This window comes from Mus caroli, unplaced genomic scaffold, assembly GCF_978045245.1.
Source record: "Mus caroli unplaced genomic scaffold, Mus_caroli_1 scaffold_6, whole genome shotgun sequence".
Taxonomy (NCBI): Eukaryota; Metazoa; Chordata; class Mammalia; order Rodentia; family Muridae; genus Mus; species Mus caroli.
In genome coordinates, this window is record NW_028227261.1 from 97,683,016 (window position 1) to 97,967,934 (window position 284,919).

Sequence of the window (284,919 nt, forward strand, 5' to 3'; positions counted from 1 at the left end):
GTACCAATACAGTTTTTTTGAGACTGCCTACAAAATACTATTTTGTTAAAACTATGCCTTTAAATAGGCACCGATGGGTTATATTTGTTTTATAAAAAGTTGTGTACCTAATGTTCAATCGTGATTGATTTTGAGATTATATATAAATGTATATTTATAAGCCTGTCTTATGTGGATTTTTACTCTAAGAAGCGTGACACATTACTAATAAAGATATGGGTTTCTATTTATGTAAAGTCATTGTAGCAACACTCCTAACTGCTACCTGAGTGGTGATCCTGTTCATTGGCCACCATACATACTTTTAATCTTTAGAATGTTAATGTTATACTCAGAATATATTAACCAAGATGAAACTTTAAAAACATAAACCCTCAACATGATTTGAAAATCTTCCTGTTGATATAATTAAAACTAGTTTATAATTCCTTATGCCTTTGTTCTGGCGCACTCTTTGAATTTTCTACTTCTTTTGTTTGGGTGTTATTTACTTGGAGATTTTTCTTTTCTCCATTCTTCCTGAATCCTTATAGATCTTGAGAAAGATGGCAACCCATCTTGTCTGGCAACGAGGAAAGCTGTGTTGCTGAAGTCACCTAAAAGTCCCTGAAACAATATGTAAAAGTTAGTTTAGGGAAAGCTTCAGTTTGCTGCCTTAACAAGCAGTAAATGGTGGCCTATAATCTCATTTCAAGTGTATCAGCCATTGTATTGCATATATCTGGCTTTAAGACTTTCAATTTAAAAGTCCTTACTTAAAGCTTAGTTTCACTGAAGAACAAGTAGAGGGGTTGGTGAGGTGTCTCAGTGGTTAGTGCACTTGCTTGCTGCCATGCCTCATGACCTGAGTGTGTGTGGTCCTCAGAGCCACCTGGTAGAAGGAGAACTAACTCCCACAAGTCGTCCTCTGAGCTCCATGCACTTGCATGTGTGCACACACGCTAAGTAATCAAATGTGGTTTAAAGGGGAAGAACAGGTAGAGTATAGCTGTCGAGGCTAGCGAGTCTTGAGGAGGAAGAGAAATTGCAGTAGCTGAGCTCCTGATTCTCCTGGGACTGGCTGAGAAGCTATAGCGGCTACGGTGGTACCGAGAAGCTCTTGTGTAGTTAAAATCCAGAGCAATCCAGAGCAGGGGGTCCTCCCCGAGCTTGCAGGCAGGAAAGCAGGCGAGGATATTGAAGTTAAGATTTAAGCTGTGGTGGGCTGAACGCGTTTCCTTAGTATTTCCGGCTGAAGCTCTAATCGCCACTGTGATAGCCCGGGAATTTGGCATACAGGGTGTGACTGACGAGGAGGTGGGGAAACTTCTGTGATGAGATTAGTGTCTTTATATGAAGAGACAAGAAAACCCTTGTCGGGGGCTGGTGAGATGGCTCAGTGGGTAAGAGCACCCGACTGCTCTTCCGAAGGTCCAGAGTTCAAATCCCAGCAACCACATGGTGGCTCACAACCATCCTTAACGAGATCTGGTGCCCTCTTCTGGAGTGTCTGAAGACAGCTACAGTGTACTTACATATAATAAATAAATAAATCTTTAAAAAAAAAAAGAAAAAAAAGAAAACCCTTGTCAGAACTTGATCGTTCTGATTCCTTGGTCCTTGACCTCCTAGTTTCTATGTCTATTTGCGCCATCTACTCAAAAAGTAATTTTGGGAGAGCAGCCCAAACTGACAAAGACAAAGTAGGCAGTGGATAGAGGGATCCCCAAGAAAGGAGAGGACAATGTAAGGAGAAAGATCAACAGGGCCCAGGCTTAGGAATGTGACCTCTGTGACTTAATGCTCCAAGGTATGCTAATCAGATAGTGACATTCCTCCACCCACCAGCTTCCTGGGTTCAAAGAGTGTTCATTCAAAGAAAGTCACCCTGACCATTACCGGAACCTGCTATGCAAATGTGCAATTGTTAGGGGCTCTTAGAAACTGAGAGTTAACAGGAACAATTACCAGGAATTCCTTGTGACTCTTGTGACTTTGCACTTCCTTGGGACTCTTAACTGATACCTTTGGTATTTTCCGACAAAGCCCTCCCCACTTCCTTGAGTTGTGGTTTCTTCCTTTAAATACCCCCTTACCCAGCTACTCGGGGCGCCACGGTCCTCTACCCCTGCGTGGTGTATGACCGTGGGCCCGAGAGCGCTCTTGAATAAAAATCCTCTTGCAATTTGCAGCAAGACTGTTTCTTGTGGGTGATTTTGGGGTGTCGCCTCTCCTGAGTCAGAACGTGGGGGAGTCCTCACGTTGTGGGTCTTTCAAACAAAAACACGTTCTGAGAATGTTCTCTCCAGGTGAGTGAGTGAGTGACACTGTCGACTCTTCTCCTTCCCATAAGGTTCCAGTGATAAATCAGTGTTCCAGTCCACCAAAGTTCCCTCAAGTAACCAATATGTTTATTAGGCTTACTTACACAGCATGAGTGAGGGGTTACCAGCAGGAACATGGGTGACTTTAAAACAGAGGTGCTGGGAGGGAGGTCTGAACCCAAAATGAACAATGGCTGTGCAGGTGAATCCTCACTCAGTTAACCTCCCTCAGCCCATATACTAGCTCTATTGGGAGACCATAAGCATTTTGTGCAGAATTGCATACAAATATCTGGGAGGGTAGATATTCAGTGAACCTTCCATCTTTCTGTGAAGGAATGCCATCAGACTACAAGGCTGGCTAGGATGGTCTGCACGCAGGCAGAGCTGGTCTTATGAAGATGGTGGTTGCTCTGCTCAGAGGGTAGTCCTGTGCAACACAAGTATTTAGCACACTCATGGAAGGGTTTGTAGAAACACTTGGAAAACTCTATGACAGGCACATTGTTGGGTAAAGACTCTCGCTGCTACTGTTACATCTTGAAGGTTGTATTTATACAGGATTTATACAGGGGGAATGAGTGGGCCACAGATTGTTCAAGAAACAACTTTAGGCAGGGAGTCATTTTGAGGGCTACTATCAGGATCTCACCATGTCCCCTCCCCCTCCCCAAGTAACTACAACAGATACAAGGCTGAGAAAATACCTTGATTCATACAACTGGGATGTCAGGAGCAGCGTGCTCTCAGGGTCAGCTTATTGGCCTGATCCTGTTCTAATTCCACTGTAACCAGGATACCCAGGAGGCTGGGCTTCCCCAAGGAAGTTGTACTTAGTGATGACACCAAAGAGAATCTTAAAAGCATGGCCTACTAGAAGACACGCACTAGAACACAACATGCCCCATGAGATTTGAGCGGACTTGGGTCCCTTTTTCAAATTTAGTTTAGGTTGTTATCAACCCCCCAAACAGCACTCATCTCAAAAGGAATAAGACATAATTTTTCTGGAGCAAAATGTGAGTTATTATAGCCTAGGACCATGCACTCAGGTTGCCCTAAAGGACACACTTCAGAATAAAAGTGGTTACAAGAGGTTTTTATTAAAGAACAAAGGTCACTGGGCAGTGGCGGCACACACCTTTAATCCCAGCACTCAGGAGGCAGAGGCAGGTGGATCTCTGAGTTCGAGGCCAGCCCAGTGTATAGTGCAGTTTGTCTTTGCTGCTTTGTGGGTTTTTCCGCACCCTCTAACCACACCCTCATTTCAGCCCATCACTAGATAGGAGAGAAAGAAGGATAGAAGGGAAAAGAGAGAGATAGAGATCCCTGAATCTAATTTCTTCTTGTTTTCTCTTTGCTTGTAGCTGGTCTTTGCTACTTTGTGGGTTCTTCTCTTTCCCATTTTTTTTTTAAGATTTATTTATTTATTATATGTAAGTACACTGTAACTGTCTTCAGACACTCCAGAAGAGGGCGCCAGATCTCTTTACGGATGGTTGTGAGCCACCATGTGGTTGCTGGGATTTGAACTCTGGACCTTCGGAAGAGCAGTCGGGTGCTCTTACCCACTGAGCCATCTCACCAGCCCCTCTTTCCCATTTTTTATCCCTCAGTTTCACACTTATCACCAGATAGGAGAGAAAGAAGGATAGTGGAGAGACAGAGAGACATAGAGATCTCTAAATCTAATTTTGGTTTTTGTTTCTTTGAGCATGACTACTAACAAACCATAATCAATGCCCCCTTCCCCTGATGACCAACAACCACCTGCCCTACCTCCTAGGGCACTAGCATTTATATACCCTCTGAAAATTTCCCAGAATTCCAAAGGTCACACAATTGTAGAAACTATCTGCAGCTGGCAAAGCCATGCCTCTGCTAGAGTACAAGGCAAATCATAGTCAGCTGCTGGGAAATATCCCTATATCCCCCACACCTGAGATGAAAACAAAAACATATTCTTATAGTATATCTGTTTTTTTGTTGTTGTTTTTTTGTTTTTTCGAGACAGGGTTTCTCTGTGTAGCCCTGGCTGTCCTGGCACTCACTTTGTAGACCAGGCTGGCCTCGAACTCAGAAATCCGCCTGCCTCTGCCTCCCGAGTGCTGGGATTAAAGGTGTGCGCCACCACGCCCGGCTCCTTGTTTTGTTTTATTCAAAGAAAAAACCAGCAAAATTCCAGAATTGTCACCAGACTATAGAGTGAGTTACAGAACAGCCAGAGCTACACAGAAAAACTCTGTCTTGGGGGGCAAAGACATAAATTTAGGCATTAACCAAAAAACATTAGTAGGGTACAAGTAGGTAAGTTATATCAAGGAAGGGAAAACTCTACTCAGTATTTAGATATTCTCCGATGACATTCTTAGCTTTTGGATGGATAAGACCTAGTGGGTTGCTAAAACTATATTTTAAAGGTTTTACCTTATGGTTAGAAGATGTTAGGTTAAACACAGGGGTGGGCAATGAGTGGCCATTAAGGGGACTATAAAAACAGCCAAGACAATCTGGCTCTGAATCTGCAGTGTTAACTCTCCACAATTACGAAGTTGTAGTCAAGTTTTCAGCCTTGTAGCATCTTCCACACAGGTGTGGCTTTTATCACCGTGTCTCCCAGCTCTGCAACTCTATAGAGTCCTACAGCTCAGTCCTTTGACTCCTGGCAACCAGATGTGTGTTTGAAAGTCTCAAGATCATGCAGGAAGCACAAACCGGCCATTGGGAAATGAAAGCACACATTCATTCTCTTGCTTGGTACCTTTTGAGCTCTTACACCGGATCATGAATATCCTTGGCTGTGCCAGGTCATAGACACACAGAACTGGAGCAGATCCAGTTTCTGCTCTGTAGGAGCTCTGTAGGAAGACAGATACATCAACCAGTAACTTTGACAGCAGCATGCTGAGTCCTAGGGGAGGTGAAAACCAACCAACCAACCCAGAGTATTACAGGAGGCCGTACAAATACTTCTCAGTTTATAACACCTCAGTTTCTCTTCTATTAGAGTTATTTTCTTCACTGCAAATTCTACCCGATGCCTGCCAGTTCTCTTTGGCCGTTAGAACCCTTTTGAAAGGTGCAGCAAGTTCCCTTTCCATTGAGACTTGGGAACAGAGTATAGTAGGATGACAGAATCTCTTCCATTTGCTGAGCTGGGGCCCCAACACAATTCAGGCAACACTCACAGGCCTTGTGCCCTTTGGTAAAGAGTTTGCTATGTGACTTATTGTTTACAGGAACTTAGGTTTTGTAGTTGAGAGATTTGCCGGCTTGAGGGATCATTTGGATGCACTTTGAGCCCATTTTGTTAGGCGACAGGAAGCCAGACCGAAAGTAGCCACCCACGGAGGAAGCTTCCCTGTGGAACCAGTACAAGTGACTGGTTCAAGGCTTGAGTGACAAAAGGCACAGATTCTCTAAGCTCTTCCTCTACTCTGCTTTGGCTCCATAGGGATTAGAAATTTGGAGGATGGAATGTCAGAAGCACTGCCCATCTTATGCTGGGCACTAGACTCTGAGCTTTGAACCCAGGGTAGCATGGGTGTTCGGTGCTGACTCACGTCTCTGAGCACATGTCAAGCACCTCCCATTCCCAAAAGGTTTTAGCTATGAAGGTGAAGCCTTGTTATATAAAGAGCAGCTCAAGTCAATGAATATGTGCACTGACAGCAAATCCGACTATAATTTGCGATGGTGATATCAGGGGGTCTGAACAAAGCAGTTACATAGCTCAGTAAAATGTTTATACAACTGACACAAACATTTTCTGACTGAGACTTCAAAGACCCTAGACCTATGAGCAAGATGGAAAGGAGAAAGGAATTCCTTTTTCTTCCCGACCCTTGCCCCCCCCTCCACCCCCACCCCCGCCTTACTGAATCCTTTTATATCCAGGACATAGTTAGCGATGTTCCTTCATATGAAAACTACCATATTTATGTTAGAACAGAAAGAGAAGACACGCTGAAAGTAATATGAACGAACGTTTACTGAGAACAGGAAATAGCTATCTCTTATGGTGGACTCCTCCCACACTGAGTAAAGGCCAGCTCTCTGTCTTTCCCTTCCTCCCTCTCTCCACTTATATCTCTTCCTTCTGCCTCTTTCCCAAATAAAAATCCTCTTCACTGTATTTTATAGGAAGCAGGCTTGGATCCCAACACTTTTTCCTTAGGGCGGAAGAACCACCCCCCCACCCCACCCCCACCCCCCGCACTGCTCAGGGCTTGTTTTTTTCCACAAGCACCCTGTAGTGAGAACTCTGATTTCCATTATCCCTTGCCAGAGAGAACATTGCAGTGGGGAACTTTGCTGACCTGACCCCCCCAGGTACTAAAAGCAAAGAGTGGCTGTTTAACATTCTGCTATAGGTATTCTGAGGTATTTAGATTGCCCCCATACTGAGGCTCCTAAATCTGTATGAGGCACAAAGGGTTAATACTCACAGCACATTATGGTTCTCTAAGGAACTGTACATGTGAGTATAAGTTCCCTAGAAATTCAGCCATGATTACAGATTCTGTAACATTTCAGCTGTTGCTGTAACCCAGGTGTCATCCATTAGGAATCTAGGAAGTGAGTGAGGAAGGCAAGGCTTGCCTGTGTGAATAGTATTCTTCCCAGCTGGAGTAAGAGGTGGAGCTCAGAGGTAAATTAGCAGGGATGGGAGGAAATAGGGCAGTTCTCCGCGTCCCTCAGAGAGCCAGTGGAAGGGCTTACATGCTTAGGAAGACATGTGTGAAGCTCGGTATATATACACCGTTTTAGTATCGTTTTCCTGAAGTCAGTCTTGTATGTATCTACCCGTGTTGAATTAAATGTGACAATCACACAGTTTACCACTGATCTACACCCATAGCCTTTCAATAGATACTATCAAAGGGCTCCTAACAGGATCCCCTGTTCAGTTCAGTTAGCATAGACAGAAGAACTACACAATAAGCGTCCACAGTGTGAACCGGCTTCACCTACTTGGAAGCTGTACGAGGCCAGGTACTTAATTTCTCTGCGCCCCTTATTTTCTACAAAACAAGACTAGTAGCATCTCTGTAGGGGTGTTCTAAAGATAAAATGAGTTGGTAGGAGCCAAGCACCTAGACCAGGCAATAGCTACTTAAAACCCTGTCATATACACGAGAGAACACTTTAAAAAGTGTTTAAGAGTGTGTATTATTTTTCCAAAGGACCCGAGGTCTATTCCCAGCATCCAAATAAGGCTGTTCACAACCTCCTGTAACTCTGTCTGTGGGGATTAGACACTTCTGGCTTCTTTGGTCACCCACACATGTTACATACGCACGATTAAAAATAAGTATTTATTAAATAAATCAGTTAAACTAAGTCTGTGCATCAGTGTTTTTAGACATACAGCTTGTGTTTTCCATCTCTGAAAGAGTCTCTTTTGAGATCCTGTCTCCGGAAAAGTTGACATCAATTAAAGTATTCGCCCCCCCCCACTCCCAATCCCATTTTCTTGGACCTCCTCAAAACTTGTTACCTGGTCCCTGCGGGACCATTGGGCCCAAGGGCGGAGGCATTTGCGTTCAGCCTCTTGGGAGTTGTAGTTTCCTTAGGTTCTGGCGCATGCTCCACCGCAGACTGGGAACTACAAAACCCACAAACCCTCGCTGCACCGCCCGCCTCCGCCTCGCGCTCCTCGCCAGCTCGCAGCCCCGCCCCTCGGTCCAGGCAGAGGCGCGATGGCCGACCGCGGCGGCCCTGCCGAGGCGCCCAGCCCGCGGGGCTCTCCCCGGCCAGAGTCCCGGGCCCCGCGTACGGTCGGGCCGGGCGAGACCCCGCGTACCGCGGCGCTGGCGCTGCGCTTCGATAAGCCCATCAAGCAGGCTTTCTACAACACGGGCGCCGTGCTGTTCGTGTGCCTGTGCTGCGGCGCCGCGGTGCTCGTGTACTTCATCCTCGAGGCCTTCCTGCGGCCGCTGCTCTGGGCCGTGCTGTGCGGCACTTTCCTGCATCCGTTCAAGAGCTCGCTTACGCGCCTGGGCCGCCTGTGGCTGCGGCGCCTGCACCGCGCGCACACGCCCATCGTGCTGGCCGCGCTGCTGCTGCCGCTCTGCTTCGCCGACTACGGCGTGGAGGCGCTGGGCGAGCAGGCGCTGCGCCGCCGCCGCCTGTTGCTGCTGCTGGGCGCGGGCGGCCCGCTGCTCTACGGGCTCTACTGCCTGGGCAGCTACCTGGGCGTGCAGGTGCTGCTGGCGCACGCGGGCGCGCTCATCTGCCGCGGCCTCGACTACTTCAGCAGCCTCTGGGTGAGTGAGACGCCGGGAGTGCGTGCGAGGTTGGCGGGACCCGGGACGCCGCGACAAGGCGGCCAAAGGTCCTCCAGTGAGCGCCTTCCCACGGCCGAGGGACTTGGCGCGCTTCCTTCCAGAGAGGCGGGTGTGATTTGAAACCCGCCCTCCGCTAGGGAAAAGGTCCTTTGGCTGAGTTCAGTTCTTTCGCCCTAGTTCGTGCGTGACTCTGGGCGCTTTCGAGAACTGTATTTTCTTTTGTGGGGGCCATTGCGCGGCCGACCCGGTCTACGTTAGCAACTGCGTTAAAGGACAGATAGATACCAGGTGTCATTCTTAGGGAATCGAGGAACTTCAGAACTGGAAGGAATCGCAAAGATAATCTTAGAGACGAATTCCTGACTCAGACTACGTCGCAGGCTGGTTAGTTCACATATTTATCGGGCAAGGTTAAAATGAAGTGGTTATTTAATGCTTAAGAATCTTAAGAATGTTGGTTGATAAACTACCACAGGGGCTAAGAATGCAGCGCTGGAATAGAGAGATCCTAGGCAGCGCGAGATCCAGGTGTATACACCCCATACTATTTCACCTTTATTCACTTTGTTACTGAAAAAGTGAATATGCCCTGAGATTATTAACGTTACAAAGTAATTGCCTTTCTTTGCTAGAGCAGGTTTCAACTTGCCAAAGGTAGATTGCTAATTGGTCCCAGGATCATGAGGTCATCTCTTGGTTCTTGTTTAAAGTTGATTGAACACATTGTCAGGTACTTTGTCTTCGGGATGAATATAATTGTATAGGAGTACTTTTGCAGGGGGTGGTGGTGCTGGGGGTGTCATGTGTGCTACTGAGTTGTACCTTCAGCCTCATAAATTAGCATAGCCTAATGGAACAGACATACACAGAGGTAAGTGTACACTTCTCACATTTGTGGGCCACAGGTTCAGTCGGTGTGACCGCCTTAAAGATTACTGTCAAATCTGTATCTGTTTGTGCTGGGGACCAAACCCAAGTGTTAGTGGGCTCTAGGTAAGACAGATACTGAGCTGTAGATACTGAGCTAGCTCCGCCCCTGTTGTTTACTCTTAAGTTAAATTCAGGGGCCAGGAGGTTTTCCACTTGCTGCTCTTCCAGATGTTCTGAATTCTGCCCCTAGCCCCCATGTTGCGTCACTGATAAGTCTCCCCTACCTCCAACTTCAAGGATCCCAGCATCCTCTTAAGATTTCTCCAAGCACCTGCATACACATGAATGTTTCTTACCTATCCTTAAATAAAAATAATAAAAATCTTTAAAAATAGTTTTTAAAAAGGGAAGCTAAAAGCAATTCAAGTTCACTCAAACTCATACATCTAATAAATTGTTGAAATTCCAAAAAGAAAAAGTCAGAAAAAAAAAGGAAGTTAAAATCAGTGTCCTTTTGTTGTTGAAGAAGTCAGTTTACGTGGATTAAATTCCTCGAATAAAAGACCATTATGTGTGTATAAGAAAAGTCCTCAAGAAATTCAGCCATGATTACAGATTATGTAGCATTTCAGCTGTTGCTGTAACCCAGGTGTCATCCATTGAATCTAGGAACTGAGAAGGGCAAGGCTTGCCTTGTGTGAATAGTATTCTTCCCAGCTGGAGTAAGAGGTGGAGCTCAGAGGTAAATTAGCAGGGATGGGAGGAAATAGGGCAGTTCTCCGCGTCCCTCAGAGAGCCAGTGGAAGGGCTTACACACTCAGGAAAATACCTGTGAAGCTCAGTCTATATACCTGTTTAGTATCCTTTTCCTGAAGTCAGTCTTCATGTTTGTATCTACCCGTGTTGAATTAAATGTGACAATCACACAGTTTACCACTGATCTACACCATAGCCTTTCAATAAATACTCCTAAAAGGCTCCTAATACAGTAGTTTGGTCACAGTGATGGGAGAAAGGGAGACGAGAAGGGAGTTACAAAGCACAACAAACCCATTATAAGAGACAGTTATGAGTGAATTAGAGCCTGAGGACTAAGCTGAGCTGGCTGCCTGCTGCAGGTTGAGCTTACCTGGAGACAGACAAGTGTCAGAGTTGAGTTCTGCCAGTGCCGATAGGGGTAGGACGTGGATGAAGTGAGGCGTGTTAGCCTGCACCTGACACTGGTTGAAGCTACATGTAACCGGGCAGAGGCCTACCGTAAGTTTTCTATCTCATAGATCACAGCGTTTGGTTTGGTGAGCCCAAGCTGGGCTGCCTGATGCAAAGCATCGACCCTAATGCTTTATGACAACTTGCGAATGTGAGCCAGCATGACAGAGGCAGAGAGGAAAGTACCCTGTAAGCAGACCCACGTTCACGGAGCAGATGAGTCATAGGTTCAAAGATCCAGCTTTTGCATGTGTCCTCTGTGCTAGGCACCGAACTAGCTTCTGACAGCGCTACAGCTGCACTGTGGTGTCAGTCCTGTCCAGCAGGAGGAAGAGACGTCAGATCTGAAAAACTAGAGATCAATCAGTTCATATTCTGAACCTGTTGCTGGCAGTCAGAACTGCTGGTACCCTTCAGTAAGGGCAAAGAACCTTTCTCCAAGCACACGTGTTTAAATCTTCAACTTAGGAGGAAAAAAAAAACTGATTTCAGTTAGAAGGAAAAATCCAGTGAACACAAAAATTGGACTAATCCCAGCTGTTGCCCTGGACTCTTAGGAGCTCATGCTGTCTCTGTTTCTCCTGCTGTCTGTGCAGGTTTCCAGGTCCTGGCATTTCTGCTTCCTTTTGGTGCCTCTGTTCACTTTGGTTTGTTAGCAGTCTGTCCTCATGTCTTCTTCCTGTACGCCTCACTTAAGCTCTCTTCTTTACCCTGGTTCCCTCCCAACACTGCGCCCAGGTGAACCACTAATCCTTCATGGTACCAGAAGTTCTTTTTCCACAGTTTCAGGTGTGTTAGAATATTGTCTTCACCTAGTGATTTCAGAAGGCTTAAGAAAAATGTCATCTGATGTCCCATGCTCCGATTTCTCGGGTAACTTTCCCTGTGATGTACAATTGTGCAAGAAAAGTGTGAAAAGTTACCAGTGTCCCCTGCTTCAGCCCTTTTCTCTGCCAGGGATATTTTGATCCCCTCTTTCCTTTTGTTCAGACTTGTTCAGGGGAAAAAGACCATTTCTAGTTTTTGCAGCAGCAGCAGCAACTTTGTTTTCTCCGTGGCCCTGCCTCCTGTCTCTTTCTTTATGAAGAAGTAGTGTTGGAAACAGTGAGGGCTTGAAGGATCAGAGGACCTTCCTTGACTTAGAAACTTCGCTGTGGCAGTAACTTGCTTTGTGACCTGTGACCAAGGCCTCACTCTGGGCCACTCAGCTCCCTTGCTGTGCGAATTGAAGGGCTGGCTTGAATGATGTCTAAGTCCCCTCGAGCTCTTAGTTCAGGGCCACAAGAGGCTCTTAGGAAGTGCACCCTGGCCAGCCAGCCTCTCGGGGAGGGCTACACCCTTCCACTTGGAAACCTTGAGAGGTTTGTTGCTGCTTACCTGACAGCAGCTGAGAGGAAGTTCTTTCACAACTAGAGACTTAGCTATAAAAACTCCTGACTCTGAAGGACCAGATGACCAAGAGGACAGTTTTCAGAATAGCTGTCTTAAAGGAGAGTGAAGTACTTGGAGTAGTTGTTGCTCCAGCAGTGATGGGAGACGGCTTGTTTCTTCTGTCTGAGAGAGACTTAGGAAGAGGGGCCCGGAGATGGCTCAGCCGGTAAAGTGCTTGAGAGTCTGAGTTTGAATCCTTAGAATCCAAATAGAAGCCATGGAGTGGAGATGACGACTGGTGGGTCCTGGTGGCTTCCTCTCCAGCCAGTCCAGGCAAAATGGTGAGCTCCAGGTTGAGAGACTTGCCTAGAAAAGGAGAAGGGGGAAAAAGAAAGAAAGGAAGAAAAAAGATGGAGACATGAGTAAGGAAGACATCTCAAAGTCGTCAGCCTTTGCCTCACATGAGTTAGGTGTGCCTGCATGCACACATGCACTTGAACACACTGAGCACCTCACTGTGCCATTTCACTGAGAAGTATGTCATGTGTGATTGTGTCTCCTGAAAGGAAAATATGAGTGCCTTACTTGGAGAGCTAACTAAATGCTGCCAAGTTTTATGCCATCTTATGTAATGTCTAGCACACGGGTGCTAAAAGATGGTTGGATTATGTATTTTGGAGAGAGCACAGCATATTTAAGGAGGATAAATGTTAGTATGTCCTCAGGTCAGCTGTGGTTCAGAGATGTATGTATGCCTGGGAGAAAATTCCCACACGAGCAGGTTTGCTCTTGAGGCTGAGTGGATCTGAAGTTCCTGTCTGGACTAGGGAGGAGAACCCTGTTCTTGGTCATGGTGGCTCTGTAAACCTAGTGCTTGGGAGACCAGGACAGAAGGGTTGTGACCTTGAGGACAGTTCACAGTGAGGTCCTGTATCCAGACACAGCAACACTCTTAATGGTTGGAGAGCCAGCTCGGTGAGAGGGTCTCTGCTGAGTTTAATCCCCTTCCTTCCAAACAACAGAGACATGCATGACACATGATCACAGAGCAAGCATAAGTACTTTTCATTGTTTTAGAAAAGCTTACCATACTTGTTATGTAAAGAACAGTTTAAGCAGCATAGAAATTTATATGGTAAAAGTAATTGTCCCCTGTCTGCCATCACTCCCTCCATACCAGTACTACCTACCATTGTTAGTGGCTTTGCCTTCTAAATTTATTTCTGAACCTGGGTGAACATATCAAATATGTTTTTGTTTTATTTTCATGTATTTACACATACATATATACATACATATATACAAATGTGATATATGTGTGTGTGTGTGTATATATATATATATATGATAACCACTATGCTACAGAAAGTTTTTCCTATCATACATATCCTGTGTCACAATAATGTATATTAAAACATGGAGTCCCATCTATACTGCTCTCATCAGGCGGTTGCTGGCCTCCTGTAGACCCTTTACTGTTACGGCTTGCAGCTACAGTTCATTCTTTTTCATCTTGTTATGGCATAAATTCTTTTGTCCAGAATGTCTTTTAGAAAATGTTTATGACAGATCTTTGTGTATTCCAACAAATTCAGAGATAAACACTTTTAACTATTGGTAATTAAATTATCCAAAAAGCCAAGTGTTTGTGAATGGCTCTGCCTTTTGAACAAACAGTATTTCTGTGAGTCTCTCTGAAGAACTACATGTAAATGGTTGTAAAACTTTGTAAGGCCCAAGGAAGCACATCTTAAAGGGAACCCCATTTCTTTCCTACTTGGGAAGGAGCATCCCACAATGTGTAAGCATGTGGCACATCCTCGAGATCCAGCTGCCTGAAGATGGTGATTTTTATTGGTTTTATTGTTGAGTATATTTTTACCATCATACTTCACATGCATAAATTTACACTGTGCTGCTGAATATAGTCGCCACACTCCTCCGGTTCTGAATACATTTCCATTTTTGAAGCTGTATTGTAAACAGCAACTGAATATTGTGTATTTATCTGCACACCGTATAGTGTTTGTGTAGCACAGTCCTGAAGGTGGAGTTAGGGGGTATGAGGAGCTGGTTGTTTTAGCCTGAAGGAAGGCTGTCTGTGAGCTTCATGTTTACTGGATAAAAATAACAGTTTTCTTCAGATCAAAATTTCTCTTAAAAAATCTGAGGTATATAATTTATTTCTTAGCAACACAGGTTCCTTGTAAGTAGAGATAACAGCTTCTCAGAATTTGTCTGGATACACTAAGGAGGTAGAAACTCACTCTGTTTTTAGATAGCTGTTAGTTGCTGGAAACATTTATACTCATTGTAGTGAAATATGCTAATTCATAATTTCTACTATTTCTGCATCAGAACTCCAGAAAACTAAGCTGCTCGCCTCTTCCCAGGTGCTTGTGTCCCCCACTGTCCTGGCTCTTTTGTTAGTCAACTTGATAATGGAACCAAGAAAGTGCCTCTACCAGACTGCCTGTAGACAAAGTCTGTAGACATTTTCTTTATTAATGATGTGAGAGGGCCCATCCTACTATGGCTGTTGCCACCCTTACACAGGTGGTCCTAGGGTATATAAGAAAGCAAACTGAGCAAGCCAGTAAGTAGCCTTCCTTCAAGGCTTAAATTCCTGTCTCCAGGTTCCTGACTTGAGCTCCTGCCTGGACTCTTTTCCATGATAGACTACGATGTGGAATTGTAAGCAAAACAAACCCTTTCTTCCCCAGCTGCCTGTAGTCACTGTGTTCTATCACAGCAGTGATGGCCACCTTTCTGCATCCAGCGTCTGCGAACAGCTAACACAGGCTGATGCTCTCTACTTCTTCGTAAGCTAGAGTCTGCCCACCTAGTCATGGCTGTATCATGGGACAATTTTCTTTCACTTTTTTAGCCTGAATTTTATTGCTTACAGTTTGTTGGTGTCTAGTTGCATTTTTAAAAACAGACATTCTACATTGACTGCTGGAGTTAGGTGCTCTCTCCAGTCCCTGTTTGTACATTCGGGTTTTGGACCTGAAGGCACAGCTTTGCTCATCTTGGCATTAAATGTAATAATCATCCTTGAATCAGCACAGTGTTCTGGCCGTGGGTTGGTTACCTGAGGTCTGTAGGTTGGCAGCTTGTCTCTGATCATTCTGTCTCAGTTTTGTGTAACCTGTGGGCTTTGCTAGTACTGTGCCAGAGCTTTGTAAATTTTTTTCACTTAGGACTCCTATTTACCTAAGGAAATTTCATATGACCTTAGTTATGTAGCTATATAAGACAGGTTTATAATCAAACATTTACTGTTAATAATAAATCATAACTGTATTTAATTTTTTAATTTATTTTTTACTTTATATGTATGAATGTCTTGCCTGTATGTATGTCTGCGTACCACATGTGTGCAGTGTTTGTAGAGATAGAAGAGGGTGTTAGATCCCCTAGAACTGGATGGAGTTACAGATGATTGTGAGCTCCTATGTGGGTGCTGGGATTAGAACCCAGATCCTCTGGAAGAGCAGCTAGTGCTCTTAACCACTGAGCCATATCTTCAGATTAAAGCAGACTTGTGTGGTAATGAGATAAGTGTGCTTGGGTGAGTGTTTAATCCTGTAGGCACAGCATCTTCAGTATTCTTCAGAGTTCATTGCTAGTTTGATTTTTATAACCAGTGCTGAGAGTGTTGCTTTGCTTAAGTAGGTACATAGTGCAGAATGGCAAGGCTATTTTTAGTGCCATTTCAAAAACTGCTGGAAGTTCTCTCATAGGCTCAAGCCGAAAAGCACCTGAGGATTTTGTCCTTTTTTTTTTTTTTTTTTTTTAAAGAAATTGGTCAGTGCCAGGCAGTGGTGGCAGATGCCTTTAATCCCAGCTCTTGAGAGGCAGAGGCAGGCAGATTTCTGAGTTCAAGACCAGTATGGTCTACAGAGTGAGTTCCAGGTCAGCCAGGGCTATACAGAGGAACCCTGTCTCAGAAACAAACCAAACTAAACAAACAACAAAAAAAGAACTTGGTCAGCAATTCAAATAGTTTCAAAAATCAACAATTCTAATAGAGTGCATGCAGACAGAATAGTCGGTACCCCACATGCTGTGGAATGATGAAATTCCTAAAATGTTCTTTTTCCATAGCAGGAAGAGGCTTTGTGTAAGAGCTGTGAGTGCAAAGGGCGCCCTTTAGGTCAGAACCAAGGCTTTAGTGAAGTCACGTGACTCCACTGCAGGAAGCATCTCCGACTTCTACGTGTATGATTTTGGATTACATTTTCATTGTTGCATGTTCAGAGCCTATACTACTGACAGACAATTTTCATGACCTTCACATTCCTTTATACCTATGTCACAGCCCATAGGTTTAGAAGCTGGGTTCTAGTCTGGCTGTTGAGTGACCAACAGGATCTGTGTGGCATAGGGAGAAGTCCAGCCCTTCCCTCAGGGTCACTATTTTACCACTTTGTAATTACTGAAATTGATTGTATCTTCATTATGAAAAGGACTCTATTTCAGACTCTACTTTTTTTTTTTCCTAGCCCCACTTGTTTCCCCTATGGTTAAGAAAACAGACTTTACTAGGGCTTCAGTGATGGCTCAGTAGTTAAGAGCACTGGTTGCACCTGCAGAGGACTGGACTTTGATCACCAGCACCCACGTGGTAGGTCACAACTATCACAACCTTGACACGGGGTGCTCCAGTGTCCTCTTATGGCTTCTGAGGGAACCAGGCACACACCTGGTACAAGGACATACGTGGAGGCTAAATACCCATACACACAAATACAAATTGTTATTTGTTAGTGTTCTCATGAAGAAAGAGTGATGTGGATGTAGGGGCCTTAGCAGCTTGTAATGATCGTTTAGCTGTAGTGATAATCGTTAGTGATAATCCTTTAGCTGTAGGGTTGGGAAATGGAGGAGGAACCATGGCTGGTTCTCTTTTCAACTTTTGCTGTTTCTTCTTGTAATATTTTTTTCAGATACCCTTTTTAACTGGTGCATATGACTGTAGGTTAGGGTCTCAACATCTGTCACTTAGATTATCAACTGGCTTATCCTTTAGCTAGCTCTTCTTTGTTTTAAAAATAACTACTAGCCGGGCGTGGTGGTGCACGCCTTTAATCCCAGCACTCGGGAGGCAGAGGCAGGCGGATTTCTGAGTTCGAGGCCAGCCTGGTCTACAAAGTGAGCTCCAGGACAGCCAGAGCTATAAAGAGAAACCCTGTCTCGAAAAACCAAAAAAAAAAAAAAAAAAAAAAAAAATAAAAAATAAAAATAACTACTTTCCTACTTATATTTTATAGGCTAAAGTATGGGATCTTTTTAGCCTTTTTCTTTTTTAGGGTCCCCACCTTCACATTAGTCAACAGAAACTTATAGGAATTCTACAAGATCAACTGTAATTTAAATATGGTACTTACGTATAACTTTTATTTTTAAAAAAAACTCGTTAAATGGGGGAATTAGAACAGTTCCCAAACCAAAAATTGTATGAGTGTTTCTGGTAAAAATAAAGATCTATTGTTTTTTTAAAAAGTTAAATGGATTTTGAACTTTTGTCTGTCTTAAAACAATGTACTTTATTAAGTATTTAAGTATCACTGCCTGGGTTTCAAATGCCTATTTAAACATAACTAAATGAAGAAGGAAGACCCAGGCAGGCTACCCATAGCATCCTGTCTGTGCCGTGTCCAGAATACTTACACTATACAGATGCTGCAGATGTTGTGTAACATATGCTCTTTGTTGTATATATGCTACAACTCTGTCTTATTTATTTAAGATCTGGACATTGGTAGTTGGCTACGTGCTGATGGTTTCATTCAAGTGGAATGCAAGCACTCAACGTTATTTGAGAGCAGTTTCGATTCCTGTTTGGATGATACTGCTTTTTCATATAGGTGAGTCCTTTCTTCTTCAAAAACAGCTGCCCAGTAACTGTAGCTTAAGAGGCTGATCAGTGGAAGTGGGTCTTTGTGTGTTGCACTAAAGATGCTTTAACATATTCTGTAGAAACTGTTGCGCTTTGAGCTTTCGCTAGTCTTCATCCAAGATACTGTGCTTTCCGATGTCGATCTTTAAGTTCCCTCCGCATTTTTTACTAAGTTCTTGCCGAGTAAGTGTGCAGTGGTGGCAACCTTCTAGCTCAGTTTGCTTGTGGCAAGCTTGGGGAGGAGATAGATAAGCACCAAGGATGATGAGAGGCTTGGGCCTTGTTGAAGAGTTTGGGTCTGGGTAAGAAGAAGGTCTTGGGGCAGGAATTGGGGAGGAGGTTAGACAAGAAGAGTGTATGAAATACAAAAACCCCTTCCTAAGAGGTGTTCATCCTGTAAAAGAGTGGCTTAAGCAGTTGTGTGTCACAAGGGAGAGATGCCAGAGCTTCAGGGAGCAGCGGGAAGACAGTTGATGGCTTAGCAGAGACGGTGCACGTCAAGGGTGCTCAGTCATGAGTTTCCTGCTCTGCAGCTCACTGTTAGCTGGGGCCAGAGTGGTGGTGGTGGTGGTGCTGCTGCATGCTCTTGAATGGCTTTTCAGCATGACTCACATGACTGGGCAAGACTTTTAAGACTGAGTTGATGGAACTACTAAGTTCTACTTTAAAAAGAAAATAGTTGAGCAACTTAGAGCAGCAGATAACCTAAAGTTGTTTTTAGAGTCATTTTTATAAATTGTGCTCCCCCCTTCCCCCAAAGGAAGCAGCAGCCAAGCCCAGCTGTCTGTAAATGTCTTGGTCAGGGTTTGATTTTAAGAGGTACTCTCTGCAGGCTTGTGGAGTTGGAACTATGAGGTTTATCTGCAAGGTCTCCTGATGATGATGTCGGTCACTCAGGTTATATTTGCAGAAGGCAGAAGAGGACTCAGGGAAGGCAGGTGCTTGGGGACTCAGCTGTGTACTGTGGGAGTTCTGGCTACAGTTTTGGGGCCCGTTTTTGAAACTTGAGTTCTAACCGAGTGATATTTCAGAGAACCAGGCTGGTTCCCTGACTTCAGGGTTTGTGTCTACAACTTTGTCGTCGTGTCAGGTGCTGCATAGGGGTGAACTTGAGTTTGGGGTAATGTGAAACCTGTGGGTATGTGGGGGTGCATATGATGGCCTGGAGATTGACCTCTTAAGGGTAGTTTGGCACATGCCTTGATCCTTTGAGAGCAAGGGTGAAATTGTTCTTTCGTTAGTCTACCTGCATGAGGGCCTTTTAACAATGTTTTCCCCTGTGAAATAATCTCTTAATTTGTCTGTATATCAAATTGTTAACTGAAAATATGACTTCTTAATACTTTTCAGCATCACTGGCTGGCTCATGGAGAATTCCAGTATTCCTGGTTATTGTTTTCCTGATGTCTGTGGGCACCCTTTATGAAAAACAGAATGAGAAGGAGTCGGCTGGTAAGAAAGTCTTCTATGAGTGCGTTCTTAGTATTTTGAAAGGATAACTGTGTATTGCTGTGATAAACACCAGGACCAAAAGTGACTTGGGGAGGAAAGGGTTTATTTCCTCTTCTAACTCTCAAGTCAAAGGTCACACTCCAATGCAGCGAGGTCAGGGTAAGAGCTCAGGACTGAAGCTGAGGCCATAAAGGACCAGCTTGTTCTTCATGACTTGCTCAGCCTGCTTCCTTACAGCTCCTATGGCATCTGCCTAGTGATGGCACCCTCCACAAGGATCTGGGCCACCCTACACCAATAATCGATCAATCACTCTGGTGAGGGAATGCTCTCAATTGCGGTTCTGTCTTTTCAGATGACTCTACTTTATAGAATTTATCAAGTACCTTACCAAACAAAGCACAGTAACTTACCAAAAAATGCCAGAGAGAAATCTTTTAATGTATTAAAAACCTGAAGTGGCTTCTAAACAGAAAATTAAAGTATCTAAAATGTTTTAGGTTTCTTTGGACCATGTTCCTATTTTGTATCTTTTTATTATTATGGTTAATATAAAATTGGTCATCAACTATTACAAAGTGGCATTTGTATTTCTCAGTACTGTGTACCCACCACCTCCATCTAGTTTTACAGTGTTTATCACTCTGAAAGGATAACCTGTACACCTATTAGTATTGTAGTGTTTTTAATGGCTGAGTAATATTCCAGCATACAGCTATTCCACATTCTGTCTGTCATCCTTTCACAGATGTAGGTTGTCTTCATTTTTCGGGTTTTGTGAATAGTGCTGGTATGAAGCATTTATGTACAGGAAGCTGTTTATTCATTTAAAACTTCAGTTTTCTGTTGTGGCCTGTCTTCCTGTCAAGGTGCTTGAACCCCAGAGCCTGTGTGGAAGACTAGAGTGGTACAGGGCTGGTAGCTTCCATTAGTTCTGCTTGGTTTTACCTTGTTCCTTTCCCTAAGTATCAGCGACTCAAACAGCTCTGGGTGCCCTTCCCCCTCACTCTGGACTGGCATACCTTTCAGCTGCTCCCCCCCCAAGCCCCCCCTCCCTGAGACAGGATTTCTCTGTGTAGCCCTGGCTGTCCTGGAACTCACTTTGTAGACCAGGCTGGCCTCCAACTCAGAAATGCGCCTGCCTCTGCCTCCTGAGTGCTGGGATTAAAGGCATTTTTGTTTTGTTTTGTTTTGTTTTGAGCTGCTTTGTTATAGGGTAAGTCTGGGCAGCCTTATCTTTTTATTGGATTTTTTTTTTTTTTTTTTTTTTTTTTCGAGACAGGGTTTCTCTGTATAGCTCTGGCTGTCCTGGAACTCACTTTGTAGACCAGGCTGGCCTCGAACTCAGAAATCCGCCTGCCTCTGCCTCCTGAGTGCTGGGATTAAAGGCGTGCGCCACCACGCCCGGCTTTTATTGGATTCTTGTCTGTGGATTCAACCATCTGAAAATGGAAAGTATTTTGGGAACATGACAGCTATATTGAGCATGTAAAGATCTTTTCTTGTCATTTTTGCATATACAGTGCAGCATTACAACTATCATGTGGCATTTTAATGTTAGATATTCTACATAATCTAGGGAAGATTTAAAATGTATGTGAGGATGTGCATAGGCCATGTGCAGACACTGTCTTTCTTAAGGGACTTGATGTATACAAGAGGTCAGCAACTGGTCCCTGTGATACTGAGGGCTTCCTGTATATAAGTAGCACAGATCTGCACCCAAGGGCTTCAGGCCCACTCCCTGCCCAGGGATACATTCTAGTCGCCCAGTTAACAGCCCTTCAAGAGCTCTGAGAAGAATAATTTAGGACCAGGTTTTGAGTCCGGGGTAGGGGTTAAAGAGAGACTGAGGTCAACTATTGCCAGGCATCAACCCAGACTAGGGTGTTGATATGCCGGCCTGTTTTCTGAAGCCTGGGTTATTGACTCTCAAGGAAAGATGTCCTAGAGTCTGAGAATAAGTGCAGAGAACAGCCTGGAAGCAATGATTTTCCTGCTTTGTTCTGTTCTTTCCTGCTTCAAAGCTGGTTACTGTTGACCTTAGGACAACAGTGCTTTTCTAGAGGCCTAAATATTTCTTCCTCATGTTCCTAACATCTTATTTCTCTTTAAATCAGATGAGAAACCATCTAGTCTGTAAGAGGGCAGCCCTCCCTGGTGTTCCTTTTCTTCCTGCAGTTGATGCTTTCATGTGGTACAGGAATGCTTCAGTGAGCTGCCTCAGCAGGATCGGTCCTGAGCCTTGCCTGCTCTTGAACTTGTGTGGCGTCACCTGAGTGAATGGCCTGCTTTGCGTCATCTGGGCTGTCTTAGCTCTGTGAGCCACAGCTAGCTTACGTTTGTAGAAGTAAGGTGCTGGATTTCATTAGAATTCAAAGTCTAAGTTTGATTCCTGGACTCAACAGTTTACTCTAAATTTAGGGGCTTGACCCTTGGACCTTGGGAACTCTTTTTTTTTTTTTGGTTTTTCAAGACAGGGTTTCTCTGTGTAGTCCTGGCTGTCCTGGAACTCACTCTGTAGACCAGGCTGGCCTCGAACTCAGAAATCCGCCTGCCTCTGCCTCCCAAGTGCTGGGATTAAAGGCGTGCGCCACCACGCCCGGCGGGAACTCTTGGGTGGTATTTCCTGGAACTTTAATTCACTTAGGGGAAAAATGTGTTCAAGGTTCTCTTGAATAAGAACTTTTTGGGATACTTTTAAATTTTATTTTTATTATTATGTGTATAGGTGTGCCTACACACACACACACACACACACACACACACACACACACACACACACACACACACACACACACAGAGTGCATGCAGTGCCCAAGGAGGCCAGAAGAGGCATCAGATCCTCAAAACTGTAATTAGAGATGGAGCTGCAATTCGGGTGCTGTGAATTGAACCCAGGTCTTCTGGAAGAACAGCCAGTGCTCTTAGTCACTGAGCCATGGCTTTAGCTTTATGAGGTACTTTCAAATGGACTGTCTTTAGAAATCCACCATCAACAACAGCAAAACAAGCAAAACACAAACCAAAACAAATGAAATGGAACTGATGGTACCTCCATCTGCTGAGGAAGGTGTTTCATTTCTGGGGTTCTGAGGCACCCCCAGTCACATGGGTGGAGCTGTGATTTAAGCCAAGGTCCGTGACCTTCAGCCCCTTGTCCTTTTCTTTCCTTGCCACATTGAGTGAGCAGGAATTATCCACAGTGAAAGCATCAACACTGCTGTCTTGGCTCAGTTGTAGTTGTCATTACCTTTCTTCCTCTGTTAGCCCAGTTGGCTCATCACTTCTCTGTCCACTGGATGCTGTCCCACTAGGTAGAAACCACCTGTCCTAGTCTGTCTTCTGTGCTAGACTACTTCTTGTCGTTTGCACAGGCTGGCTGATGCAGTGAGATGCCAACAGTGTTCTGAAGGGTAGGTGTGTGTATCAAGGTGTCCATATCTGGTGGCCCACCTTCTCATTGCAGCATCACGTGGCACCCTTAATATTATTACAGTGACAGTTGCATTTCACCATGAGCTTTGGATGGGGCAAACATTCAAACACCACCCCTGGAAAAAAGTGACAGTGTGTTCCCTTGGCCTATAGAGAGAATACCAGCATTACTTTCACCAGTGATGAACCTTGGTGATGTTAACATGCCATCCTATTTTTTAAATTTTATTTATTTATTTTATACTCCATATTTTATTCACCCACCCACCCCCTGTCTCCGTGTAGATGTCCCCACCCTCAACGCCACTTGACCTCTACACTACCTGGGGCCTCCAGTCTCTTGAGGGTTAAGTGCATCATCTCTGAACACAGACAGGGCAGTCCTCTGCTGTATGTGTGTTGGTGGCCTCATATCAGCTTGTGTATGCTGTGTGGTTGGTGGTCCAGTGTCTGAGAGATCTTGGGGGGGGCCATCCTATTTTTTTAAGCAATCCAGTGAGACTCCTATTTTTTTGTGTATGTTTGATATTTGGATTCAGAGGTTTGTTCTGAGTATGAGATGAGACTTTTCAAAAGTGAAAAGTGGCTCATTGGTTACGAGCACACACTGTTCTTTCAGAGGACCAGAGTTCAGTTCCCAACACCCATGTCAGGTGGCTCACAGTTGCCTATAACTCCATGGTTGGTTCCATGGGACCCAACGTTATCTTCTGGCCTCCGGGAATCTGCACACAGATGTTGGTTTGCATACTAGAGCACAGCCAGCAGGCTGATCCGGGAAGGAAGGCAGAGCATAATCTGAGGACCCCTAGTCAGGCCAGAACAAAAGCACCGAGGGGTGCTGGCCTGGCTGGAACAGCCAGAATGTTAGAACTGTCCTTGGGGAAGCTAGGGTAGAGCCTGCTGCTGGAGACCTTTTCCGATGCAGTCGCAACCCTGGAGTTAGTGGCTCGCAGTGGTATGCAGCGAGCTGTCAGGTAGAAGCTGAAGTTGCTGAGTGTCAGGATGTGGCTGTGATTAATTGTGAATGGTGTTAGATAGCTGCGGTGTTGAAAGCTTGGTCAGGGCCTGCTGGGTGGGGCCGAGGTCTAGCAGAAAAAGCTTCCAGAGAAAACTCTTCCCTAGTGTTACAGCTCTATTAAATAGGTGGTCGCAGATAACTCTTGGTGAAATAACTGGAGCACTTTATTCCTTGTAGACAAGGGACCTTATAGACATTTTGGGGTGGGGTGGGATCTAGGGGTAAATACTTCTCATTGGCTCAGTCTGAGATGTTAGGGATGCTCTGTTTACATGGGAAAAGACTTTGGTCGTGTGTTGTGGTCACGTGGTCTGAGACATGTAGACCTGGCCAGGAGTTGGTTCTAACGCCTACCTTTCTCAATTATGAAAATTCCCAGGGATTTTGAACCTACTTCAACCTTGCCAGATCTTCTGTCTGGTGGCACGGTCCACTGCCCCACACAGATGCTCTCTCTCTACCCCCACAACCAAAATTGAAAGAATAAAAAAAGGGGCTAGAGGGATGGCTCAGCACTTCAGAGCACTGGCTCTTCTTCCAGAGGCTCTGAGTTCTATTTCCAGCACCAACCATCTGTTGCAGATCAGAACTGTGGGCACTGCAGGCACGTGGAACAAAGACATACATCCAGCTGTAACACCAATAAATACAAAATAAAGTGAAGGGAAAATAATAAAAATCTTTTTTTAAAATTAGGAAAACCAGGCTTCTGATGTGTCTCTAATCCAAGATGGTTAGCCTGGAGCAGTAGTGTGGCCCACGTGGGAGCTGTTCTGCTAGGTAGTAATCGTTAGAAGTATCTTTGCTAGCCAGAAGGTAGTGGCGGATGCTTTTAATCCCAGCACTTGGAAGGCAGAGGTAGGCAGATCTCTGAGTTTAAGGCCAGCCTGGTCTACAGAGTGAGTTCCAGGACAGATATGCTTATATTAGTTTGTTTTTGAGACTATATCTCATTGTGTAGTCCTGGCTAGCCCGGAACTCACAGAGACCTACCTCTCAAGGAATACTAGAATTAAAGTCATGCAGTCAGGGCTATATAGTGAGACCCTGTCTCAAAACAACAACAACCACCCCCCCCCCCAAAAAAAAAAACACACAAAAAAGAACCTGGGGGGTGGGGGTGGGGGACGGGACAGGAAAAAAGAAAGAAAGAAAACCACTTTTGCAGGGAAGCTCTGGGGAGAGCACATGATATGAAAGAACAAGCTTGGTCCAGTGAAGCCCATGTAGAGAGAAGAGGAACAAAGCCAAGTGTCCATCTCCTGCTCTGCAGTGACTACAGTTTCCCTTATAGCCTAGAGGAACTGCATTTATATCCAGGCCCTGTGCACTGGATAGCAACTAGAAGCTGTTGAGAGGAAGGTGTGAAGGGAAGCAGCCTTCTTACTGGTCACTGCGGGCTAGCAGGCATTCCTGTGTACAGTACCTCGTGTCAGCAGCAGGTATTTTCGGTTTCTCGTCATTACTCTGGGAGAACAGCAAATGAAGTAGCTTCTTATTTATACTCATATCAGCATGTGCTTTCCCATCCACACTGGGAAATTAATCTGCTAATGGTGGACTTACATTAGCTCTGACTTTGTGTCTTGTCTGTGGCCTTCTTTGGACTTAGTGCCCCCATACTGACCCTGACCCTGTGCAGACTGATACCTGAAACCTTGGGTATTCTCCACTCCACCCCACTCCCAGTCCTTGAGCTCAAGATCATGTACCCGTGTTTATATGTCTATTTTTAGCTGCATTTTAAATCTAGTCCCATGACCTTACCTAGAATCTCATTCTTGGCTTTCACATGTCCAGACCTTGGGGTTTTTGAAGTGCAGAAACATAACATGTAGATAGAGCTTATTAAAATGTGTATCTGCTTGGTAAGTCACCAGGGCTTGGGTCCATAAAGTTCAAGTACCTTTTGTTAATGTTCCCTGCGTGCTGCTCCTTTGACTCTTTTGAAGTGTGAGGCCCTAATCACTCACAATCACAGAATGCCTAGTTGTCACTGAATATGTACTACATATTTTACTGACACTAGAAAAGTGAATAGTCTTTATGCTGTAATTTTGATGATTTAACTTGCTGGTTTTAATTTTCAGACCTTGAAGTGTGCAGAATGTTGCGTAACCCTGAGAGAAGATACAAACGTGTCTGCTAGGGAGAGGATGACTTAGGGCATAACTGTACTACTAGCTGAAGGATGGGAGCTACAGAGAAATAGTGTAGACACTAGTGGCTTATGCCAACAGTTGGTGCTGTCCACCACAGTACTTTGTTGTTGGTAACCACAAAGGAGCTCTCGGCAGACCTTCTGAATATCAGGAAGCAGTCAGGCCTTCGATGTGTGTCTTCTCACCCAGTCACATCCAAAGTGGAAATTAGGTGGAGCTCATTTTGCGGATGAGGAGACTGGGCGTGTGGTTGTCAGGGATTCTCCTACTGCCACCCACATATTAAGAACATACTAAGTAGGGCCTTCCTCCATGTATAGAAGCTGTGGCTTTCCATTTTGATCTCCATCTCCCAGATATCTGTGCACTCCTCTCCTAAACCTGTGTTCGGCCACATTGGACTGCTTGTAACCCTTTGAAGAGGACACTGCTTTTCTTTGTGATTTCCTTTGCTTCTTTTTTTCTTTTTTCTTTTGTCTTGGAACATGTTTCTACTGCTCCTATTTAAGCTCCAATTCCTCCTTCTTACCCCAAGATAGACTTGTTCTGTTTCTTTATGTGGCTGGTGTTTGAGTTAAAGAATACATGATCTATGACTCATAGACGAGAAGACCTTTGGAAACTGTCCCCTGGGCTCCTGTTATGGATTAGGCTTCTGTCCTTTGTGCGCCTCAAACCTTCTGCACTATTTGGCATTAATTCTTAACATATTGATTGTAACTGTTAGTTTTAGCTTTACATTGAATGTGAGGTTAAAGTCCTGGTTGCTTGTGTTACTCCTCTTAGATGAGTAAATTTAAAATTCACCATGGAAGTTGTTTTTTAGGGTGTTTCAAGTGAGTCTCCTTCTCATAATTAAATTGCCTCTGCAGAAGTCTGTTGGTTCTGGGCCACTGACTGCTGCTCACTGCAGAGGAGCGAGTACTTGCTGCCTGCCCTATTTTACATTTTGACAGGAAGTTGTCCCCCACCCTTTTACTGTTCAAGGTATCCTCACTGTGATTTTGTTTGGGGCCTTCCACTGCTCTCTCTCCTGGGCACACTCCTGAGAATCTAGTCCTGTCCTGTCTCTGCTGCAGATGGTTTGTGAAACTACTTCTACAAGTATCTTCACGCCAGCCCCTACCATTCCCTGTTGGATAATCTGGAGGGCTTGGCACGTTTGCCTGTGACCTGTCAGTTTTTCCACACGCTGGAGATCACATCCAGGTTTCCTCTCTCCAGTCCTTCTCCAGAATAGCAAGATTGATTTAAGTTTCTCTCAGAACTGGTCACTTAGTTCCCAGGCAGGCGGCCACTGTGTGGATTCTGAAAGGGCAGTGGCGAGGATGCTTGTGTCCTGCTGCTGGCCTGACTAGAATGCTGTTGCTGTTGTGAGAAACTGAGTAGAACACACACAGGGTCACTTCTTAGACCTACACACAAGTCTGTATCTATATATTGCACTATATTTCCATGGGGAAGGACGGAGATTACTCCCTGTTTACAATGCCAGTGCATTTCTCTTCCTCTTTCGATAAAGACTAAAGCTGACAGTATGATCTCTGCCTAATGTCATTTGGCTTTCTGGTTATAGCTCTGCTTGTTTGATCCCAGTGTCCCCCTAGCATCTGCGCTCTCCATGCACCGGCCTTCTTTTGCTGCTGTTTGCATGTCCGCTTCTCTCCATGGCCTTCCAGCTAGCTTCCTTCTAGCCTAAGGTTATTTTTGGTATTTGTTTTATTCCCTCTCCTCTATTACAATATCAATTATATTTTCATTTTTAAAGAAAACTCTTCCTTTGGGCCTGGAGAAATAACTTAGAGGCTAAGAGCAACTTGCTGCTGAAACCATCTGGGACTCCAGTTTCAGGGGATCTGCTCTCTTAGGTCTCTGTGGGCACTACACACATGTGATATACAGACATATATTGAGCCTAAGCACCTATATACAACAAATAATAAGCCTTTAAAGAGAGAGCCCTTCTCTTATTTTCCAGTTATGTCGGATTTCTTGTCTTAAGAGCTAGTGAAACACCTACTCCATGTAGGACAGCTGTAGTTTGTCACTTACGGTTTTTATGGGTTTTGGTTTTGTTTTAAATCTGGGTATGTCTCTTCACTACACTCTGGGAATTGGGTTTTTGTCTTTATCCCCAACACATATACTAGTAAGCAATGAGGACATGTCAGACATAAAAGGTACTTATTTTCTCCCTCAGTTGATGCTTGCCTTTTGCTATAGTTAAAGGACTTGAGTGTGTAGATCAGGAGACTGCGGTCCCAGCACAGACATGCAGCTTATGTCTTCTTTCTGGACTGTGAGTGAGATTTTCTCCCCGAGTGCCTTAGAACAAGCTTCTTCCATATGGCATTTACTGAGGCATGGAACAGGACAGGATTAACCTGGTAACTTTGCATTTTGATGGCTAAATTGATCAAAGAGCCACTCCTGCTTCCTATCTCAAGTAGATGGCCAATCTTTAATTTGTTTGATGTATGGGATTAATTGGAGCTAATAATTCTTCGACTTACTGAAAGGTAATGTTTTATTTTCCGTGATTGGCAGACTTCTCATTTGTCAGTCTTTCCAGAAGTAAGGTCCTGCCTGTGAGTGGCTGTGACTTGGTGATTAGAATGGCCTTTGGCCTTAAGTTTAGAATCTACTGCAGCTGGTATGAGTAGCAGGTACTGAGTAGCATCTGGGAATTGTGTGTGTGTATTTTCACAAAGCTAAACATCTACTGTTGACCCTGGCATAGATGGAAACAATGTAGTCAGAAGTGCTCATTAACTACAGGAATGTTTTGGACAGAAGGCCATGGCTGTTGCTGCTTGCCATTAACATAGAAATCGGCCTTCAGAAATTCTGGAACTTTGACTAAGTTGCTGCAGATAAGCCATAGGACTGCGGAGTACTTGCTGTGGGAGCTGTGTGCCTCCAAACGGCAGTGTGTCATTCGTTACCCATCTTGCACATGCATACTTGCTTGATGGAAACTGCTTTTGCACATGGCACTTTGGGGAGTATTGATAAATGACCTCTAAGGTGTAAGAAAGTAGTATACTGGAACCCGATGCTGTGTGCGCTAGTCTGCTCAGTCTGCCGTAGCCTGTCAAGAGACTGACCCTCGAAGACACACCTCACTTGTCAGTAGATGCTTGATTTGAATCCAGTGCAGATGAGAGTTTGGTATTATCCAGCAGAAAATTTACAGTGAACCAAATAATAATGTTCTTTTAGATTTTCCACTGGTGGATATTCTCTTTGTTGATGTTTTATACTTTGTAGATCTGTTTTTGTACAATATCCATATATTTGCATGTTCATTTACGTAATGTTATTACTGTGAACAATAAATGTGGCCTTTCCCATACTGTATTAGAACCTATGAACACCATAAGAGTTAAATCAGCGAGCTCTCAGACTCTATGCAATGTTTTCTAGTGGAAATGTGAATTAAAGTCATCTGGTAAAGTTAAAGAAAAAAAAAAAAGCCCAGCATTTTGAACTAATTTGCTTGGGTGCAGTATTGGCTGCTTACCGCAGGGGGCTCTCACATGAAGAACACAGACTGTCCGGAACAAGCAGCTGACGATTTTGAGGTGGTCTTCCTTGGTAAAGACCCACAGTGCCTGAGAAATCACTATATTAACCATTGGGGTTTGTTCTACTGAAAACAGTTTTGGTTTAAGTAGGCAGGGGTTAGTTCCTGTTTATTTGCTTAAAGGAATTTAACGCTGCGTTTCTTCTCCCCTTCCGACCCTTTACAGGGGCAGAATTACCAGGACAAGTGATCTCCATGGCAGCTTCTACTCTTGCAAACTTGGCCATCTCCATCACTGGGTATGAGTCGAGCACTGAAGACCAGCCCTCTGACCCGCCGGCAGGTGACTGACCTGAAAGCCATGGCAGGACACAGGGAGGGGACAGAGTGAAGACCAGGCTTGCTGCTCCTGCCTGATTCTCATCCTGACTGCTCTCTTACACCACAGTCCTCATGTATTCTTCTCGTGTTTCCAGTTGCTTTCCTCTTGGGTTTCCTGTCCCGGCCCCTTCCCTTGCTTCTGTTTTAAACATGCCCTTCTGATACTTATTACCCATGGTTCTACCCAGCTTTGTGCTCTCCTTATCTTGTTTTTTTATTTTCTCTTCCTTTTCTAGCAGCCAGTTCTACATTATTCTGTTTTTGATGCTTTTTATTCCCTTCCAAACTCTCAATCTGTAGGTGGGTGTTTTTCTTTTCCACATTTTCTACATTTTTTTTCCCCTGGAATTTTTTTCTCTTTAAGTAAAAGTACCATTTGAATGCCTTATGCTGTATGTATATGTAAATAAATAAATATATATATATATATATATATACCACATATATATGTATATACACACACACACACACACACACACACATATATATATATATATATATATATATATATATTTTTTTTTAATATTTATATTTACTGGCTTCCCAAAGCAGACCCTCTGGTTGATCTGTGAGGCCTAGCTTCTGTGACATCCAACTGGTAGATTCATACCAGATTTGGAGCCATACTGTACCATATTCTCCCAGAAATCAGAGTGTGTAAGTCTGTTCTACTTTGTGCTAAGACATCCATTAGTGCCAGGGATATTTGGAGGTGGAAAATATTACAGAATGGTTGTGTGTGTGTGTGTTGTGTGCATATGTTTATGATGTGTGCCGGTGTGTGTAGAAGCCAGATGTCGATACCACTGTTTTTCTTCATCTTATTTTTCGAAGTAATGTCTTTCATGGCTGCAGCTTATCAGCTCCCTCAGTTGTTTGGCAGTGAACTTCAGTGATCTCTGTCCCTGTTTTTGAGCACTGGGATTGCAGCCCTTTTTATGTTTATGTTGGGGATCCTGAGCCAGGTCTTGTGTTTATGTACCAAGTAATTTACCAGCTGAACCTTTTTTCTTCCCACCCACATAGCAAGCTTTTCTTGAAGAACTGACTTAAGACATATTTAAAGAAGGAGCAGTTTAGGAAAGAGCTATGTGGAGAAGTAGGAACGCACGCTTTCCTTATACACGAAACCATGTTTCCAGAGGGGTGCAGGACGATCCCTAGGTTATGGAGTTAGTGTTCTGGCATCTGTCATTCCCACTGACCTAGAATTTTCAGATCCGACGAGCAGAACAAGGACAAACAAAAGCATATTATCATTTGCGTCACTTTTAGCCTTGACCCACGTGCACAGATGCATGTAGGCAAAGCATCCATATAAGTAAAATAAAGATGAATCTCAAAAAATACTTAACTCGTATACAGGAAAAGGTAGAATATTTGCTGTCTCCCAGAAACCTGATTTTCCTAGACCAGGACCCTGATGGCAGGTTTGTTTCAGTGCAGATCTTCTGTCTCTTTAACCTGATGCGATCCTGCTGTACTTCCAGCGTAGTATATTTTGTATTGTTGTTTTTTCATGTGGACTAAAACAATGTGTGACTTTCTGTCTTTGCCTTTTTTAGAGCCCACAGACACGGGAGAACCCCCTCCAGCATTGTCTGCTTCTTCTTCATCCTCCTCTCGTTCCTCACCCTCTTCTCCTTCACCTACTTTGGGCAGACAGAGGCCTGAGATGGGAACATTTCTCAGGAAGAAGAAAACTAGTGACATCTACTTTGTGTCTCTTGTGTGGGCCATCATTGCTGTGCAGCTCTGGCTGAACCTGTGGATTGTGCAGCTGCTGCCGGTGCCTGTTGCAGGTTGTTACTCGGTTAAGTATGGACTTACCTTCTCAGACTTGTTCTCCTTTTTTAAACAATGGGATTTGCATATTTGATACAATTTTATTGCCATCTTAAAATAGTTGTATGTTTGTGTTTAGGTCATAAGAAAAACATTTATTTTATGTGTATGGGTGTTGGCATACATATGCGTGCCCACAGAGGCCGAAAAAGGATACTAGGTCCTGTGGAACTTGAGTTTCAGACAGTTATCAGCCACAGAGTGTTCCAGGACATCCAGGGATATGGAGAGACCCTGTCTCAAAGACAAACAAAACAAAATCTAATGAAGGAATTTGTGAACTTTTATATCATACTATTTTAGTTAACTTTTCTATTGGTGTGACAAAGCACCAAGGCTTCTTATAAAAGAAGGCATTAATTAGAGGCTCACTGTTCCATGTCCGTCATGGTGGGTAGCATGGCAGCAGGCAGGCAGTCATGGAGCCGGAGTAGTAGCTGAGAACTTAGATGTTGATAGAACAGCTATGAAAGGGTAGAGAAGGTACAGACACACAGGCATACACACATTCAGGGAATGGCTTGGGTGGGCTCTTGAAACCTCAGAACCTCCTGCCTAGCCTACTTCCTCCAACAAGGCCACATCTCCTTATCTTTCCCAAATTGTTCCACCAGTTGAGTAGTCAAATTTATGAGCCTGTGGTAATCCATTCTTTTCTTGCTTTCTGGTTTTGTTTTGGTTCAAGGCAGGACTTCTCTGTATAGCTAGCCCTGGCTGTCCTGAAATTCATTATGTAGATCAGGCTGGCCTTGAATTTATGGAGGTTCTCCCTGTCTCTGCCTCCTGAATTCTGGGATTAAAGGCCACCACCCAGCAAGCCTGTGGGAACCATTCTTACACAAACCACCATACTGACATGCAGCTTATAAAGTTGGATTAAGAATATTGGTCCCAGGAGTTAAAGAAGTTTTATTGGAAAGAAATCATTACATAGGCCCACCTTCATTAATAAGTAGCCTGTCTTCCTAGTTGGCTTTAACAGCTGACTTTCTGCTGACCTCTGACCTCTGTTCAGAGCACCATCGGGTGAGCAAACAGGAGCACAGTTGGAAATACTGCCTGTTGTGGTACAAAGCCACTGGGAAGGGCAGCCAAGGAAATCAGTAAATGTTGGAACTCAGTTTTCCTTAATTAGGAAGAAGGAAGCTATGAAGGCCATTGTAGTTCATGATGTTTGTAGGCTGGACAGTGAGCCCTGCCGGACTCATCCTGGGATTCAGCTTCCCAGAAGTGATGTTCAGCTAGTGGGGCTTCCTTGAAAGTGTGGCTGGCCAGTTTCTTCTCAAGTACCTGTGGTCCTTCCCGCTCCCTTCTGCCTTGATCTTGGTTTAGTCCTGGCTTTACTGTTTAGAATGGAAGGTAGGGAACTTAAGTTCTGCCTTTCAAATCTGTTTCCTTTGTGTTTGTATCTTCTTTATAGTCTGGATCATCAAAAAGCTCGTGATCCACTTTGGAGTGGTGGGCTTCCTGGAGAAACGCTGCCGCGCGTGGTGGCAGGTGATTGAGTGCTTCCTGAAGGAGCGGCAGGAGGCCTTGGCACCGTGGCCCATCATCGGGCTTGGAAAGTTCTTACTAAAAGTCGATAGCAAGGTATGGTTGGGCTGCTCCAATGGGGTCCTTGTGTTCCGTGACTTGAACAGTCCATTTCACAACATTGATAATGTGCTTCATATCTGACTCTCCATGAAAATTTAAGGCTTAGAATTATAGAGTGGATTTAGATGAAATGAAATTGTGGTCATTTTTGTTATAAAGGAGAGAATGTTAGGTAATGGGGTGGTGGCTCAGACGGGAATGTTTTTGGAATGATTCTTGTTTGTCAGATACTGTGATAAATTACAGGGAAACTTAACCAGTCATGGACCCCCAGAGACAGAAGCACAGCTTTAATGCCAAGAAATTGCTAATTTCTGAGAACTTAGTGGTTAAAAGACATGGAATCTAAATCCACACTCTGCTTTCAGGTCCCACATCTGTTATTTACCAGCCCTGTGACCTTGGACAGAGGCTTAACTTCTCTGTGCCTTGGTTTCACTATCAATAAAGTGGGTATAATAGCACTTATCTCAAAATGTGATTTTTTTTGAGTGCTAGCTGTCAGTCAGTTTTCACAGAGAAGTGTCTGCCTGACACAGTAGGAGCACTGAGCGAAAAATGTCTCTGTAGCCCTAGTGGCAGGAAAGGGATGCTTTGGGGAGGTGTCAGCAGAGTCCCGAGCACAAGCAGTTAGGTGGACCTGCCTGTGCAGGGCTCTGCGCTGCAGAGGATCCATCCCGACTGCAGATTGCGAGTTCCAAGTTCCGGTACAGCTACGGTACAGCGTGTAGTGGGGCGGTCGCTCCGCCATCCTGATCCTATAGCAGCGTTCTGTGAAAGCTCTGTAACTCGCTGTCTCCTGCTGAGCTCCTCCTGCTCTCAGTGACTCTGCTGTTGGTGCATTCATTCTCTAATGATATCCCACTCTTCTTATCTTCTCTCACCTCCCTGTCCTCCAGCTCTGGCACTGGCTAAATAAGAAGGTAATCAACGTGTGGGTGTGATTGTCACTGCCCCGACCCATCACTATCTCCTTTCTCATTCTGTGTTTCCGTGCATACATTAAACTAAGATTTGTTTTCAAAACTTTAAGCTATGGAAGGTCGCGAAATATGAATGCTGTCCTAGTCATTTATTGAAACCCCCACCAGGCTCCTAGGGTATGAATGGGTCCCTTGTCAGGTATTTAAGAGGTTATATCTTATAGCTCTTCTGTCCAGAAAACGGGTTTTCTCTAGTGTGGCAACTCTGGTCTCTCTCTCTCTCATTCTTTGAGTCAGGGTCTTGGTGTGTAGTTCAGCTGCCTTCTATCCTCCTGCCTCAGTCTCTTGAGTGCCAGGATTACAGGCATCTACTACCAACTTTTGGTTCCTTTGTGTGTGAAACACGTTAAGTAGAGGAAAGAAAGTCTTTATTCCTAGTTTTTCTATAAATGACACAAGAAGTTTTAAAAATTGACAAACCTGTAAAACACTTGAATTTATCTTATTTCTTGGTTAGTAATTTTTTGGTCTGTTTTTTTTTTTAATTGTCTTAGCTTGGACTTCTGTTGCTGTGGTAAAACACAACTTGGGGAGGAGAGGGTTTCTTTGATCTTACATGTCTCAGTAACAGTCCGTCCTGAAGAGAAGGTAGGAACTGAAGCAGACATCATGGAGGGAAACACTGCTTACCGGTTTGCTCCTTCTAGCCTGCTCAGCCTGCCTCTCTATATAACTCAGGACCACCTGAAGGATGGCACCACCCAGAGTGGGTTGGGCCTACGGTAGTCAGTCATGAAAATGCTCCACGAGGTTGCCTACAAACCTGTCTTGTAGGGACATTTTCTCAACTGTGGTTCCCTCTTCTCAAATGACTCTAGTTTGTGTCAAGGTGACAGAAATTAACTAGGACTCCTGTATCCCAGAAACAGTTATTTATTTAGTTTTCATGGCCTGCAAATTTGTGTTTTATGAGTCATGAATGAAGTTTGTCTGTAGGAACCTTTTCATGATTGGCATTGGATTGTAAAAAGCAGATTTCATATAAATTCTTAGGGCCAAGCTATATGTATGAGGAATGCTATGTCTTTGACATTTAGTCAAGGGAGAGCAGCGTTTGGCTCTCAGATCCTTAGGACAGATGTGCCAGAGGTGGCATTGTATGTGTCCTGTTTAAACACAAGCATGACTCGGGTGTGATAAAAATTGTGTAACAAACCTTAAAGATGTGAATGTAGGCCACAGTCACCTATTTCTATTTTCAGTTTTTATTTACTTATTTGTATTTGCTAATTTAGTCATTATTTTTGTGGTGCTGAAGGTCAAATTCAGGCCATGAGCATGGCAGACTGTCATACCCTGCTAGATCCAGATATGACATTTAAATATGGAGATCAGAATTTATTCCTTCTCCCTCCCTTCCTGGTGAAATGAAGACATGGGAGATGACATCACTTAAGATTTTAAACTGGATTGCAAGCGAGCAATGTGTAAAATATATGGTCTACTCCCACATGTATGTGGTTGTATATGCCCTGATTCCGCATAAACTACTGTCAGGACATGAGTGTATTTATTTGTCTGTCATCAATTTATGTATGTATGTATGTCTCTATCATCTATATCTGTCTACCTACCTACCTATTTACCTATCTATATGTAGATATCTAGATAGAGTGTGTGTGTGTGTGTGTGTGTAGAGAGAGGGAGGGGGAGAGAGACAGTGTATAACATACATTTTTTTTTAACTTTAATCAAAGTAAAGTGGTTCTGTTTTCCCAGTTGGTGTGTATTGAAATGAATTGTCCTCAAGATAAAGGAGAATTAAAGGAGTTTAATATATCTATCTCAGTGGGCTAAATGAATTAGGAAACCTAATTTATGAGCCTAATGTATAGCTGAAAAGCAGAGTTAGTGTTAAAAGAGTCCTAAGAGATTAAGTAACTGTGTAGTGTGTTCAAAGCATTGATGTGTAGTTGGGATGCAGCTGCCTGCATTTCTGTTTGTGTTCTAGAGAAGTGCATAAGGAATTATGATACTTAATAGCTTGATATGCAAAGCCAGTTGGCTTAGAAGTTTTAGAACAGGGCTTAGTGTAATTAAGTTTTAAAAATATATCCTCTCTTCATATTTGAAATATTTAGCACATCATTTTAAAATAGTTTCCTTTTAAGAACAAAACCTTAAAGGTTATTAATTGGTCATGGCCTGAAAAGACTGAAGAAATTCCTAGAGACCATGTGTGTTCCACAGCCCAGCAGTGTGGTTAGTTTTGTTGCCTTTGCTCACTGTGAGCATGGGCAAGGAAGATCCGCCTCCTTGGAAGAAAGCAGCTGGTACTCCAGAGAGACTCAGCTTTCTCTGTCCACGTCTCTCTCCTTCACTCACCTCCTCTGTCCACATCTCTCTCCTTCACTCACCTCCTCTGTCCACGTCTCTCTCTTTCACTCACCTCCTCTGTCCACGTCTCTCTCTTTCACTCACCTCCTCTGTCCACGTCTCTCTCTTTCACTCACCTCCTCTGTCCACATCTCTCTCTTTCACTCACCTCCTCTGTCCACGTTTCTCTCTTTCACTCACCTCCTCTGTCCACGTCTCTCTTTCACTCACCTCCTCTGTCCATGTCTCTCTTTCACTCACCTCCTCTGTCCACGTCTCTCTTGCTCTCGTTCACTCACACACTCACCAGTTGCTGCTGCTTTTTCTTCATTCAACTTTATTGGCCTATTGATTAAGTGTGTATGAGTGTTTTGCCTTCATTACTTTGTATGTGTATATATGTATGATGTATATATATGTGTGCTATGCACATGTATGTCTGATGCTGCCAGAAGAGTGCATTGGGTTCTCTGGAACTAGTTAAAGACAGTGGAGCTACCATGTGTGTGCTGGGACTGGACATGGGGCCTTTGCAAGAGCGTACCCTTTAGTATGCAGCAGGTTGGAAAGAACAGGAGTCTCTGAAGTCTTAAGCTTAATTTCTGACAAAATTGGAGTTAGGAAGATTCCACTCTACTTAAAACTATGAAGTCTTGAGTTTGAAACTGTGCTGGGGGCTCTATGGAATCTCATGGTTTGTATGTTAATGCCACCTAATAGGAGGTTAGGGCTCCATGCTTTCTCAGATTATTTTTATTTAAAACCATGCTTTTAAGGATGCTTTTTTCAATACTTTTACAAACTGTTACTCATGGAAACAAATCTGGTTGTAACTCTGAAATAAGCTTAGTATTTATGATATAATCCATACTCCTGGTTTACAGAGCTTTGGAGAGGAGTGAGGTAGCCCTTTCCTCAGGGAGCTACCCCAGGAACCCTAGGGCCCAGCTGCTTCCTGATGCAAAACTTGTCCGTTCATTGATTTTAGAACTTATCTTCCGAGTAAGACACCTGACCTTCCATACCTTAGAAACCTGTTGTTTGTTTGTTTTTGTTTTGTTTTAATCTCTGCATTGTCCCTGATGCTTTGGTAGCATGCATTGAAGCTTAACTCTTCCATTTGAAGCTCTTGAGTGTCAACATCATAGATTAACTTTTTGTGTCTGAGCTCACTGTGGCGCTAAGTGAAGGACGGGTACTTCATGGAAGACAGGAAGAGTTCAGCCTTTGAATAAAGAAATATAAAAGTTGCGCTGTTTTATAAAATTGTTGCTTTTAGTAAATTTACTCACTGTATTGTGAGCATAGTTTTAATTTAACTAGAAGAACTTAGCAGTATACAGCTCGTGCTTGGGTTGATGGGCACACAATGGCACATTGGCATTCTTGATCTAATTAAGTCTAATTTTGAATGTTAAATGGTGGCTTTGCATGGCAGAAAGTGTAGAAGTTATCATTGTTACATATTCTAAAACCAAAATGTGTTTAAGATGTAGGATTATTTGAGTTGTAAAAAATAAGAAATGTTCTAGTAAAGATAGAATATCCAATAACATCTTAAGGAAAGCGTAAATCTAATTATTAAGGAACAGCTACTATGTTGAGGATTAAGATACTTCATTGAGTTAGGATCATGTCACAAATCTTATGGTTTCAGTAGAAGAGAAGCTTCTAGTGGAATAGCAGGGCTTTTGAAAGCATTTTATCATGAAATATCTAAAAATATAAAAACCCTGGGGCTGGTAGCATCTGCTTATTAGCAGGTAAGGGCACCTTTGGCCACATGTAGTGACTTGAGTTCAGTCTGTGTAAGCCACATGGTGCGAGGAGAGGGCCCACCCTTCAGAGTGTCCTCTGACCCCATACTCACACTGTGTGTACCCCCCAATACATAAACACTTATACCTAGCTTTTTTAAAATTTAAAAGCATTACAAATATTAAAATTTAAAACCAAAACAAATTTTAAAAAAAACACAAAAACCTACTCACCTACCCACTGTCCACCTCAGTAGAACCACATCCACCTCCCAAGGTCTGGCGCCTGGGAGCCGTCACTCTGAATTTGCTGTTATTACTGCCGTAACATTACATACATCAACAATTACCATCTTTATGACCCTAATGGAGTGAAAGGAGACTGCACTTGGAATGTAATTGCTGTCTGTCTTTGCTCCTGTTTTCTGTATAATTTAAGAGATGAGTGTCACAAGGAGCATACACAAGCCTTCTGTGTTGGCCAACTGATAAGACAGCTTCATGAAACGAGTTCAACTGATGATGGAGTGTCATAATTTTGTTTGGAATGTATTTACCAGGCCTCATGAATTCGAGATTGAAATGTGAATGTAGCATAAGGAGAATTGAGGAGTACGCATGGATCGTGTTCTGGCTGACTTTCTTCTCATAGCCATGACAATAATGAACTCTACACATAACAGCAGCAATTAATACTTAACGTCCTAAAGTTGCTTATAGCTTTTATTGCTTTAATCGGTATGCTATAGTTTGCTTTGCAACGTTGGATATCCTGTATTTGTGATATTTGAATACATACATGTGTTTGTTAAGTGATACTTTGAAGATAAGTGACCCTCCTTTTTCATTTCCATGCAGATGATCATCTGGTTGGAGAAGATGTTAGATAAAATTATTAGCATTTTCATCATATTCTTGCTAGTCATAGGAACCCTTCTTTTGGCCCTCCTCCTGACTGCAAAGGTAAGGTACATTAACCAGTATTCTTGGTAGACAAAGTCCTTGTTAGAGTGCATATGCAGAAGAAGCTAGCAGAAGCAAATGGGAACTAGCATTTGGCTTATCAGAAGTACCTCTGCTCACTAAAGTATATCCATTTTGTACATTAGTAATTTTTCTGTTAGTCTGCCTAGAATGTTTTTTTTTTTTAAATCTCATTTGTGTACATTTTATTTTGTCATCAAGTCTTAAGCAGAAAGTGCAGTTTAAAAAAAAAAAGGATCCTGAAAATATTCTCTGCCCTCAGCCATAGACTAAGAGGTTTCTGAACTAGTCTCATGACTCCTTAATGTAGTTAGTGCACTGTGCCCTTCTTTCTTTTCTCCCGGGGTTCTGGTCTTGATGTCTTCTGGTGGTGCTGCAGGCACTGGCTTCAAGCTCCTGGGTTCAGGTGGCTCTCCTTCGCAGTCTTCTGAGCACCTCCATGGACAGGTGCGCCTGTGCACCGACTCACGGTTTCTGCATTGGCCCCTTCCCTCCTGCCACTAGTCTTCCTGTGGAGAGTTTAAGTCTGCTGCAGTCCCACGGACCTGTTTTTGTCCTTGTTGCTTGTGCTTTTGGTGTCTGTTTTGAAACGCTATCCTCTGGGCGTGGTATGGCCATTGCTGTCCCTACATCAGGACCCAGAGGAGACTCTGAGAAGGCTTTGACCACTAGCCTTCCCTCATGAAGGGAGGGAGGCCTCACTAGGCACACATGGCAGCTCGCATAAGGTCTTCATTTCTTATTTTTCAGATTCAGCTGTAGTGTTGTTTCCTATGTTTATGTCCTCAAGAAGCACAGCTGCATTTTCTCCTGCACTGATGGCTTTTCCGAGGGTAGTTTTCTATGCTTTCGGTGCGTTCTTGTCCCTATTTATCGAACTCTGCTTGACTCCACTTCCAGATTTTAGTGTTCTGTTTTCAGAGGATGGTGAAGCTTACGTGAAATCATGGCTTTCAAAATTTCTCTAGCTCTTGCAATGATTCATTAGTAACTGTCGGCAGTGGATGATAAAGGGTAACAGTTGCTACGGAATTGCATTGCGCTTATCATGAGTGGTCACCACTCGGAAGTCCTGTTCTTCAGTCAGGCTCATTACAGTCGATTTGCTTTCTCCCCTGCAGCTGACTCCATTAGCACTTCTGTCTGTCTGTCTGTCTGTCTCATGGCTGTTCCTGTATGTTCTTTAGGTAGTGGTCACACAGAGATGAGCCCTCTGTGAGTTTTTACCATGTTTGACCTGCGGTCAGTACTTTTGTCTGTTGGCTCTTTCCCTTCTTTGTCCCTTTATTGTTCTGTTTCTTTGCACAGGACTTTTGCCTGCCTGCCTCAGTTGTGCTCACCTGTCAGGCTCTTTATTTGTTCCATGCTGCAATGAGTTTTGCTTCCCTCAGCTTAATTTGTGGGTATTGAATCATTTCTTTCTTGTGTAGGATTTAAGTGGACTAAACATTTGAGGGAGCCCTCAAATACCATTTGGGTATCTGGCTTTTTTTTTTCCCCGAGTAAAGGTATTGTTTTCTGGAATACCAAGACAGCGTCTACTTGAGCATCTAATAGGTACCTCAACGTAACATCAGAAAGTGTTCTCCTCACAGTCCTTCTGTTCCAGTAAGTGACAGCTCCACTCTCCTGGGCAGTGAGGAGCTTCAGTGTCAGCCTTGAATACACCTTTGCCACACATTTACTTCCTCAGAAAGTCCTTTGACAATAGCAGGCTGAGGTTGTCACATAACTTCCTCTCCACAGAAAACAGGAATAAAATTGTCAAGTTCAGACCAATGCCACTTAAAGCCATTGGAAAATGACCAGCTAGGTAATTCCTAGAGTCATGTTAGCTTCAAGTTATTCTGCAGCAAAACTCTGCAGCTTCCTCTGAGGAATTGTTTGCATGTTCGGTGCAGTCTCTTGTCTGCTTTGTCTGTGTAGCTTGTGTGGTTGGTGTCTGTTGTGAAACGCCATCCTTCAGTTCTGTTCTGACATCAGGGTACCTGGCTGACAGGGCAGCTCTTCAGAGGCACTCGGAGTTCTTCTTCCTGAGAATATGGAAGAAGTTGATGGCTGAAGTGGGGATGTGACTTTTCATGTTGCTGCTGTAGTTGCCTTTACAGTCGCCCGTGCCCTTGTAGGTAATCCCTCACCCACTTGTCTGAGCAATTCCAGTTGAACTTGCTGGAACCAGTTAATTCCAGTTAAACTTGCCAGTTCCCTAAACCAGACTTGAGCAACAGCATTTGTTTCTTCTGTCTGTTGCCAGTGTGGAGGGTTTAAATGTTTGTCTACATCTTTCCAGAAGAAGTTAACAGAATTACGGTTGTAAAATAATGGCAAAGTCTAGTTGGAGGTGAGCAGAGCCTCAGAGATGCATGCCAAGCTTCTAGTAGCATGCGGTTGGCATGCCGAGAGCTGAGAGGGAAAGTCAGGAAAAGTATAGCCCAAAGATGTCAGCAAACTCCAGAGTCAACACAGACACACCCATACCTCAGCACACTCCAGGGAAGCTTCGGACTGCCAGCTATAAAGAGGAACTCGTGAAGGAGGTTAACTACAGCACTAAGGGAACAAAACAGTCATAGGAAAAGACAAAGAGATGAAGTTTTAAAGCTGAAAAACAAGAAGCCTGACTGACAACCAAGAATTTTATGTTTAATGGCTCTGTTCTTAAAAATAAAGATTAAAGAACTGGAAGTATGGCAGTGTTGCCCAAGACACTAGCTGCAGTTTCCACTTGATTCTCTTCCCTCTTCAAAAAGTAAAGGCAAAATAAAACCATTCCAGACAAGTTACAGCAGACAGAATTAATTGATGGCAGATGTGTTCTGTAAGGAAAGCTAAAATAATGTAGTGGGCCACACCAGTCACCCAGCCAGAGCTACATAGCCAGACCTTAGCTTTTGTTTTTCCTCCAGAATCTATAGGAAAGCTGAGTGGCCGCTGCAGGCCCTGTGTTGACCTGGGCTGCCAGTCTCTCCATTGCTCTGGCAGGCACTTGGAGATCCCATGGCTACAAGCAGCCACAGCCCCTGGAAACATGCTACAGACCTTATCTTTAAAACAACTAGACACACACAAATAATGACTTTTAGTTGAAGAGACAGGATTGCAGGTTCCTTGGTTCCATAGGAGAGAATGGGGTAACACTTGGGCATATGGAAAAGTTACAGATTTTTTTCCCCTGTGCTATTTTAGTATTTTTTTTAAGTTTTATTTTATGTATATGACTGTGTGCATGTGTATGCACAGTGCTCCTCAGAGGTAAGAGTAGGTGTTGGGTCACCTGGAGCCAGAGTTACAGATAGGTCGCAGTCTTCACATGAGCGCTGGGAACTGAACCTCAGACTTCTGCAAGAGCACCATGTGTTTTTAACCAGTGAGCCATCTTTCAGCCCCTCTTTTAGTTGTTTTTTTTTTTTTTAAAGATTTATTTATTTATTATATGTAAGTACACTGTAGCTGTCTTCAGACACTCCAGAAGAGGGCGCCAGATCTTGTTACGGATGGTTGTGAGCCACCATGTGGTTGCTGGGATTTGAACTCTGGACCTTCGGAAGAGCAGTTGGGTGCTCTTACCCACTGAGCCATCTCACCAGCCCTGTTTTTTTTTTTTTTTTTTTTTTTTTTTTTTTTTTTTTTTTTAGATTATTTGAAATACAACTTTATTCTGATTCTAAACGAAAAGAATGGGAATGACAGTAACAAACAAGATTTCCCCACTGGATGTTGCGATGGGACTGCAGCAGTCTTATCTTTGAAATTCAGAAAGGAAACAACTCTGTTCCAAACAGCTAAATATGCAAGTCCAAAACATGAAGGTGTGTCTAACTGCCACATTCACTCCAAGCCCATTCATCTCCTTCAGCATCCCAATGAAGTACACGATCTGCTTAGCTAAATAAGGTGGCACACGCGCTGCACCGCTGACATCACAGGACAGTTGCCTATAAAACTAGACTTCTGACGCAGGGCTCCAGCTTCACTTTCTCACAGGTCATCATCCTCGTCTGGGAGAGCAGTCGTCTGAGCAACCTCTAAATCATGCTCGTACTGTGCTGCCAAAGCTGGGTCCATGACCACCTCAGGTGGGGCAAGAGCAGGCATGGCAACAAACTCCAAGTTAGGATCTCCAATGAGCTTTCTGGCCAACCAGAGGAAAGGCTTTTCAAAGTTGTAGTTACTTTTGGCAGAAATGTCATAGTACTGAAGATTCTTCTTCCGGTGGAAGACAATAGATTTTGCCTTCACTTTCCTGTCTTTAATATCCACTTTGTTGCCACACAATACAATGGGGATGTTTTCACACACTCGTACCAGATCTCTATGCCAGTTAGGTACATTCTTGTAAGTAACTCTTGAGGTTACATCAAACATTATAATGGCACACTGGGCTTGGATGTAGTAGCCATCGCGCAGGCCCCCGAACTTCTCCTGGCCGGCCGTGTCCCACACGTTGAACTTGATGGGTCCTCTGTTGGTATGGAAGACGAGCGGGTGCACCTCCACGCCCAGGGTGGCTACATACTTCTTCTCAAACTCGCCCGTCAAGTGGCGCTTCACGAAGGTTGTCTTCCCGGTGCCGCCGTCGCCCACCAGGACGAGCTTGAACTGGACCTGCGGCTCTCCCTGGGCGGCCATCGCGGCGGATCCTTCCAGAAGAGTCTCCGCGCCTGTCCGACTCTGTTTTTTTTTAATACAGTAACTATTTAAAGAAAACGTGGTACATTGTCCAGACTTTTTGATATAGAGATGAACTACTCAGTGTATGTTATGTGTACATAGTGTTCCACAGTACACAGAGAGGGCTGGGAAGTGGAGCTGTGCTGATGGGCAGTTGTTTCCTGTAAGTCAGTATTAGCTTGAAGTAAATTGTGGCTGATATGTTAAGTAGCGCCTACAGCTTCTAAGAAGTGTAGGTTTGGGAGAGCTAAAGTGGTAAAGAAAACATTTTCTTGTCTTGGTTTCTCCCATCTTTATTCTGCTTGTTTTGTTAGTTATTGGGTTAGTGCCTCAGTCTCTGTGTCAAGGCGACTCTTACAAAGGGAAGCAGTTAACTGGGAGCTTGATTCCAGCTTCAGAGGCTTAGTTCATTGTCATTATGGTGGGAGCATGGCTTGGTGTCACTCAGCGGGGCACTGGAGCCCAGAGCTGCATCCTGATCCGCCTGGGGCGGGTTTGAAACTTCAGAGCCCACCACCACCCTTCCTCTGACAAGGCCACACCTCCTAATCCCTTCCAAATAGTCACTCCCTGGAACTGAGCATTCAAATATCTGAGCCTATGGGGAAATTTGAATTCTTTTTTTTTTTTTTTTTTTTTTTTTTATTATTATTATTTTTATTACATATTTTCCTCAATTACATTTCCAATACTATCCCAAAAGTCCCCCATAGCGCCCCCCACTTCCCTACCCACCCATTCCCATTCTTTTGGCCCTGGCATTCCCCTATATTGGGGCATATAAAGTTTGCAAGTCCAATGGGCCTCTCTTTCCATTGATGGCTGACTAGGCCATCTTTCGATACATATGCAGCTAGAGACAAGAGCTCCAGGGTTCTGGTTAGTACATCATGTTGTTCCAACAATAGGGTTGCAGATCCCTTTAGCTCCTTGGTACTTTCTCTAGCTTCTCCATTGGGAGCCCTGTGATACATCCAATAGCTGACTGTGAACATCCACTCCTGTGTTTGCTAGGCCCCGGCATCGTCTCACAAGAGACAGCTATATTTGGGTCCTTTCAGCAAGATCTTACTAGTGTATGCAATGGTGCCACAACAGGCAGGTTTCGGTTTCAGTACCCAGTGGCTTTTTTTTTCTGTATGCAGCACCACACAGAACCATATTCCGGCTTATTTGTCTGTGTATCTCACTCTGCATACTCACTGTATTACTGCAAAGGTTTGGTATTGCATATGAAGGTACAAGCATGGATATAATCTGTACTTGTTCATGAGTTTTAAGTGTTTGGATTTTTTAAAAATCAGTTTGAGCTTCTTGAGAACAGGGAAGATATATATGTATGTGTGTGTGTGTGTGTGTGTGTGTGTGTGTGTGTGTGTATATATATATATATATATATATGTATGCTTATATATGTATATATGTGTGTATATATATATATATATTTCAGTGTATAATGTTTAGCAACTTGTAAATACCTATTTCTAATTTAATAAAATCAGGATATATAATTATTTGATCCTATAAAAGTAATAGAAAAGGACATTTTGAATTGTGTTCATTACTTACTTTTTTCCTCTTTATATTATAGGTACATCAAGAGAGTGTACACATGATTGAAGTCACAAGTAGTCTGATTAATGAAACTCTAGCAAATCACCCAGAGTGGGCAAAGTAAGCATACAGTTTTGGAACTGGATACACACGGGTGACCTGGTTTCAGCATCTGTTTGTGTGGACCAGTATTCACTGATACCGCTACATTAGAAGAGAAGAATATGGTTTGCCAAAGCTTTGATAACTGGAATACTGTGGTGAGGAAGTACTTCAGATTAGAGACAGTTTCTGATCCGGCTGTGAAGGTCAGACTGACCTAACACTCAGAGACACCCACTCTTGCCTCAGACTTCCAAGTACTGAGAATTCAGGCATGTCCTGATGCCTGGCTATACCTTGTAATTTATTGACATATCTTATTACTCTTTTCTCCATATGAAAGAACATTTTTCCAGACATCTTAACTTGTGTGGCTATTGACAGCAATCAGTTTTCTTGATACGATCATGTTGTACGTACACAATCCTTGAAGCTGCTAAGAACTGAGGCTGTTAATAGTGTTTTGACTCATTTCATGGGCCAGCTTGGTAGCATGTATCCTATTTGAGCCTCAGAAAAATAAAAACCCAGGTATTGTTGCCTTGGCCTTTCAGCATGATTAGATAATTGAAACCAGACCTGCTAAATTTGTGAGGTTTGGTATTTGGTATATGTTAGTGACAGTTTTTGTGAAGTGTTTGTTTTCCTTTTAACCCAGCTAGCTCCCAGTAATTAAGCCTGGAGCATTATAGTTACTTGCTAAGCTATCAGGGCACAACCGCTGAGCAGTACTACCCTGTTCTAATCCTCTAAGCTGCTCTAGCCAGAATCCCCAAGATTCTTGGATTTTAGGGCTTTCTCTGCTCAAACTCTTTTCTCAAGGTGTCTCCTGGTTTCTCTCCCCATGGCTATTTCCCCCTCTCCCATCTCTCTGTCTCTTTGTCTGCCCTCTCTCTGCATCCCTCCCTGCCCCCGCTGTGAGGAAGTTCAGCCCTATTCTTTCCCCTGCTCAGTCATTGGCTGGTCAGCTAGCTTTATTGACTGATCAGGGAATAATGGGGAACAGTTGTTTACACAACATTGAGAGAGAAGAGTCTCAAAATAAGGACTGAAACTAGATATGGGCACATACAAATTGGCATTTGAATAATACAAGGATAATCTTGACACCGGGCATAATAACATTGTACCTATAGGTGTATAACACTGATTGACAGTCTCGGGGATATACAAAGTATTTCTGGGTTTTGGAAAGCATTAAGTATATGAAAAGGCTTCTTGGTTGAGGTGTAGGGGAGACTTCTTACTGTAGAACAAATGAAACTTGAAAACTACAGTTTTCAGTATGTCTGGACCTTTGTGGAGAGACTCCACATGAAGAGATGGGTGGATGGGAGATTGAAAATAATTAGCTCATCCTTTTAATTCTTGGATTCTTTGGTTCCGAATTTCTGTAGGTGTATGGATCTCGGACATCTGCAGGGTCTCTTAGGGTGCACATTTGTCTTTCAGTAGGTCTGGAACTGGGCTCAAGCATTTTCATTTCTTAACGGGCTCCCAGGAAGGTTGGGAGCTGGTTGTCCACGACCCATACTTGAGAATCTTGTTGGATATTGAGTGTCTCCGTGCTCCGGAATCATGTCCTCTCTGCTGACGAGGCAGGTGAGCTAGGACAGGTGTGACCAGAGAAACAGACAGAAGAGGATGGAAACGAGGCTCTCAGGGAGAGTAGAGTGCAGAGCCTCTGAGTCAGGGTCAGGATCTTCAGGCCTGGCATCAGATGCTCTCTGTGTTAGTAATCCGTCAATAATTCATTGTTGGTAGCTTTAGTTCAAAGCCTTGTTAGAAGAAGATACTGAAAATGGACTCTTTCCATTTTCTCTTTTTCTCTTTTCTGTCAGTTGGCTTCCTGAGGCTCAGGTGGTCCAAAGAGCTCTTAATTCAGCAGCAAACAATGTGTACCAGTATGGACGGGAATGGATAACTCACAAGGTAAGAAATGAGTCTTTCTTGTGCCTTTCTCTGCAGGATTTTCACAGGATCAACAACTTCTTTTGATAGAAGATATGCAGAGATTCTGTTTTTGAAATACATTTACATCTATAGATACGGCAAGTGCCGTAAAGTGGAGCAAACTCTCAGAACGTAACACTGAACAGTGCCAGTGCACTGGACCGTCTAGAGAGGTTGACTGCTTGCTTGCTTTCTGACTTATTTGTGCATTAGGATAGAATGATCACAGAACTTAACTGGTCAAATAAGACCATGTGGAGGAAAAAGAAATTGTGCAAACACATTTGAGTCCTGTATCTGCTGCTTACTGTGCCTGGCAGTTTCCAGGTTCATTTAACAGCCCAAGCTTCCTGTTGCACTGTGAGGTGTTTTATCACTTCCAGGTGAGAAAACAGGCTTAGCAGGCTCAGCAGATCCAGATGTCCATGTGATGAATTTGCCTCACACTGGTGACTAACTATAAATCCTTGTTTCTTTCTGATGAAGCTTTCTGGCTGTGTCTGTCTGTGCTTTAGGGTGGTGCTTGAGAATAACCCTAGGAGGACTGGCAGACCAAGGAAGAGTGTAGTTCTAAACAGTTACTTGTGGAGTGAAGATCCAGAGGCCCTCGGGTGCTCGTGCTTGAGATGAACTTGACTAAAGGGGTGGGGCCTTGGGAAGGGAGAGAGTGAGAGGGAAGACACAGTTGTTGGACTTAAAGAATAACTTTCTCTGTCTGGAGTTGGGACGTATCTCTCTCCTAATATTGCCCAGAGCATATAGTTAATTTTCAGCCTTAATATGATTAAGTAGTTAGGATTGACAAGATTGAAGGCTCTGAAATGTGTACCCCCAAAATTGTACAAGCAATTAAGTTCTTTTTTAAAATTCAAAAAAACGGGGGTGGAGAGGTAGCTTGAGAGTGCTAGGCACGCCCTGCTCATGCAGAGGACTGGGTTAGGTTCCCAGCCCCTGCACACCGGCTTCTGGCCTTCTGTAACTCTAATTTCAGAAGATTTGACACCTTCTGTCCTCTGCAAGCACCAAACACTCATACAATAAAACAAATCTTCAAAAACAATAAAATTGCCAGGCAGTGTTGGCCTTTAATCCCAGCACTCAGGAGGCAGAGGCAGGCGGGTTTCTGAGTTCGAGGCCAGCCTGGTCTACAGAGTGAGTTCCAGGACAGCCAGGGCTACACAGAGAAACCCTGTCTTGAAAAACAAATGCAAAAAAGTAACACCCCAAATTATGAAAAAGAAATCACTAAGAGTTGAGAGGTTTGTCTTTCAGGTTTATTATGTCTGTCCAAGACACTTGATCAATTGGCACATGATGACATTGGGAAAAAATTGAACAAGCAAGAGATAAATATGTGTGTATAGATCTTTGAACTGTCATGGGAGGAAGAGTCCCAAAGAGCTTGCAGCTTTCTATAAATGTGTTATTTTGATAAAGCCATAGCATTTTATTCAGATTTATTTATTGGAGAAATTTTTATTCTGACATTCTTGCCTTTTAGGTAAGAAGATAAAAAAATTTTTGGTGAATACTACACCTCACATCTTAGATTAAAAAAGTAAATTTCAGGCTACTTCTTAGATTAAAAAATAAATTTCAGACTACTTACAGAAAAGAAATAACTATGTAACCTCTTGTTCAAGAGCCTAAAAAATGAGGACATTGGGATCAAAAGTCAGAAAATATTTTTGGTTCTGACTTAGAAGACAGAAGGGTAGTATATATTAGCCATCACTTGTTCATTAGCTGTTATATAGATCAGCCTGATGTGGTAAATTTATTTCAAGTGTGAAGTGTGTGTGAATGGTGTATGTGATTGTATGACTATGTGTGCTTTCTTTTTTTTTTTTTTAAAGATTTATTTATTTATTTATTATATGTAAGTACACTGAAGCTGTCCTCAGATACTCCAGAAGAGGGCGCCAGATCTCGTTACGGATGGTTGTGAGCCACCATGTGGTTGCTGGGATTTGAACTCTGGACCTTCGGAAGAGCAGTCGGGTGCTCTTACCCACTGAGCCATCTCACCAGCCCCCCCTATGTGTGCTTTCTTGCGTGAAGGGGATAGAGGGTAGAGATTTGTGTAGGTGTGTAGGTGGGTGTATGTGTGGAGGTCATAGAACAGCTTTTGAGTGTTTGCCTTTAAGGTAGTAAGTTTGAAGAAATACTGATAAATGTCACAACATTTTTAACCTGAAAAATACAGTGGTACGTTAAAAAAAAAGAAAAGAAAAAAAAGCAGTGATTGGCTGGCAAGGTCGCTCAGTAGGTGAAGCACTTGCTGTCCTGAGTTTGAGCCCCAGAACCCACATGATGGGAGAAGGAAACCAACTCCAAAACAAGTACTGTGTACTTGTGTACACAGTAGTGATAGTAATAAAGGACCAGCCATAGATAAAATACATGCATACTAAACAGGGAACAGAGTGAGGGGACTGAGGGAATGAGTACGGACTAATGGGCGATGACAATTGTAAGGGTTAAATAACTGTAACTATATACACAACTGTTGGCTTATCTACTAACTGATGGGTGACCTGTAAGGTATGAATGCAGTAGTTAAAAACACATTGATACTGCATGTGTGACGCCAGTGAGCTTTACATCTTCAGTAGTTTAGAATCATGAAGTGGCTTACACCAGCTAATGCTGGGGAAGGCCTTAGAAGAAGCATGGCCTGGGCAGAAGCCTTCCAAGGCTCTGAGTGGCAGTGAGGGTGAGGAGAGCTCGTGTGAGGACAGAATGGCAGCAGCAGAGAGTGGCTCAGTGAGGCAGGGGACTCTAAGCAGTCCTTAGGCCCCGGGAGTCTGCTGAGAGTGGTGCTAAGCACATGAGACGCCATCCAGTCCTCTTGTGTCTTGCAGTGTATATTGTAACACAGCAGGATGGTGTTCTGGGTCACTGACGGATGTTCTGCTGGGTTGACAGCACCCTGGGCTGTAATGGGTTTTACAACATGTTGTACAATTATGCAATATTATTTTTAGCCATGGTGTTCCTTTAGAGCCATCCATTGTTGTACTGGGAGTCAGAGTTCAATGCAAGCTGCCAGTGTAAGGTAGTGCTTCATTGTACTCTTGGCCACTCTGGGTAATGGCTCTTAGAGGCTGGCTAATTAGGCCTTCTCTGGTTAGGGGAATCTCAGAAGTTGTTGTGGAGAATTGGTGGTAGGAGGCCTGTGACTGTCTGAGAGCCATGTGCTCAGAGACAGAAGTAACTAAGGGAGTGTGAGTGTTGGCGCTCAGCACCACTGTGAGCTCACGCAGGCTACACCTGAGAGAGCATTAGAGGAGTTCTCATTTTGTTAGACAGTCTCATTGTATAGAGTAGCCTGGCCTGAACTCAAAATCCTCCTGCCTCAGCCTCCCTAATGCTAGGCCCGCTGGGATAGACTTCTATTCCCTATGTTAAACAGTTCAGTACTGGTTCTGCACACTTAACAGGGACCATAGACACTTTAAAACTAGTGCCTTTTGAGGTACTGGTCTGAGCTTAGGTATCATGCATGAACTCCATTGAGTTATACCTGCAGCCTACAAAGCCACTCTCTTTTCACTCTTGGGTGGTTACAAAGATCACACAATGTACGAAAAAGCCATTTAAAGTTGTAAAATGCTTTTCAGAGATAGGTGGCTTTTATATTTATTATGAATACTTTGTGTCTAGCTTATGAGCAAACCACTTTTATAAGAGGTTTGTACCAGATATAACTGGTTCAGGTATTTATAAGGCCAACATCATGTGGGCCAAGAAGTACCTAAGTGCATATTGTCAACCAGTTTGGAGAATTAGCATCTCATCATTAAAGGAATGAAGAACACTTAAAGCCTGCTAAATTATCTTTAAGGCTTTCAGTTAGTTCACACTGCCTTGGGGAAAGTGGTGTCCTGTGAGTACTCCAAAGCAGTCCTTACACAGCTCCTTAGAGCGTTGTTGGCCAGTGCACAGCACTCCATTACTTGCCTTGACGACTCTTCAGTTTACACTGGGGATGCGAATCATGAACCATATGTGAAGATGCTGACTGCCTTAATAATTGGGACTGTTTATATATCCTCCTGTGAGTAGTGACTAAGTACAGTGAATTTAATAAATGGACATAACACCATTGGATGTAAGATGGTGACAAACACTAGAGATAGAAATGCTTATGATTCAAAAACACAGATTTTATATTTCATCTCTGTAAATGGATAGGAAGTTATAGAAAAAATGGGAAAATGGAAGCAGTTATTTTAAGAAAATGGAACTACAAACCAATGCTTGTCTTTTAAAATTGTCTTGAGAGCCAGGCGTGGTGGAGCACGCCTTTAATCCCAGCACTCGGGAGGCAGAGGCAGGCGGATTTCTGAGTTCGAGACCAGCCTGGTCTACAAAGTGAGTTCCAGGACAGCCAGGGCTATACAGAGAAACCCTGTCTCGAAAAACCAAAATAAAGAATTGTCTTGAGACTAGGGAGATGGTTCAGTTTGTAAAGTATTTGGCAGTTTGTCATGCAAGCCTGAAGACCTGCATTTGCTCCCCAGCGCCTGTGTAAATGAAACCCAACCCACATCTTTAACCCCAGGACAGGCAGAAGCAGGTGGGTCTTTCTGAGTTGGAGGCCAGCCTGGACTACAAATGAGAAAGATCTTGTCTCAAAACAAATGAACAAAAGAAAAACCAGCGTAGTAATCCCAGTGTTGTAATCCCAGTGCTGAGAAATAGAGGCAGTAACATCTCTGGGCTGCTGACTGGCCAGTCTAGTTGAATCTGGTGAGCTCAAGGTTAACTTAAACTCCGTCTCAAAAAGTAAAGTGGAAAATGACTGAGGGAGACACGTGGTGTCCACCATTGGTTTTGACACTCATTTGTGCATATGTATGCTCATATACTTAGACATAGAAAAATCAAAAGCTCTAAGTCCCCCCTCCCCCTTTTTTTGACCTGTGCTAGGGATTGAGCAAGGTCCTGCCCGTGCGAGGCAAGTGATCTCCTCCTGAGCTCTTTCCTCTGAGCTTTACAAATGTCTCTAATAAGGAAATAGGATGAGACACTACAGTGAGTGTAAGTTGTGGCTGCTGTGTCAGGTTCCCAGAAGTCTGTCCTGCCAGCTCTGCCTGTCTCAGTAGACTCAGGGAGAGATTTGTGCTTGTATGTAAGGTCCTAAATTTTACTTAAGAGTCTTAAGGCAACCATTAATTGGAGTAATGCAAGACTTAAGCTCTAGACTTGCTTTGGAAGGGCTTTCCACTGGACAGGTAAGGTCAAATCGGTCATTAAGTGTGTTTGCATTTGTCTTCTTCTCTTGTACCCTGAGACCCAGGAAGAGAAGTGGGAAGGAGGATGAGAGAATTTACGGGAAGGTGGAGGCATTTAAAAACAAAACAAAGACCCAGCATGTATTGAACATACTAAATTACTTAAAATATCAGATTGTACCTGTATTTTTCTTCTAGCTTCACAAAATTCTAGGAGATAAGGTGAACAATACAGCTGTGATTGAAAAGCAAGTTCTAGAACTGTGGGACAGACTGTATCACTCTTGGTTTGTTAAGGTAAGTTCTTTTAGATTAAGTGTCCATAGTAACTAGTGATACCATTGTGCTTTACGGGGTGATTGGGTCTATAGGACTGTGATGGTTTGTATATCCTTGGACCAGGGAGTGGCACCATCTGGAGGTGTGGCCTTGTTGGAATAGGTGTGACCTGGTTGGAATAGGTGTGTCACTGTGGGTGTGGGCATAAGATCCTCACCCTAGTTGCCTGGAAGTCAGTCTTCCACTAGCAGCCTTTGGATGAAGACATAGAACTCTCAGCTCTGCCTGTGCCATGACAGCCTGGATGCTGCCATGCTCCCACCTTGATGATAATGGACTGAACCTCTGAACCTGTAAGGCAGCCCCAATTAAATGTTGTTTTTTATAAGACTTGCATTGGTCATGGTGTCTGTTCACAGCAACAAAACCGTAACCAAGACGAGGACTTTGTTAACTTTGGAGTTTAACTTCCCATTCCAGCAGTGAGAACTTAAGCCTTTGTCAGTGTCAGCTTCCATTGGTGGTTAGTTTCTTTGGCAAACCCGGTAATCTCTGAGGTGTCCTAGTCCATCGTTTGCTCATAATGTAGTGTCTTCCTCTGCAGTAGCTGTGGGCAGTGCAGATACAGAAGCCACGTCTGTTTGCTCCTGGTGATGGCGTCGTGTGTGTTAATAAGCACAAGGTCTGTCACTGAGCTGTTACACTCCAAGCTTCTACAAGCCACGTAGGTGGCATTTTTCTAGTAGCTGCATTAAATAGCACAGACAAGAATATTAAATAACTAAAAATGGATGAGATTAATTTTAATAATATTTCATTTAATTCAGGTTTTCCACTGTCATTTCAGTATATACCTTATAAAATAAATTCAGTATACACCTTATAAAATAAATTCAGTATACAAGCAAGTCTTTGAACTCTTTCAAGTGTGTTTTGCACTAGCAGCACAGCTCAGATTTAGTGTGAGCCATACTTTAAGTGTTCAGTAGCCACCTGTGGTTAGTGGCTATTGTTTGGAACTGGTGAATTCTAGACTTTGAAAACCTTTCTGTTTGAGGAGACAGAAATAGATCTAAACTTCAGAAACTTTCCCTTCCAGACTGTTTTTTTTGTGTTGCTTATACTTACATACTTTAACTTTGGAGTTTATGGTAGAACGAGCGTGGCTTCCACTCTGTATAAACAGCGGATTCTGCTGAGCCGGTTCCTAGGCCATGTTATATGAACAGTGGTGCAGAGCTGCTGGGTTTTCCCAGGGTTAACTTGAAGCGAGGAAGAACACGCCAGAGGCGAGTGGCCGAGTTTGAGTTTCTTGCTTAACAAGAACGTGACATGTTCTACATGACACCTTGTAGGTCTTTCCCTGAGATGAGTGACTTCCGTGGATAAGACTTGAGAGTTAAAGCTAACAGTGGTATGTGAGCTAAAGTATTTCATTCTGTCTGAGGGGCTAAGCAGTTAGAAAGGTCTCATTTGAGCCGGGCGTGGTGGCGCACGCCTTTAATCCCAGCACTCGGGAGGCAGAGGCAGGTGGATTTCTGAGTTCGAGGCCAGCTTGGTCTCCAAAGTGAGCGCCAGGACAGCCAGAGCTATAAAGAGAAACCCTGTCTCGAAACCCCCCCCCCAAAAAAAAAAGAAAGGTCTCATTTGTTTTTTGTGCTCACTCTAGATCTTCTTAACATGTAGCTTTTCTTGTCATTCATCCTGTTTGAGCCCCATTTTTTTGTTGGAGGGCCAGAGACTTGAAGATAGATGTGTACATGGGAAAATTGGGTTGTGTTCTCTCCCTCTCGCATGTAGCAGACTCCAGAGCATCTGCGCTCGGGAAGAAAGGAGGGGCACACAAAATGTTTACCTGCCTCTGAATTTTAACCTCATTTTGTCTGCTCGTTTCCCTTTCAAATTCAGTGCTTCCTGCCCATGTAAATTTTTGCAGACTGACAGACAAATTAGATCCCACACCCCTTCTTGGCTCTGTGTTAGTTTCTTCTCTTTCTGCTCTTACATTATTACATAGTGTACATAATTAAGAATGGAGAAAGAGGCAAAGGTAGGAAATCAGGAGAAGGTAGAGGCACTGAAGGAAGTGAAGGTTTACAGGCACCCTCTGGGTGCTGTGAGTTCCTGGTTAGGAGAGAAGCAATTGTGTCACCCTAGACACAGTACCTGGAATGTGAATGCAGAAATGCTGAACTATTAGTCTTTAGGTGGAACTCTAATATCTTAAATTTGCAAGGATTTTCATAGGTGAGTACTTACTGAATTATTTTAAACAGGTGTAAAACAAAAGGCATTTTTCCTTGGATGTGTTAAAATGGGAGTTTCACATGTCACTGGCCTTGTTCCATAGAACGTGACACACTCTGGAAGGCACAAAGGGCACAGGATGCATGTGAGCCGTCAGAACAGCTGGCTGGGAGATATTTTGGACTGGCAAGATCTTGCCTCTTTTGTTCATGAGAACATCGAGACCTTTCTTTCGGTAAGATGGAGTGGGTTACTGCTGGCTGACTTAAACCCAGCTTTTCTTACCTCAGTGTCTTCAGCTACCCTGTTTTTAGTACCATGGAATGCATAGGCTTTGATTAAACCAGAAAGCTGTCCAGAAGCTGAGTCTTGAGGTCTGGCTCAGAACACCTGAGAAACACTGACTCCTGAAACATGAACAAGCCTGTGGGCTCAGGGTCACTAGAGTGCCCTAAGCTGGACATTACAGACAGACCAGGTTTTCTGGTTGGTAAAGCCCTTGATATGTGGAAGTAGGGGTGGATATCACTAGAGGAACAAGTGTAAAGGCTGCACCAGCTGGCTTCCCACTGACTCCGTCTGCCTTGCATCCTACCCCATTGTTGAACCTTAATCTCCACCTTCATTCCCCAGAGCCACTTTGCCAGGTGTCTTGGCATGTAACTTCACAGAGAAAATTTTTCTTGTGAATAAACATGTGACTCTCATCAAATTAACAAGTTTAGAAGTACTCACAGTACTAAGGTCTAAGGAATTCAGGCTGAGTGGAGCGATCCAGGGGCATAGCTGGATGCCGCCCGCCCGTGTGAGACTCAGGACTAGCTGTCTGCTGCTGGACAGCCTTCTCTGGTGGTTGCCTCTGGATTGCCAAAGTGTTGTTTATCATGCTCTTTCTTGTTTTGCCATTTTAGATATTATCTTTTGGCTTCCAAATATGGAAGATGAAGGTAAAGATGTGACTTTTTCCAAGCCTTCGGTGCTCTCTGACACTCTTGGGTTTCTCACCTCTCCCTTAGTCCAGCCACCTCCCTGCACTCCCATGCTTTTCCTCTCAACTGAGGTGCTGCCACAATCTGAAATGAAATCTGAAAAGTGATGTCTTTCATTTTCTGTCTTCTAATTTAACAGCTTACTTAATTAATAGGGACTCACTCTGTTTCCCAGGCTGTCTGTGAACTCGTGGCTTCAAGCAATCCTCCTGCCTCAGTCTCCAAGCACCTTATATTACAGGCACTTGACAGGGTGCCCAACTATTTGTTTTGATAATCTCTTCCCTCTTCTTTACTAGCCCAGTGGTTCTCATTTTCATGATACCATGAACACACTTTAATGTGTTAAAAATACTATTTTCTGGGGCTCAGGAAATGGCTTAGTTGAAAAAGTCTTTGCTGTACAATCATGAGGACCTGAATTCAGACCCTCTACATCTGTATAAAAGTCAGAGGTGGTGGCATACACCTGTAACCCCAGTGCTGAGCGGGGGCGGGGGGTGGGGTGGGATGCAGAGATAGGCAGCTCATCTGGCCCTGCTGGACAGCCAGTCTATCTGATAGATGCACTCCAGGTGCAGTAAGAAGCCTTGCCTTAAAAAAATGACGTAGAGCGTGAATGAGGAAGACCCCTGATGTCGACCTCTGGCCTCCATTCTCATGGATACACAGGCACATGTGATCTATACATGAATGTCCGCACACAAGTACCTAATTTATATCATGCTAAATGTTTTGTAAATATTTTCTAATTTAACACCCCTCAATCAAGTTCCTTAGAGAACCAATAAAATTGTTCTTGTTTTAGTCACAGACTCAGTGTATTATAGCAGTTAACACATACTCAGTTTTCTTTTTTGGTTGGTTGAGGAATGGGGTTCTTACAGAGCATGCATTATCTTCTAGAACATTTTTCCTCCTCGGGAGAGCTTGGATCTCTTTGTTTCACGCTTTTCTGTCTTTGTTTCTTTTCTTTGCCTTATTTGTCTCCTGTTCTGAGTTTTGAGGCATGGTCTTCCTAGGCCTGGCTGGCCTCAGTTCACAGAGCTGCACCTGCCCCTGCCTCCCCAGCACAGGCGCCAGGGTTTGCTGCACATGGGGTTTGCTTTGGTCTCCTCTGATGTTTTGGCAGGTTCCCCAGCTCTCCCCAGGGTGCTTCAGAAGACAGAGCTCCCTACACTCAGTTCCACACCCTTACTTGTTGCTTGAGTATAGTTTACCTTATTTAGTATTGATGTTTAGTCTTTCTGAATAATTTTAAAGATATATTTTTATTGTCTTTATGAGTGTTTTCCCTGCATGTGTGTATGCAGTCTCTACAGTGGCCAGAAGAGGTCATCAGAACCTTTGGAACTGTAGTTAACAGATGGTTCCTAGCCACTATGTGGATGCTATGAACGGAATCTGGGTCCTGTGTAAGAGCAGCCAGTGCTCTTAACTGCTGAGCCATTTCTCCATATTCCCTGACTAGATTTTAAGTTCTTTATTACTACTGTAGAATAGAGCCTGGTGTTAGGTTGTCAACTAAACTAATACAAGGAGGCACATTATAGCTTCTCTTTATTATTTTTGTACTTTAAAGAGCAGTGGCAGAGCTGAAGTGGCATACTGAGACCTCCTTGTGCAGTTCATTTCCTATAAGGCTAGAGCAGGAAAAGGAACCAGAAAGGCTCAGTGGAGCTTACAGCCAGTCTCTGGGCTCCTAGTCTGACAGGAAGGTAACCCCATCTTTGTAGGAAAGGGTTGTGTTCCTATTTTGACCCCTGCATCCTTGCAGTGTTCTGTTTTTGTGCTTCCTGGGTTCTGTAGAATGACACTCAGAGGGAGGTTGGATGGTGGTGGACTCGGGAGGGAAGCAGCGAAGCAGGAGGATGCTGAGGCCGCTTGTTCGTTCTAACTGCCCTGCCCTCTGTGACCAAGTTGCTTAGCTGCTTGTGAGTTTCCTCTGGGCTTACATTTCATGGCCGGGGACTCTGTTTGAGGCATCTTTTTGGTTATGTTGCCACTATTGAATAAATTAATGCCAGCCCGGCTCATGTTTGCCATTTTTGAGTTGGGATGCAGTTTTACCTCTACAAATCGGTTGCGTTTTTTTGAGTTTTGTGGGCTTTCTTCCTGATCTCCTGCCTTTGCTGATCCCTCCTTTCTAAGCCTGCTGATTAAACTCAAACTCTACTTTGATGATTGAGTGAACATTCTAGCACTGTCCTCTGTGTTGTCTCTAGTTGATCTCTTTTTAAGTAAAAAGGGTTACTTGGTTGTTGTTGGAGACTCCCAGTCTACAATTGCTGTATTCCGGTAATTTCTTAAGAGTTTCAGGAGGGTGTTTTCTATTTGTGTGACTCAGAAACTATGTAAATTTTTTGATTAAAAATTCCAGAGTGACTGGGGCCCCAAAAGTATGCTTGCCAAATTACAAATACAGGCATTGTCTCTTAGAATCAGTGGCTTTGTTCATTCATTCTTTATCCCACAAGGTCAAACAGTTAATGGTGCATATTTTTGTAGGCACAGTGAAGCATTTTCAAGATTTTTTTGTAAGGAGTTTTTGTAAATGAAGCCTGCCTGTTGAATTCTTATATACAGACTAAGCTGAGGCTTGCAAGACATTCTGAAGGCAATAGAATGCCCCTTATAAATTGTGCATTTGAGGTGGAAAAGGAATGGCCAACCCTTGCATAGACTGCATGTCATAATATGAGCATGTGACTGGACCAGAGCTACTGTCTTAGAAAGGCACCAAAGAGAACTGCAGATGTCAGTGTTCTGGTCCTAGCTGCAGCAACCCTTTGTGACTGAGCTCGTGTGTCTGTAAAGCTATCCACATTGCTTCCCTCACAGCACTGTTCCTGGGAACATTCAGTAGCTGGGGCAGAACTCATCCTCCTGACCCTTTTGGTTCGTGTTTCATTAGGAGCAAGTACCCACTTGGGAAGAGCAGACATTATAAGGGGTTTTAGTTGATGAAGGCACAAGAAATTAAACGGAGACCTGAGAAGATATTGACATCTCCCTTTGCTCATGTTTTACTGACAGTGTGCACAACCAACTTGATAACTGCTTCTCTTGAATTTATAGGTGATAGATCAACTGAGTGAGCTTAGTCTGTCCCAGGAAAGGCTCTGTCATTAATCCTTGCCTCATCATTATTTTCATTGGGATTTCAAGACTTTGGGATAATACATTATATTTATAGTTGAATCAGAGTTAGAGATGGTAAGGGTAGAGGGTAGTTAGCTAATCTAATGCGTGACCGACACTTACAGCTCTCCAAACTAAATAGATCCACAGAGAGATCACGTATTCTTCTGTAGACATACATATATTCTGTTTTTATAGTTAAAATTCATAGAATATATAAAAATCCTGTGTTTTAAAAAGAGCATAATAGAAGCTGGGCATGGCTGTGCATACCTTTAATCCCAGCATGTGGGAGGCAGAGGCAAATAAACCTCTGTAAGTTCGAGGCCAGCCAGGTCTATAAAGGGAGTTCCAGGGTAGCCAGGGCTGCTCCACAGAGAAACTCAGTTTTGAGAAACCAAACTAAACAAATAAAACCAGCATAATAGAGTGAAATGTCTGTGATAGCTGCTGTACGATTTTAAGTGTTATTTGGAATGGATTCATTATAACTACTTAGCCATTTTCTTCACTATTGAACATAGATGGTTTTGGATGATTTTTCTGCTTATAAAGTAGGCAACAGTTTTTATGTTTTCCACTATGGCTAGTAAGACAGTGCCCTAAAAGCACACTATGTGGCTACAGCTGCCCCCTTTATGAGGATTCGTGTTGACCCCAGCTGTCCCTCTCCGTCAGATCCTGGAGTCTCTGTGGATTGTTATGAGCCGGAACGTGAGCCTGCTGTTCACCACAGTCACCACCCTGCTGACCATCCTCTTCTACAGTGGCACTGCCCTTCTCAACTTCGTGCTGTCTCTGGTAGGTACATTTAGACAGCACCCATTGTATTCCCTTATGGATTACAGCATTTCCTGGGCTCTGTTTTTGTGCATGTATAGCTTCCATACATCATAAATGTGATTTTTAGGAGATCCTGTCCTTTGTTTTGCAGATAATTTTCCTGACCACACTGTTTTATCTGTTAAGTTCCAGTGATGAGTACTATAAGCCAGTGAAGTGGGTGATCAGCCTGACGCCACTCTCTCAGCCAGGCCCTTCCTCTAACATTATCGGCCAGTCTGTGGAAGAGGCTATCAGGTAGGGACAAGAGTATGCTGTTCTTACTAGCGTCCCGTGGCATCCCAGTTACCTTCCTTGTATTCATAGAAACATTGAGTGTGGAAGTAGCGAAGGATGCCAGTGCTTTCAAGACCTTTATCTTACTTTAAGAAGGTCCTAGGAGCAGAGCACATGCTTTGAGGAAAAGTTCCCAGGAGTTTGCCACTCTATTCTGCTGCTGTGATTTACAAAGACCTGATATGTGTTCACAGATCGGCTTTAGTCGGGTTTCCATCACCTTGGCATTTGCTCAGGAGAACGCCTCCTCCCCCCACATTGTCTTTACCTCCTGGGGTTTCAGGACCCTCCTGTTTTGTCTCTCTTGTTATGTTCATGCTGTCCCCTGCAGGGATAAGATACGGGAAATACAGTGTTACTGGAAGTACAATGCTTAGTTATCTCCAAGTCTGTTCATTGTATCTGGTCAAAATTTTCCATGAAGCAAGCCTCTTGAGTTCATGTATTGCAAGCTCAAGTTTCTTGGCTCTTCTCTTTTTCTCTTTCTGGAAAGGTTTGGCTGTTTGCAGCCTAGACCCCATAGCGCCTTCCTTGTCCTGTGTCTCATTGCCAAGTAAAAGATGCTATAGTCTTATTTTTTGTGTATTCCTAGCTATTCAGAGTAAATAGTTGTGGAACCCATTATACACTCTATTCGGAGTAGACAAACAATTATATTGTGACTCAGTTATATTGAGAAAGTGATCAGTGGTATCAAGTGGTTAGCTAAGTAGTCTTAAAGCCAGGTACACAGTGGAGTCTTGGGCATTGCATGTTGCACATACTTCTAAAGAGTATCATTGTCTGGAACTAGTCATCCAGACACCTTGAACTGACCCAACAGTTGTCTGTATGTGTGTGTGAAATGCCCTTGGCTTTTCTCCCTATTCCTACTCAGGAAGCTTGGGGAAGGTCTTTATTAATGATGAAAATTGCAACAATAGGTTATCTTTTGTTTATCTGCTTTTTAAAAAGTCTTTTGTAATCATTGTTCCCATAAAAGGAAAAGGAAAAGAGAACAAGACAGACAAAACCCCTCTCTTCCCAGTAGCATAAAAATAGCCTTTGAGAGGCTGGCGGCCATCCTCGTCAGTCTTCAGTCTGGCTGAGGCAGAGCTGTCCGGGACGACAGGTGCATTGCCCAGGAAGATCCTTTAAAGGCCAGCTCTGCTCCAGCTTTGCACCGGAGCCCTTCTCATAGACGCTTCACCTTCTGCTGTGTCCCTACTGCGCTTTCTACAGGGAGCAACTTTCTGACTGACATCAAGGTGCTTTTATGCAAGATACTTTTGCACCCTCCCCAGCCCAGTATCCCCTCCTCTCCCTCTCCCTCGACTGAATCTTACTTTGCCACCCAGGCTGGCTTTGAACTGGATATCTCCTATCTCCTCTCTCTCTCTGTTTCCTGAATACTAGGATTACAAATGCATACTACCATGCTAGGCGTTGTCACTTAATATTGGCACTGTAGTCCTGTTGGATCTGAAAGCTGATGGTTAGGTTTGGATGGCCATGTTCCACTGTGACTGGCTTTTGCATTCAGCAGCCCTGTGTGCTGTTCCTTTACAAAGTTGTAATAAATACTTAATATGTTTGAGTTTCGCATGGGCTCCTTTGAGGAGTCTTCAGGAGAAAAGCATCAGTGCACTGTGTCTAAGAGTTAAGTAAGAATTTTCATCCTCTGCCCCTAAAGGCGTTGCAGGTGTGACTGCTGTGTCACATGTGTGTCAGTAGGTGGCAGAGAGGAGAGAGGCTATGTCTACGCTCAGTGTTCTGACCTGTGAACATCTGAATGATTAGTAGCCTAACATTCCCTGAAAAAAAGTGAGCCTGAGATATCCACCAGTCTGGTGCCAGAGGGCCCAGACAGGGAGCTAGCCTGAGATAACCGCTACTCCTGTGTCAGGCAGATCTGGAAGGGCTCCCAGGACAAGCAAGCTGGAGACTAGAAGAGCTCTGCCTGGGACCAGAGGCCCCAGGCATGAGTGAGCCCAAGACAGACAGACACTTGGGTAGGCCGGAAGAGGAGTGAGTCTCAGATGAGATGAACCCCAGTCTTGTGCCACACTGGCCTGGGGGTACAGACCATGCTTGAGATGACCCCTGCCTGGTGACATAATGCACAAGTGGGGCCTAGCACTTCTGAGACCACTCCTGAGATGACCCTAGACACTCGGAGAACCCAGGCGCCACTAAGAGGAGCAAGTGAGTGGTTGAGAAATAGAAGACAAAGAGAAATAAGGATGTGGTCACAATGAAGAGAGGCAGAACTGGACAATTACGGGTAATGAGGAGCAGCCTCGTGTGAATAGCCAGTGATGCCACCTGAGACCATGGTTGGATCCTAGCCTGTGCTGCTACTGGAGGCCACATCTGGGACGGATGTTGCCACCAAAAGCAAGGCAGACATCCCTGGTCTGGGCTGCCAACTGTGGCCTTGTTGATCTCCCAAGGGCTATGCTTGGCCCCTCTCTTCACCTGGGCATGTGGGAGAGCTGGCTCTAGAGGTATGAATGCAGGATCCCTGAACCTAGCCAGCTGCAGTACTCAGGAAAGCAGCAGGTGAGTTGGGCCTGAGGATGCATGCATGGGACAGCTGGCCCTATCACTCATCTCCCTGTGGTTGCTTAGATGAGGGAAAGAGACCCTTCTCCCCTGTCCTGGGATCATAGAGCAGAGAGCTCCCTGTCCTTCACCAGCAGCAGCACTCAGAAGAGCAGCCTCTGCACCTCACTTGGGCAGCACAGCAGAGCTGACCAGGGTTGCTGAGGTTATGGGTGTGAGTGTGAGAGCCAGCCCTGCCTCTTGCCTGCTGGATGGTGGTGATGAGGAGGGAGAGATACCCTACTTCCCCTCCCTCATTTTTGGCAGATGGGAGAGCTGGCCCTGGGATTCTGAGAGTGAGAGATCTGGCTATGCCTCTCAACTGGATGCAACGCTTGGAAGAGCAGACCCTGCACCTCGCCTGGGCAGCAGGATAGAGCTTGCCCTGGGTGTGGGGATGCAGAGCATGAGAGCTGGTAGGCTGACCAGGTCAGATACCTCTCAGGCCCAGATCCAGGGCTTTGAATTGGCCCACTCCAACATCTACCCCATCAGTGAACTGCTAGACTGTACAAAGGGCACTACAGATCCAAAGCCTATCTCCATGACACAGGGCAACCACAGGGTATATGAGAGGAGTCCCAGTGAGGTTCCAGTATTGAGTAGTAGAAGCCAGAGGCCTTGTACCAGACCAAGTCATTGTAATGAACATGTGCAGGCAAAGAAGTGTGGACAAAAGGATGTCCTGTGGGACACACTGCGACACACTACAGCTTCCACAGCAACTCTGTTGTAGGGGCAGTTGCAAGGGTGGAGGGGAGGGTTTGGGGGTGTTGGGGGGGAGATGAGTGGGATTGGAGTGCATGGTGTGAAATTCACAAAGAACCAATAAAAAATGAAAAAAATTAAACTTAAAAAGAATTTTCATACTGGAGGATTATGTTCAAGTAGAAATATTCTTTGTGGATGAAGATTAATTGACAGTTACAAAGACTGTAGTTCATTCTCTGTAAGTGCTCAGTGACAGCAGTTTTATAAATATGTCATCAGTATATGGTCAAATGAAGAGTCATGAAGTTGACTTCATATGCTACTTTCGTTAGGCACGAGTGAGATTGGGAGTTAGTTGCATGGCATACAGAAGTGTGTGTCCTAAAGACTGCCTCTGAGCTGTGGGCTTCCTTTGTGATTACCGTGTGTGACCTTCACATTTTGAACCTTATTTTAATTTTAAGTTGCTGTTATTCTAAATGGAGTGCATTTGTCACTGAGTTTTCATTTCATCTCAGGATTTTGAGGTAGTGGCATGCATCCTGGATCCCCAGCATTGGCCTCCCTTAGAGCATGCTGTCTCCTGAATGCACACGTCACACCCTCCTCCCCGAGGCTCCCTCTGCTTGCTCTGGTGGAGATATTGCACATTACTAAGTTGCATGTTGTCACGGCCTCAATGCAATTTAGTGTGTGTGATATTTTCACATGAGTGCATGCACACGGGTCTGGGTCTTGCTTGCTGGGATTAGAGCTTTTCCATGCTGGAGGGCAGAACTGGTGCTGAGTTACATGTGAGAATGGATGCTTTGTAAGATTTGATTCAGAGAATGGGCATGTTCTACTTCTTCCCCTAGTTCTGAAGAAAATAAAAGTGTTTAAGTTATTTTTAAAAAGTCAGGGTTGCTTCTTAAGTAAACTAATGTTTTCATTTTCTAATTTGAGTGAATTGTTGACTGAGCAAAATTCTTAGAGATTTAAAGGTGTAAGTAATACTTGTTTAAAGTAAAATGTGCAGTGACAAATATAAAGATCTGTCTCTTTCTGTCCGTCTGTCTGTCCCCCTCCCCACCCCCCCACCCCCGTTCGATTGAGAGATGGTTTCTCTGTGTAGCCCTGGCTATCATTGTCCTTGAACTCCCTCTGTAGAAAAGGCTGTAAATGCTATTTTTAATATAAACTTAAGTAGTAAATTAATACAGTGGCTGAATTTCTTTATCCTAGTTAGTTCCCAATAATAACACAGAGACATCAAGAATTATTTTTAAACTTCACCTCAATATCTGGGCATTCTGTCTTAATCTCCTCCCCTAAGCTAATTTGGCTACCGCCAGCCAAGAATCACAATAATACTTAAAATTATGCTTCTCATGTTTCTGTTGAACTCTCAAGAACTTTCTTCCTTCTCTGAATAACCCCCCTCCATACCCCATGTATGTGTGTTGTGTGTGTGTCTCTCCTCTACCCCCCCTCACCTTCCCTTGACTAGCAGAAATCCCACCCTATTCTGTCTTATGCCCAGCCCTTGGGTGATCAGCATTTACTTACAAGGAAGACAATAGTTTGATTATGCTTGGCCAAGGGAGTGCCTCTATTATTAGGAGGTGTGGTCTTGCTGCAGTAGGTATGGCCTTGTTGAAGGAAGTGCATCACTGTGGAGGTGGGCTTTGAGACCCTCCTAGGAGCCACATGGGAGACAATCGTCTCCTGTTTGCCTTTGGAATAAGATGTAGAACTTCTCCAGTGCCTTGAGTGCTTGGACACTGCCATGCTTCCCACCATGATAATGATCTGAACCTGTAAGCCAGCCCCAATTAAATATTTTCCTTTATAAGAGTTGCATTGGTCATGGTGTCTCCTCACAGCAATGGAAACCCTAAGATACAAGGATAATCTTTACATATTACACAAAAACATGTCTATACTAGGCTGACCTTGAACTCAGAGACTCACCTGTCTCTGCTTCCCAAGTGTTGGGATTAAAGGCATGTGCCACCACCACCACCCAACATAAATTTATTTAAAAAAAAAAAAAGTGTTTTTGAGCTGCTTGTAGTGGCACATGCCTATAATCCTAGCATTTGAGAGCCTGAGGCAGGATTGCTGTAAGTTCTAGGCCAGTTTGAACTATGTAGAGAGTTTAAGGTTAGTTTGAGCTATCTATAAAGACACCCACCCCCCAACGCCCCAAAAAAGTGGAATATTTGAGATATCCTAGCATTGTAATAGAATTTCTTATGCATACTTTGGGAAATTAACTTGGGAGTAATAATGCCTTTTAGCTGAGTGGTTAGAGGTTAGTGTAATATACTTGAATGTTTGTTTTTATTACATTTAAAGGAAAATAGCCTTTAAAAACGTTGTCTTATATGTAGCTTTTCATTGTGAGTAAGGTGAAGCCGGTGAGGGGAGAGGGGGGAGGGTGAAGGATCTGAGATGGAAGGGAGGTTAGGTATCCAAGCGATAACTAGAAGATACTGGGCATGTGCTTCCAGACTGTTGGCCTAGAGTAGATACTGCAATAAAGCACGACATAGGGTGTTTTTGATTTCCCTCCTACATCTAAAGTGTATGTTTAACCTGTAGTTTATGAAGTGTGCAATAGCATTGCCTCTTTAATATAATTATATATACACAAATTAAAATATTTTGCTAAAAATACATTAATGATCAGCTAAGTTGTTGGAAAAAGGAGTCTGATAGACTGCCTACATTCTGGGTTGACTCAAACTTCAATTTGTTGAAACTAGAATTTCTGCACAGTATATGAATTTGAAGGGACAGTGGTACACCTGTGATCAAGGGAGCTGGCACCGTCCCTAGTCAGCATGGTAGACACTGTCTGTTGCTGCTCAGGGGTCCTCTCCGTTGATGGTGCCATTGTTTCCTGGGGAGAGGATAGTCTGGTGCTCCGCCTCTTTGGTCTTAGAGAGGAAGGGTGGAAGTAATGTACAGAGATGTGAGGTAGGTGGGGTTTTGGACTCATTTTCTGTTTCCTTTCTTCCTGAGACGTGTGCTTCCTCCTTGTCTGGCTTGTGGCACTGCATCCCTCAAGTGCACAGCCTGTCCGAGCCGTGACTGTCCTGCTCATTCTATAACTTGCTTTTGGTTTCACTTCATCCAAAGCAGGTTGAAGGATTGAAGTTGTTTTGTTTCTTCTTCAGTTTAGAAACATGGTTGTGTGAGTGAGGCTTGAAGCACACACTCTTTTAGTGTCACTCACTACAGATATTCTTAGGATTATCAGGGGGAAGGGTGCAGAGGAAAGACAACCCCAGCTCAGGGTAGAAAGAAAGGCTGTGCTCATCCCATAAGTGGTCTGTTTTGGGGTGAGCTGGTGTTTGAGTCATCTTCGGGGAGCCTCAGTTGAGTTACTTTATTGTGTCCTTAGTGCCAACTTACTTTTACTATGAAAAACTTGTAAATGAGGTGAGGCTGGCGAAAGCCACCTTTCCACACTAGACAAATCCCTCACCCTAGTAGTTCATGTGGTTACTCTTCCTCTCTCCCCAGCTTCCATATCCAGTGGTCTCTGAGGAGGCTGCATTCTGATTTTCTCTAATGTAGAAGGGATTCCATGCCCTCTTCTTGGCTGATGTGACGGTGTCCTCAGGTCTCCGAGAACAGTCACCTTCCCCTTCCTTTCCATGCTTGCCCTTGGAGGGTGTCCTGCCCCCTCCTCTAATTTTGGACTACTGCCCCTTAAGCCTACTAAGCCTCACCTCTTGTCTTTTCCAGGCCAGCCATTCTTTCTCTCTCTGCTTATCTATGTTTCCCTATCATTTGTTTTCCTTAGACTTTTCAGTTCGTTTCCTATTGGCTATCTCCTCTCCTTTCTGTCTTTTTGATATATGTAAATCTGGGTCCATGTTGAGAGAGTCACATGACGCATTCTTGAGTGACACCATTGGAAAAGGTGGCAAAGGTTTTGCAAATGGGGAGGTATTCATTGATACTATGTGCCAGAGTACTGTTGCATGACCGTCACTGGACTACAGATCTCGAATGTGCTCTGGGAGCTTCCCTCCTGGGAATCTTTGCAGAAAGCCCGTGTGTGCATCTGTGTACTGTGTCACTTTGCTGCCATGGTCCTCTTTTTTTAGTGACAGCTTCACCTTCTTGTGACTGTCTGCCCCTACTTAGCCCTGGCCTCTGTGTTTCTGTGGTTCCTGGGGTTACTTGGGGCCTTTTCTGCACAGGACTGCCTTGCTGCCTTAATCTCTTTCAACAGAAAAGTGCCATACAGAGCAAGATATAGCCTGTTTTTGCTCCTTGTATTTTCCTGCCTGCTTTTACTCTGCAGTTAATAACCATGCATCTCCCCAGATGACTTGCATTATTCGGTACCATGATACCAAAAGTTACTTTGTAGTCTTGGTTGCATAAAGAAATGTATGAAAATCTTGTTAAAAGGAAAAATTGACAGAGTATAAGTTAGATTATTCCTCACTCTTCTCTGGCCCATCCCTTCCCCTTCTGTTTCCTTTCCTGCATTCTCTCCCCCTTTCCCCTCTTATTTCTCTTTTCCTCTGTGCTGGGGCTTGAACCCAGGACTTGGCGTGTGCTGCTAAACATTGCTCTACCACTGAGCTATACGCTGCACCTCACTTGTTCTTTTACATGTGGACTGGATGCAGGCTGGGTTTCTTAGAACTTAATTCTTTCATTAGACGTAGAGAATATGATTCTTACCCAGGAAATGCCTACTTGAGAAGTGGAAAGTTGGCCTAGCTCAGTTAAGTGCTTGCATAATGCACAAGGCCCTGAGTATGATTCTCTCCCACCCCAGCCCCCACTCAAAGAGAGAAAATCGGTGGGGAAGTTCAACGCTTCTTTAGGATGTTTTGAGTTATTGTCTCATCAGAGAGAAGTGTAATTTGCAGCTTAGTCTATGGGCTTCAGTATTTTAATAACGTAAGTAGCATTCTCAGAGAATTGAGACCTGTTGCCAGACTTGGAATAAAACGACTGGAAACCCGGAGGTGATGAGTTTTCTGAGCATGTTATGATGCTAGGATTGTTTACCTTTTCTTTTCTGTCTGGGTTTTCTAGAGGGGTGTTCGATGCTTCTCTCAAAATGGCTGGCTTCTATGGATTGTACACCTGGCTGACTCACACTATATTTGGCATCAATATTGTCTTCATACCATCAGGTAACAACCATATACAGAACTTCCTGGCTATTTAAGGAAAGTTAGACCTTACATTAGAGCTGCCTTCTTCCTCAGAATAAGGTCTCTAGATCAGCAATGTGCTTGTATTTTGCTGTAGCCTCAGTATCTGGAACTACACCCATAACCTAGTCATTTGCGGGTGTTTGTTGAATGAGTAAATGTCTAATACTTATATAACATTGGGCACATAGTTGGTACTCAGATTAATTGAACTAATTGGCAAGGAGTGAGCAGTTTGTCGTCTGGTAGCTTTGTCCCACGAGGGATGCCACCCCAGGGGCAGGATGAGTGAGTCTGAGCGGATTGAAGCACTTGTGCCTTTTGTGATCTCCTCTGAGATGCAGCACCTCCCTCCTACAAGCAGCACACAGGCTGGTGACAAGCTTGCAGTTTTTCCTTGTCGGTTCAGAACCTCTGTCCACTTTTTAATTTTTTTGTCACTGTTTCTCTAAATATCCCCCTCCTTCCACACTCTCAGCTGTCAGCTTCCATTCTCCTTCCTTCCTTATGTTCCACATTCAAGCTTCCTTTTTCCCACTCAGCTGTAGTAAGTAGATCACCCTCTGACTGTCATGTTCCCTGTAAGTAGCCCACCCTCTGACTGTCACTGTACCCTGTAAGTAGCCCACCTTCTGACTATCTTGTACCCTGTAAGTAGTTCACCCTCTGATTGTCTTGTACCCTGAGACCACACAAAGCTATTGTATAATCATGTTAAGGCAGGCAGGAAGGGCATGTATAGATGAAAGTCAGTTTTTCAAGGTCACCCAGATGGTTAAGGGTTGGACCAGAACAAGAATCCACTTCTGGGTGGCTCTTAGTCTGAAGGGAGCGAAAGAAGAGAGAGCTTGGACTGCTTTGGGACAGGTGAACTTGAAGTCTTTCTACTTACAGGATTTTTGTTTGTTTATATCTAGTATGCTTAATTTTTTAGTGGCAAGGTAAAGAATAAGAATTCAACCCCCAGCCGGGTGTGGTGGCGCACGCCTTTAATCCCAGCACTAGGGAGGCAGAGGCAGGTGGATTTCTGAGTTCGAGGCTAGCCTGGTCTACAAAGTGAGTTCCAGGACAGCCAGAGTTACACAGAGAAACCCTGTCTCGAAAAACCAAAAAAAAAAAAAAAAAAAAAAAAAAGAATTCAACCCCCTCCCCCCAAACAAAAAACAAAAATCCAAAAAACCAGGCAGTGGTAGCGCACACCTTTGATTCCAATACTTGGGAGGCAGAGGCAGGCAGATTTCTGAGTTCGAGGCCAGCCTGGTCTACAGAGTGAGTTCCAGGACAGCCAGGGCTACACAGTGGAAACCCTGTCTCGAAAAACAAAACAAAACAAAGCAAAACAAAAGCAAAACAAAACACCAAAAAATAAATTCAACTCAAGGGGAGAACCAGAGTGGGTGGACACCCTCATAGAAGCAGGGGGAGGGAGGATGGGATGGGAGTTTCTGGAGGGGAGACTGGGAAATGGGATAACATTTGAAATGTAAATAAATAAAATATCCAATTAAAAAAAAATTCAACCCAAGATGTAGATTGACATGTCAGTAGGATATTTTGGTGAATAGTCTATACTTATATTTCTGGGACTGGATTTTATTACCCAAAGGGTAGTAGGATTTAACACTTAAAATCTAACATAAACTAGGGACTGGAGAGATGGCTCAGCATTTAAGAGCAATGGCTGCTCTTTGAAAGGACCTGGGTGTTAAAGTCCCAACACTCATAGCAGCTCACAACTGTCTGTAACTCCAGTTTCAGTGGCTCTGACACTCTTACACATACACAACAGCAATGCACTAAATAAATAAATAAATATTTAAAAGAAAGAAAAAGAATACAAGCACATAAGCTGGACACAATAGAAAAGTTTTAGTAACAACTTTTAAGATAGTGAGCTGTTATTTAACTAAAAAGCTCAAACAGGCTCTACCAGTCCTCTAAAACTGAAGCCTGTGTTCACTTACTTATTTGGGTAGACTTTTAAGAAGATTATTTTTAATTTTATGTGTGTGGGTGTTGGGTGCATGCTTGTATGTATTTGCACCACATGTGAGCAGTACCTGCAGAGACTTGAAGAGTATGTCAGATTCTGGGGACTGGAATTACACGTGACTGTGAGTGGCATGTGGGTGCCAGGATTCAAACCAGTGCTCTCCCACCGGAGCCTTCTCTCCAGCTGCAGTGGGCAGGTGGCTTAAGGAGGGAGGGTCTGCTTGGGCCCTGCTACTTTGTAACTGTTGCCCGGGCTTTGATTGCTTCTCTTTTACTCCTCTATTAGCTTTGGCAGCAATCCTTGGAGCTGTGCCATTTCTGGGGACATATTGGGCAGCAGTACCTGCAGTTCTAGACCTGTGGCTCACACAAGGGCTAGGATGTAAAGCCATCTTGCTCCTGGTCTTTCATCTCTTGCCAACATACTTCGTAGACACTGCAATCTACTCTGATATATCAGGGTAAGTGTTCTCTAGTTCTTGCTCAGTCTTAGGGTGTTTGGTTTGGGGAAGGGGTGGGGATGGAGTAGTGGCAATCAGTTGGGTAGCCTTTTGTGATCCTTTCACAGTGAAATTCAACAATGTAGAATTACATTGTTGTGGTAATGTTATGATCGTTATTATGTAAGTATAAAATCCAAAATTAAGACCAAAATTATGCATAATTCTGTTTCGAGTTTTGTGGCATTTAGCCTAGGAAAATAGTATTACTAAGCATATATAAAATATTTTAAGTACAATAAAGAGTTAGTGGCGGGGGCTGGAGAGATGGCTCAGTGGGAGCACCGACTACTTTTCTGTAGGTCCTGAGTTCAAATCCCAGCAACCATGTGATGGCTCACAACCATCAGTAATAGGATCTGATGCCTTCTTCTGGTGTGTCTGAAGGCAGCTCCAGTGTACTTACATAAATAAAATAAATAAATAAATCTTAAAAAAAAAAAAAAAGATTGCCAGTTGGAGGCCCACTTGAACTACATAGCAATATCCTGTCTCATTGTCAGACACAGAGCATGGAACTAGAGAACCATCTCTGTGGTTAGGAATGTGTACTGTTCTTTCAAAAAACTCAAGTTTGGTTCCCAACACCTCCACTGGGCAGCTCACAACTGTCTGTAACGGTAGTTCCAGGGAATCAAAGATCCTCTTCTGGTATTGAGTCATACAAACACATATGCACATACACAAAAATCAAACTTAGAAAACAACCCCTCCGCACCAGAAAAACCACCCCAAAACCCAAAGCCTGGCTTAGTGTGAATACCGTAATTCCAGCACTTGGGCAGGCATAGGCAGGGGACTAACCTAGTTCAAAGCCATCTACTTTACATAGCAAGCTGCAGGCCAGGTAGAGTAACAGGAAACCCTGCCTCAGAACAGTCAGCCACCGAACTGGTACTGTGATCCACTGATCTTTCAACAACTGAGGTTAAACAGTATATGACTTAGACGTAAGTGCTCTGTGTATTTAAACCTCGCTGTAAAGTTTTTTATATTAGGGGTTATAGTTATAATTCAAGACTTATGTGATTTTTCTCATAATACTTTATTTGATCAGTTATTAAAAATGAAAAGTGTTGTATACACACACACATATATAGATGTAGGTATATAGATATATATACACATATATATTTTTGAGGTGGGGGTGCTTTTTTGTTGTTGTTTTTCTGAGACAGGGTTTCTCTATGTAGCTCTGGCTGTCCAGCCTGGGCTACTCTGTAGACTAGGCTGTCCTCGAACTCAGCAATTTACCTGCCACTGCTTCCCAAGTGCTGGGATTAAAGGGATGCACCACCACTGCCCCACATAAATATATTTTTAATTAAGCTTTTATTTAAAAATGCTCCTTGCACCACTTTAAGCCTTAAGAATTTCTGGTACTTCACTGCTATAAGTCTTTTTGGAAAAAGAGAACTAAATTGTGAATATCGTGTTTTTATTTCCTGAAGGCTGGTTCACTGCTGTGTATTTGTAAACTGCTATATATTCCAAAATCCTTTTTGTGTATCTAATTATTTACCTTGATGAAAACATTCCACTCATCCGTGTTATTTAAAAACTAGAAACAGACTGTGACTGTTTCTTTGTCCCTCTTGCTTCAGTGGTCAGGACTTATCTGTACTGTGTTGCTATATCTGTCTCCCTCCCTCCTGGTTGTGTCAGCATTGCCGTCATAGCCTGTGCGACAGTATGACTCTTGTAAAATAAAAGTCTTGTGCTTTGTTGACAGATGTCTTCCATATACAACCTGTTATTACACCTGTAGTAGTTACATTTTAGAAGGTTGCCAAAGGTCAAAACTGTGAACAAAAGGAGTATTGGTGTTACTATTTTATAAAACTGTAATTGTTGTTTTATTAAAGAAACCATATCTGCTAAATTGCACTCACTATTATCCTTAAAGGAAGTAAACCTAGCAGGTATCTTAGGTAACCAGTCTTGAGGCAGCAATAATCTTCAGGAAGCCATGTGGGATGGGTTCAGACTACCTGATAGCAGCATGCTTTTATTCTTTTAGTGGCTAGTCCTGCAAAAAGAGGCAGAGGTCACTGTTGGTACATATGTGAGAAAATCTTTGTTTCTCAATATTATTATATGTTCTTAATTCTACATTGATGTAATCTAAAGAAAGCTAGTAGTGGAGTAAACCCTGAAATATCAGAGATACCGCATTGTGTTAGAAAGTATTTGGGACTTCTCCAAAGCTGGTATTCATTGGAAATCATATGTTGAACTGGTGTGCTTTTTGTTCCAGAGGAGGCCACCCCTACCTGACCGGCTTAGCAGTGGCTGGTGGAGCCTACTACCTGGGCCTAGAAGGAGCAATCATTGGGCCTATCCTTCTCTGCATACTTGTCGTTGCTTCCAATATCTACAGTGCCATGCTAGTGAGTCCTACGAACTCGATGCCCACACCAAATCAGACCCCTTGGCCTGCTCAGACTCAGCGGTGAGTTCAGCAGTATCACAGTGAGCATATGCAGAGACAGGCTGCACTGTGTGTGTTTTCAACGAATGGCTACATCTGGGACTTATCAGGTTCAACGTCTCAAGCACTCCTTATCCATGCAGATTATTTCCACCAGTCCTCAAGGTTTCTTCTCTCTATCAGATATTCTGCCTATTGATATCCTGACTGCAGTCATTTCAGAATAGCTTTAAACATGGTCTAAAATGTACTGCCCTCCTGAGGCAGGCTTTGCTTGGTCAGTGTGTCTGCCTGACCATCATTGCTTGTTTCTTCACTCAATCTTTTCATTGTCTCAGTGTACCAGCCTCATTTTTCAGTTCAGTATTAAAAGGCATCAGGTAGATGCTATTTTATGGCTATTAAAAGACAAGATTCTGTTATCTGGTATGCACATCATAGTGGTTGTGAATTATATTATACTTGCTTGAATACCTAGAAGTGGAATGTTTTCTGTGTATCAGATTTAATGTTAAAAACTTGCAAATAAGGTAAGTGTGTTGGCTCATGCCTAACCCCAATACTTGGAAGGCAGAGAGTCAAGAGAATCAACAGCTTGGGCAGCATAGACTATCCCAGAATCAAACAATAAAACCTTACAAAATGGGTTTTCTGTGTAAGTCATGCAGATGTACATACAGCCTAGAAACAAAATAAACAGAATAAATAGGTTTAACCTTCTAGAGACTTTATTATGTTGCCCAGCTTGTCATCAGTGGGGAAGCACTGAGTTCTGCTGGTTCATTATATATTCTTGTGTACTTTGAGTCACGGAGAAGCTGGTCTGACAGTCCCTTTACACTTCTATACTTCTGTCTGTCTCTCTGTCTGCCTCTCTATTATCTCTTGTCTATCTATCTCATGTATTATATCTCAAACTCAGTTTCCCCTTCCACACTTCTATCCTTCGAGGTAGAATTTTAAAGTGAACTGCAGTTCACTTTGTCTTAAATATCATGTCTTTTGAGTTGTTCAAAGTAACTTCTGAGTTAGTCAGTTGCTCAGAAGCCCATTGGTGTTCACACCTTTATATTTTGTTTGTTGATATTTTTATTGAGACCGGATCTCAGTGTGTCATTGTGTAGCCCTTGCTGGCTTGGATTTTGGAGATCTACCTTCTTGTGCCTCCAAATGCAAGAACCAGAGCTCTGCATCCTGACACCTATTTACTGATGGCTAAGAAAAGTCCGTTTTCTCAGGAAGACTAGAACAGAGGGATATAGGTGACTGACAAAGGCTTCACCACCAACCTGGGCTGTTAACACTAGAACTAGATCATTCCCTCCCCTCCCTTCTTCCCTTTCTTTTTTATTTTATTTATTTTTTTTAATTTATTTATTTATTATATGTAAGTTACACTGTAGCTGTCTTCAGACACTCCAGAATAGGGCATCAGATTTCATTATGGATGGTTGTGAGCCACCATGTGGTTACCATGTGGTTGCTGGGATTTGAACTCTGGACCTTTGGAAGAGCAGTTGGCACTCTTAACCACTGAGCCATCTCACCAGCCCCCTTCTTCCCTTTCTTGAGTCAGTCTTCCTGTGGAGTCCAGGACAGCTGAATTCACAGTCTGCTCTTTAGCTTCCTGAGTACAGTGTGTACTACTACCATTCTGTTTGCTTTTCCTCTTCATAGCAGGTGCTTGGAAACCTGCACAGAAAGGATAGTTTCTTCAAGCTACTAGAGAGAATGACAGAGTTTCCTAATGTTTTATTGTATGGGTGGGTGTGTGTGTGTCTTCTAATGATTTTTAGTATATAAACCAAGATTCACTGAAAGATGAAGCAAGAGAAACCAGTATATACAGACAAGAGAAGATAAGAGTAGGAAGCTGCATCATCGGGTCAGGATGCTGGGAAAGGAGATGTGAGGGCTGTTAGATACCCAGCATAATTTCCATCAGTCATTCATGCGTGTGGGCAGTTTTTGCCAAGCTTATTGTGAAAAACAGGGCTTTGCCTTTACCCAGCAGCAGTGATATCAGTGAAGGGCTTTGTTTTTCAGCTCATGTTAAAAATAAGACACTGAAGTTGTAGGTGGGCTATTACATTTGTGGCTTTAATTTAATCTGACAAGTCCACTACCCTGTGCAGCCCTTAATGGCTGTGACTTTTGGTCTCTTTTGTGCACTGATAATTCCTCACAGAAAGGTCTTCAGATCTCTTAGCTGGAAGTTGTAAGCCCAGGGAGGGGGTGATGAGTTGAATACAGAGCTCTGCTGTAGGTGTAGTACCCTGTGCTAGTACACAGCCACACTCACATCTCTGCCTGTTGTTCCTAGTCCAAAACTCATTCCCTTCTCCAGAGGTAAGCTAGGAGTCGGAAAGAAGGAAGAAGGATCAGCTGCTCGGTTTGGTGGCGGTCGGCCGGGGTGGGGTGGCACAGTGTAACCTGCTTCTGAAGCTTTGGGGCGTTTTGCTCAGTGAGTTAATTAGGTTGTTTTAGTCTCCTCCTAATAATGGCTTGGAGCTCCTGCTTTCCAGAGGTGGCTAAGTCTGAGTGGTTGCCTGTTGGATTCACCCCACCAACCCCCAGCTGTGGCATTCTGGGCCTAAAGGAAATGTGCGTTTTATCCACCACTGTTTAAGAAGTAACACAAACAACACTTCTAACATTTGTTGAGACTTAGCATGTGCTGAATCCCATGATAAAAACATCATGTGTTATCTTTATCTGTTCTGGTTTTTTTGAGACATGGTCTCTCTCTCTGTAGCCCGACTTGCCCGGAACTCACTGAAGTTCACTTGTTTGAACCTCCAGAGTCCTGGGAGTAGAAGGCATGTACCAGGCCTGGCTTCGCTGGTGTGAATTACTGTTCTGAGCCTATTAGTATTTTCCAGGATGCTTAGGTGATATAGTTTAGAAATATCAAGTTGCTCTATGTTCATATAGTTCCAGACTTGCAAGCTGCAGAGGCAGAGGCAGGCGGACTTCTTGTTTAAAAAGAAGTCCGGGGGCATTCCAGGTCTAGAGTGTTAAGCAAATGCCCGAGCCTAGCCCCTTACCATCAGAATGCTATACCAACCATGACTTGTGGCTTTCTAAGATATCAGATACTGGAGCACATGTTCATTGGTAACCTCTGACCCTGGCCCCATGGCTGTCTGTGAGCATCTTTACTTTACCAGGTGACACTATGACAGGCCTGTCAGCTATATCAAAGGCTGTTTAGCCACCATGGTCCCAAGGTAGATGCATTGTAGATGCATCAGACCTTTCTATCCAGTCCAAATACCAACCGGCACTAGGTATCACTTAGCTTATCTTATGTGAGACAAGTCAGGTGATGGAAACACCTTCCTTTACCCTTCTGGCCCTCCTCCCTGCAGGCCTTGGGTTCTTTGTAGCACCAGGGTTTCTCCTTCAGAACAGGACTCTATCAGCAATTAGTCTGATCAGCAAGACTTGCTCTCTTTAGCATCGTATCTGTTTTCCAGCTAGTTAGAAGTTCCAAGAGCCAAGAAACTGCCCCCAAGTTACACAACACTTCTGTAATATCTCGTTAGCCAAAATCCAGTCACATGGCCAATTGTGCTTCAAGTAAGTCTGGGGAGGTCCCAGATAAGAGATAATGGACTCAGCCCCAAACCGGGCTCCTGTTTATACACAATGAGGGCTAACTAAGAGATTTTGAAACAGTCTTGTGAAAATGCTAAAAATAGGGACTATAATCTCTTCTACCCTCTTAAAGGTTATGAAAGAAGACAGTGTTGTATGGTAACTGGTTCTGGGCTTGCCCCTCCCTCCTTGTAGTTTTGCTAACCCCACTCCTTTCCAAAGCAAAGCCAACCATTCTCTCTTCCTTTTTTTTTTTTTTAGGACTTTCCGTGACATCTCTGAAGATCTGAAATCTTCAGTAGATTGACCTGGCTTCACTGCAGTGACTTCTCTGGGGAGTCTCACTTTGACAATGAGTCCTGCAAGCGTTGGCCTCTGTTCTGACAGCCGTGTCTGGCAGGCAGGGGTACCCAGAAAAGAAGCAGAAGCCTCCCAGCCTTACATGCAGAACGCCAAGTGAGAGAGAACTTGCTCTAGGCCGCTTCGCATTTTAAAACACAGCTTGAAAGTTGAGAATTGTGTCTGCTCACAGCTCATGCTAAGATGACTTGAAAGTCGCAGTTGATGCACTGGTACCAAGGCTTGAACTTGCCCTCTCTGATTATCTGCTGCAGTGTTTGTTTATAAGTTACTTTAAGGATTCTGAACGACCTACTATTAAGTGTATACCCAGTGTAATGTTCCTTCTGCTGTAGGAGTTTAGCCCTTTTCAGTGAGAAAGTTTTCCCTGTGGAGTATGGTTCAGTAAGCAGAAAAGGGTAAAGATGGCTCCCTGTGCTGAGAGGAGAGACAGACGCAGGAGGAGTGCAGCTCTTCCTCTCAGCCAGGTTGCCAGGTTTCTACAACTCTTCCGACCACGCTGAAAAGATGCCGCCTACTGAGCGGCTACAGATCCCTGCCGTCAGCCTTCCTCTCTCACCTGCTTTACAATACAAGCACAGACTGAGGTGCAGTGGTCCCTGGGTTTGTCATGTGTGCCCTCAGTTGCTTAGCAGCAGAATTTCTTCCCCTTAGCACGGTGCCTTGTACTCGGGAGTCTAGACGAATGCTTGCTGAGTTGGACTATAACTTTGCACGTATCTCAGATCTGACACAACCGGCATAGTGCTTTATACTTTACACAGCCTTTGTGCACATTACTTTACACGCATTTCACATCAGCTCTTGGAGCTTTGTACTCTGGGGAGTGTCACCCTGGGGGCGGGGTTGGGGGGCTAAGCTTCAGGACAGCAGCAGTGCAAAGCCACCAAGTGTTGTAACTTATCCCCTGTCTTCTGATGTTACATCTGCAGAATGCATTTCTTATGGCTTTGGCAGTTTCCCAGTCCTGTCAGCAGAGGTTCTCATTTATTCCATACATGTGAAAGAGTTGTCCTGCTTCGTGACACAGGACATGGCTGTAACCTGAGCCCAGCTCCTAGTGCCGTGCCCTTTCCAGCTGTGCCTGGGCAGCAGAAGGGGGTTTTGATTTGTTTTTGAAAGCACTTAAGACTAAAATTTTTCTTAAAACTTCTTACTAACTTTATAACTTGATTGATTAATAAAACCCACACATGCCGGGCGGTGGTGGCACACGCCTTTAATCCCAGCACTTGGGAGGCAGAGGCAGGCAGATTTCTGAGTTTGAGGCCAGCCTGGTCTACAAAGTGAGTTCCAGGACAGCCTGCAGGGCTATACAGAGAAACCCTGTCTGGAAAAAACCAATAAATAAATAAATAAAACCCACACATACTGCAGTGCCATCTGACATGCTATGTATAGTATAGCTCATGCTGGTTTCCTGGTTGTATCATGAATCCTTCAACATTATGACCTGTTAATCCATCATCTGTTAGATCTGACCACTAAACCACTTACTCAGTTCCTTAATAAGTTGGTCATTTGCTCATTAATACTTTTCTTGAGCATTAGTAAATTCTAGGCACCATGCCAAGGACCACAGTGGGCTGTGGGCGATGACTCCCACGATGGCTTCTCTCACCTTAAATGCCAGCCAGATCATGTAAATCATACTAAATCTAAAATTCTTACATTAAAATGGTTGAGAGAAACCAAGTTTTTCAAACTATATTGTGATAAGTTTATAATTAGCACATGCTCATAAGCAGCAAATATATACAGTGAGTTTGTATACATCTACAAATTATGTTGCTCCAGTGTGCTTTTAGTCATGTAAAAGCAAATTTGCAAAAAACTAAGTTTGAGCTGATTCATACTTGTTGGTAGGATAGTTCTCAATTTGAATGTGAATTTCTAGGGGAACTCTGAGCTCTAAGTTTAGAGCTTCCTAAATTCGTGGTAGTGGTATAAGTCTGTCCTGAAATTTTAAGAACAGAAGTCCCCCACAATGACCTGATCCGGAGACTCAAACTACTCCATCGCTACAGTGAATCCAGGAAGGCTGCCAGTTGGAAAAACATCCTAGCAAGTGTCAGGCACAGGGAAGCAGTTTTACGGAATTTTCCTAGGACAGAGAGAGAATAGATAACATGAGGTGGTAAGAGTCTTTTAGTCCCTAACATAACTTACCTTGAAGAGTTTGAATAGAATTTGACCTGAGAAGAAGAGAATATATATGGCTGGTGGCTGGTTTGGTTTTTGGTTTTTTGTTGTTGTTGTTGCTGCTGCTGCTGTTTGTTGGTTTGTGGTGTGTGTGTGTGTGTGTGTGTGTTCATGTGCATGTATAGGTAGACTTTTTGGCTACTTTATTGGGTTCTTTTACCTGCCTCTCTTCTCCACCCCGATCCCTTCCAACCCCCAACACTAGGTCAGTGAGGAAAGGTTAGAGGGAAAGAGGGCATAGATCTCTTTGGACTACTTCCTTCTGATTAGGGATGTCAAATTTCCTAGAGGAAAGTCCAGTCTTCATTGTCAGGACTTCTCCAACCAGCAAACCAGCAACACACCCGCAGCAGCAGGAATCAGCAGCAGCATGGGGAGCAGCAGCCACCCCCCCCCCGGGCTCTCAGCAGACCCTCGGATTAAGGTAAACAACCTTCAGCTGGCAGAATCGTGCCCCTGCCAGACCATGAGACGAATCATAGCTGCTGTGGACAATCTGAAGCAGCCCCATATCCCACACCTGGGGTTAAACTAAATCATAATCACAAACCATAACTGAGGTTTTTCTTTTAAAAAAATTTAAAGTTAACAAAGCACTAGTCTGTCTTTACAGGGTCTTTACTCTTCCTTTTTGTTTTATTAGCATTTCTTTAAAAATGCAGCTAGATCTTTGTACAACTGCTTGTCTTGTAGGATTGTGTGATATCTGTAACATGCTTTATATTATAATATGCAAAGAATTGCTTCATCTCACTGAAGACATGTGAGAATGCATTGTCAGTATTAATTTGTGCAGGTGTCCTCCAAACTTCTGTTATTTCCAATAAATGTGCAATTACGGAACCAGCTTTTCGGAACTCAAAGCAGTTGCGCATTGGGACTGAATATGAATCAGTGGTATGGTGTGCAAACTGTAGTGTTAGAAATTCTGCAAAATGGAACACATCATCCGTCTGCCAGATTTCATTTCCTTTAGCACTCCTAGGACTACTCATCAGGTAATGAACTTTGGTTATACAGAGAATAAGTAAGGCATTTTTTTATCTCCTCGGCTTGTTGCCAAATCATAGAAAATAATTTAAACCTTTATTTTTAACATGGTGGGGTTTTTTCATGAAATTTTGAGGCTTCTAATACATTTCCCATTGATAATTGGTCAATTTCTTCATTTCCTTGTGCCAATAGACTGCTCAACCTGTATGAGACTGAATATGAGTCTCATATTCAATATACAATGGAAAGTGTCTATTTCTGATTGCCAGTTGCAGTTGCACAAATAAGATTAATTCTGAACCATCCGGAACAAATTCAGCAGTTTCTATATACAAAACAACTCTTTCTGCATATTGAGAGTCAGTAATTATTAAGAGATTCAGAGAAATCTAACAATAGGATTGCATACAACTCTGATTTTTGAACTGAACTTTGTGGGCTTTGGATCACTTTGCTTATTTTGTCTGACTTACAGCCTTCCGTCCTCAACTTACTTGCATCAGGATAGAATGTAGGCGCTTCAGGAATTGGTGTTCCCTTTACAATACTTGGGAGAATCCAATTAGTTCTTTTTGTAAATTGAAGATGCTTGCTTTGGAGATATTTGTTTATTTCTCACAAATAGTTGCTACATGCTTTGCAAATCTTCATTGATTACACATAGTGACATAATCTCAGCATTAGTAAAAGGCACCACAATTTCAGCTGTGTCTGTTACTGATAATTGATATAGTCTTATTCTACCTTTTATAATTAAATCAGAAACCTTTTCTATATATGTAAATTTTTAACTTTTTAATTTGTGTATTAAGAAAATCCATCTATAATTCTATCTTCCCTTTGTATAATGAGCCACGTAAGAGAATGAGTTGATGGCAGAAAAATGAAAATACAATCAAGCTTAGGCTCTGTGTGATCCACATATGCATCTTGCTGTGAGTAAACTCTTTCACTGTTAACCATTCTATACTGTTTTAAGTTTGAATTTACTCGTAATGGTTGAAATAAGTTACTTGAGTTAATCTGGTTGTAGGCCATAGCCAATTAATATTTCCCATTAATTTTTGAAAAGCATTAAGAGTTTGCAACTGATCTCTACAGATCTGTACCTTTTATGGTTAATATTTTATAACCCAAATAGTTAATCAAATCTACTCTCTGTATTTTACAGGAGCGATCTGTAATTCCCAGCATGGCAGAATTCTTTGTGTTTTTTAAAAACATTTTCTCTAAAGTATCTTTGTCAGAATTAGCCAACAGTACATCTTCCATGTAATGAGATATGATAGATTGAGGGAATTGCCTACAAGTTATTTCTAGCTGTTGTTGCTTAAAATACTGACATAAAGCCGGACTATTTAGCATTCCACTTGGGAGCATTTATTGGACCACTGTTATGATAAGTAGGTGCTAAGAAAGCAAATCCTTTCTTATCATGCTCATGCAGAAGGATTGTGAAAAAACACTCTTTTAAATCAATTGTCATAGGCTATGAGTTAGGTCATGAAGAAGGTAAAGGAATTCCTGGCTGTAAATGTCTCAGTGGTTGAATTACTCTGTTCAGCATTCTTAAATCTGATAACATACTCTATTTTCCTGATTTCATTTTTGTTTTTGTTTGTATGTTTTATTTTTTTCCTTTTTTTAACAAACACAGGCGAATTCCATGGATTGTTAGACTCTCCTGTATGGTGAGCCTCCACCTGCTCTTTGTTGTACTAGCTGCTCACGTGCCTGCAGGTTTTCCTCAATTAAGGGCCACTGCTCTACCCATACAGGCTTGTCAGCCAACTATTTTAGGGTAGGACTATTGTGATTTGGAAACTCACTCAATCCCTGGAACAGCCCGTGATTGTTTTTGATGACACATATCAGTATCTTTCCCAGGAACATCTACCATCTCCCTACAGTTTCATCATGAGCTGTCTCTGGGATTGCAGGAATATTTGAGTACCAACCATGTTGTTGTAAAAGATCCCTTCCCCATAAATTTATGGGTATGTCAGCCACATAAGGTCTCAGCTTCCCTGTTTGCCCTTCTGGTCCTAACCCATTGTACACTTTTTTTTATTTGAGGTAATCTACAAATTCCCATAAACTGTGTATGAACATTCTGAAGTGGCCATTCAGAGTTCCACGGTTTTGGGGAAATGATAGTCACATCAGCTCCTGTATCCACCAAACCTCCTAATTCAACACTATTTGCCTAAAGTTTAACTTTGGTCATTAACTACTCACTGTTTGCTAAAGCACACGTTTTTCAGTACTCCCAAGTCCCCCTGTTCTTTCTACTGGAGCAGCTTCACCCTTAGTGTAGGGAAACAGCAGTTTTTAAACTTTCATTGTCCCCTGCATTACTTTGCATCTCTCTCTCTCTCTCTCTCTCAAGCCACAATTAAAATTTCTTTGAAATTCCCATCTATAACAAACACATCACTAGTAAGCCTCAACCCTTACATTCTTACTCATCCCCAAGATCTAAATAACTTTAAAAGTCCCACAGTCTTTGCAATTCTTAAAATTTCAATCTCTTTAAAATATCCATCTCTTTTAAAACCCCAAAGTCTTTTTACAATTAAAAGTCTCTTAACTGTGGGCTCCACTAAAATAGTTTCTTCCTTCAAGAGGGAAAAATATCAGGGCACAGTCACAATCAAAAGCAAAAATTAAACTCCAACTATCCAATGACTGGGATCCAACTCACAATCTTCTGGGCTCCTACAAGGGCTTGGGTCATTTCTCCAGCCATGCCCTTTGTAGCACACATCTTGTCTTCTAGGCTCCAGCTGCCTGTGTTCCACTGCTGCTGCTGTCCTTGGTGGTCATCTCATGGTACTGGCATCTGTAAACACTGCTGTCTTCTGCTGTAACTATGTTTCACCAATAGCCTCTCATAGGCTCTCTTCATGGTGCCAAGCCTCAACTCCTTTACATGACCCCTTCAGTCCTGGGACATCAATTGCAGCTGAGGCTGCACTTTCACCAATGGCCTTCCATGGCCTCTCACAGTGCCGAGCCTCAGCTGCTCTGCGTGACCCCTTCATGCCTTCAAAACCAGTACCACCGGGGTGACCCTTACACATTACCAAGTCCAGCCACAGCACAAGGTACAACCTTGGCTATCTCTGGAACACAGCCTCTGTGCTCTCAAAAAACACCTCCCAAAAGATGTCACCTCAATGATGCTGGTCTCTTCTTAATCACTGCTAATTTCTTAGCTCCAGCAAACCAGCATCAATGGTCCCAATAATGCAAAGTTCTTTAATCTTCCCTCTGAAATTTCACAAGCCAGGCCTCCATCTTCTGCACTCTTCTCAACATTATCTTCCAAGTTCCTACACAACATTCAACAGAGCTCTTAACACCGAATGGATCTTCTGGCCCAAAGTTCCAAAGTCCTTCCACAGTCCTCCCCAAAACATGGCCAGGTTGTCACGGGAATACCCCATTCCTGGTACCAATCTGTTTTAGTCAGGGTTTCTATTCCTGCACAAACATCATGACCAAGAAGTAGTTGGGGAGGAAAGGGTTTATTCAGCTTACATCACTGAAAGAAGTCAGGACTGGAACTCAAGCAGGTCAGGGAGCAAGAGCTGATGCACAGGCCATGGAGGGATGTTCTTTACTGGCTTGCTTCCCCTGGCTTGCTCAAGACTACCAGCCCAGAGATGGTCCCTCCCACAAGGGGCCTTTCCCCCTTGATCACTAATTGAGAAAATGCCTTACAGTTGGATCTCATGGAGGCATTTCCTCAACTGAAGCTCCTTTCTCTGTGATAACTCCAGCTGTGTCAAGTTGACACACAACTAGCCAGTACAAGGTTTATCTGTGGTCAAATCTAGAGCACCAATATAAGATCAGAAATACTTAGTTACTGGTTGTTGCTGTTGTCCTCTTTGTTGTTGCCTGCTTGTAATCTGGATGGCCAGAGGGAAACACTGTGGGGCCTCAAGCTGGCAGCCTCCTACTCCTACCCCTTTTCATTTCCTGATGGCAAGAGATTACCTCGTGTGTCCCTTTTGTGCCTGCCCTTATTTATCCAGTGAGAGCACTTGCAGAGCACCTGTAAACCCTGGGAAGCCTAGGTATTCTTTTGGAGAACCCACAGTTGACGCACCAGGCATTTCGTTATTGTGCTCAGAAAGTATCATATTTCTTACAGTTATCACATGGACATTTTGAAATCTGAGGCTTTTAGCCACTTGGTCACAATTTCTTTGTAAATGGCTGAATTCACCACAATTAAAACACTGCGCATTTTTATATCTGAGACCTCTAGCTATAGCTTATACTATTGTATTAGCTTGATGTTTGTGAGAGCCAATATCAGTTGTGTCCCTTATCCACTCATCCATTGGCACTCCCACGGCTCTAATAATCTAATAACACTTTCACATTGTGTATTAGCATTCTCAGATGTCACCATCTCTAACAACACCTGTCTGGAATCAGGGTCTTATATGGCTTTGTTTACAGCTGAAACAAATCTTTGCAAGAAATCTGTAAAGGCTTCCCCAGAGCTTATATAATCTTAGTAAATGTGGCTCTTTCCTTGGGCTCCTTTACTTTGTCTCCAAGCTCTTAAAGCTGCCAAGCCACATTGTTCTATAATGGCATCATCAGATTGAATGTGCATTTTGTAGATCCGAATACCACCCTTCACCAAGCACTTGATCTTTATTCAGTCCCCATTCTCTACTTCATTGTTCAATATTCCAGGCTTCCTTCCTCTACCATGTTAACCATAGTAACTGCTGACCAACCTCCAGTACAGCACCAATCCCTTCCAATCCTGGGAAATAATTCTATTTTGGATAGCTTGGTTACTTTATCTTTTACATAAGGGGAATGCATTACATAGGAAATCACAGACTCTTTAAAATGCCTCAGATCTATCATTTCTATAGGGCGCCATGTTATCTTATGATTGTAACCCGCACCATTAGCAGGCATGTGCTTTACAATCACTGGGAAAACCTGATGGAGATTTTATAATCCAAGGCCTCTCCTCTACCCACATGGCTGGCCTGAGATTAACCCTTTCTTTCCCAACAGGCTCTTTCAGCTTTTCCTGCATGTCTCCCCAGCCCCTGGCTGTGGGGACTTGAAACTGAAAGTGGGCAGTACTGGGTATGATTGGCCTTCTATCCTTTATTCATCCTGCTGGAAGCTCCTGCTCTCAGTCACTGCTTCTTGAGCCCTTTTGTTCTTGCCTTTCAGGCGCTTTTCAAGAGCTTCCAGCACAGCCAATTCTGTAAACCTTTCAAAAACAAGTAGAAGGACCCATTTCATCCGTTTGTTTGTTTGTTTCTCCAGTTCCTCTGTATCTACTTGCAGCTTTTCCAGTTGCTCAGACATTCTTCCAACTTTGAGACAGAATATAGGAACAAGAAGAAGAAATAGAAAATTCCCTCTGGGAACAAAGCAGGCGGTAGGCCGACCAGTGGCAGCAGCCATAATAAACTTCTTGGTTTGCCAGGGGCCAGCCACAGCAAACTGCAGTTTCTGGCACTTAGCATCTCTTCCTAAAAACAGCGATTAAGTAAATAGCCTTTGTAATATCTCAGCAGGAACTGCTGGGCTCTAACTTTCTGCCTGCTAATCAAAAGTCTCAGGAAGGGACACTTAGAAAATGATTATAGCACTTATTACTGAGTTGTCAAAAGTTGCCCATGAAAGCTGTCTAAGGGGAAAAGGAGAAAGATCCTAATTGGGGAAAGGAAAAAATTATTCTCTCTCTCTCTCCTTCTCATCTCTTCGTCCTCAGTACGTATACATCTTTAAGAATACATGGCTGGTTGTGGTGGCACACGCCGGTAGGATTTGCTGAAGGAGGCAGAAGCGGGAGGATCACGAGTTCGAGGCCAGCCTGGGCTACAAAGTGAGTTCCAGGACAGCCAGGGCTATACAGAGAAACCCTGTCTTGAAAAACAAAACAAACAAAAAACAAAAAAACAAAGAATACATGATTACATGTTACAAAGTTCATCACAAGTTCACACAAAAGAATCAAGTCATAAATTGAAATAATACGTTTACAAGAAAGAGTGTCTACATCCATTAGGATTAATTTTCTGACTAAGCATCCATAACCTGTCTCAGCTCTACAGGTTCACTGAAGGTTTAAAACCATAACTAAGTTATTAGTGAAATTTTGTATAGATAAACCCATTTTTTTAAGACAGCTCTTTTTCTTTTTTCTTGCTTTTTTTTTCTTTTAAGATTTATTTATTATTATATGTAAGTACACGGTAGCTGTCTTCAGACACACCAGAAGAGAGCATCCGATCCCATTACAGATGGTTGTGAGCCACAATGTGGTTGCTGGGATTTGAATTCAGGACCTTCAGAAGAGCTATCAGTTCTCTTACCCACTGAGCCATCTCTCCAGCCCCCTAGTCAATATTTTATCTTCTTTCCTAGCACCTATAATAAGTCGTTAGTTCCCTTTTTATGACCTTTGGTTAATTATTTTACAGCCTCTTGGAATATGTTCTAAGAAGGAAAAGTCTGGTTACCATGAAGAGCAATTAACTGGTGACACTTGGGAAACTGGCAGAGTTCTCATTGTAGTTTTGACTATTAGAAAGGACCTAATAGCAGTCCCGCTATAAAAGAGCTTAATAATGACAGATATAACTTGAGGAATTTTTATAGGATCATCATTAAGACTTAAGACATTACCTGTTTGTCTGGATAGCACCACCACAAGGCAGTACATCTTTGTAGATCTGCAGACATCTGCTCCAAAAGGGTGTGCTATTACTTAGTGATTGTTATATATGTTAATAACAGGAAAAGCATATTAATAGCAGGAATCTTTCCTAAAATGAATCCCTCACAGCCTTGCTTAAGAAGGGCACACCATGGGGGCTGGTGAGATGGCTCAGTGGGTAAGAGCACCCGACTGCTCTTCCGAAGGTCCAGAGTTCAAATCCCAGCAACCACATGGTGGCTCACAACCATCCGTAATGAGATCTAGCGCCCTCTTCTGGAGTGTCTGAAGACAGCTACAGTGTACTTACATATAATAAATAAATAAATCTTTAAAAAAAAAAAAAAAAAAAAAGAAGGGCACACCTGTCGCAGATTACATAATCCAAAGCAGGCCATTTCAGGATGATCACCTGCTAGTTATTAGCTTGTCCCATTATGGCTCCTGACATTGGTTGATGTCCTGAAACAGAATATCCATTCCTTCCTACCCTCCTGACTCCTCTACGGCATTAGAAGCCACGTTTCCCATTCTGCCTAACTCCTTGTCTGGGCATCACTTGTAAGCAGACTTTTTGGCTACTTTATACATGTACATGTGTGTGCATTTGTGTGTGTGTGTATGTGTGTGTGACCAGGACCTCATTGCTCAGGAGAATGCACCCATGAAGCAAAAGTAGCTGAGTAAAACTGAGAGCAGAAATCCTCCATAGCATCTTGGATTGAACAGCTAGATTACGGGTTAGTTTACCGATTTCTGTCAGCTGCAGGGTTACAAGGGGAGCTAACAAGCTGTGCTCACCCATTTACTGCTGTTTTTGCTACAAGAACGAGGTGCAGGTCTGGAGGTGTAAGTTCCTTGTTTTGTACATCCTGCCTGATCTCACACTCTTATTTTCAGCAGCTATGTGCCAGCCTCTTTGGCTGCCAGGATTAGATAATTACATCCGTGAGAGTCCTGACCCTTCTTCCCTGAGAACCTGCTGCTTTCCTTGGGGCTCTGAGATGAGCCTGGATTGGAAAGTGGTGACCAAGATGGGTTCTGTTGAGGCCCTGTGTCCAAACTCTGGCTTTGGGCATGCCGGCTGTTTGTACCAGTGTACAGTGCAGGAAAGTCTTCTAGCTCCCCTGGCCTTCATATGGACTCACCATGCTCTCACCATGCTCTCGGGACTTCTGCATTTCTCGGTTTCCACTCTTCTAGGTGACTGAGAAGGGTGGCACGAAGTGCTGGGAACCTCCGGCCAATAGGTTTAGACTAGGATACATTTGTTTAGGTGGTATCCTGAGGTTTTACCCTGGCCTATGGGAAAATACTTTCCACGCGCCAGTCCTAACCTTCCAGTGTCTTCTGCGGGCCTCCCACAGCCTTTCCGAGTGGGACTTTGCCCCTTTCACAGTGAAGATTGCTTCTGGCGATATACTCCCAAATTTTTGTCCCTGCAAAGAGTAACTAGTATTTATTTCCTATTTATTTATTTATTTTATCAGTTTCTAGTCTTTGCTCATTATGCTATCAAATGTGTTAACTCACTAAGGTCTGGAGGAAAACTAATATCTGAACCCATGAAACAGCCTTCTCAATAGCTTAAAACGACTTGGAGAATTGTAGGTAGAGTCTTCTTACCAGTGTCACAAAAGCTCGGTGCCTGGAGGGACTGTTGTAATCAGGGTATGCGTTTGTTTTAGAGAAGGAGACAATGTATGGGTAAAGTAGCTTACGCAGCAGCCAGTTAGCAACCGACTTCAGATGGAGCACATCCTCTCCATCAGCCTGCCTTCTGCTGCTCCTGTCTTCCTCACGGCTCAGCCACTTTTGTCACAAATAAATAAAAAAAGAGAAAAGTGGAAAGTTCCCTATAGCACTTGTATGCACAGTAAATAGAGTTGTAAGAGAAAAGCTGCCTTGGGAGGGGATTCCATGATCAATTAAAACTGAGGAATGCTAAGTTATTTCCTTTCCCTGGGCTGTCTGTGAGTTTGTATTATGCCATGACACATTTTGATCTTAGGAGGGGACAGACTGTTGCACTTGATATTGTTCTCCTGTCCTCTCCCCCATTTCTCTGAGCATCTCAACCAGTTTTTGCTCAAGTTTACAGGTCTTCTAGAAGACGATTTCCAGTGAAAATACTGGCAGTGAGTTTGTTACAGTGCTGCGATGGCATTGGTAGCAAGCCCTAGCAGTGCAATGAGCTACTAGAAAGACTTAGCTGCCCAGAGCTGTCCTTGCAAGGAGGAGTTTCTTTCCCACCTGGGGCATACAAAGTCAGTATTTGTGTTTGATTTTGCAAGTTACCCAAGAATTAATTAATTAATGGAAATGTATTGGTGATGTTGATACTGCATCTTAGCAATGCTTCTTTCAGTATGGCACTTTATAATCTTCAGGCACCTTTGAGGACTCCCCTGTGAGCCAGGCAGTATTGCAGTGACTGTATGGTCAGAGTCCTAGGAGCCCTGAAAAACTGGTTGCTGATTCCGTCTCTTCCCCCTCCTGCCCTCCTCTCTCTGAAGTTTACATCCTAAAAGGATAGAGCCAGAACTTGGTTACAGAGTCTCTGACTCCAAGTCCAAAGTTCATTATACTGGTCTTTCCTTCTAGCTTTATGTATACAACAAAAGGTATGGAAACAGATCTTCACACTGTTTTTGCTTATTGTGAAAACCAATTCTTTTGTATTGGAGTGACCCAGAAGTGTAACTCTTACTACATTTTGTCCCTGTAGTGCCACTTGTTCAGGGACTTGGATTGTACTGCAGATACTGTTTGATTGTGAAACTAAGATTGAACATACCGCTGTAATTAACTCTGAAAATATATCGCCTCTGCATTCTCAGGTGAAGGAGATGATTTGAAAGGAAAAATAGTGTTCAGATGAAACAATAAATATTCTTTATTACACAAATGCCGTTTCTTAGCTTTAATTTGCTTTCACAACTTGTTGATGATCTTTGTAAAATATTTATATTTTGAAATAAAGTTACAAATGTTGAATGAAACCGGTGATAAACTTAGCCTCCTCTTTTTGAGGAATTTGAACTTTGTCCAGACTTTCCCTGGGTATCCTACCTTTGGTGCCACTATTTATACTGGTGCCAGTATTTTTATGAAATTGGGTCATCTTACATGAGGGAAGCTATCTGCAGAGTATGAGTTTACACCATAAAGAGGCCAGAAGAGTCCATAGCTGAGGCAGAAGTCCTCAGTGGGTTGGCGGGAGGCAGCCTTGTAGATAAGGCCTGAGAGAGGGTTAAGGTAAGTGTTGGGAGAATGAGCCTGGAGAAAGCTCTGCAGCTCAGGGTGCATACTGTTCTTCCAAAGGAGCCAGTTCAATTCCTAACCCCTATGTTGGACGGCTGCTAACCCCCTTAATTCAGCTCCAGGAGATCTGATGCCTCTGTCCTTCAGGCACTGCCCTCATGGCCACATGCCCACGTGTAGACACACTTTACAAGGAAAAGAATTGGAGGATGAGTTGAATTCAGGAGCTCTTTTATAAGAAAAGGCTAAGCTTTGCCATCTCCATTACCGGAGATGCCCATGCTGCTTGGGCAGGTGAAGCCGAGTCCTTCAGCTTCCCTTCCAACACTGCAAACTGAATCCATCAGCCTAACTTGATGAAGAAAGCCAGTCTCAGATTCCTTTTTGCCCCACATGTTCTCATTAGCAGCTATGGTCCTTCAAAAATGCTTGCTTGTGCTGCTTACTCAGTCCCTGGGTCCTTCCTAAGGTCAGTCTAGAATCTTAAGATACAGGCTTCTGAATGCCTTCTTTGGCTTTGTTCCTGGAAACTGGAGGAAAAGGAGCTTTGGCACCTCTTCTCACCACAGGGATTCTGTGTGAGCTCATGGTTGGGCTGAGAGAACGGATTCTTAGCCTTAAGTGACTTCAGTCAGACACATCTTTTCATTCAAGGAGCAGTTAACATGCTGCTAGTTCTTGGCTAATATTAGAAACAATATTACAAGTTTTTAAAAGGTAATATTTAGCCAGAGCCCAAACTTTTGTTTTTAAATCTCTTGAAGATGAATTCTAAAGATAACTGCAAGATACACTGCCTTCTTGCTGAGTATCAAGATGTGTGAAAATATTCTCAAATGTTTCAACTCTGTAAGAGATACAATCAGAACATAGAAGTGGAGGCGAAATGGGACTGTCTTTCCTCGGAAGCCATTGAAAGAAAGTTACAAGTGTAATTGATGTCTCAGTCCCAGCAGCTCAACACCATCAAAACATGTAGAAATATTTACGGGAAATCAGAATTGACTTTTGAGGCAAATGGATTTGGTGGGAAGCTTTGTTGGGGACAGTTGTCTTCTGGTAAGAGGCCACATGAATTTGTGCAGGCTCTGGGGTGGCCTGATTCTCCTGCTCCAGATAAAATTAGGCTTTGGAACACAACCTTGAATGAAGAGGCACAGGGGCGGTCAGAGGGCGGGTCCGCGGGGTGGGACTATGGCAGTGGATGGGTGGGGCCGCCCAGGTATTAGGGCGGAGCTGGTGGGGCGTGCCACCCTAGAGGCGGACCAGATGATCCTAGACTGCTACGCGCCAGACTATGGGTCAGTGGGTGGGACGTAGAGGGGGCTCGGCTAGGGTGCTGGGCAGAACTCGCTAGAGTGGGGTGGCCTCGAAGGCGGGGCCCGCGCGGTAGTACAGGCCTGGGGGCGGGGCTACGGGCCCAGGGTCGCATGGAGGCGGGGCCGAAGTAGTGGCACAAGGGTAGGGGTGGGGCCTCGGTGCGGCGAGGCGGCGGGCAACCGGGAGGCTGGTTGGCGGGCGGGCAGAGGTGCGGATAGCGCGTTGTACTTTCGTTGGAGGGCCATGGCCGCTTCTCCAGTCCCCGGCGGTGGCGGTGCGGGAGCTGTCCACTCCTCCAACGCGTCTGGCTTCACCTTCGACTCGGGACTGGAGATCAGGACGCGCTCGGTGGAACAGACTCTTCTGCCCCTGGTTTCTCAGGTACCGCGGCCCGTGGTCCCGGTGTGTGCTGCCCGCGATGGCGGCGGGCGCTCTTTCCTCGGTCCGGCATGGCGGGGCGGGAGGCGGCGCTGTCCCGCATTGCGCGAGCACGGCGGCGGCACGGCGGGACTCGCGTGGGGGCCCAGAGCCGGGCGGCTACTCCTGGGCTCGCGGTGAAGCGCTGGAGCCCAGCAGGTGCGTTGTTCGGCCTAGGCAGCGGGACCCGCCTGGCTCAGTGGCTCCGAGTGAGGCCCAGCCGCGGGTCAGTAAGACCCCTATGGGGTCCCCTGACTTCCAGAGCCAAGCTGGCGGCCGCTGCGCAGTCGGCCGCCGCTGTCGCTGTCCGCATCGCAGGCCAGACCCAGGCGCTGGGTGCAGACTAAGGCACTCCAGTTTGCCTCTTACTCCAGCGTGTTCTCCAAGGCCTTTGTCCTGTTCCCTTGGTCATGTGTGGGCTCGCCCAACTCCCACCCACTCCGGCCACCTGTCCTGTCTCTCCCTGTCATTTGCCTGCCCACCACTGTCTGCTCTGTAGAGTGACAGGAAGGAGTGCTTAATCCTGATTGATTTTGCAAGGTCTCAGTTGGGATTGGTGCATTATTATATTTGTGAGTTATAAAAGAAGTCTAGAATCAGCTAAGATGTGCTTAATTAAAAAAGAAAAAAAAAAAGTTTTGTCTCTCTGAGCTGAGGTATACATAACCCGAGGGCTAGAATTCCTCATCTACAGCTATGGTACTGTGCCAAACACCAAGGGAGGAATTTTGTCTTTGGCTGTGCGTTGGCGATGTGTGACTCATACTAAGCCTGTAACACCTTGGTGACTCATGCCAGGATTACGAAGATTTTAGAGGTAGAAAGAATCTTAAATTATCTTATCCGACTCCAAATTAAAAGATGATTTCTTACAACAACCTCAACTCTTGGCCACCAATGCCTTACATAAACATGTTTAATGAAAGGGAGGTTGTCACTATTCCATAGACTTTTAAATACTGCCTGTTCCAGCCTGGTCCCAAGAATATTTGAAAATTGTAGTTTTATATGCACCTGAAATTCTTCTAATGCTAATGAAGTAAATATCCCCATTTTCCTCCCTGCATCCTGTGATTAATGGAGCAATGGTGACCATACCTGGCACTCTGTGGCTTTCTGTCTTCCTGAGTAATGCATGCATGCATGGAAGAGCCGCAATTTCCTTTCTAGCACTTACATCTCCTTCCACCCTGGAGACTTCCCCGAACTCCCCATCACCAGAACAACCACACCCCATAAGTGGCGAGGAATGGAGAGAGGTGAAAGTGGTGGGCTAGAGGCTGATTAGGCTTTACCCATCTCCTTAGTTCTAGAAGTTTGCCAGTGCTAACTCACTTAATTCTTGCCACCCCTGAGGTGAGCTGTGTGGTTGTTTCTCAGAAGGCAGATGAAGAAGTGGACCATTAGATCAGCTAACCTGATGTTAGGAATTTCAACTCTTAAATGCCCAAGAGGGGTTTGAATCCAGGTAGCTTGCCTCCAGTAGTCTGTCTGCTTTTTAGCCACTCCCATGTCCCTTCTAGAGATAAGAGGAGGTGATGTGAGCTGTGCAGAGTAGTTACAAAGAAAAAGTTCCATTGTAGAAAAACTATCCAGAGAGCTGCATTCTGGAAAAAACAGTAACTTTGTATAGTATCATTGCTAAAACGTTACCAGTACTAAGGAGCTGTGTTTTTTATTCTAAAGCAAGAGAGCAGAAGAGGAAAAGTGTAATTTGTTGCTAAAAATTAACTGGAGGGGAAAATGCCCTTCCCCATTTGGTACGTGATGGCGGTTGAGGTTCTGCGTCCCACAGTTGTAGGGGTGCCACAGTTCCATGACCGCTGTGCATAATGACAGACCATCCTCACAGTATCAAGAGATGCATAAAGCATGGTTAGGGCGCTTGACTGACTAGGGAAGTACATAAAGACAATTTAGACTGATTTCAAAGTTTCACTGAGTTTAAGATATTAAAGCTGGAGCTGGGGACATAGCTCAGTTTCTATACATGTGACCCCCAGCATCACATAAGCTATGGCAGTTCATGTAAACTCTGCACTCAGGAAGTGGAGTTTGGGGCCAGCCTGACTCACGTGGCTCTCTCTCTTCCTCCTCCTCCTCCTTCTCCTCCTCTTCCTCCTCCTCCTCCTCTCACCCTCTTATTCTCTCCTCCCCCCTCTGAGTTTGGGGGTCCGGGTGGGGATAGCCCTCTGGAAACTCACATGCTCAAGAGTTTCTCTTCTAAGGATACAGCACTGTTATTCTTATCCACTAATTTCCACATCTCCCTAAGGATATTTTAAGTACTTGAAGCAAGAATTTATTATAGTTGCCGCTCTTTAAAGGGCATATATTTTAGCTGGTAGGTAGAGTGTGTACAGGATAGCAAGCATGTATAAAGTATCCGATGAGCTTATCAATAATGCATGCTCCTAGAGCTCAGATGTTGAATCAGGGAGGACACTGTGAAGGAGACAAGGTTTGGGGTAAACAAGTAAGATTAGCATCACCCAATGTGTGGAAGATAGCTGTTATTTTTGTGTTGATTCACTGCCGATTTTCCCACTGAAAGTCTTCACTTTTAGGTCTTATTCTAGAAAAACAAGGCCTTGTCAGCATCAGACAATCTGTAGAGTTTTCTGTCTTCACAGATTAGAAATGAAATACTTTCACTGCAATAGATACAGAAAGAACCTTCATTTTCATTCAGCTTCTAATTATAACGAATTATTTTGTAAACTACAAGTAGGAAATGCTGTCCTTTGCTGGGGATGCAGACCAGTGATAAGAGTGCTTGTCTAATGTATACAATGTATACACATAATACGCACACGCGCATGAGCTCACACACACACACAAACACACACACATTCTAGAAATATTGCTGGAACAACCCATGTTAGCAGATAAGGGAACATAAGATATTACTGGAAAAGCCTTTCTTAGCTGATAAGGATATCTACAGGAAACATTATAGCAACAATAAACTTTAAAGATACATTTATTTTTAGAAGACAGAGACAAGAACTGGTACCTGCTATCACAGACCTGTTGAAAAGATGCTGGAAATCCCAGGCCTTCTATGAGACAAGAAGAAACAAAAGGTGCAGAGACACTAAAAGAAAAATCAGGAGCCCCGTTGTGTTAGAATTATCAATATAGAAATAGTACATTCATAGAATATACATTCTATGAATGGTTGCATTTGTCTACATTAATTTTTAAAAGTCATTAAAATACCAGTTATAGTAAGATAGTAAAACAAGAGGTTACTGGAAAGATCTGCATGAGTATATAGCAAAGAAAGATATCAGATTATGGAGAAAGTCAAAGTAGACTGAGAGAAAAGTACTATGTTCATGTCTAGACCAGTAGAAAAATCAAGACATAGCTTTTCCTATTGATTTATAAATTTAATGCAATTCCAATGAAACTTTCCATAGAGTTTGGGATAATATTTGGATAAAGTAATTCTAAAAATGTATATGAAAGACCAAAGAACCAAGAACTGTCAGAAGTAAAGCAAGATGTGTGAGCTTACTCTACCTAAGTCCAGATGTAGTGCATTGGGAATTGGGGGCAGGCAGATCAGTGAGACTTGGAGGCCAGCCTGATCTATGTAGCAAGTTCCAAGCCACAGAGGCTACACATGGAGAACCTGACTCAGAAAAGAAAAACTGAAGTTAGAGGATGGGATAATGGCACAGGGTTGTAATCCCAGCACACATGAGGCTGAGGCAGAAGAATTATTAAGTAACAGGCCATCCTGAGTGACATAATGGGACCCCGTCTCAGAATATCCTAGCAATTCAAACTCTGTCTATATGTGCAGAGAAACCCCTGCAAATATTTGAGACATAGAATCCGAGTATGAATAACATTTTACTTGTGAAGTTCCCAAATGAAAAACTACCAAAATCTTTTAACAGGATGTTTAAATTAATTGTGGAATGTTTAGCCCCAAAGAGTCTATGTATGATTAAAATGACTGAGCCATAGCTGCAAGTCTGTTCTGTTGCTTGCCTTTGCTACTTTGTGGGTTCTTCTTTTTCCCACCCTTTATTTCCTAGGTTTCACTCCCTATCAATAGATAGGAGGGAAGGAAGGAAGGGGGAAGAGTGGCTCCCAACCATGGGGAAGAGAGAGAGAGAGAGATCTGAATCTAATTTCTTTCTTTGAGCATGACTACTAACAAACTACAACCAATTCCCCTGAACAACCACCAACTCTCGGGGTCCTAGCATTTATACACCCTCTGAGAAGTTTCCAGAATTCCAAACATCACACAACTGCAGAAACTATTCTGCAGCTGACAAAACCATGCCCCTGATAGAGCATGAGACAAATCATAGTCAGCTGCTTTGGACAGTCTGAAGCAGCCCCATATGCTCATACCCAGGACTAATATGAAAGCATATTATAATATTTCTTTTTTTAAGATTTATTTATTTATTATATTTATATGAGTACACTGTAGCTGTCTTCAGACACACCAGAAGAGGACATTGGATCCCATTACAAATGGTTGGGAGCCACCATGTGGTTGCTGGGAATCAAACTTGGGACCTCTGGAAGAGCAGTCAGTGCTTTTTTGTTGTTGTTGGTTTTTGTTTTTTGAGACAGGGTTTCTCTGTGTAGCTCTGGCTATCCTGGAACTCACTCTGTAGACCAAGCCGGCCTCAAACTCAGAAATCCACTTGCCTCTGCTACCTAAGTGCACCACCACTGCCCAGCCTTTTTTTTCCCCAGAACAAATATATGACATATGTGGCCTGTACAGGGATCGAACCCTTGACCTTGGTGTTGTTAGCATCACACTCTAACCAAGTGAGCTAACCAGCCATAATATTTCTTAGTTTTTTTGTTTTTTGTTTTTTAATGAGTACACTGTAGCTGTCTTTAGATCCACCAAAAGAGGACATCAGATCCCATTACTGCAGATGTTTGTGAGTCACCATGGCTGGGAATTGAACTGAGGTCCTCTTAACCTCTGAGCCATCTCTCCAGCCTATTTCTATGTTTTTTTGTAAAGAAAGTAAAAGTTCAGAATTCTCACTACAACTGTCCCTCTCTTTGCCTGTTGTGAACCAAACCCAAAGTCCTATGGGAACTAGGCAAGCACTATACCACTGAGCTACATCTCCAGCTCTTAGTGTTTTAAGACCCGGTATCTTCATAGCCTAGGCTGGACTCAAACTCACCATCCTCCTGCTAGGAGTATAGGTGTGTACCCCCTGCAGTGGGGCCTGATGTTACATACTTTTAAATCTAAACTTTCTAAAGAAGGCTCTACGCTAAGAACCAGGCTTGTTTTCTGTAGCACAGGACCCGCATTTTAAAATACTCATTTCTTTTTCCTGTTACCCAGCCACTCCTATAGTGTTTTTATCCTGGGGAGGGAGGAAGGATGCCTCCCTCCACCCTGGTGTGGAATGTCATTCTGCCCTCGGGCTTTTCCTGTGTGTGCTTTCCTCCAGTCCTCCCATCAGGACCCTTTTCACGGCTAGGATAACATCACTTCTCACTTCGTTCTTCCCATCTCTTTCTTTTCCTTGGGAGCATTTCAGAATCTTCATCTCAGTTCGGTTTGGGGGAGAAGGTAGTAAGTAGATGAGTGGCTTTCTCTTCTTGCTGGTTGGTGCAATGGATCTAAGCGTGCCGTTGATAGCAAAGATAGGGGAACATTCATACGACAATATGAGGCTGTAAAGGAGTGAATGTGCCCGTCTCTGCCCCCTTGAAAGAATGTGACCTTGCATGGTGTGTGCAGGTTCACGTTGTTCCCTACAGCAAATCAGCCGACTTTACATTGTTAATTCTGAGAATTTACTGATGAGTTAAATCCGGGTAGGAACGTCTCCATCCCCTACTGGCTTTTAGATTATTTAGGTCCTAGAGAGTTGGACTCTGTATTTTCTTTCCTCCCAGTTTCCTGTTTTATTTACTTTCGTGCCTCTTCACAAAGTAGATCAAGAACGCCCCTGTCAATGAAGTATTAATGTCAGTTCTAGAAATTCAGAATATCCCCCAGACACTAGAAAACAGAAGTGTGTAACTGACACTATTTTAAGCACAATAATTAACTCACCCATTTATTTCACATGGCAGCCTGAGCATATGATTGCCTCCTTCCTGCAGATGGGAGCTGTTACAGAGAGGCTGATAACTAGCTACATACTAGCTGATACTAGGACTACAACCCAGGCAGAGTGGTGGGAGTCGTGGCCCTAACTGCTGAGCTATACTTGTTTGTCCTTCATGACACCTTATGTAGGTGGTCTCACACAAGCCCTTATTCTTTTCTTTCCTGGTCTAGTTTTTCACAGCTCACCCCCCACCCCCCCAATACCTTCTTGCCCTCTGGTTCTTTCAGGCATTTTCTAGGACAGTGCTATAGACATGTCTGTCAGGGCAACTGCACGTGGTCCCTCTGACTGTTCTTCCTCCTTTTCAAGGGTAATAGCTAACTTTTCTATTTGTCATATTAGGGCTTTGGGAGCTCTCACTGTTTCCCCCTCCATCCTTAGCGTAAACCAAGGAGATAAGAGAGATGTGGTGATTAAAGGATTGGCAGCTCTTGGCTCTGTGACCTTGGGCATATTCTTTTTTTTTTTTTGGTTTTTTCGAGACAGGGTTTCTCTGTGTAGCCCTGGCTGTCCTGGCACTCACTCTGTAGACCAGGCTGGCCTCGAACTCAGAAATCCGCCTGCCTCTGCCTCCCGAGTGCTGGGACTAAAGGCGTGCGCCACCACGCCCGGCTTGGGCATATTCTTAACTTCTACCAACTTTAGGCTTTTTATCTGTATAATGAAGATAGTAATAGGTAGATACCCAATGGAAGTTAGGGATGTAAGCATTAAATGAATTTATATATGCAAAACATGCATACTAGTACTCTTATGCATAATAAATCTTAGTCTTATATTTTGTATAAGGAAATTAAAATGAAATCTCAATTTTATAAAAGTATGTTAAGCCGGGCAGTGGTGGGGCATGCCTTTAATCCCAGCACTTGGGAGGCAGAGGCAGGTGGATTTCTGAGTTTGAGGCCAACCTACAGAGTGAGTTCCAGGACAGCCAGGGCTACACAGAGAAACCCTGTCTCCAAAACAAAACAAACAAACAAACAAAAAGTATGTTAAGTACATAAAACAGGATTAGAATAATTAAACAAAGATTTCACAGGAGTATAGAACACTTGGAGTTTTTCTTTGAGGTTTTCCTGTATTTATCTTTTTTGTTTTGGGAATAATCAACGTGTGTGCTTTCTCCTCATTTTCACTTTTTTTTTTTTTTTTTGGTTTTTGAGACAGGGGTTCTCTGTATATCCCTGGCTGTCCTGGAGCTCACTTTGTAGACCAGGTTGGCCTCGAACTCAGAAATCTGCCTGTCTCTGCCTCCTGAGTGCTGGGATTAAAGGCATGCGCCACCACTGCCCGGCTCATTTTTACTATTTTTAACTACATGTAGATGTCTGTGTCTGCTTGTGGGTGTGCACATGTCAGTAGAAGTGCCCAGGAGGCTGGAGGTGTCCAATCCTTGGGCGCTAGTGTTACAGATTGTCCTGAACTGCTTCATAGATGTTCTGGGAACTGAACTCAGGTCTCCAGGAGGAACAGCAAGTACCCAGGCCTGAGGCTGACTTTCTAAAAGTTTGAAAATGTTAGGACTTAAGTAGATATTTGAATAAGGATTTTTAGGAATTGGTTGACTTAACTCCTCTAAATATCGATTTTCAACGACTATGTTTAGAATTAGCATTTTCCGGAATGCTGCCAGTAAGAGGAAGACGGCCACACCTAATTGTGCCCTGGGGAGGATTCTTGCAGTGAAAGCAGAAAGCTTGTTTGGGAACCGAACAATAGGTAGTGCTTTAAGCTAATTGTAGGATCTGTTTTTTATAATTGGAAAATGTAAGTGTATGCAAATACAGAATTTAATGAGCACAGTGTCTTAGTCTGGGTTGCTGTAATAGCAACACTGAGCTAGAGCCCAGCATGTGGGATGACTTACTCAAACCTCAGACCCACAGATGAACAATAAACCATAGAGTCCTTAAACAACAAGCATTTATTTTGGCACAGTCTGGTAGCTGGGTGGTCTAATACCAAAGTGCCCAGTGTTAAGTGTTTAATGAGACCACCTGCTTTCTAGACTAGACTGATGTCTTCTTCTTGTCCTGATAATGATACAAGGGGCAGGGGCCCTTTGCTTTCTCTTCGTAGGGTGCTAGATCCTATTCATGGGAGCTGAGTTCATGGTCAAATCAGTTTCTAATAACTGAGTATTGGGATGTCGCGTATGAATGGGGTGGGGCATAGCCATTCCCATTCTTTTCACTCTGTGAAACAGTGGTCAGGGTCTCTATTTACATCTGATACTGGGAGTTCCCTAGTGTCTGCCAGGTCTGAGGGACTACAGTGGTAAGGGCAGATCTCATGTCTGTGCCCGCTCCTTTTAGACAGTCTCACAGTCCTGTCTCAGGTGTGCACCACCACACTGGTGTCTTTCTTGTCAGTCATCCTGCTTTGGACACCATAGCACAACCCTCCTCACAGTTCACTCTAGTGAACGCCCTTGTGGATGTGATGAGCTAATGGGCTCCTAAGGTACTGTTTGTGCTGAAGGAAAGGTCTGTCCCTCGGAAATCAAGACATGAGCAAGATGACTGGACATCTCCCTGGACTGGACTGGGGGAGGGTGCGGGGGATGGTTTGCTTATTCATTCTTTAAGTGTATTAAAGCTTTATTATAAAGAACTTGCATCCAGATGCCATGAAATATACCTTTGATTCTAACATTTGGGAGAATGAGGCCGGTCGATTTCTGAGGCCAGTCAGGGCTACACAGAGAGACAGATGAAAACCAAACCAAGCCAAACTAAACCAACTTAAAAAAAAAACCTGTAAAAAAAGAAAATCAACCACAAAGCAACATTAATCATACGTAACTTCATGCACCTCAGTGAACTTGTATAAAGTTAGAGCAGTCATTCTGAAGCTTCGGAGAGTCACATTGGATTTTTATGTGTTCTTTATAAAATGTATCTTATGTATTTATCTCCCACCAAAAATAAATAAATAATCGATCCAAACAGTTTTGCTTTTTATCCTCTTCAGTGACTGAGAATTTACTTCAACACACGCATATGACTTTACATTTACTTCTGCATAACAAAATGCCTCAAAACTTAATGGATTGAAATAAGTCAGTTCCTTAGAACTGGACATTTAGAACCGGGAATTACTTGGGTGGCTCCAGATATCTTCTCTGTGCTGTCTGGAAACCTGAGAATCTCTGTAGCTTTTGCAAGTAGCCTTAGTTCTTCATCATGCCCGTGGTTCTAGTGACCTGGCTTCCCCTAGAGTGAAGGGGTTAGAGATCAAAAGATGGAAACCCAGTGAGACCATGCCTTACCTTCTAGAGTAACAACACAGTCACCTCTGCTTTTCTTTATGCGCTGAGAAAGAAGATGCCCTCCTGCTTTCGCCTGTGGAGTGCTGGAATTACAGGCCTGTTTGCCATAGCCCTGGTGTGTGGTGCTGGGACTCAAACCCAGGGCCCAGTACGTGCTAGGCCAACACTCGACCTCCTGCTGTATGTCCCTCCTGGCTTATGCTTCTAGAAGTAACTAAGGAGAGGGAGTGGAGACTTTGCCTCTGGTCGGAAACAATAGCAAAGAACTTGTGTTAACCTCTGCCGTAAATTGTTTCCCTTCTTCCATCCGTAAACAACCTGTCCTGAAAGCAACAGCCTGAATCACAAGGTTGACCTGGAAATCTGTCTGGCTATTTGTAGATAGCCATTTCCCAAGCGTAACTCGTTCTAGCTGTAGGAAAGTGAGGACGTGCAGGATGTTTTGTTTGATGCTTAGACTAAAAAAAAACAAGGAAAGAAAAAACTACTGACTAATAGCTTCCTAAAATGCACCTGAGTCCAGGTTGGCAGTCCCTTAAAGAAAACTCAAGTCCCGAGAATTGTCTTCATGTCTTGGCATTGGCTTCTCAGTTGGTCGCCTTTTCTTATGAAAGGCAGCCCTTGTTTGTAGCTAGTTTGTCAGCCTGTGGAAGCTTAGCGGTTGTAGGAATGCTTTCATTTCACACTGGTTCCCCCTCCCCCCCCTTTTTTAAAGTCTGAGGTGATGATGATTCTACCAGTGTGATTAATTTTATTAGTTGTCCTGTGAGCCATGCTGCACGCTGTGTATTAGACAAAGTCGTCACCTCCTCTCTGCCTTCTGACTCCTTCTGGGACAGCTGAAGGACAAGTGTCTAAGCTCCCAAGGCCAAGTGCAAGACTTTACAGTTGGTCCCTTAGCGTCCGTCTTTAGATTTGGCTTTCTTGACAGTGCCTTAGATTTATTTGACTTTTGCCTGCAAGCCATTTATGATTTTATCACTGTGTGCCATCTGGCTAAGAATTTTCAAAAGCGGCAAGTTGTGGCTTGATTTTATTTAACAGTGTTTGAGTTAACTTCTCTCTGTTCACTTACATTTTCCTGCAATCTCTAGCCCCTTCAAATCTCTTCAAACCACCTTAGCTAGACCACATAACTCTTTTTTTTTTAAAAGATTTATTTATTTTATGTATATGAGTACACTGTAGCTGTCTTCAGACACACCAGAAGAGGGCATCAGATCCCATTATAGATGGTTGTGAGCCACCATGTGGTTGCTGGGAATTGAACTCGGGACCTCTGGAAGAGCAGTCGGTGCTCTTAACTGCTGAGCCATCTCTCCAGCCCCGACCACCTAACTCTTGAGGGATATTTTCTACTTTCTGTGTTATTAAGGGTGATCTTCTGCCACTACAGAGTAAGGATTCTTTCCCTCTAGTTTCTAGTGAGCTTTTTTTTTTTTTTTTTCACCTAAAAAGAAAACCCCAAACCTGTGTGTGCAGGGTGGAGAAAGGAGAAAGGTGTGTGAGAGATTGTGTGTTGTATGATACAGTGTGTGTGTGTGTGTAGGTCAAAGGATAAGCTTGGATATCTGTTTTCACCTTTGGTCTTCTTTGCGACAGAGTCTCTTTGTTTGCCTTTGGGTGGGCTAGGCTAGCTGACCCACGATCTTTGAGACATTCCTATGTCTCTACTTCCCATCTTCCATAGGAATTTTGAGAATTTGAATGTCCTTTTTACTGCACTCAGCTTTGTGTAGGTTCTGGAATTCAAATTCAGGTCTTCACACACTTTACCTGCTGAGCCGTCTCCTTAATCCCTTTCCCACTTACTGATTTATTTATTTATTTTTAGTAAGCTTTTGCTTACACTCTTGTTGTGGTCTGAATATTGGTTTCCTTTCACAATTCTTAAACTGGAACTTAATCCCCATGGTAATGTTGGTAACAAATGAGGCCTTTGGGAGGGGATTAAATCATGAATGAGACTAATGCTTTAGGGTGGAACCTGAGGGAACTTGTTTGCTTCTTCTACCAAGTCAGATCCAGAAAGCACTACTCATGAGGCCCTGGCCCTTGCCAGATACCAAGTCCTATGGCGGCCTCAGCCTGGGCTTTGTAGAACTGTAAGCGGGAGCTCCTATCGGGCCAGCTGATGGTGTTTGTTTGGAATTCCAAACTGACTACGAGTTTCCCCAAAGTCTCCTGCGTCAGTACAGTGCCCTCAACATTCCTGGGGTTCATTCCCCAAGGTCCGCTCAGGCAGCCCAATTCCAAAGTTACTCTCAAATTTGGGGTTTTGTTATAGCATCTCTCCAGATCCAGATACCAACTCTGTATTCCTATTTATCAATAGAGAACAACGCCTTCATTAGTTTTCTATTAGTTTATCAGCTTAAACACCCTGATTAAAGCAAGTCTCGGGAGAAAGGGTTTATTTTAGCTTAAAGTTCTAGAAAGAATATAGTCCATCAAGGTGAAGAAGAGTAAAGATGAAACAGGAAGAGGGACCAGGGCAGAGGCTCTCAGTGCCAGCCTGGTGTGGTGCTGTACACCTCCAATCCTAAGTGGATCTCTGTAAGTTCCAGGCCAGTCGACGCTACATAGTGAGAACCTGTCTCAAACAGACCAGCGACCTCAGTGCATACTCCCAGTGACACAGTTTCCTGCAGCAAAGTTTCTTCTCCTGCACCCGTGGTTCCTAACCCTCCTAAAGCTGTGACCCTTTAATATTGTTCCTCGTGTTGTGGTGACCTTACTTTTTGTTTTGTTACTACTTCGTAACTGTAATTTTGCTCCTGTTATGGATTGTAATATAAATATCTGATGTGAAGGATATCTGATATGCACCCCTGTGAGAGGGTCAGTTAATCCCCACGGGGGTTGTGACTCCCAGGTTGAAAGCCACTGTCCTAAAGTATCTATAATCTTCCCAAACAGTGCTACTAGATGGGGAATTAGTGTTCAAGCACATGCGCCTGAGTATGTGTGTGTGTGTGTGTGTGGGGGGTACCTCACATTCATACCTAGCAAATCACCCCAAATTTAGTGTCTTAAAACAGCAAAACATTTGTCTTATAGTTTCTGTGAGCTAAGGATTCTGTTTAGTTTACACAATGGCTCTGGACCAAAGTCCATCACAAAACTGAAATAAAGGTGTTTGGCTGGGCCAATGGAAATGTAAAGGCTTGAACTGGCCTGAGGAGTCTGTTCCCACGTTCACTCTTCTGTCTGTTGAAAAACCTCAGTTCTGCTGCATCTGTTGGTCTGTGGCATCAATTTCTTACCTTGTAGGGCTCCTCATAGGATTGCTTTATGTGGGACATCTGTGACAGGGCAGTGAGCTTCCTGTCCCTGTGATTGATCCCAGAGAGACGGAGGGAGGAAGCAGAAATACCACACACACACACACACACACACACACACACACACGTCTGTGTGTGTGTGTGTGTGTACTGAGAGAGAGACAGAGACACAGAGAGAGTCACAGATCGAGACAGAGACAGACAGAAACAGAAATGCCCCATTAGGTCCACTGTCATCTCTGTATGAGAAGTGAGTTTATACTTGAGAAACAAAGTCCCTTTTTCCTTGAGAGGTCTGAAGGAGTTCATGAATATGTTTCAGAATCACAGAGATTATACTACATTACTGCTTAAAAACCTCTGTGTCTCCCAGTAATGCACAGAACACAACTTTGTTGGAGTAGAATCTCATTCTGTAGCTCAAAATGGCTTGCAGCTTAACAGCCCCTCTGCCTTAACCTCCCTGGAATCGCAGACATGCACCACCACGCCCAGCTCAAAACATGCATTCTTTGCTCTGCTTCCCAGCCTTCTGGGGGCAGCTGCTGGCTGTGCAGTCTTCCAGGGCCAGCTCCTGGCTGCCCCTCACTGGCCAGCTCCTGGCCGACTCTCACAGGCACTAGTTTGTGCCTGTCACTTTGCTCACTGCCTTTGTCACTCTGGCCTCACTTCAGTCCTTGACAGGACAGGCTACCCCCAGAGCCCCTCACCCCTCAGTTTCTGTTTTATGAAATCCATCATCCCTGTGGTTACCAGCCTGCTACTATCAAGTCCACTCTCTCAGAGAAGAAAGAGCAGCCCATCTCAGGAGGCTTCCTGGGCACAGTATCATATTGTTATATTTTGCATAGAACATCCATTAAAATTATTTCTTTAGTACTGTGGTTCATCATTTGAATGTAGCACAGATCTTTTTTCATCATTCACTGTTTCCTCACTTTTTTAGTTTTATTTCATCTATGAAATATATTTTGTGATTCAATTGTTATTCTATTATACTGCAAACATTGGAGGTTGTATTGTATGTCTCAATCCCTCATGCATCCTGTCTTAGTTACTGTTCTATTGCTGTGAAGAGACACCACGATCAAGGCAACTCTTATAAAAGTAAGCATTTAATTGGAGTTTGTTTATAGTTTCAGAGGGAAACAGGCAGGCATGGCTCTGAAGCAGTGAATCAGTAGCATCCAGACCCACAGGCTGCAAGGAGAGAGAGAGAGACAGAGAGAGAGAGAGAGACAGACAGAGAGAGACAGAGAGAGACACACAGAGAGAGAGAGAGAGAGAGAGACAGAGAGAGAGACAGAGAGAGAGAGACAGAGAGAGAGAGACAGAGAGAGAGAGACAGAGAGAGAGAGACAGAGAGAGAGACTGGGCCTTCCATGGAATTTTAAAACCTCAAAGCCCATGCCCAGAGGCTCTAATAAGGCCTCACCTCCTAGACCTTCCACACAGTTCACCAACTGGGACTAAGCATGCAAATACAAGTCTATGAACAACACACTTATTCAAGCCACCACACACTGAGGTCTTGGCATCTAACAGATACTAAACATTTGTTTTGAAATATCGCCCTGAAACGATGCTGTAGATGAAACTAGTTAGTGGCAGGGCTTGGGAGAGATAGCTCAGTGAGGACAGTACCTGCACCACCAGTAGAAGGACTGGGTTCAGATCCCAGCACCAGTTAAAAACCAGATATAGTGGTGCACATCTGGAGTCCCAGTGCTACGGAGGAGGATGGAGACAGAAGGATCCTTAGAGCTCCCTGGCCAGCCTGTCTAACTGAAGAATACTCTGGGCTCACTGAAAGACCCTGTCTTAAATATGAGGTGGAGAGCCAGTGGGGAAGATACCCGAAATCAGCCTCTGGCTTCAACACATATGCTCACATACGTGTGCACATACGAACACACGTACACATACACAGAAATAAGTTAGGGGCATTGATATATTTCTCTGCATCACTTAGCTCATCCCTCATGATGCCAGCAACCCCAAGGTTCAAAGTTAGACATTTCCATTAATCCTAAGCTCTTAATACCCTAACTTAAAAAATGCTTGCTACACAATGCTTTCCTCTTATTCTGTTTTGGGTCTTTTTAAAGTATAAGTTTTATTTTATGTGTGTGGACATTTTCTTGCATGTATGTTTGTGCACCATTTATGTATCTGGTACCCACAGAGGCTAGCAGAGGGTGTTGGATCCCTAGGACTGGAGTTACAGACAGTTAATTGTGAGCTGCCATGTGGGTGCTGGGAATTGAACCCAGGTCCTCTGGAAGAGCAGCAGTGCTCCTAACCAGTGCTCCATTACTTTTTGAGCCATCCAGTGTTTTGTTTGAGTCTTTGTTATCATTTCATAAAAATTATTTCAAAATGAAACTCAGTATACATTTAGTAGTTGGTATCTTTTTCAGCTAACATTTTAAAATAAATACTTTGCATGTGCAAATTGTACATGTGTTACTTTTCTAAGACATTTAAAAGATTTTCATTTGTTTTAATGATCCATACATGTCACCCTTTATATTTTACTTCAGGGCTTAAAACTAAATGATAAAACTCTTGGTATATCATGTATTTGGGTGCTTGAAGGACTAGATTGCACTGTTTTTTGTTTGTTTGTTTGTTTTGGTTTGTTTTGGTTTTTTGTTTGTTTGTTTTTTTCAGACAGGGTTTCTCTGTGTAGCCCTGGCTGTCCTGGAACTCACTCTGTAGACCAGGTTGGCCTTGAACTCAGAAATCCTCCTGCCTCTGCCTCCCAAGTGCTGGGATTAAAGGCGTGCGCCACCACTGCCCGGCTAGCACTGGTCATTCAAAAGTTGTCAGTGAGTTCAGTAAACTTGTGTGGTCAAGTATCAATTTACATTGCTGGGGATCGAGCCAAGGGCCTCAAATGTGCTAGGCCAGTGCTCTGCCACTAAGCTACACCTCCAGTGCACAGGTACCATTTTGTAGAACCCATTTACTCTGTGAGCAGTGGAGTGGAATGTGGTGAGAGGTGTCTTTACGCAGAGCAGCTTAGGTAGAACCGAGGGAAATGTGTGCTGTGAGCCGGTGATTTGCCCTGCCGTGTTCTTGAAGATTTGTTGGAAGATCTGGAGAGTCTCTGGAAGTGTATGTCCCAGATTACTGCCCTCAGGTGAACTTGTAATCACAATTAATAGAAGCATTGTCCTGGGAAATGATGCAAGATGCTCTGCTTCATGGCCCCTGGCCTGCAAGGTCTAAGGCGAATGATTTGGTCTCTTGGGCTAGTCTGATATGCTGGGTTTAATTTTCTTAGTCTTTGTGATATCTTTTTTTAAGTTTTATTTATTTATTTATTTTTAAGTATTGAGGTAAAAGTTTCTTCTTCTTCTTCTTCTTCTTCTTCTTCTTCTTCTTCTTCTTCTTCTTCTTCTTCTTTTTTTAATTTTCAGATTACCACACTTATAAACCATAAAGATAATACCAAAAAGTCTGATAAAACCCTGCAAGCGATTCAGCGTGTGGGACAAGCGGTCAACTTGGCAGTTGGAAGATTTGTTAAAGTAGGGGAAGCTATAGCCAACGAAAACAGGGATTTGAAAGAAGAAATTAACATCGCCTGCATCGAAGCCAAGCAAGCAGGTATCTGCTTATCCACCTTGTGTTTGGCTGCTTGCTTGCTGGTTTGTTTTGTTTTTGTTTGTTTGTTTGTTTGTTTGTTTTAGGAGACAAAGCCCTTGCTGACCTGGAACTTCCTTTTGTAGGCCTAGCTGGCTTTGAACTCTGAGAGATCCACCTGCTTCTGCCTCTGGCAAGCCATTTGAGTCCACACCCGGCTCTCATTTCCTTCTTGAGGCAGGTCTCACGGCTTAGCCCAGGCTGCCCTCAAACACAGTGGGAGTCCTCCTGCCTCAGTCTCCCAAGTGCTGGTAGTATGGGTGAACATCACTGCTCCCAGCTGTAAATATTTATTTTAAAGACTATTGCAATTTCATTATTCTGAATATTATGGCAAGTATTTTTTTTTATTATTTATTTAATTTGAGGCAGTCTCACCAGGTAGCCTGGTTATCCTGGAACTCACTGTGTAAACCAGGCTGGCTTTGAACTTGGAGTGATCCTCTTGTCTCTGGATTCCAAATGCTAGGGTTATAGCTGTGTACCATGACACCCAGGAAAACGTAGGAATTTGTTTTCTAAAATGCTGGGGATAGAACCCAGGGCTGCTTTTTATGCTAACCACTACCAAGCTACATCCCTGACAAAACACTTTAGGTTTACTTTGAGTTAAGATATCCAGCCAGAGCTGGGCGTGGTGGCGCACGCCTTTAATCCCAGCACTTGGGAGGCAGAGGCAGGCGGATTTCTGAGTTCGAGGCCAGCCTGGTCTACACAGTGAGCTCCAGGACAGCCAGGGCTACACAGAGAAACCCTGTCTCGAAAAACCAAAAAAAAAAAAAAAAAAAAAAAAAAAAAAAGATATCCAGCCAGAAGGTGGTGGTGCATGCCTTTAATATCAATATTCCCCCCTCCCCCCAACACACACACACACACACACACACACACACACACACACACACACTCTGTGAGTTTGAGGCCAGCCTGTTTTAGAGTTCCAGGACAGCCAGAGCTAAAACAGAGAAGTCCTGTCTCAAAATACAAAAAATAAAAACAAACAAACAAAAAAATCCTAGAATATTAATGACGTGGGTTGGCTTTTAGGATGAAGGCAGGGAGATGTCATGTGAAGCGTTTACATACAAACAGCTAATACAGCATACTTGCTGATGTGGCTGAATAGACAGAATGTAGCTGTTAACTACAGGAGAGGGAGGACTCTGGCCTGGTTCTCGGGCTTCTAGCCATTTGTTGGTTTAGGGAACAGCTTTATGTGGGACGCAGAGGAGATGGCCTCACTTTATTTGTAGTTTATATTTTTTCCATTATAAAAAAGGATTTGAAGTGGGCCATAATAAAAGACAGGTCAAGTGAATCTATTAAAATCAGAGAAAAAATATACCAGAATCTTTGGCAAAGATGAATAGTTAACTAAGTAGTAAATTTATCTTTGTACTTCCTGGAAAGCAAGACGAAAATGAGAGAAACAAAGGGTTATATAACCCCCATTGTTTGCTGAGAGGCAACAAACCAGTTCGTAAGAGGAGAGTCCTGTTTTCCTGGCACCACGTTATTCTCTGGGCACTTATACAGCTTGTTATAGAATACAGTGGGCAATGCAGAGAGAGCACAAAGACTGTCTCGAATTGTTCCTGATAGCAGCCCTTGCTGAAAGCAAGAGGGGCGGGGGTGGGATTTACAGGGAAAGAACAGCATGAGGTTCTATGGTCCCTTAGCCTTGTCTCCTTGTGCTTAGTGAGGGCAGGGGCTGGGGGAGGGGAGGAAGTGAGTCCTTATGAGCAGGCATGTGCAGATAGCTCCAGCCGAGGATCAGGCAGGTCCCCTCTGGTGGCATGAGCCTCACACACCATCTCTTCTAAATCACTCCATGAGGAGCCCCACCCCAACCGGACACCTCCTAAAGTTGCAGGCAAATAGGGACCTTTCACTGACACGTGCTGTGAACCAGTCCTGAGGGCCTTTGGCTCACTCAGCCCTTAATGGCCTCTTTCTCCTGGGCAGCTTGTATGTGCTTGAGGGCAAGACTACGAAGCAGTGATCAAGACCTAGTGAGTGCTTCAGGTTAACTGTTAGATTCCAGTCCGACCTCCTTCACCAGGCCGGGAGACACTGGGCAAGCCACATTCTCATGGGAGCATGGCGCTGGCCTCATTTGTGGAGGATTGTTATATGATGTGTGTGTGCACTCAGCATGAATACGTGTTTACCAAGTTTTCACGTCATGATTCTTGCATCTTAGTCTCTCTTTACTTTTTGCTTGACCTGCTGCTAAGACTTGTTTTCTATATGGCAGCTCAGTAAATATTTTTGTTAGAGTGTGTCTTAGTTAGGGTTTCCATTGTTGGGAAGAGACACCATGACCAAGGCAACTCTTATACTAAAGACAACATTTATTTATTTACTTTTGATTTATTTATTATTATATATAAGTACACTGTAGCTGACTTCAGACATACCAGAAGAGGGTGTCAGATCTCATTATGAATGGTTGTGAGCCACCATGTGGTTGCTGGGATTTGAACTCAGGGTCTTCAGAAGAGCAGTCAGTGTCCTTTCAAACCCAGGCTTCTTCAGGTGTAGTGATTGACAGTTCCCCTCCCTCCCTGCCGCACCTCCCTCTGCCCCTCTCCCACCCCGACCCCAAGGCCTGGGCACTGTGTCCTGCTCACTGCTCTGGATTATGGTTTGGTTTTTCCTTCTTGGGACTTTTCTTTTGTCTTGCAGAGAAGCAGCCTTTAGATTGTGTGGTTGGCCAAACTACAAGAAAGACAAATTGTATTTTTGACTGAGTCAAAGTTTGTCTTGGTTCTGAGAGTGTACATTTTTGTTTGCTTGTTTTTGTTGTTGTTGTTTGTTTTGTTTTTGCTTTGCTAAAAAGCATCCTAGGAGCCTTCTGAGGCGGAGCTGCATCTTATTCCTCATGTTTCCCAGGTTAAAATGCACGGGAAATGAGAGAAAAGTCTGTCTTTTGTTTAAGTTTTCACTCCCAATATAGTATCTCCCCTCCCCCCCTTTTTTTAGGTGAAACAATCGCCTCACTCACAGATGTGACCAAACGGAACCATTTGGAATCAGATGGTCAGGTCACAATTCTGACAGACAAAACAGGCGTCGTGCAGGCTGCCCGGCTGCTGCTCTCCTCAGTGACAAAAGTGTTGCTGCTGGCAGATCGTGTAGTCATCAAGCAGATAGTGACATCGAGAAACAAGGTACTCACTTGTGCCTGTTTGTGTCTCTGGTGGTTCAGAATCCTTGTTGAGGTGAAATCCAGGTAATTGGGCAATGCTTGTTAAATAACTGTTTATAGAACCTGCTGCCTAGAGTTTAAAATGGTGTTTTCTACGCCTACCATCTCCAATGTACTGATCCTAAGCTCTTATTATTTCCATTTAAAAATCTATTTTTTTATGTATATGACTGTTTGCCTGCATGTAAGCCTGTGTGCCATGTGCATGCCTGGTGCTCATAGCGGCCAGAAGAGGGCGCCAGATCGTCTGGAACTGGGGTGATAGATGGTCGTGAGCTGCCATGTGGGAATGCTGGGAATCAGACAGGGATCCTCTGGAGTAGCAGTCAGTGCCCTTAACCACTGAGCCACCTCTCCAGCTCCAGCCTAAACTTTTAAATGCAAGTAATGTTTCTCATTTAATAACAACAGCACTAAAACTCTTGTTGAGGCTTACTGCCAAAAGCCTTTGATGTATGCAAGCTGGGGAGAAAAGCTAAGCTGATATTGTATGTGGTAGAGACTTAGCTGACAAGTATCCGTCAGGTCTTTTCCTTTTATTTAACTCAGAGAGTTACAATTTAAAAGCTAAGAACAAATGTAAACCATCTGGGCTCTGGCTGTACCGCAGTTGATAGAAGGTCTGCCTCCCATGCACTAAGTCATGGCTTCGATTATCAGCGCCATATATGGAAAGTAGAAGCAGGATGATCCAGAGATCAAGGCTAGCCTCAGCTACATAGAAGGTTGGGACCAGCCTAGGCTACATGAGACCTTATGTTTAAAAAAATATATATTATCTGAAACTATAATTATCCACAGCTACAAAGTTTTCATATGTAGAGTCCTTAAATATTTCTGAAGAATTGCAAAATTTAAGAATGGAACTTAACTCTGGTAGACAGTGGCGGTGCCCTGGATCGTTGGGAACCAAGGGCCGTTGCTTTCCGTGGATAACCCCCTAGGTGAGGAGGAGGGCAATTGAATCAGCCAGGGCAGAGATACAGTCTCGAAGTAGGAGAGTGAACCAGAAAGTGAAAGTTTAAAGAGAAAAAGAAATGGAGAGAATGACAGAGGAAAGAGAGCCTGTCTGAGATGGAGGCTGGCTCAGTGTGCAGTTGTTCTTATCTGTGGAAATTGCTTGCGTTTCCTGAGCTGCCTGGGCAGGTTAGCAGGCCAAATGCCCTCCATAGCCTCATTAAAAATGAGCAAACACAGGATATCTGTGTTTTTCTAACCTATCTTGGTCTGACCAAAACTCAGCAGATTGTTTTTAGGAAAAAACAATCAGAGAATGTTTCACGTTCGTTTGCTGTTTTTCTTATGTGGAGGATACAGCCTCTGCTGATGTACTGTGTGTCAGTCTGTGTGTAGGTCTGTACTGTGTGTCGGTCTGTACTTGTGTCTGTCTGTGCGTAGGTCTGTACTGACTGTCTGTGTGTAGGTCTATACTGTGTGTAGGTCTGTACTGTGTGTAGGTCTGTACTGTGTGTCTGTCTGTGTGTAGGTTTGTACTGTGTGTCTGTCTGTGTGTAGGTCTGTACTGTGTGTCTGTCTGTGTGTAGGTCTGTACTGTGTGTCTGTCTGTGTGTAGGTCTGTACTGTGTGTCTGTCTGTGTGTAGGTCTGTACTGTGTGTCGGTCTGCGCTCTGTTCCCTCCTCACTGTCTGAAGCGTCTTGGCAGCTGCTTAGTCTGAACAGCAGCTCCTGATGGATGAGAATGGTTTTTCAACTGTGAATCCTAGCCCCGCCCACTCCTCGCTCTGTAGATCACCTCCCTTCCATTTTCTTCCACACTGGGGTTCTTACAGTTCTGGTTCAGCGACCTGTGCAGTTTCTGGTTGGTTGGTTTGTTTGTTTTTGTTTTTGTTGTTGTTGTTGTTGTTTTCTCTTCCCTTTGTTAGCGCTCTGTTCCTATGACAAAATGCCTAAGGCGAGGTACTTTGTAAAGAAAGGAGATGGGTTTAGTTTGCCGCAACTCTTCAGCTTCTGACTGGTCAGGTAGATGAGCTCCAGGTTTAAGACCCTGCCTCAGAAAATAATGAACAGACGGATTACTGAATATACTGAGAGTCAAGCTCTTCTCCACATATGTGTACACACGTGCCCTTGCACACACACTCATTCCCAGGTATGACTATATGCACATGGACTTCAAATGAAAACCGTTCAAAGTCATCCTGCGTTTCATAGGGAGGGTGTGGCCAGCCTGGATTAGGGACCATGTGTCAAAAACCAAAACCAAATAAACAAAACCCTAAATACACAGAGGAGGATCTCAGTCATGAAGTCCAGTGTGAAGAGGAAGGAGTGAGCAGAGCTGTTACTGCTCAGACGTGGCTCTGACGGTGTCCCCAGGTCCCAGCGCTGGGAGCCTGGGTCCCAGTGTATTCAAGAGAGAATTGGAGGAGTCTGTTAAAAGGCAGAAAGAAAGTCACTGAAGGATTCTCCTCAGAGGTGATTAGTACAGCCTTCCCAGAGTCTTCTTAAGAGTCACTATTATTAAAAGGAAAATTGAGCTTTCGGGTAGGGACGGGAGGGGGATGGGGGTGGTGTTACTCTCGTGCCTGTAATCTCTACTCTTGAAAGATTGAGGCAGGAGGATCATCATGAGTTCAGAACCAGACTAAGGGGCTGTGTAGAGAGTTCTGAGCCTCCCCTGTTTGTTGTCTCTGTTTAACTCTGGAAGTCTCAGTCTCTTTCTTGTTTGTTGCCCAATAAAATACTTTCTGTTTTGCAGATTCTTGCAACCATGGAAAGGCTAGAGAAAGTAAACAGCTTTCAGGAATTTGTTCAGATATTCAGCCAGTTTGGAAACGAAATGGTGGAGTTTGCACATCTAACAGGAGACAGACAAAATGTACGTACTTATCACTTTGAGATGTCTTCACATACACTCAGACCTTTTACTTTGGGTGGAAATGTGATCTTTTTAATCAATGAACTGACTTCTTCATTCACTACATCCATGACCTTGTTCCTAAGAACATATGGCATTGTTCCATTTGCATTGGTTATAATATGTTAGGTATTTAATATGCATGATTGATTTTAATATTCAATGTACCCCTGCATGTTGGGTGTTGCTACTGGTGGTTTTTAATGTAAGAAAACCAAACCTGAGGTGGATTTTTAAGGTCACTCTGCCAATGGACGGATTTTGGTTAAGTCTATTCCTGAAGCCTGTCAGTCTTCAACCATAACTTGATGTCTGTTTTTTGGGACCTACTCCCCAATTCAGACCAACACTTCTAAGTCTGAGGAGGCGGACAACCACAGCATGTCTGGAATAGGGTTTTCCCTGCTGGGGTGTTTGCTTATGAATCCATCACGTCTGACCTGTGGTACTGAGATGCCTCTGGGAGCTTTCCTGGTTGTAGCTACAGTTGGGAGATGGACATGGGCCTGGAAAATGTCAGGCTGGGGACTCCTAATTGTCTCTAAAAAAGCTGAATGTAGATGGCTGAGCGGGTAAGGGTGCTTGTCTTATTTGAATCCACAGGGTCCACATGGTGAAGGAAATGACTGACACCTGCAAGTTGCTCTCTGACCCCCACATGGGTGCTACGGCACTCGTGTATACCCATGCCTGAGCACACATGGATACACATGTTTGACTTACACACATACTCACATGTGCACTTGTGTCTATAAAGTTTTAAAAGCCACCTGTGTGGCACCTTGTCTGTGCTCTGTTCTGAAGCCATTGCTCTTTTACACTCGGTTTCATTTCTTTTTCATCCTCTCTCTTCGCCTCCTCCACTCTTCCCTATAAACATTATTAATATAAAGTATTTTTATGACAGTTTATCATCTAACATTTCCTGGATCACTTGGGCGAGTGTGGTTTGACTCAGATTCCAAAGCCCGTGTAGCTCTTTTTGACTGTTTCCTGCTGGCCACATAACTGGTAAACTTCCACTGTTATTTTGATTTGTAGTTAGAAATCTGGTATGGAGCCAGCATGGTGGCTCACTACTGTAATCCTAGCTCTTGGGATTCTTTTTCTAATTCTTCTTCTTCTTATTCCTCCTCCTCCTCCTCCTCCTTCTCCTTCTTTAAATGGAGTTTTGAATTTATTTATTTAGAAACAGGGTTTCTCTATGTAGTTTTGGCTGTCCTGGAACTTGCTATGTAGATCAGGCTGGCCTTGAACTCACAAAGATCTGCCTGCCTCTGCCTCCCAAGTGGTGGGAAGATGTGGGCCACCACTGCCCTGCTCAACACTTAAGATTTTAAGATAGGAGGGTCGCTATGAATTTAAAGTCAAACTAAGCAACCTAGTAACTTCCAGGGTAGTCTGTGCTACATTGGAAGACCCTACCTCAAAGATCAAAAAAGAAAATAGAATTGGTCTGGAGAATATTGGTATAGGAATATTTATTTCTACCAAGTCCAGTAAGGCTATAGTTGAATCTTTTAAAACTTGTGGACTTTGGCTGGAGACTAACCCTGGCTGGCCTGGAACTGACCGTGTAGACCAGGCTGTCTTCAGACTCATAGAGATCCTTTTGCTTCTGCTTCTGCTTCCCCAGTGCTGGGACTGAAGGCATCACCACCACGCCGGCAGAAGTACCTGTGAAATTCCACCCATCAGACACAGGGTAGTAGGCATTTCCCACTGAGCTGTTGGTAACTGCTTTGCCCAGGTCAAAAGTCTTAGTATTTGCATCAAGAGTTCAAGCCCTTTCTTTCTTTCTTTTTTTGTTTTTTGTATTTTTGAGACAGGGTTTCTCTATATAGCCCTGGCTGCCCTGGAACTCACTTTGTACACCAGGCTGGCCTGGAACGCAGAAATCCACCTGCCTCTGCCTCCCGAGTGCCGGGATTAAAGGTGTGCGCCACCACTGCCCAGCTAAGCCCTTTCTTTCTTAATTTGTCCAGAATATGCTGAACATAGCCATCGCATCATCCAGCTTCTTTCCTCATACCCAGCAGATTCTCATAACTTAGTCACTGGACACTGGGGATTTAACAGTACATACTCCAAAGCCTCTGCCCCCAGAACCTCTGTTTTAGAGGGTGTGGGAGGAGACAGACAGTAACACAGACATGTGGACAGCAGGTCAGTGACCTCAGAGAGTGAAGCTGGGGGTGAAGAGTGTGACTGTTTTCTCCAAAGCACAGACGGTTCAGGAAACATTCTCAGCTCCTTTCTGACTGGTGTGACTGGTGTGACTGGTGTGACTGGTGTGACTGGCCTTCTGAACATTATTATTGATGGCTTTTCAAAAGATCAAGTTGCTTGCATGTTCTTAGACTACCCAGTGATGTGATTTCATCTCTAGGATTTGAAAGATGAGAAGAAAAAGGCCAGAATGGCTGTGGCGAGGGCCGTGCTTGAAAAGGGTACAATGATGCTCCTCACAGCCTCAAAGGTAAGAGCCTTCGGTGTCACCCACGTCAGTCAGTGGTAAGAAATGGTTGGGCAAACGCATCTGATGTGGGAGCTTTCCAGTTCTGTTTCATCTGTTCTTTTTCTTTTTCTGATAAGCATGTACCCCACCAGAGAGCCTCACCCCAGCCCTCTTTGGTATTTTTGAAGAGATGAAAACAGTAACTTAAAGCCGGGCGTGGTGGCGCACGCCTTTAATCCCAGCACTCAGGAGGCAGAGGCAGGCAGATTTCTGAGTTCGAGGTCAGCCTGGTCTACAAAGTGAGTTCCAGGACAGCCAGGGCTATATAGAGAAACCCTGTCTCGAAAACAAAAAACAAAAAGCAAAAAACAAAACAAAACAAAACAAAACAAAAAACCCTGTCTTGAAAAACCAAAAAACAAACAAACAAACAAAAAAAAAACAAACCACCATTAAAAAAAAAAAAGAAAAGAAAACAGTAACTTAGGACCAAGTGGAATCTTCACCAATGATCAGGGATGCTGGCCTTCCTTCCCCATGACTCAGCAGCTAAGCAGAAGAGTGGATGGAGTAGTGTGAACAGAGCTGCCTGGCACAGCCACTCTCTGCAAGCTTGGCAGGCCGCATAATCTAGTGAGAGCCGGGCAAGGCATGCTTGGTTAAACAGAAGTGGTGGAGTGTGCGGGATGCAGCCTCCATTGGTTCCTCCCATGAATGCACGGCCTCTCCTTTCTGTTTCTACTTTTATAAAACGATGGGCCAGGAGTGCGTGTTTCCAGCAATTGGTACATTTCAGGGATAATCTGGTAAATGGCTCCACGTGAGTTTGTAGAGAATTGCTTTTTCTTCTGCAAGTATTTACTGATGGGCTGGGATTAGCGAAGCCACACAGCAGAGGCAGATGTTCTCTTTGGATCTAGAACCTAGAGTACGTCTTTCTTTACAGCCCGTTTTAAAAGTGAAAGATGCTGCCACTGTCATCTGGTACCTCATCCAGTTTCCCCCACTCCTTTCTGGTTCTTGCTGGTGTGAGACAGATTGTAGAAGACAGTTTGGATCTTGATAACGGTGTCGGGCTTTTCCATCCCTGTAATTAAGATGACTGTACTGTTGATGTTTGAAGATGCAGCTTTACTCTCTAGTCACTCACCTAACTTTTCTGTCACTTTTACTCATCCTGCTTCCACACTAGTGAGGAGAGGCGGCTGGGGGAACCAGGGGCCCAGGAGACTTGGGTAAAAAAAACATTTTTATTAGCCTGGCATGTTCTCTGTACAATTTTTAATGTGTTGTGGTACAAGTTGTTATTAAAATAAAAACCTCAACTGTTCTGAAAGACATGTCTCAGGCACCCCAGCTGTGAGTCAGCGCACACAAACAAAGAAGGGGTATTTGACCGGATGAGAGTAGCCCTGGAGAAGGTCACTGAGATCGTGACTGACCGCAGACTCAGCGGAGAGACCGACAGCTCATCTGTCAGCATTTTTACTGGGATTAAAGAGTTGAAGGTAAGAATAAAGAGTAGGTTTGGCTTGTTTTCCTTTCTCGTTGAAGGGAGCATCATTATGTACAGTATTCTGTGTAAGGATTTAGAGTGGTTCATCTTGGGGCTGGAGAGATGGCTCAGTGGTTGAGATGCTGGATGTTTTCAAAGAGTGTCAAAGTTATGTTCCTAGTCCCTCTATCAGCTGGCTCACAACTGCATGGTACCCAGGGAATCTGACATACTCTTAGTTTCCCTGGTACCCATATTCAGGTGCCCCTCCCCCTCCTGCATCTAGCACCATACACATAATTTAAGAAGAGGTTAGAGTAGCATGTTACAGAAAGCAATGCATCTCAAGGGATGGAAGGATGGCTCAGTGGTTGAGAGCATTTGCTGTCACCTCCATGGCAGCTCACAGATGCCTGAAACTCCAGTTCCAGGCCATCTGATGCCATATGCGGCCTCCACAGGCGCATGGTACACATATGTACATATAGGCAAATCACTTATACACATATTTTTTAAAAAAACGTCAAACATATTTCTTTAATGTAATGCCACTCTGGAAAACCCAACAGTGAGCAATACAGGCTCAGGATTGTGTTGACAGACAACACAGGTCTTTGCTGACAGCAGCAGCCCTGCACAGCTCTTGGTTTAGATAGACTCCTCCATGTAGAACCATCTGTGATGCTTATGAGCAGCATACGGTCTCTTCTGGGACCCTGCTCTTCCTGGGTGATAGGGTCCACACATCAAGGCTGAGCAATAGCACCAACATTATAGCTCTACAGTAAATTCTACTGACATTTGGAGTGCTCGCTCTGTGCCAGTTCTATGCTTTCAGAGTGTAGACTCCTGGAATCCCTACAGGAACCGTTGCTATTCTCTTCAGGGTACCGTTAGGGAGACTGAGAGACCGAGATGAGATGGACTTGCTGCCTCAGTACCAGAGCTGAGATCTGATGCCAGGAAGTCTGATCTCTCATCAGGAGGGCCCTATGGCATTATCTAGTACAGTGCCCTTATTTTCAAGATGGGAAAACCAAGGCCCTGCAAAGTTACCTAATTATGCTAAGGGTTGCACACCCATTAAAAAGCAGGACTAAGATGGGCATCATTTTCTTTCTGTCTCACTGCACCTTGACCTTGTATGAAGCCTGAGATCAGAAGAGGGACTAAAAGAAAGCAGTAGAGCAAATTGTTCTCTTTGCTGACCATTGCCTGAGGAGGTGCTCCCACCATTGGACCCAGCAATGTTGCTCAGGCTGATCTCAAACTGCAATCCTCCTGCCTCAGCCTTATAACTGCTGGCATTACAGGCATGGAGCACTATGCCTGCCTTGATACCAGTTTCTTTCTTTTTTTTTTTTTTTTTTTTTTTTGGTTTTTCGAGACAGGGTTTCTCTGTGTAGCCCTGGCTGTCCTGGAACTCACTTTGTAGACCAGGCTGGCCTCAATCTCAGAAATCTGCCTGCCTCTGCCTCCCAAAGGCAGAGATTAAAGGCGTGCGCCACCACGCCCAGCACCAGTTTCTTTTTGATGGAGAAAATAATCTGTAGAGAGAAATTTAATACTTTCTTCTGTACTTCACTTATTGTAAATAAGTAGATATGTCTATGTAAACAGTTTAATAGCCTTAAAAAGATCAGTATAACTTCATTAAGTTGCTGTTTAAACATACACACACACACACACACACACACACACACATTGGGTCTAAACCAAAAAAATAATAAATGATGTGAATTGTACATGATTAACTTTTAGGTTTCAATTATTTAAAATCGCAGTCATCATTGCCTGTTTCTTACTTACCATCCATATCATTTTTAAAGATTTTATTATTACATTCCGCACACCTTCCCATTTGAGTGCAAACCTCCTTGGGATTTTGCCCTGAGCAGTTTCTTTATTGGCAGATGCTTCACGCGGAGGCTGGTTTGTTGTTTGTATTCAGTTCTACACACTAGCGCTTTTTATGCCTTAGTATGATCTCCTGGGAAGGTCATTATACTAACAGTTCTTGAGACAAGGCCTTGCATAGTCACTGCTGACTCCTGAACAAGCCTTCCAGGTGACTGGAGATGATAGTGACCATTGGGTGCAGGCTGCAATCTTCCTAAGCCTTGCCAGCACATCTCAGGACATGGTTAGAACTTGTAGCCCATTTTAGGGATACTTACATGGATGCGGGGCCTTTTGCTCTCAGGTGAATATTGAAGCTCTTCGGGAGAATGTTTGCTGTGAGTCCAAAGAGAACCTTTCTGCCGCATTGGAGGCCGTCTTGGAGCATGTGGAGGACTTCACTGATTCTGCCTACACCAGCCACGAGCACAGGGAACGGATCTTGGAGCTGTCTAGTCAGGCGAGGACAGAACTGCAGCAGTTCCTTTCCGTGTGGATGCAAACCGTAAGAACTGTGCTCATTAGAGGAAATCTTAGGCAGTAGCTTTTCACCTAATGATTAGAGATATGTGGAAGGACTATGAATTGGGTCAGTGCATGACAAGCATGCCTTATCCCTTGATGCCATTCCAGTGGGCAAAACTTACAGCACATGCTGTGTTCAGGCTGCTCATTCTCCTTTTGGCCAGGCTGCAATCTGTGCCATCCCCACCATCTATAGTTTCCCTCTTCTCCCCATTCTTCTGCCAAGCTCACTTCTGGAAAATTCCTCTCCCAAATCCTATTTAGTGAGGACAGCAGAGAATGAACCTTTTGGAGGTCCTTGAGATACACGTTTGCTGCTGGTGCTATGCTGCTGTGCACTGTTTAACTCCAAGCACAGCTGATTTACAGACTTGTTTTAGAATGCTTATTGACGTTTAGACGAATGAAGATCAGGGTAGACCCCACTGGCGGGTAAAAGTCTAGCACTTTCAGACTCCTGGACTACAGCAGCCAGCAGCCGCTTAAGAGGCCTGGGTAGCATACTCTCAATATGGGAGACTGCTCAAGGAGGGTGGGTGAAAACTACAGAGGTGTTACAACACAGGAAGTTTGTCCCAAGTCTTTTTTGTTGTTGTTGTTTTGTTGTTGTTGGTTTTTTTTTGAGACAGGGTTTCTTTCTCTGTGTAGCCCTGGCTGTCCTGGAACTCACTCTGTAAACCAGGCTGGCCTCGAACTCAGAAATCCACCTGCCTCTGCCTCCCAAGTGCTGGGATTAAAAGCGTGCACTACCACTGCCCAGCTGTCCTAAGTCTTATAGCAGTAGATTGCAGAAAGGGGTTTGGGGGACAGAGGTCCAAGGGATGTTTTGGCACCTTATATAAAGAGTAGAGAGAAAGCTCAGGTTTGGGGGATATTTCCTACAGTACGTACACATTATCTGGGAGTCCTGCCCTATCGTGGGATAAGAGTTGTGAGCAGTGCTTTGCCTTTGGATTCTGTATGTGCCCTGTAGGGTGAAGAGGAGATTGCTTTAGTGATGACTCCTAAGCTCAACACAGAATACTAAGTTTCTTGCGATGAAATATTCAGGTTGGAGATGTGATTTTATTACCAACAGCTCCATATCTCACACTGCACACATCAGAGCACTCGGCTCCTACGTCTGTGTGCTAGAACTGTTCCCTATTACTTCTCCTACAGTTGCTACTGAATGTCTTTCCCCTGCCAGGGGCCCGAACTCTACCCTGTCCACCTTGACTTAGAGTATAGAAAAATTCGGGAGGAGGTGAGACAAGGACACCAAGAAACCGTCTTAAGTTTCTTAATAGATCCCATGCAGAGGGCAGTACAGAGAGTGAAGTTGGAGTTGGAAAAGGTCTCGAGAAGGCTCCCAGAAGGCATTGGGATTGACGCTGATCTGCTGGTTGAGAGACCTGAATACCTGTGACTTGCATAGTCTCAGCAGGAAAGGTAGACCTTAAACAAAGAAGAACTAAAAACCATAAGTATGTGGTTCTGAGCTGCAGTAATTACTTGGAGAAAAAGAGTAGGAAAGAAGGAGCCTGACTTAGATTGGGTGACCTGGGGGTTCCCTGAGAAAGAAAGGCTTGTGTACCTTCTTAGAAATAGAATTTTGGTATTCAGCTATGCTAAAAACAAAAGGGTGGCTGGGCCGTGGTGGCCCACGCCTTTAATCCCAGCACTTGGGAGGCAGAGGCAGGCGGATTTCTGAGTTCAAGGCCAGCCTGGTCTACAGAGTGAGTTCCAGGACAGCCAGGGCTACACAGAGAAACCCTGTCTAAAAAAAAAAAAAAAAAAGCAAACAAACAAAACAAAACAACCCAAAAGGGTGGACATTTAGGTAAAAACTAAAAGAGTTTAATTTTAGACCCAAATTATTAAAGATAATTTGGTTCTGAAAATTCACTTGTTTATAGTTACTGTGGAAAATACAATGAAATAACTAAAATTCTATTTTCTACTGTGACCTTAAAAAGATGCATTGAAGAAATAGTTCTACCAGGTCTGGGAATGTACGTCAGTGGTAGAACACTTGGCTTTATGAGTAGCACCACAAAAGAAACAAGAACACTTTTATTATTGTCAAATGGTATTAAAATGCACTATAATTTATAGTGACAGTTTGATTGGTTGTAACAGATTAAAAAGGTAAAGTGACCTACATGTATACTTTTCAAAATTCCAGCAAAGCAGGAAGACAAAGAGCGCCGCCGAGGAGCTGGAACTCACAGTTCTGAAGATCAGCCACAGCCTGGACGAGCTGAGGAGAGAAGTAAGGAGTCTGACCCCGTAGCCTCCCTCATGCTGTAGGAGCTGTAGGCTGCACGCCAAGCGCCTGCACATCAGTGTGCTCCTACACAACGCTTGACTCTCCCTTGGGTACTAGTGTGAAGTTGCCACTCACTGACACCATTACTCTCAAAGCTCTCACAGGAGTAGGCATAGCAGCCTTAGTCACCATAGCTGGGAACCGATAGATACCTTAAGAGAGCTCTACCTGATACCGCCCAGCAACACAGCGGTAAGATGAATCCCAGACCACACCACACACGGAGTGAAGAACCCGGGTACAGAAGAGTGAGCAGGCATGTGCTTTAACTGAGAAAACAACTCTAGGTGGGGAAGCACTAGATCTCAAGGGCGGGACTCAGATCAGTGGCTTCATTTGAGGTATTTACTACTAAAGGGGCAGAGGTGGCTTTTCTGAATCTATGGAGATGTTTGAAACATTGACTGTGGAGGTAGTTCTATGACTTACATATCTGCAAAACCCATCAAACTGTACCTTTAAAGTGGGAGCATTTTGTGTATAAATTATGCCTCATTGGAGTGAAAGTTGATTTTGTTTTTAACAAACATCCTTGAGTTGAGGAGATTTCCTTGTTCTGGAGGTAAGTGCATTCACCCATGACTGACTTGGGCAACGCGGAATTGCAAGTCCTGAGGCCACTTCTCCGTCAGCCTTGCTTGCGCTGCCTCACGGCCGTCTGGTTTTATCAGCCCTGACTGGGGACACACTGGATATTTGTGTGTAGTATGTATACTGTTCTCTGTCTGTGTCCTACAGCTGGGCAGCCTCACTGCCTCTGTGCCTGCAAAGCCTCCATGCCTGCTGCCTGGCCCTTTGTGCAGATGTCCAAGCTCTGGGTTGTTCTCAGTGAAAGATCCTGAAGGTTCCTTCCAGAGTTTTCCATGCGGCTGTAGGACTGCCTCACGGCCGCCCAGCACCCCAGCCCTGCTATGACTTACAGAGCCCAGGGTCTCTTTCCTTTGCCATTTTGGGCTGTGGCTGCTGATACCGATTTTTGCCCGGCTGAGGCACAAAGAGGGAAGATAGGAAGTTGGGGGAGGACAGTTTCCTGTGACCTGTGCCCTTATGTGTCACAGTCTGGAGCCAGTTGTTGTTGTTTGTTTTTGGAGATCTGGGAATGGAGCCTTAGGTATACTAGGGAAGTGCTCTACCATTGAGCATTAGGCCAGTAACAGCCACAGCCACACTATGGCTTCCTACTGTAGAGATAGAACTCTGACCTTCTCTCTAATGGATGCTTTTTACAGGTTTTTTTTTTTTTTTTCTTTTCAGAAGTTCTGTTCCCTACACCTCAATACTGCAACTCCCATGCCAAACTGTCCCTCCCTGATCCTCCTCACAAAAACCTCTCCTTACCCTTATCTCTGCTTTGTTTATTTCTTTGTGCTTTTGAAGCGGGTCCAAGTCTCTGGAGAGTGAGACTGGGTTCTGGGTATTTGTTTCTGCACTGTATGTGGGTCGTGTGTTTCACATTTTAACCAGAGACTGACAGCTCTATTGAGACTTCCTTTACGTTTCCTGGTAAGTGTAGAAGGATGTGATTTCCTCACATTAAGATTTAATTAACTGTTGAGCTGCTGAGCTGTGAGTGCTGCGTGAGACCCTTGGTGACCCGTGACTTCCCTACAGGCTTCGTCTCCTTGCCACGTCAGCTGTAGCCTTTTAATCTAAGGGTGGGAAAAGCTGCCCTTGGACAGTGCAGACAGGAATGGGGTATTTGTTCTGGCTTCTTCCTCTTTTGTTGCTAATGAGTTGTCCTCACGGCCTTCCTAAGAGCTATAAGACCTTGGCAAGTCACTCAGCCGCCGTGGACAAGTTGCACAAAGACATGGTGTTAGATATTCTCTAAGGCCCGCTGGTTGAATTAGGTCCTTTAAAATCCTTCTGTGACATACAGGAAAGTAGTTTAGTGCCTTTTTGGCTGTGATTATTCTGACTTGGTTGATAAATGCAGACAGCTCCTCTGTTTATTTTATACAAAGTCCTATCCTATCACTTGAATTGACATCCGGTTACTTCAATGAGAAAAAAAATCGATTCATTCTACCAGGCTTAATTCATAGTCAGGTTTTCTTGAAAGTAATGTCCCTTTTATTCTTTTTTTTTTTTTAACAAATCCCAAACCACCTGCCATGTAACTTACACACACACTCAGTGATATTCTTAAATGCTGTAAATTAGACTGAGGCCCATTACATATTGGTGAGCTGTTCACCCCAACTGCTGCCTTTTGTTTTTGTTTTCTTTATTTATTCAATACTGGCAATTAAATCTAGGCCTTGCTTGAGATGTATTACTGTTCCCTTAAACCTGCTGATGATATGGCCCTCTGTTAGATATTCCTTGTAGTAGTCTGAACACTAAAGTTTTATTTAACATTGAAATTTTTCAAGTTTTTCTGTCTGTGGCTGTATGGCCTTCATGTATATCTAGACACCAAGTGTATGCTTAGTGCTCAAAGAGGCCAGAAGACGGTGAAAGATCCCCTGGGACTGCAATTACAGGTGGTTGTGAGCTGCCATGTGGCTGCTGGGAATCCACCCCAGAACCTCTGGAGGAGCAGACAGCCCTCTGCATAGCTGAGCCATCTCTCCAGCCCTTGAGCAGTAAACTCTTAATTCTGTCCCACTTCTCACCATCTTTATCAACAGCAGAAGCATGTTCCACAGGGAGAGAGGCTGTGTGGGAGAGGCCTGGCTGGCAGAGAGGCCTGGCTGGCAGAGTGGCCAGGGCTAGTCCTCCACACACCCGGCTGCTGGGAGGAGTTCCATGCTTCCCCACATCCCAGGCCTTCTCCTGTGACCACAGGGGCTGCTCTGCCTCAGCGCTGTGGGGGTTCTCTCCACCTCAGCACTGTGGGGGTTCTCTTCTGTAGTCTCTGGGGCTCTTCTCGGCTGCTGGGTCATGAACGTTTTGTCTCCTTTCCTGCTCTGATGCCTTTCTGTCTCCTTCAGCTCCATTGTACAGCCATGCAGCTGGCAGCCGACCTGTTAAAATTCCATGCTGATCATGTGGTTTTAAAAGCATTAAAAGTTACTGGAGTAGAAGGAAATTTGGAAGCTTTGGCTGAGTATGCCTGTAAACTCTCTGAGCAGAAAGAACAGCTTGTGGAGGTGAGTAATAGAGTTGCTTATTAAACAAATTGTGGTTCACCATATGATAGCAAAATTATGGAGAGAATATTATCACATGTTTTTGACTAACCTACCCATCTGAGCATTGCCTTCTCTTCTCTTTGGAATCTGTAAGGTATAACACACGTCTACCTTGTTCTGACAATAGTTTAGCCTCTAAAACAAAACAATAAAATGTACTAGAACCATAAAATATATATATATATTTTTTTAAAGATTTATTTATTTATTATATGTAAGTACACTGTAGCTGTCTTCAGACACTCCAGAAGAGGGAGTCAGATCTCGTTACGGATGGTTGTGAGCCACCATGTGGTTGCTGGGATTTGAACTCCAGACCTTCGGAAGAGCAGTCGGGTGCTCTTATCCACTGAGCCATCTCACCAGCCCATAAAAAATATTTTTAAGTATTCCTTTCTTTGTCTTCTCAGACTGGGCTCTGGGGTGCAGTGGAGTAACGCTGTTTCTGTTTGAATCTGAAGCTAGCATGCTGTGACAAGTGCTTAGCAGGAGAGCTGGGCTCAGTGTTGCATAGATAGTTGTGGGGGAGCCCGTGATTACATAGCCAGGGCAAGTTGATGGGGGAGGCAGAACCTGGAAGTCTGTGAACTAAGCACATTGATGGCCCAGGGTGACCCAGTAAAGGAAAGAACTTCCCTTTCCTTTCCTCTGTCCAAACACAGCTATGGCAAACCCAAGTTAGCCACCCAAGGCAGAAAGCTGAGTGGAGAAGGGAGGAGGACAATGAGAAGACACTCTGACCCTTCCTGAACTCTCCCACTCTGCCCCAACCCAGGGAGTCACCTGGCACTTGCTGTATAATTACAATTCCAGCTGATCTTAACTCATTAAAAATGTTACCATGGATCTGCTAGTTTAAAAAGAAAAGGAAGAGAAGAAGGAGGAGGAGGAGGAGGAGGAGGAGGAGGAGGAGAAGAAAGAAGAAGAAGAAGAAGAAGAAGAAGAAGAAGAAGAAGAAGAAGAAGAAGAAGAAGAAGAAGAAAGAAAGAAAGAAAGAAAGAAAGAAAGAAAGAAAGAAAGAAAGAAAGAAAGAAAGAAAGAAAGGAAGGAAGGAAGAAAAAGAAAGAAAGAAAGGAAGGAAGAAAGGAAGGAAGAAAAGAAAAGAAAAGAAAACAGAAAATCCTTAATCATGCATGCATGTGTGAGATCAGTCTTGGCCATTGTGTCTCAGTTAGGGTTTTACTGCTGTGAACAGACACCATGACCATGGCAACTCTTATAAGGACAACATTCAATTTCGGCTGTCTTATAGTTTCAGAGGTTTAGTCCATTATCATCATGGCAGGAAGTATGGCAGCATGCAGGCAGACATGATGCTGGAGAAGGAGCTGAGAGTTCTACATCTTGATCCATAGGCAGTGGGAAAAGAGAGTGAAACACACGAGGCCTGGCTTGAGCTTCTGAGACTTCAAAGTCTGTCCCTAGAGATACACTTCCTCTGACAATGCCACACCTACTCCGACAAGGCCACACCTTCCAATAGTGCCAGTCTCTATGAGCCTATGGGGCCATTTCATTCCAACTGTCACAGCATATACAAATACAGTTCATATTATCCTATGCCCTGCCCAAGAATCCTAAAGGCCATCGATGCGACTATTGAGCCTGCCTTCCTCTCCTCTGCTTGTCTACACAGCAGCCTGGAAACCTCTAAGGAACATTCTCAAAGTGGCTATTTATTTCCTTTATTTAATAGATTTGCTTCTGCTCTTTGTAGAAACCAATTATTATGGCCGTGGAGAAAGAAACTTTAGGAAACCTATAACAAACCTTTTAAACTATAAAACAAAGGCAAAACGTTTCCTTTTAAGTCTCAGGGTGTTTACTAATTTTCTCTAAAGGCAGCTTTCTGCTTCTTTATAACCAGGCTACCCAATCCATTGCTAGCTCAAAGAAGAAAGACGTGTGCATATATTGATCTTGAGGAAAAGTCTCAGCCCTGAGAGAGCCGTAGCTTGTGACACTTGTCAGTTTAGCAGCAGGACCCTGGAGGCAGATGCAGCGACACACACACTAAGCTCGACCTTTCAAAGGTTCCCTGTGGTTCTCAAGTCTTGTGACCACCTTGCCTCAGTCAGATAGGGAGCGGAAACAGCATGCTCTGCCCATGTTTGTTCCTGCTTTGGCCTTCGGTCATGTACAGATCCATTCTTAGGTTTGTAAACATAAGAATCATATGGGAAGGATGAGGGTGTGGAAGGTGACCTGTGGACATGGTTTTTTGCAGACATGTCGATTGTTGCGGCATGTATCCGGCACAGAACCCCTTGAGATAACGTGCATACATGCAGAGGAGACATTTCAGGTGACTGGCCAACAGGTATGGAAATGGACGTTATTCTCTCTATGTTGTGTGTTATTTGACTGTGTAGCAGACTGAGGAAACAAGCAGAAAGGTCTGCCTCAGTGGAGGCCAGATCTGCTGAGAGGAAGAAGAGAGAAAGTGGGTCACTGGAAGTTGGTTGGTGATGTACTGGAACACGGCTGACATTTCATTGGATCATCTGGTTTTTCTGCCAAACTGAAATTGGCACATTTCACTGAAATGCTAGATTATATCTATTTTAAATGAAGCTGTTTATAATGCAGGTCACATTAATATACTTGCAAAGAAAGATATATCAGTATATAACAAGCCACAAAATACAGTTCAGTTCAATAATTCCTAAGGACATTGATTTAAGAAACAAAGCAGGGGCAGCTAGATGCCTCAGTACGTAAAGGTGACTGCTGAGCAGCCAGTGACAGCTCCAGGCCCCACATGGTGGGAACAGAGAACCAACCTCTACATACACACCAGCCTGTGCCTGTACTTGTGCACACACTCACACACTCACACACATACACGCACACACACACACACGCACACACATACACACACACACACACACACACACATGCACATACACACACGCACATACACATAACATTAGTAAATAAAAACATACAAACAAAAACAACGTTTCTGGCCATGCAAGTTTTTGAACAAGATTCCATTAGATGCAGAGTAACTCTCTCAAGTTAGGCAGATTGCACATTTTGCTATTAAAATACTGACTGATAACCAGAAGTGGCAATGTGAAAATTCATCAGTAAGGACTTAATGTCCAGAATGACTCCCAGGGCTGAGACTTTAAAGGTCACACGCATGCTTCTGATGCCCGTTTAGATCATTTCTGCTGCTGAAACGTTGACGTTGCACCCGTCTAGCAAAATCGCTAAGGAAAACCTGGATGTGTTTTGTGAAGCTTGGGAGTCTCAGATGAGTGACATGGCGACGCTGCTGAGGGAAATCAGTGATGTGTTTGAAGGAAGGCGAGGTGAGAAACTGTCCATTTATTGAAGCATGTTACTGCAGCTTTTAGCTATGTATGTATTTATGGATATATATTAATATAACTGTATGAGTGCTTTGTTTTCCATGTCAAGACTTGGATACAAAATTAATTAACTTATAGCCTAGATGAGTTATTTTGGTAATAAAATGTCTCCTATAGAAATAATGACAAAATTATTGTTTTGTTCTTATCTTTTGTTTTTATATTCATTAATAGCTAATCAATAAAATTAGACTGTGAATATCTAAATTGGATTTCCTACTGAAATCAAGCCAGCCTTTTGTTTCTTCGCATCTTTTAACATTTTAGTAAAAAAGCTCTTATACAATACAGAATGTCTCTGATTAGTTATATTGAATTCATAATGAAACGAATGTACTTATTTGACTTTTGAAATGCCTTCCTTCTGCTTGGGTGGAATCTCTTTCCTTAGTAAATTTAAAAATTTATACTTATTTATTTTATTTTCTGACAACTACAATATTTATTAAATACTGATGGTCACTAAATGTCTTACGGTTTCTATTGCTGTGCTAAATACTGTGACCAAAAGTAACTTGTATCAATCAAATTGACCAGAAAAATCCAACCAGGACACTCAAAGAATTGGTTTTTGTTTTTTCACCATTAAAATGTTAATGCTAAGCTGGCATGGGAATGATGGAGTTTGAGGCCAGCCTGGTCTACAGAGCAAGTCTCAGGACTGCCCAGGCTGGTATACAAAGAAATCCTGTTTTGAGAAACCGATGATAGGGCTGGACAGATGGCTCAGTTGTCAAAAGCACCAGCTGCTCTTCCAGAGGACCTGAGTTCAATTCCCAGCAACCACATGTGGCTCACAACCATCTATGAGGTCTGGTGCCCTCTTCTGGTGTATAGGAATACATGTAAGCAAGCACTGTAACATAGTAAATAAATAAATCCTTAAAAAGAAAGAAAAAAAAAAACCCCGATGATGATGATGGTGGTGGTGGTGATGATGATGGTGGTGATGATGATGATGGTGGTGGTGATGGTGATGATGATGATGGTGATGTGTTAATGTTAAGTGTATTTGGAAAGTAGCAACGTGGGTGAAAGTGACTTTCTAGTTTTGATTCTTTATGCTATTGTTTTGTTTTTTAAATTTATTTTACAAATCTTATATTAAAATCAGAGACTAGCTTTATAAAACAAAATTATTATCTATTGTAAACTGATCTGCAAGCAAGAAAGATAACAGATAGAGCGGGGTGTGTGTGTGTGTGTGTGTGTGTGTGTGTGTGTGTGTGTGTGTGTGAGTGAGAACTGGACCTTGCAGGCTGCCTGCCTTCCCTGTAATCAACTTCATGTTACTGGTCCACTCACTTCCTTCTCCTGTCTTGTCCACTGGGATTTTCCTTTCCCCAAGTATGAGGACTGTGTGGTAGTGGGAGATGATGGGGTTTGGTGTATAGAGGAAGGGGAGAAGAACTGATGCTGGTCCTGATGCGAGGATTCTGGTTTGGGGAGCGGCAGGCTGCTGTAAGCATCACTCTGATCGCGGCTGCCTGGAAATGGAAGTCAGTCCCAATGACATATTTGCTTTTCATTTTCCCTTCACTTGGGTGTAAGCTCTGGCATTGTAGGTGCCTTAGAGGTGCAGGTGTTGATAGTGCTCATATCTGCAAACCAAGTTATGCTGTGACATCCGAGTCACATATAATTGACCGTCTAGATTATCACAACTATGTAACCTTCTTGTTTGCGATTGTAAGAGTTAAATAAATGTGAGTAATACAACTGTATCAGCAGAAAGGTCTTAAGTGATGTGTGTTATTTGTAGGAGAGAAGTGCGACCATCTTTCACTTCCAAAGCCCATGGTAAGTACAGGAGCGCTGCACGCTTCAAATGCCTGTCTTCAGATTTCAATTCTGCTCTCTTTATCCGTTGCTACTCCCCTCCCTCAGCAGCAGGGGAGACCTAGGATAGTATATGTCCAGCACGCAGCCTACATGTGACCTGAACTCTTAATATTTGTGTTCTGCTTTGGGGGGTCAGAGAATAATGGAATCTGTGAACTGGCAAGTGGCTTTCTTTTACATATTTCTGATGTAATTCCCAAAGTCGTTGGAATTATTTTCTGTATATTAACACACTTATTGCCAGTCTTGGTAGCCTACCTCTAATGCCTAGGATTTGGGAGCAGAGGCAGGCAGGCCACTGTGAATTAGAGAACAGCCTGGTCAAAATACCATTCAGTCTGGATAGTGAGACCCAGACTCAAAAAAAAAAAAAAAAAAAAAAATATGTGTGCTTTACCTAGGCAAAAATCTGCCTGTGAGAAAGAAAATAAAGAGTAGTAATTAGCTGGCGGGTGCTCCGAAGGTCCCTTTAGGAACTAAAGTTTTTCTCTTTTGGCTGATAGCCTTTTACCATCCTGTTACTCATGCAGCCATGTGGTGACCTCAGCATTCATCTGTAGATAACATTATGACATTTATAATTATGGATATGGCTCAGTTATCACGTGAATTAGTGTCCATAAGCAATCACGTGCCCTGATACCCAGGCTTGAGAAGGGGGGGGGGCAACAACAAACAAATAAAATCTGGCCGAAGAAGTAGCTTCTCAGAGAGAAGAAATCATGGTGGCCGGTGAGAGAGGGAAAGGCTTAAGACTACACCCAACAGGAAGCAATAACCATTTCCCCAGTCACAAGAGAGGAGCACTCTGCTGTGTGATTGTACAGCAGGTGGAAAGAGACAGATGCATTGGGTCATCAATGCCCCTGATGACCTCCTGTTGGCTTGGTGTTGTATTGGGCGCTGGGTGACAAAGGTGCTGAAGGATGAACAAGTTGAAAAATACCTTATGTGCTGTGGATTTCTGTTGCCTAGCACTGTCTGGTCCAAATTTGATAATAATAATAAAGTGATTCATTACCTCAATGATAAAGGCATATGCAATTAAACATTTAGGTAACTATGCAAAGAAAAAGAGCTTTGCAAAGTTGGCTTTGTATCAAATTCTATTCCCAGTGAGTGCCGAGCATCACTCTACCACCCGGCATGGGCTGTGGGGAACTTTTTAGCCTCTTTGTCATCTTAAATCTTCAAAAATCTGTGGTATATTTCACACATATAACATCCTAACCAGACTGCCCACATTGTGACTAATAGTTGCAATTATTAGTTAGTACATATTTAATCTTATATAAAAAGGGAATCAAGAGAAAACAGAAATTAATAATTATTAATAGTAACTGGTGGTGAGGGCATGGCGAGTATCCAAAGACAGTAACAAGAGTAATTGGAGTAACAGGAATAACGGGAGTAACGGGAATAACGGGAGTAATAGGAGTAATGGGAGTAACAGGAGTAAGAAGCTAGACAGTGAAACTTTCATGCCTGGAACAGTAACGGCAGCAGGAATGGCTGCTGTAGGGAAGAGGACAGAAGACAAATCAATTCTCAGAGTTTCAAAAGGACCAGGGGCTGGCGATGCCTGAGTGGCTAAGAGTGCATACTGTTCTTCCTGAGGGCTTGACATTGGTTCCCATTACCCATGGATGGCAGCTCACCACCCCCTGTAACTGCTGCCCAAGAGTATCAGACACCCTCTTCTGGGCACTGTGGTCACTTGCATCCACACTATGATTCAGAGATTAAATACTTTTGTAAACTGAATATAGGTAGAAGAAAAACAATGATGAGACTGCAAAATCATTTTGAGAAATAGTTATCTGTGTCTTAATTTATTGCCAAAAGTTTGTAGTATACGTTTTATCTAATTTTTCCATTTTCATCCACCTTGAATCCAATAAATGACAGTAATTAGTATACTGCTATATTTAATCAAAGAAAGATAGGTTGATTGTTTTAAATGCTGTAAGTTGGGCCTCTTATAAAACAGTTTTGGATAAGAAAAGACATCATACAGCAGCAAGTGGACACCTGCAGCACTGGGAAGCCTGAGGCCGGAGGATCATGAATCTGATGTCATCCTGTAAGACAGATTCCCAAAACAAGACAAAAATGAACAACAACAACAACAAAACAAGAAAAGAGGGGGAGTGCTCCTGCTGTAGGGAGTGCTCCTGCTGTAGGGAGTGCTCCTGCTGTAGGGAGTGCTCCTGCTGTAGGGAGTGCTCCTGTTGTAGGGAGTGCTCCTGCCCGGATTCACTGCTGAAGCACTTGCCTCCTTACACAGGCCCAAGCTCCGTCTCCAGTACAGTGAGTTCATGGAAGGAAGATTTTATTGAACTCTGTAGGCCAATAAATTCTTTAGTAACAGAATTTCAAAATATAAACCACTTCCTCAGTTGAATGTAGCACAGCTAACTATATTTTTAGAGAACTGTAGCTCCTTTTCCAGAGAGTCCTCTGATATTTATATTTGGAAATCTTCAGCTTTATATAACAGAAGTGCAGTTCCAAATAGTGTCCACTAGGTGGCAAGCTTGACCACATTTTCTTTTTCTCTTTTGTTTTTATTTTTACTTATTTATTTATTTCATTTTTCTGGGTGGGGGTGGTGTGGTGTGATCATGGTAGGTATGTATGTGCAGGCCAGAAGACATCTGAAGGAGTTGGTTCTTTCTTCCCACCGTGTGGGTTCTGAGGACCAGACAGGCTGTCAGGCCAGGTAGCAAGGACCTCTACCCACTGCGCTTTGTATATATACTTGGAAAGGTTGGTGGTGAGGCTATGCGGATGGCTTAGCAGATGGCTTAGTGTTGTTATGCTGGACCTGAGTTCAATTACTAGCAGCTACACTGCAGCTGTAACTCCAGCTCCATGGGACCTGATGCCCTCTTCTAGCCTCCAAGGGCACCACCAGGCATGCCCATGGCACACAGACCATTCATGCAGGCAGAACACCCACACACTTAAAGTTCAAGAAGTTAAAAATCTTGATGTTTTTCTTAAGCTAGACAGGCACATCAATGTTTATTTGGCTGTAATTCACATCTTGCATGTATGTATATATATATATATATATATATATATATATGTAAATATATATGCTCTGTGTGTGTGTGTGTGATTTGAATATGTGTTTCCACTGGACCAAATGGCTTCTCCAGCTATTGGCCAGTCTCTATTGGCCTCCTTGTCCTGCCTGTTCTAACTATGGGAGCTCCTGACATGTCTGAGAGTAGAAAAAATTCTCACTGTGGACTGTCATCTCCAAAGAAAGTCTGAATATATATTTCAAAGAAGCAGTGATGGTAGATTGTGCCTCTGTGTTGCTGGAGTTAGCAGGGATTTCTGGACCAGTCTGGTGACCTATGGTAGGCTTCTTCCCTTCTAGAGGACATGCAATGAGTTAGTTCCCAATAGTTATGTGAAAACAACTGTGTTCTTTCTAAAATAGGAGACCACTGAGCACTGGCTTACAGTAAATCCTAAATTCAAAGTGTAAGGTCCTTACAGCATGAGCTTCAGGATTAGCCACTGTGACGGCAGCAAAACCAGGGTATTGAAATTCAAAGTGTTGAAGGCATTAGATTATAGAGACATAGCCAATAGGAGCATCCTTACAAATGCATTTCATCAGAATCATTCAAATGTTACAATACTATTATTATTGCATTAATAATACAATATTATTGTAACAGAGAAGTCAGGGAGCTCTGAGGACAATATTGGTGGATTCTGAGAATATTTTAGGTGCTGCCTTGAGGTCCCTAAAGACCCTGTGAAAAGAAGTGTGGGCAGCTGGTAACACAAAGAGCAGATTGGACATGACCCATAGCCCTGAATTCACCCAGTAGAACATTTACAAGTGTAGTTAACTGCTCAATTTAATTACCTGCTGGATATGGTACAGTTAGGGTTCCTTACCAGTTGGCATGTTTTCTATTACTGACGACCTTCCTCACAATTAAATGCTAAAACTTTCTAATCTTTTTATTGTCACAGAAGAATAATGCAAACCTGAAGTCACTAAAGCCTGACAAACCTGACTCCGAGGTAAGCTCTTTGGGTGTGTTACAGTCTTGTATCAATAGTGAGACAGAGTTGTAAAACCCTCCTTCCAAGGACAGACCTGTGATTCCCGGGTGTTTGTGTGTTCCTAGGAGCAAGCCAAGATAGCAAAGCTCGGGCTGAAGCTGGGATTGCTCTCCTCTGATGCTGACTGTGAAATCGAGAAATGGGAAGATGAAGAGAACGAGATCGTTCGACATGGACGCAGTATGTCCAGGATGGCCTATTCTCTGTATTTATTTACTAGGTATGCAGTGCCATTTCGATGTGCTTACGTGTTTGCCTGTTCAGCTATTTGAGACAGGGTCTCAGACAACAGTCCAGGCTGGCCTAGAACTTTCAGCAACCTTCCTGTCTCATGCTCCTGAGTACTGGGACTACAGGTGTGCACCATAAATAAATAAACCTTTACGAAGTTAAGAAATGATTGAGACGTGAGAGGAGCAACCCCCATGGCGTAGCAGAGGCTAGCTCAAGCTCTGTGGGCTGGTACAGAAACACTAAGGCTCAGGAGAACAATTCCTGTAATGCATGAATGTATACATACTGCCTCGTTCACTTAGGCATGTCTCCACAATGTCAATATCTCCTTGTGGTCAAAGCACACATTGTTATTCCATCACTGTCTCTGCATGTTTCCCCGACATTTTTCCTTAAATCCTGTGCCACACCAGTCTCATCTAGTACTTCTTGTCAGCCCACTTGCTAGCCTGAAGGAGTCTTGAGGAGATCTGTACTGTTTCTAGGCATGCTTATAGCCCTTCCTTAGGCAAGTGCTTAAAATCATTATAATCAGCTATATAATGTATTATAATTATTTCATATAACAATTCATATTTCTTTTTTGTTGTTTTGTTTTTTGAGACAGGGTTTCTCTGTGTAGCCCTGGCTGTCCTGGAACTCACTCTGTAGACCAGGCTGACCTCAAACTCAGAAATCCACCTGCCTCTGCCTCCCGAGTGCTGGGATTAAAGGCGTGCGCCACCACTGCCTGGCCGACAATTCATATTTCTTAATAAAATATTTAGGACAGCCTAGTGCCTTCAAGTTTTCTTTGCAACTTCTGATGTGATTCAGTCGCTCCTCCCGACAGGCATCAGAGCCGGAAGGCTTTGCTCGCACCTCACAGCCGTTAGGGGCAGAAGTTGCTGCTGGAGCGTGCATCTCCTGATTTATACCTAGGCCATAGCTCCTCTGGAGCATCTGCTGGTTGCTCTGTTGGAACTGACCTTTCGTTTCCCATAGTTCGTAATTCTTGGTGGCGCTTAAACTCCTGAATAAAACTGGTCAACACAAGTGGTATTATGATTATTTTCTACATTTAGAACTGGAATTTTATATTTGCCCCATTGAAGCTGAAGCTGAGTCTGCCAGGGTCCGATGCGCTTTTCACTGCATACAAAATGCATTTGGTTGAGACATCTCATCAGAGCTCATGTTTATTCATGAGGCAAAATAAAAGCAGCCTGCAAAGGACAAATCGAACTAACCACCTGGCTGGTCTCAGCTCTCTTTGCATTATGAAATTAACACATATGCCTTGAACTTTGGAAGTCATGGTTAAAGTGTTTTACGAATAATGTTATAATATTATCAGTGTTCATATTATTCTTTACAAATTGAGTTCTGCTAATATACAGAATGCTCTAAAACAATGCTCTAAAACATTAATGTTCTATAAGCCAATTTCCAGGCTCATATTTATATTTATTTTAATAACTTATTCTTTTTTAGAGGAGAGGGGCCACTGAAAACTTCCCAGGACTTAATTCACTTCCTAGAGGTATGTTTTGTTTCCACAAGTACTCAGAGAGATAAGATCCCGTGAGGTAAGAAGGAAAAGGCAACTGAGGGAGGTTGGAAAGGCGGCTTCTGTAAGGTGTCATGTGAGTAGGTGCATTATTGAGGTGACAGATGGAAGGGTGAGCAGGGTCGGAGTAGTCAGAGGCAGAACAGGTGTGATGGCAGTTATGCTATGAACCTTGCAGCGTCCATGTAGATGAGGTGCTGAGCCGTAGTGGAGTGGAAGGCTGGGCATCTCTTCAGAACCCTACTGTTCTTTGTTTGCAAGAGTGACAGTGCTGAGCCCACTCAGCCTTGGGAAGCAGTGGAGTGAGCTGATGTTCTAAAAGGCTTTGACTCAACTGACACAATAAATGCTAATGATATTGACTGAGGTGCGGTACTCCAAGGGAGTGCATTAGGTTTAGAGTGGAAATCAAGCATTGTGCTTTGCCCATGTTGAATGCAAAGGCCAGTGTCGGAAATGGACAGAGATTTGCGAGTTATCAGTTTTCCTGTGCTTTTATAATGACTGACATTCCGTCAAACAGAAACAGCAGGGAAGCTCTGAGACCCGAGAGGATGTGGGAGGATGAGGTTTGAGAGGAAGAGAGTCGCTCAGTGCCTGCCGAAGCTATGAGAAAGCCAGCTGGCTTCCCATTAGGGCTAGGAAAGATGCAGAGGGCTATTTCACATTGAGCTCATGTTATCCGCCAATGACAAGGTATTACGCTGATGACTGCCAGGTTCACCCTTCCATCCATATTCTTGATCTAGCTTACTACCAGGACTAGTTTTCTTCGTAAATCACATGTGTGTATGAGTGTGTGTGTGTGTGTGTGTGTGCACACGCACACACACGTGCATGCCCTTAGAGGTCAGAAGGTGTCAGATTTCTTGGAGCTGAAATTGCAGGTGGTTGTGGCTTAGTGGCTCTGTGAGTTGAATATGATTTCTCTGAAAGAACAGCAAGTATTCTTGCTATCCCAGTCAAGCCTTGTCTGCAACCCACGATGTGGTGTTTTAAGGGGTCTTACATGTTCTGTCCCTTGCCCTCGTCTGTCCATGGTTTTTACTCCTCTCCATAATCTGTTCTCCAAATTATAAAATGCAAGGTGACAGACAAAATTACAGTAAAATTTAACAGTCTGGATTGGTCTGCTCATATGGTGTGGAATGTGTCTGGAGGTGAATTCAGTCATGGTTAGGTGGAAACAGCAGAATTCTAGCCTAACCTCATTCCCCAGGCTTCATGACTCTTTCAGACTTGAGGATAATAAAAAGTAAGGTCCCACTTGTTTGACAAATGTACACATGTATATAATGCATTTTGATGTTATTCTTCCCCTCTCCCTCTGGAACTTGCTTTTTCTTCTTCTCAAGTCATGGCCTTCCTATTCTCATGTCTCTTATTTTTTATAACCCACTTGTTAACTGGGGTTGCTTACATGTGTACAGTTGTGAGGGTATTTACTGAATCAAGTTACCAGTGGCTACATACTGAAAAAAAATGGCTCCTCTCTATTGTTGTGTCAGGGAAATGTTAGAGATCCCCAAACACACACACAAGAGCCAATGTGATGCAACTCACAGCAGGGTCTTTATTACCGAAGCTAACTTGGGCCCCCCTCCCTCAAAGCACCACCATCACACAGAATGGTTTTGGTGGGTGGGTGGGGAGCCCCGAAAGTCTATCTGGGCAAGGCTTTGTAGTAAGCAGCAAGCAGGGGGTAAGTGTGCAAGCATCTCATTGGAAAGCTGCTGTGGCCTTTAACACAATTGGCTGGTGCTGGGAGTCATATCATAAACTTAACTTCTGTTCCCCCTCTGCATTGGTGGTCATTTGGGGATTAGCCTAGAGACTGGAGCTAGGCTCAGGTTCTGTTGGGGGAGCAACTTGGAAATTAATGCTAGAATCCAGTTTGTTAGTTCAAACTTAGGTCAGGCTCTCTAAAATGGAGTATGAATTTAAAAGCTTTGGCATCTCACTATAACTGGAGATCTTATGAAGTGATCTGGGGATGCTGTCAAAAAGGAATAGGTAATTGATGAGGCTGTGGATCCCAGGTCCATGTGGCTCTACAGACTAACTGGAGGTCTTTAGGTATACAGGAGCCTCTCTGGGGATTTTGTCTTAGGTCTGGGAGAATTTCTGATTCTAGCTAAACCCTATGTTTCCTGTGACACAGTGAGGAACTTCTGGAGCTCCGAGGCTCATCCTTAGTGTCTGCGTTATTTTTCAACTGTGAAAGAATTGGTAATATTTGTTTTCTAACCATCCAGAAGATGCTGATCTAAAATAGTGATGTTTCCCTCTCTATCAGGTTTTTGCTGCAGAGGGGTTAAAGCTTACTTCAAGTGTACAGTCATTTTCAAAACAGGTAATGCATGTCTCCCTGTCCCATGCTAGTGATTCCATATGCCCACACTGGAAACACTTTACTGATACATAAAGTTATACAAGTCGTAGGCTAGGAGCAAATTCTGAGAACATTCTGTTATGTTATCCTGTTCTTTTGTTGTTCTGTTATACTGTGTTATGTTTGTGTGATTATAAATATTCCTTGGGGGTAGAATGGCTCTAGCCCAGTGGAAAACCTTGTCTAGAATGCACAGAGACAAAATGTCACAATATTTATTATTTGTGGAAATGAAGCCATTCTAAAAAATGGAATTATTTCTTATTTTTATATCTTAAAATATAAGCACGGGGTGGGGGAGATATAGGTTGGGTATGGTGTAACACTCAGGAGACTAAAACAGGTGGTCTCTATGTGTTCGAGGCCAACCTGGTCTACATATGGAGTACCAGGTCAGCCAGGTCAGCCAGTGCAATGTATGAGATGCTTTCTTAAAAAAAAAAAAAAAAAATATATATATATATATATATATATATATATATATATATATAAAAGATGGAGTTTTGTGAGGTTTTAATAACTTCCTAAATTCTATTTCAGCTAAAAGATGATGACAAACTTATGCTTCTCCTGGAAATAAACAAACTTATTCCTCTATGCCACCAGCTTCAGACAGTAACTAAGACGTCTTTGCAGAGTAAAGTCTTTCTAAAGGTAAAGGGGAGGGTGGGTTACCTGGGCGACGCTGGAGAATGTTTCCTGTGTCTCCATCAACTTAGTTCCAGCCCTTCGTGCTAAAGTGCACACAGAGGCTGTTTCCATGTTTTATCCTCGTCTGAAAGCAGCTGCTTTGTGCCTGACCCCAGAGAGCAGCACGTCACCACCAATTAGATTTGAGGTTGCAGATGAGTTCCTAGTACTGAGGAGCGACTTCTGAGTCCTTCACCTCGAGTCTTCCTTTCTCTATGTCATAAATACCGTGGAGTCCAGGCTCTTGTAATATAGCTGAGGAATTTGGGTGGAGTGTAAACAACTGCGGAGTAGGGGATGCACGGTCAGTGTGTGGAGTGCTTTGAGAAGCTTATGCATAGCCGGAAATAGAACAGTGTTGTTCCATCGTCCTGCCTGGGGTTCCATGAGACAGGCATGAGCCCAGGCAGCTAGCGCTATCCTCGTTCTGGAACCTCAAGTCCCCACAGGTACCCTGATCTGTATTTCTCAGGTCCTTAGCTCTCCATGATAGAGGAACTTGATGATGTAGATGATAACGGTTTTGGAAGTCCTGCTCTTAGAATGACACACATGCTCTGTCACTGTAGGTTGACAAGTGTATTACAAAGATAAGATCCATGATGACTCTCGTGGTCCAGCTCCTCTCACTTTGCTATAAGCTACGGAAGAAGGTGAGGTTGTTTTTCTGTATTCAGCTTTATTAACTTAGAGGAAGATGACAGTGTGCACGTTTCACTTTGCAGTTTGTTTTCAGAGCACAGCAGAGGCTAACTGTCTTAACTCTTTCCTCCAGATGGAAAATAACAGATGGGGCTCTGCGACGAACAAGGACACCATGGATGGTCAAAACTGAGCAGCCTGGGGTTCGTCTCAGGGATACCATGCGGCACAGCTGACATTTTAAAGCGCAGATGATCCTTTGTCCTTTCCTAAGTCCGTCAGTCTTTTAAAGAGGATGCTGAAATCTTTTTTTCTGATCCTCAGATTAGACAGTCATGTTGCTAGGGTGGTTGCTAAGATTCTAACAGCAGTGCAATTTGAAAACAAACACTGTGCTCAGGGTGTTTTTCAGCACACACCAAATATCCCAACTGTCTTAATGGCGGCTGAATCCCAAAGAAGCAATTGCAAATGCACACTCTCCTTGGCGTCCTTAACTGGTTTTTAAGCAGATTATTTACAACACGAATTTCAGCAGAAAATAGACAGTGGCCTTGTTGAATGCAGCTTTTTTTTTTGAGGCCTGTGGACTCTGTTTCAGTTCTTGTTGAAGCAGGATAAGGGTCCGTCAGTGCCTGGTCCCAGATCACACCTGTTAGCACTGTTGCTTCTAATAAGTATCTCACTGGATAAGGCTGTGAGGCTGCATCTGTCCCTTCCCTACTTCTGGAAGGAAAACCACAGGAGTCACTCCAAAGAAGCCTGGAGCAACTTCAGAAGAGGAGATGGTTTTTATGTTAGCTGTAGGAAGCACAGCTGACCAGGCAGCCCTGAGTAATGGATGGAATCCTAAGTATTTCTCACTGGTTTAAAAACACTTTTGAAGTACCTTTCTCAGTATTGATGAAATGACATCTGCAGAAGACAGAACATCGGAACCAAGAGGCTGTTTAGATGGCAGACACCTGTACACTGTATTTTATGTATGTGGAATTGGAATGCTCATTTTAAAATAAATATTTTTAGTCTTTTTAACTTTAGGGTTTAAACCTTTTCTTGGGCTGGGGAGATGACTCTGCTGGAAACCTGTTTACCTTGTAAGCTGTGTAATGAAGCAAGGCAAAGGTTGCCCAGGAGATGGCCCAGCTATCTGCTGTACTGCAGACTATCAGAACGAGGGCCGAGAGAGGGAGCGTGTGCAGTACCAGCGTGTGCTATACAGAAATCTCACCTTTAGCTACCGTCACAGATGCCGACATAACCAGGCTTTCAAAGGCATGATCTTGCAGGCAGCTGTTACAGGGAATGATGGAGTGGAAGCAGCTTCTGTGAGAAGACAGGATTGGTGCCAAAGCGCGTGAGTGAAACCTCTGGGATTTCTTTTTAAACTGAGAAGCAGAATGCTAACTTCACTGCATTCTCAGTGTTGCTATCTCAGTGACAAAGCAGATCCCTCAACACAACTGTAAAGGACCATCAAATACGTGGCAACAATACCATTATCTCTGATGACACAATAGGGTTTATTAGTTAGTATTAAACATCATGTGATAATATAAGCTTCAATAAAAATTGTACATTCAAACTGAACTCATACCGACTGGCTTAATTTTGATCCATTATCAAAATCTGGGGGCAGCATACTGACCAGTGATACAATTACAAAATGCCATTCCAATCTGTACTGTTTCACGTGCTGCATCTAAAAGTGTTTCTAGCGTGGTCTTTAGTCTGTGAAGCCAACATTCTCTTAACTTGCAATAAAGCTAGCAGAGGGAGATACAACCAGTGAAACAGATACGGACTCATAGCACGAGTCTCTGAGAATCCTTTCTGCTACTCAGAAAGTGAGGATCTGCTGCTGTGTGCCTAGTTTTCAGCCTAGCATGTTCCCGGTAGATGGCATAACTAAGGGATAGCTATGCTACCCCTCAGGTTACAGGAAGTTTGTCTTATAAACTAAAAGTATTAAAAAAAATTCTCTACAAATTATTGCAAAATACCTTTACACACCTGACAATGGAGTAGCGCTGCCAAGGGGGGTGAGGGAACAGGTCACATGCCATCAGCAGCTCACGAGGACAGAGGAGGTTACAGATCAGATTCTCATCGGTGAGAACGCATAAGGGAAACTTGGTTTTGTCCCATCCTACTTACAGGGAGCTACTTCTTTCTTCTCAGTAAACTTTGCTTGGCTGCACTTAAAATGACCTCATTAAAAACAGGGCAAGGTCAGTTATTGCATATTGCAGCCTTAAAAAACTTGGAGATTTAAAGTCTTTGTTTTAAATTCAGTGTAAATGTCTAATCCAAAGGCAGAAAGAACTTCATAGCTGTTTTTTGGTAGCTTAGTAGTGTAAAAAGATCTTGTTCTGCTCTAAGATGTCTATGTCTCTGGACTCCAGCACCTTCATGACTGCAAATTAGCTGTCCTGACTGTGCATGATGGAGTCACTATCACGTGTGTGCCAGAGCCAGACTGACCCTGCAGCATGGTTCTCCCGTTTGCCTAAAGAGCCCTTGGATGGTCTCAGAGCTTTTCTATGCAGAGTGGAAGGCAAACTCCACATTCCTGCCTCTCCCCAGCAACCTAGAGAGAAAGCCACAGCAGAGAGGATGAAGCTGGACTTCTTCATTTTCACCTTGAAGCAGATTTGGGAAGGGAAGACAGTTCATTTTGTTTTTCCCAAAGTACCAAACTGTTAAAATTATACTTGAAGTGAGGGGCTGGAGAGATGGCTCAAAGGCTCACGGCACCGGTCATTTTTCCAGAGGATCTGGGTTTACTTCCAAGTACCTTCATGGTGGCTCACAACCGTCTCTAGCTCCAGTTGCAAGGAGTCTGAAGTTTTATTTTGGCATTTACAGGTGTTGTATGCATGTAATGCACGCGCATACGTGGAGGAGACGTACACAGACAGCCACCTTTTAAAAAGTCGAGGAATAGTTTATTAACAGTTTACTCCCTGGTGACAGAACTATAAAACCACAATATTTCTCAAGAGCTTTGTGTTTCTTCATCAGAAAAGCATTCCTTATTCGCCATTTGTTAGGGCAGCAAGAGAGGAAGAGTGAGGCTGGAGAAATGGCTCCGTCAGTGTAGGGCTTGCCTCCTGCTGTAGACTGGAGGAAAAGTGCCTTGGTCTCAAGTATTTGAACACTTGGTCCCTAGCTGGTGGCGCTGTTGTTGGGGGATGTTAGGAACTTTTAAGAGACAGAGTTGCTGGAGGAGGCATGCCATTGGGGGCAGGCTTTGTGTTTACAGCCAAGGTCTACTTCACTGTGTGCTCCCAGGGTGTGCTGATGTATGTGGTCTTTCAGCTTCTTGTGCCTGCTGCCATGAGCATCTAGCTCCCTGAGGCCGTAAACTTTTGGTCATGGTGTTTTATCCCAGCAACAGATAGGCAACTAATACAGAAGCTACCAACAAGTGAGAGTGTTGCTGTGAAAAAATGTGACCATTTTTTTTTTTTTTTAAATGTGGAACTCTGGAACTTTGGACCAGAAAAATGGTTGACTGCTGAGAGCACTGTGGAACAGCACTTGCTGTTTTAAGCCTAGAAGACCATAGTGCTTGGAATAATATTGACAGTAGAGGCCCTGGCTCCTGGGGCTTTAGAGGGAAACAATCTCTGTTAGCAAAGTAGCTGGAGGCCATTTATGTGACCCTTGACAAAGAATCTGGCTGCTTTCTATCCAAGTCCTGAGATTTGGCATGACACTGATTAAAAAGTAATGGTCTGATTTCTCTGGCACTAGCTATTTCAAGACAGTATAGCCTTGATCAATGAAAACAAGCTTGTTGGGGGGAAATACCAAGTATCCAGCTTGGTGAAGAGAACTCAGAGAAGCTTAGTATTGACTTAATGACCTGGGAGGCATGTACTGAGAAAGGCTGCTATTACTAGAGATTAAGGCTATTAAGAAGTCCCCTGGTTTGGGCTGGAGAGATGGCTCAGTGATTAAGAACAGTGACTGTCCTTTCAGAGGTTCTGAGTTAAATTCCCAGCAACCACATGATGGCTCATGACTATCTGTGAAGGAATCTGATGCCCTCTTATAGCATGCAAATGTACATGCAGACAAAGCACTCACACATTTAAAAAAGAAAAAGGGCTCCTCTCCTCCAGGTGGTACAGATAAGGAAGAGGTGGCCTCTTGACCAGCTCAGGTCTAGGACTCTGAGTTGGCCCACCCCCAAATCTCCTCAATCTGTGAAGGGACCAGTCCTGTTACTCCATAGCTGCAGGATCTCCATGACACAGAGCAACAACACAATAACTGGGAGGAGTCCCGATGAGGATGCAATATATTTTTTTTTCTTTTTTGTTTTTCAAGATAGGGTTTCTCTGTATAGCCCTGGCTGACCTGGAACTCACTTCGTAGACCAGGCTGGCCTCGAACTCAGAAACCCACCTGCCTCTGCCTCCTGAGTGCTGCGATTAAAGGTGTGCACCACCACGCCTGGCTGAGGATACAATATTGATGATGTCACAAAAGTCAGAGATCTCGAACCAGACCAACCATTCACTGCAATGAACATTTGCAAGTGAGGATGCACAGAGGTATAGACTGTGGGACACACTCTGATATTCTACACTTTCCACAATGAGATATTATCTAAGCTTTGTTTTGTTCGTGTGTGTGTGTGTGTGTGTGTATGTGCCTTTTATTTTGGGAGGAGATTGCAAGGGTGAAGGGCTGTTATGAGGGGACAGGGAGATGAGTGGGACTGCGGTGCATGATATGAAACTCACAGAGAATCAATAAAATTTTTAAAAAAGTCTCTTGCTCAACACTGGGACAGTGGAAGTTGGTCAAGGAGAGAATCCTTTCAGATAAACCTCCACTCTGAAAGACAGCATTAAGAACCTGGCTGTTGGGCTGGTGAGATGGCTCAGTGGGTAAGAGCACCCGACTGCTCTTCCGAAGGTCCAGAGTTCAAATCCCAGCAACCACATGGTGGCTCACAACCATCCGTAACGAGATCTGGCGCCCTCTTCTGGAGTGTCTGAAGACAGCTACAGTGTACTTACATATAATAAAGAAATAAATCTTAAAAAAAGACATTTATTAAAAAAAATTCATTTAAAAAAAAAAAAAAAAAAAGAACCTGGCTGTTTGCTTGGAAAAAGCAACACCATACAAGAGCTGCAGTGGACATGAAAGGCACTGTAAGCTGACAGTCTATTTTTCAAGTTATTTTCCACATGGTACTAGCTTTGCAGGCATAAAAGATACAAGAATGAAAAGTGGATTCTTCCTGGCTTCAGAAAGTCACTGAGGCCAGGAAACATGTGGCAGAGATAGAGTTTCTGCAAGGCCATGAGAGGCCACTGTGAAGCTGTCAAGGTAAAATTTGGGTTGTGGTACAAATCCCAAGACACTGGAAATACAAGCTGTGAGACATCTGCCAAGGAAGAGCTGCACAGAGCAGAATCACCAGAGAATGATCTGTTACAGGCAGCAGTGCTGGTGGGTCAGAGGCATCTCAGAAACTAAACCCTTAGATAGAGGATATGGAGCTGCAGGGTCTGGCTTTCATCATGCTGCTTCTACTCTTTGGTCCAATATTTCCTCACTATGTCATCACCCCTTCCTTTTGGAATGGGAATGTATATTCTGTGCCATTGTATGTTGGAAGAATGTTCCTGGCTTTCTGATTTACAGGGGAGACAAGAGATTGCATTGAGTCTCTCAAGAGACTTTGGAACAGCACTGAGACTATTAACGGCTATGGGAACTTTTGATATTGGACTAACTACATTTTGCATGACCTGATTATGAGCCTATAGCCATTATGGGGAGAATGTTGTAGATTGAATGAAAAATGACCCCTTTAGACTTAGGTAATTGAACACTTGGTCCCCAGTCAGTGGTACTGTTTGGGGGAGCTTATGGGACTTTTAGGACAGAGTCTTGATGGGGAATTGTATCCCCAGGGCCTGTTTATAACCTCATTCTCCTTCCAGTTCACTCTGCTCTTGGTGTGTGGTAGGGATGGGATCTCTTAGCTTCCTGCCCTGGCTACCTTGCCTTCCCACTGCTACGGTCATCTAGTCCTCTGGACTACAAGCCCAGATAAAGTCTTTTTGAAGTTGCTTTTGGTTGTGGTATTTTGTCCCAGCAACTGAACAGTAACGAATACAACTTGAAAGCATGAAGCCCAGAGTTTGGGTTTCCAGGCCCATATAAAGCAGGGCATGGTGGTGTACACTCGTAATACTAGCCTGGGAAGGTGGGAGGCAGAGAACACAGGTACCTCCCTGGAAGTACACGGGCTATCTGGCAAAGTTCCAAGCCAATGAGAAACTGTGGTAAAAAAAAAAGCACTTGAAGTTGTTTTCTGATGTATACGCCCACAAGTGCGCTTCCCAGCACACAAAGCAAGAGCCTGGGCAAGGCAGGTCTGAGAGCCTGAATACAGATGGGAACAAGGCTTGTGATGTAAGACAAAGGAGGGAAATTAGGTTAGGTGAAGGTTTAGGCTTCTCTCTAGGCTAGGCGTCTGCAAGGAATGCTTCATTCACACTGGCTGTCTTCAGGGCACTGATGGTTTAGGCCGGGTAGGCTGAGAATCCAGTGCTGCCTCCATCGAAAGACTCAGGGCGTGGTGGCTGTGGCATTAGTGCGTTTTACCACAACCTCTTCATACTGTTGCTGTGTCAGCAACCCTTCTGTTACGCTTTTACTTTCTTCAAATTTGGGTAATACAACTGCAATGTAGCCTTCAGTGGACGGCTGGGGAAGAAAGCAGAAGCCTTAGCAATGCCCGATGACTTCTAAGAGGTAAGTGGGCAGGGTTGCCCTTCCCCCGCCTCTCCCTTACCTTTTCTTGAAGAAGAGATGGCTGATGAAGAATGTTTTCATTCACTTCCATCAATCGACCTCTAACACAGCTATTTAAAAAAAAAAAAAAGAATTTTTAGAAACAACCCTTTTGGCAGCAATGTTTCCTTCAGTGGACACAGGCATTTGAGGTAAAGCACTAAGCGTCCACAGGATGGCTACAACATGCTTACCTAGATATGGTATATTCCTCTCCGTCAGAGCAGTGTATCTTACACAGAGGTGCAAGCTCTGTTAGAAACTGTGCCCCCTGGGTAGTGAGAAGGAAAGAATTACAAAAAAACTGTTTATTTTCACTTTCCTCTAATAGGAAGCCCTCACCGTTAATACAGGACCTAGTCTTGGAATCTGTGTTTTACAGCAGAATGATTTAAGCACCTAAAACCATTCATGCCCTTCAATGTGATAACCTACTATGTGTTAGGTACCATCTTAGAATAATGGGTAGTTTAGTTACAGACTAACATGTGTTTGTTTTAATCACAAATGAGAAATCTACATATGGCCAGGTATAAAGATTTCAATCCCTAGGGTAATTCACTGTGAGCAATATTATAAAACTCACTCTGACACGGTCAGCAATAGCCTGCAAGCTTAGCTTCCTTACGATCCCTGTCTTTTGCTGAGCATGGTGCTTTTGCTTTCATCTCTGTGCTCAGAAGACAAAGTCAGGTGAATCTCTGAGTTTGATGCTAGCCTGGTCTCCACATAGAAGTCCAGGCTAGCCAGGGCTACAGTGAAACCCTGTCTCAGAAACGACAACAACAAATTGAAAATATTGAAACCATCACTATCTTTTATATTAGAAATTAATAGGTAAAGGAACTTTACATGGTCAACTGCTAAGACTTTTTGAAGAAATATTTTTCTAACTAAAAAACAAACTAGTGGGCTGGGGCAGCTAGCTCAGAAGGTAAAACTGTTTCCTGCTCTTAGAAAGAACCCAGGTTCAGTTCCCAGTACCCACATGGTAGCTCAAACTACCTGTAACTAGTTCTAGGGGATTTGACTAGTTGCCCTTACCTCTGCTGGCTCCCGAATACACATGCCATAGACATATACACATAAATAAAAATTAAAAATGTTTAAATAAACCCCACAAAATTATCCAAAATGCATTCCCCTTAACTATTAGTAAAACCACATTGTAACACACTTCCTTGACAGCATGTATGGTCATTGTTTTAGACCCTCTGGGAGATGGGTAAATCAAGGGTACTTTGTCAAGTATCTCTTAGCAGGCAAGTGTGTGTTTCATACATTGCCTTCTTTTTAAAAATCTTCCCTATAGTGAACATGGTCAGCTGAAGGCAAGAATGTTTTTTTATTTTTTGAGGGTTTTGTTATATAGACTTACTCAGCCTGGTACTCACTATATAGCCATATAAAGTCAAATATTTGCAATTGTGTTATCTCAGCCACCTAAGAGGTAGGATTACAGGCAAAGACCATGGCCCATCTTCCATCTCATCCCTTTGAGGATAAGAAGAATGGGAGCCCAGAACTTTCTGGTACTCGCTATGCTTCTTGATATACTTTGGGGGGCAGGGGTGAGTGTTTTTACTGAAAACTTATGTTGAACTGCTAGAAAAAAATCTTACGGCTGACTGGATCCATCATAGCAGGAGTACAGAAAAATCACAGTAGAAAAGAAAAATCACAGAATTACAGAAACATACCCGCTTAAATTTCCCAGATACTTTGTTCTCAAGTCTGCTACAATTGTTACTGATCTGATAGGAAATACTTTTAATGGTTTTGCCACTTTGAAGAACTGGATGAGATCCTGCCAGTGTGATGACACATATTCTACAAGGAGAAAAACAGTCAATCCCGTGTTAAGGCATGGCCAGACCCCTCCTCCTATAACACACATCCTCCTGCTGAGAGATGACTATCCACACTGACCTCCGTTTAGTCCAATTATCTCCTTCTCTTTGCTGAGATTGGAGCTTAAGTGTAGCACGGGGTGCTTAATAACAAGAGGAGAAAGGAGAGTTGAATCTCCTTCCCGGGAAAGGGAACAGTACCACAAGTCTTTAGTAAGCGGGGATAGCAGAGAAGCAAGGCAAGACTGTGTACACAGCATGACTCCACAAGGAACCATTCCTTAGGTCCAGCAGTACAGTAGTTGGTGCAGATTGGCCAAACAGTATATGACTGAACAAGACTTGCCAACACACTCCTATAACACCGTTTCAACACCATGGAAGACAGTTTCATGAATGCTCATACCCGACCCGAGACCGCACCAGGCTAACTACCAGAGGGAAAGTGTTGATAATTTAAGATCCCCGGTCTGCTTACCTGTTGGAGTGCTGGAGTATACAGTGGTCCTCACAGGGTTTTCCTTTAACATCTAGAGGAATAAATGAGTCGCACGTTGTTGAACTGGCATTTACCACGTGATTACCTCCTTTGGTTCATGAAGATCATTCATTGTGAAGCTGAGCACAGTGGGCAAAGTAAATAAAGGCTCTGAAGTATTTTAAGCAGCCTAATCTAGATAGAATCCTTTACTCAGTGTTAAGGCAGGTAAGACTATTAACTCCCCCATCTTGTCACTTTAAAATGAGTACACCTAGAGAAACACTATTATAAGCACCACATTGTTGACATTATGGTGGTGTTTTGTGAGGCTGTCCTGATGTCATGCAAAAATCATACTTTTTTTTTTTTTTTTGAAAATTCAGTCCTAAAGAGAACTAGGAGGGATGCTTATCCTAAATATTATGTGCGGGTCTACCGGTTTCCCTGAATTTAAAAAGGTTAAAATAGAGGCTAGAGGAGGATCCCCAAAGGTGGTATAGGTTTTTTCTTGGCAGAACGAACACCAGAGAAGCCTACTTCAAAACGTCCAGTGGACGATATGCACAGTTTCTTCTTAACACTAGATACTGCTTCCTTAACATTTCTTAATTTTTCTCTCCACGCCTAAGGTTTCTTCCTGGTTCGGCGTAGGATTGATCCCTCCAAGCACACCAACCCTTAGTAGTGTGCAGAAAGCCCAGATAGACAAACGCGGAGTTCACGTCCTTTCCTGCAAACAACCCACACATGGCGCTGCGGTTCCCACGTCGGAAAGCGCCTATTTTAGCTCTTCATCAGCGCAAATCTGTATTCCTGAGACTAGGATGCTCAAGGAAGAGCACGGGTGGCTTGCATCGCGTGGCAGAAGTGCCTGCACCCGTGCGGTAAAGCGAAGCTCACCACCATCCCGCACTTACCCGCTTTATACCAGCGAGTGAAGTATCGATCCACAAGGGAGGGTGGCGGGGCTTCGGTAGCTATGACTACCTCTGGTGGCGCCAGCTTGGCTTCGGGGCAGCAGAGCTCTTCCATCCCTCTGGTCCAGGAGCGTAGTTCCGGCGCGTGGGAGCCGGTTGGTTTCGTGCGCACGCGCACGACTCCCTGGCCGGCGGCCAACTCCCTCCCCGACCCCAGTCACCTGCGATCCTGGGCCAAAGGCAAATACAACCGGGCGTCAAAGAGCTGAGGGACAGCAGACAGCAAGGTCCTGCCTCTACCGGGTTAGGGCTCCCCGACACCCCCCCCCCCCCCCGGACCCTCTGAGACCCCTCTAGCTACTGAGGAGGTGCGTCTGGCCACACCCACCGGTGACGTCACTCAGCGCGCCTCGCGGGTGACGCCACGTCCGCGCCGCCTTTCTGGTGCTACCTGGCGTCTTTCGCCCTTCAGTGGATCGTGTCTCTCGTCTCCCGTGTGCATTGGCGGTTCCTTTCCAAACCCAGTGCGCCGTAAGGGCTCGGAGCCGCCGCGAGGGCGTCGTAGGTGAGCATTCGCCGGTCCCAGTCCGAGCCGCTGTGTGCGGCCTGGTCTTGCTGTCCTGGGCTGTTCTGGTGTAGGGGAGATGCACGCGCTTCTGCCTGCGCGCGCCGGCCGGGCGGGCGTGGACCTCTTGTTTCCTCGAGTTTCGGATGCTTTCTGTACACGTTTCCCCCGGGGCCGTCTTGGGGCGCTGCGAGAGATGAGGGTCCGGTCTCCCAATTGTGGGTTTCCTTGTAGCGTGTAGATAAAACCTCTACCAGCTTGTCGTGGAAGGTGATAGGTAAATAGAGGCCTCTGTGCTGTGCTGCGGGTCCCTTCTCGCTCGCATATGGGACTTTTCTATGAAGTAGTGTATCTCGTGTTTCCCTACCTGGTGTACCTAAGCCGGGATTTCTGTGATGGCAGTGATTGTATAGTCTTTTGTCTTTAGGGCCTAACATTTGGCAAGGTTTTGTTGTAAGTCACATAACGGATCTTAGGTATTATGTAAAGGATTCGTTTGCATATTGAGAACCATGATATATAACCAGCAAATATCTCGATGTGTAAGTGAAAGAAAAATTGAGACAAAGACAAATTTTAGTTTGTGGAAACAGAGATGACAATAAGTCCCAAGCCAGGATGAGCTATTATTTGATAAGAGATCAGCAGGTTCTCTGTTTTTCAGGTTGCATTTCATATGCTTGTAAGGGTCAGCTTATGATAATATCAGGATTGATTTTAATGTGAGTTTAATGTTTAGTTTGGACTTGTTCAGTTACAAGGTATATAGGTTTATCTAATCTTCCCTTTAGTGAGCTACCTAGCCTGAAGATAGGGGAGCAAGGGGAAAAAGTGGATCAATGGTCAGAATTTTGGGACATGATCAAAGTTGTATAAAAGCACCCTTTAGAACATGTGTGGGTGGAGTCAAGGGAGGTGCAGTTGGAGGTGCCAAAGGAAGGCTGTTAGTAGCAGATTATGATCCTAGAAACATTTGGAAGATGTTTCCTAACTTTGAAAGCATTGAGAAAACTACAGGACTATGTAACTCCAAAAAGTTAAATGAATGAAGAGTGTCAGAATGACAATTTAGAGAAGTCCATTTTCATGCTAAAAGAATTGGGGCATTAGAGAGATTAATGAGTTTGCCTTTTTATCACGCGCATGAAGTGACCATGGAGGCCAGAAGAAGGCATGGGGTTCCCTGAAACTGGAGTTATAGATAGTTGTTATCTGCTGTGTAGGTGTTGGGAACTGAACTCAGGTCCTCTGGAAGAGCAGCCAGTGTTCATTAACCTCTGAGCAGTCTTTCCAGACCTGAACTCGGTAGTTCTTTTAAAAACTCAGATTGCCTTGCTGTGTTTTATCAGTCAGGGTCCAGTAGAGGCCACACAGTATTTCAGCAGGATTATTATGAAGAATTACTTAAACTGCTATAGGAGGAAGAAAAAGAAAAAATGAAAAACAAGCAATTTGGAAGGCAAGCTGAAGGAAGCAGTTCCCATGGGTAGGGAGGAACACTAGGGCAGATGTTGGCATAATCAGGACCTCACACCTCATAGAAAGGCCCTGTAACACTGGGACTCAGACTCAGAATGAGGCTCAGAAACTCAGGATGAAGCCTGGGGCTGGATTTCTGTGTCTGGGGATGCAGCGCGCCTGATTCATGCTCCTACCTCTGGGATGGCAGTGATGAAGCTGGCCCTGGGAGTGCCAGCGTACAGGTTCATGGAGAGGGATGTGGATCATGGCAGCTTTCGGTCATAGCATATGCTATAGTTATCATTTGATGATGTCTCCAGATTTAACATGTTGTAAATTAATCTGCAGATTAGCCCCGTGTAAAGCTAGACGCTTTAGGAAGCGAGAGTGTAGCCATGTATATGCTGGTGTGTTCACATTAAATAGTACTCCCTATTCCGTTAACCACTTCTCTCCTTCCTGAACCCTTCTCAATGTGAGGGTGGCCATTTATCTCTGTTACCGTAGTCCTTTCTCTTTTAGCAGTTAATGTTTCTTTGAGCGAAATTTGTTTTTTTTTTTTTTTCCCTCAGAAATTGCTTCATCATGAGAAATCTGAAGTTGCATCGGACCCTGGAGTTTCGGGACATTCAGGCACCAGGGAAACCTCAGTGTTTCTGTCTGCGAGCCGAGCAGGGCACGGTGCTGATTGGCTCAGAACGTGGACTGACAGAAGTAGATCCTGTGAGAAGAGAAGTAGGTCACTGATGCAGATGCCAGCCCCTGCCTTGGCCCTGCACTTGTCTTCTTTCAAACCTCCTTCTCCACGTTAGTCCCCTTAAGATCCAAAGTAATTCACGTATTCCTGAATAGCTGGTCTCTTTGCTTTGTGTAGGTATGGCTTACTAGATAGAACTTTTATCTCTGCTAATTCTGTAAGCTAAGTTGGCAAAGCTCTGACCATATATTTTATGTGGGTACCTCACATTTCACCCTGTCTATTGTGAATTTATTATAGTGATCGATTAGAAATCTACATGAATATTGTCCATAGAGCTTTTACATTTTATTTATTTTGTGGTGCTGTAATTTGAAACCCCCTACCTGAGCCTTGTAGAGTCTTTTAAACATGTTGGGCTTCTAATCCAAACAGGTTAAAACTTAGAGTTAGTCTTAGGGTTAGAACTGACCATGGATATTCCTGAAAAGTGGATTCTGATGTGTTCCCAAGTATTTCTTGCTGCTCATGCGTTCTATTTAGGTGATTGATTGTTGTTGTACACGTTGTAGAGATGATAGGCACCTGCAAGAGGGGGCTAGACATGTTCAAAAGTAGTAAGAGCCCTGAGTTTGATCTCCCATTGGAAAATAGATGTGACTAAAGGGTGCAGCCATTAGCTGCATTTTTATAGGATATTTTTAAACAGAACATATTTGTTTTTTTTTGTTGTTATTGTTGTTTTGTTTTGTAGAGGGATTTATTAGGTATTTTCCTTGTTAAGACAATAGCATTGCAATCTTTCTAAAATGAAAGTTTTGCGTTTTAATCTAGGGGAAATTCTCGGGAAGTTTATATGTTATAAAAGAATCATTAAGGTCTGAAGAGATGGTCAATGGTTAAGAGTACTGGCAATTCTTAAAGAGAACCCCAGTTCAGTTCCCAGCACCCACTTGGCAGCTTACAACTATCTACAACTCCAGTTCCAGGGAATCCCACACTCTCAACGGGCTTCCTCGGGCACCAGGTACACACATGGTCCACATACATACACGCAGGCAAAATACCCATATACATAAAATAAAAATAAGTAAATCTTATGTATAAGAAGAATTATTAGGAAGATTTTATTTCTGAAACTATGATGACTCTTGAATGTAAACACTGATATGCTTATGCGTATGTTTTGTGAAAGGTGAAGACTGAAATTTCTTTGGTGGCAGAAGGTTTTCTTCCAGAGGATGGAAGTGGCTGCATTGTGGGTATTCAGGACTTGCTGGATCAGGAATCTGTGTGTGTGGCCACTGCCTCTGGGGACGTCATAGTCTGCAATCTCAGCACACAGCAGGTAGGTGTAAGGCCTGGGAGGAGGGGTGCCAAGTACCCTCGGCTGAGTCGGGTATGACATTAAAACATTTAAGTTAAAAATAGTTTAGTCTACTGCATCCATTAATCAGACAGTAAAGTTGGGACCTTAGATTTTAAATTAGAACTTAAAAATTGAATGAAAACTAATTGTTCTTATGGTGTGCTACCTTTTATCTGAATTTCTCAACTAAGAAAGTCTGAATGCTTTAGTTGGGTTATGTTTTCTGATTGGATGATTTTAGAGTCTCATACAAATACTTCAGTAATTCACTGTTGCATGTTCTAAGACTTGAGGGAGCTAGGCTGCAGCTTATTGCTCCTTTACACTAGAATAAGACAGATTCTCTGGATTTCTATCCTCCTTGCTCCCCCTCCCCTTATTCTCCTTACCCCTTTTCTTCCTTTGTTACAGGGTCTTATTGTACATTCCTGGCTGACCTCCAACTCACATAGAGTGTCCTTCATCCACCTCTCTGGCCTGCCTTTCTTACCTTTTTTCCTTTTTCTTTTTTAAATGTATGAATGTTTTCCTTGCGTGTATCTTTGTACATTACAGGCATTCCTGGCCTGCAGAGGCCAGAAAAGGGTATCAGATCTTTTGGAGCTGAAGTTACAAATGATAATGAGCGGCTTTGTGGATGCTGGGAATTGAATTTGGATCCTATGGAAAAGCAGCCACTACTTTTACCCTCTGAGTCATCTTTCCAGCCCCCTCTCTTTAAAAAACAAAAAACAAAACACACACACACACACACACACACACACATTATGATTATGTACATAATGTGAGTGTGTGGTAGTGGCAGTGCCATGGTAGGAGTGGAGGGCAAGTTCCAAGCTTGTGGGAGTCAGCTCTTCTTGTACCATGCAGGTTCTAGGGCTTGAACCCAGATTGTCAGGCTTGTGCAGCAGGCTTTACCCACTGAGCTGCTATTTTTACCTTCTTAATCATGTAATTTCCCCATCCTTTTTAAATACCTCTTCCAAACTGGGCATGGTGTTTCATGCTCACAGTCCCAGCACTTAGAAAGCTGAGGCAGGTGGATTGCCATTATTTCAAGGCTAGTTTTGCTACATAGTTCCATGCTAACAATGACAGTGTGTCTGATTACCCCAGTAGCCTGGTCTCTTTAGCCCCACTTGTGTCCCAGGAGTTGTAGTGTTACTAACAGTGGGATAATAATTGCAGCTTATAATTAGTAAAGACTTAGATTATCGCAAGCCCTTGCTACATTCTTTTTTTTTTTTTTTTTTTTTATTATATATAAGTACACTGCAGCTGTCTTCAGACACTCCAGAAGAGGGCGCCAGATCTCATTACGGATGGTTGTGAGCCACCATGTGGTTGCTGGGATTTGAACCTCGGACCTTCGGAAGAGCAGTCGGGTGCTCTTACCCACTAAGCCATCTCACCAGCCCCCTACATTCTTTTTTTTAACGCAAACTTTTATTTACTCCCTACTATGCTCTTGTTAGGTAGCTTGTCCTTTCTCATGTTTAGAAGTGCTTGAGGCTTAGAAAGCTTAAGTAGCTCTGTCAAGTTCCCAGATGGAGCTCGACCGTCACAGTCTGTGGCACCTTCACTCCTCAGCATTTCTTTGAATGTGTTAACAAACTTTACTCTTCATTCATGCTGAGAATTGTCAAAGTCTATCATATATAAGTTAACTGGTATTGCTCACATTTAAAAGTTAGAATTTTCCATCCAAATTGTCTCCTGATTCTTGAGCCAGCCCTAGTCCATTTTATCTCCCATTTGTGGCTTCTCACTGTCACAAGACAGAATCCATGTCCTTGTTGCCTGATAAGACCAGTCGATGTTCCCCAAATACCCTTTCACCTTTGTCCTCATGCCATGTTTGTGTGTTCCTCAGGATCTCCTTGCCTTTGAGTTTTAATCCTTCTTTAAGCCTTGGAGCCTCCACGTTGGTTCCTCGATGGTTCTCTCCTGGCCCTACTGCTGACCTTTGAGACCTTCACAGAACTCCCCAAGCCTTTGCTTGTTCTACGACTCACTTCATTTCCCAGGGACCTTACTAGTAACTAAGTCTTTCATAGAGTCATTGTTTTATGTCCTCCTGTTTACTACGCTAATTTTGCATCTCCTGCCTCAACAGTTGTTCCAGAAAGCAGCCTGGTAGATCTGCCACCTTTGTGTGTTTAAGTTTTGATTGTTTGATGGAGTCCATAGTAAACCTTTATTGAGAAAATGGTGTTCTCAATCCCTTTTGGTTTTCTCTGATGCAGCTGGAATGTGTTGGGAGTGTGGCCAGTGGTATCTCTGTCATGAGCTGGAGTCCTGATCAAGAACTGCTGCTTCTTGCCACAGGTAAGCTTTGCACTGGTGCCTAACTGACTTTGTAAAACTTGCTCCTAATTCATATAGACTTCTCAAGTTTCACAAGTCTTGGAATGATCATAGCTGACTGTAATGTTAAGGTAGTGTATTCTTAACGCTTGCCTCGCTGTTAGCACCCTGAGTTGTTTGTGCAGCTTTGTGGTCTTTGGGAATGAGAGTGGGGTTGGAGAGCTGAGGAATCTGCTGAGTTTGGCAGTCAGTGTGAGCAGGGCTTGCCTTAACCTACTCTAAGACCAGGGTGTGTGTGTGTGTGTGTGTGTGTGTGTGTGTGTGTGTGTGTGAGAGAGAGAGAGAGAGAGAGAGAGAGAGAGAGAGAGAGAGAGAGAGAGAGAATGTTGCAGTTGAGTTTAAAGCTCTAAGTCACACTCATGGGCCTCTTTCCATCCTCTGAGACACCTTCACAGAACCTTTCTAGAGCCTCTTGACTCTCCTTGCTCTGAGACTCATTGACTAATTTGGGACCTCTGTAATAACTCCAGGCAGTGGGTGTGGATGCGGAGATCATAGGACAGCCTGCAGGAGTCTGCACTGGGCAGCTTTAGGCATCAAGCTCTGTTGTCCAATAAACACGTTCCTCACAGCTCTTCTATACGCCTGGTTTCCTTTTCCCCTGAGATGCTTTATTCCAGATGAATTCAGTTTATAGCTATAGAAATGTCTTAGAAAACTAGCAATCTTTAAAGCAGTAGAGGAGGGCCCTGGGGACTTTGATGTTGAATTTATGCAGTCAGTAGCTAAGGAAAAGCATCTGGAGGCTGGCCTGCTCGGAGCTTGTGTTTCAGGGCATTATGTGTGCATGCATCTGTCTACCTCTTCTACCTGGGGCTCCTTGTTCTGGCTCAGTGGCTTCTGGTGCCCCAGCCAATGGGAATGACTGATTTGTTACATGAACTCCTAAGCTCAACAGACCCTGATTATGATGACAAAAGACTTTGAAGTGATCGCAGAGGAGCAGATCCACCAGGATGATTTTGGAGAAGGTAAGCGTTTCTTGGAAACATTCTGTGACCCGTTTTACCCATTTTCTTACTCATAACATTCGTTGTCATAAGCCGAAAGTTCATCTCAGTTCTTTACAGACATGCCACTAATCTCCCTTCAGCTCTGACAGGAAGCTTTCTCGGTGTTCTGGTGAATGGAGATCTCTCCATGAGGTCTCCTGGATATCACTAGAATTACAGGGAAAGAATTAGTGAGGTTAGAATAAGGGGAGCATGTTTAGAGTACAGTGTATTAGTGGGCCACAAGAAAGGAGTAGGGGCAGTTAGAAGGCAGTGTTCTTTTCCTTCCAGCTAGGCTAGATCAGTTTTAGATCAACTAGAGTTTTGTTTTGTTGGGTTTTTTTTTTTTTTTCTTTTTTTTAAAACCTTGCAGTAAATTAGAGGAAAGATAGTTTAAGTTTGTGCTTTAAGTTTCTTTGTGAGGGCAGACATAGGCTCCAGTGTGCAAATCCCTGCTGTGAGCCCATCACTCACTATCGGGTCTGACTGGGAGGGAAACTTCTCTTATTTAACTCTGGTCCTCTGGTCCTCTTGGGGACCCATCGGAGAAGCTCAAGGCTGAGGGCAGCAGTAGCCACCACACTTCATGTGTGGTGGCAGAGTGTCCTTGGAGGGTGTATCGCACTTGGACATGCATCATGCAAGCAGACTAGAAATGGCTGTGTTGAGCCATAATTTATTGAATTGTAGGTAGTCTGCTTCAGAATTAGTGGCAAGAGGGAAGTCTTGGTCCTGGATAGTGTCAGGACCATCTTTCTGTTGCCTCCTGTGGATGAATGCCATGTCTGCCTCTAGGAGCAGAAAGTCTGTGCTGGCTCTGGATCATTGCCACTGTATTTTGTATAAGAGAAGTAGTGTAGCTTAGGGAGAGCAGCCGAGAGTGCAGGAAGCCTGTGTTCTGGTTTTGGGCACTGTTACTGTGGGATTTCAGAGAAGTCTACACCAGGAACTGTATTTGGTGACGTAAAGCCCCTTTCACCACCAGCAGAAAGCTTAGCTGGTTGGTTTAAAGCCAAAAATCAGAACTGCATTCCTGGCTATTATCTTGAGTTATGTGCTTTGTGGACACGTTTTAGAAACTCTTCATATTTGTTCAGATTTCTGACTTGAGTCAGGCTTTCCAGGGAAAGGGCCTTTCACGTCCTGCTGGGACCATTGCTGCAGGTCATTTGGAGGCCCAGTTTGTAACCTAACGGCTGATGCTCAGCTTCCTGAGTTGTCAGTGACTGTCTTCATGAAGAATGAATGAAAGTGCTTTGATTTCAGTTCCTCTGCTTATTATTTGTCTTCTTGTTCTTGAAAAACTGTAGGCAAGTTTGTCACTGTTGGATGGGGCAGTAAGCAGACGCAGTTCCACGGCTCAGAAGGCAGGCCAACAGCCTTTCCAGTGCAGTTGGTAAGGCGGGATGATGTGCGCTCAGTTCTGCATGTGCTGGAGCACTGCCTGACTAGTGTATCTCTTCTATTGTCTTAAGGTGGTAGCTGATAGGTGTCCTCAGGAAGTGAGTCACCCATGAGAGATAGTTTTTTTTCTTATGGACCGCGCCCAGTCTCATTTATTGTCCAGTAGTCTACAGTAACTTTTGCTCATTACTTTCATTTATCCTAAAGGCCTGGTCTTGACTCAGAAGTTGTCAGTTTCAGAAAAGGGTAGAAACCCATTGCATATTCAGAAGCAGTACTCATAGGAATGATCTTGTATCTGGTATCTGGCTATGGTGTTTTGATGCACTACTGGCGCCTTGCTGGGCTCAGTAAAGTTGTTTTATGTTTTCTTGCTTTCTTGAATAAGTTCTCTCACTAATTAAAACATAAGAATTTACACATGCTGCAGTCTGTGTGAGACATAGTCTGCAAGATGAGAATCCCACGGTAGACTAAAGTACAGATAGCACCAAAGTCCAACGTGGTGAACCAATGAGTTTTATTGGGTTTCATACAAGATTATGGGTAAGGGGTACTTACAGGAGCAGAAATGACTCAGAGATAGCTGCATTACCAAGGTGCACCCCAGCATGCATGATAGCTCACAAAAGCTGGGAAACCAGGAACACACTGGAGAGTCAGCAGGTAGCTCAACATGTTGGAGAGCATCCATTCCAAGTGAATCTAGTCTGAACCTCTTCTAGGCAGCCCAGCTGCTTTCTGATTTCCCAGGCAGCTGGGCTGCTCTCAGAATCTTCTTTGTAGCTTGGCTTATTTGAGAGAGACTCTCAGCTTTTACTGCTTACCCGTCAGGGAGGGGGTCTAGTGAATCTGATAATTTTCAGGGACTTCCTGAAGCTATTTTGAGTTTTTACCTTCCTGCTGAAGGCGCTTCCCTATAAGAAGAATTATTTCTTTCTGGAGGAAATAGTTACACAACAACCTTTCACTAGAGGAAGTATGTGTTGTATGCCAAAGAACAGTATCTTAGTAAGCTGCAGTATAGTCTAGCCAGCCTAGTCTGTGGCTGAGCAGAGCTAGCAGTGTTTTGCAGTGGAGCAACCACTGGAATGTGGAGTGTGCTCTGGTGCTCCCCTTTCTCCCACCCATCACCCATAGGCTTAGCTGCTTCCTGGCTCTGGATTGGGATGCAGGAGGCACTGGAGACCCTTCTTTGGCCTGCTGCAGAGGGCAGAACTGCTTTACCTGAGTGCTGCTGCAGCTACTGCTTCTGGCCCTTCTCTACCCACTTTCCCCAGTGTCTTTATTCTATGTCCTGTCCTGAAATAGGGCTGTTTACATTTGGACAGACGCTTGTTTCCTTGTCATAGATCCCTAACCTATTCCTTAGCTTATTACATTTAATACCTGTATTTGTAGCATTTCTAGTGTGCAAAGAAGGAAGGCTGTGCTTATTTTATTTTTAAGTTATTCTTGATGTCTAGGACTAAGAGCCCTTCTAGAAGGGTCCCTGGAGAGTCTCTGATGCTGGTTTTGTATAGCTTCAGCATTATATAGAAGATGAGTATTTGGTGGCCAGGGGTTGTTTGATGTGGGAGAGTTGATTCCCTAGTAACACTGGTGTTTCTCTTCAGCCTGAGAATGCCTTGCCCTGGGACGACCACAGACCACACATTACCTGGCGTGGGGATGGGCAATATTTTGCTGTGAGTGTTGTTTGTCGACAAACAGGTATGGAAATAAATTAAACTTAAAAATTTACCTACATTAAAATCTGGAGAAGTTTTTTTCCTTGAGTAGACTACACAACTATAACCTGTAAAGAATTAGAGATGCCGCCAGGATCTGGAGTGGAAAGAAGTGCTGCTTTAGATGTTAATGACTTCGGAATTAAAAGAATGCTTTGAGGCTGTCTGGTCACTAAATGCAGATTTGACTGGTCGGGAGGTAGTATGTGAGAGTTACCATAGTATTTTAAGTGCTGTGTCTGTTTACCTCCTTTGCAGAGGCTCGGAAGATCCGAGTATGGAACCGAGAGTTTGCCTTGCAGTCAACCAGTGAGTCTGTGCCAGGACTGGGGCCCGCCCTGGCTTGGAAGTGAGTGAGCATAAAAGTCTGGGACTCTTCCTGCTTTCCCTCCCGAATTCACCTAGATCCTGGATTCTTCATAGATTCCCTTTTTCTAAGACCTGATACAGGTTGCATCTCTAATTCTTTAAAGGTTATGGTTGTACATAAGGCTGTTGTGGGAAACAGAAGGGAGTGTGACTGTTAAAAGTCCTAGTGTTTGATGCTCTGTTGGACAAAGGGATTTCTGTGAGACAGGGTAAAAGGTGCTTTCCTCCAGACAGATTCCCATAGCAGGTGGTCTGCTGGCTAAGAAACCTGCAGGCTACATTCTGCATCTGCCTTCTCTTTGCTTCTTTGATTCACTGCTCTGTGCAGACCACAACTTACCTGTCATTTAACTGCACATAGAGACAAAGAGAATAAATGGCCCTATCACAGCAGCAGCTGTTATATGCAGTGCCAGTAGCCTCTAGGTTGCATACTTCTTGCTTGCCACCAGTGTTAGTAGGACTGGGTGTTGCCTAGGTGTTTGAATTAACAGGTTGGGGAGAATAGGAATGAGGCAGGTGGATGATATAGATGACGTTTCAGGAGAAAACATTAGCATCTCTTCCCAACATTTGTGAAGTTATAACTGAAACGAAGAGAATTACTGAGAATATTATGCTTGAAATGTTGTAGGAAAATGTAGTTTGTTTTTAATAGTTCAGTTGCAGTTGAAATCAGAAAACCTGCAAATGGTGCCTTGGAACTAGTTAGGAAGGGACATCTTTTTCTCTTACATGCTGGGTTGAACTACTTGCCAGTACTAGTAAACAAATGGTGGGCTTAACACTTCCTTGGAACCAACATCACAGACAACAATATGCACACAACAAATACCACACACACACACACACACACACACACACACACACACACCCCTACCTTACTGGAAAAAAGGATTTCAATTAAATTTTTCTTCTGGGGAAAAAAAAATAAAATCTCTTGTCTAAATCTCTGGGCCTGCAGGATGAGCGTTTTTGACTATTCTAACTTAGGTTCTGCTTTAAGACCCTCAGGCAGTTTGATTGCGTCTACTCAAGATAAACCCAACCAGCAAGATGTTGTGTTTTTTGAGAAAAATGGACTTCTTCATGGGCATTTTACACTTCCTTTCTTAAAAGATGAAGTTAAGGTAGGGGTCGGAGTTCTTTGTCATCCAATTAGAGTGCTTTCCTTAGTTGCAGAAGTTTGTGTCTCACAGAGGTTGGCAACAGACGCTACCACCGGGTGGAAAGGCTGGCTTCTGACTCTCAGAGCAGAGAATAGAAATGCTGCTCTTGCTGTTTGCTCTAGTGACTAACTTTCCTGATGTTCGATATTTAAACATGAAGCAGCTTATGTGCCATTGAAGTCCTGGGCGGAGACACAGGAAATCTTTAATTCTGTGTAAAATTATTTAGGATAATGTTTCTTGTGTAAAATTTTAAGTGTTTGTTTTATGGAACCATTTTTCTTATTTATATTGTACCTTAATTAATATTAAGTGTTAATATAATATATAAAATTAAGATAATGTATTTTATATAATAATATCTAATAGTCAGATTTCTTGATTTTTCTAAAAATTATTTTGCTTTGTGTTACATTTGTATATAAATCTTTAAGCACAATGCATGTTTTAAGTCCTTTTTAAAGTACCAATTTTGCAGATTGGTTTAACAACTAGAAATTAGTGACATAAGCTGGAGATCAGCTCCAGGGTTATTTGGTTTATGGGTGCAGGGAATTCAGCTATCCTCAAGAGTCTGAAGTAGACAGCCAACTGAAGGTCAGTGTGACTTTTGTCCCTACCAGGTAAATGACTTGCTGTGGAATGCAGATTCCTCAGTGCTTGCTGTATGGCTAGAAGACCTCCCAAAGGAAGACAGTGCCACTCTGAAAAGCTATGGTATGACAGTTTGTGGGGTTTCCCTTCTCCTTCCTCAGGCCTTCGGTGAAAACACTGTAGCTGAAGTAGGTGGATGCTGGTGGGGAAGGGGTAGGTTTGGATCTCTGAGGGTTTCAGTCATGAACTATGCAGAGTTCTCTAGGGAAGCAGAACCAGTAGGATATAGATACAGGAGGGGAGAAGAAGTTGTGGCTGGCACTGTGTTAAGGAGTTGGCTCATGTGCGTGTCAGGTGGCACATTTGAAATTTCTACGGCAGGCTGTAAGTTCAGGTGGGATTTTTGTGTGGTGGTATTGAGACTGTTCTTTCTCTCCTGGAACCCTGGCTCTGCTTTTAAGGCTTTCATGCATCATGGTAATCATTTCATTTAAAGGCTCTGAGAGCAGCATCTAGCAGAGCAGAGACACCCTGAAACCACAGTCATCAGTGCAGAAAATGAAAGTGTAGAAGTGAGTGGATTTCGGTTTCCCATGAGAAGGGCTCTTGTAGGTTTTATGATCTGTCGGTGTGTATCTTTGAGTATGCACTTAGGATTATGTCTGTTGTCTCTTCTTTCTTTGTTACCTCCAGGTAACTAGCCCAGGTCTTAGTCTTACTAGGCAAGCCTTCTGTCACTAAGCCAACCCCCAGCCCTGCTTAAGGTTTTAAGGAAGAAGTAAAGTAATGAGGAGGGGGGTAGCTCTAATACTAATGCAATATATAATGTTTCCTTAGGCCTGGCTGGTCTCAAACTCCCAGAGATCTGCCTGTCTCGGCCTCCAGAGTGCTGGGATTGGAGTTGTGTCCCACCATGTCTGGCTGATACATGCTGCGTTTTGTTTTGTTTTGATATTGTATTTTAATTACAGCATTTCTCCCTGTCTTTCTTACCCCCATTGATACAGACTGGTTTTTTGTTTGTTTGTTTGTTTGTTTTTTTGGTTCTAAGTGTTTTTCAAATTCATTAATCAGTAGAACTTTTAAATCTGGAAAATATTGAATAGTTTGTTCATTCATTCATTCACTTTAATAATTCTTAACCTGGCTAAACCTTTAATAAAAATAATGAAACACAGGCTTCATCTCAGAATCGGATTCATTGTTTTGGGATAATATATGTATATGTATGTGTATGTGTGTGTGTGTGTGTGTGTGTGTGTGTGTGTGTGTGTATATATATATATATATATATATATATATATGTATATATATAAAATAGCTATTTTAGGTTGTGTTCAGGATTTAATCAGGGCCTTATAAAAATTACCAAACCAAACAGGCCCAAACTTCCCGGTGGTTTTAATATGCAACCACTCAAATACCAGTGATTAATATATAGAATGCATTGACTGTAACAGACACAGGATAACAAAAGTATATATGAGTTCTCACAGTGCCAGCCAATGGCCACACAGATATAATGTAATATTGTGATTCAAGGGCTAGGTGTGATTTTCTGTGATCACAGTAAGTTAGGCATTAGTGGGGAAGTTAAATTATTTCATGGAGTTAAAAATCTTAATTTATATGTGTTTTCTATTGATAAAGTCCACTTGGGCATAGTTGGGATGGTTGAGGGTGTGTGTATTAATCTCCAGGCAGCTGAGTATTGTTTATTACGGGATAGCCTGGGACAAAACTGCTTGCAAAGAACCCACAATAAGACAGGTATCTTATGCCCAGCTTACCACAGAGTCCTTGGTGCAGTCATATGCACAGAAGGACATTGTTCACAGCAGACTACATGTTAGGCCCTGTCTGTGTGAGGAGCCTTTGTAATGCTTGCACTAGATGAGACCTATGGATGTTGGATGTCACATTTCTCAGGCTGTTCCTCCCATGTCGAGCATAGCTGTGCATTTAGTCTGGTTATCTTCTGCCCAACTTTGCATGCAGGAAACATGGTGAAATACTTCTTAGCTTTCATAAGCACAAATTTAAGGTAGAGGTGAAAATAAACGTGCTTCTGACATATTGGTATGTGACATTTTGTCTTCATAGGAAATTCACATCTTTTTGTTTTGTTTTGTTTGTGGTTTTTCGAGACGGTTTCTCTGTATAGCCCTGGCTGTCCTGGAACTCACTTTGTAGACCAGGCTGGCCTCGAACTCAGAAATCCGCCTGCCTCTGCCTCCCGAGTGCTGGGATTAAAGGCGTGCGCCACCACGCCCGGCTGAAATTCACATCTTTTGACATTGATTATTATACAATTAATATTTTAGGGAGACCAAAAAAGAAGAAAAATTCTTGAAAAAATATAAAAATTGCACCTGTTCCCCTTTTGCAAATGGTCTGCAGCTTGGTCTCCAGTCTCTGATGGCCTTTCCTTCCCTTCCCTCCACACACAGTCCAGCTCTGGACGGTGGGGAACTATCACTGGTATCTGAAGCAAAGCCTGCCCTTCAGCACCACTGGGAAGAACCAGATTGTGTCTCTGCTGTGGGACCCGGTGACACCGTGTCGACTCCATGTTCTCTGTCAGGGCTGGCGGTATCTATGCTGTGACTGGCACTGGACCACTGATCGGAGCTCTGGGAATAGTGCCAATGACTTGGCAAATGTGGCTGTTATTGATGGAAGTAAGTTGCTGTGAAGTGTGTCCATGAACATGCAGGTCTTGACCCAGTGCCTGCAGATAGGCTGGTTTAATCAGAACAGTGAATAAATCTTCATTTTGGTTGTTTGGTTTGTTTGATGTCTTTGATGATTGGAAGCGTCATTGTATAGAATATGTACTGTACTGAAAACCCCAGTTCCACCCCACCCCAACTCCCTATTGAACTTTATTTATAGTCTTACACATTGACTAATCTATCTGGCCTTCGAACTTGAAGACTGGCACTTTTCTCCTTTTGCAGGGAAAAGTGGAGCCATGATAGAGTAGTGGGGTCTGTTAGACTTGTGTTGACTGTACACTCCACAGTGTGGCTTTGTGTTTTGTTTAAGGACTATAAAGTACCTCATTTTTCAGGATGCTTAGTTAAATCCTAGACATTTACCTCTCTTGTGAGGACGATTGGTGTTTTTAATTAGGTGTAGGATCAGTGGTGGGGCGATAGATTGCAGAATGAAATAGCCAGAGATAGTTTGCTGATAGCCGATAGATGCTCTTGGCGCTCAGTGTTCTGTGCAGTGCTTTTAATACTGACTCCTGTAATCATGTTCTGTACAGAGAATTTAGTCACACCTTAATTATTAATTTATATATAGAAAAGTGCTTTTTAAATGTGTGTGTTGGAGGTCTTTTTTAGGTGGAGTTTTGGCATATATCCTGGTAGTCCTTTATAGATCAGCCTTCTTGAACTCATGGTAGCCCTCCTGCCTCAGCCTCCTAATTGCAGCCCTTACGTTTTGGCTATCCTAGTTTAAGTCTCTCTTCCTTACAAACCCAGGTTTAAAGCTGAAACTTTGACCTCTTTGTCTTTTTGCCCCAATCCCTGGCACCTGAACCTTCCAAGTGCACTGTAGGTGTAGGGGCCACATTAGCTACGTGCACACAGAGATCCTCATGCCTGTACTGTTTTTAAATTTATTAATGAGGAAATACCAGAAGTGATTTTGAAGAGCTATGCTTACTGCCTGCTTTTCACATTGAATACCTGCATTGGCTAATCCTCCTTTTCATTGTGTAGACAGGGTGTTGGTAACAGTCTTCCGGCAGACCGTGGTCCCACCTCCCATGTGTACCTACCGGCTGCTGATACCACATCCAGTGAATCAAGTCATATTCTCTGCTCACCTTGGAAATGACCTTGCTGTCCTCGACGCCAGTAACCAGATTTCTGTCTACAAGTGTGGTAAGTGGAAACAGTGATCCAGGAGCTCAGTCAGTCCCTGTTCCCAAACAGAAGCAAGTCACAATGTGGTGTCATCTCAGAGCCAGTGTTTGTCAATTCAAAAGTCCAATTTGATTTCGTCATAATATTTAATTGGCCTTCATTTTCTATACATTTCGCTCTGCCTTGATGATCCTGAAGAGTCCATTACTTAAGAAGGACATTCAGCTCTTGAGATAGCATGGCATCGTCCTGCTTTCTCCTTACTTTGCACACAATTGCACACAATCTTAGGACTCTCCTAGGAGTGTTCTGAGCCTTTTCCTGCTGTATAGAGGCATGTACATGTGGCCACAAATATTCCTGTGTCCTGGAAAATAGGACATTTAGTGTTTTTTGTGAGACTCTGTGGTTGTATCCTGACAGTTGTAACTTTGTTTCAAATACCTGTTGGCATTTCAGTGAGGACAAGCCTCCATAGCTGCTAAGAGAATAACAGAGTTAATTAATTCACAGTAGAGTTCCTACTTTCACACCAGGCCTTCTTAAGCAAACAGCCTGCTTTTCATAGGAATTCTCTGGACAGATCACCAGCTCCTCTGATTTCGGTTCCACATGGTACAGTGCTATTTTAGTCTTTTTCCATGTGTGAAACCAGCTTTCAAATCAGTAATGCTCGCATGTTCATTGTTGAGTCACATGGTATGTCGTCTGGCAAGTGTTGTGCAGCAAGGTTGGTATAGCATAACATAGGAAGACTGTGAGTAGGATGGTAGACTGTTGGGGGCGGGTGTCCCAAGGAAGGCTTCTCTGTGTTTGACCACATTCCTGCTGAGAATCTGAGAGGGAGACCACACGTGTGGCTAGGAGTATTCCAAGCATTCAGAAGCAGCTATAGTGATGTCTTTTGTTGCATTTTGAAACAGCTAGACAGCCAATGACTGTAGGAAGACAAAGGAGGAGAGAGGGGTGGGTGGGGCATAGGGATGACAGAGAATAGCTCTTTCAGGGTCTTGAAGGTCCTTGTTCTGAATGAGGTAGTTGTCATTAAAGAGTTGGAACAGGGTGCAATGTTCTGGCTATTTTAGAGGATTATAGTACCTGCTGTGTCAGGAAACTAGATCTACAGTGAAAAAGAGTGGTGCCCCACCCCGCAAGACAGGGTTTCTCATGTAGCCTAGGCTGTTCTGGAATTCCTTTTTTTAAAATTATTTTGAATTGGTATGTTCGTATGTATGTATGTTTGTATGTATGTATGTGAGTACACTGTAGCTGTCTTCAGACACACCAGAAGAGGACATTGGATCCCATTACAGATGGTTGTAAGCCATCAATCATATGATTCCTGGGGATTGAACTAAGGACCGCTGAGCCATCTCTCCAGGCCTATGGAATTCACTCTGTAGATGAGGCTGGCCTCAAACTCACAGCGATGTGACTACTTCTCTCAAGCTCTGATATCAAAGTTGTGTACCACCACTGCCCAGCAAAACTATCTTAGGAATACTAAGAACTGTGGAGATGTGAAGCTGCAGAAAGATGGCTGGGGATATTGGAGACTATCTGTAGTGTGGGGAAGACAGTCCCTCCCTCTGGCCCTGCTGAAGGGTTGTTTTTATTAGTGAAAACTGGGTTGACATGGTATTAATAGGGAGCAGGTTTTGATTGAGCCTGAAAAGTATGTATGTGGAGATTCAGGAATGAGGTTGAAATGTCATTATAGTTTAGATTACTTCATTTGTCTTCAAAAATCCACTTGTTGCAAGACCCTACATTCTTGGCATTAGGGGAACTAGTTTGCAATGATATATTTCCATTTTTTGTTTTCTAGGTGATAAGGCAAACATGGATTCCACAGTGAAACTAGGAGCCGTGGGTGGAAATGGATTTAAAGTCCCTCTTACAACACCTCATTTGGAAAAGAGATACTCGTAAGTGCCTAAATAGTTTGAGTCTCTGGGAATGGAGCTAGGTATCATTTGTCCTGGATTCATCCAGCCTTTACTGTGGGGACTGTGAAGTAGGAACACCAGCGGAGCTTGGCAGGGAGGCTTCGTTTACTGTGTACCCTGTATTCCAGTGGCAAGGAAGGTAGGGTCACGTCCCATCCTAGGCTCTTATGCCCACAGCAACCTTGTTATCTAGGGAGACTCCCATGGGAAGATGGATATAAAGACAGTAAGGCACAGGACTTTGTGGCCCTTACATACATGGCATGTCCATGTTGATAGTATGTGGCCCTTACATACATGGCATGTCCATGTTGATAGTATGTGGATGACCCAAGTCAGTTTATCTTGGTCTCATTCCAGATCAAAGAATTCCTGAGTGTTAGAATTTTAGACTCAGCATTGAAATCAGAGTGTACTCTGTCTTGGAAACAGCAGTGCAAATGGCTGAGTGTGATTAATGCCATTGGAGGCATTTGCAGATCCTAAGTATTGGCTTCAGAACACCACCAAATAAGAGGGCAGAATTAGAAGATATGTAACAGTTTGCCCAGGATCCTGGACCTGCTACCTGCAGAACCCAGAATTTGATGCTATTAAGTTTGGTCTGCTCCTGTTCTTAATCACTACGGACACTTGTTACAATATTAATAGGAACAAGTACAAGTAACAATGTAGAAATGGTTTCTTAGATATGTGTCATATATTTAATAAATACATACTTTTCAAACAAGCATATGCTTTGGTGCCGCATATAGAATGCTAATTAAGGTTGTTTGTTCATTTGTTTTTGTTTGGTTTTGTTGGTTTTGTTTTGTTTTTTCAAGACAGGGTTTTTCCTCTGTAGTCCTGGCTGTCCTGGTACTCGCTTTGTAGACTAAGCTGGCCTCAAACTCACAGAAATTCGCCTGTTTCTGCCTCCTGAGCACTAGGATTAAAGGTGTGCATACTGTGTCACATGATAAGTTTTAAAAGTGTTTCTATTCCTTCATTTTATGCTATATCAGGCAGTTTTCAAACTACTGCAGTAACTTCTTGAGACCTGTGAACTTAAGAAGGAAAAGTCTATTTTGCCTCCAGTTTTTGAGGTTTTAATAACCTGTTGGCCCCATTGCTTTGGCACGGGGCTTCAGGATTATAGTACATGATAGAGTCCCACTCACCACATGCTTGCTGTGGGTAAAGAACTTACTAGGCTCCTCGCCTCTTTGAGTGAGGTTATTCTAGTGACCTAAACCTCGACTTCCTATCACTCCACTCATTACAGTAGTCCAGAGGTTAGAGACCAAGCCCTGACCTGTGGGCCTTGGGAGGAGTTCTCCAGATCCAAATTTACCAGTTTGACATCACTAGACAGAGATTCAGTTCAGATTAAGAGTAAGGCAGTTTAGAACAGGGTGCCTTCTTCAATTCATGACCCCTTTTCTACTAAGTAGCTTCTAGGTGACTGTGGGTATATAAGTAGATAAAATAGTGTTCAAATTAAAGATTAACTGATAACTATAAACTTATTTTAAAGCAATTTCTTGGAGCTGGTGAGGTAGCTTAGCTAGCAAAGTGTTGGCTTGCAGGCATGAGGACCTGAGTTTGGTCCAGGCTTGGAGGCATGTATGTGCATTTAATCCTAGTGCTGGGGAGGTGAGAAGGTGAGAGGGTCTGTTCTGATTGGGAGCTGGACGCCAGTGAGAGACCTGACTCATAGGAGGTGAATGGTATTGTTGAGGATGACACATAAAAATAGCAGCCCCGCCAGGCGTGGTGGCACACGCCTTTAATCCCAGCATTTGGGAGGCAGAGGCAGGCGGATTTCTGAGTTCAAGGCCACCCTGGTCCACAAAGTGAGTTCCAGGACAGCCAGGGCTACACAGAGAAACCCTGTCTTGAAAAACCAAACCAACCAACCAAACAAACAAATAGTAGCCCAAGTTCTTTGGTATACATAGAATCTTACCACTTCTTTTCTCCCTCCCTCCCTTCCTTTTTTCTATCTTACCCCTTCGTTCATTCATTCATTCATTTATTTTTGTGGTTCTCACATGCAGTATTGTGACCCCATGGGATCCTAACCCACAGTTTACACAGATTTTAAAAAATGAAGAGGAGGAAAACCTAGTCATTCAGAACAGGTGTCCTAAGTACACAGGTCTTCTTCATCTTGATCCTTGGGAAAGAACTGGTTGGCATTGGGAGGGAGAGAGCTGCTGAGAACCAGAGCCGGGATGCCTGTGTGCTGCGGACTCTGGCCAAGCTGTGTGCAGTGGGGACGGTGTTGAGGGAGAGTTGGCTGAGCAGGCAGATCCTGCTCTGGACCAGCTCTTTGAGTGGCTACTGATGATTTGCCATTGGACCCCAAGGATAGGATTTTCCTTCATTCAATGACAAAATGATGCCCAGATCAGGTACGTGTTAGAAGCAAGGAGGCTGTCCCTCCCTTAGTAGTTGTTTTCATGAGAGGTACCTAGTGAAGGGCCCCTCTCCTGAGGCTGACCTCTGCTGGCATCTGGTTTGAGTGTTGGTTATTGGTGTCTTGGGAGGGCGCTGTGGTTCATTCTCTTAGGCACAAGAGTGGAAAGTTTTCTTACGTTGTTAATTTCAGAAAGATACTCTTCAAATCTAAAGATCTTAGGGTATGAGAAGGTTGACTTAAAACAATCTGTTGTTCTCCAGTCAGACAAACATTGTTTGGGAGGGTTCTGGTATTTGGTATTAGCATGTTTTTTTCTTTATTCTTGAGACTTTCATGCATGCATCCAATGACATATAATCATCTATCCCCCATTTCCCTTCTCCGACTCCTGCCTTGCCTTTCTCACCCCGAACTTAATCCTCCTATCTCTTTTTTTGTAAATAACTTCCTAAGTCCAGTTAGTGCTGTACATAGATGTGTGAGTATGGAGCCATTCACTGGAACGTGGGGTTCCTTCCTATTGGAACATCCTCAAAAGAGAGTAACTCCCTGCTGCAGTCACTATCAACTGCCAGTGGCTCCACAGTAAGACTGGGCTGTGGATGTCTATACAGGGCCCCACTGCTGCTGCGGACCTGTGTTAGCCATGTCTTATGCAGAGGACAGCATTCTACAGCACTCTTGCCACCCATCAGCTTTGTTCTTTCTGTTTCCTTGTCCACTGTCCTTAAATATTAGGGAATTATGGGTGGTGTTTTCTTATATAGTTATTTTCAGAAAGATACTCTTCAAATCTAAAGATCTTAGGGCATGAGAAGGTTGACTTAAAACAATCTGTTGTTCTCCAGTCAGACAAATTGTTTTGGAGGGTTCTGGTATTTGGTATTTGCATTTTATTTTTCTTTATTCTTGAGACTTTCATGCATGCACTGTCCACTGTCCTTAAATATTAGGGAATTATGGGTGGTGGTTGATACAGATGTTCAGGGCTGGAGCTCAGGTTTGGTTTCTACAAATAATAAGGACTTGTCTATATTCTTCCTTTAAGGAAAGGTCTTAGAAGTTTCATGATTTAAAGCTTTATTCTCTTTAATATGTTCTTTAATATTTGAAACAGGATTCAGTTGGGGAACAATGAAGAAGATGAAGAAGTAAACGCACTGCAGTTGAGCTTTCTCACCTGGGTTGAAGACGACACTTTCCTGGCTATAAGCTACAGTCACTCCAGCTCACAGTCCATTATTCACCATTTGACTGTGGCCCATTCTGAGGTGGATGAGGAGCAAGGCCAGCTGGATGTCAGGTATCATGGTCCATCCCTGTATTCAGTTTGTTGAATTGGAAATGCAGTTACACATTGTGCAGGATTAGGGAAAAGGAGCAGCTTGTTAGACAAAGCAAGAGGCCTAGATGTAGTTTTGAGCCATGTTTAAACAATAAATCAAACTGTTCAACAAGTAGTGAAAAGGAGTGTAAACACTGCCAGGTAGGCAAAACAGTGTAAGTTGTGATAAACATTATAATTAGTTTTAATAGGTAATCACTGTGGTCAAGTCTCATGGCCAATATATTAAAGAAAGTTTATCTACAGAATACATCTATTTTTAAGTAGTGACATTAAACATGTTGCTTGTCTTCTCCGTGTGTGGCTTCATTTGCCACTAGAAAGCCTGTTTCTTTTCTGGTTCCTCATTCCCTAGGCCTGAGCATGTTTGAATCATGACCTTGTCTGGGTCACATAACAGTATCAGACTACTGAAGAGACTTCTTTGTCATGCAAGCCCTGAGGTGTAGTAGAGAAAGTTTCTGGCAAGCTTCTAGAGTGTTACAGGCTTCCAGTGGAAGACTGACTGTTTAGTCTTATGCCCACATCCATTTGTAAAGTTTATGTTTGTTTATGGTGTGTAGTGTGTGTGTGCATCATGTATATGTGGTGCTCATGAAGGCCAGAGGAGGGCTTTAGATTTCCTGGAACTGGAGTTAGAGATGGTTTTGATCAACCATTTGGGTGCTGGGAACCGAACCTAGGTAGGTCCTCTGGAATACCATCTAGTGCTCTAAACCTCTGCATTATCTCTCCAACACCCCTCAATCTTCTTACTTATATAGATTTGAGACAAAGTTTCACTAAATAGCCCAGGCTGGCATTTAATTCACTTTGTAGCCCAGGCTCCTCTGGAACTTGGAACCTTCTTGCTTCTGGTTTCTAAGTAGCTGAGCAATTCTAGGCCCACCAGGCATAGCTGATGCAGTTATATGTGAAGGCAAGCAGTAAACTATAGTACATTATAAGGAAGAGCCCTCTGTGTAGGAGTGCTGTTCCCACAGCTAGGCTAGCTTACCGGCTCTGGAAGATTATGATAGTAACGGTAACCTTCTCCATCTCTGTCGCTATCTGTGTGTGCAAATATATGTATTCCATTGACATAGGCAGTGTGTCTCCAAAGGATAGTGATAGCTTTCACTATAGCAAAAGCAGAGCAATTTCTCTTTTTTTTTTTTAAAAAAAGATTATCTCTTATACTTACCTCTCTGCTATTTTTATTTTGTTTTTTTTTTTTTTTGCTTTAGTTCGTCTGTGACAGTGGATGGAGTCGTCATTGGTTTATGTTGCTGTTCTAAGACCAAGTCATCAGCAGTACAGCTGGCTGATGGCCAGGTGCTCAAGTACCTTTGGGGTGAGGATCAGAGTTTTAGGAAAAGAGACTTATAAATAAATAATTCTTGAGACTGTATACTTGTGAATATCTTGTCAACACAACCTGATTATTGGGGATTTTTTATTTTCAACTATTTTTAGTTCTCTTCCTCTTTTCCCTCCTCCTCCCCCCTCCTTTTATTTACTTATTTATTGAAGTCCACTGACTGCATATGAGAGAAAATGTGCAATGCTTGTCTTCACAAAGCTGAGTGACTTCACTTGATTGTTGGTTGTTTTTGCTTGCTTGTCACACCAGCGTTGCAGCCCAGGGCTCCATGCACGCTCGGCAAGCACTGTATAATTGAGTTGCACCTCCACCCAGTGGCTAAGCCTTCTAATTACCTATGATGCTATGCCACAGAGTAGGTTGGCAGGTGTAATCAGCTCCTGATTGGAGCATCCTAGTGAGTGTAGAGTAATCCAAATCTCAGTCAAGGTGTTTGGTGCATTCTGGTGTTGGTTTTTCTTTTGGTGGGTTTGGTGGGGATGTTGTTCATTTTGTTTTCTTTTTAGTGCTTAACAGGAAAGCGCTTATGTGCTATTTTTGTAAACTAAATTTGTTAATCTTACAACAGAGTCACCTTCTCTGGCTGTGGAACCCTGGAAGAACTCTGAAGGAATTCCTGTTCGATTTGTTCATCCATGCACACAGATGGAAGTAGCCACGATTGGAGGAGAGGTGAATAGACACAGGGCAGGGAAACTCATCGTGGAGAACAGTTAGTGAGTGAGGGCACTGGGTAGAAAAGTGTGGGTCTTGGAACTGGACCTGGGTCTCCACTACAGGAAGTTATCTTCTTTTCTTGCCCTCAGGCTTCTTTATTGAGAAAAGGGAAAAATCAGTCTTGAGAGCTCAGGAGAGAATTAAGGGAGATAATACATGTAATTGGCAAATCTCACCTCGAGTTTATAGAATACTCAAAACCTTATGAAATACCTCATGATGAAAACACCCAGTCTGAAGAGTAATATTTGACAGGTTGTCATCACAAATATTAGAGTTTATACTTGAGCTGAGTTATAGGATACAGCAGTCAGAAAACAAAGCAAGTTTTAGTTTCTTTTCAGTTGCTATGGTAAGACTCCATGACCAAAGAAACTTACAAAAGAAAATAGTTAATTCAGAAGCTCACAAGTGCAGAGGGTGATAGAATCCATGACTATGATGGTGGGGGTATGGCAGTAGGCTGTCAGGCATGGTGCTGGACAGTAGCAGAGAGCTTATATCCTGGGACAACCACCAAACTGGGAATAGCCTTGGCTTGGAAACTGCAAACCTGCCCCCACTGACACACCTTTTCAAACAAGGCCACACCTCCTAGTCCTCTGAAACAGTTCCACCAACTGAGGAGACCCTCGAGACCCGCCACACCTTTTACTATAGATAGTTGAGTGACGGCAAGGAGCAGTGTGTGGTGGTAGCAAACAGTGCAGTGTTTGGGGCTAACTAGAGCCTGATAGTTATGATAGCGGCTGTTCCAGAAAGCCTCTCGGAGGGAGTGGTGTGTGTGCTGAACATGAAGAGGAAGCTGCTCCTAGAAAGGGAGAGTGGCCCTAGGAGAAGGTACTAGAAACTCCTGAGTTTAGAAAGATGGGCAGAGTAGGCTTGGGGCAGCACACAGAAGATGCTGCAGGCCACAGCCATCTGTTGTACATCGTGGCTCAGGGTCCCCGCCTTGAGCCCTGAACTGTGGTTTTTGCTGTTCTTCCCACTTGAGGTGGCGCAGAATAGAGGGGATGACTGTCCCAACCAGGAGTATATTTATACTGTTTAGCAAGACTCTTCACTTGGCGTAGGTGAACAGAGATGTTGGGAGTGACAAGAAATAAGCACTGCTTTGTAGTGAGAGTTTTGGTTTCTTTAAAAACTCAGTTCTATTATGTGAGTCTGATTTTGATTTAATCCCAGGTGTGGGATATGGGGCTGGTTGAGTTTGTCCCCAGCAGCCAGCTATGATTGTCTCATGCTCTTGGGGGAGTGTGTTTTTTCCAGCTGCAAATTGTTTAATTCTGGGAACTCTGGAAAGGGTATAAATGGGGAAGCGTCCAGTGGGGCTGTGGATGCTGTTGCTCTCTCTGTTGTTGCTGCTGATCGTTCTGCTGTGTGTTTGCTGGATTGTTATTGCTTGGTTGCTGGATATTGAGACAACAAAGATTGGACTTGCCCCTAGGCACCTGATGCCCTAATCAGCAAGTTTATACCCATTTTCCCTCTCTTTCTCTCCAATCTGGTGTTGGGTTGGAAGGGATTAGGGTGGAATAAGGGTTGGTACAGTGGTAGATAAATAGAACCCAAAAAAGCATGTCATCACTACCTTTAATCTTTTTAATCTGGTAATTAAGTGGGAACTCCCTTCCTGCCTCCCAAAAGAGGTAAATCTATTGATTTTTTTTTTTTTTTTAAATCATCAGAGAGATGTGTTCATCATGTTCAATATGTGATTCCTGCTGCCTAGAGAAGTAGGCGGGAGCTGAATGGGTATAGAATGGGAAGATCAGCAGACTTTTAGGGTGAAGTCAAAGAAGCGAATGAAATAGACAAGATAAGATAGAGTGGCTTGCTTGTTTGAATGGTGGTGCATTCACTGTGTGAGGCTTATTACAGAGGCTTAGGGAATCAACACTACAACTGTACAGTAAAGACCATAGATAGGTTTAAGACCTTGTGAATTGAGTTGCTTATAATTTCATGTTCATTTCTTTGCAGGAATGTGTCATTGGTCTGACTGACAGGTGTCGCTTTTTTATCAATGACACTGAGGTATGTAGGCTTGGTTTGGGTTTATCTTTCTCACAGTAATGCTTCCGAGTATGATAGCTGACTTCCCGTGGGCCTCTTGCCTGTTGCAGGTCGCATCAAATATCACGTCATTTGCTGTGTGTGATGACTTTCTACTGGTGACAACCCATTCCCACACCTGCCAGGGTTTCTCCCTAAGCGGTGCCTCACTTAAAAGTAAGCTCTCCTATACAAAATGGAGGTATCTCCGGTGTCTTGAATTCTTGATGATTTTAAATTCTTCACCTACTTTGGCTGTTTACCACAGAGTCCTAGGCTCATTTATTAGGATCTTTCTTTGATCCAGTATTTTTTTGAGATTTGTTCTTTTCACAGTGTATGGGTGTATGTGCAGAGGTGTGCCAGCACCTTAGGTGGGTATGTGCCTGTGGGTGCAGGCATCCTTGGGAGCTGGAATTAGAGGCAGCTGAGAGCTGCCCAATATAAGTATTAGGAACTGAGCTTGCATCCTCTGGAAGAGCAGTACACACCATTAACCCTTGAACCACCACCTCTTTAGCCCTCTCAGTATTGACTTTTTTCTAAATCATTCTGTTTCAGTTACCAGACACTCCACAAAGAAAATTCTAACATAAGTAACACATTCTAAAAAATTCTTCATGAAATTTTATTATACAGCTCATGTGCTCGAACTTCCTTGAAATGGATTTTCTCATTGCTCAACTGCCATTGTACTTCTGGATGCCATCTTGTTGCTTGTAGTCCATTAGCACTGATATATATAACATATCTCCACCCACTCAGTGAACTGTATTCTAAAAGGCCAGTTTATTTTCTTTGCTGCTGACTTGGGAACAGGAACTCTTTCTGCCATTAGTATGACTAATGTTAAGGTAATGCTAAGAAATAGAAAAGGTTTTCCAAGGCTAGAGAGGTGGCTCAGCGGTTAAGAGCACTGACTGCTCTTCCAGAGGTCCTGAGTTCAATTCCCAGCAACCACATGGTGGCTCACAACCATCTGTAATGGGCATCCGATGTCCTCTTCTGGTGTGTCTGGAGGCAGTAATAGTGTGCTCACATACATAAAACAATAAATCTTTAAAAAAAAAAAAAGGGATAGAAAGGTTCTCCAATCCCTGTATTCCCTAATTGCTTAAGAAGCTGTGTGTGTGAATGTGTGTGAGTACTCTGTAAAGAGAGGGTCCTTTCCAGGAGTGAGATTACTAGAGGCTGAATGGGAGAGCAAAGGAACTTTATGTGAACTGAGTTTCAGATACTAGGCAGCTACTACTGCAGTTGATGGAGCATGGTTTCCTGTGGTCGTTCTCTAGCCTTGGCCTTATTTTTAGTGCTACAGGCAGCTCTGAGTGGCAGTCATGAGGCCAGTGGAGAAATTCTGCGGAAAGTGGAAAGGGGTTCCCGGATCGTCACAGTTGTTCCCCAGGACACAAAGCTTATACTACAGGTAAGCCGACTCTTCAGACTTTCAGCTCACCACCAGACAGACTACTTATAGGCTGCATTTTAGGCTCTTCTGTACTTTTCAGCCATTTAGTATAGTCCTCCTTTCTTGGCTATCTGTTGGTTTTATGCAAAGGAGCATTGATTGACACAGACTCTGACCAATAAGATTTAAAGGGAAACTTACTTAAAAGTTAAGATAAATATCGAACGCAAGTGGATTCTGCTAATTGTTCATTTTATACCATTGTGGTGGTTCAAGAAAAGTTAAGTGGAGCTGTGCCTCCTGCTGCTTAAATGATTTCCAGTTGATCAAAGATGCTTGGTTTTATTTTGAGATGCCGAGGGGAAACTTGGAGGTTGTTCATCATCGGGCCTTGGTCTTGGCACAGATTCGGAAGTGGCTGGACAAGTAAGTACTTATTCTCTGTGTGACTATAACTGTGTATGTGTAAGGACATATAACTATACATTTTAGCAGGAAAATAATGCTTCACCTGTTATTTTTTTTCTTCCTGTAATTTCAGAGTGAAAGTCAGAACTTGTTTGTTATTTGGAGTGTAATTGGATGATAGCCATTCTGTGTTGTAATGAAAATATTTCATTACAGGGAACGTAGATTTTAATGGAATGTGTTTTTTATCCATTTTTCCTGTCCTCACAGACTTATGTTTAAAGAAGCATTTGAATGCATGAGGAAACTGAGAATTAACCTCAATCTGATTCATGACCATAACCCCAAGGTACACTTTGCGTCTGACCAGTCCTCGAGCTCCTTTCTTTTTTTTTTTTTTTTTGGTTTTTAGAGACAGGGTTTCTCTGTATAGCCCTGGCTGTCCTGGAACTCACTCTGTAGACCAGGCTGGCCTCGAACTCAGAAATCCGCCTGCCTCTGCCTCCCAAGTGCTGGGATTAAAGGCGTGCGCCACCACCGCCCAGCAATTCGAGCTCCTTTCTTGCGTGAATGTCATCTAAGTTAAAATGCTTGTATACTTTCTTTGATAGGTGTTTCTCGAAAATGTGGAAACCTTCATAAAACAGATCGATTCTGTAAATCATATAAACTTGTTTTTCACAGAACTTAGGTAAGTATTTTGATAACTCATGATTATCACGTTTTAATTATTGTCTCTTACTGATAAAGAAATAGCTAAAGAACAAACATCTTTTTGAATAAAATCATTGTATCACTGAGGGCACACGAGGGTTTTTCCTCTAGTTCTTTAACAACATCAGATTTTTGTTTTTGTTTTTGCTTTATTTTATTTTTTTTCTTTTTCATGACAAGGTTTCTCTGTGTAGCCCTGGCTGTTCTATAGGCTGGCCTTGAACTCAGACATCGCCCTGCATCTGCCTCACAAGTATTGGGATTAAAGGTTTTTGCCAGTATGCCCAGCTATAGCATCAATCTTAAAACTGAGTTTTAAAGTTCTGATCCTGAATTGTTAATTTGACTTGCTTTCAGATTTCCCCATAAAGCTGTTCTTCTCATGAGACTGGAATCAAATATGGTCCTTTCTCTGGTGATTTTTCTTCAACTTTTTAAAGATAGGAAAACACTGACTGTTCGAAACTTGTACTGACCCCCAGGTTCTGTAGTTCCTGTTGTCCTGTGTGTGCTTTTATTGCTAACCATGACCCATCCTCTTCCTGTTTTAGACAGATGTTAAAGTTGGAGACAGCAGTTCTTTAGCTCTAGAAGTCCCCTTGTATAGATAGCATTAGCTAAAGCACTCTCTTAGTATGGGGTAGTTAACTGCTACAGAATGTGTAGTACTCTGTCCAGTGAGTTTCGGCCCCTGTTTACACATTATGTAATCCAAACCCTATCATGTCACACAGTGAGAGTTCTCTCACATCCATTCTCTGTTAGTGCTTACATCACCACATAACTCAACCAGGATGGATTTATTGTGGTGTGATTGCGGCTGCTTTGACTTGCTGTGTACACTGCTGTGCAAATACACCACCCTTTCTTCATTCTCTGATTACTTGGACACCTTGGTTGTACCCTGCTTTAGGCTAATCTGAGCAGAATTATGAACATGATTCAGTCATTCTTTGGTGGATATGTTTGATTCCTCACTATTTGAATAACTTAATTTTCCAGGTCCCTTTTTATTTATTGTTTCACAAACATGCCCAGTATGTATTAGTATTTGGAGCCCTACACTGTTTGGTAAAGTGATCTGTTCATATACTGTGGTTCTTAGGGAAGAAGATGTCACAAAGACCATGTACCCTCCCCCGATTACCAAGAGTGTCCAAGTGTCCACACATCCTGATGGGAAGAAACTTGACCTCATCTGTGACGCGATGAGAGCAGCCATGGAGAACATCAATCCTCGAAAGTGGGTGCTGTGTGTTGTTGGCGTACACATCCCAGGATGTGGAGATGTCTGTCCTGTGTATTAGTCTTGTCATTCCGGTTTTCACTTACTACCTCAGGTTCTGCCTGTCAATACTCACATCTCATGTGAAGAAAACCACTCCGGAACTGGAAATTGTGCTGCAGAAGGTACAGGAACTTCAAGGTAGAGACCTGCACGAGACACTTGCCTGACTCAGCCTGACTCAGCCTTCATTGTTGGCAGATGGCCATTACTGTGTCATTGCCACTTCATGGAATGAACTTGCCCTCTTTGCTCACCATATTCAAATGTGAAGATTTTAAGTGCTAAGCATTTATGAATGAATCAAAAGCCTATGTTCATCTTGTATCCCAGTCTATCAGAGTCTGTGGAGTTTCCTCCAAGTGATTCTGTTTTGATGTTCTTTTCTTTTCTTCTTTTTTCTTCTCCTCTCCCCACACCCCTTTGGTTTTGTTTTGGCAAAGTCTCCTGTAGCCCACTGTGGCCTCAGACTCACTATGTAGCTACAGATGACCTTGAAGTTCTGGTCCTCCGCTTGAGTGCTGGAATTATCGGGAGCACACCCCCACAGCTGGTTTTATATGGCAGTGGGAATCAGTCCCACAGCTTCATGTGTACTAGACAAACACTCGACTGACTGAGCTCCGCCTCCTGTTCTTTCTTAAACTCCAACAGGAAATCTTCCCTTTGATCCTGAGAGTGTGAGTGTAGAGGAGGCTTTGAAATACCTGCTGCTCCTGGTGGATGTTAATGAATTATTTAATCATTCTCTTGGGACCTATGACTTTAATTTAGTCCTCATGGTAGCTGAGAAGTCACAAAAGGTATGTAGAGTTGAGACTTTTGCAACATTTTGAAATTTCTCAGTGGTGCTTTATCTAGTGTTACAAGTGGATGCAGATCTGAGTCTCCAGGACTGGAATTGCTAATCCCCATGGTCTGTATTGTTCTGTGTGTATCCACTTGTCTTTGAGACAAGTGCTGACCTGGAACTCGCTAACTAGGTTGGCTAGCTGGCCAGCAGGCCTCAGGGGTCTGACCATGGGCTATTTCCCAATGCCAGAATATCAGGCCCATGCCACCATGCCTGACTTTATATGTGGGTTCTGAGGATCTAACTAAAGGTTCTTGTGCTTACAGTAAGCTATATCCCTGGCCCAGAAAGCTGCTCTTTAGGAAGAAGACTCAGCTTGCTAGGCATGGTACAGAGCAGGAGGTGGTAGGGCCTATAGGCTTGGATCCAACTCAGTACATTTTTACCTTCGTTTTGATGTGTGCTCTACATTCTGGCATATAAACCGCGTCATCAAGGACACTGAGAGCTAGGTTTGGCTCTCTTAGGGGAGACTTAGGTTCACTGTTGACTGTCGCTTTGACTATAGGTTGTTGTTTTTCTTGTCAGCATGTGTGTAAGGAGCTGAGGCTGTTGTGAGATGTAGAGGTTAGTCATTATTCCAAGTTTAATTAAACTAATACCCAAATATGAGCTCTTTTTTTACCAAAACTTTGATTTGATGTATTATATGATATATAATTGATGTATAAATATAATACACATTTAAAATTATGCTGCTCTATGCTTATTGCCTTGATTATAATTTATATTCTTTAAATATTACAAGTAATAACTTTTTTCCTAGGATCCTAAAGAATATCTTCCATTTCTGAATACACTTAAGAAAATGGAAACTAATTACCAGCGGTTCACCATAGACAAGTACTTGAAACGATATGAAAAGGCCCTTGGACACCTCAGCAAGTGTGGTAAGGGTTTTTTGTTGTTGTTGTTATTTAATTTGGATTGTTTATTTTTTGTTGTTGTTTTTCAAGACAGTGTGTTGTGCATGTTTGGCATTGGCTGTCCTCAGAGATGGCCTGCCTCTGCCTCTTGCACCTGCCTCTGCCTCCTGAGTGCTGGGATTAAAGGTTGTGCCACCGCCTGGCTTGTGGTAAATTTTTATTACTACTTTTAGTGTTCATTACTGCTTCAAGTCTTCTTTGAAACTAGACTATAAGATAAGATACAAAAAGTTCTACATTAATGTCGCTTAGGAAACATAGATGTAAGTAAAAGTCATTATACTTCCAAAATGTGATTTTTTTTTTTCAGGACCTGAGTATTTCACAGAATGCTTAAATTTGATAAAAGATAAAAACTTGTATAAAGAAGCTCTGAAGTTATATCGGCCAGACTCACCACAGTACCAGGTATGTGGTGGGTTAAATGAGGCCCCCGATTTTGCTTTGGACATTAGTCAGGAAGTGAGGACATCTTGAGTCCAAACACTGTCCTTTGGCTTCTAGGGTTGTCCTATGACCCATCAGCCTCATCTTAAACTTGTTAGGAGAAAATTAGCCAGGGCAGCAGTGCTTCAAGAGTTCCAGAGGTTGGTCGGTTTATGTCAATAGCTTTAGGTTTTCTTATGTACCATGTACTGTGCTGCAAAGTCAGTGGATTATCTCCTCCTCCCTGTGGCCTGACCCAGGTTACAGATGAGGCCACAGCTTGCATAAAGGTCCAGAGCTGCCCAGTGGCTTGCCTAGGGCACTGAGTCCAGGCTCTGTGACCACCGTGGCCATCCACTCATCACTCTTCTGCATGCCACCCTCATTACCATTTTGGTTTGTCTGCAAATCGCACACACATTCTTACAGTTTGCTTCCTAGTGCTACGATAAAACACGGGGCAAAAGCAGCCTGAGGAGGAAGGGGAGAAACTTGGAAGCAGGAAGTGAAGCAGGGACAGTGGAGGAATGCTGCTGACTGGCTTGCTCTGTGGCTCACCTTCAGCTCCTGCCTTACATAGCCTGTGCTGACATACCCAGTGGTTCCTTCTACAGATAGCTCTTAGCAATCAAGGAAATGCCACCCTGACAGCCTCAGGATACTCTAATGAAGGCAGTTCCTCAATTAAGATTTTCTCTTTCAGGTGCTTTGACAACCAAGGGTGGCTAACAAACATGTCTCTCTGTGTTCTAGTCTCTGCCAGTTGCTTATTACTGTTATTATTATATCATTATTCTTATTTATGTATATGTGCCTGCTTTCCTGTTTTTGCACTGGGTTCATTCAGGTGCCCACAGAGGCCAGAAAGGGGTGTTGGCTCCCCTGACACCTGCCTGATAAGGTGTTAGGAACTGAACATGGTTCTCTGAAAAAGCCTCAAGTGCTCTCATCCTCTGAGGCATCTCTCCAACCCCCCAGCCAGCTTCTTCAGTACCACTCTCTCGCTTTCTCCATATGCCCAGTTAACTGTAGAGTGTTTCCCAGATGGGTTGAATAATGACCTGCCAGCTCTTTATTGTATTCTTTCTTGAGTCCACCTGTCCATGGACATTACCAGTCTCCCATGAAAGCCATTCTTAGATGAGGGGCTAGATAAAGTGCTAATTTGCTACTTTGTCTCTGCCAGGCTCTGGCTTCCGGATGGGCAGGGACTGGGTTGTACTCCTGTATCTCTGCTTCACCCCAAGCTGCCTCAGAGCCTGGTTTTCTCTCCTTCCCTCAGCCTCAGTAACATTAACCTCATCATTACTCCTAAATCTACTGTGTACACTCTTGTCACAAAACCCTTGTGCCTGCTCTCTCCTGACTGTTCACATAGTTCATTCCCTTATAGCCTTCAGAGGTGGCAAACTTAGCGTTTCTCCATCATTTATCTTCCTCTGCCATTTGTTATAGACCATGCTGTGTTAGCCATGTAGGCAAAGGTTTAATGCACTGGTTTTAGATTGTGTGTGTGTGTGTGTGTGTGTGTGTGTGTGTGTGTGTGTGTGTGTGGTGGGGCAGAGTGGCTGTTACTCCTACCACCTAGAATAATGCATATGTAGTACTCAGTCTATGCTGAATATGTAAATACTATGTCTTCAGAAAGGGTTTGTGTAGGAAAAGGAAGGGGCCTAAGAGTGGTAGCTAAAGTTGCCCACACTGGAAATAGAAAGAACTACTACCACACATTTCTTTATCAGACCTCCCTCCGTATCTTGTCACAGGCGGTCAGCGTGGCTTATGGCGAGCACCTGATGCAGGAGCACCTGTACGAGCCAGCAGGGCTTGTGTTTGCCCGCTGTGGGGCCCAGGAGAAGGCACTTGAAGCGTTTTTGGCTTGTGGCAGCTGGCAGCAAGCCCTCTGTGTGGCTGCCCAGCTTCAGATGGCCAAAGACAAGGTGGCTGGCCTTGCTAGAACTCTGGCAGGTAAGCAGGGCCATTTTCTGTTCATTCTTCAAAAGGTTTGTGTTTGTTGCTTTGTTTGCTAATTTTGTAAATACATTTAGGGCAACATTCCTGAGACAGACTCATTTTAGCTCTTTAAAGAGAGCAAGAGCCCCATTGCTACAAGCACCTCCAAATGTCCTGGCATATTACAGCAGTTTACTTCTCTGACCTGCCTGTGCTGGGTGTCTGGCTTTGTAGGCCCTTAAAATGAGATTGTGGCTGCAAATGTCCTTGAAGTTACACTCTGTTGTCTAGTCCACCTTACTCACTGACCCTTTGATATTATGGCCATATCTAACAGTGTGGCTGTGTTGGCTCTTTAAGAAGGTAAAGATGAAGTTTTGGTGTAGCCAATATATGGTTGAAAATATATATATATGTAATAGCAGTTGCCAGAACTGATGTGGACAAGACCACAGGTACAAGCAGAAAGCAGAGGCTGCTGAGTGGCTTGGGGATGAGGGATTTCCTGAAGTGTCGGCTAGGCTAGCACTTCTGACCTCTGAGAGTAGTGTTACAGGGCTGGTAATGACCAATGAGGTAATCTCTCTGACACAGGTGGCAGGTGGTAGGTGCTTAGTGAATACGATGTCTTGGAAAGAGCATAATGGGCTGTCCCACGTATGTGCAGCAAGCACTCACTTTGAACCTGGCCTTATTGGGTTTTGACCTAGTCAGGGAAGCCCGTGGGCTGTGCCAACATGCATTTGTTTTGTTACTCACCATGGATACCTGGTAAAAATCTATCCTAAGGCAGGAAGGGGTTAGTGCCTGAAACACTGTTCTATTCTCAGAGGTCAGAAGTCCTGTGATTAATTTAGATTCCTTTACTAGGCAGACTAGCAGTCCCCTGTAGTCTCAGGGGGGCCACAGCTGAACATTTTCTGCTTCAGCCTGACCAGGTAGGGTACACAGCTAGGCTGGATAGGAGGGGTGTGCTTCATGCTGTGTAATATCCCTGTGTCCTCACAAACACCCAGAAGCTTTTAGGCTGGAGCATTGTAGGGACAGAAGTGGAAGCTAGTTTCCTTTTGCTGCCAAGTCCTTGTTGCTGTCTTTTCAGGAAAGCTGGTGGAGCAGAGGAAACACAGTGAGGCAGCCACAGTCCTGGAACAGTATGCCCAGGTGAGCTCCTCCCGTGACACCACATCAGCAAGAGAATCTCCCATACCTGCTGTTGGTGAAAACTGAAGGAATCCTGCTAATGGTTAGCTCTTGATGCGGAGTTAATTATAAAGGATCCATTTGCTGGCTTGCCCTGAAAATCTCAGTCTGGTGTGTCTAACCCTGCATCCAAATCTGAAAACCCTCAAAATCTGCAGTGTTTGAGAACTGAAAGGGATGCCACAGATATGAAATCCTGTTCCTGCCCATGGGACAGGTTATATTCAGAGTGTAGGGCATGGGGTGTGCATAGGAAATACAAATGAGTTACTTGCTTAAACTTCTCTTCTGTTCCCCAAGATAATGAATGCATTGTATATGTGTAAATATTGTAAAATCTGAAAAGAAAAACCCAAGTTCTTGAGGTCCTAAGCTCATATACCTTTTGTGCTGTAGTGTTTGCTAGTGACCTGACTCAGTAGAAAGCAAACTCAACTTCCTATGTTAACTTTGGCAAAGAAGTAGTGAGCCTGGGCAGGACAAGTGGCTGAGGTGCCAGGTTTTCCCTGCAATCCCTCAGTTCCTCGCTGACCCTTACAGGGTCCTCCTGGCTGGTGTGCCCCACCCCTGCCCTACACTCTCTAGCACAGGGCTCTGACTGCTCTTTCGTATATTGTCCAACCATTTTGGTTACCCATTCTCTTTGTATATTGGGTTTCAGCCACAAATGAATGAAAAAAGGAAGGAAAGGCCGTGACTGCTCCTAGGTATGATGGAGGAAAATGTTTAGTGAAGATGTGGGAGAGCATAGCCAGAGGCAGTGACATCCAGGACAGGCCAGAGTGGACATAACCAGAAGATGAGTTGTGCCCTGCGAGACGAGTGGGGAGGGATCCAGGTGCACTGGCTAGAAGCCCAGTGTTGCCAAGAGAGTCTGTAACCAAAGTGGTTGGATTATATAGGGAAGAGAGCCTAGCCCCCTAGGCTGAAGAATTTAGGGTAAGAGGCAGAGTATGGCAGCCAGGGGGAACCCTGCAGCAGGTAGAGATGGGAATTGTAGGGAGAACCTCGTCTACAGGTCTGCTTTTGATGTTAAGTAGGCACCTCTGCCATTTGTACCAGTTTGAAACTTAACAATTAGAAGATAGTTCATTAAGCAGTGGGCGCTGTCTTGCCTTTTATTACCCTTCTGTATATTAAAAACGTTTCTTTTTTAACCAAGGCAGCTTGTAGGTTTCCAGTGTCTTGGTGGATTATATGTGAAAATTTGGTAGAATTACAAAATTCTACCAAATGTATTATGAAAGTATTAAGGCTGCACTGATACTGACCACAGGCTGCTGGGACACAGGCACACAGTGGGTAGACAGACACCAAGGATTGCTGCTGTGTTCCGCTTTGGCTTTTTGTGTTGTTGTTATTGTTATTGTTGTTGTTGTTGGTGGTGGTGGTGTTTTTGAGACAGTTTCTCTGAGCAGCCTTGGCTGTGCTTGAACTCACTCTGCAGAACAGGTTGGCCTTGAACTCACAGAGATTAAAGGTGTTACACCTCCGTCACCAGTTCAGTTTTGACCTTTTGAATGAGAAGACTTTTCTCGTTTTGTTTGTTTCTACACATGTATGCATGCAAATGCACGTGTGTGCACCTACTTGGCAATCAGAGGACAACTTTCAGGGTGTTCTTCTCTCTTTCCACAGTGGGTCCCTGGGGAACACAATAAGGTGGACAGGCTTATGAGGAAAGTAGCATTATTGTTCATTTGTTTTTTCATTCATTCATTCATTTAGTCTTGAAACAAGGTCTCAGCATACCCTATGCTGGCCTTGAGTTCCTGATTCTCGTGCCTCTAACTCCAAAGTGCTGGGATTACAAGCATAAACCACTGCACCTGACTTATGAGAGTTTTATAGTTGTCACTGCTTGTATTAGGGTTCTTGAGAGAAATAGGACCAATAGAATGAATATATATTAAAAGGAAAGGACAGGAAGAGCCGCACTCAGTATGATCTGCGTAGTCTGCAGTGGCTGTCTTCATATGGAGAGGCTGAGAACCACTAGCTGCTCAGTCTACAAGGCGGGCGCACTGCAGGGCTGGAGGCTTCAGTTCATGCTGGAAGACTGAAGGACTGGGTTCTGATAGCAGTGAAGGGACGCAGCAGCAGCAATCTGGTGGATGAACTCGCCAGCAGGACACAAAGCCCAGCAGACAAAAATCAAAGCTTTCCCCTCCTACTTTCTTTAGTCTGGGCTGTCACCAGAAGGTGCTGTCCATGTGTAGGGTTGGGCTTCCTACTTTACATGACCAGATCTACAAAACCCTCATAGCTGTGCCAGTTGCTTATCTTCAGTTAGAGCCCAGCTTCAGTCAAGCTGGTAATCAAGGCTAATTCCTACACTGGTAGACATATTTAAGACAAAAAATTGTACTGTTAGAACATTTCAAGGTCTGTCATGGGTTAAGACGGAAACATGATAATTTGTATTTTAGAAGATACTGTAAGAAACCACGTTGATGCGGGGAGCTGGAGAGATGGCTCACCCCCATGGCAGTTCACAACTCCAGTTCCAGGGCTCCTGTACCCTTTTCTGGCCTCCATGGACACTTGGCATGCATGTGGTGCACAGACATATATGCAGGCAAACCATCCATAGAGATGAGATTAAGTAATAGCATTTATAAAACAAGAGAAGAAAGTGTGTTGGGTGATTGAGCTGAAATATCAACTCAAAACCTTGCCTAAGAGTGTAGAGAGCTTAGAGGAAGGTTCCTACTGAGATGCACCTCACTTTCCCTTGGACCTGCCTGCACCAGGCATGTTAGCTGTGGCTCCATAACAGTTTACTGTGCATACAAGGCAGCCAGCCGCTCACAGCAGATACTTACTGCTTCACCATCTGGGCAAAAAGATGAGAAGTACTTAACTTGCAGCTTAAAATCACCAATTTCAAACTTAATTTCCCTCTCTAGATTTTTTGGGTTTTGTTTGCTTTAATTTATGTGTGTGTGTATGTTTCTGTGTGAGTTAATACACCTGTGTGTATGCTTGGGTGCTTGGCCGGGCCAGAGAAGGGCCTTAGGTATCCTTTGTTACTCTGCTTTCTTTTGTATCTGAATCTGGAGTTCACTCCTTAGCTCAGCTGGAAGCCAGCATGCCTCATGGTCTTCCCCTGTCTGCCCACTCAGGGCTGGGTTTTATAAGTTTGTGGGACCGTCTAGCTTGTCAGCTCTTGTGCTTGTGGGGCAAGCCCCCTCCCCCACTGATGCATCTCCAGCGCCTCCATTTCTAGCTTAAGCAAATGCTAATGCCCTGCTTGTCCTCACACACTATCTTGGCGACATTTTGCTGCTGCTTGTGAGTTTATGCGTCTGTTCTCGAATTCCCTTGTGCTTTCTTCATTGACTCATGGATTGTTCCAAAATGTGGTATTTAACTTGCAGGTATTTTGAAAATTTCCAGCCATCTCTTACTAATTTTTACTTTCTGTTGTGATTATATACTTAAAAAGATTATTGGATGGGCCAAAATATGGTCACATTGAGAGAAAGTTGTGTGCCTGCATGGTATGATGGAGTGCTCCCTTGGTTACATTGGGGTGTTCAGCCGTTTGTGCAGTATGGCCTTTTCTGTTCTTATTGATTCTCTTAATACTCTGAGTTGCAGGGAGGAAAAAACTGTTTAGATTTCCCATGTTCTTGCCTCTCAGCAAGTGTTTGCTTCCTACATTTTCAAGCTTTGGTGTAGGTAGATGCCTGCCCATGGTCATGCCAGATACCATCCCTCTTCACTGGTTAGTACTGTTCCTCACATTCCTCATTCTAAAGTAGGCTTCGTGTATTGGGAATCCGGCTAGTCCAGCTTTTTAAAAACTGTGGCCTGCTTTTTCATTGTTTTGATTCATCTCTGGCCCCAGTTCAGGCTCAGCACTGCTCATGAATTTATCATCATGCTCCACTGTTGGTAATTAAGTGTCCCTCATGCTTGCTCTGTGAATTACAGTAAATACCAGTCACAAATTAGCACACCATTCCACATTCAGGCAAGGGTCCCAACAAGGGCACCTTTCATCTCTCCTGCCTCTCCTTAGTGTAACAGAGTTTAACTACGTATACTACAAATTCTGTAATTTGTTACTACTTTTGCTTTTAGTGATGAGAAAAATTTCAGATGACTCAAATATGTATGTCTCTTATTTTCTCCCTTTTGAGAGAAGCTAGAAATGTGAACTTTAATTTGATATTTTCTGAGCTTTAAGAAACTTGAAGGCACTCAAAATATATCTACAACCTAATCCTAAGAGCTAAAAGACAGTGCACTTAGGGAAACCCGGCTGAGTTTATTGATAAGTATGACTGTGTGCTTAGACCCCACACCGAGGTCAGCAGCTAAAAATCAGATCTATAAACTGGGCTTCATAGAAACTAAGAATTATCAAGACTGAACAAAGACAGCTTGCAGAATAGAAGAAATATTTTCAAAGCATTTATCTGATAGTGATTTAATACCTTAGAATACATGAACAGTAATTCAACAAGAAACACGCAAGCCAACCAGGAAATTACTGTTTAGTTCGCTATACTTTTTAGGGTATGGTATTATTTTCAGTTAAGCTTGGCAGTGAATTGTGAAAACACCATTTTGACAAGCTTGTCTTAGGGCTTTGATCTCCCAGGAGCTAACAAAACCATGCTTGTCTCACTTAGAAGTTTAAACTACTCCTCCCTTTGTCTTGTACCCCGGTGTTGATGGAGATTAATATCTAGAAGATACTGGGCAGGCAAGATGCTAAGAACTGGAGCTGTGAAGGCTGGGCTGCCTGGGGAGGAGGAGGGGCTCTGTGGCGGCTTCTGGCTGCTGTGTTCACCAGTGCTCCCTTGCTCTTCCCTTGTCAGGATTATGAAGAAGCTGTGCTCCTGCTGCTAGAAGGATCTGCCTGGGAAGAAGCTCTGAGGCTGGTAAGGAAGCTCTGAAGGCTTCTCCTGTGCTTGGAGGGGGCGGTAGTGGGCGGTGCGGGCGGCTACAGCTCCCTGGCTTCTGAGTAAGTGAGGTTAAATAGAAACGGCTTGCTTCCCAATCCTAAGGACAAGCAGTACCTATAAGTCATTTCAAACCAGGAGGTGGTGGCACACGCCTTTAATCCCAGCACTCTCGAGACAGAAACAGGTAGATCTCTGTGATTTGAGGCCAACTTGGTCTGCAGAGTGACTTCCAGGGCAGCCAGGGGTATACAGAGAAAGCCTGTCTCAAAAAAAAAACAAAATAATGCAACAATAACAGCAGCAACAATAACAGCAGCAACAACAAATACAAATCTGTCCCTTGAAATTGGGCCTTCATATGCAACACACTGCTTTTTCTTGCTGAAATCAGTTGAACTGCCTTCAATTCAACTTAGGAAGCTAGTTCCTCGGGAAATGTCCAGATCCTCTCTCAGTCTCTGCCTTAACTCTGTGCTGGGGAGAAGTGTTCCTGTCCTAACAGGCTGCATTTTCTTCCCTCTTAGATCTACAAGTATGACAGAGTGGATATTATAGAAACCAGCGTGAAGCCTTCCATTTTAGAAGGTGAGGATTACATTTAAGTAGTATTCCTTTTTAGAATTATGGAGAAAGGGAAAAGAAAGATAGGGCAGGGCTCCTTAGATTATTGCATTTTAATATGTTCTGCTGACGTCACCAGAGTCTTTGAGAATATAGCAAGCTGTGAAATGATGACATTGTCAATATTTTAATGTTGAAAGCTGAGATGCAATATGGTTAAGTCTTTGTAATACATGGGTTTGGATTGATGGCAGGCCTGACTCAGCTTTCGTGTCTCTTGGCAGAACAAACTCTGCCCTCAGCAGCCTGCCTCTGCCTGTAAGGCACTGGCACTGAGATGGGTTACATGTTGATGGTGGCTGTTGTGGGGGAATCTTTGGGTTTGGATAGTTAGTAGACTTGGACATGCAGTATATTAGATGGTAGTATTTTTTCAGTGGTAACTTTTCTGTTTTATCCCTTTATTGTTATTAACAGATAAGTGCCTACATGCAATTTCATTTCCAATTTTACAGAAGTTGCAGGGTGTGTGTGTGTGTGTGCGCGTGTGTACAATCATAAACATTTATATAGAGAAACAGGAAGTAAAAAGTACAGTAAAATGCTACGTATGGGTAAATATAGGTGAAGGATTTACGTGTGTTTGGGGCTATTAGAACTTTTGAGTAGGCTTGAAATTTTTCAAGATAAGCTAAAACATATTTGGGAATAAAGTATGTGGCTCCAGAGAAGAGAAGAATATTAACTAGCAGCTGAAGAATGTCAGGTCTCTGGGCCCGTCAGAAGCAACTTGGGAAAGAGCATTGGTTTCACATATAGAGTCTTAGGGAGTCTGTGTTGGCTTCAGTGCTGCCCTCTGAGCAGGGCTGCCTGGTGAATACATTTGTGTGTACTCACATTCTTACCTTTCCTGCTTCTGATTGCAACTGGTGGGTACTTTTGTACCAGTTGTCATCCCAGACTGAGTATGGAAAGCATCCTCTCTGACCCTGTGCCCTCATCTAGGCTGCTCCTACCCCTGACAAAAACTTGGGAATAAGTTGGGCAGTGGTGGCACACATATTTGATCCCAGCATCAGGGAGGCTGAGGCAGGCAGATCTCTATGAATTTTAGTACAGCCGAGACTACAGAGCAAGTTCTAGGACAGCCAGGGGTATGCAGAGAGACCCTTTCTCAAACAAAACAAAACAAAACAAAACAAACAAAACCCCCAAAGTTGGGAATGCTGATACTTCTCTGTAGAAGCTTAATATCTTTGCCCTTGGAGGCATCATTTGTTTGTGTTTCCTTGTATGCTGCTCATGCTGTTTTTCCACGGGACCGGTATTTCAGGAACCATTAGAAGCTTCTGTTCCACGCTCCCAGCCATATCCGTGGCTTCCAGAAGCAGCTTTAGGCTCTCCCTCCTGCCTTTGTTAGCGGCTCCCTTCACTTCTCCTGTGCTTGCTTTTCTCACTTTAGATTGGGTAGCAGGTCTTCAGTGGTAGGAGTGTGTACGTTTAGTGGCACTGGCATGGTATCCTCAGGGTGTCTTTGCAGGCGTCAAGGCAGGCAGCAGTTGCTAAGAATTGAATTACTCAGTTCAGATTGGTCTCATCAACTTTGATCAAATCTTGGGAAATCTGATACCAGGAGGTTTATTGCCAGTATATTTAAACACAATATAATTTGATAAAAAGTTTTCTGGTGTAATACAATCGCCAGTGCACAAAGAAGTGTGATTACATAGAAACTCAACTCAGGGTACATGTCATTTCTTCCAAGAAGATGGGTTCTGGAGTTAGGCTACCTGTATTAGCTTCAGGGCCTATGGAAGGATCTGGCCTGGTCTCTATCGTATAGATAATATAGAGGTCATTTGGGATATTAGCCACCTATAGTCATGATTGGGGCAGCCTTGGGGAGTCTCTGCTATACAGATGATGTAAGGGTCATTTAGACTATTATTTATCTCCAGTTCTGGTTGTGGGTGTTTGGGGCAGCCACTGGCTATGCAGGTAATGTCAAGGTCATTAGATTATTAGCCACCTCTCTGGACCTGGTTGTTGGAGCTTGATATGACCTGGCCCAACAGATAATGCAGATCACCTGGCTATTAATCACCTCCAGCTCTCAGCCTTCTGGATGGAAGCACAAGTTTAATATTTTTCCATTGCAAAGAATCCTGCATGTTTAACATTCCTGGTTTCCCTGGAGATATGTGGGCACAAGAACTTTCATGCTCCCAACAGAATTGATGAACTCTGAGATCTGGGATCTCCAACTCATTAATGGAGGAATAAAAAAAATTATGGTTGGTAGACCTGGATACATCTTTTATTATTGAATTTTAGCTTTGCTTTGTCACACCCCACTCACTTAAGTTTGATCTCTTTGCTTAAATGTCATGCTTAAGGTATTTTTCATTCTGCATCCTCAGCCCAAAAGAATTACATGGACTTTCTGGACTCTGAGACAGCCACATTCATTCGCCATAAAAACCGCTTGCAGGTGGTTCGAGCGCTCAGGAGGCAAGCACCACAGGTCCATGTAGGTGAGTGCCTCCAAAAAGTCTCCTGCTGATACTGTGGTGTGTGGAAGACAGCCCCAGTGCTGCTGTCTCTGCTGCTCGCCTGCTGACCGTTTTCTGAGGCGGTCAGTTTATAAAGAGACAGGGTCTGTCTGGTTACATGGTCTTGGAAGGCGAAGAGCAGGGCATCCACACTTCGGTGCCAACATATGCTTGACTTTGGGGAGGGCATTGTGACAGAAAACCAGGTTGACAAATCCAAAAGGTACATGTGTAAGAAGTGAGGGGCAATACCAGTCTCAGTGCAGGAGTCCCACAAGAGCCACCGGGACTCCATAACTGTGAGAACAGCATCAGTCCCTTGCTTCATCACTGTCCCGTTGAGATTTAAGCCACACGAGTTGCTGAGTCAGGACACACTACTGCTTTATGCTATATTGTGGTTGTCTGAAAGTTCATAGGGGTTATGTATATTGGAGAAGCGCTTAAGATCTGAGCAAGGCAGAAATCAGAAGATCTCTACCAAGTAGTCCTTCCTTTCCCCATCCTTCCAGACCAGTGATGTCTTCAGTGTTTCATAAAATGAGTTAGTCTCTTCCCACCTACTCCCCCCAAAAGGAAAAGAGTAAATAAGGTAAACTCTGATGTTACCTTATTACTTTGAGATCAACTTTGTAAGATCCATCCGTTCTCCAATGTGTGCTGACCGAATGCATAGTTATTTATGTCTGCATCTGGTTCATCTTCTCTAGATCATGAGGTGGCCCATGGCCCAGAGTCAGACCTCTTCTCGGAAACCAGCAGTATTATGAGTGGCAGTGAGATGAGTGGCAAATACTCCCACAGCAACTCCAGGATCTCTGCGTACGTACGAGACCTAGGCACACAGCAGCATAAACAGACCCGCTTTCTCCGAGGGGGGTGCAGGGTGGGGAAGTGGAAGGATGTCCCTCAGGGGCGGTGTATGCTATGCAAGGAACTCCCAGCACATCCGTAAGATGAGGCTGCTTTTTAAAGTTCACATCTTACTGTAGAATTCAAGTTGGATTTTTCTTTTCTTCATTGTTCATTAGTATGCTGTCAGGTAAACCTCATTTTATCTTGTCCTTATTTTTTAAGACAGGGTTTCAGTATGTAACCCTGGCTGGCCTGGTGCTTGCTTTAGAGACCAAAGTTAGCTTCTGACTCACAGCAATCCTCCTGCCTCTGCCTCCTGAGTGCTGGAACTAAAGGCTTGTGCCACCACCCCTGATCTTACCCTGCATTTTACTCCTAACTTAAGAGAAAAGCAGAACTCTTGAGGTATTTGCTTCTTTCTAGACTCCACTACTTATATGTGGGGTTACTACCGCATTGCTAACATCTCCCAAGATACGACTGCCATCTGTAGACGCCCTGGTCTCTTAGCAAGTGGTGGCCAATAGGTACAGTTGGCTCATCAGATTTCACTCAGGAGGAACCTCCTTTTTAATGTCTGTAATTTCTGACAGGAGGTCATCTAAAAACCGTCGGAAGGCAGAACGCAAGAAGCATAGCCTCAAAGAAGGGAGTCCTCTGGAGGGCCTGGCTCTTCTGGAGGCGCTGAGTGAAGTGGTACAAAGCGTTGAGAAACTAAAAGGTATGGCTTCAGTGCTCACTGATTCTTGACCACAGCAAGTAGCAATGGGTACCACAGACAGATAGTACATATTAAGATGCATGTGGGGCTGTTGAAATGGCTCAGAGGGTAAGCCTGACAGTTTGAGGTCTGACTCTGGGACTCACATTGTAGAAGGAAAGACCCACGTTTCACACATTGTTCTCAGATTTCCACCAAGATAACCCACAAATGAAATGTTTTTTAAAAAGATACTATTTTCTGGTTAGAGCAGCAGTTCACAGCCTGTGGTCGGAACTCCTCTTGTGTGGAATGACCCTTCACAGGGCTCAGCTGAGACTCAGAAAGCAGAGTAGTTACATTATGAGTCATAGCAGTAGCAAAGGTAGGGTTATAAAGTAGCAATGAAAATAATGTTATGGGGGGCTGGAGAGATGGCTCAATGGTTAAGAGCACTGACTGCTCTTCTGAAGGTCCTGAGTTCAAATCCCAGCGACCACATGGTGGCTCACAACCATCCATAATGACATTGATGCCCTCTCCTGAACTGTCTGAAGACAGCTATTATTTTACTTACTTAAAATAATAAATACATCTTTTTAAAAAAATAATGTTATGGTTGGGGGTCACCACAACGTGAGGAACTATGTTAAAGGGTCGCAGCGTGGGAAGGATGAGAACCACTGTGTATGGAACGCTTACTTCCCTACACAGTCCTAAGTCAGCTTCCCTGGGAGGGGGTAGTTGCTGAAGCCAGGGACAGGGGTTGTACAACACAGCGGTTTGCTCATTCCCACTGGGTCTCTGTCCTCCTGTTGTGCTGAGTTAGTCCAGCAGTCGGGAGGAAGGGGTGGGAGGGTGCATCTGTAAGGTGCTCTTAGACACTGGCAACTTGGGAAGGAAATTACTGCATGACTCTGGCAGTGGAGTTGCGACACAATTTCCCATTTCTTCTCTAGATGAAGTGCGTGCTATTTTGAAGGTGCTCTTTCTCTTTGAGTTTGAAGAGCAAGCAAAGGAGTTACAGAGAGCCTTTGAGAGTACTCTGCAGCTGATGGAGAGGGCAGTTCCAGAGATCTGGACTCCTGCCGGCCAACAGAGTTCAACCACACCGGTAAGCTTCCTCAGCAGCCATGGGCACTCTCTTCCTTCTCACAGCTGTAGCCACATAACCCTGCGGCAGAGAGAACCCTCTTTGTGCCAGGGTTAAACTACCTCAGCTTTGTGCTTACGCTGGCTTCTGTTTACCTGCTGCTTCATGCTAAGGGGAAGTAGGCTGTTATTTTTCCTTTCACGTAATGCAGCTGTCTCAGGGGTGATCTGAGAACGTCCAGTGCCAGTGGGGTAGGGAGGGGAAGCTAGGATTAGAGTTGCCCTTTCCTTCCCAGATCCAAAGTCACAGAGGGGACAGGAGCTTTGTGCCCGTGAAGCCTTCTCATGTATTATCATCCCTGTGCTTTTCAGGCCGCAGCTGGCTATCTGAACCCTCAAGTCAATTGTTGAGAATCTTGGTTAGGCTTTAGGAAGGCTGGTGTGTGAGTCCAGAAAGGAAAAGTCCCTGGTTGGTTAAACAAGCACTGGGGGTGGGGGCGGGGAGGAGGGCTGAAAAGGCAAATGAGAGACACAGAGAACTAGAGAGGCATCTTCCGGCCCTGCTGAGGAAGAACGGACAGAGCTGGGAATGGTGACAGGCCAGAGGCCCATGGTCTGCAGCCTCTGGAGAGGGTGCTGGTTGTGGGACCTGAGATTTGCGGGCGGCAGTCACTAGTTCTAAGTGAGAGATGGATAGCCACTGGAGTGAACAGCTCTTCCAAGCAGATGGGTCACTTTCCCTCTGACTTTGCCGTCTCCCTTATTGGTGGCGTATACCAGGGAATCAGCTGAAGAGAAGTGTGCTTCATGCCCAGCCCTGCCTTCACTGGCAGTGGACAGAAGGCTGGATTTGGTACTTAGCAACAGGAGCTTGCAATCATTTCATTGGCTAGAAACGTTGGATTCTGGGTCTTGATTTCCTCCGTTACTAGGGATACTTCTCCTGTGTGTTTGACTAAAGCGCTTTGAAGGTTCGATAAGAGGCTGTGTATTTGTAAAGAGCACTTCACAAACCACAGCAAAAAAAGCAGCTAGAAATCAGGTGCTATGAATGCTTGGATTTATTGTAATGGGTGTTGCTTAGAAATAGCATTTTCAAAACTGTAGTGTTTTGAAGTCAACAATTTAGAATGTCTCTCCACTTTTGCTCAGAAAATATTGGCTTCTAAGACACCAACTATCTTGTAGATAACATGTATGGATTTGTTTTGTTTGGAAATGTAGAAATGGGCCATGTTCTGGGTACCATGTTTTGCAAACGCTCACAGTATTAAAACTGGCATCTCCCAGAGGCTCACTGCAGGTGTGGACCCCAGTGAAATCTATGTAGGGTTGGTGTTCCACTCATAAAATGACACATACATTTTTTTTAATATAAAAATTATTATTTCCCACAGTTCTTTGAATAGAATGGATCCTTTGTGTGTCCTATAGACTTTTGTTTTTTCCCCTCCCATGTATTATGCTCATTTGGAAAAGGCCAGGCAGATATTATTGTAGAACTTTCTCCTCTGTTACTTGTTTCTGGAAGTCAGGAGACAGAGGTCCGAGATGAGATAAGGAAAGATAGTATGTTGAAATTATAAGGGACAGAACAGTTACCTTGTCGGAACCATAATTAGGAAAAGCAGCAGGCTGGGGTGCTGCTAGTGGAGACTTTTGGTCTGCTGCCACCTGAAGTGTAATCTCTGTTGACATAACCTGTTTTCTCCTTAGGTCCTAGGTCCCAGTTCCACTGCGAATAGCATCACAGCCTCTTACCAGCAGCAGAAGACTTCTGTCCCCGTTCTCGGTTAGTGTCTGTCTCTTCTCTCCAGATTATCTCAGTGCTGTACAGGGCTGGGTGTTGGTGCTGAAGAGGTCAGCTATGGAAGGGACCCTCTCAATTCCAAGGCCACACTTAAGTGGCTCTATTACTTTTAGTGGTGGCTTGGAGGGAAGAATACACTATGACTTTTTCTGTTTGTATTTTTCGAGACAGGTTCTTACTATGAAGCTCTGGCTAGCCTGGAGCTCACTGTGTAGACCAAGCTGACCTTGAATTCAGAGATCCACTTGCCTCCTCCCAAATGTTGCAACTAAAGACATGCATCACCATGACCAACATAATATGACCTCTGTTTAATTTTAAACTAACTCTGGAGAAGCCTGTGCCCAGTCTAGGGCGTGTCCTATCTTCTGTCTATCATTCCTCTCTCTGCCTTTCATAATGCCTGTGCTTCAGTCTGAATTAAAGTCTCTTCTTTTTTTTTTTTAATATTTTTATTAGGTATTTTCCTCATTTACGTTTCCAATGCTATCCCAAAAGTCCCCCATACCCTCCCCCCCACTCCCCTACCCACCCACTCCCACTTTTTGGCCCTGGCATTCCCCTGTACTGGGGCATATAAAGTTTGCAAGTCCAATGGGCCTCTCTTTCCAGTGATGGCCAATTAGGCCATCTTTTGATACATATGCAGCTAGAGACAAGAGCTCCAGGGTACTGGTTAGTTCATCATGTTGTTCCACCTATAGGGTTGCAGTTCCCTTTAGCTCCTTGGATACTTTCTCTAGCTCCTCCATTGGGAGCCCTGTGATCCATCCAATAGCTGACTGTGAGCATCCACTCCTGTGTTTGCTAGGCCCAGGCATAATCTCTCAAGAGACAGCTATATTTGGGTCCTTTCAGCAAAATCTTGATAGTGTGTGCAATGGTGTCAGCGTTTGGAAGCTGATTATGGGATGGATCCCTGGATATGGCAGTCTCTAGTTGGTCCATCCTTTCGTCACAGCTCCAAACTTTGTAAAGTCTCTTCTTAAGAAAACTTTGCTTCAAAAACATACAGTGCCAGTTGCATGCAGTGTTTATTATCACAGCTGCAGCACGAGCCCTGACAGTCCATGCCTGTGCATGTGCGAGATTGCTGAGTTGTGACTTGGGCTCTTTCAGTCTTCACAGCATTTTTAGGAGATAGATATTTGTATTACCTTACAACTGATGGTTGAATTTGAAGGCATATCTAAATATCAGTTCTTTACATTTCCTATTTATTTCTGCCTATTTCCTTCCCCTGGTGGGAGATGGCTCTTAGTTACATGACGCACTACTACAAGTTAGAAACCACCAAGGCTTCATCTTGAAAGCTGTCTTGAAATTAGCATGCATGTACTTAGCACCTAAGTATTTGGACTTCAGGTGGACACTTCACCATACCAGCCTCAGTGCTCTGGAAAGCTAACTGCCTTTAAAGTTGCTGCTACTGGCTTCTTGTGTGATAGGTAGTGGTTTGGAGTGTTTTCTCATGTAAAAGCTGTGCTGCAATAGCGTTTTGATGACATTTGGAGTGGGCCTTGCACGGTCCCCTAGCACCTTATGTTGTCCGTCTCGTCTGAGCATGCTTGTCTGCCCAGGAACTGTGTGCTCATCCCCTTCCTCCTGAGACTTGGCAGGCCATCTTTGCCAACACTTTCACACACTTCCCATGTGAAACAAAAAAATCGTCTTAGACTTGAAGCCATTTTGCTGTTCTGTTGTCTAGTCCCTGTGCCCATTCTTGCTGCCGACCGGTTATGACCTTCAGGACAGCTTCAGTGTCTCCTTTCCCTAAGTTTTTCTAATGGCTTACCAGCATCAAAGAGCATGTCTGATTCTCTCTGTAGAGACTGAAACCTTTGAGGGTTTCTGTCTGAGTTGATAATGTCAGTGTCCCATGGTTCCAAGGCTGGGTGATAGTTAATTTCATTTCTTGTCACGGACAGAATAAACCCATCATGACACCAAGAGCATGTTTGTAGGGGCAGCTTGCTGCTATGGTGGCAGTATTGTAACATGGCACCAAACAGGAACTAGAGAGGTCAGGTTCAAACCATAAACTCCACTTCACCTCAGCTCCTGTGCCTTGCTAGCTGTGTCCCATGGCCAAAAGGTCCTATAGCCTCCCAAAACACTGCCACCAGCTTGGGATTGACTGTTTAAATACCTAAGTTATGTGTGTGGGTGATAGTGTATCTTAACCAAATCCTAACAGGTAGAAAAAGAGAAAGTCTTGTCATTCAAAAGTAGTTAGCAAAAACTACTCTCAAAATTAGTCCCAAATATCCCCTAGCCCTTCCCACACTAACACTGGTGTGAATATGCTCACGGAGACATCAGCAGCCCTGCAGGCCATTCTCTGTGCTTGGTTCATGCTTGGTGCTATACAGCTACACAGATTGATTGTAGGCCCTGCAGAAATGCAGGATTCCTGGCCACAGCTTGAAGTGATGTTGGGAAAGAGCTAGACTCAGAGCTGGATGTTACAGTCTTGGGTGCTTCTGCAGGGATCTGACTGCTCATGCCTCACTAAAGAATCCTCAAAATATTTTTGTTAAAATGAAACTTTTTGTCCCATGAAATTAAACATGAAAATGTAAAACACATCCCCTTTTGCTGTTAGCCAGCCAGGTTGTCACTCTCCTGGCCACATTTGACATGCTATATTTATTGTTGGTTAAGTCTAGAATCAAATACAATTATGTTGTGATTTTAAAAGACAACAGATTATTTTATAACTTTACTTTTTTTAAAGTTAAAATCTTAATCAGGCTTTAGCCGCCATGAAATTATGGACCTTGTTTATCTCTGTTTTGGTACTGATATTTTTACATAATCAAAATTTCTGGTGGGCTTTCTGTACATAACTTCACTTGGTGGGTTGGTGATGGTGGTGGTGGTGGTGTTTCTCCATTTCTGGTAAATGGCTGGGTGGATGATAAATAGGGGTAATTATAAACTGTTATGGTCAGTAGAAGAATCTGGATTACAAAGTATATTGAAGAAAACTCAAATTTGATCCTGGCATGGTCACACAGGCCTATCATCTCAGCTCTCTGAAGGAGAAGCAGAAAGATTACATGTAAAACCTGGACTGCAGAATAGCAAAATCCTTCCTAGGGGAAAAGAAAGAAAGAAAGAAAAGAGGAGAGAAGAGAAGAGAAGAGAAGAGAAGAGAAGAGAAGAGAAGAGAAGAGAAGAGAAGAGAAGAGAAGGAAGAAAGAAAGACAAGGAATTAAAATCTGGCAATTCTTAATTTATGTGTGTGTATAAGCATGTATTTGTGGAAAATGAAAAATTATGTTTTAAAAATTCTCTTGGATTGCCGGGCGTGGTGGTGCACGCCTTTAATCCCAGCACTCAGAGGCAGAGGCAGGCGGATTTCTGAGTTCGAGGCCAGCCTGGTCTACAAAGTTTGCTCCAGGATAGCCAGGGCTATACAGAGAAACCCTGTCTCGAAAAAACAAAAAAACAAAAAAAACCCAAAAAAACCAAAATTCTCTTGGATTATTCTTATATTGTTAAATATTTGAAAATCATTTAATAATATATGTATATGCAAACATACTACTAGAGATTTAATTACTGACAAATAGAAATAAGAAAAACATTCTTATATATACTTATTTTCATGCCTGTGCTTCCTATATATGATTCCTAGTTATATAGGAGACTCCTAAAAGTCCAAAGGAAGAAATGTCTAAGTTTGCAGTTGTAATGACAGAGTAACCTCCTGAAACTGCTTCCTGCGTTACTCTTTCATAGTCACAGCCTTGCTGGCCGTCCTGCTCAGTTCTACCACACGTCCTGTCATCGCTCGATGCTATTACCACTGCCACACCTTATGTTTAAAACAAAAAAATTCACACATTGTAAAATGTAGCTTTTTGATGTATAATTTAACAATGAAAAGAAAGCATACAGTGCAGGGCTGAAGAGATGAGTTGGTGATTAAGAGCACTCAGTGCTCTTGTAGAGGACCAGGGTTGGACCACCCATCGTGGCTCACAGCCATCTAAAACAGTTCCCTGGGATTAAGGGCTGTCTCTGGCCTCCAAAGGTACTGTGTGTATGGTACTGATACATATATGCAGGGAAAACACTCACATACATAAAACACATCTGAGATTTAAAAAAATAAACCAAAACAATGAACACTAGTCTTCCCTATGGAACCTTCTTGTACTCTGAATCACCTAGTGAGCATGCCTGATGCCTGGTGCTCTCCCTCTCTTCTCAGGGCAGGGCCTCCAGGCTGCGCTTGCTCTGACCAACTCCCCCCCCCCCCCCCACACACACACACACATTACAGGGTGGCGAGCCCATTATCACTTGCCTTCCATTCTTGCTTCCAGATGCTGGGGTTTATATGCCACCGAAGATGGACCCGAGAAGCCAGTGGAAGCTGAACCTGCTGGAATGACTGCCCTGTTAGGAGGGCCTCGCCGTGAAGACCATTTGTCCACTCACTCCTCTTCGTGCTTCTAGCTGTGGAGAACTGGGATGTGGAAGAGTCTGCCTTTGAACAGCCTCAGCTAGCACTAGGCAGTCCCCACTTTCTTTTGGGTATACATCTTAGGTACTATGTCAGAACTTCGTTTTAGCCAGCTTATTGCAGTCTTTTAAAAAAATTGCTGTTTAGCTGGCTATAATGGGACGTGCCTATAATCCCAGCAGCCCAGGAAGCTGGGGCAGAAAGACTGATACAAGTTCAAGACCAGCATGGCCTTATCTCAGAACAACCCATCCTGCTGTTCTTGTACTTAGTACTGTTTGAAAGCATGGTTCTTAGGCAGATCATGAACTGGAGTCTCGTTTCTGTTACAACCTTGGACAGCTCATCATTGATTTGATCCTCAGTTCCTGTTGTTCATAGGGAATGATGTTTCATGGTTTCTACCTCAAAAAGTGAAGACAAGTGGAACCACGTTTCTAAGTTGTTCTGTGTTGTTAACATAGCATATGGTATGCATGTGGGCAGTTAGTGCTGCCAGCTTTTAGTAAGATGTGATTGCATAGCTGGCATCTGTTTATTAACTCAAAGCAGAATAAAAAGCTAACTGTTTGGGGACTGGAGAATTGACTCAGTGGTAAAGAGCAGTTGTTGCTTTTGCAGTGGACCTGGGTTTCCCAGCACCCACATAGCAGCTCACAACGGTCTGTTTTCTCCAGTTCTAGATGATCTAACGTCCTCTTCTGATTTCACTGAGCACCAGGCAAGCATGTGGTACACAAACATATGTGCAGGCAAAATACTCATACACACAAAATAATCTTTAAAAAATTTTTTTTAATTAAATATATTATCCTACCTTGTTATGTGCTACTAGCTTTAATTGGGCTAGACCTCCCCTAGCTGGCACTGTTCCAGGGATGTTCTATTGCCTCAGTATGTTCTGCTAGAGAGTTATCAAGAGTAGGGTGGACTTCAGTGATGGGTAGACAGCAGGCATGTGTGGGAGCAGAGTTGGAGGTTACTCTTTGTCCCTCAGACACTACCTCCTTTGACTAGCGCATTTTGTCTGTGTCCAGGCAGACTCACTTAGCTTTTTGTATGACATCAGATGTGGAGATGCAGAGTTTAGAGTTTACCTGGCTGGTTCAGTCTTTCAGTAACTGTGCTTCCTCCTCAACTTTGGAACTGTATACCCTATGCTATTATATGTTGGAAGTATGTGATTTGCATTTTGGTTTTGATTTTACAGAAGATTACAAATAAGAGATTGCATAAATCTTAAAAGAAATTTTGGACTTTTAAACACTGTTGAGAGAGTGTTAGTCTATGGTAACTTTTGAAGTAGGAATAAATGCATTTTACATTATGTATGGCTGCAAGCCTGTGGGGGCCAGGAGTGGAATATAGTGCTTTGAATAGGAATGGCCTCCATAGACTCCTGTGTTTGAACCCTTGGCCCATGGGCAGTGGCACTATTAGGCGTGGCCTTGTTGGTGTAGATGTCCTTGTTGGAGGAAGTCTGACACTGTGGAGGTGTGCTTTGAGGTCTTCCATGCTTAGGCTACACCCAGTGTCTCTGCTGCTAACTTCTGATCAAGATAGAACTCTTGCCTTGTACAGCACTGTGTCTGCCTGCAGGCTGCCATGCTTCCTGCCATGGCAATAATGGACTAGACCTCTGAGACTGTAAGGCAGCCCCAAAGAAATGTTTCTTCATGATAGTGGGTATAGCAGTGAAACCCTAGGTAAGACATCGACTGACCTGTGTTTCATTGTTTCCAAGAGATCCTGGGGAGAGTGAGGTTACTTTCTCTCTCTTGTCAAGTCTAGAAATTGGTCAGTTTATTTTAATAAGAGAATTTGAAAAATTACTCTTTGACAATTTTATATTTTTACATAATGAATTTGATGTGTTCTCATTCCTCTCTCTTCTGCTGAAACCCTTTTGCTTCCCAAGAATCCCCTCTTCTATCTTCATGTCTTTTTAACTTTACTTAAGGTTGATTGTATAAGTAGATGTGCAAGGCCAGTTACTGAATCGTGAGGAATTTTGTGTGGGTATACCACCTAGAAAAATAATACTCCTCCCCAACAAGAGTGTCAGGGCCAATCCTTGAGTTCAGACAAAATCTCTTGTGTGGCCTTAATACCAAAACCAGGCTTCCATTACTCTGTGTAAACTAATGTAAAATGTTGTTTGGCCCTCAGTATATAGATCTATTCAAAATTGTAATTTAAGAAGACTTACCTAAGGGCTGGAGAGATGGCTCAGCTGGTTAAGAGCACCAGCTGCTCTTCCAGAGGTCCCAAGTTCAATTCCCAGCAACCACATGGTGGCTCATAACCATCTGTAATGGGATCTGATGCTGTCTTGTGTGTCTGAAGACAGTGTACCCACATATATGAAATAAATATGGCCAGAGTGGGGCTGGAGTAAGCAGGGCAGGGAGAGAAAGAAAGAAAAACAAGAAAATTTACCTAAGCACTTGTTATATAATTAAACTTTTCTGGATATTTTAAATTTTTTACAAAATAGAAAAAGAGAAGACAATATATTTCACTTTGGATTGCTCTACTTTTGACTCATCCTATAGTGGGCTTACTCCAGCTAGATGCCAGTTTCAAGAGGCCGTGAGTACTTGTGATGACAGTGAATCCTGTAACTTCTGTATGTGACATTTACTGTAGTGAAAAGCTCTTACTGTGGATAATGGTGAAGAACCCGTGCTAACAGACTGGAGGTGGAGATAAATGTGCCTGTTGACAGTGGCATGGGCTTTCATAGGTCCTCGATTTTCTTAATGCTATAGCAGTCCAGTGTGGTAGTGCACACCTTTAAGCCCAGCACTCAGGAGGCAGGGACATGTGGATCTTTAAGTTCAAGGCCAGCTTAGTCTACAGAGTTCCAGGACAGACAGCCATGGTTACATAGAGACCCACTGTCTCAAACAAAAAATGTAATGGTATAGCAGTAAGAATTAATATGTACCAATTTCGTCCCTCTTAACTATGCAGGATTAGATTTTGCTCATTTTGAGATTAAGTAGGAAGAGCAGGCCCTTTGTATTGAAGGCTGAGACGAGGAGGGTGTGGGACAAGGTAAATGAGAGCTAACTTTGAGGAAAGCTGTTGAGCTTTAAAAAATACAGAGTTGCCCCCAGGTTTAGGTTCTATCTCAGCAAATTCTTATCACAATAAGAAAAAAAATCTTGGTTTTTCTGGCTTGCGTTGAGTAAGGTTTGTTCTTGGCCTGTCTTGGATCATGTAGCTTTGTTCAGTGCTGCAGACATTGCGGGCTTCGCAGTCACACATTCTAGAAGCTGTGGCAGAAGCTAACATTTGGAGGTGTTGAGGAATTCTCATTGTTATTTTGTGGTGCTGCATCGAACCCCTTCTGGGCACTGCACATGCAAATCAAGCTGGTGTGGACCTTGCTGTAGGCCTTACCCCAGTCAGAAGGGCATTTAGAAACAAAACCCAAAAACCTGGCACTTCTTCGTAATTGAAGGTGACTGCACATTGGGAAGCACAGTCATGTTTTATTTTTCCTCCTTGTCTTAGTTATTCTACTGCTGTGAGGACCCCATGACCAAGGCAGCTCTTAGAGAAGAAAGCACTTCTTTCTTGTTTACATTCAGAGGCTTGCATCACTGTGATCATCATAGTAGGTAGCCAGCCTGTAGGCAGGCAGGCATGGTGCTGGAGAAGTGGTCGCAGGCTTCACAACCAGTTCCACAGGCAGAGGGGGAGACACTGGGCCTGGCATGGGCTTTTGAAACCTCACAGTTCACTCCCAGTGACATGCGTCCCACATGACCACACTCTTAGTCCTTCTCAAACAGTTCTGGTGACTAAGCATTGGAGCATATGAACCATTTTCATTGAAATCACTACTCCTGTTTTGCTAGTCCATACTGTAGAAGCTCATGGGAGTCTTCAGCTGTTGTTGTCCCTGGGGCGAGGAGGGAATCACCACAGGTGACTAAATGCTCAAGATCAGTGGTTCTCAACCTTTAATACAGTTCCTCATGTTGTGGCAACCCCAACCATAAGATTTGGTTGCTACATCATAATTGTGATTTTGCTAGTTGTGAAATCGTAAATACCTGATACACAGGGTATCTGATGTGTGACCTCCCAAGGGAGCCACCCACAAGTTGAGAACCTCTGTTCAAGAGGCTGTAATCAGCTAAGGCGCCCTTGGTGCTGATGGCAACAGTAAACAGTGTGCTCTTGAGTCCTGAGCCTTCTGTGCTCTCTGTGCTCTTTCCTGTGCCCGGTACCCATCTTTACTCTGGTTTTTTGAGACAGGGTTTCTCTGTGTCCTGGAACTCTCGATGTAGACCAGACTGGTCTCAAACTCAGAAATCCACCTGCCTCTGCCTCCCATGTGCTGGGATTAAAGGCATGTGCCACCGCTGCCTGGCTCCATCTTTACTCTTTTGACACTGAAGTCCCAAAACTTCAGCAGACGTCTTGATGTAAAGATGAGGGTTTGCGTTCTGAATCCACATATTTTTAGAGTCCTTTAGCAGAGGAACAGCACTTCTCCAAGCCTGTGTGTTCCTTGTTGCCAGTAAGCGCTTCTCTGTGCTCCCTCCTGGCATTTTGAATGATATCATCCACAATGCCTGGAGTGGCACTGTAGGTAGGTTATTTATAATTTCCCTGGCTCTGCTCACTAGATAGTAGTACATATTTCCATCCCTGTTGTAACAAACTTGTCATGTTACCCTCAGCTGTTAAGCTTAGATGATGCCGATGCCAGAAATACTAAACTGCTGTGTTTGTGTGTGAAGACTGTCTTTTCTGCTGGGACAGCTGGATCCAGTAAGGGGATTGAGAGTGCTCTGAGAATACAGTTGTATCAGCTTTCAGTTGTATCAGTTTTTATAAGTGCTTAAGCCTGGAGACTCCCTTTAGAAAACACTTTTTTGTCCCTCCCTCATCAAGACCCTTCAATTTACTTGGGCTCATCAACATCTATCTGAAGATAGAAGTGGTTTATGACTGTTTTCCATTTTAATGTTTAAAACACATTTTTTCTAAGAATTTATACGGTTTACCAATGCTGTGTAAAGGTGTGGAGAGATGGAGATCTAATCAACCTGAACTTGCCCCTAGTGAGTGCTCATGTAGTGTTGCCAGTAGGATAGTCCAGGAAGAAACAGATAAGATGTATGGGCGCTCCCAACTCTTCTCTAACTCTCCTGGGTAAGGCTTGGTCACCTTGCCAAACCATGGGACCCTCAGATGTCTTTCCATTGCTCTTCATCTTCACCTCCCTGCTTTAGCTCTCTGATGTCACATAGATATGCTAACCCTCCTGGTCTTGGTCCAGTCTCTGACATGTTAGGCACGTAGGCAGACGTGAAGTTGAGTGAATGGCTCTCAGAGCCTCTGCAAGGCAGAGATGCTCAGTGTGCGATTGTGACTAAGACCCCTCAGCAAGACTTGAAGGCTCATGTTTAAGAGCTAGACATCACAGTTGGAACTATTGGGATCACTTTTTGGGCGACAGATCTTGAAGCATGTATCTTACTTTCCATCATTGGTAAGAGAAAGCCACTGGTCAGTACAGAGAAACTGTTTGGGGTGGCTGGGGTCTCCAGTCACGTTCCAGACCACTGGTGTTGTCAACAGCAGCAGCTGCTCCTTTAGCCCACATCTTGGGGACATGTATACACTTGAACAGACTAGCTTATCAGATTCCTCCAAGCCATTGGGCAGTAATTGATCAAAGGGAGTCCTGGGACCATGGGATGTCACAGGTTCTGCACTGTCGAGATGTCCTAAGACCACTGTACCCTTCCCTGCTCTAAGGGGCTCTGAAAACCCCAATGTCTTAAGGTCTGATCTCTGGGGATCTCACTGGGACCTCCAGATATGTGAGGTAACCACCAGATAAGATCACTCAGGCATGGATTCAAGCCAGAAAGTCTTTATTAACTGGCAACTAAACTGGTGTTCAGGACCTGAGTGCAGTCCCAAGTTCTCAGAGCGAGCTTTTAAACAAAAATCACAGCCTGTGTTGACACCTCAATTAAGAACACTGAGCTGAGCTAAGTGCTGTTTTATGGGAGAATAAACTCGTTTAGCATTCTGTAGGGAACTATGGATGGAGAGCCTCTTTATCCTTTCACATCATTTACTCTTCATTTGTTTTGATCACATTTTTCCTTATGTATGTGTTAACAACAAAGTTCCTACAGTGGGAAGCACAAAGGGCAGAATAGTGCTAGAGCAAGTTGCTCCCATGAGAGACGTTAGCATAGTGTATGTGATTCTCTTATGTACCCCTTCCACGCCCAGGCTTTTGTATTTTTTTAAAGTGATGCATACATTCATGTGGCTCTTACTATGTCAGGAAATAGACACTCTGGAGGGAAGGGGACAGACACGAGGGGATTTTAATGCTACAGAAATGAACATGCCAACTCAACACCACGTGTAGAAGGTTCAGCCCTCACACAGTAAAGCTGTCATTGCCACCACGGTGAGCATGCTGTGTCTGCTCAGAAGCACCTTCTGTAGAGGAAGAAAGGCCCATGTTCCTCGTACTCCAGGCGATGGACCCACAGTGGTTGAAACCCCTGGAGTGAGGCCAGGATAGACCCACCAGTCCAGACTGCAGTGTCTCTCTCAGGCAGCACATTGACCTGGGGGGTGTCGTTGGGGCACATGCTGCTCAGCTCCTTCTGCAGACGGTTAGGGAAACCCCTGAGCATAGTGCTGCCCCCACATAGCAGGATGTTCCCCATGAGGTCTCGTTTGAGTGCAATGTCACATTTGTTAAGGCAGGACACTGTCTGGGTGTGGAGGCCCAGCTGCATGGACTTGATTAGAGATGGCTTGAAGAACATCTCCGAGCAGAGGAACCGCTCCTGACCCAGAAGGACCTCTTTCCCATCAGGCAGGGTATAATGGATCTCATGTTCAGGGGCAGGGATTTTCTTCTCTTCAATGGGGTCCAGGGCCACGAAGCAGCACCTCGTCTTGATGTCCTCCACAATACCGAGATGGTCCTCAGAGAAGTGTTTTCCAGAGTTGTTCATCAGGTTCATCAGGTAGGTGGTTAGGTCAGAACCTGCATAGTCTAGCCTCCCCGTGATGCTGGGCAAAGGATAACCCTCATAGATGGGGACCACATAGGACACACCATGTCCAACCTCCACCACCAGGCCAGAGGTGCGTCCGTAGGAGTACATGGACAGGCGGGACTGGTAGGCGATGTGCATTGCAGGTGTGTTGAAGGTCTCAAACAGCATCTCGGCATACTTCTCTCTGTTGGTATGAGGACTCAGGGGTGGGTCTGAAACCAGGACCGCGTGTTCCTCTGGGGCGATCTTCATCTCCTGTCGGAAGAGGTATTCCCAGATGTCCTGTACTGTGTCCCAGTCCACAATGATGCCATGACGCAGGGGGTTGACCAGCTTGAGATGTATATCTGGGTTAAAGAGCTCGTGCCCCACAAACGTCTCTTTGCGATTATCCCCAGTCTTGGCCGTCTCCATGTAGGGCTTGCCCACTGTTGTTGAGATCTTATGAGTGGGCTTTGGCAGGCCAGCAAAGCCACATTTACAGAAGCCAGTGCCCAGGTCCACAACCACTGCTTTGGTTACCTCTAGTCTTGGCCTATCCTTGGACATAGTTGACTTAACAGGGTCTTCTGTCTCAGCATTGTCCCGACGGACCCATACCGCCCTTTTTGCTGGGCCATCTTTTAGGGAAGCGGTTTGGAGGACCTGTGTCTGCATGGAGGCCTGGTCACTAGCTTTCTTGGCAGGTCCGTCCCCTATGTTTGCTGTCTGTGGAGCCCACACACCATCCAGAGACATACTGCTCTCAGAAAGCTCTCGATCCTGCTGGCTACAAGGCCTGAAAGACTTAAATCAGAGGACAGCTTAAGAATCTGCCCAACAGTGACATCACTGATTGTGACATAATTCAGCAACCAGAGGCTTTCTAGACACTGGAGACTAGTGTTAGGGTACATTAGAGATACTATCTTTCAAGTCCCACCCCCAGTTTTGTAGTAAAGATTGATGTATTCGCTCAGTTAATAATTGTTGGGTGCCTCTGCAAAGCAGCCAGGAATACCATAGTGAAAAAGCAACAGAACTCTACCCTTATCTGGTCTACATTCTAGTTGGTGTGCACCAGGAAGGGGGGTGTCGAGGGGGGAAGGGGGGAACACAACATATTTATTTGTTGAACAAAAAAAAAAATAAAATTTAGAAAAGCTTTTAGAGACAAATCAGAGAAGGGGGATGGATTGGCCAGGCTGACGTGGCGTAGGCTAGCCTCACTGAGCTGGCAATAGTTGTGTAAAGAGCTGAAAGAGGTGACCAGGTGACATGTGTGCTAAGGATGTAGATGCAGAGGACTAAGCCCCATGGCTGGTGAGTTAGTGCAGGGGCTAGCAGGACACAGCCAGCTCCAGCCTGTGCTAGTGTATAAACTGATTGGAGCAGTGGTACTCTTTCCCTGAAGGATTGCCCGTGAGCCTGAGAAACAGTTCAACATCACAAAGGCTGGCCCAAAAGCTGAGTGAAAATAAATGTGTCTGGTCTCTAAGAGAGTTGGGGGTTTGCTGACCCCCAACTGAGGCAATCTGCAGGAAGACCAGTGTGACCAGGGGAAAGAACACAGAAGTTTAGATGGGGTGGGTGGGAGAAGTAAGTATGGTGGGGAGAATAAACAGGTCCCATCAGGCTGTGGGCTCTTGTAAGGACTTAACTCTAGGTGGGCAGGGTTAGAAAACACTAGAGAAATTAGAACAGGTTGACACTGAGTTTTTTTTTTTTTTTAAACCAAGGTCTACTGTTGCTGCAGTAACTGGCAAGCCCTGCTGCCTCACTGGGCACTAAGGTGATGAGAACATAACCTTGAGAAGAGTTATTTTTGAACATAGGTTTCATTAGGGTCATAGAGTGTGCATTGAAGTCAGACCCTGCTAAGTCCCACCATTGGGAACACTAAGGCTCCGGTGTACAGATGACATCCAGAAGGAGTAGACAGCCTCAACACATGCTGCACACACGTATTGACACCTAACATGCATGTCTGAGGCTGCTTTACCATCTAACTCCAGCGGGACACACTGATCCCATACTCACCACACTTAGTGCAGAGGTCTTTAGACTTGGTTAATTGGTGTTGGATGAACTTCAGTTAAAGAATTTACACTCTTTGAACCTCTACACTAAATGCAAAACCCAGAATCTAACCTTATGTCTCATCTTAGACCTTACCCTGAACCCTGTGCTAGATGCGAGACAGACACTATGGTGATGGGTTCCTTCCTTTCAGGAGGTGGCAGGTCCCCATGGCCTTAGATGTGAGATGAAAAGGGCAAAAGGCTGCTAGTGTTATTATGGAGTGCCTTGGCCTTGTGGAATGAAAGAGGGGACAGCACAGGCTCTGAGCTTTGTGACTAAAATGGAAACAGCCTTCAAGGTCATTAGGAGACTTGGTTAATCGGTAATGGATGAACTTGAGTTAAAGTTATCACCCTCAAAAAAACGGTTTGCTCTGAACCTTTTTAAGGCTCTGCCCAACCCCAAGATTCTGCAAAAATAACATCAGAAGTGCCTAGCGCTCTACCTGATTTTGTATAGGGGCTCAAATATCAATGCCAAGGAGCAGAGGAGGAAATACAGGAATGATCACTGAATGGTCAGGCATGGACATGTGAGAGGAACGGAAAGAAAGAATCGAAGCCCGGTGTGTTTGGTTTCTAAAACTGCTGGTCTCTGCAGGTCCTGGAGCAAACCGTTAAGTCACCAATGTGTGTGGAGGGCAAGAAGAGCAAGTCGGTCCCCCCCCCCCCAACTCCCATCTAAATGAACCATTCCTGGTGACATCACAACCCAAGTGGTTGCCAAGGCACTGCTGAAGCTGGGATCTCATTTCTCCCCAGGAGCTCTAGGGTATGGATGTAGGAAGGTGAGGAAGGGAGGCAGATGGCGACAAAGAACAGCCCTAGCCCTAAGCCCATGGGCACAGCCCAGGGCGACCCTGGAGAGGCAGGAACACTGCCAGCACCCGAGGCTGCTGGCATCCGGGACACAGGTTCCACTCAACTGAAGACAAAACCCAAGAAAATACGGAAGATCAAGGCCCTGGTCATTGACCTGGGTTCTCAGTACTGTAAATGCGGCTATGCAGGAGAGCCGAGGCCCACCTATTTCATCTCCTCAACCGTGGGCAAGCGCAGCGCTGAGATGGCTGCGGATGCTGGAGACAACTTCAAGGAGACATACGTAGGCCATGAGCTGCTCAACATGGAGGCATCTCTGAAGCTGGTTAACCCACTGAAGCACGGAGTTGTGGCGGACTGGGATTGTATCCAGAACATCTGGGAGTACATCTTCCACACCGCTATGAAGATCATGCCTGAAGAGCATGCGGTGCTGGTGTCCGACCCTCCGCTCAGCCCCACCAGCAACCGGGAGAAGTACGCTGAGCTCCTGTTCGAGACCTTCGGCATCCCTGCCATGCATGTGACCTCCCAGGCGCTGCTGTCCATCTATTCATATGGCAAGACCTCCGGCTTGGTGGTGGAGAGCGGACACGGCGTGTCGCATGTGGTGCCCATCTCTGAAGGGGACCTGCTGCCGGGCCTGCCCAGCCGTGTAGACTATGCGGGCTGCGACCTCACCAACTACCTCATGCAGCTACTCAATGAGGCAGGCCACAAGTTTTCAGACGACCACCTGCACATCATAGAACACATCAAGAAGAAGTGCTGCTATGCCGCGCTGCTGCCCGAGGAGGAGATGAGCCTGGGCCTAGATGAGCTGCAGGTCGACTACGAGCTCCCAGATGGGAAGATCATTACCATCGGCCAGGAGCGCTTCCGCTGCTCTGAGATGCTCTTCAAGCCCTCGCTGGTGGGTTGCACCCAGCCTGGCCTCCCCGAGCTCACCGCGACCTGCCTGGCCCGCTGCCAGGGCACTGGTTTCAAGGAGGCGATGGCTGCTAATGTGCTGCTGTGCGGTGGCTGCACCATGCTGGATGGCTTCCCCGAGCGTTTCCAGAGGGAGTTGAGTCTCCTCTGCCCAGGGGACAGCCCCAAGGTGGCCGCTGCTCCTGAGAGGAAGACATCAGTGTGGACCGGCGGCTCCATCCTGGCCTCCTTGCAAGCCTTCCAGCAGCTTTGGGTCAGCAAAGAAGAGTTTGAGGAGCGGGGCTGTGCAGCCATCTACAGCAAATGCTAAGGGGCAGGCCCCACAGGCAAAACTGGAGAGCAGAGGCCCCTCCTGGGGCCACTCTATACCTTTACAGAATTTCGCATAAAAGTTTAACCTGTAACGGTCATGTCTGGTCTGGAGTTCTTGGTCGAATCTGATAGCGGGGTGGGGAGAAGTTGAGTTTAGAGATAATCTCCTCTCTCCTTAGCCTGAATGAATGTGACTCAGTCTAGTCACCAGATGTGAGACGTACTTTCTCCTGGGAGGCAAGGTGAATGCAGGAACTGCTGCAGCAGTGTTTCCAGAGAGGAAGGCAGCTTGAAGTGGCCGTCCGCCACTGAGTGAGGATGCCTTAGTCAAACCAGTGTGAGCGACTCCCAGATCCTTCAGGTCTCTAAGCCAGTACATCCCACCGCCTGTTCCAGGTCCAGTTGCATGTCTGTCTGTCCTCCATCTGTCCTTCACACTGGCCTTCCTCTGGAGCGATGGTGCACTGGAGGGGCCAAGGTTAGGGAGAGGGAGAGAGAGGTTCAGCTAGAGGGCTGGAGAGATGGCTCAGCTGTTATTGAAATATTAAAAGCAACACCCCAATTTTCCCTTCACAAACGAGCGACTACATTAGAATTTTGTTCAGAGTTTTAGAGAATGTCTGATACACAGATGCAAAGACCAACAGGCATCCACAAATCACCGTCTTGTTTACTCCCTTCTGATCGGTCCCTGGGGTTAGAGAGGGCAGGAATTGTACCTCCCAGATGCTCTTAGAGCCTGTATCCCAGGGTGTGCGTTTTCCCAGAACCCAGGGGAACAGACTCCTTATTCCAAGTTGTGAGATGAATGGTACAAGTATCTCCCATTCACATTACAGATAAGCAAGGAGGCTTGAAGATGCTGAGTCTTGTCTCACCTCCCCTGACTAGCAAACCAGAGTCGCCTGTCGTTTGTGTTCAAAGTACCCCCTTGATTTTCTACCTCTTGGCAAATTACCAATCCCTCTCTTTTTAAAGTATATAAAATATTCCTTTCACCTGAGAGAAAATGGCACCTTGTTAAGTAACATTTGATTGTGTAAAGGAATTTGGTCTGACTTTTGCTCTTAGCATCTGGAAGATAATCTATATCTTACCTCAAAGTAATATTTTTCCTTAGGGTTGGTCCAGCCACATTCAAAAGTCTTAGGGCAATGATTGGCTATGCCAGAAAGATCAACATTACTATTTAGGAAAGGGAGTTGAGGTCACAGTATCAGTTGACTTGAAGGCTGAGGTTAACCGTGTCGGTATTTGATCAGTTATGCCTACCTAATGTAACTCCAGTATAAACCTTGAGCGCTTAGACTTGGGGAATCTTTCTTGATTGATAAGAGTTGTACATAGTAGCAAGCATTGATATTGAGAGAGTGATGTGACATCAGGAGAGAACACAGTGGACATGTTTGAATTTGAACCATAACCAAGAGTATAATAGATTCTAATAAGTTCTGAGAGTCCTTGGAATGAATGATTGCTTAGGGAGTTCCCGGGACTTGCACTTAGTGTAAGATGTGACAATATCGTGGTTAGGGACAACTCCAAAGGCCTTTGTAGTTGGCCAAAGTGTCCCTGAGGTGCCAGTAAACTGCACTAAGCACAAGAAAAGGCAACAATCTGAATCAGGTAAATAAAGAGAAATAAAACAAGATATCAGGAATGACTGACAGGTTCTTAAGCAGTCATGGTGAAATTATTTAATAAACTACTGTAAGCTACCATCAAATGCAGAAAGTTGGAGAAAACAGGCTATAAACGTGCAGGGCTATCATATGATTTTATATTTTTATTATTTGTGTGTGTGTGTTCATGTACCAAGGGGGCCCTGGGGAGAGGGCTTGCTGCACAGGCATGAGGGTCAGATCCCCAGCACCATGTAGGATAGCCTGGGATAGCAATGAAAGCCTCTGATGGTCATACTGGGAGGCGCGGAGAGACAGGTTGACCAGCTAGCTTAACTGAATCCATCTAGTGAGAGACCCTGTCCCAAACAATAAGACAGAGAGCTATAGAACAAGATTTATCAACTTCTAGCCCCCTACATGCACAAATGAGCAACCTCACACAAGTGTGAGTATACATGAACACACACTCAAATAATAAAAAATATAAAATCATATAAATGATAGCATAGAAAAATCCACATTCGATTTTTAAAAACTCACTGGATGGGCCCAGAATTTTGGCAGACGGCAAAGTCAGTGACTTGGAGGACAGATCAATATCATTTTCTTAGTAGAAATGGAATATAGAGAAAGTACGTTCTTAAACGAATGGGGGCAGGGCGTAGATGGCAGCGGGTAAAGGTATTTGATGCCAAGCCTGATGGTCCAAGTTCAATCCTCAGAACCTATAGTGTGGGAGGAGAGGGCTAGTTCCTGCAAGTCATCTTTGGACCTTGTCCACCCTACTCAGTGTGCCATACCTGTGTACACACACATACAATAAGTATAGAAATAAAGTATAAAAGAAAGCAAAACATTGCCTGCTTTTATATGCAAGCTAGTTTGCCTGCATAAGTAAGAGCCCTAGGGCCAGTGCCAAGAATCTAACTGACTTCCTCCCATTAGGACTCCAGTGGAAAAGAGAAGAAGCAGGTATGACCAATAGTGTGCCCCCCCCCCAAAAAAAAGAGTCAAGAATAAATCATGGCCAGGTCTGGTAGTGGGCACTCAGGAGGTTGAACCAGAAGCATCAAGATTGCTCCAAGTTCAAGGCTAGCCTAGTCCATATAGTAAGTACTAGACTAACCTGGGCTGCAGAGTAAAACAACAAAAGCTGTAAAACAAAAGCAAAACGAAACAAGACAGCAAACCGAACAACTGCTATCAACAAGACCGCAAACACTGTGCCAAGACGCATCACAATGAAACTAAACAAGAGGAGTGTCCTGCTCACAGGGAGCCCTGGCTTGGATGACGACAGCAGTCTTCTCAGTTGCAGCTGTAAACCGGACAGAAGCAGCACAGTTATTTTCAAGAATGGAAAGAGAAAAAAGACAAACCTGTCAGTGGTGAGCTGTATGTCCCCAAAAGGCCAACCTTAAAGGATGGCTAGGGGAAATTCTCTAAATCGGAAGGAAATGACACTTCTGTCGGAGGTGTGGCGTTTCAGCAGGGAAGACGATACCAGGATGGTCCAGGGAGACGTGGACAACTGTTTGACCGCTGTGATCCTGATATATTTTAAAATCATATTTTATGGTTGAAGCAAATGTTTATAATTACATCCGAATTATCACTTAAGAAAATTATATCTGGAATGTGGGAAGAGTGAGGTCACCTGAATGAGCTTGGGGTCCATAGATTTGGGGATTGCGTGTCCACTGTGGTCTGTTACATAGGCTTCTGTTACTGCTCCAAGAAAAGGATAAGAAAATGATACAAATTGATATAAAGAAAACATAAAAAAAGACCAGTTTCTTAAAATTATGAAACTTGTAGGTGAGACAGAGAGGAACAGACAGTAGAAGAAACACATTGTATATTTTATTATGTTCTAGCCTGTGATGGACAACAAGCTCAGAGGTGGTCCTGTGACATTGTATCACCCAGCAACATCACAGCCTTCTGAGTGTATGTAAGTTTGTTTCTTAGCGTCTGCACAGATAAGGATACTGTCCTTGATGATGGAATGAAACCGGGTGCCTCAGTTACTGTGTGGAGGCAAAAACACCAACCTGAGCCTTAAGACAACAAGTGACAGACCTCCATCTGCTTTAAAAAATTATTAGTTATTTTTATGTGTATGGCTAATTTGCCTGCGTATATATGGGTACCACATGAGTGCAGTGCCTGAAGAGAGCAGATGAAGGCATCATAGTCCCTGGGACTGGAATCAGAGACAGTTGTGAGCTGCCTTGTGAATGCTGGTCCTCTCAAAGAGCAGCCAGTGCTGTTAATGGCTAGGCTATCTCTCTAGCCCCCTTCCATCTTCTTTAAACCACTTGATCATGGGGGAATCTTTGGGGTATAGAAATAAATCATTTAACTTATCACCAGAGAACACCATAGGGATTGAGTGATATTTTAGCATAGCACCAAAGACCCTAGGCTAGTTTAAAAAGGCTTTTTAAAAAAATAAATGGCAATTTCTTGAGGAATCTGGTTCAGCGTTTCCTAACTTGTGGGTCACGAACCCCTTTGAGGTCACAAAACAGATATCTTGCATAGCAGATATTTATATTACAATTTCTAATAGTAGCAAATATACAGTTATGAAGTAGCAACAAAATAATTTTATGGTTGGGGGGTCACCACAACATGAGGGACTGTATTAAAGGGTTACAGTATTAGGAAGGCTGAGAACCACTGAACTAGTTGTTGATACAGGGTTGGGGGTTTCTGAGTTGTTAGGTGGATGGTGTGGAGATGGGGATGTGTGCATAGCACACAGAGGTGAAGCAGGTAGGCTGCCATGGGTATTGTTATAAGAGGAAGGTGTGCATAACCCAAACCAAATGGGGTGGCCCAGCTACACTACTACCTTCCATGCTTGCCTGCCTCAACATCAGCCTCCATCTACCAGGAACAAATACTTAGCCCAATGAAGTCTGTTAGCTGGTCATTAAAGTGAGAGCATCTGCCTAGCAGAGGGATGCCAGATGTGTCTACAGTCAAGGGGTGGGTTATGGCATGACTTGGGAGAAGAAGGAGGTTTTGGTGAAATTTAGATGGAATGGTGGTATTTTGATAGGTTGAGGTGGAGCAGGGCTGTGTGTCATGTATTAGGTACTACGGTAAGGCAGAGGCAGAGTCTCGCCTCTTAGAAGCTCCACATGAAGACACAGATTATTAGGTCCCTTAATAGCACCTGTTGTCTGGGGTGCAAACCCAGGGCACTTCTCTTTGTCTAAGTAAATTAGACCTTGCAGACAAGAGCCAGTTCTTACTGGGATGCTTTAAATCTGCATTGCTGGAAGGGGAGGAGGAAAGCTCTAGGAGCCAGAGGGGATGGCGGACACTAGGAGAACGGGATCAACTGAGCAAGGAACCTCACATCTGAGCTCACAGAGACTGAAGCAGCAAGCATGGGGTCTGCATGGGTCTGCACCAGGTCCTCTGTGTGTATCATAGTTTTCAGCTTAGAACTTTTATGGGACTCCTGACTGTGAGAATGACAGGGTCTCTGACTCTTGTGCCTGCTCTTGGGACTCTTTTCCTCCTGTTTTTGGGTTGCCATGTCCAATTTCAATACGATAGCTTTGGCTTCATCTTATTATATTTTATTTGTCAAACAAACAAACAAACAACAACAGACAACCCGTCTACTTCGTTAGGCCAATGACAACAAAACAAAATAAACTTTCCTTCTGAACTGGGTGTGGTGGCACACACCTTCAATCCTAGAGGGAGGAGAATCTCTGAGTTTGGGGCTTAGCCTGGTCTACAAAGTGAGTTCCAGGATAGCCAGGGATAAATAGAGAAGCCCTATCTCAACAACCAAAACAAGTAGTAATACCCTGAATCCATGCATCCCTGCATCCCTTCATCTCTATATCGCTGCATCCCTGCATTCCTGTATTCCTATATCCCTGCATCTCTGCATCCCTGCATCCCTGCATCCCTGCATTCCTGTATCCCTATATCCCTGCATCTCTGCATCTCTCCATCCTTGTATCCCTGCATCCTGGAACCTGGCAGATGGCTAAGTTGTTAAAGTGCTTTTGTAGCAAGCATAAAGATCACCTCAGAACCTACAAAAAAGTTGAATGTGGTGGTACACTTGTGGAGACAGCACCAGGGAGGCAGGGAGAGGTGGATCCAGGGGCTTGCTGGCCAACTGGCCTTCTTCGGGCCAATGAGATACCCTGTCTTAAACAAGGTGGCTAGCTCTGGAAGAACACTACCACAGGCTGTCCTCTGGCCTCCATATTTATATGTATACATACATGCTAACCTCTACCACCCCTCCCCCCCACACACACACACCAAAGAAAGCCCTAGCTCTATACTCCTGATCAGCCACCATTTCAGAAAGCTGATTTCTCAGGACCCAGGTAGCAATCTCCTACACACAATTGTGCAGGAGGCTGGGCAGCTGCAGGGCTTTCTTAGAAAAGTGTCCTTTTTCTGCTGCCTTTGCAGCTGGCTCTGTGTTCTTTTCATTACCCAGCCTGGTCAGTGGCATTGCTGGGCTTTGTTTCCCAAGTTCAAACCAGCTCTTCTGCTCTCTAACCCCAGTTTTCTGCCCGTGGCTCTAGCCAAAGAAAAACTGCAGTGGTGTGGGACTTTGGAAGTTGTGACTCTCCCTTCTTCCATGTTTCTCTTCTTGCCATCTGAGGGTTGCAGTGCAGACTAAGGAGGGGCTAATAAGGGACTGAATGGGAGGAACCTGGGGTGAACAAGGACAGATGTCATGAAGGTGTGTGCCAAAGGTAAGGGGTGAGGCGGACTCTCTTGTTCCTGCTCCAGTCCTGGCTGAAGCCCGCAGATGAGTGGCTGAGAGCAGCTTTGGAGCTCAGGCTGTGCAGGCAGGGATGTGAAGGAGAGCATGATTGTACTCTCTGAACTTGTGCTTGGCAAGTCTGGGAAAGCCGAGGTTTCTCCCGAGGGCCCTCCAGCTCCCCAGTTCTTTGCCTGCCTTTTCTGACCCTGGCTGCATCCTTTCCCAGCCTCGTATGAGTCCTTGCTGCTACTGTGCCATCGTTGGCTGACCAAATAATGACAGTGCTGTTGTTTTTAAAGTCGAGTTTTCACTTTAGAACGAGGGAGATGGTTTTATTGGAATGTGAAATGTGCCCCTTATGTGCATGTGTTTGGACACGTGACATCCAGCAGGTGGCGCTATTTGTGAGGTGATGGAGGTGAGGTAGACAGGAGGGAGCTGCAGGACCTGGAGTCTCAGCTATTTCCAGAGAAACTCAGGTGTTGGTTGGCATGACAATGTGCTTATTAAGGTTTTGCATTAGGAACTCTAATTATGACAGTGCTCACTAGAGCTAGAAGGAGATTCCCCCCAACACACCTTTTTGAAATATTTTCTTCCCTTTGGATGAGTATTATATAGCAATTTTATAAGGATTATCTTGCCGATAAGTATCATGAGAAAGATACTCTTATAGTTGATAGATAAAGGTGTGCATCACTATGGCTGGCCTACATTTTTGATAGCATAAGATGTGGCTTACCATCTCTGTGGATAATCTTACTTGCTAATGAACAGTTTTATTCCCAAATCCAAGAGCTTGCTATGAACCTCGGGCTTGGTCTCTGTCTGTGGGTCTACTCAGTTCTCTCTCTGTGGTTCTTGGTTGTGAAGACGACTCCACCCAATGGTTCAGGTGTCTTTATATCTAAGGCATGTTCTTTGTCTTTTCACTCTCTCTCTCTCTCTCTCTCTCTCTCTTCCTTCTTCCTTCTGTCCTTCCTTCCTCCCCCCCTTTCCTTTCTTCCTTCTTTGCTCTTTTTTATTCAGACAGGGACTCACTGTGTGGTCCTAGCTGACCTGGAAATTGCTCTATAGATCAGGCTGCCTCAGACTTCCAGTGATTCTCCTGTGTTGAGACTGTAGGCTCAGGCCTTCACACCCAGCTTAAGGTGGGTTTCTTTAGACAGCATACGTGAAATCTTACTTGTAATGTGGAAATTAAGGTTTGCAATGAAGAGCAAAGGTGACACTGTTATGCTATGGTTATATTAACTTTGCTTATCATTGCATCTTTTCCTTGTTCGTTTTTTCCTGATATTTGGATATTTTTCAGAGAATTCTAAAACAGAATTTTGTTTGTTTGGTTTCTTATTATACGCACACACACACACACACACACATATATATATATATATATATATATATATATATATATGTATGTATATGGTGTATGTATGAATGTTTTGTGGTGCATGTGTGGAGGTCAGAGGCCAACCTCCAGGAGTAGGTTATCTGTTTCCACACTAGGGTCTGTGAGATTAAGTTTAGGCCCTAGTCCAGGTAGTCACACTTGGCCATAAGTGCCTTTAGCTGATGACCCATCGCTCTAGACCTTGTCTGGTTTTTAACTTGCAGTCACCCCGAGGATGACCTTGAACCTACTGCCCAAGTGCTGCCATTGCAAGCCCGAGCCACCACGCCCTGTGTATGTGGTGCTGGGACTTGAACTCAGAGCTTTGTGCATGCTAGGCAAGCACTCTACCACCTCAGCTGCGCCCTGAGCCCTGGATTAGATATTCTTATGATGCTGTTTTATTTTCACTCTTGTTTATTAAGCCTCTTCTTCTCTATGTTTTATGCAAGTGCCTTAGGTTTGAAAATATTCACCCTTATCATTTTACCTACCAGTTTTGGGGACAGTCTCATGAATCCCAGGTTGGCCTTGAACTCCTGCTGTTTCTATTTTCATCTTCTAGCTACAGGCATGTGCCATCATTCCTGGCTTTCAGCCACTCGTTTTTAAATGGTCACCTTCAAATAATATCATTCTATTTCAGGAAGCATGTGAAAACTTATGCTTTCTATATACCCTCTGTATGAGCTGTGTCTTTTTCAGGTTAATAAAGATATAGTTAATAGAAGATAATCTTTGAACAGAACTATTAAAACATCTCAAAGTCCCCTTGACCCTCCCCTTTCTTGGAGGTAAACAATGATACTAGGTTAGCAGACATCCTTCCAGACTTCTGCTGTGTGTTTACGGGCATTTGTGTGAGCACAACACATATAGCTTGTTTTCTTACATAGAAGATAGCACAGTGTGTATCACCCTATAGCTTGCATCTTTTTTTTTTCTTTTTTCTTTTGGTTTTTAGAGACAGGGTTTCTCTGTGTAGCCCTGGCTATCCTGAAACTCACTTTGTAGACCAGGCTGGCCTCGAACTCAGAAATCTGCCTACCTTTGCCTCCCGAGTGCTTGGATTAAAGGCGTGCTTCACCACACCCTAGCTTGCATCTTTTATTCCACAGTGTATCTTATTAGTCTACCCTTATTAACACACCCATCTTGACTTCATTGTTTCGAGTATCTTTATGGTACTCCATTAGGTGAACTTCCCAGTGTTTTTGTTAAATTGAGGGATGTTTGTGTCTTATTCTCCATCATGGCCAACAGCACTGTAAGTAAGGGGTCCTTCCGCATGTCTTACTGAGGGCATTTGCTCAGAGTGTATACCTGGAAGTAACTTTTTAAAATATATTTATTTATTTTATGTATATGAGTACACTGTAGCTGTACAGATGGTTGTGAGCCACAATGTGGTGGTTGTTGGGAATTGAACTCAGGACCTCTGCTCACTCCGGCCCCGCTTGCTTCAGTCCAAAGATTTATTTATTGTTATATGTAAGTACACTGTAGCTGTCTTCAGACACTCCAGAAGAGGGTGTCAGATCTTATTACGGATGGTTGTGAGCCACCATGTGGTTGCTGGGGTTTGAACTTAGGACCTTTGGAAGAGCACGTAGTGCCCTTAACTGCTAAGCCATCTCTCCAGCACCGGAAGTCACTTTCTTATGCAACCAACCCTGCAAGGAAAGAGCAGAAATGGAATGAAGCCCAGAAGGTCCCAAGTTAAAAGTTACATTGAAATTCGAAGGTAGTGGCAAAGGGCGCCAGTGAGGGTAAAGGCATGTGAGAAGGCTTAAAGCTTTGGGAAGTTTCTGAAAAAACTTACAAGGTAATGACCTCCTGTTTGGAATGAAGGACTTCCCGGGGAACACTAGTGGGTTATCTTATTTTATGTGCTGGGAACATAGAAGATACATTTCTTCACCAGAGATCTCGAAAGGGTTGGCCTGGAGTCACATGGATGGGTAGAGGGCATCGGAGCGGTGTGAACCTAAGGACCTGTGAACATCGCTGTGTCTGCAGGCCCGTGTGAAGTACCACCACTGTTCACCAGAAAAGCAAGACCTTGGGCGGGTCAGACTTGCTCACCGCCTCAACTTGGGCACTAAACGCTGATATATTTTACTCTTGCTCTAGGATGCCAAACAGCAGAAGGAGACAGCTTAGTTTAGCTAAGGAAACTGCAGTGGAGGCTAGGAGGCAGAGGAGTCGACCACAATGGCTGCCACCTCTGCCCCCTCTGCAGCCCACTCTCTCTTTCTCTCCAGATTCCTGTGGAGTTCTTTCAGCAGCATCAAAGAAGTCCAAAAGGGAAAAGCAAACAAGCCAAATTACAGGCTAGAGAAGGAGACCCATTTCCATGTAAATGTTACCAGTCTATAGTCGGTTACTAGCCTGAACCAAGCACTGAGGATGCCAGGAGGCTTTGGTTTGGGTCTGAGATGTGGAAGACTGCCATGCTTATAAATAGTCTCCTGACCACCAAGTGGAGCCTCTTACTCTCTCTGAGCCCGCAGAGGATGGGGCTTGGGTACACTACCTGCATGAGGTTGTTCAGAACGCCATTCAGGTCCCCCTCCATAATCATTAACTTCAGGCAAGAAAGCAAAACAAGCAGATGAAAACAAAACATAACAGAGTGGATACAGGTCGCCCACAAGCTGGAAATGGGAGGATTTCTTAGGGCCAGAAAATGATGAAGGCGAGAGTTGAAGTGGTGACCCTGTAGGTACTTGCTGACTTGTCATGATAGGGGTCCTCCTAGTGACCTCAGAGGCAGACACCATGAGAGTTTGACACATTTGAGTTGTCTTAAATGCCTCACCCTAGAGGGGTTCCCTTGAGTCCACTATCTCTGCAGTGGAATATTTGATTTGTTTCTTAAAAGGCAGATCTTGAAGAACTGCACCCCAAGTCTAGCGTGGAGTCAGGGAAGGTGAGGGGACTCGGAACAGTCAACATCCCGGAGATGATTCAAAGCTCAGATGCTTGCTGGTGTCTGGCCCTCCCCCACCTCCACCTTGGGGTTGTCCATTACTCTGCAATGATCGTAGCACATATTACTGAATGTACTCCCTAAATTCTAAGGAGTCCTTTCAAGTTTTGCAAGTCAAAAGAGCAAAATATTAACAATTTTGTATGATTCAATTTAGTATATTTAGGTTTGTTTGTTTGGTTGGTTCAATGGAGATCTAGACAATGAATTACAGAGATCTTTGAGTGGATACACGTGGGGTGAAGAGAAGTCACCCAGGCTTAACTATTGACTAACAAGTGACCTAGGGTAGAGGTTTCCATGCCTGTAAATTTAGAAACCATCTCAGTGGAATTATTTAGAGACATTGGTGCCTATGTTGGCCACAAGAGGGCGTCAGGTCTGGAGTGAGTTAGAATTTGGATTCTGGAACCACACTCCAGTCCTTGGAGGGAGCAGCAGGCTTTCATTGCTGAACCATCTTTCCAGCCCCCACTTAAGAAGGCAGCAGGTCTTCAGGCCTGAGGGGTGGTTTTATTCTTTATGTTTTCAGACTGACATCCCCCAGCCCCAGGGGCATTGTCTCTACAAACACTGTGGGAGAGGTTTCTCCCTAGAAACCTCTTTTTGTGTTGTTGTTATTTTGTTGTTGTTATTTTGGCTTTTTGTGTTGTTGTTATTGTTGTTGTTGTTGTTGGTGGTGGTGTTTTTGAGACAGTTTCTCTGAGCAGCCTTGGCTGTGCTTGAACTCACTCTGCAGAACAGGTTGGCCTTGAACTCACAGAGATTAAAGGTGTTACACCTCCGTCACCAGTTCAGTTTTGACCTTTTGAATGAGAAGACTTTTCTCGTTTTGTTTGTTTCTACACATGTGTGCATGCAAATGCACGTGTGTGCACCTACTTGGCAATCAGAGGACAACTTTCAGGGTGTTCTTCTCTCTTTCCACAGTGGGTCCCTGGGGAACACAATAAGGTGGACAGGCTTATGAGGAAAGTAGCATTATTGTTCATTTGTTTTTTCATTCATTCATTTATTTAGTCTTGAAACAAGGTCTCAGCATACCCTATGCTGGCCTTGAGTTCCTGATTCTCGTGCCTCTAACCAAACAAACAAAATTCTGTTTTAGAATTCTCTGAAAAATATCCAAATATCAGGAAAAAACGAACAAGGAAAAGATGCAATGATAAGCAAAGTTAATATAACCATAGCATAACAGTGTCACCTTTGCTCTTCATTGCAAACCTTAATTTCCACATTACAAGTAAGATTTCACGTATGCTGTCTAAAGAAACCCACCTTAAGCTGGGTGTGAAGGCCTGAGCCTACAGTCTCAACATAGGAGAATCACTTGAAGTCTGAGGCAGCCTGATCTATAGAGCAATTTCCAGGTCAGCTAGGACCACACAGTGAGTCCCTGTCTGAATAAAAAAGAGCAAAGAAGGAAGAAAGGAAAGGGGGGGAGGAAGGAAGGACAGAAGGAAGAAGGAAGAGAGAGAGAGAGAGAGAGAGAGAGAGAGTGAAAAGACAAAGAACATGCCTTAGATATAAAGACACCTGAACCATTGGGTGGAGTCGTCTTCACAACCAAGAACCACAGAGAGAGAACTGAGTAGACCCACAGACAGAGACCAAGCCCGAGGTTCATAGCAAGCTCTTGGATTTGGGAATAAAACTGTTCATTAGCAAGTAAGATTATCCACAGAGATGGTAAGCCACATCTTATGCTATCAAAAATGTAGGCCAGCCATAGTGATGCACACCTTTATCTATCAACTATAAGAGTATCTTTCTCATGATACTTATCGGCAAGATAATCCTTATAAAATTGCTATATAATACTCATCCAAAGGGAAGAAAATATTTCAAAAAGGTGTGTTGGGGGGAATCTCCTTCTAGCTCTAGTGAGCACTGTCATAATTAGAGTTCCTAATGCAAAACCTTAATAAGCACATTGTCATGCCAACCAACACCTGAGTTTCTCTGGAAATAGCTGAGACTCCAGGTCCTGCAGCTCCCTCCTGTCTACCTCACCTCCATCACCTCACAAATAGCGCCACCTGCTGGATGTCACGTGTCCAAACACATGCACATAAGGGGCACATTTCACATTCCAATAAAACCATCTCCCTCGTTCTAAAGTGAAAACTCGACTTTAAAAACAACAGCACTGTCATTATTTGGTCAGCCAACGATGGCACAGTAGCAGCAAGGACTCATACGAGGCTGGGAAAGGATGCAGCCAGGGTCAGAAAAGGCAGGCAAAGAACTGGGGAGCTGGAGGGCCCTCGGGAGAAACCTCGGCTTTCCCAGACTTGCCAAGCACAAGTTCAGAGAGTACAATCATGCTCTCCTTCACATCCCTGCCTGCACAGCCTGAGCTCCAAAGCTGCTCTCAGCCACTCATCTGCGGGCTTCAGCCAGGACTGGAGCAGGAACAAGAGAGTCCGCCTCACCCCTTACCTTTGGCACACACCTTCATGACATCTGTCCTTGTTCACCCCAGGTTCCTCCCATTCAGTCCCTTATTAGCCCCTCCTTAGTCTGCACTGCAACCCTCAGATGGCAAGAAGAGAAACATGGAAGAAGGGAGAGTCACAACTTCCAAAGTCCCACACCACTGCAGTTTTTCTTTGGCTAGAGCCACGGGCAGAAAACTGGGGTTAGAGAGCAGAAGAGCTGGTTTGAACTTGGGAAACAAAGCCCAGCAATGCCACTGACCAGGCTGGGTAATGAAAAGAACACAGAGCCAGCTGCAAAGGCAGCAGAAAAAGGACACTTTTCTAAGAAAGCCCTGCAGCTGCCCAGCCTCCTGCACAATTGTGTGTAGGAGATTGCTACCTGGGTCCTGAGAAATCAGCTTTCTGAAATGGTGGCTGATCAGGAGTATAGAGCTAGGGCTTTCTTTGGTGTGTGTGTGTGGGGGGGAGGGGTGGTAGAGGTTAGCATGTATGTATACATATAAATATGGAGGCCAGAGGACAGCCTGTGGTAGTGTTCTTCCAGAGCTAGCCACCTTGTTTAAGACAGGGTATCTCATTGGCCCGAAGAAGGCCAGTTGGCCAGCAAGCCCCTGGATCCACCTCTCCCTGCCTCCCTGGTGCTGTCTCCACAAGTGTACCACCACATTCAACTTTTTTGTAGGTTCTGAGGTGATCTTTATGCTTGCTACAAAAGCACTTTAACAACTTAGCCATCTGCCAGGTTCCAGGATGCAGGGATACAAGGATGGAGAGATGCAGAGATGCAGGGATATAGGGATACAGGAATGCAGGGATGCAGGGATGCAGGGATGCAGAGATGCAGGGATATAGGAATACAGGAATGCAGGGATGCAGGGATGCAGCGATATAGAGATGAAGGGATGCAGGGATGCATGGATTCAGGGTATTACTACTTGTTTTGGTTGTTGAGATAGGGCTTCTCTATTTATCCCTGGCTATCCTGGAACTCACTTTGTAGACCAGGCTAAGCCCCAAACTCAGAGATTCTCCTCCCTCTAGGATTGAAGGTGTGTGCCACCACACCCAGTTCAGAAGGAAAGTTTATTTTGTTTTGTTGTCATTGGCCTAACGAAGTAGACGGGTTGTCTGTTGTTGTTTGCTTGTTTGTTTGACAAATAAAATATAATAAGATGAAGCCAAAGCTATCGTATTGAAATTGGACATGGCAACCCAAAAACAGGAGGAAAAGAGTCCCAAGAGCAGGCACAAGAGTCAGAGACCCTGTCATTCTCACAGTCAGGAGTCCCATAAAAGTTCTAAGCTGAAAACTATGATACACACAGAGGACCTGGTGCAGACCCATGCAGGCCCCATGCTTGCTGCTTCAGTCTCTGTGAGCTCAGATGTGAGGTTCCTTGCTCAGTTGATCCCGTTCTCCTAGTGTCCGCCATCCCCTCTGGCTCCTAGAGCTTTCCTCCTCCCCTTCCAGCAATGCAGATTTAAAGCATCCCAGTAAGAACTGGCTCTTGTCTGCAAGGTCTAATTTACTTAGACAAAGAGAAGTGCCCTGGGTTTGCACCCCAGACAACAGGTGCTATTAAGGGACCTAACAATCTGTGTCTTCATGTGGAGCTTCTAAGAGGCGAGACTCTGCCTCTGCCTTACCGTAGTACCTAATACATGACACACAGCCCTGCTCCACCTCAACCTATCAAAATACCACCATTCCATCTAAATTTCACCAAAACCTCCTTCTTCTCCCAAGTCATGCCATAACCCACCCCTTGACTGTAGACACATCTGGCATCCCTCTGCTAGGCAGATGCTCTCACTTTAATGACCAGCTAACAGACTTCATTGGGCTAAGTATTTGTTCCTGGTAGATGGAGGCTGATGTTGAGGCAGGCAAGCATGGAAGGTAGTAGTGTAGCTGGGCCACCCCATTTGGTTTGGGTTATGCACACCTTCCTCTTATAACAATACCCATGGCAGCCTACCTGCTTCACCTCTGTGTGCTATGCACACATCCCCATCTCCACACCATCCACCTAACAACTCAGAAACCCCCAACCCTGTATCAACAACTAGTTCAGTGGTTCTCAGCCTTCCTAATACTGTAACCCTTTAATACAGTCCCTCATGTTGTGGTGACCCCCCCAACCATAAAATTATTTTGTTGCTACTTCATAACTGTATATTTGCTACTATTAGAAATTGTAATATAAATATCTGCTATGCAAGATATCTGTTTTGTGACCTCAAAGGGGTTCGTGACCCACAAGTTAGGAAACGCTGAACCAGATTCCTCAAGAAATTGCCATTTATTTTTTTAAAAAGCCTTTTTAAACTAGCCTAGGGTCTTTGGTGCTATGCTAAAATATCACTCAATCCCTATGGTGTTCTCTGGTGATAAGTTAAATGATTTATTTCTATACCCCAAAGATTCCCCCATGATCAAGTGGTTTAAAGAAGATGGAAGGGGGCTAGAGAGATAGCCTAGCCATTAACAGCACTGGCTGCTCTTTCAGAGGACCAGCATTCACAAGGCAGCTCACAACTGTCTCTGATTCCAGTCCCAGGGACTATGATGCCTTCATCTGCTCTCTTCAGGCACTGCACTCATGTGGTACCCATATATACGCAGGCAAGTTAGCCATACACATAAAAATAACTAATAATTTTTTAAAGCAGATGGAGGTCTGTCACTCGTTGTCTTAAGGCTCAGGTTGGTGTTTTTGCCTCCACACAGTAACTGAGGCACCCGGTTTCATTCCATCATCAAGGACAGTATCCTTATCTGTGCAGACGCTAAGAAACAAACTTACATACACTCAGAAGGCTGTGATGTTGCTGGGTGATACAATGTCACAGGACCACCTCTGAGCTTGTTGTCCATCACAGGCTAGAACATAATAAAATATACAATGTGTTTCTTCTACTGTCTGTTCCTCTCTGTCTCACCTACAAGTTTCATAATTTTAAGAAACTGGTCTTTTTTTATGTTTTCTTTATATCAATTTGTATCATTTTCTTATCCTTTTCTTGGAGCAGAACACTATAGGTTCTGAGGATTGAACTTGGACCGTCAGGCTTGGCATCAAATACCTTTACCCGCTGCCATCTACGCCCTGCCCCCATTCGTTTAAGAACGTACTTTCTCTATATTCCATTTCTACTAAGAAAATGATATTGATCTGTCCTCCAAGTCACTGACTTTGCCGTCTGCCAAGATTCTGGGCCCATCCAGTGAGTTTTTAAAAATCGAATGTGGATTTTTCTATGCTATCATTTATATGATTTTATATTTTTTATTATTTGAGTGTGTGTTCATGTATACTCACACTTGTGTGAGGTTGCTCATTTGTGCATGTAGGGGGCTAGAAGTTGATAAATCTTGTTCTATAGCTCTCTGTCTTATTGTTTGGGACAGGGTCTCTCACTAGATGGATTCAGTTAAGCTAGCTGGTCAACCTGTCTCTCCGCGCCTCCCAGTATGACCATCAGAGGCTTTCATTGCTATCCCAGGCTATCCTACATGGTGCTGGGGATCTGACCCTCATGCCTGTGCAGCAAGCCCTCTCCCCAGGGCCCCCTTGGTACATGAACACACACACACACACAAAATAAAAATATAAAATCATATGATAGCCCTGCATGTTTATAGCCTGTTTTCTCCAACTTTCTGCATTTGATGGTAGCTTACAGTAGTTTATTAAATAATTTCACCATGACTGCTTAAGAACCTGTCAGTCATTCCTGATATCTTGTTTTATTTCTCTTTATTTACCTGATTCAGATTGTTGCCTTTTCTTGTGCTTAGTGCAGTTTACTGGCACCTCAGGGACACTTTGGCCAACTACAAAGGCCTTTGGAGTTGTCCCTAACCACGATATTGTCACATCTTACACTAAGTGCAAGTCCCGGGAACTCCCTAAGCAATCATTCATCCCAAGGACTCTCAGAACTTATTAGAATCTATTATACTCTTGGTTATGGTTCAAATTCAAACATGTCCACTGTGTTCTCTCCTGATGTCACATCACTCTCTCAATATCAATGCTTGCTACTATGTACAACTCTTATCAATCAAGAAAGATTCCCCAAGTCTAAGCGCTCAAGGTTTATACTGGAGTTACATTAGGTAGGCATAACTGATCAAATACCGACACGGTTAACCTCAGCCTTCAAGTCAACTGATACTGTGACCTCAACTCCCTTTCCTAAATAGTAATGTTGATCTTTCTGGCATAGCCAATCATTGCCCTAAGACTTTTGAATGTGGCTGGACCAACCCTAAGGAAAAATATTACTTTGAGGTAAGATATAGATTATCTTCCAGATGCTAAGAGCAAAAGTCAGACCAAATTCCTTTACACAATCAAATGTTACTTAACAAGGTGCCATTTTCTCTCAGGTGAAAGGAATATTTTATATACTTTAAAAAGAGAGGGATTGGTAATTTGCCAAGAGGTAGAAAATCAAGGGGGTACTTTGAACACAAATGACAGGCGACTCTGGTTTGCTAGTCAGGGGAGGTGAGACAAGACTCAGCATCTTCAAGCCTCCTTGCTTATCTGTAATGTGAATGGGAGATACTTGTACCATTCATCTCACAACTTGGAATAAGGAGTCTGTTCCCCTGGGTTCTGGGAAAACGCACACCCTGGGATACAGGCTCTAAGAGCATCTGGGAGGTACAATTCCTGCCCTCTCTAACCCCAGGGACCGATCAGAAGGGAGTAAACAAGACGGTGATTGGTGGATGCCTGTTGGTCTTTGCATCTGTGTATCAGACATTCTCTAAAACTCTGAACAAAATTCTAATGTAGTCGCTCGTTTGTGAAGGGAAAATTGGGGTGTTGCTTTTAATATTTCAATAACAGCTGAGCCATCTCTCCAGCCCTCTAGCTGAACCTCTCTCTCCCTCTCCCTAAACTTGGCCCCTCCGTGCACCATCGCTCCAGAGGAAGGCCAGTGTGAAGGACAGATGGAGGACAGACAGACATGCAACTGGACCTGGCACAGGCGGTGGGATGTACTGGCTTAGAGACCTGAAGGATCTGGGAGTCGCTCACACTGGTTTGACTAAGGCATCCTCACTCAGTGGCGGAGGGCCACTTCAAGCTGCCTTCCTCTCTGGAAACACTGCTGCAGCAGTTCCTGCATTCACCTTGCCTCCCAGGAGAAAGTACGTCTCACATCTGGTGACTAGACTGAGTCACATTCATTCAGGCTAAGGAGAGAGGAGATTATCTCTAAACTCAACTTCTCCCCACCCCGCTATCAGATTCGACCAAGAACTCCAGACCAGACATGACCGTTACAGGTTAAACTTTTATGCGAAATTCTGTAAAGGTATAGAGTGGCCCCAGGAGGGGCCTCTGCTCTCCAGCTTTTGCCTGTGGGGCCTGCCCCTTAGCATTTGCTGTAGATGGCTGCACAGCCCCGCTCCTCAAACTCTTCTTTGCTGACCCAAAGCTGCTGGAAGGCTTGCAAGGAGGCCAGGATGGAGCCGCCGGTCCACACTGATGTCTTCCTCTCAGGAGCAGCGGCCACCGTGGGGCTGTCCCCTGGGCAGAGGAGACTCAACTCCCTCTGGAAACGCTCGGGGAAGCCATCCAGCATGGTGCAGCCACCGCACAGCAGCACGTTAGCAGCCATCTCCTCCTTGAAACCAGTGCCCTGGCAGCGGGCCAGGCAGGTCGCGGTGAGCTCGGGGAGGCCAGGCTGGGTGCAACCCACCAGCGAGGGCTTGAAGAGCATCTCAGAGCAGCGGAAGCGCTCCTGGCCGATGGTAATGATCTTCCCATCTGGGAGCTCGTAGTCGACCTGCAGCTCGTCTAGGCCCAGGCTCATCTCCTCCTCGGGCAGCAGCGCGGCATAGCAGCACTTCTTCTTGATGTGTTCTATGATGTGCAGGTGGTCGTCTGAAAACTTGTGGCCTGCCTCATTGAGTAGCTGCATGAGGTAGTTGGTGAGGTCGCAGCCCGCATAGTCTACACGGCTGGGCAGGCCCGGCAGCAGGTCCCCTTCAGAGATGGGCACCACATGCGACACGCCGTGTCCGCTCTCCACCACCAAGCCGGAGGTCTTGCCATATGAATAGATGGACAGCAGCGCCTGGGAGGTCACATGCATGGCAGGGATGCCGAAGGTCTCGAACAGGAGCTCAGCGTACTTCTCCCGGTTGCTGGTGGGGCTGAGCGGAGGGTCGGACACCAGCACCGCATGCTCTTCAGGCATGATCTTCATAGCGGTGTGGAAGATGTACTCCCAGATGTTCTGGATACAATCCCAGTCCGCCACAACTCCGTGCTTCAGTGGGTTAACCAGCTTCAGAGATGCCTCCATGTTGAGCAGCTCATGGCCTACGTATGTCTCCTTGAAGTTGTCTCCAGCATCCGCAGCCATCTCAGCGCTGCGCTTGCCCACGGTTGAGGAGATGAAATAGGTGGGCCTCGGCTCTCCTGCATAGCCGCATTTACAGTACTGAGAACCCAGGTCAATGACCAGGGCCTTGATCTTCCGTATTTTCTTGGGTTTTGTCTTCAGTTGAGTGGAACCTGTGTCCCGGATGCCAGCAGCCTCGGGTGCTGGCAGTGTTCCTGCCTCTCCAGGGTCGCCCTGGGCTGTGCCCATGGGCTTAGGGCTAGGGCTGTTCTTTGTCGCCATCTGCCTCCCTTCCTCACCTTCCTACATCCATACCCTAGAGCTCCTGGGGAGAAATGAGATCCCAGCTTCAGCAGTGCCTTGGCAACCACTTGGGTTGTGATGTCACCAGGAATGGTCCATTTAGATGGGAGTTGGGGGGGGGGGACCGACTTGCTCTTCTTGCCCTCCACACACATTGGTGACTTAACGGTTTGCTCCAGGACCTGCAGAGACCAGCAGTTTTAGAAACCAAACACACCGGGCTTCGATTCTTTCTTTCCGTTCCTCTCACATGTCCATGCCTGACCATTCAGTGATCATTCCTGTATTTCCTCCTCTGCTCCTTGGCATTGATATTTGAGCCCCTATACAAAATCAGGTAGAGCGCTAGGCACTTCTGATGTTATTTTTGCAGAATCTTGGGGCTGGGCAGAGCCTTAAAAAGGTTCAGAGCAAACCGTTTTTTTGAGGGTGATAACTTTAACTCAAGTTCATCCATTACCGATTAACCAAGTCTCCTAATGACCTTGAAGGCTGTTTCCATTTTAGTCACAAAGCTCAGAGCCTGTGCTGTCCCCTCTTTCATTCCACAAGGCCAAGGCACTCCATAATAACACTAGCAGCCTTTTGCCCTTTTCATCTCACATCTAAGGCCATGGGGACCTGCCACCTCCTGAAAGGAAGGAACCCATCACCATAGTGTCTGTCTCGCATCTAGCACAGGGTTCAGGGTAAGGTCTAAGATGAGACATAAGGTTAGATTCTGGGTTTTGCATTTAGTGTAGAGGTTCAAAGAGTGTAAATTCTTTAACTGAAGTTCATCCAACACCAATTAACCAAATCTAAAGACCTCTGCACTAAGTGTGGTGAGTATGGGATCAGTGTGTCCCGCTGGAGTTAGATGGTAAAGCAGCCTCAGACATGCATGTTAGGTGTCAATACGTGTGTGCAGCATGTGTTGAGGCTGTCTACTCCTTCTGGATGTCATCTGTACACCAGAGCCTTAGTGTTCCCAATGGTGGGACTTAGCAGGGTCTGACTTCAATGCACACTCTATGTCCCTAATGAAACCTAGGTTCAAAAATAACTCTTCTCAAGGTTATGTTCTCATCACCTTAGTGCCCAGTGAGGCAGCAGGGCTTGCCAGTTACTGCAGCAACAGTAGACCTTGGTTTAAAAAACAAAACAAAACAAAACAAAACAAAACAAAACAAAACAAAACACAGTGTCAACCTGTTCTAATTTCTCTAGTGTTTTCTAACCCTGCCCACCTAGAGTGAAGTCCTTACAAGAGCCCACAGCCTGATGGGACCTGTTTATTCTCCCCACCATACTTACTTCTCCCACCCACCCCATCTAAACTTCTGTGTTCTTTCCCCTGGTCACACTGGTCTTCCTGCAGATTGCCTCAGTTGGGGGTCAGCAAACCCCCAACTCTCTTAGAGACCAGTCACATTTATTTTCACTCAGCTTTTGGGCCAGCCTTTGTGATGTTGAACTGTTTCTCAGGCTCACGGGCAATCCTTCAGGGAAAGAGTACCACTGCTCCAATCAGTTTATACACTAGCACAGGCTGGAGCTGGCTGTGTCCTGCTAGCCCCTGCACTAACTCACCAGCCATGGGGCTTAGTCCTCTGCATCTACATCCTTAGCACACATGTCACCTGGTCACCTCTTTCAGCTCTTTACACAACTATTGCCAGCTCAGGGAGGCTAGCCTACGCCACGTCAGCCTGGCCAATCCACCCCCCTTCTCTCATTTGTCTCTAAAAGCTTTTCTAAATTCTTTTTTTTTTTTGTTCAACAAATAAATATGTTGTGTTCCCCCCTTCCCCCCTCGACACCCCCCTTCCTGGTGCACACCAACTAGAATGTAGACCAGATAAGGGTAGAGTTCTGTTGCTTTTTCACTATGGTATTCCTGGCTGCTTTGCAGAGGCACCCAACAATTATTAACTGAGCGAATACATCAATCTTTACTACAAAACTGGGGGTGGGACTTGAAAGATAGTATCTCTAATGTACCCTAACACTAGTCTCCAGTGTCTAGAAAGCCTCTGGTTGCTGAATTATGTCACAATCAGTGATGTCACTGTTGGGCAGATTCTTAAGCTGTCCTCTGATTTAAGTCTTTCAGGCCTTGTAGCCAGCAGGATCGAGAGCTTTCTGAGAGCAGTATGTCTCTGGATGGTGTGTGGGCTCCACAGACAGCAAACATAGGGGACGGACCTGCCAAGAAAGCTAGTGACCAGGCCTCCATGCAGACACAGGTCCTCCAAACCGCTTCCCTAAAAGATGGCCCAGCAAAAAGGGCGGTATGGGTCCGTCGGGACAATGCTGAGACAGAAGACCCTGTTAAGTCAACTATGTCCAAGGATAGGCCAAGACTAGAGGTAACCAAAGCAGTGGTTGTGGACCTGGGCACTGGCTTCTGTAAATGTGGCTTTGCTGGCCTGCCAAAGCCCACTCATAAGATCTCAACAACAGTGGGCAAGCCCTACATGGAGACGGCCAAGACTGGGGATAATCGCAAAGAGACGTTTGTGGGGCACGAGCTCTTTAACCCAGATATACATCTCAAGCTGGTCAACCCCCTGCGTCATGGCATCATTGTGGACTGGGACACAGTACAGGACATCTGGGAATACCTCTTCCGACAGGAGATGAAGATCGCCCCAGAGGAACACGCGGTCCTGGTTTCAGACCCACCCCTGAGTCCTCATACCAACAGAGAGAAGTATGCCGAGATGCTGTTTGAGACCTTCAACACACCTGCAATGCACATCGCCTACCAGTCCCGCCTGTCCATGTACTCCTACGGACGCACCTCTGGCCTGGTGGTGGAGGTTGGACATGGTGTGTCCTATGTGGTCCCCATCTATGAGGGTTATCCTTTGCCCAGCATCACGGGGAGGCTAGACTATGCAGGTTCTGACCTAACCACCTACCTGATGAACCTGATGAACAACTCTGGAAAACACTTCTCTGAGGACCATCTCGGTATTGTGGAGGACATCAAGACGAGGTGCTGCTTCGTGGCCCTGGACCCCATTGAAGAGAAGAAAATCCCTGCCCCTGAACATGAGATCCATTATACCCTGCCTGATGGGAAAGAGGTCCGTCTGGGTCAGGAGCGGTTCCTCTGCTCGGAGATGTTCTTCAAGCCATCTCTAATCAAGTCCATGCAGCTGGGCCTCCACACCCAGACAGTGTCCTGCCTTAACAAATGTGACATTGCACTCAAACGAGACCTCATGGGGAACATCCTGCTATGTGGGGGCAGCACTATGCTCAGGGGTTTCCCTAACCGTCTGCAGAAGGAGCTGAGCAGCATGTGCCCCAACGACACCCCCCAGGTCAATGTGCTGCCTGAGAGAGACACTGCAGTCTGGACTGGTGGGTCTATCCTGGCCTCACTCCAGGGGTTTCAACCACTGTGGGTCCATCGCCTGGAGTACGAGGAACACGGGCCTTTCTTCCTCTACAGAAGGTGCTTCTGAGCAGACACAGCATGCTCACCGTGGTGGCAATGACAGCTTTACTGTGTGAGGGCTGAACCTTCTACACGTGGTGTTGAGTTGGCATGTTCATTTCTGTAGCATTAAAATCCCCTCGTGTCTGTCCCCTTCCCTCCAGAGTGTCTATTTCCTGACATAGTAAGAGCCACATGAATGTATGCATCACTTTAAAAAAATACAAAAGCCTGGGCGTGGAAGGGGTACATGAGAGAATCACATACACTATGCTAACGTCTCTCATGGGAGCAACTTGCTCTAGCACTATTCTGCCCTTTGTGCTTCCCACTGTAGGAACTTTGTTGTTAACACATACATAAGGAAAAATGTGATCAAAACAAATGAAGAGTAAATGATGTGAAAGGATAAAGAGGCTCTCCATCCATAGTTCCCTACAGAATGCTAAACGAGTTTATTCTCCCATAAAACAGCACTTAGCTCAGCTCAGTGTTCTTAATTGAGGTGTCAACACAGGCTGTGATTTTTGTTTAAAAGCTCACTCTGAGAACTTGGGACTGCACTCAGGTCCTGAACACCAGTTTAGTTGCCAGTTAATAAAGACTTTCTGGCTTGAATCCATGCCTGAGTGATCTTATCTGGTGGTTACCTCACATATCTGGAGGTCCCAGTGAGATCCCCAGAGATCAGACCTTAAGACATTGGGGTTTTCAGAGCCCCTTAGAGCAGGGAAGGGTACAGTGGTCTTAGGACATCTAGACAGTGCAGAACCTGTGACATCCCATGGTCCCAGGACTCCCTTTGATCAATTACTGCCCAATGGCTTGGAGGAATCTGATAAGCTAGTCTGTTCAAGTGTATACATGTCCCCAAGATGTGGGCTAAAGGAGCAGCTGCTGCTGTTGACAACACCAATGGTCTGGAACGTGACTGGAGACCCCAGCCACCCCAAACAGTTTCTCTGTACTGACCAGTGGCTTTCTCTTACCAATGATGGAAAGTAAGATACATGCTTCAAGATCTGTCGCCCAAAAAGTGATCCCAATAGTTCCAACTGTGATGTCTAGCTCTTAAACATGAGCCTTCAAGTCTTGATGAGGGGTCTTAGTCACAATCGCACACTGAGCATCTCTGCCTTGCAGAGGCTCTGAGAGCCATTCACTCAACTTCACGTCTGCCTACGTGCCTAACATGTCAGAGACTGGACCAAGACCAGGAGGGTTAGCATATCTATGTGACATCAGAGAGCTAAAGCAGGGAGGTGAAGATGAAGAGCAATGGAAAGACATCTGAGGGTCCCATGGTTTGGCAAGGTGACCAAGCCTTACCCAGGAGAGTTAGAGAAGAGTTGGGAGCGCCCATACATCTTATCTGTTTCTTCCTGGACTATCCTACTGGCAACACTACATGAGCACTCACTAGGGGCAAGTTCAGGTTGATTAGATCTCCATCTCTCCACACCTTTACACAGCATTGGTAAACCGTATAAATTCTTAGAAAAATGTGTTTTAAACATTAAAATGGAAAACAGTCATAAACCACTTCTATCTTCAGATAGATGTTGATGAGCCCAAGTAAATTGAAGGGTCTTGATGAGGGAGGGACAAAAAAGTGTTTTCTAAAGGGAGTCTCCAGGCTTAAGCACTTATAAAAACTGATACAACTGAAAGCTGATACAACTGTATTCTCAGAGCACTCTCAATCCCCTTACTGGATCCAGCTGTCCCAGCAGAAAAGACAGTCTTCACACACAAACACAGCAGTTTAGTATTTCTGGCATCGGCATCATCTAAGCTTAACAGCTGAGGGTAACATGACAAGTTTGTTACAACAGGGATGGAAATATGTACTACTATCTAGTGAGCAGAGCCAGGGAAATTATAAATAACCTACCTACAGTGCCACTCCAGGCATTGTGGATGATATCATTCAAAATGCCAGGAGGGAGCACAGAGAAGCGCTTACTGGCAACAAGGAACACACAGGCTTGGAGAAGTGCTGTTCCTCTGCTAAAGGACTCTAAAAATATGTGGATTCAGAACGCAAACCCTCATCTTTACATCAAGACGTCTGCTGAAGTTTTGGGACTTCAGTGTCAAAAGAGTAAAGATGGAGCCAGGCAGCGGTGGCACATGCATTTAATCCCAGCACTTGGGAGGCAGAGGCAGGTGGATTTCTGAGTTTGAGACCAGTCTGGTCTACATCGAGAGTTCCAGGACACAGAGAAACCCTGTCTCAAAAAACCAGAGTAAAGATGGGTACCGGGCACAGGAAAGAGCACAGAGAGCACAGAAGGCTCAGGACTTAAGAGCACACTGTTTACTGTTGCCATCAGCACCAAGGGCGCCTTAGCTGATTACAGCCTCTTGAACAGAGGTTCTCAACTTGTGGGTGGCTCCCTTGGGAGGTCACACATCAGATACCCTGTATATCAGGTATTTACAATTCACAACTAGCAAAATCACAGTTATGATGTAACAACCAAATCTTATGGTTCGGGTCACCACAACATGAGGAACTATATTAAAGGTTGAGAACCACTGATCTTGAGCATTTAGTCACCTGTGGTGATTCCCTCCTCGCCCCAGGGACAACAACAGCTGAAGACTCCCATGAGCTTCTACAGTATGGACTAGCAAAACAGGAGTAGTGATTTCAATGAAAATGGTTCATATGCTCCAATGCTTAGTCACCAGAACTGTTTGAGAAGGACTAAGAGTGTGGCCATGTGGGACGCATGTCACTGGGAGTGAACTCTGCGGTTTCAAAAGCCAATGCCAGGCCCAGTGTCTCCCCCTCTGCCTGTGGAACCGGATGTGAAGCCTGCGACCACTTCTCCAGCACCATGCCTGCCTGCCTACAGGCTGGCTACCTACTATGATGATCACAGTGATGCAAGCCTCTGAATGTAAACAAGAAAGAAGTGCTTTCTTCTCTAAGAGCTGCCTTGGTCATGGGGTCCTCACAGCAGTAGAATAACTAAGACAAGGAGGAAAAATAAAACATGACTGTGCTTCCCAATGTGCAGTCACCTTCAATTACGAAGAAGTGCCAGGTTTTTGGGTTTTGTTTCTAAATGCCCTTCTGACTGGGGTAAGGCCTACAGCAAGGTCCACACCAGCTTGATTTGCATGTGCAGTGCCCAGAAGGGGTTCCATGCAGCACCACAAAATAACAATGAGAATTCCTCAACACCTCCAAATGTTAGCTTCTGCCACAGCTTCTAGAATGTGTGATTGCCAAGCCCGCAATGTCTGCAGCACTGAACAAAGCTACATGATCCAAGACAGGCCAAGAACAAACCTTACTCAACGCAAGCCAGAAAAACCAAGATTTTTTTTCTTATTGTGATAAGAATTTGCTGAGATAGAACCTAAACCTGGGGGCAACTCTGTATTTTTTAAAGCTCAACAGCTTTCCTCAAAGTTAGCTCTCATTTACCTTGTCCCACACCCTCCTCGTCTCAGCCTTCAATACAAAAGGCCTGCTCTTCCTACTTAATCTCAAAATGAGCAAAATCTAATCCTGCATAGTTAAGAGGGACGAAATTGGTAATATTAATTCTTACTGCTATACCATTACATTTTTTGTTTGAGACAGTGGGTCTCTATGTAACCATGGCTGTCTGTCCTGGAACTCTGTAGACTAAGCTGGCCTTGAACTTAAAGATCCACATGTCCCTGCCTCCTGAGTGCTGGGCTTAAAGGTGTGCACTACCACACTGGACTGCTATAGCATTAAGAAAATCGAGGACCTATGAAAGCCCACGCCATTATCAACAGGCACATTTATCTCCACCTCCAGTCTGTTAGCACGGGTTCTTCACCATTATCCACAGTAAGAGCTTTTCACTACAGTAAATGTCACATACAGAAGTTACAGGATTCACTGTCATCACAAGTACTCACGGCCTCTTGAAACTGGCATCTAGCTGGAGTAAGCCTACTATAGGATGAGTCAAAAGTAGAGCAATCCAAAGTGAAATATATTGTCTTCTCTTTTTCTATTTTGTAAAAAATTTAAAATATCCAGAAAAGTTTAATTATATAACAAGTGCTAAGGTAAGTTTTCTTGTTTTTCTTTCTTTCTCCCCCTGCCATGCTCACTCCAGCCCCGCTCTGGCCATATTTATTTCATATATGTGGGTACACTGTCTTCAGACACACAAGACAGCATCAGATCCCATTACAGATGGTTGTGAGCCACCATGTGGTTGCTGGGAATTGAACTCAGGACCTCTGGAAGAGCAGCTGGTGCTCTTAACCAGCTGAGCCATCTCTCCAGCCCTTAGGTAAGTCTTCTTAAATTACAATTTTGAATAGATCTATATACTGAGGGCCAAACAACATTTTACATTAGTTTACACAGAGTAATGAAAGCCTGGTTTTGGTATTAAGGCCACACAAGAGATTTTGTCTGAACTCAAGGATTGGCCCTGACACTCTTGTTGGGGAGGAGTATTATTTTTCTAGGTGGTATACCCACACAAAATTCCTCACGATTCAGTAACTGGCCTTGCACATCTGCTTATACAATCAACCTTAAGTAAAGTTAAAGACATGAAAATAGAAGAGGGGATTCTTGGGAAGAAAAAGGGTTTCAGCAGAAGAGAGAGGAATGAGAACAAATCAAATTCATTATGTAAAAATATAAAATTGTCAAAGAGTAATTTATCAAATTCTCTTATTAAAATAAACTGACCAATTTCTAGACTTGACAAGAGAGAGAAAGTAACCTCACTCTCCCCAGGATCTCTTGGAAACAATGAAACACAGGTCAGTCGATGTCTTACCTAGGGTTTCACTGCTATACCAACTATCATGAAGAAACATTTCTTTGGGGCTGCCTTACAGTCTCAGAGGTCTAGTCCATTATTGCCATGGCAGGAAGCATGGCAGCCTGCAGGCAGACACAGTGCTGTACAAGGCAAGAGTTCTATCTTGATCAGAAGTTAGCAGCAGAGACACTGGGTGTAGCCTAAGCATGGAAGACCTCAAAGCACACCTCCACAGTGTCAGACTTCCTCCAACAAGGACATCTACACCAACAAGGCCACGCCTAATAGTGCCACTGCCCATGGGCCAAGGGTTCAAACACAGGAGTCTATGGAGGCCATTCCTATTCAAAGCACTATATTCCACTCCTGGCCCCCACAGGCTTGCAGCCATACATAATGTAAAATGCATTTATTCCTACTTCAAAAGTTACCATAGACTAACACTCTCTCAACAGTGTTTAAAAGTCCAAAATTTCTTTTAAGATTTATGCAATCTCTTATTTGTAATCTTCTGTAAAATCAAAACCAAAATGCAAATCACATACTTCCAACATATAATAGCATAGGGTATACAGTTCCAAAGTTGAGGAGGAAGCACAGTTACTGAAAGACTGAACCAGCCAGGCAAACTCTAAACTCTGCATCTCCACATCTGATGTCATACAAAAAGCTAAGTGAGTCTGCCTGGACACAGACAAAATGCGCTAGTCAAAGGAGGTAGTGTCTGGGGGACAAAGAGTAACCTCCAACTCTGCTCCCACACATGCCTGCTGTCTACCCATCACTGAAGTCCACCCTACTCTTGATAACTCTCTAGCAGAACATACTGAGGCAATAGAACATCCCTGGAACAGTGCCAGCTAGGGGAGGTCTAGCCCAATTAAAGCTAGTAGCACATAACAAGGTAGGATAATATATTTAATTAAAAAAATTTTTTTTAAAGATTATTTTGTGTGTATGAGTATTTTGCCTGCACATATGTTTGTGTACCACATGCTTGCCTGGTGCTCAGTGAAATCAGAAGAGGACGTTAGATCATCTAGAACTGGAGAAAACAGACCGTTGTGAGCTGCTATGTGGGTGCTGGGAAACCCAGGTCCACTGCAAAAGCAACAACTGCTCTTTACCACTGAGTCAATTCTCCAGTCCCCAAACAGTTAGCTTTTTATTCTGCTTTGAGTTAATAAACAGATGCCAGCTATGCAATCACATCTTACTAAAAGCTGGCAGCACTAACTGCCCACATGCATACCATATGCTATGTTAACAACACAGAACAACTTAGAAACGTGGTTCCACTTGTCTTCACTTTTTGAGGTAGAAACCATGAAACATCATTCCCTATGAACAACAGGAACTGAGGATCAAATCAATGATGAGCTGTCCAAGGTTGTAACAGAAACGAGACTCCAGTTCATGATCTGCCTAAGAACCATGCTTTCAAACAGTACTAAGTACAAGAACAGCAGGATGGGTTGTTCTGAGATAAGGCCATGCTGGTCTTGAACTTGTATCAGTCTTTCTGCCCCAGCTTCCTGGGCTGCTGGGATTATAGGCACGTCCCACTAATAGCCAGCTAAACAGCAATTTTTTTAAAAGACTGCAATAAGCTGGCTAAAACGAAGTTCTGACATAGTACCTAAGATGTATACCCAAAAGAAAGTGGGGACTGCCTAGTGCTAGCTGAGGCTGTTCAAAGGCAGACTCTTCCACATCCCAGTTCTCCACAGCTAGAAGAGGAGTGAGTGGACAAATGGTCTTCACGGCGAGGCCTTCCTAACAGGGCAGTCATTCCAGCAGGTTCAGCTTCCACTGGCTTCTCGGGTCCATCTTCGGTGGCATATAAACCCCAGCATCTGGAAGCAAGAATGGAAGGCAAGTGATAATGGGCTCGCCACCCTGTAATGTGTGTGTGTGTGTGTGTGTGGGGGGGGTCAGAGCAAGCGCAGCCTGGAGGCCCTGCCCTGAGAAGAGAGGGAGAGCACCAGGCATCAAGCATGCTCACTAGGTGATTCAGAGTACAAGAAGGTTCCATAGGGAAGACTAGAGTTCATTGTTTTGGTTTATTTTTTTAAATCTCAGATGTGTTTTATGTATTTGAGTGTTTTCTCTGCATATATGTATCAGTACCATACACACAGTACCTTTGGAGGCCAGAGACAGCACTGAATCCCAGGGAACTGTTTTAGATGGCTGTGAGCCACGATGGGTGGTCCAACCCTGGTCCTCTACAAGAGCACTGAGTGCTCTTAATCACCAACTCATCTCTTCAGCCCTGCACTGTATGCTTTCTTTTCATTGTTAAATTATACATCAAAAAGCACATTTTACAATGTGTGAATTTTTTTGTTTTAAACATAAGGTGTGGCAGTGGTAATAGCATCGAGCGATGACAGGACATGTGGTAGAACTGAGCAGGACGGCCAGCAAGGCTGTGACTATGAAAGAGTAACGCAGGAAGCAGTTTCAGGAGGGGACTCTGTCATTACAACTGCAAACTTAGGCATTTCTTCCTTTGGACTTTTAGGAGTCTCCTATATAACTAGGAATCATATATAGGAAGCACAGGCATGAAAATATGTTGCGGCCCGCCCGCGGTCCACAACACGAACGGTTCAACTGAAAATGGCAGTTCAGGCTGAAAAGAGAGGAAACTAGACGGGGCGGAAGAAAAGAATGGAGCCAGGACAACAAGTTCTGATCTAGGCTCAATTTTACTAATTCCAGACACTCAGTTTATAAAGGAAGGGGGAGGGAACCCAATTTCCCGCCAAGTAACTCAGGGTCCAGTAGCAGGACGAACACGTGTGTGACTCCAGGCAGCAAAGGCAGGTTCCAGCAGTGGGCGTGGCAGGACGAATGAGCCGGTAGCTCCACCCTTGAGCAGGCAGGTTCCAGGCTGGGGGGAAGGGAGGCCACATTTCCCCCCATTAGATAACAAAACAAAAAATAAAAAAAAAAGGGGGTGGCCTGAGGCAGAAAAATTATCTATGTTCAATAGTTCTGCCTGAGTTCCTAGGGCTAAAGAAAAAACCTATTTCCGTGGGATTCCCTAACTTTTCTAATGGTAAACTGTATCTGGCTAAGACTGTCTTTAAAGCACTGACTGAATAGCAGCGCTGGGCTGTAGGCTCTGACTTTATAATGCTAATTAGTGCTGAATAGGTAGCTACCTGTTTACATTTTAAGTAGGGCGTTGGAACCCTGGCTGAGTTTAACTAAACGATTTTTGGAATAACACTGAGCTGATAATTATCCACAATTTTGGGTGAAAGGCAGGGGGACAGGGAGAAGGGGTTAAGACTGGCTGGCTCCTAGTACAAGGCCAATTGGCTTTTTTATTATTTGGGTGGGAGGCAGTGAAGGGCTTGCCCTTACGACAGCAAGGTCTCCAACCTCTCTCCCCCCTATTAATTAAGTTTAAATAGGCAATGCTTAACAGAGGTGATCAAATGATTCTTTTCATCCATAGATGAGTGGGCCTTTAACCTTGACTTGGGTGGACATTGACCCGATTCCTCCCGTGGGCGTTATAACAACCCACATCTGTGGCTCTTGGTATCTTTTGGGGAGGGGAGGCAGAGCCTTAAGTATTTTTGGTTTTTAGCTGGAGTCAGATACCAACCTCCTTCAAATCAGGTGTGTCGCACAGGGAACTCAGAAACGGTCAAACTGGACCTTCCCTCCGCAGTAATCTCCTGCGCCAAGCGGTACCCATACCGTATTCATATGATTATGAATCAGTAGCGCAATTCTGAGTTATTGCGAGGTCTCTATATGAGACTTGTCAACCTCAGATTTAGCAAGGCCTAGACAAGAATTATGTCAGTATTAACACCGTTAATTTTGGTTAAAATAGGAGCTGAAAGTCTTTCCTCTTCATCCCTGTTATTCCCAGTAGCCTGAGGAACTAAGGACACCTTGCAGTAACAGCAAGGGTGAAAAGCCAGAGGCCAGCTAAGGGACTAAGCCTATATCTATCAAAATAAGAACTAATCTTTGTAAATATATATGAAATTTCTACTTCCCTAGCTCTCCTGGTAAATCTAGATCTTGTCTTAGACTGAAAAGCCACATGCTGGGATGTCCCTGGAAGGGAGATTAGCAATACCACCTGTTTGCTCGTAGGGGTGGAGAACCGGAGAATGTAGATTGACCTGCTTGAGAGAAGGAAGAATTCTAAACAATGAGAGTGTAGCAATGTAAATTTTCTGTTCAGAGAAGTCAAGGTACTTTATTTAGATGCAAATTGTAAAGCTAAAGTTAATCTCCGGCCTCTTGTAGGGGAATTGGGAAACAGAGGAAAACAGTTTTCCTGAGAGCTTCTACTCCCAGCACAAGAGGAATTTTAGTCTTTGGAATGATACTTACGAGGAGAGACAGAATCTGTGTTTACCTGACGAATTAATCTCTCTGGTAGCCACCGTGCTTCATCTTCATCTCGTGAAAAAACACAAACCGAGCCTCTTCCCCAGATTAGAACTGGATCTGGACCCTTCCATTTATTAGTCAGGGCGTCCTTCCATTTTACCAATGCATAAGAATTAGAAGTAACTGGGTGCCAGTGGCGTTCAGCTGCAGACTGACCTTTAATGTCAGTTTGCAAAAAGTTTAGGACAAATAAGGTAAAGGCAAGGTGAGCCTTTGGTGACCTTGGGGGATATAGATGCCCCTCTTTTGTTTTAAAAAGCCAATTTTTTAAGGTGCTATGAGCACGTTCAACTATTCCTTGTCCCATGGGGTTGTAAGGAATTCCAGTTTTATGTTTGATACCGAATTCTTTACAGAATGTAATAAAGTTTTTACTAGAATAAGATGGCCCGTTATCTGTCTTAATAAGCTTAGGCAACCCCATGGTATTAAAGGCTTGTAGGCAATGATCAATTACGTTTTTTGAAGCCTCCCCTGTATGCAGGGAAGCAAAGAGAAATCCTGAACAGGTATCAATGCAAACATGTATATATTTTAGTTTTCCAAATTCTGCATAATGGGTTATATCCATTTGCCAAATATGATTAGGCATAAGGCCTCTAGGATTGACTCCTAGATGTGGCACTGGAGATAATGTAATACATTTAGGACATTGTTTTACAATCATTCTTGCTTGCTCCTTAGTGATCTTATGGCGGAGCCTTAGGGTGTGGCTAGAGAGGTGAAACCTTTCATGATCACGTTGGGCCAGAGCCACAGGATTTGAAACTAAAGCTTCTCCTATTAGAGCCCTGTCAATGCGATCATTACCCTCGGCCAGAGGCCCAGGAAGACCAGAGTGAGACCGTATGTGGCCAATATAAAACGGATTTTTCCGGGCAAGAATGATGTTTTGCAATTCTGAAAATAAGGATCCTGATGGCGTATTGAAGTTAAACGTGCCACAGGTTTCCAATAAGGGTACTGATTGAGCAACATATAAACTGTCAGTAAAAATATTAAAAGCCTCATGTACAGACTGAAAGACCTTTAGCACTGCTGTTAATTCGGCTAGCTGAGCCGAGAGACCAGGAGTCTCTACGATAACCTGTTGATCATTAATAAGATATCCAGCTCGCCCTTTAGAGGAGCCATCAGTAAAAATCAATAGAGCATTATTTAAAGGCTGTAAAGAAGTCATCTTAGGAAATATCATATCATGTACATTTAAAAATTTTATTAACCTATCTTGAGGGTAGTGGTTGTCTATAATTCCATTAAACCCTATTTGTGCAAGCAACCAATCTGTACTATGCTGTTTCAGCCAAGTGTCTTGACTTACGCTGTAAGGCTGAACAATGATATCTGGCTCTTTTCCGAAATAAGTCAATGCCTGCCTTCTTCCAGTGATAATCATCTGAGCCACTGCTTCGTGATATGGCAAGATATTACGTTTGGGAGAAATCCTTGAATGTATCCACATTATAGGAAATTTTTGCCATAGCAGTCCCGTAGGCACATGAGTCGTATTAAAAATTAACAGGTGCAGCGGCAGGGAGTAATCTATATAGGTAACGAATTGCTCTTCAATAGACTTTTCCACTAGTTGTAAGGCCAGCAATCCTTCTGAGGTTAGGGATCTAGGGGAAGTGGGATCAGAACTCCCTTTAAGAATATCAAATAAAGGTTTTAACTCCCCTGTAGTAAGCTTTAAATAGGGGCGAAGCCAATTAATATCACCCAACAATTTTTGAAAATCATTTAAGGTCTTTAAGTTATCTCTACGAATAACGATCTTTTGGGGAAAAACAGCTTGATCAGTGAGTCTAAAACCCAAATAATTATAAGGATCCTGAGTTTGTACCTTTTCAGAAGCAATTTGCAATCCCTTATCAGCTAGGGCTTTTTGTAAACCTTTATAACACAAAAACAATTCTTGGGGGTCCTTTCCCGCCATCAAGACATCATCTGTGAAATGAATGATGTAAATATTTGGCCATTGTTGTCTAACAGGCTGAATTGCTTTCGCCACAAACCTTTGACATAATGTGGGACTATTAGCCATCCCCTGCGGGAGGACTGTCCATTGATATCTTTTCATGGGTTCCTTGAAATTTACAGAAGGAACACTAAAAGCAAATCTCTCACAATCCTTTGGATGCAAAGGGATGGTAAAGAAACAATCTTTCAAATCTATAACAATCTTATAATATCCCTTAGGAATGGCCACTGGGGAGGGGAGCCCCGGTTGTAAGGTTCCCATAAGTACCATGGTCTCATTAACTTTTCTTAAATCTTGTAACAGTCTCCATTTTCCAGATTTCTTTCTGATAATGAAAATGGGTGTATTCCAGGGAGAGTGAGACTCCACCAAATGTCCTGCTTCTAACTGCTCCTGCACTAGCAAAGAAGCGGACTCTATTTTCTCTTTAGGTAAAGACCACTGATCTACCCACACCGGAATATCATTACGCCATTGAATTTTTTCCGCGTGGGATGCAGGCAAGATAGTGGTCGCTATTGAAAATACTTTAAACCTCTCATGTTAGAGTGGGGTTTAAGATCCTCAAAGGTCCTAATTCCCTGTCCTTTTTTTACTAGTTCACGACCAGGCAGGAGTCCCTGCCTGAATGTCTGTTCAGTCACCATCTCCTTAGAACTGCACAGAATAACACCCATCTGTGACAACAGATCTCTTCCCCACAGGGTCACAGGCAAATTTGACATAACATACGGCTGAATCTTTCCTGATTTCCCTTCCTCATCTCTCCAGGTTAGCAATTTGGAACTACGTTTTGGGTTACTGGCGTACCCAATTCCTTGAAGGTGAGTCAAGGAAGCAGTCAAGGGCCAGTTTGAGGGCCAGTCCTGCCCTCTTACAATTGTTACGTCGGCCCCGGTATCTATTAATCCTTCAAAGCCTTTTCCATCAAGAGTCAATTTAAGGTTAGGTCTCTGATTTGTGATAGATTTCACCCAATTTACGCCCGAGGAGTCAAAATTATTTTGTCCTTCCTCACTTTCAAAGAATCTATACAGTGACTGGCGTAAAGGGATCAAAGTAAGTTGAGCAATTTTTTGATTAGCAGGTATAGTTATAACACCACGAGGGCAAGCGGCTATGATTTTAAGTTCTCCCTCATAATCATTATTTATAACACCTGGAAAAATCTGCAGGCCTTCTACAATAGAACTGCTTCGTCCCAAAGAGAAAGCCACAGGTTTCTGTGGGCAGTGGTCCGAAGACTCCGGTAGGCAGAGTTTGGACTCCCATTTCTGGGGTTAATACTGCGTGGACAGTGGAACAGAGGTCCAGTCTTGCATTTCCTGGGTTTGACCTGACAAGTTCAAGAACTGATCTTGTTGGCTGGGCAGCAGATTTATGGCCCCATAAGCTGTCCTCTTTGAGTAACTCGGGGCCTGGGGCTGACCCCTTTCCTCGTTTCCCGGCACCGGGCAGCTCAAAACCCTCAGTTTATGCTTACAATCTTTTGCCCAGTGGCGGCCCTTCCCACACTTGGGACATATTCCTGGGGTACGGCCTGTTTGTCTACCCTTGGCGCCCTTGTTCTTAGGACAATTACTTCTAAAATGATCCAAACTTCCACAATTAAAGCATGCATTATTTTCTCATTTCCTCGAGAACATTGCTTGCGCGTGGGTTCCCTGCGAGAACTCGCAGGAAGGCCCGATGTCTGCGCAAAGACGGACATATCCCGCCAAATCTGTCTGTCCCTTATGCGGTTGAATTGCAGCTCGGCAAGTTGCGTTAGCATTCTCATAAGCCAGCTGCATAACAAAGGGACTACCTGTGTCTGGACTTCCAAGGATTCTACTAGCGGAAATCAACAGCCTGTCCACAAAGTCCTGATATGGTTCATCAGAACCCTGCCGAATGCTAGCTAAACTTCCACTAGTATCTCCTTTAACTGGCAACTTTCCCCAAGCACGGCGTGCGGCTGTCGCAACTTGCACGTACACTGCAACGGGAAAATCAATCTGATTTGTCTGTCCCTCATATGGACCCTCTCCTAAAAGCATGTTGCTATCCCAGTCTGGGTTACCAGCCTGAGCATTAGAAGCAGCAGTTTTCTTACTGGCGTCTCGCCATTCAGAATCCCAAAGCAAAAAATCTCCTCCTGACAGGGTAGCCTTGGACAGAGTCTTCCAATCTGAGGGGGTTAAGTTTGACTCCGCAACTGTGTCCAGTAATGCTTGAGTAAATGGGGCTGAAGGACCATATTGCACAACAGCTGCCTTTAACTCTTTTAACAACTTGAAATCCAAGGTCTGGTAATGTCTGGTCCTAGCATCTTGCTGATCAACTACCTCGACCACAGGAAAGGCCAGCGTATTAGACGAATTCTGTCCTTTCCCATGAGTCTGACTCATAACTCTTTTTAGCGGCACTTGGTGAACTACAGAAGAGTTACTCTTCTCCGCTTCTGAGATCTTTTTTAGTTCCCGAAGCTCATTAGCCAGCCTCTGAAGCTTAATCTCAAATTCTAACTCGCTTAGCCGTGTGTCCCTATGCGTAGCACCTCCCGAAGTGGTGACTATGGGTGAAGCGGGAGATTCGCAAGAGGACCAATTCTCATTAGGGTAATGGGCAATTCCTCTATCTGAGTGATTTTTGTTAAAATTCAGTCCATCATCAGAGTTTCCACATTTATCAATTTTTGAGTTAAGAAGATCTTTTTCTGAGGAGGCCTTCTCTGATAGGCACTCCTCCTGAAATACCACAAGTTCCGCCTGAGGGCAATTTAGCCCTGGGGAAGTTGCATCTTTTATAGCATCATTTACAAGCGCCCAGAGACCTAGGGTAAAATTATCTGTCTGAGCGATATTCAGGGCCTCACCAATTTTCTCCCAGGTTCCACAATCTATCGTTTCTTCTTCTTTGAACCATGGACAACAGCTATCTATCTTATCTAAAAAATTTCTTACTAATTGTACTTCAAGCCTTACTCCTTTTTCCTTAAGCAACTCCTGAAAACTAAAAACAACCGCCTGATCCATGATTTTGAACCCTTCTTTCTTCCACCTAAGCAGTTTTCTAAAAAACTGCGGCACACCGCCTGTCTCCGTATCTAGTTCCGATTAACGAACTGCTGACCCCAAGCAAAAACAGTGTTGGGTCAGCACTGGTTCAAACTTGATTCGTATCCTACCGCATCCTCAGCAACACTTTACAAAACTGAAATTTTTTAGGCTAGCGCTAGCATGTGTACCTGTCCGTTACTCCGATGCTCCTCCGATACGAAGATCCTTTCCTTTCTTGTGGAGCTCCACACAGCAGTCGTTTCTCTTAGCGTCCCTCTGCCATTCTTCAGGTCCCTGTTCGGGTGCCAACTGTTGCGGCCCGCCCGCGGTCCACAACACGAACGGTTCAACTGAAAATGGCAGTTCAGGCTGAAAAGAGAGGAAACTAGACGGGGCGGAAGAAAAGAATGGAGCCAGGACAACAAGTTCTGATCTAGGCTCAATTTTACTAATTCCAGACACTCAGTTTATAAAGGAAGGGGGAGGGAACCCAATTTCCCGCCAAGTAACTCAGGGTCCAGTAGCAGGACGAACACGTGTGTGACTCCAGGCAGCAAAGGCAGGTTCCAGCAGTGGGCGTGGCAGGACGAATGAGCCGGTAGCTCCACCCTTGAGCAGGCAGGTTCCAGGCTGGGGGGAAGGGAGGCCACAAAAATAAGTATATATAAGAATGTTTTTCTTATTTCTATTTGTCAGTTATTAAATCTCTAGTAGTATGTTTGCATATACATATATTATTAAATGATTTTCAAATATTTAACAATATAAGAATAATCCAAGAGAATTTTGGTTTTTTTGGTTTTTTTTTGTTTTTTTGTTTTTTCGAGACAGGGTTTCTCTGTATAGCCCTGGCTGTCCTGGAGCAAACTTTGTAGACCAGGCTGGCCTCGAACTCAGAAATCCGCCTGCCTCTGCCTCTGAGTGCTGGGATTAAAGGCGTGCACCACCACGCCCGGCAATCCAAGAGAATTTTTAAAACATAATTTTTCATTTTCCACAAATACATGCTTATACACACACATAAATTAAGAATTGCCAGATTTTAATTCCTTGTCTTTCTTTCTTCTTTCTCTTCTCTTCTCTTCTCTTCTCTTCTCTTCTCTTCTCTTCTCTTCTCTTCTCTTCTCTTCTCTTCTCTTCTCTTCTCTTCTCTTCTCCTCTCCTCTCCTCTCCTCTCCTCTCCTCTCCTCTCCTCTCCTCTCCTCTCCTCTCCTCTCCTCTCCTCTCCTCTCCTCTCCTCTCCTCTCCTCTCCTCTCCTCTCCTCTCCTCTCCTCTCCTCTCCTCTCCTCTCCTCTTCTCTTCTCTTCTCTTCTCTTTCTTTCTTTCTTTTCCCCTAGGAAGGATTTTGCTATTCTGCAGTCCAGGTTTTACATGTAATCTTTCTGCTTCTCCTTCAGAGAGCTGAGATGATAGGCCTGTGTGACCATGCCAGGATCAAATTTGAGTTTTCTTCAATATACTTTGTAATCCAGATTCTTCTACTGACCATAACTGTTTATAATTACCCCTATTTATCATCCACCCAGCCATTTACCAGAAATGGAGAAACACCACCACCACCACCATCACCAACCCACCAAGTGAAGTTATGTACAGAAAGCCCACCAGAAGTTTTGATTATGTAAAAATATCAGTACCAAAACAGAGATAAACAAGGTCCATAATTTCATGGCGGCTAAAGCCTGATTAAGATTTTAACTTTAAAAAAAGTAAAGTTATAAAATAATCTGTTGTCTTTTAAAATCACAACATAATTGTATTTGATTCTAGACTTAACCAACAATAAATATAGCATGTCAAATGTGACCAGGAGAGTGACAACCTGGCTGGCTAACAGCAAAAGGGGATGTGTTTTACATTTTCATGTTTAATTTCATGGGACAAAAAGTTTCATTTTAACAAAAATATTTTGAGGATTCTTTAGTGAGGCATGAGCAGTCAGATCCTTACAGAAGCACCCAAGACTGTAACATCCAGCTCTGAGTCTAGCTCTTTCCCAACATCACTTCAAGCTGTGGCCAGGAATCCTGCATTTCTGCAGGGCCTACAATCAATCTGTGTAGCTGTATAGCACCAAGCATGAACCAAGCACAGAGAATGGCCTGCAGGGCTGCTGATGTCTCCGTGAGCATATTCACACCAGTGTTAGTGTGGGAAGGGCTAGGGGATATTTGGGACTAATTTTGAGAGTAGTTTTTGCTAACTACTTTTGAATGACAAGACTTTCTCTTTTTCTACCTGTTAGGATTTGGTTAAGATACACTATCACCCACACACATAACTTAGGTATTTAAACAGTCAATCCCAAGCTGGTGGCAGTGTTTTGGGAGGCTATAGGACCTTTTGGCCATGGGACACAGCTAGCAAGGCACAGGAGCTGAGGTGAAGTGGAGTTTATGGTTTGAACCTGACCTCTCTAGTTCCTGTTTGGTGCCATGTTACAATCCTGCCACCATAGCAGCAAGCTGCCCCTACAAACATGCTCTTGGTGTCATGATGGGTTTATTCTGTCCGTGACAAGAAATGAAATTAACTATCACCCAGCCTTGGAACCATGGGACACTGACATTATCAACTCAGACAGAAACCCTCAAAGGTTTCAGTCTCTACAGAGAGAATCAGACATGCTCTTTGATGCTGGTAAGCCATTAGAAAAACTTAGGGAAAGGAGACACTGAAGCTGTCCTGAAGGTCATAACCGGTCGGCAGCAAGAATGGGCACAGGGACTAGACAACAGAACAGCAAAATGGCTTCAAGTCTAAGATGATTTTTTTGTTTCACATGGGAAGTGTGTGAAAGTGTTGGCAAAGATGGCCTGCCAAGTCTCAGGAGGAAGGGGATGAGCACACAGTTCCTGGGCAGACAAGCATGCTCAGACGAGACGGACAACATAAGGTGCTAGGGGACCGTGCAAGGCCCACTCCAAATGTCATCAAAACGCTATTGCAGCACAGCTTTTACATGAGAAAACACTCCAAACCACTGCCTATCACACAAGAAGCCAGTAGCAGCAACTTTAAAGGCAGTTAGCTTTCCAGAGCACTGAGGCTGGTATGGTGAAGTGTCCACCTGAAGTCCAAATACTTAGGTGCTAAGTACATGCATGCTAATTTCAAGACAGCTTTCAAGATGAAGCCTTGGTGGTTTCTAACTTGTAGTAGTGCGTCATGTAACTAAGAGCCATCTCCCACCAGGGGAAGGAAATAGGCAGAAATAAATAGGAAATGTAAAGAACTGATATTTAGATATGCCTTCAAATTCAACCATGAGTTGTAAGGTAATACAAATATCTATCTCCTAAAAATGCTGTGAAGACTGAAAGAGCCCAAGTCACAACTCAGCAATCTCGCACATGCACAGGCATGGACTGTCAGGGCTCGTGCTGCAGCTGTGATAATAAACACTGCATGCAACTGGCACTGTATGTTTTTGAAGCAAAGTTTTCTTTTTTTTTTTCAGTATTTTGTTTTTTATTTTTTTATTTTATTTTTTTATGAAGTTCTTTTTTTTTAATATTTTTATTACATATTTTCCTCAATTACATTTCCAATGCTATCCCAAAAGTCCCCCATAGCGCCCCCCACTTCCCTACCCACCCATTCCCATTCTTTTGGCCCTGGCATTCCCCTATATTGGGGCATATAAAGTTTGCAAGTCCAATGGGCCTCTCTTTCCATTGATGGCCGACTAGGCCATCTTTCGATACATATGCAGCTAGAGACAAGAGCTCTGGGGTTCTGGTTAGTACATCATGTTGTTCCAACAATAGGGTTGCAGATCCCTTTAGCTCCTTGGGTACTTTCTCTAGCTTCTCCATTGGGAGCCCTGTGATACATCCAATAGCTGACTGTGAGCATCCACTCCTGTGTTTGCTAGGCCCCGGCATCGTCTCACAAGAGACAGCTATATTTGGGTCCTTTCAGCAAAATCTTGCTAGTGTATGCAATGGTGTCAGCGTTTAGAAGCTGATTATGGGACGGATCCCTGGATACGGCAGTCTCTAAATGGTCCATCCTTTCATCACAGCTACGAACTTTGTCTCTGTAACTCCTTCCCTGGGTGTTTTGTTCCCAATTCTAAGAAGGTGCACAGTGTCCACACTTTGGTCTTCATTCTTCTTGAGTTTCATGCGTTTATCAAATTGTATCTTATATCTTGGGTATCCTAAGTTTTGGGCTAATACCCACTTATCAATGAATACATATTGTGTGAGTTCTTTTGTGATTGTGTTACTTCACTCAAGATGATGCCCTCCAGGTCCATCCATTTGGCTAGGAATTTCATAAATTCATTCTTTTTAATAGCTGAGTAGTACTCCATTGTGTAAATGTACCATAATTTCTGTATCATTCCTCTGTTGAGGGACATCTGGGTTCTTTCCAGCTTCTGGCTATTATAAATAGGGCTGCTATGAACATAGTGGAGCATGTGTCCTTTTTACCGGTTGGGACATCTTCTGGATATATGCCCAGGAGAGGTATTGCTGGATCCTCCGGTAGTACTATGTCCAATTTTCTGAGGATCCGCCAGACTGATTTCCAGAGTGGTTGTACAAGCTTGCAATCCCACCAACAATGGAGGAGTGTTCCTCTTTCTCCACATCCTCGCCAGCATCTGCTGTCACCTGAATTTTTTATCTTAGCCATTCTGACTGGTGTGAGGTGGAATCTCAGGGTTGTTTTGATTTGCATTTCCCTGATGATTAAGGATGTTGAACATTTTTTCAGGTGCTTCTCTGCCATTCGGTATTCCTCAGGTGAGAATTCTTTGTTCAGTTCTGAGCCCCATTTTTTAATGGGGTTATTTGACTTTCTGGAGTCCACCTTCTTGAGTTCTTTATATATATTGGATATTAGTCCCTTATCTGATTTAGGATAGGTGAAGATCCTTTCCCAATCTGTTGGTGGTTTTTTTGTCTTATTGATGGTGTCTTTAGCCTTGCAGAAGCTTTGTAGTTTCATGAGGTCCCACTTGTCAATTCTCGATCTTACAGCACAAGCCATTACTGTTCTATTCAGGAATTTTTCCCCTGTGCCCATATCTTCAAGGCTTTTCCCCACTTTCTCCTCTATAAGTTTCAGTGTCTCTGGTTTTATGTGAAGTTCCTTGATCCACTTAGACTTGACCTTAGTACAAGGAGATAGGAATGGATCGATTCCCATTCTTCTACATGTTAACAACCAGTTGTGCCAGCACCATTTGTTGAAAATGCTGTCTTTCTTCCACTGGATGTTTTTAGCTCCCTTGTCGAAGATCAAGTGACCATAGGTGTGTGGGTTCATTTCTGGGTCTTCAATTCTATTCCATTGGTCTATTTGTCTGTCACTATACCAGTACCATGCAGTTTTTATCACAATTGCTCTGTAGTAGAGCTTTAGGTCCGGCATGGTGATTCCACCAGAGGTTCTTTTATCCTTGAGAAGAGTTTTTGCTATCCTAGGTTTTTTGTTATTCCAGATGAATTTGCAGATTGCCCTTTCTAATTCGTTGAAGAATTGATTTGGAATTTTGATGGGGATTGCATTGAATCTGTAGATTGCTTTTGGCAAGATAGCCATTTTTACAATGTTGATCCTGCCAATCCATGAGCATGGGAGATCTTTCCATCTTCTGAGATCTTCTATAATTTCTTTCTTCAGAGACTTGAAGTTTTTATTATACAGATCTTTCACTTCCTTAGTTAGAGTCACGCCAAGATATTTTATATTATTTGTGACTATTGAGAAGGGTGTTGTTTCCCTAATTTCTTTCTCAGCCTGTTTATTCTTTGTGTAGAGAAAGACCATTGATTTGTTTGAGTTAATTTTATATCCAGCTACTTCACCGAAGCTGTTTATCAGGCTTAGGAGTTCTCTGGTGGAATTTTTAGGGTCACTTATATATACTATCATATCATCTGCAAAAAGTGATATTTTGACTTCATCTTTTCTAATTTGTATCCCTTTGATCTCCTTTTGTTGTCGAATTGCTCTGGCTAGGACTTCAAGTACAATGTTGAATAGGTATGGAGAAAGTGGACAGCCTTGTCTAGTCCCTGATTTTAGAGGGATTGCTTCAAGCTTCTCACCATTTACTTTGATGTTGGCTACTGGTTTGCTGTAGATTGCTTTTATCATGTTTAGGTATGGGCCTTGAATTCCTGATCTTTCCAAGACTTTTATCATGAATGGGTGTTGTATCTTGTCAAATGCTTTTTCCGCATCTAACGAGATGACCATGTGGTTTTTGTCTTTGAGTTTGTTTATATACTGGATTACGTTGATGGATTTCCGTATATTGAACCATCCCTGCATCCCTGGGATGAAACCTACTTGGTCAGGATGGATGATTGTTTTGATGTGTTCTTGGATTCGGTTAGCAAGAACTTTATTGAGGATTTTTGCATCAATATTCATAAGGGATATTGGTCTGAAGTTTTCTATCTTTGTTGGGTCTTTTTGTGGTTTAGGTATCAGAGTAATTGTGGCTTCATAGAATGAGTTGGGTAGAGTACCTTCTGTTTCTATTTTGTGGAATAGTTTGTGAAGAACTGGGATTAGATCTTCTTTGAAGGTCTGATAGAACTCTGCACTAAACCCATCTGGTCCTGGGCTTTTTTTAGTTGGGAGACTATTAATGACTGCTTCTATTTCTTTGGGGGATATAGGGCTGTTTAGATCATTAACCTGATCTTGATTCAACTTTGGTACCTGGTATCTGTCTAGGAACTTCTCCATTTCATCCAGGTTCTCCAGTTTTGTTGAGTATAGCCTTTGGTAGAAGGATCTGATGGTGTTTTGGATGTCTTCAGGATCTGTTGTTATGTCTCCTTTTTCATTTCTGATTTTGTTAATTAGGATGCTTTCCCTGTGCCCTCTAGTGAGTCTGGCTAAGGGTTTATCTATCTTGTTGATTTTCTCAAAGAACCAGCTCCTTGATTGGTTGATTCTTTGAATAGTTTTTCTTGTTTCCACTTGGTTGATTTCACCCCTGAGTTTGATTATTTCCTGCAGTCTACTCCTCTTGGGTGAATTTGCTTCCTTTTGTTCTAGTGCTTTTAGGTGTGTTGTCAAGCTGCTAATGTGTGCTCTCTCTAGTTTCCTTTTGGAGGCACTCAGAGCTATGAGTTTTCCTCTTAGAAATGCTTTCATTGCGTCCCATAAGTTTGGGTATGTTGTGGCTTCATTTTCATTGAACTCTAAAAAGTCCTTAATTTCTTTCTTTATTCCTTCCTTGACCAAGGTATCATTGAGAAGAGTGTTGTTCAGTTGTCCTTTTTCTCTTACTGCTTTTAGTATTCTATCTTTATTTAGTGCATTTGTTGTTCTGATTATTATGTGTCGGGAGGTATTTCTTTTCTGGTCCAGTCTATTTGGAGTTCTGTAGGCTTCTTGTATGTTCATGGGCATCTCTTTCTTTAGATTTGGGAAGTTTTCTTCTATAATTTTGTTGAAGATGTTTGCTGGTCCTTTGAGTTGAAAATCTTCATTCTCATCCACTCCTATTATCCGTAGGTTTGGTCTTCTCATTGTGTCCTGTATTTCTTGGATGTTTTGAGTTAGGATCTTTTTGCATTTTACATTTTCCTTGGTTGTTGTGCCGATGTTCTCTATGGAATCTTCTGCACCTGAGATTCTCTCTTCCATCTCTTGTATTCTGTTGCTGATGCTAGTATCTATGGTTCCAGATTTCTTTCCTAGGGTTTCTATCTCCAGTGTTGCCTCATTTTGGGTTTTCTTTATCATGTCTACTTCCCTTTTTAGGTCTAGTATGGTTTTGTTCATTTCCATCATCTGTTTGGATGTGTTTTCCTGTTTTTCTGTAAGGACTTCTACCTGTTTGATTATGTTATCGTGTTTTTCTTTAAGGATTTGTAACTCTTTAGCAGTGTTCTCCTGCAATTCTTTAAGGGATTTTTGTGCTTCCTCTTTAGTGTCTTCTGCCTGTTTAGCAGTGTTCTCCTGTATTTCTTTAAGTGTGTTATTAAAGTCCTTCTTGAAGTCCTCTACCATCATCAGGAGATATGCTTTTAGATCCGTGTCTAGCTTTTCCGGTGTGTTGGGGTGCCCTGGACTGGGCGAAGTGGGGGTGCTGGGTTCTGATGATGGTGAGTGGTCTTGGTTTCTGTTAGTAAGATTATTACGTTTACCTTTCGCCATCTGGTAATCTCTGGGGTTAGTTGTTATCGTTGTCACTGTTTAAAGATTGGAGCAGAAGCTGTGTTCCACTCACCAGCAGTCTCTAAATCCTGCGGCGGGGGTCGTGGGTAGCTGACGGTACCCCGGTGCTGGTCCAGCCGGAAGAGGCCTGTGGTCCTACTCAGGCCGGTTTTCTGCTTCCCTAACTAATGCAGTCTCTGGTCCCGCGCGCAATTGGATTGGAGCAGAAGCTGTGCTCCACTCACCAGAAGTCTTAACATCCTGTGGCGGGTGTTGTGGGTAGCTGGCGAGTGTCAGCTGACCCTGCGCCCCAGCTGCCCAGGTGCTTTTCTGACTGGAAGAGGCTTGTGGCCCTATGTAGGCCGGATTTCTCTCTCCCCAACCAGAGCAGTCTCAGGTCCCGCGTGATTGGACTGGAGCAGAAGCTGTGTTCCACTCACCAGCAGTCCCAAAATCCTGCGGCGGGGGTCGTGGGTAGCTGGCGGGTACCCCGGCGCTGATCTGGCCGGATGAGGCCTGTGGCCCTACTCAGGCCGGTTTCTGCTTCCCTAACTAATGCAGTCTCAGGTCCCACGCGCAATTGGATTGGAGCAGAAGCTGTGCTCCACTCACCAGAAGTCTTAAGATCCTGTGGCGGGTGTTGTGGGTAGCTGGCGAGTGTCAGCTGACCCTGCGCCCCAGCTGCCCCGGTGCTTTTCTGACCGGAAGAGGCTTGTGGCCCTATCCAAAGTTTTCTTTTTTTTTTTTTTTTTTGGGCAGCACTCCTATACATCATACATTTATTAGTGAATATCCCTCTGAAATCAGCAACAATATTAAAAAAAATAATGATTGCACTACTTGGTCAAGCAGAACTAGCAACTTTCATTTTAAAAAAAGTACAAATCTGTTAAAAATTTCAATCAGTATACACATATATAATACAACATACTAGTTATGTTAAATGCTACAAACCAATGTGAGTCCAATGGGATGGAAAAAACCACACATTTAAGCTTTAAGAACCATTTGTCTCTATATATTAGCATTTTCTCAAATACATACATGGGAAAAATGAGGTAACTGTAAGATGTGCAACAGGGCCCCCAAATCACATGTGTTTATATATATATATATATATATATATATATATATATATATATATATGTGTGTGTGTGTGTGTGTGTTTAGTTAGATATATATATATAAAACTTTTCTAACACAGAACACAGGCGCTGGGCCCAGCAGTGCTGGGGGAAGGTGCCCACTGTCATGCCTAGGCCAGAAGTTGGTAAATAAAGAGTAAACAATGCCAAGCCCCCACCACAGGAAATCATTGGTAACATGGCATCTACAGCAAGGTCGGCAAATCACAAACATCCTAAGTAATTGTTTCATAAATCTTTTTTAAATGATTAAAAACAAACAAACAAAAAGGGTGTATTTCCCCCCAGTAGCTGCTTGCTGGAATCATCACTGCAGCCGACACAATCCATGAGCCAATTCTGCTGCCCCAGGAACCACAAGGGTTTGAAAACCTTTTTTGGGGTGAGGAAGGGATGGGGGTTGGAGAAGGTGGTTCTCTGTGTAAAACACGTGGATTTTCAACACTGCTATAAATATAGAAACATCACCTGGAGTTATATACAGTAAGACTTTGGGTTCTTGTGGGGTGGGACCAGGCCAATGGGGCCTGGCAGGCTGGGGTGGGGGCAGGGCTGCGGTGAGAACGAGGGTGGTTGGAGCATCCCTGAGGCAGCAGGCGCCAATGGCTGCCTGCTAGGATGTGCCGGCCCCACACGCGGTTCGTTCACTCCAGGCAGCGCAGCAACCCCAGTTGGCGGTAGGAAAGGAAAGGAGTGGGACCTGAAAGGAGGGTAAGGAACACAGCCTCCTCCAGACCTTGGAGGGCAGGAATCAGGCCAGGAGGGGCCCCCTGAGGTGGAGGTTCATGTCCTCCCTGACCCCTGTCCTCACAGGATTGCTCAGGAGGAGACTCACCCAGGCAGGTGGGACACAGGCCCTGGCTGGAGAGGAGATGCCCTGAAAAGCAGACGGTCCCAGTAGGCTCTAGGGACATGTGCAGTACAGTGCATGGCAGTTATCAGCTGAGCACAGACCCCCCCCCCCAAACTCCGCCCCGTGACTTCCAGCCACCCAGATAAGTCCCAGCGGCACACACTCATGTGGAGGCCTGGTGTGGCACAACCTGACCCTACTCTGCCCCCTGGGCATTTGGTCCCGGTTGGTCCCTATGCCCCCACTCCTATTAAACCAAAGGGAAAGCAAGAGAATAAAAAACTAAACACCTCTTAAATATCCACACCCCCTACACGCAATTTTGGGCCAAATGAATAAACAAAAACTGCTGTTCCTCACATTCATGCAAAACGACAGAGGGGGAAGATCGAGCATGGGTCTGACACTGTCACTGGTGGAGGGGCAGCCACCAGGAACATAAGGACATGCCCAGATCACGGGAGGCTACTGCAGAACACAATGTATCCAGCTTGGAGCCCTGGCCCATTTGCTCATGGAGCCTGGCTGGGATACTCTCCAGCCTGGGGGTGGGCTGGAACGCTGTGCCTGGGGTAAGGGTCCTAGGGAGTCAGACCCACACCGCACAGCAGCGGAGGCAGAGCTGACTGCCTATGTCTGTCTGAAACCAAACAGGAGAACTCAGGAAATGGTCTCTGGCTACTCCCTGCCCACACACCTGGCAGTACCACTAGGGCAGGGAAGGACACGTCACTTCAGTACAGGAGACCAGTTGACCCAGGGTGGCTATTCCTTTGTCCGTCTGGGGTCTGGGGAATCACACCAGCCACCACTTGGGGAATGGACTCCTGCCTCCCAGAGCCAGCAGGAAGAAAGACCCAGGGGCAGATAAGAAGCAGACTGAGTTGGGGACACTCAGGCAGCTCCGTGGCGGGCAGGCAGGCAGGCAGGCAGACTGGGGAAGGAGTCTTTGGAGCTTGGCAATGCAGGGGCTTATTGCAGGGGCTTCTCCAGACTGACCCTGGCACCAGCTCTGGAGTGGCAGGTGGGAACGCTGACAGGCCTGGCCCCACCCTCACAGTCCTCCCCGGGCCATGCCCAGCTCCCCCCACCCAATTCCGGAGCTTTGGGCAGGGATCTTGTGGGTGGCTGTGGAGCCTCACTCGGCCTCCCTGGGCACCTCGGAGGCATCCGCCCGGCAAATGGGACAGGTCCGGTTGGCCTTCAACCACTTGTCAACACACTTGGCATGGAACTCGTGGTTACAGGGGAGGACTCGGAGCAGCTGCCGCACCTCGAAGTCACTGAAGCAGACCACACACAGAGTCTGCTCAGACTGATGGCTGTCAGGGTTAAAGCGATACGACGGCAGTTGTTCGATGTCTGCTTTGGTGAGGCCCCGGGGCTTGGCGTCTCCCAGCCGCTCCGCCAGGTTCAGGAGAGCCTCATAGTTCTCCATCTCCACGTCATCCACGTCCAGGTCCAGGCTGATGGTGGGGCCCACGGTGGTCGGTGACATTGGCAGCATTGAAAGGAAGTAGGGTAGGAAGCTTGGGTAGTAAGATGGTGGTGGTGGCGGCGGGGGTGGTGGCAGCGGCTGCTGCAGGCGGTATCTCTGTGTGCTCAGTCTTCGTGGCATCATGTGGGAATATGGCACACCAAAGGACAGCTCCTGGTGCAGTGGATCATGGGGTAGGTAGTGAAGGGGCACTGAGGGCGACAAGGCTGGGCCAGTGGCAGAGGTGGAGTAAGTGAAGCTACCCAAGGGGTGCTGGTCTCCTCGAAGGTCCATCTCGTTATCCAGCCGCTGCAGGGGCATACGTGGGTGCTGGGTCTGCAGGGATACAAACTGCCCAAGCGGTGCCATGTGGGTAGGCTGGGGCGGTGGGGCTGGCGGTGGTGGATGAAGGATGTAGTGGTCACTGGAGATGAGGTGGGGGTAGGTGTGGTAGGGCCCAGGGAGCTGCTGCATGGTGCACGCCTGGATCAGCTGCGGAGGTGGGAGGCAGCAGAGGGGGGTAGTGCTGCCCACTGAACATCACGGAGCATGCTGGGAGCTGCTGGGCACTGCAGCCAGGGATGTGTTGGCTTGTAGGCAAAGGGAAGCCTTGGGTTGTCACTGTGGTGACCGTGTAGGACAGAGGGACAGGTCCCTGGTGCACTTGTTCGTGGAGATCAACCATGAACGGGCTCTGCTGGGTGGCTGGGTGCAGCATTCGGGGGCTCCTGCCGGCAGGAGCTGAGGCTCGGTGCTCCTCTACAGAGAGGTTTGATGGTCTGGGCAGCAGCTGCTGGGAGGGTAAGCGCTCATCCTGGGCAGGTGGGCTGGCCAGGGGCCCCTCGTGGCCAAGGCTTCCCCAGAGCTGGCCTGGACTGCTGCTAAGCCTTGTGGAGACTCGCCAGTGACCCACAGGGGCAGAAGGTGGCCACTTAGTCACTGCCAGAGTCCATGGTCTCATCAGGAGGGAAGGGAGGTGGAGGGGCTGTGCCGGGGCTCACAACCCCGACCCCTCGGGGTTCGGACATCGCGAATGCAGTGATGGCCCTGTGTCAGTGCTGTTCTGTTCCCTGGACCTCCTGCCACTCTGACTGCCAAGGGGTGAAATGTTAGGGACACCCTCACGGGGCCACAGGGCACAGGATCCTCGCTGGAGTCCCACCATCCAAGCGCAGAGCTCACAGGAACTCGTCCAGCTCGGCGCCCTAGCACTTGGACCGAGCGGACCAGCCGAGGCGACGACTAGGGCCGGCGAGGCCTCACCGAAGCTCCCGCACCTCCCGCCGCGTCCACAGCGGCCCGCGCCTGGGCGTTACCTGGGGCCACGACTGGGCTCCACCCCGAATAGGCAGCGGCGCGTTGCTCCCGGGGCAGCCCGGTCCGGCTCCGGCTGCGGCTCGCAAGCCGCCGGCCGCGGCCCTCCCCCTGCGCCCGCAATCCAAAGTTTTCTTAAGAAGAGACTTTACAAAGTTTGGAGCTGTGACGAAAGGATGGACCATCTAGAGACTGCCATATCCGGGGATCCATCCCATAATCAGCTTCCAAACGCTGACACCATTGCACACACTAGCAAGATTTTGCTGAAAGGACCCAAATATAGCTGTCTCTTGAGAGATTATGCAGGGGCCTAGCAAACACATAAGTGGATGCTCACAGTCAGCTATTGGATGGATCACAGGGCTCCCAATGGAGGAGCTAGAGAAAGTATCCAAGGAGCTAAAGGGATCTGCAACCCTATAGGTGGAACAACATTATGAACTAACCAGTACCCCCCCCCCCCCCCCCCAGAGCTCATGTCTCTAGCTGCATATGTATCAAAAGATGGCCTAATTGGCCATCACTGGAAAGAGAGGCCCATTGGACTTGCAAACTTTATATGCCCCAGTACAGGGGAATGCCAGGGCCAAAAAGTGGGAGTGGGTGGGTAGGGGAGTGGGGGGGGGAGGGTATGGGGGACTTTTGGGATAGCATTGGAAACGTAAATGAGGAAAATACCTAATAAAAATATTAAAAAAAAAAAGAAGAGACTTTAATTCAGACTGAAGCACAGGCATTATGAAAGGCAGAGAGAGGAATGATAGACAGAGGATAGGACACGCCCTAGACTGGGCACAGCCTTCTCCAGAGTTAGTTTAAAATTAAACAGAGGTCATATTTTGTTGGTCATGGTGATGCATGTCTTTAGTTGCAACATTTGGGAGGAGGCAGGTGGATCTCTGAATTCAAGGTCAGCTTGGTCTACACAGTGAGCTCCAGGCTAGCCAGCGCTTCATAGTAAGAACCTGTCTCGAAAAATACAAACAGAAAAAGTCATAGTGTATTCTTCCCTCCAAGCCACCACTAAAAGTAATAGAGCCACTTAAGTGTGGCCTTGGAATTGAGAGGGTCCCTTCCATAGCTGACCTCTTCAGCACCAACACCCAGCCCTGCACAGCACTGAGATAATCTGGAGAGAAGAGACAGACACTAACCGAGAACGGGGACACAAGTCTTCTGCTGCTGGTAAGAGGCTGTGATGCTATTCGCAGTGGAACTGGGACCTAGGACCTAAGGAGAAAACAGGTTATGTCAACAGAGATTACACTTCAGGTGGCAGCAGACCAAAAGTCTCCACTACCAGCACCCCAGCCTGCTGCTTTTCCTAATTATGGTTCCGACAAGGTAACTGTTCTGTCCCTTATAATTTCAACATACTATCTTTCCTTATCTCATCTCGGACCTCTGTCTCCTGACTTCCAGAAACAAGTAACAGAGGAGAGAGTTCTACAATAATATCTGCCTGGCCTTTTCCAAATGAGCATAATACATGGGAGGGGAAAAAACAAAAGTCTATAGGACACACAAAGGATCCATTCTATTCAAAGAACTGTGGGAAATAATAATTTTTATATTAAAAAAATGTATGTGTCATCTTATGAGTGGAACACCAACCCTACATAGATTTCACTGGGGTCCACACCTGCAGTGAGCCTCTGGGAGATACCAGCTTTAATACTGTGAGCGTTTGCAAAACATGGTACCCAGAACATGGCCCATTTCTACATTTCCAAACAAAACAAATCCATACATGTTATCTACAAGATAGTTGGTGTCTTAGAAGCCAATATTTTCTGAGCAAAAGTGGAGAGACATTCTAAATTGTTGACTTCAAAACACTACAGTTTTGAAAATGCTATTTCTAAGCAACACCCATTACAATAAATCCAAGCATTTATAGCACCTGATTTCTAGCTGCTTTTTTTGCTGTGGTTTGTGAAGTGCTCTTTACAAATACACAGCCTCTTATCGAACCTTCAAAGCGCTTTAGTCAAACACATAGGAGAAGTATCCCTAGTAAAGGAGGAAATCAAGACCCAGAATTCAACGTTTCTAGCCAATGAAATGATTGCAAGCTCCTGTTGCTAAGTACCAAATCCAGCCTTCTGTCCACTGCCAGTGAAGGCAGGGCTGGGCATGAAGCACACTTCTCTTCAGCTGATTCCCTGGTATACGCCACCAATAAGGGAGATGGCAAAGTCAGAGAGAAAGTGACCCATCTGCTTGGAAGAGCTGTTCACTCCAGTGGCTATCCATCTCTCACTTAGAACTAGTGACTGCCGCCCACTAATCTCAGGTCCCACAACCAGCACCCTCTCCAGAGGCTGCAGACCATGGGCCTCTGGCCTGTCACCATTCCCAGCTCTGTCCGTTCTTCCTCAGCAGGGCCGGAAGATGCCTCTCTAGTTCTCTGTGTCTCTCATTTGCCTTTTCAGCCCTCCTCCCCGCCCCCACCCCCAGTGCTTGTTTAACCAACCAGGCATTAAATTCTGCATGGGGACTTTTCCTTTCTGGACTCACACACCAGCCTTCCTAAAGCCTAATCAAGATTCTCAACAATTGACTTGAGGGTTCAGGTAGCCAGCTGCGGCCTGAAAAGCACAGGGATGATAATACATGAGAAGGCTTCACGGGCACAAAGCTCCTGTCCCCTCTGTGACTTTGGATCTGGGAAGGAAAGGGCAACTCTAATCCTAGCTTCCCCTCCCTACCCCACTGGCACTGGACGTTCTCAGATCACCCCTGAGACAGCTGCATTACGTGAAAGGAAAAATAACAGCCTACTTCCCCTTAGCATGAAGCAGCAGGTAAACAGAAGCCAGCGTAAGCACAAAGCTGAGGTAGTTTAACCCTGGCACAAAGAGGGTTCTCTCTGCCGCAGGGTTATGTGGCTACAGCTGTGAGAAGGAAGAGAGTGCCCATGGCTGCTGAGGAAGCTTACCGGTGTGGTTGAACTCTGTTGGCCAGCAGGAGTCCAGATCTTTGGAACTGCCCTCTCCATCAGCTGCAGAGTACTCTCAAAGGCTCTCTGTAACTCCTTTGCTTGCTCTTCAAACTCAAAGAGAAAGAGCACCTTCAAAATAGCAAGCACTTCATCTAGAGAAGAAATGGGAAATTGTGTCGCAACTCCACTGCCAGAGTCATGCAGTAATTTCCTTCCCAAGTTGCCAGTGTCTAAGAGCACCTTACAGATGCACCCTCCCACCCCTTCCTCCCGACTGCTGGACTAACTCAGCACAACAGGAGGACAGAGACCCAGTGGGAATGAGCAAACCGCTGTGTTGTACAACCCCTGTCCCTGGCTTCAGCAACTACCCCCTCCCAGGGAAGCTTACTTAGGACTGTGTAGGGAAGTAAGCGTTCCATACACAGTGGTTCTCATTCCTTCCCACGCTGCGACCCTTTAACATAGTTCCTCACGTTGTGGTGACCCCCAACCATAACATTATTTTTTTTAAAAGATGTATTTATTATTTTATGTAAGTAAAATAATAGCTGTCTTCAGACAGTTCAGGAGAGGGCATCAATGTCATTATGGATGGTTGTGAGCCACCATGTGGTCGCTGGGATTTGAACTCAGGACCTTCAGAAGAGCAATCAGTGCTCTTAACCACTGAGCCATCTCTCCAGCCCCCCATAACATTATTTTCATTGCTACTTTATAACCCTACCTTTGCTACTGCTATGACTCATAATGTAACTACTCTGCTTTCTGAGTCTCAGCTGAGCCCTGTGAAGGGTCATTCCACACAAGAGGAGTTCCGACCACAGGCTGTGAACTGCTGCTCTAACCAGAAAATAGTATCTTTTTAAAAAACATTTCATTTGTGGGTTATCTTGGTGGAAATCAGAGAACAATGTGTGAAACGTGGGTCTTTCCTTCTACAATGTGAGTCCCAGAGTCAGACCTCAAACTGTCAGGCTTACCCTCTGAGCCATTTCAACAGCCCCACATGCATCTTAATATGTACTATCTGTCTGTGGTACCCATTGCTACTTGCTATGGTCAAGAATCAGTGAGCACTGAAGCCATACCTTTTAGTTTCTCAACGCTTTGTATCACTTCACTCAGCGCCTCCAGAAGAGCCAGGCCCTCCAGAGGACTCCCTTCTTTGAGGCTATGCTTCTTGCGCTCTGCCTTCTGACGGTTTTTAGATGACCTCCTGTCAGAAATTACAGACATTAAAAAGGAGGTTCCTCCTGAGTGAAATCTGATGAGCCAACTGTACCTATTGGCCACCACTTGCTAAGAGACCAGGGCGTCTACAGATGGCAGTCGTATCTTGGGAGATGTTAGCAATGCGGTAGTAACCCCACATATAAGTAGTGGAGTCTAGAAAGAAGCAAATACCTCAAGAGTTCTGCTTTTCTCTTAAGTTAGGAGTAAAATGCAGGGTAAGATCAGGGGTGGTGGCACAAGCCTTTAGTTCCAGCACTCAGGAGGCAGAGGCAGGAGGATTGCTGTGAGTCAGAAGCTAACTTTGGTCTCTAAAGCAAGCACCAGGCCAGCCAGGGTTACATACTGAAACCCTGTCTTAAAAAATAAGGACAAGATAAAATGAGGTTCACCTGACAGCATACTAATGAACAATGAAGAAAAGAAAAATCCAACTTGAATTCTACAGTAAGATGTGAACTTTAAAAAGCAGCCTCATCTTACGGATGTGCTGGGAGGTCCTTGCACAGCATACACCGCCCCTGAGGGACATCCTTCCACTTCCCCGCCCGCACCCCCCTCTGAGAAAGCGGATCTGTTATGCTGCTGTGTGCCTAGGTCTTGTACGTACGCAGATATCCTGGAGTTGCTGTGGGAGTATTTGCCACTCATCTCACTGCCACTCATAATACTGCTGGTTTCCGAGAAGAGGTCTGACTCTGGGCCATGGGCCACCTCGTGATCTAGAGAAGATGAACCAGATGCAGACATAAATAACTATACATTGGGTCAGCACACACTGGAGAACAGATGGATCTTACAAAGTTGATCTCAAAGTAATAAGGTAACATCAGAGTTTACCTTATTTACTCTTTTCCTTTATGGGGGAGCAGGTGGGAAGGGACTAACTCATTTTATGAAACACCGAAGACATCACTGGTCTGGCAGGATGGGGAAAGGAAGGACTACTTGGTAGAGATCTTCTGATTTCTGCCTTGCTCAGATCTTAAGCGCTTCTCCAATATACATAACCCCTATGAACTTTCAGACAACCACAATATAGCATAAAGCAGTAGTGTGTCCTGACTCAGCAACTCGTGTGGCTTAAATCTCAACGGGACAGTGATGAAGCAAGGGACTGATGCTGTTCTCACAGTTATGGAGTCCCGGCGGCTCTTGTGGGACTCCTGCACTGAGACTAGTATTGCCCCTCACTTCTTACACATGTACCTTTTGGATTTGTCAACCTGGTTTTCTGTCACAATGCCCTCCGCAAAGTCAAGCATATGTTGGCACAGAAGTGTGGATGCCCTGCTCTTCTTCCAAGACCATGTAACCAGACAGACCCTGTCTCTTTATAAACTGACCGCCTTAGAAAACGGTCAGCAGGCGAGCAGCAGAGACAGCAGCACTGGGGCCGTCTTCCACACACCACAGTATCAGCAGGAGACTTTTTGGAGGCACTCACCTACATGGACCTGTGGTGCTTGCCTCCTGAGCGCTCGAACCACCTGCAAGCGGTTTTTATGGCGAATGAATGTGGCTGTCTCAGAGTCCAGAAAGTCCATGTAATTCTTTTGGGCTGAGGATGCAGAATGAAAAATACCTTGAGCATGACATTTAAGCAAAGAGATCAAACTTAAGTGAGTGGGGTGTGACAAAGCAAAGCTAAAATTCAATAATAAAAGATGTATCCAGGTCTACCAACAATAATTTTTTTTATTCCTCCATTAATGAGTTGGAGATCCCAGATCTCAGAGTTCATCAATTCTGTTGGGAGCATGAAAGTTCTTGTGTCCACATATCTCCAGGGAAACCAGGAATGTTAAACATGCAGGATTCTTTGCAATGGAAAAATATTAAACTTGTGCTTCCATCCAGAAGGCTGAGAACTGGAGGTGTTTAATAGCCAGGTGATCTGCATTATCTGTTGGGCCAGGCCATATCAAGCTCCTACAACCAGGTCCAGAGAGGTGACTAATAATCTAATGACCTTGACATTACCTGCATAGCCAGTGGCTGCCCCAAACACCCACAACCAGAACTGGAGATAAATAATAGTCTAAATGACCCTTACATCATCTGTATAGCAGAGACTCCCCAAGGCTGCCCCAATCATGACTATAGGTGGCTAATATCCCAAATGACCTCTATATTATCTATACGATAGAGACCAGGCCAGATCCTTCCATAGGCCCTGAAGCTAATACAGGTAGCCTAACTCCAGAACCCATCTTCTTGGAAGAAATGACATGTACCCTGAGTTGAGTTTCAATGTAATCACACTTCTTTGTGCACTGGCGATTGTATTACACCAGAAAACTTTTTATCAAATTATATTGTGTTTAAATATACTGGCAATAAACCTCCTGGTATCAGACTTCCCAAGATTTGATCAAAGTTGATGAGACCAATCTGAACTGAGTAATTCAATTCTTAGCAACTGCTGCCTGCCTTGACGCCTGCAAAGACACCCTGAGGATACCATGCCAGTGCCACTAAATGTACACAGTCCTACCACTGAAGACCTGCTACCCAATCTAAAGTGAGAAAAGCAAGCACAGGAGAAGTGAAGGGAGCCGCTAACAAAGGCAGGAGGGAGAGCCTAAAGCTGCTTCTGGAAGCCACGGATATGGCTGGGAGCGTGGAACAGAAGCTTCTAATGGTTCCTGAAATCCCGGTCCCGTGGAAAAACAGCATGAGCAGCATACAAGGAAACACAAACAAACGATGCCTCCAAGGGCAAAGATATTAAGCTTCTACAGAAAAGTATCAGCATTCCCAACTTTGGGGGTTTTGTTTGTTTTGTTTTGTTTTGTTTTGTTTTGTTTTGTTTTGTTTGAGAAATGGTCTCTCTGCATACCCCTGGCTGTCCTAGAACTTGCTCTGTAGTCACGGCTGTACTAAAATTCATAGAGATCTGCCTGCCTCAGCCTCCCTGATGCTGGGATCAAATATGTGTGCCACCACTGCCCAACTTATTCCCAAGTTTTTGTCAGGGGTAGGAGCAGCCTAGATGAGGGCACAGGGTCAGAGAGGATGCTTTCCATACTCAGTCTGGGATGACAACTGGTACAAAAGTACCCACCAGTTGCAATCAGAAGCAGGAAAGGTAAGAATGTGAGTACACACAAATGTATTCACCAGGCAGCCATGCTCAGAGGGCAGCACTGAAGCCAACACAGACTCCCTAAGACTCTATATGTGAAACCAATGCTCTTTCCCAAGTTGCTTCTAACGGGCCCAGAGACCTGACATTCTTCAGCTGCTAGTTAATATTCTTCTCTTCTCTGGAGCCACATACTTTATTCTAAAATATGTTTTAGCTTATCTTGAAAAATTTCAAGCCTACTCAAAAGTTCTAACAGCCCTAAACACACATAAATCCTTCACCTATATTTACCCATACGTAGCATTTTACTGTACTTTTTACTTCCTGTTTCTCTATAAAAATGCTTATGATTGTACACACGAGCACACACGCGCACACACACACACCCTGCAACTTCTGTAGAATTGGAAATGAAATTGCATGTAGGCACTTATCTGTTAATAACAATAAAGGGATAAAACAGAAAAGTTACCACTGAAAAAATACTACCATCTAATATACTGCATGTCCAAGCCTACTAACTATCCAAACACAAAGATTCCCCCACAACAGCCACCATCAACATGTAACCCATCGCAGTGCCAGTGCCTTACAGGCAGAGGCAGGCTGCTGAGGGCAGACTTTGTTCTGCCAAGGGACACTAAAGCTGAGTCAGGCCTGCCATCAATCCAAACCCATGTATTACAAAGACTTAACCATATTGCATCTCAGCTTTCAACATTAAAATATTGACAATGTCATCATTTCACAGCTTGCTATATTCTCAAAGACTCTGGTGACGTCAGCAGAACATATTAAAATGCAATAATCTAAGGAGCCCTGCCCTATCTTTCTTTTCCCTTTCTCCATAATTCTAAAAAGGAATACTACTTAAATGTAATCCTCACCTTCTAAAATGGAAGGCTTTACGCTGGTTTCTATAATATCCACTCTGTCATACTTGTAGATCTAAGAGGGAAGAAAATGCAGCCTGTTAGGACAGGAACACTTCTCCCCAACACAGAGTTAAGACAGAGACTGAGAGAGGATCTGGACATTTCCCGAGGAACAAGCTTCCTAAGTTGAATTCCAAGGCAGTTCAACTGATTTTAGCAAGAAAAAGCAGTGTGTTGCATATGAAGGCCCAATTTCAAGGGACAGATTTGTATTTGTTGTTGCTGCTGTTATTGTTGCTGCTGTTATTGTTGCATTATTTTGTTTTTTCGAGACAGGCTTTCTCTGTATACCCCTGGCTGCCCTGGAAGTCACTCTGCAGACCAAGTTGGCCTCAAATCACAGAGATCTACCTGTTTCTGTCTCGAGAGTGCTGGGATTAAAGGCGTGTGCCACCACCTCCTGGTTTGAAATGGCTTATAGGTACTGCTTGTCCTTAGGATTGGGAAGCAAAACGTTTCTATTTAACCTCACTTACTCAGAAGCCAGGGAGCTGTAGCCGCCCGCACCGCCCACTGCTGCCCCCTCCCAGCACAGGAGAAGCCTTCAGAGCTTCCTTACCAGCCTCAGAGCTTCTTCCCAGGCAGATCCTTCTAGCAGCAGGAGTACAGCTTCTTCATAATCCTGACAAGGGAAGAGCAAGGGAGCACTGGTGAACACAGCAGCCAGAAGCCACCACACAGAGCCCCTCCTCCTCCCCAGGCAGCCCAGCCTTCACAGCTCCAGTTCTTAGCATCTTGCCTGCCCAGTATCTTCTAGATATTAATCTCCATCAACACCGGTGTACAAGACAAAGGGAGGAGTAGTTTAAACTTCTAAGTGAGACAAGCATGGTTTTGTTAGCTCCTGGGAGAGCAAAGCCCTAAGACAAGCTTGTCAAAATGGTGTTTGCACAATTCACTGCCAAGCTTAACTGAAAATAATACCATACCCTAAAAAGTATAGCGAACTAAACAGTAATTTCCTGGTTGGCTTGCGTGTTTCTTGTTGAATGACTGTTCATGTATTCTAAGGTATTAAATCACTATCAGATAAATGCTTTGAAAATATTTCTTCTATTCTGCAAGCTGTCTTTGTTCAGTCTTGATAATTCTTAGTTTCTATGAAGCCCAGTTTATAGATCTGATTTTTAGCTGCTGACCTCGGTGTGGGGTCTAAGCACACAGTCATACTTATCAATAAACTCAGCCGGGTTTCCCTAAGTGCACTGTCTTTTAGCTCTTAGGATTAGGTTGTAGATATATTTTGAGTGCCTTCAAGTTTCTTAAAGCTCAGAAAATATCAAATTAAAGTTCACATTTCTAGCTTCTCTCAAAAGGGAGAAAATAAGAGACATACATATTTGAGTCATCTGAAATTTTTCTCATCACTAAAAGCAAAAGTAGTAACAAATTACAGAATTTGTAGTATACGTAGTTAAACTCTGTTACACTAAGGAGAGGCAGGAGAGATGAAAGGTGCCCTTGTTGGGACCCTTGCCTGCATGTGGAATGGTGTGCTAATTTGTGACTGGTATTTACTGTAATTCACAGAGCAAGCATGAGGGACACTTAATTACCAACAGTGGAGCATGATGATAAATTCATGAGCAGTGCTGAGCCTGAACTGGGGCCAGAGATGAATCAAAACAATGAAAAAGCAGGCCACAGTTTTTAAAAAGCTGGACTAGCCGGATTCCCAATACACGAAGCCTACTTTAGAATGAGGAATGTGAGGAACAGTACTAACCAGTGAAGAGGGATGGTATCTGGCATGACCATGGGCAGGCATCTACCTACACCAAAGCTTGAAAATGTAGGAAGCAAACACTTGCTGAGAGGCAAGAACATGGGAAATCTAAACAGTTTTTTCCTCCCTGCAACTCAGAGTATTAAGAGAATCAATAAGAACAGAAAAGGCCGTACTGCACAAACGGCTGAACACCCCAATGTAACCAAGGGAACACTCCATCATACCATGCAGGCACACAACTTTCTCTCAATGTGACCATATTTTGGCCCATCCAATAATCTTTTTAAGTATATAATCACAACAGAAAGTAAAAATTAGTAAGAGATGGCTGGAAATTTTCAAAATACCTGCAAGTTAAATACCACATTTTGGAACAATCCATGAGTCAATGAAGAAAGCACAAGGGAATTCGAGAACAGACGCATAACTCACAAGCAGCAGCAAAATGTCGCCAAGATAGTGTGTGAGGACAAGCAGGGCATTAGCATTTGCTTAAGCTAGAAATGGAGGCGCTGGAGATGCATCAGTGGGGGAGGGGGCTTGCCCCACAAGCACAAGAGCTGACAAGCTAGACATTCCCACAAACGTATAAAACCCAGCCCTGAGTGGGCAGACAGGGGAAGACCATGAGGCATGCTGGCTTCCAGCTGAGCTAAGGAGTGAACTCCAGATTCAGATACAAAAGAAAGCAGAGTAACAAAGGATACCTAACGCCCTTCTCTGGCCCGGCCAAGCACCCAAGCATACACACAGGTGTATTAACTCACACAGAAACATACACACACACATAAATTAAAGCAAACAAAACCCAAAATATCTAGAGAGGGAAAGTAAGTTTGAAATTGGTGATTTTAAGCTGCAAGTTAAGTACTACTCATCTTTTTGCCCAGATGGTGAAGCTGTAAGTATCTGCTGTGAGCGGCTGGCTGCCTTGTATGCACAGTAAACTGTTATGGAGCCACAGCTAACATGCCTGGTGCAGGCAGGTCCAAGGGAAAGTGAGGTGCATCTCAGTAGGAACCTTCCTCTAAGCTCTCTACACTCTTAGGCAAGGTTTTGAGTTGATATTTCAGCTCAATCACCCAACACACTTTCTTCTCTTGTTTTATAAATGCTATTACTTAATCTCATCTGTATGGATGGTTTGCCTGCATATATGTCTGTGCACCACATGCATGCCAAGTGTCCATGGAGGCCAGAAAAGGGTACAGGAGTCCTGGAACTGGAGTTGTGAACTGCCATGGGGGTGAGCCATCTCTCCAGCTCCCCGCATCAACGTGGTTTCTTACAGTATCTTCTAAAATACAAATTATCATCTTTCCGTCTTAACCCATGACAGACCTTGAAATGTTCTAACAGTACAATTTTTTGTCTTAAATATGTCTACCAGTGTAGAAATTAGCCTTGATTACCAGCTTGACTGAAGCCGGGCTCTAACTGAAGATAAGCAACTGGCACAGCTATGAGGGTTTTGTAGATCTGGTCATGTAAAGTAGGAAGCCCAACCCTACACATGGACAGCACCTTCTGGTGATAGCCCAGACTAAAGAAAGTAGGAGGGGAAAGCTTTGATTTTTGTCTGCTGGGCTTTGTGTCCTGCTGGCGAGTTCATCCACCAGATTGCTGCTGCTGCGTCCCTTCACTGCTATCAGAACCCAGTCCTTCAGTCTTCCAGCATGAACTGAAGCCTCCAGCCCTGCAGTGCGCCCGCCTTGTAGACTGAGCAGCTAGTGGTTCTCAGCCTCTCCATATGAAGACAGCCACTGCAGACTACGCAGATCATACTGAGTGCGGCTCTTCCTGTCCTTTCCTTTTAATATATATTCATTCTATTGGTCCTATTTCTCTCAAGAACCCTAATACAAGCAGTGACAACTGTAAAACTCTCATAAGTCAGGTGCAGTGGTTTATGCTTGTAATCCCAGCACTTTGGAGTTAGAGGCCCGAGAATCAGGAACTCAAGGCCAGCATAGGGTATGCTGAGACCTTGTTTCAAGACTAAATAAATGAATGAATGAAAAAACAAATGAACAATAATGCTACTTTCCTCATAAGCCTGTCCACCTTATTGTGTTCCCCAGGGACCCACTGTGGAAAGAGAGAAGAACACCCTGAAAGTTGTCCTCTGATTGCCAAGTAGGTGCACACACGTGCATTTGCATGCACACATGTGTAGAAACAAACAAACGAGAAAAGTCTTCTCATTCAAAAGGTCAAAACTGAACTGGTGACGGAGGTGTAACACCTTTAATCTCTGTGAGTTCAAGGCCAACCTGTTCTGCAGAGTGAGTTCAAGCACAGCCAAGGCTGCTCAGAGAAACTGTCTCAAAAACACCACCACCACCACCAACAACAACAATAACAACAACACAAAAAGCCAAAATAACAACAACAAAATAACAACAACACAAAAAGAGGTTTCTAGGGAGAAACCTCTCCCACAGTGTTTGTAGAGACAATGCCCCTGGGGCTGGGGGATGTCAGTCTGAAAACATAAAGAATAAAACCACCCCTCAGGCCTGAAGACCTGCTGCCTTCTTAAGTGGGGGCTGGAAAGATGGTTCAGCAATGAAAGCCTGCTGCTCCCTCCAAGGACTGGAGTGTGGTTCCAGCATCCAAATTCTAACTCACTCCAGACCTGACGCCCTCTTGTGGCCAACATAGGCACCAATGTCTCTTAATAATTCCACTGAGATGGTTTCTAAATTTACAGGCATGGAAACCTCTACCCTAGGTCACTTGTTAGTCAATAGTTAAGCCTGGGTGACTTCTCTTCACCCCACGTGTATCCACTCAAAGATCTCTGTAATTCATTGTCTAGATCTCCATTGAACCAACCAACCAAACAAACCTAAATATACTAAATTGAATCATACAAAATTGTTAATATTTTGCTCTTTTGACTTGCAAAACTTGAAAGGACTCCTTAGAATTTAGGGAGTACATTCAGTAATATGTGCTACGATCATTGCAGAGTAATGGACAACCCCAAGGTGGAGGTGGGGGAGGGCCAGACACCAGCAAGCATCTGAGCTTTGAATCATCTCCGGGATGTTGACTGTTCCGAGTCCCCTCATCTTCCCTGACTCCACGCTAGACTTGGGGTGCAGTTCTTCAAGATCTGCCTTTTAAGAAACAAATCAAATATTCCACTGCAGAGATAGTGGACTCAAGGGAACCCCTCTAGGGTGAGGCATTTAAGACAACTCAAATGTGTCAAACTCTCATGGTGTCTGCCTCTGAGGTCACTAGGAGGACCCCTATCATGACAAGTCAGCAAGTACCTACAGGGTCACCACTTCAACTCTCGCCTTCATCATTTTCTGGACCTAAGAAATCCTCCCATTTCCAGCTTGTGGGCGACCTGTATCCACTCTGTTATGTTTTGTTTTCATCTGCTTGTTTTGCTTTCTTGCCTGAAGTTAATGATTATGGAGGGGGACCTGAATGGCGTTCTGAACAACCTCATGCAGGTAGTGTACCCAAGCCCCATCCTCTGCGGGCTCAGAGAGAGTAAGAGGCTCCACTTGGTGGTCAGGAGACTATTTATAAGCATGGCAGTCTTCCACATCTCAGACCCAAACCAAAGCCTCCTGGCATCCTCAGTGCTTGGTTCAGGCTAGTAACCGACTATAGACTGGTAACATTTACATGGAAATGGGTCTCCTTCTCTAGCCTGTAATTTGGCTTGTTTGCTTTTCCCTTTTGGACTTCTTTGATGCTGCTGAATGAACTCCACAGGAATCTGGAGAGAAAGAGAGAGTGGGCTGCAGAGGGGGCAGAGGTGGCAGCCATTGTGGTCGACTCCTCTGCCTCCTAGCCTCCACTGCAGTTTCCTTAGCTAAACTAAGCTGTCTCCTTCTGCTGTTTAGCATCCTAGAGCAAGAGTAAAATATATCAGCGTTTAGTGCCCAAGTTGAGGCGGTGAGCAAGTCTGACCCGCCCAAGGTCTTGCTTTTCTGGTGAACAGTGGTGGTACTTCACACGGGCCTGCAGACACAGCGATGTTCACAGGTCCTTAGGTTCACACCGCTCCGATGCCCTCTACCCATCCATGTGACTCCAGGCCAACCCTTTTGCGATCTCTGGTGAAGAAATGTATCTTCTATGTTCCCAGCACATAAAATAAGATAACCCACTAGTGTTCCCCGGGAAGTCCTTCATTCCAAACAGGAGGTCATTACCTTGTAAGTTTTTTCAGAAACTTCCCAAAGCTTAAACTTCCCAAAGCTTTAAGCCTTCTCACATGCCTTTACCCTCACTGGCGCCCTTTGCCACTACCTTCGAATTTCAATGTAACTTTTAACTTGGGACCTTCTGGGCTTCATTCCATTTCTGCTCTTTCCTTGCAGGGTTGGTTGCATAAGAAAGTGACTTCCGGTGCTGGAGAGATGGCTTAGCAGTTAAGGGCACTACGTGCTCTTCCAAAGGTCCTAAGTTCAAACCCCAGCAACCACATGGTGGCTCACAACCATCCGTAATAAGATCTGACACCCTCTTCTGGAGTGTCTGAAGACAGCTACAGTGTACTTACATATAACAATAAATAAATCTTTGGACTGAAGCAAGCGGGGCCGGAGTGAGCAGAGGTCCTGAGTTCAATTCCCAACAACCACCACATTGTGGCTCACAACCATCTGTACAGCTACAGTGTACTCATATACATAAAATAAATACATATATTTTTAAAAGTTACTTCCAGGTATACACTCTGAGCAAATGCCCTCAGTAAGACATGCGGAAGGACCCCTTACTTACAGTGCTGTTGGCCATGATGGAGAATAAGACACAAACATCCCTCAATTTAACAAAAACACTGGGAAGTTCACCTAATGGAATACCATAAAGATACTCGAAACAATGAAGTCAAGATGGGTGTGTTAATAAGGGTAGACTAATAAGATACACTGTGGAATAAAAGATGCAAGCTAGGGTGTGGTGAAGCACGCCTTTAATCCAAGCACTCGGGAGGCAAAGGTAGGCAGATTTCTGAGTTCGAGGCCAGCCTGGTCTACAAAGTGAGTTTCAGGATAGCCAGGGCTACACAGAGAAACCCTGTCTCTAAAAACCAAAAGAAAAAAGAAAAAAAAAAAGATGCAAGCTATAGGGTGATACACACTGTGCTATCTTCTATGTAAGAAAACAAGCTATATGTGTTGTGCTCACACAAATGCCCGTAAACACACAGCAGAAGTCTGGAAGGATGTCTGCTAACCTAGTATCATTGTTTACCTCCAAGAAAGGGGAGGGTCAAGGGGACTTTGAGATGTTTTAATAGTTCTGTTCAAAGATTATCTTCTATTAACTATATCTTTATTAACCTGAAAAAGACACAGCTCATACAGAGGGTATATAGAAAGCATAAGTTTTCACATGCTTCCTGAAATAGAATGATATTATTTGAAGGTGACCATTTAAAAACGAGTGGCTGAAAGCCAGGAATGATGGCACATGCCTGTAGCTAGAAGATGAAAATAGAAACAGCAGGAGTTCAAGGCCAACCTGGGATTCATGAGACTGTCCCCAAAACTGGTAGGTAAAATGATAAGGGTGAATATTTTCTGGAAAAAGGATGCCATAAATTGTTATCTTGAGACAGAGTCTCTATGTGTAGCCTTGGCTGTTTTGGAACTTGCTATGTAGACCTGGCTGGCCTCAAACTCGTAGAGATCTGCGTGCCTCTACCTCCTGAGTGCTGGGATTAGAGACATGCACCGCCATAGCCGTCAAAAGGGTTTTAAGCCAGCCACAGGAAACCTTTTATAAAATAAGGTAACAGCATTACTTTTATTTTCTGCTGTGTAACAGGATATCTGAGACTGGGAAATTGCAAAAGTTCCAAGATCATGGTACAAACATCTGCTTAACTTTTGGGAAGGGCCTAGTGCTGTGTCAAACATGGAGGAGAACTGTTGAGTCGGTGGGATCGTGGTAGAGAGACAGCATGAGGGGTTGGACTCGCATTACATTTAACAACCCACCTCCTTGGTAATTAACCTGATTTTTGGAGAAGGACATTACTCCTTCTGACGGACTTATTCACCTCTGAAAGATTTAACATTCCAATACTATCTTCCTGGAGACCAGCTTTCCAATATTAATTGTACACAAAGTACAGCAGCCATCAACCCATTAGTCAATGAGAAGAAAACTCAGAGTGGAACACAAAGCACCACACAAGTGCATTGGGCTTTGGACTTGAAAACAACCTGCTTCTGTAAGAAAGACTATATATATATATATATATATATATATATATATATATATATACATCAGACTGAATTTCGGTCCTTAATTAGGGTTGTGATTTAATCAGTCAGTTTCGTGATTCTGGTCTGCAGCCTCTAAAGTAAGGAGTGTGTTATCTTGCAGGCGTGTGTGAGGCACTGCTTCAGAGGAAGGCGTAGGAGGTTGTAAGAGTGTCTCACATCCACAAGAAGTTCTCTGCGGTGGCTACTCTGATCAGATTCTAGGCTGGAGGTTTTTCTAAAGACACAACAGCATCTCAGATAAGAGAAGACTTCCAGATGCAAAAACCCCCAACCTTGATCCAGCCTGTCCACACACAAGACTACCTACCGGAGGGCATTTGTTCTACAAGGGAAAATCCCTGTGTGAAATCAAGCTGGCATATCCACCCTGAGCACCAGAAGGTGCCAGCACAGGCTAAGCATTCAGAAAGGGTGTCTGGTTTGATTTTCAGATCCTTCTGTCCCTCGGGGTGACTCATGAAAGCCCAGACTTCCTTTCCTTTCATCCGGAGAGTGATTTCTGTCTCCCACAGGTTTTTTTGTTATTGTTGTTTGTTTGTTTGTTTTGGCTTGTGGCTCTGAGCCTAGGAAGAAAGACTCATGGCTGTACTGTCAAGATTCAAGGGAGAATAACCTCCTGTCTGGGAGGGAGACCTGCCCCAAACTGATATTAGTGACTACATCTGCACAGTGCTTTACAGTGTGCAGGATATGTCCTTGTCCGATAGCTGATGTGATAACTGCTTTGCCCTGGCAAAGCAATGTGATGTGAAGGGCTGGATACTGGAGTCCATGGGTCATTTTCTAAATTCCATCTTCACTTAGACAAATTGTCTTTGGCAAGTGCTGCCCCATCTCTGCATAAACAGACTCAGGTCACAAGTACTCACTCTAAAGAAAAAGTTAACCAATGCTTATTAGATAAAACTAGTATTTCATTTGCTATTTTCTTTTCATGCTAAATCAAGCCTGGAGATTTCTTCCTGTTAGCCGAGCTCTCTAGCACGGAGCCACATCGCTAGCCTTCATGCTGTTATTTCTTATCATGCTTATGCCATCAAGTGACCTTAGCTGATCCCCAGAATAACTGGCTTAGGTCATGCCTCACTCTCTCCCTGTGCACCCTCTCATCTGCCCTCGAAGCTCCTGGCTTCACACTGTCCTCAGCCGCTCTCCTATTCAAACCCTACAGTGGGCTCTCATTTTCCTGTTCCTTAAAGCCTTAAAGCCGTAAAGTCTGGGGCCTTTGAACATTCACCATCCCCTACGCCCTAGTAATTCTCCACCTTCTTTTCAGTTGACCCACCCTTGCTTGTCCCCACACTCCTGGTTCACATTCCTCACACTCTGCCCCTAGTGGTTTTGTGGACCGAGGTGGTATCTTCCCCTCTCAGTTTTCCCATTAGAATGAATATTCCCTGATGACATTCATATATCTATGAATTATCACACACATTTGTGGGGTACTGTGTAAGTGCTGGTCTGAGTGAATGCATGTTGTAGAATCTCTAAGTGCAGCTAAAATCAGCACAGACTAGCATTTAGTGATTGATCTCAGACGCTGCAAGAAGCCCAGGTTTCTACCCCCACTCTTCATATTCTCTGGGAACTCTCCAAGTTGTCTCCCAGTAGGGTCACAAAACATTGCTGGGTGATATTTTAGACAAAGCTGGACAGAAAAAGACAGAAGCAATTCATATGAATGAACCAGACTTCATATTTACAGTGCAGTAAGACCGCCAGTGGCACAAGCAGCCAGTGTGTAAAGGCCTGCTTTGAACATATCAGAAAAGATGAAATTACAGCATGACGGCCTTTGATGTCCCGTCTGTTTCGTCTTCCCAAATAGAAGGGAAACTCTGGCTCCAGGCTGAATTTTCAATGGCAAAAATAGACTAAATTCCAACCCTTAAATTATCAAAAGTGCCAAATACTTGACGGGTAGCTAAGCAGAGAGCAGAAACCACCAAGTTAGTAATTAAACGGGCTTAAGTCAAATTAACAGAGACAGACATTCTCGTCTGGCAGTCACAATCACAACAGAGGTCCCGGGAGCCCTGGGTCTAGCCCTAGTGCCTGTGTATGTCAGACTTGAGTCCTGATAAATGACTGTGGTTGTCATATCCCTCTACTTCCATCTGTCCTTCTGGAAAGACAACAGGGCAGTGGTTCTCAATCTTCCTAATGCCATTATCCTTTAATGCAGTTCCTCAGACACAGTTCTTCATGCTGTGATGGTCCCCAACCATAAAATCATTTGTGTGGCTACTTTATAGCTGTCATTTTGCTACAGGTATGAATTGTAACCTAATTATCTGATACATAGGATATCTGAGAGGTGGCCCCTCCCCCGGCAAGGAGTCAAGACCCGCATGTTGAAAACCACTGC

At 44.2% G+C, this 284,919-nt stretch overlaps 11 protein-coding genes, 2 non-coding genes and 1 pseudogene across 18 annotated transcripts in view; 7 read left to right on the forward strand and 7 right to left on the reverse strand.

Moving 5' to 3' along the window:
* Frrs1l (ferric chelate reductase 1 like) overlaps window positions 1–2,090 on the forward strand; it is a 34,238-nt gene extending 32,148 nt beyond the window's left edge. Inside the window, exon 5 of the mRNA XM_021161565.3 lies at window positions 1–2,090. This exon is cut by the window's left edge and continues 5,050 nt beyond it. The gene's annotated coding sequence lies outside the window, so the exon portion shown is untranslated.
* Window positions 2,091–7,978: 5,888 nt separating this feature from the next.
* Tmem245 (transmembrane protein 245) lies at window positions 7,979–90,873 on the forward strand. Of its 4 annotated transcripts, XM_029475923.2 has the most exons (19): window positions 7,979–8,572; window positions 17,799–17,916; window positions 19,299–19,400; window positions 29,774–29,890; window positions 31,494–31,730; window positions 33,194–33,363; window positions 34,269–34,292; window positions 39,284–39,388; window positions 45,672–45,754; window positions 47,578–47,668; window positions 53,128–53,226; window positions 55,559–55,690; window positions 56,367–56,402; window positions 60,264–60,386; window positions 60,520–60,665; window positions 69,051–69,151; window positions 71,451–71,625; window positions 73,922–74,116; window positions 77,957–90,873. In XM_029475923.2, exons 1-19 carry the CDS (start codon window positions 8,006–8,008, stop codon window positions 78,000–78,002), a joined length of 2,667 nt encoding a protein of 888 aa, XP_029331783.1. In that variant the 5' UTR covers window positions 7,979–8,005; the 3' UTR covers window positions 78,003–90,873. The 4 variants fall into 4 exon arrangements, with proteins under 4 accessions (XP_029331783.1, XP_029331784.1, XP_021016985.1 ...); XM_029475924.2 differs by lacking the exon at window positions 56,367–56,402; XM_021161326.3 differs by lacking the exon at window positions 34,269–34,292.
* LOC115030970 (small nucleolar RNA SNORA44) lies at window positions 42,317–42,443 on the reverse strand. The gene has a single exon (XR_003836564.1). It is a non-coding gene; the product is annotated as a small nucleolar RNA SNORA44 (small nucleolar RNA).
* On the reverse strand, window positions 43,034–44,098 carry LOC147004309 (GTP-binding nuclear protein Ran). Its single transcript, XM_085839275.1, has one exon. It carries the CDS (start codon window positions 44,036–44,038, stop codon window positions 43,388–43,390), a length of 651 nt encoding a protein of 216 aa, XP_085695401.1. The 5' UTR covers window positions 44,039–44,098; the 3' UTR covers window positions 43,034–43,387.
* LOC115030988 (small nucleolar RNA SNORA17) lies at window positions 62,364–62,495 on the forward strand. Its single transcript, XR_003836580.1, has one exon. It is a non-coding gene; the product is annotated as a small nucleolar RNA SNORA17 (small nucleolar RNA).
* Window positions 90,874–90,962: 89 nt separating the features above from the next.
* Ctnnal1 (catenin alpha like 1) lies at window positions 90,963–143,617 on the forward strand. Of its 2 annotated transcripts, XM_021160014.3 has the most exons (19): window positions 90,963–92,930; window positions 109,075–109,264; window positions 112,283–112,470; window positions 115,228–115,347; window positions 117,776–117,865; window positions 119,182–119,352; window positions 121,543–121,743; window positions 123,931–124,017; window positions 127,011–127,169; window positions 129,439–129,531; window positions 130,381–130,531; window positions 132,354–132,391; window positions 136,436–136,486; window positions 136,594–136,748; window positions 138,236–138,284; window positions 140,608–140,664; window positions 141,244–141,357; window positions 141,963–142,046; window positions 142,169–143,617. In XM_021160014.3, exons 1-19 carry the CDS (start codon window positions 92,793–92,795, stop codon window positions 142,226–142,228), a joined length of 2,196 nt encoding a protein of 731 aa, XP_021015673.1. In that variant the 5' UTR covers window positions 90,963–92,792; the 3' UTR covers window positions 142,229–143,617. The 2 variants fall into 2 exon arrangements, with proteins under 2 accessions (XP_021015673.1, XP_029332133.1); XM_029476273.2 differs by lacking the exons at window positions 109,075–109,264; window positions 112,283–112,470.
* A 1,344-nt stretch (window positions 143,618–144,961) lies between these two features.
* Abitram (actin binding transcription modulator) lies at window positions 144,962–152,463 on the reverse strand. The gene is made up of 7 exons (XM_021160552.3): window positions 152,112–152,463; window positions 151,192–151,243; window positions 150,564–150,693; window positions 149,058–149,134; window positions 148,865–148,934; window positions 147,149–148,776; window positions 144,962–146,907 (listed from the first exon to the last, which is right to left on the reverse strand). Exons 1-6 carry the CDS (start codon window positions 152,224–152,226, stop codon window positions 148,639–148,641), a joined length of 582 nt encoding a protein of 193 aa, XP_021016211.1. The 5' UTR covers window positions 152,227–152,463; the 3' UTR covers window positions 144,962–146,907; window positions 147,149–148,638.
* Window positions 152,464–152,508: 45 nt separating this feature from the next.
* Elp1 (elongator acetyltransferase complex subunit 1) lies at window positions 152,509–205,269 on the forward strand. Of its 2 annotated transcripts, XM_085839276.1 has the most exons (37): window positions 152,511–152,676; window positions 154,710–154,872; window positions 156,030–156,182; window positions 158,450–158,531; window positions 159,461–159,541; window positions 160,873–160,958; window positions 162,583–162,679; window positions 162,955–163,045; window positions 164,072–164,195; window positions 164,858–164,951; window positions 167,279–167,509; window positions 168,563–168,727; window positions 170,538–170,637; window positions 174,180–174,365; window positions 175,634–175,740; window positions 176,339–176,442; window positions 178,471–178,524; window positions 178,614–178,719; window positions 179,853–179,968; window positions 180,303–180,376; window positions 180,629–180,707; window positions 180,970–181,049; window positions 182,178–182,315; window positions 182,413–182,498; window positions 183,012–183,160; window positions 183,977–184,100; window positions 184,447–184,544; window positions 186,329–186,530; window positions 187,615–187,676; window positions 192,548–192,610; window positions 193,159–193,219; window positions 195,616–195,729; window positions 196,458–196,569; window positions 197,196–197,323; window positions 198,262–198,416; window positions 200,111–200,186; window positions 204,542–205,269. In XM_085839276.1, exons 2-37 carry the CDS (start codon window positions 154,723–154,725, stop codon window positions 204,607–204,609), a joined length of 3,996 nt encoding a protein of 1,331 aa, XP_085695402.1. In that variant the 5' UTR covers window positions 152,511–152,676; window positions 154,710–154,722; the 3' UTR covers window positions 204,610–205,269. The 2 variants fall into 2 exon arrangements, with proteins under 2 accessions (XP_085695403.1, XP_085695402.1); XM_085839277.1 differs by lacking the exons at window positions 195,616–195,729; window positions 196,458–196,569; window positions 197,196–197,323; ... (1 more) ...; window positions 200,111–200,186; window positions 204,542–205,269 and adding an exon at window positions 194,529–195,505 and having other exon boundaries at window positions 152,509–152,676.
* A 5,789-nt stretch (window positions 205,270–211,058) lies between these two features.
* On the reverse strand, window positions 211,059–212,542 carry LOC147004310 (actin-like protein 7A). Its single transcript, XM_085838449.1, has one exon. It carries the CDS (start codon window positions 212,478–212,480, stop codon window positions 211,158–211,160), a length of 1,323 nt encoding a protein of 440 aa, XP_085694575.1. The 5' UTR covers window positions 212,481–212,542; the 3' UTR covers window positions 211,059–211,157.
* Window positions 212,543–214,534: 1,992 nt separating this feature from the next.
* On the forward strand, window positions 214,535–215,932 carry LOC110293317 (actin-like protein 7B). The gene has a single exon (XM_021161193.2). It carries the CDS (start codon window positions 214,608–214,610, stop codon window positions 215,862–215,864), a length of 1,257 nt encoding a protein of 418 aa, XP_021016852.2. The 5' UTR covers window positions 214,535–214,607; the 3' UTR covers window positions 215,865–215,932.
* An 18,465-nt stretch (window positions 215,933–234,397) lies between these two features.
* LOC147004311 (actin-like protein 7B) lies at window positions 234,398–235,807 on the reverse strand. The gene has a single exon (XM_085838451.1). It carries the CDS (start codon window positions 235,731–235,733, stop codon window positions 234,477–234,479), a length of 1,257 nt encoding a protein of 418 aa, XP_085694577.1. The 5' UTR covers window positions 235,734–235,807; the 3' UTR covers window positions 234,398–234,476.
* Window positions 235,808–237,827: 2,020 nt separating this feature from the next.
* LOC110293318 (actin-like protein 7A) lies at window positions 237,828–239,304 on the forward strand. The gene has a single exon (XM_021161194.2). The coding sequence runs from the start codon at window positions 237,890–237,892 to the stop codon at window positions 239,210–239,212; it is 1,323 nt and encodes a 440-aa protein (XP_021016853.2). The 5' UTR covers window positions 237,828–237,889; the 3' UTR covers window positions 239,213–239,304.
* A 5,792-nt stretch (window positions 239,305–245,096) lies between these two features.
* LOC147004312 (elongator complex protein 1-like) lies at window positions 245,097–275,232 on the reverse strand. Its single transcript, XM_085839278.1, has 8 exons — window positions 275,110–275,232; window positions 274,503–274,563; window positions 271,972–272,085; window positions 271,135–271,246; window positions 270,383–270,510; window positions 269,289–269,443; window positions 267,502–267,577; window positions 245,097–245,818 (listed from the first exon to the last, which is right to left on the reverse strand). Exons 3-8 carry the CDS (start codon window positions 272,069–272,071, stop codon window positions 245,751–245,753), a joined length of 639 nt encoding a protein of 212 aa, XP_085695404.1. The 5' UTR covers window positions 272,072–272,085; window positions 274,503–274,563; window positions 275,110–275,232; the 3' UTR covers window positions 245,097–245,750.
* Window positions 263,639–266,048, reverse strand: LOC147004313 (RING finger protein 44 pseudogene; annotated as a pseudogene).
* Window positions 275,233–284,919: the final 9,687 nt, after the last annotated feature.

What these genes read in the sequence shown, in the direction of transcription:
- Tmem245 (XM_029475923.2), top strand. Translation starts at nt 8,006, where the DNA reads ATGGCCGACCGCGGCGGCCCTGCCGAGGCGCCCAGCCCGCGGGGCTCT. An exon ending in AATCACCCAGAGTGGGCAAA is followed by an intron (nt 45,755 to 47,577) that starts GTAAGCATACAG and finishes CTTTTCTGTCAG; the next exon opens with TTGGCTTCCTGAGGCTCAGG. An exon ending in ATCTACTCTGATATATCAGG is followed by an intron (nt 71,626 to 73,921) that starts GTAAGTGTTCTC and finishes TTTTTGTTCCAG; the next exon opens with AGGAGGCCACCCCTACCTGA.
- LOC147004309 (XM_085839275.1), bottom strand. Translation starts at nt 44,038, where the DNA reads ATGGCCGCCCAGGGAGAGCCGCAGGTCCAGTTCAAGCTCGTCCTGGTG.
- Ctnnal1 (XM_021160014.3), top strand. Translation starts at nt 92,793, where the DNA reads ATGGCCGCTTCTCCAGTCCCCGGCGGTGGCGGTGCGGGAGCTGTCCAC. An exon ending in TAACAGGAGACAGACAAAAT is followed by an intron (nt 115,348 to 117,775) that starts GTACGTACTTAT and finishes TTTCATCTCTAG; the next exon opens with GATTTGAAAGATGAGAAGAA. An exon ending in TTTCCGTGTGGATGCAAACC is followed by an intron (nt 121,744 to 123,930) that starts GTAAGAACTGTG and finishes TCAAAATTCCAG; the next exon opens with CAAAGCAGGAAGACAAAGAG.
- Abitram (XM_021160552.3), bottom strand. Translation starts at nt 152,226, where the DNA reads ATGGAAGAGCTCTGCTGCCCCGAAGCCAAGCTGGCGCCACCAGAGGTA. An exon ending in TATCTGGGAAATTTAAGCGG is followed by an intron (nt 149,135 to 150,563) that starts GTATGTTTCTGT and finishes CTCACTACCCAG; the next exon opens with GGGGCACAGTTTCTAACAGA. An exon ending in GAGGAATATACCATATCTAG is followed by an intron (nt 148,935 to 149,057) that starts GTAAGCATGTTG and finishes TTTTTTAAATAG; the next exon opens with CTGTGTTAGAGGTCGATTGA.
- Elp1 (XM_085839276.1), top strand. Translation starts at nt 154,723, where the DNA reads ATGAGAAATCTGAAGTTGCATCGGACCCTGGAGTTTCGGGACATTCAG. An exon ending in TGTTGTTTGTCGACAAACAG is followed by an intron (nt 162,680 to 162,954) that starts GTATGGAAATAA and finishes CCTCCTTTGCAG; the next exon opens with AGGCTCGGAAGATCCGAGTA. An exon ending in TCTTAAAAGATGAAGTTAAG is followed by an intron (nt 164,196 to 164,857) that starts GTAGGGGTCGGA and finishes TGTCCCTACCAG; the next exon opens with GTAAATGACTTGCTGTGGAA.
- LOC147004310 (XM_085838449.1), bottom strand. Translation starts at nt 212,480, where the DNA reads ATGTCTCTGGATGGTGTGTGGGCTCCACAGACAGCAAACATAGGGGAC.
- LOC110293317 (XM_021161193.2), top strand. Translation starts at nt 214,608, where the DNA reads ATGGCGACAAAGAACAGCCCTAGCCCTAAGCCCATGGGCACAGCCCAG.
- LOC147004311 (XM_085838451.1), bottom strand. Translation starts at nt 235,733, where the DNA reads ATGGCGACAAAGAACAGCCCTAGCCCTAAGCCCATGGGCACAGCCCAG.
- LOC110293318 (XM_021161194.2), top strand. Translation starts at nt 237,890, where the DNA reads ATGTCTCTGGATGGTGTGTGGGCTCCACAGACAGCAAACATAGGGGAC.
- LOC147004312 (XM_085839278.1), bottom strand. Translation starts at nt 272,071, where the DNA reads ATGGACTTTCTGGACTCTGAGACAGCCACATTCATTCGCCATAAAAAC. An exon ending in AGCACCACAGGTCCATGTAG is followed by an intron (nt 271,247 to 271,971) that starts GTGAGTGCCTCC and finishes CATCTTCTCTAG; the next exon opens with ATCACGAGGTGGCCCATGGC. An exon ending in AAGCGTTGAGAAACTAAAAG is followed by an intron (nt 269,444 to 270,382) that starts GTATGGCTTCAG and finishes TTTCTTCTCTAG; the next exon opens with ATGAAGTGCTTGCTATTTTG.